Source organism: Mixophyes fleayi, chromosome 1 (assembly GCF_038048845.1).
Source record: "Mixophyes fleayi isolate aMixFle1 chromosome 1, aMixFle1.hap1, whole genome shotgun sequence".
Taxonomy (NCBI): Eukaryota; Metazoa; Chordata; class Amphibia; order Anura; family Limnodynastidae; genus Mixophyes; species Mixophyes fleayi.
Genome location: NC_134402.1, coordinates 462,131,079 through 462,419,436, shown reverse-complemented (window position 1 = coordinate 462,419,436; position 288,358 = coordinate 462,131,079). Strand labels below are relative to the sequence as shown.

The window sequence follows — 288,358 nt, the reverse complement described above, 5'->3', positions numbered from 1 at the left end:
TGTGGCAATCTCCCGAATTCTGCCCACTTCACTAGGAAGTGCCCCACTTCCTAGTGAAGTGGGCAGAATTAGATCCCAAACGCTGCGCTTCCCGGTGAATTGCGGCGTTTAGCCCCGCCCCCTGCTGTCAAATGACGCGATTTACGTCATTACGTCGTGGGGCGGGGCCAAAATGACGCGATTTAGGCGCCCCGCCCCCCGCACGCCCTCCTGCTACAGAGAGTCTCCCGGACACCAACTTTAAAAAGTTGGTAAGTATGGTCTGTAGCTTCCAATGCTCTGCTCCCACTGGAACTGACCTCTCACCCACATATCTCCCTTGCTGGCAGGGCTGGATTAACCATAGGGCTAACTGGGCTACAGCCCAGCGGTCTCGGGCATCCAGGGGGCCCTTGAAAGTGCTCAACAGCATTATTGATCGGTCAGGGGCGCCCCCGTCCCGATCAGTGCTGCTGAGCACTTTCACTGCGGTCCTTCCCCGGCGCGCTGTAGTCTCCTTACTGAGGAGATCTCGTGAGTCTCACTCTCACGAGATCTCCCCAGTAAAGAGCGTACAGAGCGCCAGGATAAGGAGGTAAGTGCCGGTGGGGGCTCGGATCACGGGGGGCGAGGGGGGGCCCTCACGGGGGAATGGAGGCCCCCTTAGCCCAGGGGCCTCCATTCCCTTAATCCGGCCCTGCTTGCTGGTACTTTTTCTCAGCCACTTCCTCCTCCTGGCCACTGGCAACATTACCCCATAACCCTGGACCCTGTAATACTCCCACTCTGTTCATGTTTTTCCTTTCCCCACAAACCTTCCCTCTTCCTGTGCGCTGCGGAACTCTAGATCTGTCTACAACAAACTTACATCCAACCACAATCTATGACTCTCACTCGGCGTTACTGAAACTGGCTCCCACCCTCTGACTGCTTTTCCTGAAGCTTTCTCAAGTGGGGATCTCTCTTTCACCCACACTCCCACCCCAGTGACCGAAAACATGTTGGAGAAGGCTTCCTACTGTCTCCTGGTAGCACCTTCCTTGTCATTCCCTCTGAGCCCTCCCTCTCCTATTACCTCTTGGAAGTCCACAACCTATGTCTCCTATCGCCCAGTTTCCCAATTCCTCAATTCACTCTCATTCTAGGGAATTTCAAGATCCCCATCCACAAACCTAATGGCCACCTGTAAACTCCTCATGAAGGGCATCACCTCCCACCCATAACGATAGACACTCTCTGGACCTTGTGTTCTCCCAGCTACAGTTTTTCAAACTTTTTCTTCCCACTCTCTGACCACAATCTCACCTACCTCCTGCAGACCCACCTGCACACAGATCCATGTGCACGCAGCAACATCTAAACGGTCTTGACCATATCCTCTTGTCAGCCCCACTTGAACCACTCCTGTCTCATATTTCTACCCTGTCCTATCCTAATGCTAATGCTACAGTCTTAGTCTACAACACTACATTCACCATAGCCCTAGACAAGGCCCCTCAATCCTGCACACACCATCTATGACAATCCAAACCCAACCCTGGCACTCTAAGAAGACCCCCCAGCTGCAAAAGTGTCCCCATACCAACGAGAGCCGAGGAAGAAAATATCGCTCCGAAGCAGACTTTAACATTCAAATTGATCTTGTCTACTTACTATAGAGAACAAAAGAAAATGTTGTCTGGCGCTCTAAAGCAAACAATATATAAATCACTGTGTCATTATAAATAGGAGAATTTTGTGCACAATATAGCTATATTTGGATAAACTCACCAGTCAATGTCAAGGCATCTCCTTGTACATATTTCATTCATTTAAAGAAGTTTAAAGAAGTGCACCTTCTTCTTTTTCACAAAATCTAGTTTGCTTTTTGGGAGTTGGACCATTCCCTTCAAGTGCTGCATGCTTTGCAAAATGGAGGCTCAGGGAAGGTTTTAATTAGAGATGTTCACTGACCCCCATGTTCTGATTTTGGTTTGGATTCAGGATTAACTTCGTGTTTTGGTTTTGGCAAAACCACCCTCGTGTGTTTTGGTTTTGGATCTGTATATTTTTCGAAACACTGCTAAAATCACAATTTTGACTTTTTTTGTTCCTACATTATTATTAACCTCAATAACAATAATTTAAAGACATTTGCAGTCAATTTTGACCACCTCACAGATCACAATATTATTTTCATACACTTTCGGACAAATACTGCAGCGACCTGGCTGGATGCTAAGTGACAGAGCAATTACTCAAACACACGGCAGTTCCTAGCACATCTAGGAAACATTGGCACACAGCAGTGGCAGAAATTAAAAGTTGTGCAAGATGGAGATGTCCTTGGGCTCTCCCACCATTAGGTTGGATCTTAAAAAGGACATGCACACTTTAGCAAACCAAACACTTCAGCCACAAAAGGGCCACTCCTTGTGGCTGAAGTGCTTGGTTTGTTTGGGCCCCCACAAAACAAGGTAACAATGGCCTTAAGCCACCTAAGGTAACAGTGCTGTTAATTAACTCTACTGTGGCAAGATGTTGTCATCATCCTCACCCTCATCAGTGTGTACATCATTCTCACACATTATTAATACATCACCACTGGAATCCACTGTTACAAAAGTGTCAGTATTTTGATGTAATTGGCGGGAAAGGTCTTCCTCGTGGAACTTGAAGTTCATTTTTATGAACACCATCTTTTCCACATTTTGAGGAAGTAGCTTCCTACGCCGATCGCTGACAAAGTTCCCGGCTGTGCTGAAAACTTTTTCCGAGTACACTCTAGAGGGTGGGCAGCGTAGGCAGTGCAAAGCGAGCTGGTACATGGGTTTCCAAATTCTCTTTTTTTCCTCTCAGTATTTAAAGGGATTGTCTGATGTGTCTATTTCTATGCTGTTGTGAAAATAATCCTCCACCATCCTTTGGATGCTGATAGTAGGATCAGGTGGAGTTACGGCAGTGTCACGATTGGCTATACTGGAAATAGATCCCTAGGCTCTGCTGAACATAGCTAGGCCCACCCACCGTCGTGGAGTCTAACAGGTAAGGGGTTTTCACCAGGAACCCCAGCAAGGAAGTATGGTCTTAGCAGCACCGAACCTGCAGGTCGCGGTCTTGTGAGTGAGTGAACAGCAGAACGATGTGGAGGAGTCAGGTGATGCAGGAAGTAACGCTGGAACCCACAGGTAAGTGGTAAAGACACAGGAACAATAGTAATATATGCTGATGGTCACTGAGGGAGGGGGAACAAAGGAGAATAGTGGTCAACAGCTGATGAGACACAGGAGTAGTAGGTGCTCTGCAAGGTAGCGGAGAGAGAACCGAAGCTGTCACAATGATGTTCTCAGGAGAAGGTAATAGAGATACTGGAGCAGCGATAGTTCAACACAGACCACGAGCTGAGAGCAGACTGAAGTAACGGAGGTAACTCGGGACAACAGCTGATGAGTCACAGACGTAGTAGCGGCTCTGAGTGGTAGCAATGAGAGAACCAAGGCTGTCATGATGAAGTACTCAGGAGATGGTAACAGAAGTACTGGAGCAGCGATAGTTCAACACAGACCACGAGCTGAGAGCAGACTGAAGTGCACGCAATCCACAAGGAGAACAGGAACCAGAACCACAGGCTGCAGGAAGTGAGCTTGAAGAACAGGCATTAGACAGGTGAATCCAGGAGGTTTAAATAGTGCTCCAATAACACTTAGCCAATGAAAAAGATGGAGGAGGTCCTGAAGTGCAACAGACCTTGTACCTGCGCAGATCTGACAGTAGCTGAATGAATGGAGTTAGCCTGACTCTAGAACATGCCAGTTTTCCAGATCAGTTAGATGCAGGTAACGAGACAGGTACCCGTTTGTGGGACCGGAGAGCGACAGGCAGAGGTGTCATGTTTTTTGGTCAATTCTTTTAGACCAGACCAGATGTCAAAATTTTGTTCTAAATCATCTGCATCATCCCTGGGTCTCTTGGGAAAGCTAAGTTTTTTCCTAGCAGCAGTTGAGTGAGAAACTGAAGGAGGAGACGCCATCCTGTCACGTAGCACTTGAGTTGTCATCTTGCTCACCAGGAGCTCTTTGCATCTCTTCAAATCTGAGTCAGTTGGAAACAAAGAGAAGATATAGCTCTTAAACCTAGGATTAAGCTCAGTCGCCAAAATGTAGTGATCTGATTTCAAGATTTTGATAACTCTAGGATCCTGGTAAAGCGAATAAAAGTACTTGATCTACAAGTCCAACATACTTAGCATAATTGCTTTGTTTCATCTCCTTTCTTCAGTTTCTCAAGCTGCTTTCCCAAAAGTCTAATTAAGGGAATCGCTTGACTCAAGCTAGCAGTGTCTGAACACACTTCACAGGTGACTATTTCAAATGGTTTCAGCACCTTGCACAATAAGGAAACTATTCTCCACTGTGCTTGAGTAAAATACATCCCCTCTCCTTTCCCAATTTCATGGCTTGTGGAGTAAGTGTGGATGGCTTTTCGCTGTTCCTCCATCCGCAGAAGCATATACAGGGTGGAATTCCACCTTGTCACCACCTCTTGCTTCAGTTGGCGGCAGGGCAAATTTAATTGCTCTTGTAGCTGCTGCAATCTCCTACACGCTGTTGCCGAATGTCTAATATGTCCAGATATTTTATATGCCACAGACAGCATCAGCTGCACGTCCCTGTCATTTTTTAAAAAGCTCTGCACCACCAAGTTTATTGCGTGAGCAAAACAGGGAATGTGATGGAATTCTCCCAGCTGTAATGTTCGCACAATATTGGTGGCGTTATCAAAAATGACATACCCTGGGGAGAGTCCAAGTGGGATAAGCCATGTTGCAATGACATCCCTTAGTTTTTGTATCAGATTGTCAGCTGTATGCCTGTTAGTGAAGCCGATGATACACAGAGAAGCCTGTCTCTGACAAATGTGACGTCCTTGGGTACATTCTGCTGCTGTTCCTGCTGGTGAAGGCGAATCACCAACCCAATGGGCTGTCACAGTCATATAATCTTTAGTTTGCCCAGTTCTGCTTGTCCACATATCTGTGGTTAAGTGTACAGTGGGTAGAATGGCATTTTGTCGCCCAATATTTACTTTTACGAACCTTCTGGTAGAGGTGAGGAATAGCTTTATAGTGAAATGGTATTGTGATGGAATTTGGTAAGAGGGACAGAAGACCTCAAGTAACTGTCTAAAACCAGCTGCATTAATAATGGATATTGGATGCATATCAAACACTAGCATAGTCCTCATGGTGTCTGTAATCCGCTGTGCGACTGGGTGACAGGTTTCATACTTGCTTCCTCTTGCAAAGGATTGTTTAACAGTCAATCCTTGTAAACTACTAGTAGTCTTCTTCTTGGTCTGCTTCTGGGATGAAGATCCACCCCCAGCAGCAGCAGTGGGACTAACACTCAAGGATTCTTCTGATGAATCCAGGATAGTGGAGGAGTCATCTCGCTTTACCAACTTGGATGCAGGACTAACTCCGATCGCTATTGAGGATATTAATGAGGACGGTGTTGTGGGTGTAGATTGCCGGCATCAGGATGTAGGTGAGAAGGGAGCTAGCTGATGATGGACTGCTTGTTATTATTATTTTAGCATAAGTTTCTGATTTTTCCAACAGCTTGCCATGAACTCGCTTCACATGGCGTAACATGGATGACGTTCCTAGATGGTTAAGGTCCCTACCTCTACTGACTGTGGCTTTACAAACGCTATAAATGGCTAGACAAATAATTCCACACATAAGAGGTGGATTTTTTTGGTCTTATGTCCAGGCATGACAATGGCCATCTTCTTATCATGGGCAAGAACTGCTTCCACCGGTGCAGGACTTACACAAACAACATCATCCTCATCAACATCCTCATTAGCTGCCTCGTAGGCTACACAAATATCCCCTTCATCCTGTTGCAATTCTAAAGCGGCATCCTCAATTTGTGTATCACCAGCTACATTTGGGCTGTTCAGGCACACATCTGCAGAAATGCTGAAAGGGGCCTTTTTTATGACAATTAGCAATGGAGCAATGGAGCTCTCCTCTTTGTGTGTAACCTATATAACACCATACAATTTGACTGTAAATTCAGAAGACCAAGCCTGCCAGCCCTAGTATTTGTATTTCAGCAATGACAATTAGCAATGGAGCAATGGAGCTCTCCTCTTTGTGTGTAACCTATATAACACCGTACAATTTGACTGCAAATACAGAAGACCAAGCCTGCCAGCCCTAGTATTTGTATTTCAGCAAGGACAATTAGCAATGGAGCAATGGAAATCTCCTCTTTGTGTGTTACCTATATAACACTGTACATTATGGGACTGCAGATTTAGAAGACCAAGCCTGCCAGACCTATTATTAATTCTATTTCATCAATGACAATTAGCAATGGAGCAATGGAGCTCTCCTGAATGTCACTATAGACTTTGAAGAACACTGCTACCCCCTCCTCTTTCTCTTCTACCTATGATGCTGCCCAACTGCTCTACAGACTGTGCTACCCCTTCTGTGTCCCTCTGTGAAATAGCACTAGATCGCCATGGAGGGCGGTACTTATAGAATCCAAAACTCGCGAGATCCGAGATCTGACGACATAACGATGACGTTTTGCCTCGCTTTCAATTCCAGGCTTCCAATTCTCGGCACTCGGATCTGCTAAGTTCGGGTGTGTTCAGTTCTCGGGGAACCGAGCCTGAGCATCTCTAGTTTTAATTGTGACACCTGAATACACTTGCTGCTAAACTAGTTAGGTACTCACCTACAGGAGATGCCTTGACGTTTTCAGGTGAGCTTACCCCAATATAGCTTTATTGTGCAGGCTGAAGTCAAGGATTTTCACGTGGATTCAAAGTGTTGTAGTAGGGAGTCTGAGGAAGTTAGGAGAGGGTCAGCTCTTTTGTCATGAGCTCCATGTAGAGGACCAGGACTTTTCCGTAGCAGTATGAACAAGATCTACGTATAAATATTGTATTTTATTCGTAAAAAAGTGCCTCCCCCAAATAAAAACTGCTTGGTTTCTAGCTATGTTGATGGGTAGAAAGACCTTCAAATTGTCAAGCATAATTTTTGTAAATAATTTGTAATCATTTAGGAGAGATATTGGGCAATACAAGGCAGGCTTCTTCTGGTCCCTACAACGTTTAGGAAGAACCTTAATTGTTGCTGTTTTAAAGTGTGGGGGGGAGTTCATTTTAAGCAAGGATAGTATTATAGAATGGCACTAAAGGTTCAGAGACTTGGTTTTGCAAAATTATATAGAACTCCCGCTGAACTCTTCAGGGTTCAGCGTTAGTAGCCACTAGCTGGTAGTCTAACGCACCCCGGGTAGTCTCCCTGCAAGGGAGTATGGGCTTCACTGCAAGAGAGCGCGCAGGTCGTGGTTCTCCAATATAGTCACCAGCTAAGCGACAGGAGAAGACACGAATAGTGAAGTGAATCTGGGTCAGACCCAACCAGGTAAGTGAGGTACCCAGGTAAGATCCAAAGGATAGTCAGAACAAGCCAGCAGTTAAAACCAGAGCAAGCAATACAGTGCCAAATCGTGATCCAAAGGGAAGTCAAAGGAACAAGCTGGGTCAGGAGCCAATATACAGCAGCTGGGAGCAGGAACAATAGGGAGAATGCTGGAGTTGGTTGTGAACCAATACTCTGGCAACCTCGTGGTGCCAGAGGCTCCTATATATATATATTTAGACTGGCCCTTAATGGCCAGGGATTAATTTGTCAGTCAGACACAGCTGACCGCCAACAGAACGAACTGGGGAGCGTCCCGTTGCCTAGCAATGGGACACGGCTCCAACAGCACATGTGCTTGCAGAACATCGGGCGTCAAGGAGAGGAAATGCCCCATTACCAGGCAACACAGCATGTACACATGGAAGAGACAGGCAGTCGTTACCGGCACATAGTGACAGAGCGGGGACGGCGCCTGACAACATTTTTAATCACTTTAAGAAGTTCTGCCTGGGTGACATTAGAGCATGAACATGCGGCTGTGTTAGTGTAGACAGAGTGACTGAGGTGCAGAGAGAGTCCTTGAGGTCACTTTTAGGTGGATCTTGTTTGTGAAGATGTTCGTAGAAGTCTCATAAGATGGTAATAATATCCATGCCTTTATATATCTCTTCCCAATTCTGGTTTAACAATGCACAATAGTTAATAGTTATTTTATTTACTGCCATTGAGTAGATTGGAGAGAATCCTGCTGTTTCCAAATTGATAGAGGGCGAATTTTCCCAAAGCCACCTGCATATCCCTTTGCTGTTGTACCATATTATTAAGTGTATTTTCTTGCCTTGGTAAAGGGCTCTATTTTCAGGTGAAGGGTTCATTTTAAAATTGTGTAGAGGCAGTTCTTAACTCTCGTTGGGCCTCTGAGAACATTTCTAGTTGTTTTTTCCTATGTTGGATCATGTAGGAAATAATGATTCCCCTTAACACCGCTTTGGCTGTTTGCCAAAAAGTATTGGGTCATAAATGTGTTGTTGGTTATCAACCATATATGTGGCCCACAAAGCTTTTAACATATACCAACATTTAAAAGCATTAGAAAGGCTAAAAGGGAATCCACAAGGTCTGTGCCCACCATGCGGGCACCTACTTTACGGGAGCACCCAGACCCTGTCTATCTAGGTGTTGGGATGCTACTATATTAAAATCGCCTCCAATAATGAGATTCGAATCAGGATTGAGATATAATTTGTTAATAAGGTCAAATAAAATTCTCTAGAGGAAACATTCAGAGCATAGACGTTGCATAGGACATATTTTGTACCTGCAAAGGACACTTCCAATATCAGATATCTACAGATCTATAACTTTATCATGTACTTCAGTAGGTAGACCTTTCTTCACCAAAACCACCACATACCTAGATTTACTATTATACGAGGCATAAGCTAGCAACAACTGTTTTAGCATATTAAGCTTCTCAAGATATTTAACGAAACCAGGTGAGAATTATACACCCTAGTAATATGATTAAAACCTCCGTCCCCCGTCCCTCCAACCCCACAAAGCACCACTGATACAAGTATCCAGAGAAGGCAACCTAGAGAGAAAACAAGAGACTGATATAAAGTAAAATAAACACATACAAGGAAGAATCTGATAGAAAAGGTGAACATAGAGTGTAGGAAAGCATTGCCCACGCACCCCTGTGTCCTCAGTGCTCACAGGGTAAATAACATCATGAAACAATATAAGCAACACAGTTTTGAGATAAACATAATCAACTCACTCTCAAGATCTCTCTCAACTTGACATCTCCACAGCTTATGAGTTTCCTGAACCACTTCCTCACCCTCACTAAGCTATTCTACCCGATTACCCCCCTCTCCACCAAGTTCACTCAAACTTACATTTATTTTCCCTCTATGTAAACAGCCCTCAGACCCCTTGACCAACGTTGCTGTGTGACTGGGTCATATAGCCCACTAAGCATTTTTTCCATTACTGGACCAAAATGTAACATGAGGCACTTACCCTCATGTATCTAACTCCTACTGACCTCTAGATTGTAAGCTTGTGGACAGGGCCCTCTTACCTCAGCACCTCACATAAATGTTAATAAATAAATTAATAATAAACATCCCTTAAACCCTAACCAGTTCCTCTATTGACGACCTTCCACCCCACCCACAGCACATATTGATTATCGTGTAATTTTGCTATATGATCAGAGCGGAGTCCGCAGGAGGCACAATTCTGCTTCTGTTTATGGGAGTAGCCACAGAACCTCTTCCTCCCCATACACCAGAGGACAGCACAGTACATACCTTTATAAACAGTATATAGGGTGGCACTGCTGCATCACAGCACTGGGGTCATGCATTTGTTTTCAACCACGGGATATCCTGCTCTCTCCGTGTGGCTCCGTGGGTTTCTTCTGGGTGTTTTTTCCTTTCACAGTCTAAAAACATACTGGTAGGTTAAATGGCTTCTTGTCAGTGTTTGTGTGATAGAGAATTGACTAGACTGTTAGTTATTTCCTGACCCTTCCGGCTGCTGAACTGAGCAGACATCCCCTGGTGACCTCTTCACTCAGATCTAGACTGTACCATAATAATCACCAGAGGAGGCCTCGTACCATTCTGCATCCCTCCATCCTGCTTAACATACTGCCAGTGATTCTGCGGTTCTCTGGCCTTGTCCTCACATCAGGCCTCCTGGACTACCATTTGCAACCTGCTTTTTGTCCTCTCCAATTCACTCCAATCAAACCTCCACCACCTACTCTACAATCAACTCTATTACTGCAACTATACAGTATCTTCCTGCTGCTCCTGAGACTCATTCCTCTACATGTAGTATAATCCTCTTATGCGGCTTTTCTCACTACATGGACCCCATTAATCAGTCGGCTACCATAGTCCCTCTATTTTCTTCATCGTCATGGGCCTTACATTTGTGTTGTAACTAAATTGTCTTATTAGTTAGTTAGATGCTGTCCCTGATTTCTATCCTGCATATCACATCATTCTGTCTTTGATTCCTAACTTATCTCTCCCTTGTGCAGCTATTTCTATCAGTGTGTGTTCTACTATCTGATAAGATCTACATTCTTAGTTTCTCCGTACAGCTAACCTCCTACTCTACCTCCTACTCTACCTTCTACTCTACCTCCTACTCTACCTCCTACTCTACCTTCTACTCTACCTCCTACTCTACCTCCTACTCTACCTTCTACTCTACCTCCTACTCTACCTTCTACTCTACCTCCTACTCTACCTCCTACTCTACCTCCTACTCTACCTCCTACTCTACCTTCGACTCTACCTCCTACTCTACCTCCTACTCTACCTTCTACTCTACCTCCTACTCTACCTCCTACTCTACCTTCTACTTTACCTCCTACTCTACCTCCTACTCTACCTCCTACTCTACTTTCTACTCTACCTCCTACTCTACCTCCTACTTTACCTCCTACTCTACCTCCTACTCTACCTTCTACTCTACCTCCTACTCTACCTCCTACTCTACCTTCTACTCTACCTCCTACTCTACCTTCTACTCTACCTCCTACTCTACCTCCTACTCTACCTTCTACTCTACCTCCTACTCTACCTTCTACTCTACCTCCTACTCTACCTTCTACTCTACCTCCTACTCTACCTTCTACTCTACCTCCTACTCTACCTCCTACTCTACCTTCTACTCTACCTCCTACTCTACCTCCTACTCTACCTCCTACTCTACCTCCTACTCTACATCCTACTCTACCTTCTACTCTACCTCCTACTCTACCTCCTACTCTACCTTCTACTCTACCTCCTACTCTACCTCCTACTCTACCTTCTACTCTACCTCTAACTCTACCTCCTTCTCTACCTTTCCAATTCCTTTACTTTCTGCTTCTGTTCTCCATTAGCCTGATCACCTTCACTTGGTTATCTGCATTTCACAGGCCTCTCTCAATTGTGTCTACACTACACTTCTACCTCAGTTTCTCACCTGTATCTCACTTTGTTATTGCTTGAACCATTGTTTTTTATTGCCACTGAACTACTACACTATTATCACCATTGTATATCATTATTCTTTACTTTACAATACCTTTATTGTCACTGTAACACATCTTAAGGCGGATGTCTTACCCTTTGCCTGGTCAGCTCCTCTTATTATTATTATTCTTTATTTATAAGATGCCGGACACAGAAACAAGTAACAAATAGATGAGGTAATACATGTCAGCAGCACAGATGAGTGTGAGTAAGGCTATGGGGACTCACACAGAGTGCAGTAAACTACATGACGGGACGTACGAGGGACAGGAGACAGACGTGGGGCAATAGGTAAAGAGAACCTTGCCCACGAGGGCTTACAGTAATGCTCTTATTAGCCTTGGAACACCATCATGACGCCTTGTCCTCCTGCTCTTCTACCCCTCTTTTATTATTTCACCCCCACATACACACTCTGTCTCTTCCCTCGGAACTCTTTGCTCCTTCCTGCCCCATCTCTTTCAACCGTCCCTAATCTCCTGCACTACCTTGTGCCCCTGTCGCCATAACTTTGCTTCCCTGCCAGATGCCCTTGCCTCTCTCTGTCTCTGCCTCTTCATCTTGACCCCATTCTCACTTCCTCTCTCTCTCACCCCTCTTCCTCTAACCCCTCCGCCCCTTCACCTCTTTTCAGTCATCACTTCCCTCTCAAACTAGGCTCCCATTCAATTCCCATGCTCACCCTCTTACTAATGCTCCCTCACTCCAAACTTGACTCACCGCTGCATTCCAGCATCCTTTCTAACCTTATCCACATCTATCCACTTCACTTCTTCCCTTTCTTCAGCGCCCTCTGGAATGCAAGATGTAACAGTAACAAACCAAACTGTCCTCCATCCACCATGTCTCCCTCTCCAACTCCCTCAACGTCCACACCATCACTGAAACCTGGCTCTCCCTATCTAACACTACTTCTCCTTTAGCTCCCTCTTCTGGGGGACTCTTTTTCCCACACCCCTAGACCTGGGGGCCAATAATATGGTGGCATTGGTGTGCCTCTTTCCCACTGCTGCAACTGTTGGGTAATAATCCTGGAGCGCTCTCCTTATCTTCCTTTGAGGAGCACTCCGTTCACCTCTATTAAAGTAATTCTATCGTTTTCAAATAAGCATTGCATAGGCGATTGTATTGTGTTTCCAACGCACAAAGTGATTTATTTTAGCAGATGTAAATAGTTAACAATTCAATACATTATTATATTAAGATACAGTACAGTACAGCCAATACCAAAAGATACATACATACCGCTGCGCTACACTGCGCTAACCACGGGCACCAGTGAACAGTAGTGTGAATACTGTGATCAGAGTAGACTGAGGCTAGTGGGGGTGCAGCTATCATTATATATACAGTCAGTGTTAGAGAGTGAACAATAGAGATGACGTGGCTTGCTCCTATAGGTCCAGACATCAGATGGGTTCAGGGTAAACAGGTCATAGGCTAGTTCAGACTAAGGAATCCAAAGGTGGGCGTGATCTCTCCAGGGGATTTGCTCCTTTCTTCCCGCCAATGCTCCAGTTACAACTTAGTCTATTAGCATTTCATAGCCAGCATCATACAAAGGTTTATTCCCTAACATCAATAACTAGAGTATGCAATATGCGAACTCTTCGGCGATGGAACCGGACAGCTGCTGGTGAATAGGGGTTTAATATGATACTAGGCATGACACCTTTCCTATAACCTGAACCTTGAATATCACTGAAGTGCACATATAATCATATTATATAAACTAATAATAAACCAAATACTATCTGCTCATAAATTACAGTGTGAAGGAACCAATATGAATATGAATTATATAAATAACTAAATGATGTAATGCGAGTGTGTACGTGCGTATTTTACCGTGCGACCGCACCATGCCATGCGTTACGTGACGTACGGATCTGTGTTACGTGGCGTACGGATCGCAATCGCACGGCAAAACAATATTAACCAATATACTTTCGTTCATCCAAATATACGACTTCGACACCTCTTACACCAATTTCACTTCCGTTTTGTGAATATCTACCATCCTCCTGGTCTCATCATCCAATTCCTTGATAGCTTCGCTACTTGGCTCCCCCACTTTCTCTCCATCAACCTTCCCTACCTCATTCTGGGAGACGTCAACATCCCGATTGACAATCACACTGACATTGCATCCTCCAAACTTCTCTTCCTCTCATCCAGTGGCCTATCACAATAGACATCTCCTCCCTTCCACTCTAGTGGCTACACCCTTGATACCATCTTTTCTCACTAGTGTGATATCTCTGGCTTCTCCAGCCCCTCCTTCCCTGCCCCCCAACCATCATCTCCTATCCTATAGCCTCTCCCTACCCCGTTTACCTCCTACCCCTCCCAAGGCTACTCTCACTAAGTGTAACCTTCATGTAGTTTGGGACAAAACAGGGTTAACTGGACTCTGGACTTTTTATACATCACCAGTTTCTCACAGTTTAAAGGGTCTTTTAATCCTTGGCCCAGTCTAAGTATATACACCAGAGCATCGGTCTATTATGTGTATTGTTATTTCATGTTATTAGGTACTGTCACGTATATAATGCTGGAATCACCACTGACTGGTATTGATACAATATGTCAAAAAGGGAAAAGGGGGACGGCTCCGCACCAGGTTGTGAACTTCCTCACTATTAATGTTATATATTACTGTATTGTGCATTATTCAATGTTTAGTTTTCATAGAAAAAAGAAAAAGAGACAAGAATTGAATCTTGAAGCACTTCGGACTCAGACAGTTATCACAAATGATTTAAATCAGAACTTTATTAGGTAATATTAAAATATCATAAACAACCAGAAGAAAATAGGCGAATATATTAGTGACAGGATGGACGCCTACGCCACCCTGTCAGTTGCTGCTGAGAACCGGCTGGGCTTACTATGCCACTATTATCTTTCGGTATCCCAAACGCGCCCTCTCACCACAGTAGGAGGGGCTTACAAATGCTGCCATCACTGGACTCCTTTCCGGCATCCAGTACCGGGTTTCTTCTGGGTAACTGACGCTGCTAGTGTACCCCGTTACTGGTGTACCTGGGCTGGTACTCCTGACCTCTTCCTATAGATCAGGGTTGCTGTGGATGGATCCCCCCTGGTCTATCACACTGGTCAGAGCTGCTGGGTAGCGGCAGAGCGGTGGTACTGGATGATGGGTCCAAACCTCAGAAACAGCCGGGAACGGATTATATTTTAGGTCTAATCTGTAGGTCACAGGAATAGAGAAGTTTCCAGGCAGGTCTTTGAAGCAAGTGATGTTTATGTGCTCACCTTGGTTGAAGGTACCGGGGAGCAGGTCAGGTGGAACATGAAGAACAATTTTCAATACAAGACAGTGCTTTTTATACAGATTTTAACACAGCCTCACTGTCAAGATCTGCCTGCAAGCCCCTTGCAGTACATACTGCTTTGCTTGGCAGCTCCTTCCTTTTGACTTTATTAGTGTGTATTGCAGCAGTACCTCTGATCACCAGAGGTGCTGCTATCTTGCTTTTCATGTTTGCATTAGGGGTTAACATTTTCTCCAATTATCCCATGCACCTGGGTGTGGTTTCTTTTCCCTTATATATACCTGTTCCTCCCAGCAGTCATTGCTGGTTATACTGTCATGATACAACGTAGAGATACAGCTAAAGAGCCATGAATAGGTGAAGAACAAACAATGTTTATTGCTGGCAATTATAAACAGGTGATGAAATCATAAGTTTGCAGAAATACCAGATATTCAGCAGTTGCCCCATCTTATCGGACTTACAATCCTTTTCTGAGGCAGTAATCAACAAGTTTGTAACTCCTCCCGCTATGCCATCTTGCGGGGCCTCTGCATTGTCAGCAATACCACCTATCTCTCCTGGCCAAGAGATACCATTGTGCTCCTCCCAGTTGGCTCAGGTCTCAATCCCGAGGAAGTCCCGTAAAAGGGGAGGACGTAAAAAGAAAGGAGGTTCTGCAGTGCTTCAACTTCCATCTGGCGTGGTCTCCTTCACCTTTTCGCCCATGGACGAGGACTTTTCTGCCGGGCCCCCTATTGTGGACTATGACTCCGACGAATTTAGACATTTTTGGTAATCGGGCATCTGGAATCCGCTCTAAGGGGGGGGGGGTACTGTCAGGATCTGCCTGCAAGCCCCTTGCAGTACATACTGCTTTGCTTGGCAGCTCCTGCCTTTTGACTTTATTAGTGTGTATTGCAGCAGTACCTCTGATCACCAGAGGTGCTGCTATCTTGCTTTTCATGTTTGCATTAGGGGTTAACATTTTCTCCAATTATCCCATGCACCTGGGTGTGTTTTCTTTTCCCTTATATATACCTGTTCCTCCCAGCAGTCATTGCTGGTTATACTGTTCCGATACAACGTAGAGATACAGCTAAAGAGCCATGAATAGGTGAAGAACAAACGATGTTTATTGCTGGCAAATATAAACAGGTGATGAAATCATAAGTTTGCAGAAATACCAGATATTCAGCAGTTGCAGGTAAATGGAAGGTGAGGGAAGATTCCAGGCAGTAGATACAGGGAAATGCACAGGTAAGTCCCAGGTTCACATATGAAACAGGTCAGCAGAATGAATGATGAGATCCTAATGCAGTAGAATCACAGGAACAATGCAGGAGGAAGAATCACAGGGTGTAACCACAGGATATGACATCAGGATGATCCGTTTCAATAAATGGGTTTGCCCATTCCAAAGCTTCCCCTCTAAAATACGAAATTAGGAACAGTACCTGTCTCTTAGGGTTGTTAACAAGCTCAGGTATGGAGGGAATATAAGAAGCAGCAAATCTCAGAAGGGCACCAAGTTGGGAAATGTGCCCCTCAAAGAAAGGCAACAGCTCAGGCTTGGCACTCTCAGCAAAGGAGACAGAGGAGCTCCAGCCGCCTGTCCTGAGGCGCCAGCTCCAGCCGCCTGTCCTGAGGCGCCAGCTCCAGCCGCCTGTCCTGAGGCGCCAACTCCCTCTGTCTCCTGTTGCGAGGTGCCAGCCTCTGTCTCCTGTTGCGAGGTGCCAGCCTCTGTCTCCTTTGCTGAGAGTGCCAAGCCTGAGCTGTTGCCTTTCTTTGAGGGGCACATTTCCCAACTTGGTGCCCTTCTGAGATTTGCTGCTTCTTATATTCCCTCCATACCTGAGCTTGTTAACAACCCTAAGAGACAGGTACTGTTCCTAATTTCGTATTTTAGAGGGGAAGCTTTGGAATGGGCAAACCCATTTATTGAAACGGATCATCCTGATGTCATATCCTGTGGTTACACCCTGTGATTCTTCCTCCTGCAGTGTTCCTGTGATTCTACTACATTAGGATCTCATCATTCATTCTGCTGACCTGTTTCATATGTGAACCTGGGACTTACCTGTGCATTTCCCTGTATCTGCTGCCTGGAATCTTCCCTCACCTTCCATTTACCTGCAACTGCTGAATATCTGGTATTTCTGCAAACTTATGATTTCATCACCTGTTTATATTTGCCAGCAATAAACATTGTTTGTTCTTCACCTATTCATGGCTCTTTAGCTGTATCTCTACGTTGTATCGTGACAGTAATCCTGACACTCACAGGGTAAGCCAGCCCCCTGAGGTCTGAGCTATTTTTAGAATCAGGATATAATTTGTTTACCTAAACATGGATTTACATGTAATGCAATGCTAACAATATTTACTCTTATCTGTGATTCTAAAACTTTGCTGTGATTTCCTGCATCTCATTTTTAGACGCAGGAAATCTAACAGCAGTCTAATTACACCTTCCTGTGCCTTCAGGTGCTAGACCTTCACACATCAAAAGGTCTAATTAACATGGGTCCTTTCTTCAGACAGTCGCAGAATACACATTCCCAAAGAAAGGTAGAAAACCCCAAACAAGTCATTTCCCTACATCAAAATACACAAAAGACTTCCTCCACAAAGGCTTATTGCATCAGATATATACCTCAGAAATCATGCATTTCCTCTAGCAAAGATAAAACAAACAAATTTCTTCCCCCGGTCTCAGAAATAAACATATCTCTATTACCAACAATATCAAAAATAAGTACATTTGCAATTATATAAATGAGCTCCCTGCCCTATTTCCTTTAATTACATTTATACCATAAGTTATTTATAAGTGATCCAGTCACAATATTTAAAAATAGTGATGAAATAGGAAAATTAATGGCTAAAATAATTATATAGACCCTGTGGTGGGACCGATCACAGATATTATATGCCCCAAACCTTAGACCTCACATAGCTTTGACCACTTAGGACATTCTCGTTGTATTGTTACTGCACAGTTATGTAACATTGTATTAGCATGTCCTAGGGCTCTCATTCATATCAGGGGATAAGCGGATATCATCTAAACTTTAATTGTCACACATGTCACCCTTGTTTATATATTTAATTATATTTTTTGTTTTCTGTTTATTTTATTTTATTTATTTATTTTTATATTTTTTATTTTTATTCATTTTTCATATTCATGAGCCACAAGGACATTCCAGTTTGTTTGGTCAGAGGCAGATATTATGTATTAAATATTATACCTCATATTGGTATTGCTTTAACTCATATTCAGGTCCCTCAGTTATGTCTTATATATTGAGGATTACATATAGAAACATAGTTATCCTAATTAGTGTATAAAAGGTAATGTTTTCTTTGTTATCCCTTATTAGCACTATACATATCTTCCAAATCAAGTATTCGGAACTTTGTAATTCCCATTAGTTAGCTATGTAATCCAATAAAGATTGAGAATGTATAGCTATATTACTAGTGCACTATCGCTTGTCGCCCCCTGTATTGGAAGGACAATAACACGCAGGTTATCTGCTAAATATTGATCGATTGCACCAAGCACGCATTATACTTATCCTCTCAGAGTGAAAGTGATAGAGCCATTGGAGACTCGATTTCCACCAACGTGGTCAATGCCAAGGGCTGTGGCATAAGAAGAGTAGGAAGATGGAGCTCAAGCACCAGACTTGCAGATATGAAGTTCCCCCACAGATCCCGAGTCCATGAAGGAAAATAATGCTCAAAGTCCTTTGGGAGAAAGAAGGGTGATTGGCAACACAAACTCGTATTCTTTCTGGGTATAGGGAGTAGAAGACTGGGATCCTAGGTTGACCTCCCTATTTTCGCCTAGGCATTTCCCGGCTTCTTGGGGTAAGAGGAGAGAAGATGCCCAGAGTCCCCACAGTAGAGGCACAGACAATTTTAATATGCCTATCATATTCCTCGGGAGAAAGGCGCGAGTAACCAATCTTCATATGTCCTCTGTGATGGATACAGGAGACTGGAAGGCAGATCTCGGGAAGCTAAATCATCTTTAATGCGATCGATCAGCCCTTGCCAAAAAGTAGCAATCAGAGCCTCATTGCTCCAACGCAGTTCTGAAGCTAGCATCCAGAATTGCACCACATACTGGCCTGCCAAGAGAGAACGTTGACATAGACCTAAGAAACCTGAGGCGGTGGAGGACACCCACCCGGGCTTGTTGAAGACTTTGTGAAAGTTTTCAATGAATACAGTAACATTCTTAAGCATGGGGTTGTCACTTTCCCACAGGGGTGATGCCCAGGTAAGAGCTTGAAAGTAGGGAAATTATGTATGCCACCTTGGTTCTCTCAGAAGCCAAATTCTCTGGTGCCAATTCAAATTGGTTAGTGCACTCGTTGAGGAAACCACAACACTTCTTAGGATCGCCATTGTATGGAATGCATAACCTTCCGGTGCTAGAGGGACTAGTGGTAGCAGTGAAACATGTTATGCTCAAGAGTGTTCTCTCAGTCTAGATTTACACAGGCCTAGCAAGGTGCGAAGTTTAACAGCCCCCTGGTCTTGACTAAGAACCACCGCAAAGTGGGATGTGTTTAGCTGCTAGAAGACTGCAGGTCGTGGCCGTTGGTTCAGTCCCTAGACGTGAGAGGGATAGTAGAATTGGCAACAAAGCAAAATAGAGGAGATGCTGGAGTGGAGAGATGATTGGTACAGCTGACACTCTGCAGAGAGGAGATCCAGAAGGGGTGGTCAGAAAACTAGCCGGGTCCGGTACACGATTCAGATGGCCGACTTCACACAGGGATAGAGCAAGAGAATAGTCAGAAGGGTAGCCGGGTTCGGTACACAGGTCAGATGACTGAACAGCAGAAGGAAGATCCGAGGAGAGTTAACAGCAGGCAAGCCGGGTCTGGTACACAGGATAGAATCAGCAGACTGTAGAATCACAAGGACAAGCAGAACCTGGTTGCCTACCTACTGGAGTCAGTAGGTAGGCAACCTGTTGCTCTGACACAGGTTTAGCGGCAGAGCCTCTCTTTTACACAGGAAGAGATTTCAAACTCCTCGCCGCCAGATCATGTGATCATCCCCGCAAACGAGTCATGTGACCGGCCCTGCTGCAAACCCGGAAGTGCCGTGCGGCTGTCAGAATGGGACACAGGAGCGCAGAGAAGGTAAGAATCCTCACAAAGCAAGGGTGGTCGTGATCACAATTGGTGCATACAGACGGACTGGTAAAGTGCCTTGAAAGGAATTTAGGTGAGACACGACACCCTGGATGCACTGTAGGAGCTGAGCTTGATTAGACTCCTGCTGATCCACTCTTCAAGACAAGTGCAACAAAAGTTCACAGGCGGACGGTTCGTCCTGTCCACTCATGGCCAAAGTATTCTGTCATGTATATAATGCTGGAATGACCACTGACTGCTATTGACACAACTAAACAGGGAGGTGTGGAGTCTAATGCACCCCTGGTATTCACCAGGGACCCCCGCAAGGAGGTGTGGGAGTGGCTGCGTGAGGTGCGCAGGTCACAATTCTCCGAGTTAGTCACCAGTGCGGCAGTGTGTGAACAGGAGCAGTCTAACAATCCAGGTCAAACCAAACAGTAGCACAGTATACAAGGAGGATCCAAAGGGTAGGTCAGAGACGAGCCAAAGGTCAAAACCAGACTGACAAAGCAGTACAAAGGGTAAAAAAAAGAGAAACTCAGGAAACAACCCAAAGGTCAGTAGCCAAATGCAGATAATGGGATACAGGTACCAGGAGTGCTGGATCTTTTGTGAACCAGTACTCAGGCACAAGACTGCTGCTGGGAGGTTCCTTAAATAAGGGGAAGTTGTCCCTGATAGGGGGATGATTGATTCAGTGGTCAGATGCAGCTGACCACCGACAGAAGGAGAGAGAGTCCCATCGCCTAGTGTTACTGTGCATGCATACGCAGCAAGACACGGAAGAGTGGCCTGTCGCTCTGAGCAGCAAGAGGAGACAGACGTCCATCCCCAGCACCGAGAGGAAGTGTGGGGACCGCGCCTGACAGGTACATTTTGACCTTACTATTACCTGCAATATTGTATGTATTGTAAATATGAAGAATGTTGCCATATTGTGTGAAAATAGCAGGACAGCAGAAGCCATATTGTATGACAGGAGGGAGAGGTAGACAATTGTGTTACTAAGGTGTGACCTCCAGGGCTCACTCTGCCACCCGATCTGTTGGGGAAGAGGATACGGGTGAAGGGGTGTCTAGAACAAGGGAGTGAAGAAGAGTTTTCGTAGCTTCCACTGTTAGAAAGGACCAGATCTTGGATATATTCCTGAGGTGGGAGTGGCGGGATTTGGAGAGGGCCCGAATGTGATGGAGGAAGGAGAGGGAGGAGTCGAGGATGACCGCTAGGCAGCGGAATTCAGGGACGGAGAAGAGGGTAATGTCATCAACAGAAAGAGAGAGGGGAGATCAGTGAGCCCTGGAGGTGAGAAGTCGATGACTTCAGTCTTAGAAATATTGAGTTTAAGAAAGTGCTGGGACATCCAAGATGAGATGGCCGAAAGACAACAAGATACATGAAATATGTACTTTCATACAGCCCTATTTTTAGGATGTGAGCTCTCAGGAGCAGGGTCCTCTTCCCTTGTGTTCTCCTTCTAATATTCCATCACCCCTGTACCTCTTGGCTGCTTCCCCAGCCCTGTTTTCTTGAGCTCAGGCTACTTCACATTGGACCTTCTCTCTCAGTCACTGTCCTGTAACTATATCTACAATACCAAGTTATCTGTGTGTTAATTAGTAGATGTCTGGACTTTGCAGTATTATCGTTAGTCTAATAATGTACTATGTAATGTACTATGTAATGTACTCTGTAATGTACTATGTAATGTACTATGTAATGTACTCTGTAATGTACTATGTAATGTACTATGTAATGTACTCTGTAATGTACTATGTAATGTACTATGTAATGTACTCTGTAATGTACTATGTAATGTACTATGTAATGTACTCTGTAATGTACTATGTAATGTACTCTGTAATGTACTCTGTAATGTACTATGTAATGTACTCTGTAATGTACTCTGTAATGTACTATGTAATGTACTCTGTAATGTACTATGTAATGTACTATGTAATGTACTCTGTAATGTACTATGTAATGTACTCTGTAATGTACTCTGTAATGTACTCTGTAATGTACTATGTAATGTACTATGTAATGTACTATGGATCTCCGCTTTATTCTATACTACTACATATGTCGTGTACGGCGCTGCAGACATTTTGTGGCACCTTATAAATAAGAGATAATAATAATAATATTCATTTTCTCTCCCTCTTACATTACAGTAGTATCCTGGCTGTATCTTATCTCACAAGTCGTATGTACAGCTACCGGGCAAGGGAATTCATATAGCTGTAATTAGATCCCTGATCTGAGGAGCTTACATTCTGCTTCACTCTGAGATATAATCCTGGCTGATCTCAGACCACTGACATCGAATATGTGACCACATAACTCACTTTATTTCTGTAACATTCTTCATGCTCAATATCAGCTAAAGTAGAAACTGGAAGTTGCACCAGAACTATTTATAATTGCAGAATATAATTAGGGAACTTGTATTTTAAGCAGAACTCTTTCTGTTATAAACAGTAAGTAACTTCCAATGTGAAAAGAGGTCACATTGGTCTGTAGGTTTTTTAGAGAGCGTTGACTACCTAGTGCCCCTGTGCCCTTTACACCCGGCATGTAATCTACACACTCTGTTCCAGTTCCCTTGTTACCCTGCTGTTCTCCTGAAGGGAGCCGCGTATCCACGTGTTGGATGACCACTTTCATGCAGCATTCAGGATCACAGGAGGGAACGGTACTGTGTAGAATGCAGTAATGGCATCACAGGAGCTGACATTAGTATATAACACAGCTATAACAGAGAGTAAGGGTGTACATCCAAATGAATCACTTCTGTGCTTGTCCTTAGTCTCTTCAGTTCTGCCACTGTCTTGTCTGACCTATCGCTTAGTTTAACCCTTATTCTACTGTTGATAATAAGTTCCAGGCCAGCACTCGGTATGAATAAAGTTGGGATACAAGGGGTGCAATTTAGTTTATTATTTTGAGCATAAGATAAATAATGGCTGTTTTTTATGTAGGACACAAATACTTGATAACTTATTTGTGCACTGAAATTTAATGTTGATCTAAGACATGTCCTACCCCAACTATACATCTGTCCCCACATTTTACGTTTACCTCCCCCTCCATTGCAACTTGGTTTTGCCTTACTTACTGTTGCTTAATTTTCCTTAATGAATCAGGCCCACTGAATGTAACCCTCTGTCCCGCACAGCTGGCCTACCCGGTACCTATCAAAGGTTCAAAAATCACCCAGACAAATATCCAAAATAAATTAAATAGATTTATTTAACAAAATGGTAGTACCAAACAGCAATAAACATATTTAGATAATAACTTGCAATAAATAACACTACAGTCTGGCACAGACAACATACTGGGTATAAAACACCTCTATCCATTCAAGCTTCTCTCCTCTCTTTCTTTAAGGCTACCAGCAAACGTAGTGGCCCTAAGTCACTGTCACTCCGCTTTTGGTGGAGACACAGCTCCCCAAGACCTGGAGAGGTAGATCAGGGCAATGACAGTACTCTGGGGACCGATTGTCCCTCTCCTGTCAGGAACAGAGATCTGTATCTCAACGCCAGCCTGACATCAGCTATCACTGGGTAGAAAATGCCAATTTGCTGTCCTCTGGAGCTCTCTTTTAAGCCTTAAATGATCTTCTTAGAAGTTACAGGACCTGCTGATTGGTCCTTTCTGTGTTTACCTTTTCACAGGTTAAACATGCAGACTAAGGGATAGCAGATGAGCCACTTCTGATATAATTAAGGATAGGTATTGTTCTGTGGCTATACAGCAGAGTTTGTTTAAACGGGAGAGATCACAACCCAGACACATTCACATTTAAATACACAATGCAGTCCTCTGTAATTAAACATAGAGCTCTGTCTGTGGACCTTTTCCCCATCTTAATACATGAGACCTCCTGGTGTGATACATTCATACAGGACTGGTGGACAATGACCCTTTTGCCTAGGCTGAAACAATGGACTAGTCTGCAAGATGAGAATAACATGCTGGCAGACATTTTAACTACTTTCAAATACAATATATACAAGTTTAAATATGGCTGACAAATATGGGGAACCAGAGGGCTATAAAAAGTAAGAAACGAGGTGCAGACTGGTTGAGGTGATATTTATAACTCGTTTCACCGCAGTTTTCTCCATGTTACAATACAAGGCGTGCAAATTAGTTACCGTATTTCCTCAAGTATAAGACGCACCTTAATTATGGGGCCCAAAATGAAAAAAAAGATGTATTACATAAAGACTGACAGCTCTGAGACTGTGGGAGGCGCCTGAAGGACCTTAAGGTCCTTTTGCCAATCAGCGGGGACACACTGTTCCAATTAGCGGGGACTCCTCTCTCACACCAGGTGCCGACTTCTTCATTAAGGTAAGTAGCGCTTGCAGTGTATAAGACGCACCTTTTTTTTAGACCCAAAATTTGGGGGGAAAAGGTGCGTCTTATACTTGGGGAAATACGGTAATTATTTTGCACATAAGGTAATTACTGTAGTTTTTTCATGTAGCGCACAAATACTTGATAGCTTTCTTTTTACACTGATATTTAAACTTGATCTAGAACATGCCCTACCCCAACTATACATTTGTCCCCACATTTTACATTTCCCTCCCCCTCCAATGCAACATGGATTTGCCAAGGTGCAAAGATACTCATTTTTATACTTTTCTTTCCTAAATGAATATTGCACTTACACTGTGTTCCTGATGGCTGGTTACATTGTACTTACACTGTGCTCCTGATGACTGGTTACATTGTACTTACACTGTGCCCCTGATGACTGGTTACATTGTACTTACACTGTGCCCCTGATGACTGGTTACATTGTACTTACACTGTGTTCCTGATGACTGGTTACATTGTACTTACACTATGCCCCTGATGGCTGGTTACATTGTACTTACACTATGTTCCTGATGGCTGGTTACATTGTACTTACACTGTGCCCCTGATGACTGGTTACATTGTACTTACACTGTGTTCCTGATGGCTGGTTACATTGTACTTACACTATGGTCCTGATGATTGGTTACATTGTACTTACACTGTGTTCCTGATGGCTGGTTACATTGTACTTACACTGTGTTCCTGATGACTGGTTACATTGTACTTACACTGTGTTCCTGATGGCTGGTTACATTGTACTTACACTGTGTTCCTGATGACTGGTTACATTGTACTTACACTGTGTTCCTGATGGCTGGTTACATTGTACTTACACTATGGTCCTGATGATTGGTTACATTGTACTTACACTGTGTTCCTGATGACTGGTTACATTGTACTTACACTGTGTTCCTGATGACTGGTTACATTGTACTTACACTGTGTTCCTGATGGCTGGTTACATTGTACTTACACTGTGTTCCTTATGGCTGGTTACATTGTACTTACACTGTGCCCCTGATGGCTGGTTACATTGTACTTACACTGTGTTCCTTATGGCTGGTTACATTGTACTTACACTGTGCCCCTGATGGCTGGTTACATTGTACTTACACTGTGTTCCTGATGATTGGTTACATTGTACTTACACTGTGCCCCTGATGGCTGGTTACATTGTACTTACACTGTGCCCCTGATGGCTGGTTACATTGTACTTACACTATGTTCCTGATGATTGGTTACATTGTACTTACACTGTGTTCCTGATGACTGGTTACATTGTACTTACACTGTGCCCCTGATGACTGGTTACATTGTACTTACCCTGTGTTCCTGATGATTGGTTACATTGTACTTACACTGTGCCCCTGATGGCTGGTTACATTGTACTTACACTGTGCCCCTGATGACTGGTTACATTGTACTTACACTGTGTTCCTGATGATTGGTTACATTGTACTTACACTGTGTTCCTGATGATTGGTTACATTGTACTTACACTGTGTTCCTGATGGCTGGTTACATTGTACTTACACTATGTCCTGATGATTGGTTACATTGTACTTACACTGTGTTCCTGATGGCTGGTTACATTGTACTTACACTATGTCCTGATGATTGGTTACATTGTACTTACACTGTGCCCCTGATGACTGGTTACATTGTACTTACACTGTGTTCCTGATGGCTGGTTACATTGTACTTACACTGTGTTCCTGATGGCTGGTTACATTGTACTTACACTATGTCCTGATGATTGGTTACATTGTACTTACACTGTGCCCCTGATGACTGGTTACATTGTACTTACACTGTGTACCTTATGGCTGGTTACATTGTACTTACACTGTGCCCCTGATGGCTGGTTACATTGTACTTACACTGTGCCCCTGATGGCTGGTTACATTGTACTTACACTATGTTCCTGATGATTGGTTACATTGTACTTACACTGTGCCCCTGATGACTGGTTACATTGTACTTACACTGTGTTCCTGATGGCTGGTTACATTGTACTTACACTATGTCCTGATGATTGGTTACATTGTACTTACACTGTGCCCCTGATGGCTGGTTACATTGTACTTACACTGTGCCCCTGATGGCTGGTTACATTGTACTTACACTGTGTTCCTGATGATTGGTTACATTGTACTTACACTGTGTTCCTGATGACTGGTTACGTTGTACTTACACTGTGTTCCTGATGGCTGGTTACATTGTACTTACACTGTGTTCCTGATGGCTGGTTACATTGTACTTACACTGTGCCCCTGATGACTGGTTACATTGTACTTACACTGTGCCCCTGATGACTGGTTACATTGTACTTACACTGTGTTCCTGATGACTGGTTACATTGTACTTACACTGTGCCCCTGATGACTGGTTACATTGTACTTACACTGTGTTCCTGATGACTAGTTACATTGTACTTACACTGTGTTCCTGATGACTGGTTGCATTGTACTTACACTGTGTTCCTTATGGCTGGTTACATTGTACTTACACTGTGTTCCTGATGACTGGTTACATTGTACTTACACTATGTTCCTGATGACTGGTTACATTGTACTTACACTGTGCCCCTGATGGCTGGTTACATTGTACTTACACTGTGCCCCTGATGACTGGTTACATTGTACTTACACTGTGCCCCTGATGACTGGTTACATTGTACTTACACTGTGTTCCTGATGACTGGTTACATTGTACTTACACTGTGCCCCTGATGACTGGTTACATTGTACTTACACTGTGTTCCTGATGATTGGTTACATTGTACTTACACTGTGCCCCTGATGGCTGGTTACATTGTACTTACACTATGTTCCTGTTGATTGGTTACATTGTACTTACACTGTGCCCCTGATGACTGGTTACATTGCTCTTACACTGTGTTCCTGATGGCTGGTTACATTGTACTTACACTATGTTCCTGATGATTGGTTACATTGTACTTACACTGTGTTCCTGATGGCTGGTTACATTGTACTTACACTGTGTTCCTGATGACTGGTTACATTGTACTTACACTGTGTTCCTTATGGCTGGTTACATTGTACTTACACTGTGCCCCTGATGACTGGTTACATTGTACTTACACTGTGCCCCTGATGGCTGGTTACATTGTACTTACACTGTGTTCCTGATGATTGGTTACATTGTACTTACACCATGTTCCTGATGGCTGGTTACATTGTACTTACACTGTGTTCCTGATGACTGGTTACATTGTACTTACACTGTGTTCCTGATGGCTGGTTACATTGTACTTACACTGTGCCCCTGATGGCTGGTTACATTGTACTTACACTGTGTTCCTGATGATTGGTTACATTGTACTTACACTGTGTTCCTGATGACTGGTTAAATTGTACTTACACTGTGTTCCTGATGGCTGGTTACATTGTACTTACACTGTGTTCCTGATGGCTGGTTACATTGTACTTACACTGTGCCCCTGATGATTGGTTACATTGTACTTACACTGTGCCCCTGATGACTGGTTACATTGTACTTACACTGTGTTCCTGATGACTGGTTACATTGTACTTACACTGTGCCCCTGATGACTGGATACATTGTACTTACACTGTGTTCCTGATGACTGGTTACATTGTAGTAACACTGTGTTCCTGATGACTGGTTACATTGTACTTACACTGTGTTCCTTATGGCTGGTTACATTGTACTTACACTGTGTTCCTGATGGCTGGTTACATTGTACTTACACTGTACCCCTGATGGCTGGTTACATTGTACTTAGACTGTGTTCCTGATGATTGGTTACATTGTACTTACACTGTGTTCCTGATGACTGGTTACATTGTACTTACACTGTGTTCCTGATGGCTGGTTACATTGTACTTACACTGTGTTCCTGATGGCTGGTTACATTGTACTTACACTGTGCCCCTGATGACTGGTTACATTGTACTTACACTGTGCCCCTGATGACTGGTTACATTGTACTTACACTGTGTTCCTGATGACTGGTTACATTGTACTTACACTGTGCCCCTGATGACTGGATACATTGTACTTACACTGTGCCCCTGATGACTGGTTACATTGTACTTACACTGTGCCCCTGATGACTGGTTACATTGTACTTACACTGTGTTCCTGATGGCTGGTTACATTGTACTTACACTGTGTTCCTGATGACTGGTTACATTGTACTTACACTGTGTTCCTTATGGCTGGTTACATTGTACTTACACTGTGCCCCTGATGACTGGTTACATTGTACTTACACTGTGCCCCTGATGGCTGGTTACATTGTACTTACACTGTGTTCCTGATGACTGGTTGCATTGTACTTACACTGTGTTCCTTATGGCTGGTTACATTGTACTTACACTGTGTTCCTGATGACTGGTTACATTGTACTTACACTATGTTCCTGATGACTGGTTACATTGTACTTACACTGTGCCCCTGATGGCTGGTTACATTGTACTTACACTGTGCCCCTGATGACTGGTTACATTGTACTTACACTGTGCCCCTGATGACTGGTTACATTGTACTTACACTGTGTTCCTGATGACTGGTTACATTGTACTTACACTGTGCCCCTGATGACTGGTTACATTGTACTTACACTGTGTTCCTGATGATTGGTTACATTGTACTTACACTGTGCCCCTGATGGCTGGTTACATTGTACTTACACTATGTTCCTGTTGATTGGTTACATTGTACTTACACTGTGCCCCTGATGACTGGTTACATTGCTCTTACACTGTGTTCCTGATGGCTGGTTACATTGTACTTACACTATGTTCCTGATGATTGGTTACATTGTACTTACACTGTGTTCCTGATGGCTGGTTACATTGTACTTACACTGTGTTCCTGATGACTGGTTACATTGTACTTACACTGTGTTCCTTATGGCTGGTTACATTGTACTTACACTGTGCCCCTGATGACTGGTTACATTGTACTTACACTGTGCCCCTGATGGCTGGTTACATTGTACTTACACTGTGTTCCTGATGATTGGTTACATTGTACTTACACCGTGTTCCTGATGGCTGGTTACATTGTACCTACACTGTGTTCCTGATGACTGGTTACATTGTACTTACACTGTGTTCCTGATGGCTGGTTACATTGTACTTACACTGTGCCCCTGATGGCTGGTTACATTGTACTTACACTGTGTTCCTGATTATTGGTTACATTGTACTTACACTGTGTTCCTGATGACTGGTTAAATTGTACTTACACTGTGTTCCTGATGGCTGGTTACATTGTACTTACACTGTGTTCCTGATGGCTGGTTACATTGTACTTACACTGTGCCCCTGATGACTGGTTACATTGTACTTACACTGTGCCCCTGATGACTGGTTACATTGTACTTACACTGTGTTCCTGATGACTGGTTACATTGTACTTACACTGTGTTCCTTATGGCTGGTTACATTGTACTTACACTGTGTTCCTGATGGCTGGTTACATTGTACTTACACTGTGCCCCTGATGGCTGGTTACATTGTACTTAGACTGTGTTCCTGATGATTGGTTACATTGTACTTACACTGTGTTCCTGATGACTGGTTACATTGTACTTACACTGTGTTCCTGATGGCTTGTTACATTGTACTTACACTGTGTTCCTGATGGCTGGTTACATTGTACTTACACTGTGCCCCTGATGACTGGTTACATTGTACTTACACTGTGCCCCTGATGACTGGTTACATTGTACTTACACTGTGTTCCTGATGACTGGATACATTGTACTTACACTGTGCCCCTGATGACTGGATACATTGTACTTACACTGTGCCCCTGATGACTGGTTACATTGTACTTACACTGTGCCCCTGATGACTGGTTACATTGTACTTACACTGTGTTCCTGATGGCTGGTTACATTGTACTTACACTGTGTTCCTGATGACTGGTTACATTGTACTTACACTGTGTTCCTTATGGCTGGTTACATTGTACTTACACTGTGCCCCTAATGACTGGTTACATTGTACTTACACTGTGCCCCTGATGGCTGGTTACATTGTACTTACACTGTGTTCCTGATGATTGGTTACATTGTACTTACACCGTGTTCCTGATGGCTGGTTACATTGTACTTACACTGTGTTCCTGATGACTGGTTACATTGTACTTACACTGTGTTCCTGATGGCTGGTTACATTGTACTTACACTGTGCCCCTGATGGCTGGTTACATTGTACTTACACTGTGTTCCTGATGATTGGTTACATTGTACTTACACTGTGTTCCTGATGACTGGTTACATTGTACTTACACTGTGTTCTTGATGGCTGGTTACATTGTACTTACACTGTGTTCCTGATGGCTGGTTACATTGTACTTACACTGTGCCCCTAATGACTGGTTACATTGTACTTACACTGTGCCCCTGATGACTGTTTACATTGTACTTACACTGTGTTCCTGATGACTGGTTACATTGTACTTACACTGTGCCCCTGATGACTGGATACATTGTACTTACACTGTGTTCCTGATGACTGGTTACATTGTAGTAACACTGTGTTCCTGATGACTGGTTACATTGTACTTACACTGTGTTCCTTATGGCTGATTACATTGTACTTACACTGTGTTCCTGATGGCTGGTTACATTGTACTTACACTGTGCCCCTGATGGCTGGTTACATTGTACTTACACTGTGTTCCTGATGTTTGGTTACATTGTACTTACACTGTGTTCCTGATGACTGGTTACATTGTACTTACACTGTGTTCCTGATGGCTGGTTACATTGTACTTACACTGTGTTCCTGATGGCTGGTTACATTGTACTTACACTGTGCCCCTGATGACTGGTTACATTGTACTTACACTGTGCCCCTGATGACTGGTTACATTGTACTTACACTGTGTTCCTGATGACTGGTTACATTGTACTTACACTGTGCCCCTGATGACTGGATACATTGTACTTACACTGTGTTCCTGATGACTGGTTACATTGTAGTAACACTGTGTTCCTGATGACTGGTTACATTGTACTTACACTGTGTTCCTTATGGCTGGTTACATTGTACTTACACTGTGTTCCTGATGACTGGTTACATTGTACTTACACTGTGTTCCTGATGGCTGGTTACATTGTACTTACACTGTGTTCCTGATGGCTGGTTACATTGTACTTACACTGTGTTCCTGATGACTGGTTACATTGTACTTACACTGTGCCCCTGATGGCTGGTTACATTGTACTTACACTGTGCCCCTGATGACTGGTTACATTGTACTTACACTGTGCCCCTGATGACTGGTTACATTGTACTTACACTGTGCCCCTGATGACTGGTTACATTGTACTTACACTGTGCCCCTGATGGCTGGTTACATTGTACTTACACTGTGTTCCTGATGACTGGTTACATTGTACTTACACTGTGTTCCTGATGGCTGGTTACATTGTACTTACACTGTGTTCCTGATGGCTGGTTACATTGTACTTACACTGTGCCCCTAATGACTGGTTACATTGTACTTACACTGTGCCCCTGATGACTGGTTACATTGTACTTACACTGTGTTCCTGATGACTGGTTACATTGTAGTAACACTGTGTTCCTGATGACTGGTTACATTGTACTTACACTGTGTTCCTTATGGCTGGTTACATTGTACTTACACTGTGTTCCTGATGGCTGGTTACATTGTACTTACACTGTGCCCCTGATGGCTGGTTACATTGTACTTACACTGTGTTCCTGATGTTTGGTTACATTGTACTTACACTGTGTTCCTGATGACTGGTTACATTGTACTTACACTGTGTTCCTGATGGCTGGTTACATTGTACTTACACTGTGTTCCTGATGGCTGGTTACATTGTACTTACACTGTGTTCCTGATGACTGGTTACATTGTACTTACACTGTGTTCCTGATGGCTGGTTACATTGTACTTACACTGTGTTCCTGATGGCTGGTTACATTGTACTTACACTGTGCCCCTGATGACTGGTTACATTGTACTTACACTGTGCCCCTGATGACTGGTTACATTGTACTTACACTGTGTTCCTGATGACTGGTTACATTGTACTTACACTGTGCCCCTGATGACTGGATACATTGTACTTACACTGTGCCCCTGATGACTGGTTACATTGTACTTACACTGTGCCCCTGATGACTGGTTACATTGTACTTACACTGTGTTCCTGATGGCTGGTTACATTGTACTTACACTGTGTTCCTGATGACTGGTTACATTGTACTTACACTGTGTTCCTTATGGCTGGTTACATTGTACTTACACTGTGCCCCTGATGACTGGTTACATTGTACTTACACTGTGCCCCTGATGGCTGGTTACATTGTACTTACACCGTGTTCCTGATGATTGGTTACATTGTACTTACACCGTGTTCCTGATGGCTGGTTACATTGTACTTTCACTGTGTTCCTGATGACTGGTTACATTGTACTTACACTGTGTTCCTGATGGCTGGTTACATTGTACTTACACTGTGCCCCTGATGGCTGGTTACATTGTACTTACACTGTGTTCCTGATGATTGGTTACATTGTACTTACACTGTGTTCCTGATGACTGGTTACATTGTACTTACACTGTGTTCCTGATGGCTGGTTACATTGTACTTACACTGTGTTCCTGATGGCTGGTTACATTGTACTTACACTGTGCCCCTGATGACTGGTTACATTGTACTTACACTGTGCCCCTGATGACTGGTTACATTGTACTTACACTGTGTTCCTGATGACTGGTTACATTGTACTTACACTGTGCCCCTGATGACTGGATACATTGTACTTACACTGTGCCCCTGATGACTGGTTACATTGTACTTACACTGTGCCCCTGATGACTGGTTACATTGTACTTACACTGTGTTCCTGATGGCTGGTTACATTGTACTTACACTGTGTTCCTGATGACTGGTTACATTGTACTTACACTGTGTTCCTTATGGCTGGTTACATTGTACTTACACTGTGCCCCTGATGACTGGTTACATTGTACTTACACTGTGCCCCTGATGGCTGGTTACATTGTACTTACACTGTGTTCCTGATGACTGGTTGCATTGTACTTACACTGTGTTCCTTATGGCTGGTTACATTGTACTTACACTGTGTTCCTGATGACTGGTTACATTGTACTTACACTATGTTCCTGATGACTGGTTACATTGTACTTACACTGTGCCCCTGATGGCTGGTTACATTGTACTTACACTGTGCCCCTGATGACTGGTTACATTGTACTTACACTGTGCCCCTGATGACTGGTTACATTGTACTTACACTGTGTTCCTGATGACTGGTTACATTGTACTTACACTGTGCCCCTGATGACTGGTTACATTGTACTTACACTGTGTTCCTGATGATTGGTTACATTGTACTTACACTGTGCCCCTGATGGCTGGTTACATTGTACTTACACTATGTTCCTGTTGATTGGTTACATTGTACTTACACTGTGCCCCTGATGACTGGTTACATTGCTCTTACACTGTGTTCCTGATGGCTGGTTACATTGTACTTACACTATGTTCCTGATGATTGGTTACATTGTACTTACACTGTGTTCCTGATGGCTGGTTACATTGTACTTACACTGTGTTCCTGATGACTGGTTACATTGTACTTACACTGTGTTCCTTATGGCTCGTTACATTGTACTTACACTGTGCCCCTGATGGCTGGTTACATTGTACTTACACTGTGCCCCTGATGACTGGTTACATTGTACTTACACTGTGCCCCTGATGACTGGTTACATTGTACTTACACTGTGTTCCTGATGACTGGTTACATTGTACTTACACTGTGCCCCTGATGACTGGATACATTGTACTTACACTGTGTTCCTGATGACTGGTTACATTGTAGTAACACTGTGTTCCTGATGACTGGTTACATTGTACTTACACTGTGTTCCTTATGGCTGGTTACATTGTACTTACACTGTGTTCCTGATGGCTGGTTACATTGTACTTACACTGTGCCCCTGATGGCTGGTTACATTGTACTTAGACTGTGTTCCTGATGATTGGTTACATTGTACTTACACTGTGTTCCTGATGACTGGTTACATTGTACTTACACTGTGTTCCTGATGGCTGGTTACATTGTACTTACACTGTGTTCCTGATGGCTGGTTACATTGTACTTACACTGTGCCCCTGATGACTGGTTACATTGTACTTACACTGTGCCCCTGATGACTGGTTACATTGTACTTACACTGTGTTCCTTATGGCTGGTTACATTGTACTTACACTGTGCCCCTGATGACTGGTTACATTGTACTTACACTGTGCCCCTGATGGCTGGTTACATTGTACTTACACTGTGTTCCTGATGATTGGTTACATTGTACTTACACCGTGTTCCTGATGGCTGGTTACATTGTACTTACACTGTGTTCCTGATGACTGGTTACATTGTACTTACACTGTGTTCCTGATGGCTGGTTACATTGTACTTACACTGTGGCCCTGATGGCTGGTTACATTGTACTTACACTGTGTTCCTGATGACTGGTTACATTGTACTTACACTGTGTTCCTGATGGCTGGTTACATTGTACTTACACTGTGGCCCTGATGGCTGGTTACATTGTACTTACACTGTGTTCCTGATGATTGGTTACATTGTACTTACACTGTGTTCCTGATGACTGGTTACATTGTACTTACACTGTGTTCCTGATGGCTGGTTACATTGTACTTACACTGTGTTCCTGATGGCTGGTTACATTGTACTTACACTGTGCCCCTAATGACTGGTTACATTGTACTTACACTGTGCCCCTGATGACTGGTTACATTGTACTTACACTGTGTTCCTGATGACTGGTTACATTGTACTTACACTGTGCCCCTGATGACTGGATACATTGTACTTACACTGTGTTCCTGATGACTGGTTACATTGTAGTAACACTGTGTTCCTGATGACTGGTTACATTGTACTTACACTGTGTTCCTTATGGCTGGTTACATTGTACTTACACTGTGTTCCTGATGGCTGGTTACATTGTACTTACACTGTGCCCCTGATGGCTGGTTACATTGTACTTACACTGTGTTCCTGATGTTTGGTTACATTGTACTTACACTGTGTTCCTGATGACTGGTTACATTGTACTTACACTGTGTTCCTGATGGCTGGTTACATTGTACTCACACTGTGTTCCTGATGGCTGGTTACATTGTACTTACACTGTGCCCCTGATGACTGGTTACATTGTACTTACACTGTGCCCCTGATGACTGGTTACATTGTACTTACACTGTGTTCCTGATGACTGGTTACATTGTACTTACACTGTGCCCCTGATGACTGGATACATTGTACTTACACTGTGTTCCTGATGACTGGTTACATTGTAGTAACACTGTGTTCCTGATGACTGGTTACATTGTACTTACACTGTGTTCCTTATGGCTGGTTACATTGTACTTACACTGTGTTCCTGATGACTGGTTACATTGTACTTACACTGTGTTCCTGATGGCTGGTTACATTGTACTTACACTGTGTTCCTGATGGCTGGTTACATTGTACTTACACTGTGTTCCTGATGACTGGTTACATTGTACTTACACTGTGCCCCTGATGGCTGGTTACATTGTACTTACACTGTGCCCCTGATGACTGATTACATTGTACTTACACTGTGCCCCTGATGACTGGTTACATTGTACTTACACTGTGCCCCTGATGACTGGTTACATTGTACTTACACTGTGCCCCTGATGGCTGGTTACATTGTACTTACACTGTGTTCCTGATGACTGGTTACATTGTACTTACACTGTGTTCCTGATGGCTGGTTACATTGTACTTACACTGTGTTCCTGATGGCTGGTTACATTGTACTTACACTGTGCCCCTAATGACTGGTTACATTGTACTTACACTGTGCCCCTGATGACTGGTTACATTGTACTTACACTGTGTTCCTGATGACTGGTTACATTGTACTTACACTGTGCCCCTGATGACTGGATACATTGTACTTACACTGTGTTCCTGATGACTGGTTACATTGTAGTAACACTGTGTTCCTGATGACTGGTTACATTGTACTTACACTGTGTTCCTTATGGCTGGTTACATTGTACTTACACTGTGTTCCTGATGGCTGGTTACATTGTACTTACACTGTGCCCCTGATGGCTGGTTACATTGTACTTACACTGTGTTCCTGATGTTTGGTTACATTGTACTTACACTGTGTTCCTGATGACTGGTTACATTGTACTTACACTGTGTTCCTGATGGCTGGTTACATTGTACTTACACTGTGTTCCTGATGGCTGGTTACATTGTACTTACACTGTGTTCCTGATGACTGGTTACATTGTACCTACACTGTGTTCCTGATGGCTGGTTACATTGTACTTACACTGTGTTCCTGATGGCTGGTTACATTGTACTTACACTGTGCCCCTGATGACTGGTTACATTGTACTTACACTGTGCCCCTGATGACTGGTTACATTGTACTTACACTGTGTTCCTGATGACTGGTTACATTGTACTTACACTGTGCCCCTGATGACTGGATACATTGTACTTACACTGTGCCCCTGATGACTGGTTACATTGTACTTACACTGTGCCCCTGATGACTGGTTACATTGTACTTACACTGTGTTCCTGATGGCTGGTTACATTGTACTTACACTGTGTTCCTGATGACTGGTTACATTGTACTTACACTGTGTTCCTTATGGCTGGTTACATTGTACTTACACTGTGCCCCTGATGACTGGTTACATTGTACTTACACTGTGCCCCTGATGGCTGGTTACATTGTACTTACACTGTGTTCCTGATGATTGGTTACATTGTACTTACACCGTGTTCCTGATGGCTGGTTACATTGTACTTACACTGTGTTCCTGATGACTGGTTACATTGTACTTACACTGTGTTCCTGATGGCTGGTTACATTGTACTTACACTGTGCCCCTGATGGCTGGTTACATTGTACTTACACTGTGTTCCTGATGATTGGTTACATTGTACTTACACTGTGTTCCTGATGACTAGTTACATTGTACTTACACTGTGTTCCTGATGGCTGGTTACATTGTACTTACACTGTGTTCCTGATGGCTGGTTACATTGTACTTACACTGTGCCCCTAATGACTGGTTACATTGTACTTACACTGTGCCCCTGATGACTGGTTACATTGTACTTACACTGTGTTCCTGATGACTGGTTACATTGTACTTACACTGTGTTCCTGATGGCTGGTTACATTGTACTTACACTGTGTTCCTGATGGCTGGTTACATTGTACTTACACTGTGCCCCTGATGACTGGTTACATTGTACTTACACTGTGCCCCTGATGACTGGTTACATTGTACTTACACTGTGTTCCTGATGACTGGTTACATTGTACTTACACTGTGCCCCTGATGACTGGATACATTGTACTTACACTGTGTTCCTGATGACTGGTTACATTGTAGTAACACTGTGTTCCTGATGACTGGTTACATTGTACTTACACTGTGTTCCTTATGGCTGGTTACATTGTACTTACACTGTGTTCCTGATGACTGGTTACATTGTACTTACACTGTGTTCCTGATGGCTGGTTACATTGTACTTACACTGTGTTCCTGATGGCTGGTTACATTGTACTTACACTGTGCCCCTGATGACTGGTTACATTGTACTTACACTGTGCCCCTGATGGCTGGTTACATTGTACTTACACTGTGCCCCTGATGACTGGTTACATTGTACTTACACTGTGCCCCTGATGGCTGGTTACATTGTACTTACACTGTGTTCCTGATGACTGGTTACATTGTACTTACACTGTGTTCCTTATGGCTGGTTACATTGTTGCTATAAGTTGCTGTTTTGTAATGATGTGTAACTAACACACCCTTCCCTTTTCTTCTGTTCCCCTTTCCATCACTTCGCAGCTTGTTTATGTCATTTTGTATAAAAAACAAAACCTATTAAAAATAGTTTTAATAAGAAAATATCCCGGCACTAAACCAGATTGCTGCACTATAAATAATGCACTGAATGGAAGAAACCTATTGTTGTAGTAAAGCTGCACTGCCATCTACTGGTAAAAAACTTGAACTTCTGCCAATGGAAAATAAATGTAATTCCTCTTTTCTAACTTGTTCTCAAGCTTATAACGGGTATACTCATCAGAGGACAGAGAGACTTTCTCTTTACGTCAAATCCATTAATGGGGTTACCACCAGCCGTAATCCTGTGAGCATCGCTGGCACCCATCGGTTTTACAGCTTGGCAGTAATCTGGTGCTCAAAGGGGGCTCATGATGGGGGAAGATGGGGAGAGAGGTCTAAAGAGACTAAAAGCCCTTTCATTACTTACACACATAAACCTGCAAGCACAAAACTTGTTTTTTATTTTGGAGGGAACATTTTGAGAGAAAGTTGGCAAAATCCTTTTAAAAATAACTTTTCTCATGGTACTTTCCTGTACATGCAGAATGGTTTATAGTTTACATAAAATAAGAATAAAATAGTAAATCTATCGCCCTGACGAAGTTCCCTTTGGAAAATGACTTGGTGCAAGTTTTCTTTATTCTCTAACTTGCGGCGGATGAGGTTCAGACAGCGAGATGGCAGCACACAGTCTGATCCTGGTGACTCTTTCTTCTGTAAGGTGTGATGAGACTGGTTTTACACTGTGGAGTTCCTGAAATGCTCTCTTTATATATTGTGACAGAAGCACTGTGGAAAATGTTGAGGGCAGATATACAGTATATGTCCCAGGTTTCTGTCTTATGTGTTTTAAATCCCCAGGGAGACTGCTTGTGTCTGGAAAGAGCTTCCCAAAGTTTTTGGCAGTAAAAGCCGTTGTAAGGGTTCCTGGGATTATGAATGGAGAGAGAAGGGCAGGCTCCATCCATAAGGCCCATCAGTCAGGAGATGCACCTGTGAGGTGTTAAAAGGCTGTGAGGCCATTCCCTCAGTCTCTCACTACCTGGGGAACAGGTTAGAGGCTTGCTGACAGACACTGCCATTATTACTTGTGAGTTCTGTTATTTTATGTGTGGGACACTAGGTCCTTCCACTGTAGAGAGGGTATTCCTTCTTGTATTAGTTAGAGTCAGATATTTTGTTTATTTTTAGAGCTGCGGCTACTTGAACCAAGGCACTGAACTCATGTGATATTGTTTGGCTGATGCATAGGAAGTGCAGCCGTTTACCCCAGGACACAGCAACCATAACATGATCTTAGTTCCACATATTGCAATGTATGTTAAGCCAAAGTCTCCCCATTCTGGCTAGTTGTAGTATTAGTAGTATTATCTGGGCCAAAGACTTTTACCTGCACACAGCTTTGGAAGACAAGTATCTCCCAATCACTAGCAGCCACGGGACACCTGGGACTCACCTGACACAAGTTCATGTAAAGAACTAAATAATGGGGTTCATGAGAGTTGGGATGTACATTGTATAAACAAAAAGGGTGATTGATCCTCTGCACTCTACAGCGCTAGGCAGTCTGATTGCTGATTGTGCCCACTCATGGCATAGCCACGCCATCATTGTGCCCACTCATGACATAGCCACACCACCATTGTGCCCACTCAAGGCATAGCCACGCCATCATTGTGCCCACTCATGGCATAGCCATGCCATCATTGTGCCCACTCATGACATAGCCACGCCACCATTGTGCCCACTCATGGCATAGCCACGCCACCATTGTGCCCACTCATGACATAGCCACGCCACCATTGTGCCCACTCATGGCATAGCCACACCACCATTGTGTGCACTCATGACATAGCCACGCCACCATTGTGCCCACTCATGGCATAGCCACGCCACCATTGTGCCCACTCATGGCATAGCCACGCCCCTGTCCGGTTGCCTGGGACTTTCATACTGGGAGGTTTGTTGTTGATATTGTATGATACTGTTATACATTGTTCTTAAAGTAAAGCCAGGTGGGTTATGGGTAAGGATTGGTTGGTTGGGTCCAGTTCCAGGTTCCAGGTGAGGGGGCTGTAGCTGCATTCATTCCCCTCTCCTTTCTCTACAGGAAGTCCTGATCAGGTGAGGGCTAGTTCCAACTGGAAATACCTGTAAGGGGTTAATACTGGGAGTGTCATTTAATCATCTAATCAGCCTTGTCCCTTAATTAACCTGAATATGTCGCTATTGTTTCAGGTTATTACTGTGCTAATAATTTAAATATATTTATACAATAAGTTATTTATAAGTGACTCAGCCACAGTGGGCCTGATCTAACAGGAAGACCACAGACTTGTCTGCTAGCATACTGGTATAGGAAAGTTTATCAGGCCAAGTGTGTGGCTCAGTGGTTAGCACTTCTGAGTTCATGAGTTCAATTCCCGACCATGGCCTGATCTGTGTGGAGTTTGTATGTTCTCCCTTTGTTTCTTTCTCTCTCTCTCTGTGTATGTTAGGGAATTTAGACTGTAAGCTCCAACTTGTCTCTGTGCTGCACCCTGGGGACAAGGTCGGGCTTTCTACCAAGAACCTCAGACACCGAGTTCCATCCTTGAACCTGGCTCCGAGATTTATCGGAACTTTTCCGGTTCTTCAAGCTAACAACCCGGTGACCTACAGATTACTGCTTCCACCTTCTTTGAAGATTCATAATACTTTTCATATTTCTCTTCTGAAACCCTTGGTACTCAACAAGTTCTCCAGGATTTTTCCTCCTTCGGCTGCCATTTCAGCTTCCGATAATGAATTTGAGATTAGCCATATTTTGGATTCTCAACGTTTCCATGGTCGTCTTCAATTTCTGTTCATTGGAAAGGTTATGGTCCTGAGGAGAGGTCGTGGGTTTACAAGGAAGATATCCAGGCCCCTCGGCTATTGGCTCGGTTTCTCAAGGATCATACCTTAAGAAGAAGGGGGGGGGGGTACTGTCAGGCCCCGCTCCTGCACCTTCACTCGGTGCCGGGAGCGGTCGCCTGTTTCCCAGCATCAGATCTCCTCATCTGACACCGCAGTGGGTCATACACCTGCATATACCTGTCTCATTACAATCCACTATAAAAGACTGCTTCATGCACACTTGGGGGTATATTTACTAAACTGCGGGTTTGAAAAAGTGGAGATGTTCCCTATAGCAACCAATAAGGTTCTGTAATTTTGTAGAATGTACTAAATAAATGACAACTAGAATCTGATTGGTTGCTATAGGCAACATCTCCACTTTTTGAAACCCGCAGTTTAGTAAATCTACCTCTTGAAGTTGGTTAGGACTCTATCCTGTGTTGATATTTTATGTTACACAATAACAGTGGATCTCTATTTTCATATGTGATGTGTATTTTAATGTGTGTGTTGTTTGACTTATGAATTGTAACCCAATTTTTTTTGTTTTTGTTGGGAGAGGGAGGAGTGTTGTGAAGCTTTTCCATCTAATAACTATTCGGATAATTCTTATGTGGTTTTGCTCTTATACATGTTGCATGTTCATCCAACAGATCCCTGTGGAGGCAGGTGTAGGTTCACCACTGATTTGCAAGGTAAAAAAAAATTCTAATATGGTTTATATCACACTCTGAAAATTCTTTGACATCCTAATAATACAATTGTTTGTTGATGAAAGTAAAGTCCTGTTTCATTTTTAAAAACATATACAATGCATGCACAAGATAGTTGGGGCTTAATCAAATGTTTACCTTTGAAATTGTGCTGTAGGGGCTGCTCTGCCCCAGCTGAGATTATCGATGTAAATTTTATTGCCATAGCACTGTGAAAAATAATGATGAAGCTTCATTGTTAGTTTTATTTAAAATAGACCAACTAAAGGCTTTCCTTTATGTACTACCGGGCCTTAGCTGGGACATGTCTGCTGCACATGAAAAATATTCAGTAATCAAGGAGGATTGGCGAGGTTCATTTCATGCCGAAGGATCAAGACATGGAGGAGTTGTCTTTTATTGGGGAACCTGTGTTACAGTTAAGGCAACAAATAGTAGATTTTACTGCTGGAAAGTACAGGTGTGTACAAAGTACACAGTCAATGAATATATTTTAAACAGAGAAAGAAGACAGTCATTATGGGTTCCAGCATGAGCTGCCTTGTAACACTTATAACCAATGGGATTAAACCAACATGCATGTGTTTATATTTTTTAATTTAAAAATGAGTTTGTATTTTCAGGTTGTTTTCATGTTGTGTTTCATTTTATTAGTGTAATTGTGTTTATAAATATTAATTTATTTTTGCAATACTCATATTCCTGTGACTCTCTGCTGCTTTGGACACTGTTGAACACGCTCTTCTCCTACACATCCTTCACTCCATTGTCCATCTAGACCCAGTTCTCTTCCTACCTCTCTAACCGCTCCTGTGGTGTACTCACCTGTGTACCCACCTCTGTACCCACCTGTGTACTCACCTCTGTCCCCACCTGTGTACCCACCTCTGTACTCACCTGTGTACTCACCTCTGTACCCACCTCTGTACTCACCTGTGTACTCACCTCTGTACCCACCTCTGTACTCACCTCTGTACTCACCTCTGTACCCACCTCTGTACTCACCTGTGTACTCACCTCTGTACCCACCTCTGTACTCACCTCTGTACCCACCTCTGTACTCACCTGTGTACCCACCTCCGTACTCACCTCTGTACCCACCTCCGTACCCACCTCCGTACTCACCTCTGTACCCACCTCTGTACTCACCTGTGTACTCACCTCTGTACCCACCTCTGTACTCACCTCTGTACCCACCTCTGTACTCACCTGTGTACCCACCTGTGTACTCACCTCTGTCCCCACCTGTGTACCCACCTGTGTACTCACCTCTGTACCCACCTCTGTACTCACCTGTGTACTCACCTCTGTACCCACCTCTGTACTCACCTCTGTACCCACCTCTGTACTCACCTGTGTACTCACCTCTGTACCCACCTCTGTACTCACCTGTGTACCCACCTCTGTACTCACCACTGTACTCACCTGTGTACCCACCTCCGTACTCACCTCTGTACCCACCTCCGTACCCACCTCCGTACTCACCTCTGTACTCACCTCTGTACCCACCTCTGTACTCACCTGTGTACTCACCTCTGTACCCACCTCTGTACTCACCTCTGTACCCACCTCTGTACTCACCTGTGTACCCACCTCTGTACACACCTGTGTACCCACCTTTGTACTCACCTGTGTACCCACCTGTGTACCCACCTCTGTACTCACCTGTGTACTTACCTCTGTACCCACCTCCGTACTCACCTCTGTACCCACCTCTGTACCCACCTCTGTACTCACCTCTGTACCCACCTCTGTACCCACCTCTGTACTCACCTGTGTACCCACCTGTGTACTCACCTCTGTCCCCACCTGTGTACCCACCTGTGTACTCACCTCTGTACCCACCTCTGTACTCACCTGTGTACTCACCTCTGTACCCACCTCTGTACTCACCTCTGTACCCACCTCTGTACTCACCTGTGTACTCACCTCTGTACCCACCTCTGTACTCACCTGTGTACCCACCTCTGTACTCACCACTGTACTCACCTGTGTACCCACCTCCGTACTCACCTCTGTACCCACCTCCGTACCCACCTCCGTACTCACCTCTGTACTCACCTCTGTACCCACCTCTGTACTCACCTGTGTACTCACCTCTGTACCCACCTCTGTACTCACCTCTGTACCCACCTCTGTACTCACCTGTGTACCCACCTCTGTACACACCTGTGTACCCACCTTTGTACTCACCTGTGTACCCACCTGTGTACCCACCTCTGTACTCACCTGTGTACTTACCTCTGTACCCACCTCCGTACTCACCTCTGTACCCACCTCTGGCACATTCTCCCTTCCACTCTCACTCTCAGAGGTCTCACAAGGCTCCTTTCTTTTCTAAGTGTTGTACTTTAATATTGTCCATCTCTTGTCTTGGGGTAGTAATTTGGTCATTTGGCCTCCAATACACTGAGGACACACAAATGTACTTTGCTTTCCCTGACCGATTTCTTTCAGCACGATCTGTTGTAAACCACCTTCTTTCTGCATTCTCCCCATGGATGTCACAACGATACCTAAAGCTCAACATGTACTATATAGAGCTCATTATTATCCCTCATGCCAGAGTCACCAAGTGGCCTCTAATCTCACTCACTGTCAATAACACCACTATACCCTCTGTGTTGCCTAAAATCTAATTTCTCAGTAAGTTTGAGGATTACAGGACCAGAATCATGAGGTACAGTAGGGTCCAAAAATGTGTTACTTTGAACCTTATCAAAACCATATCACAAAGTTATGTTTTAAATTACAGACACATATTTTAAGCCATAAGTAAATTACTATCTGCTTTTTGTGGTAGTTAACTTAATGTTACACTTTATTTCTACACTTACAGTTACAACGCAGTGTCGAAGTCAGCAAATTGGATAAAGTCATTTCAATTAAAGTCTAGCAAACTTGGTTGTCTTTGTCTGAAAAGATGCGTACGGTACGCTATGACGTACAAGGGCACGCTACGGCGTGAAAGGGCGTACGCATCCACTACACGTGGCAGCAACAGTAATCGGTCTTTTACCATACATTCGCACAAACACGCATACTTATAAAATAGTACACATTAATGGTAATTGCAACACAGTCAGTTATGTCGAAATATAGTAGTATTTATATGTTATATCAGAGTTACATGCATATTAGTGAAATACACGGAACGGGTTAAAGGAATAACATCATGAGTGGTATCATAATGAACCTTATTACATATCCTACTGTTTGGTTTACTCTGCGAGGGAATCGCAGAGTGCATACACAAGTTATGAATGATAGGGAATTATGAACTACTTAAGACTAAGGAATCCGGGCGGGAAGAGCAGAGCATACCCCCTGCAGAGATGACCCCCTCCTTTGGATTCCTTAGGATGAACCAGCCAATGATTGACGACCCCTTGGACATTCCTGAGACCCGGACCAATAGATGCAAGCTATACCATCTTCATTGTATTACTGTATTTGATTGTGTATATAAGCAGCAGCTTGTGATCCAGAGTGCAGACATCTTGTCCCCAGACTTCAGGATTGAATGACTGCACTGGATCCAGAGCGCCTGCGATAAGTAACGGCTGTATTTACTATTACTTCGCTTGAGCATATTATTCCACTTATTGCGAATAAATCTTTGTGCTTTGGAAACACAAATCGAGGTTCGACAATCGTTATTGGTTAGCGACAATACGCACATAACAATTTGGGGGCTCGTGAGCTTTGGAGGTTTCGTTGCCGATGATACGCAAGACCAACGGATTTCGGTTCCTCAACAAAGGGTGTAGACGCATCATAAACGGGTAAGAACGCATGGTGTTCAAAACCTGAATTTTACTCTGTGTTGCGAAACCGACTGTCCGTTTTGCATTATCTAGGGCACGCTAACTAGAACCTAGGGACAAAAGAGAAAACTGTTTCTTTTTTCTGTCATTGTGCGTTTTAACTGTATTGCTTTGCTTAGCGTATGTGTATTTCCTGCTGTGCGTACGCGAACTTCCGGTAGACTTGCCACGTGGTTAAACAATCGTTTTGATAGTTATTGTACATGCATAGTATAATTACTTGTGAAAGCCTCTGAGATATTATTACTGTTGTTGGGAACTTTTGATTTTCTGCGCAGAAAAGGTGTATAGTGTGTGATGTTGTAACGTAGATACACTGTTTTATTGTGGATTGTGCTCAGTTGCTGTCTGACGAGGCGGATTGCCCAACTGAAGGACGGTATACAGGGCAGGTATACTGAATGCGAAAACCGGGTTTTCGCAAAGCGCTACCAATAGATCGCAAGGTTTGCTAATAATTAGTATTGGTAGGCAGTGCGATCCGATCGCACCGTTAGTGCGAATTGGTGAAGCAGCTAGGAGGAATTATACTGGAAAGGCAGGTTGATTGTATTAACTTGCGCTCCCAGCGATAATAAACTCAGCAGATTTTTGTGGTTGAGCCAGGGTATCGAGGAGCTGATAGCCCTTGGGGCCCACAGTGATATTTCTGTATTAGGGATCCTCGCCAGGGGTGAGAAAAGCGAGTGAACGCGGCTAAAGGAAATACGTTCACCGAGCATTATAGATCTCTAGCGGTGAGTATAGCAACAGAGTTGAAATTATTAGGTGGAAAGAACAGAGCATTGCGGTGTGGCTGTATTTCACATTTGGCCGGAAGGAACAGAGCATTGCGGTGTGTCTGTGTTCCGGGTAGAAGGTACATTGTTCAACATGGGTGCTAAGCATACGCTAGAGATGGTCAGTGTACTGCCTAAGGAAGGCCCTATTGGTTCAGCGAAATTTCTCATGTGTAAGAAATATGGTGCATACGCAACTGTGTATTGTGACACGTGGGTCAAGATGACCAAAACTTGTGATAGGCCTTTCCCAACAATAGGAAGTTTTAATGCAGAGGTACTAAATACCGTAAAAGATAAAGTATGGTTGATTACCTCAACGAAAGTGAGGAATAAACATAATGATTGTTTAAAATTGTGGCAAATGGAAAGTAACACGTGGCAGAGCAGCGAATGCAAACCGGAAGTAGGCGTGACGAAAAGCGCGCGCAAGGCGGATGTAACCGTTGCGAAGCGTGGCGAACTCAGCGCAAGCGCGCCCCCGCCACCTTATGTGGCGGGAGGGGTAAGTACAGCCGTTGTTAAAACTGAAAATAGAAAAATTGCTAAGTTGTATCCTGTTTTAAACCAGTTTAAATCAAGTGTATCTGAAAGTGAAGATGAACCCACTGTGATTTCGGCCATTGCCCATGCCGTTAGTGTACTAGAGGCTCAGCGCAAGTATGAGAAAATGGCTGAGATAGGCGAGAGTAGCGTGATCACTAGGAGTGAAAGCGTTCTAAATCTAGGACCAGTAAATCCTGTAGTGTCTCCTGAAGTCAGTGTACCAGAGGGTGCGTTCCCGGTCCGCACAATATCAGTTCCCAATGGGAAACCGGATAAGGATGGTGTAGTTCCTTTAAGAAATGTTACAATGCATTGTCCCTGGACTAGATCAGAATTACGTTCCATTATGACTGAATTCCCAGATCCTAGAAAAGAGTTAGCTAAATGTCAGAAATTTGTTAAAGACTTAGGAAATGCTCACGAACCAACCAGTAAGGATTGGCGGGTAGTGTTGAGGGTGTGTCTTCCTCCCAATACTAACATACAAAAATTTATTGAAGATTGTTTGTTGGAGGAAGATGACACCTTGACTGATGAGATTAACCAACGGAATATAGAACAAATTGTCAAACACTTAGCCATCTGTTTTCCAGTAGTAGTAAATTGGAGTAAGATTTTCACCATTAAACAAAAGGATAGTGAAACTGCCTCAGATTACTTTGCTAGAGCTATAACAGCGATCGCACGATTCACTGGGATATCCAACATAAGTGAGGATCCACATCACAGAGAGGTAGCTGTAGGGGTACTGATGGATGGCCTTAGAGAAAATTTAAAGACGAGAGTACAAACCACATTACCTAATTGGAGAGGTGTCACGGTAGACTCTCTTAGGGAGTCTGCTGTGGAGCATGACAAGAACCTTTTTAGAAAAAGGGAAGAGAAAAGTGATAGGTTAATGACGGTAAGTATACAGGCTCTAGAAGGGGTGCATACACGACCACCAGCATACAACCCATATAACAGGAAACCTAAAGTGATCAGGCGTTTCAACTGTAACGAGGAAGGACATTACGCTAGAGAGTGTAAAAAGGAAAGACTCAATACACAGAAAGGTGGGTCACATATATATCCTCCAAGGAGGGATTCACATAGACTAGAAGACTCACATCTACCCGCGCATATAACGGCAGCAAATGCTGCGCGGGAAATCAATAGTCAGCGGTAGGGGTCAGGTCATACCTGTAGTCTACAGCCAGTGAGGTTAACTGAGAGTCAGAGAGAAGAACCAACAATGATAGTTGACATAGCTGGTAGGAAACAAACTTTTCTTGTAGATACAGGGGCGGCCCGATCTGTGATAACCTCTCCTTTCAACCTACAGGTGACCAGTAAAACTATTCCAGCTATGGGGGTAACGGGAAAAGTGTTACATTATCCTCTAACTAAACCCGCCGAAGTTACTATCGGGCCTCTGCATACTAAGCATTCATTTCTCTTGGCTGCAGCGGCTCCTACTAACTTGCTAGGGAGAGACTTGTTATGTAAAATGGGATGTGTCATATACTGTACTTCTGATGGTGTGTTCTTAGATATGCCGGAGAAGGTCGCACATGAGGTACAGGATATATTGGACACCCCTCAAAGGTTAATGTTACACTCTACTGTTATAGAACAAAGTCCATCTCAAGTAAAGGGGATGTTGCTAGGAATACCAGGTTCCCTATGGACCAGAGATGGACAGGACACTGGACTGATGGCAAACGTAGCCCCTGTCATGGTCAATCTAAAAAGTGGTAGGATAGCTCCAAAAATCCCACAGTATCCATTAAAACCTGAGGTGGAACTAGGGGTATATCCTGTTATTGAGAGGCTGTTACAACAAGGGATTTTAATTCGTACAGCCAGTACAGCAAATAGTCCCATTTTCCCTGTGAAGAAGAGTGGGGGGAGGGGCTATAGATTAGTCCAGGACTTAAGGGGAATTAACAAAGTTGTTGAGAGCCAATTCCCCGTAGTGCCGAATCCAGCTGTCATCCTCATGCAGATTCCACCGTCTGCCAGTCATTTTACTGTCATTGATTTATGTTCTGCTTTCTTTTCAGTCCCTCTTCACCCTGACTGCCAATACCTTTTTGCATTCTCCTACAGGGGAGTGCAATACACATGGACCAGACTACCCCAGGGGTTCATTGACAGCCCCAGTATTTTCTCCCAAGCCTTACATGACTGTTTGCAATCCTTTCAACCCCACAATGGGTCTGTTCTAATTCAATATGTGGACGATTTGTTGTTGTGCTCTGATTCTTTTATGTCATGTTTGCATGATACTAAATTGTTGTTGCTTCATCTTTCACAAACAGGGCACAAGGTGGCAAAGGATAAATTACAGCCATGTCAGACTAAGGTCAAATACTTAGGACACTGCCTCACTAAGGGGCTAAGACACCTGACAACCGACAGAATTGAGGCCATACAACACATGACCCTGCCGCAGAGCCAGAAGCAGATTCGTACTTTCTTGGGGATGTGTGGATACTGTAGGTCCTGGATCCCAGGTTTTTCTATTCTAGCATTACCGTTGCAGGAGCTAGTCTCTTCCTCAAAACCAGAGCGTGTTGTACACACAGAAGAGTCAGAGCAAGCGTTCTTTAACCTTAAAGATAGTCTGACAAGAGCACCTGCATTGGGAATACCTGATTATGAAAAGCCTTTTGAGCTATTTTGTACAGAAGCTGATGGCTGTGCAGCAGGTGTCCTCGCACAGAAACATGATGACGCTAGCAGACCGGTAGCATACTACAGTGCACAATTAGACAATGTGGCAAGGTCACTCCCAACATGTCTCAGAAGTGTAGCAGCAACGGCCCTTTTAGTAAGTAAGAGCGAAGATGTAGTATTAGGTCATAATTCAACCATCTATACACCCCATGCTGTATCAGCTCTGTTAAATTCAGCCCAAACCAGACATGTTTCTTCAGCTAGGTTCACAAAATGGGAACTAGCCCTGATGGCACCCTCAAACATCACCATCAAACGATGTAGAACCTTAAATCCAGCTACATACCTTCCGTATGTGTCTCAAGAGACACAAAGGGTGGGAGGTGAGGAGACCCTGGTTGATGATGAGTTAGGCAAGAATACTGACACGCATGACTGTATGGAACACCTGAATCAGACCTTTACTGCAAGGCCCGACATACGTGACACCCCCTTAGAAAAAGTAGATTTTACATTTTATACAGACGGAAGTTGCCATAGACAGACAGAGACAGGAGAGCTATGTACTGGTTACGCTGTTGTAGACGATCAGGATGTGGTAGAAGCTGAACCCGTTGGTCCACCTCACTCAGCCCAGGTATCGGAACTAGTAGCACTAAGGAGAGCTTGTGAATTGGCAGAGGGTAAATCAGCCAATATATATACTGACTCTAGGTACGCCTTCGGGGTAGTGCACGATTTTGGGGCCCTTTGGCGTCTTAGAAACTTTACGACAGCAGCAGGTACACCAGTAGCACACTCACAACACATAAAAGGACTTCTGACAGCGATACAGTTACCCAGAACAGTAGCCGTCATAAAGTGCAAAGCCCATACCTTTGAAGAAGACCCAGTGTCATTGGGCAACAACAGGGCAGACGAAGCTGCTAAATGGGCAGCAGGGCAACCTATGACTGTATCGACCGAGACTATGATGGTTTTTCAGACATTAGACACGCAGAAATTAATTGAAATGCAAGATTTGTGTTCCCTGCAGGAGAAGGCGGTCTGGAAGGCGAAGGGATGTGGTCAAGAGTCCTCAGGACTCTGGAGGGATGGACAAGGTAAGCCTGTAGCTCCCCGAACATACTATCCAAGCCTGGCTGAAGCAGCACACGGCCTGACTCACCTGGGTAAAGAAGGTATGTGCAAACTGGTGAGAGCATACTGGTGTGCTCCCGGATTTTCCTCTCAAGCTGGTAAGAAAGCAATGTCATGTCTTACTTGTTTGAGGAAAAATGTTGGGAAAACTATTCCAACTGAGCCATCCCACATCCCTTCTACAGACGGACCTTTTCAGGTAATACAAATTGACTATATCCAATTACCACCGTGCAGGAATCTAAAGTATGTGTTAGTGTGTATTGATGTGTTTTCCGGTTGGGTAGAAGCATATCCAGCAGCCACTAATACTGCTGTGTTCACTGCAAAGAAAATTGTACAAGACTTTGTGTGTAGGTTCGGTATCCCTAGAATCATTGAAAGTGATAGGGGTACCCATTTTACTGGTGATATCTTCCAAAATATGTGTAAACTCATGGGAATCAGTAGCAGACTTCACACCCCTTACCGACCACAAGCCAGTGGTAAGGTGGAGAGAGTAAACGGTACTATCAAGAACAAACTAGGTAAGATAATGGCTGAAACTGGGTTGGCATGGCCTGAGGCTTTGCCGTTGGTCCTCCACAGCATTCGAACCACTCCTAGACCTCCTCTTAATCTGTCCCCCTTTGAGATACTGTTCGGACGACAACCTCATTTGATCGTGAGTCCACAAGACGACTTAAAGTGTAATAATGAAGTGACTGTACAATATCTTATAAGAATGAGTAGACAGCTGAAACAACAACAACAAAAACTAAAAATGCTGTCACCTGGTATGCCAGAGACAAACTGTCATGATGTTGAACCTGGAGACTATGTTATGATCCGCAATTTCTTACGTTCAGGTTGTTTAACAGACCGTTGGGAAGGCCCGTACCAAGTGCTGCTGACCAGTACTACATCACTGAAGGTTGCAGAGAGAGACACTTGGGTCCATTCCACCCACTGCAGGAGAGTCCATAATCCGGAGAAAGTGCAAGACAAGACTCAGACCGATGACATAGAGCTGTCACTTGTGAGCCTGTTCCAGGAGACCTAAAGCCTGCAGTTGAGACACCTGAACCAGAGACGTTGCCTCAGAACTATCTTTCCAGCGATGGAGTGGCGGTTTTTGTTTTTCTTTTGTTCCAGGATTTTCCTTGTTTTTTCTTTTTCTAGGACATTATATTTTTGTGAAGGGGGATGGAGGACGGAGGAGAGTTCTGGGAGTGATACGGATGAAATAGAGGCCGAAGAAAAGTTAATAGGATATCCTGAGCAGCCCATTATCAAACTTGGTCCAGGGGTTATGAAAAGGTCTGCTAGCTCAGGAACTCGGAGGCAGTGTGAGGGGCTATTGTCTGATGAGTATTGTATCTGCAAGTTCTGCAACTCCCTAGTTGACGAGAGAGATGCATCCAACGATGCCAGTCCCCCAGTACTCTGAATATAGGCGGGCATCCTTTGGATGATTATCACTCCCTGGTGGGTAAGGTGCTAAACCAAACCGAGTGTTGGGTGTGCTCTCACGTGCATCAAGGGCAGCATAACATAGGACTAGTGCCATTCCCTCTAAACATATCCGAAGTACTCGAATTAAGGGGTGGGAGGCCCATAGAAGGGAGGTACAATAACACTAGGTCCCCTAGTCTGACGCTTCGACAATACTCCATAGGCAGATCTTTGCTGTGCCTAAACATATCTCATGCAAAGCGCCTGGAGAATTGGGAGGCTGACCTATCAGATCAGACAATGGCTCGCCACACTCATTTTAGAGAGACTCACAAGGTCACTACTAGGCAGGAATGTTGATGGAAGTCACAAGTTAGGGCGTATAACAAAACATAAGAAGGTATCTATTGGAAAAGTCTCTACAGATAAATGTGAAAATATCATTAATGCCGACACGTGTCTAGAGCAGATGGAGACACTAGGCATGGGTAGTTTTATCAAAACTCTGTGTGATATAATTCATGGGCATACTGTTCCTTATGTTCTCCCTGATGATGTGTATTTTGTTTGTGGAAGGAAAGCTTATTCCTGGGTGACTCCGAGTTCCAAGGGCTTGTGTTTCTTAGCTAAACTGGTTCCTGAAATCATGACTATTACTCATGAAGAAATGGTAGATATTCACAAGACTACATCACCACCATACATACACACACAGTATGAACACTGTGGCAAGGGAAATATGATTCCTGGTGAGGAACCCATAGCTACAAAATTGATTAGTGAAACTGCTGGTTTCCAAGTTATGGTTGCTCTAGATCTCACCAGGACCGCTCGGGGAACATTAAACTTTAAATATATCCAAGACCTAGCTAAATTAATAGATAATATCACCGAGATGTATGATGACACTTTCAGGTATACTGGAAGGGAGCTGCAAGCGTACAAGAAGGAGTTGGTGCAACATAGACTGGTACTAAATTATCTCACCTCTATTACTGGTGGATACTGTGTTACACTGGCCACCCAGTTCGGTGTCAAATGTTGCACGTACATTACTAATAATACTGCAGACCCTAAAGAGGTTATAGACCGGAAGATGGATGAAATTTTGCAGCTGAAATGGGAATTTCGAAAGAGCCATAATTCTTCGTTATATGAGGTCGGGGAAAAGGTGGCGGGTTGGTTTTCATGGTTGAACCCAGCAAAATGGTTCTCCGGTCTGGGGGAGTGGGTACAGGAAATGATTGCGAGTGTAGGTAAGCTCCTTCTCCTTATACTGGGTGTCATCTTAGCAATTGGTTTAGTTGTCAAATGTGTTCCTACTGTGTTGAAGTGTGGAAAACGGTCTCATAAGAGTAACACTGAGAAAGAGACTGAAAGGGTGGTACCAGATACCGAGATCATGGTCTGTGAAGAAGTATTGTATAATCCTGAACTTGAAACGGTGATTGGGTGATAGTTTATTACACTATCAAAGGGTGCAACTGTCGAAGTCAGCAAATTGGATAAAGTCATTTCAATTAAAGTCTAGCAAACTTGGTTGTCTTTGTCTGAAAAGATGCGTACGGTACGCTATGACGTACAAGGGCACGTTACGGCGTGAAAGGGCGTACGCATCCACTACACGTGGCAGCAACAGTAATCGGTCTTTTACCATACATTCGCACAAACAAGCATACTTATAAAATAGTACACATTAATGGTAATTGCAACACATAGTCAGTTATGTCGAAATATAGTAGTATTTATATGTTATATCAGAGTTACATGCATATTAGTGAAATACACGGAATGGGTTAAAGGAATAACATCATGAGTGGTATCATAATGAACCTTATTACATATCCTACTGTTTGGTTCACTCTGCGAGGGAAGCGCAGAGTGCATACACAAGTTATGAATGATAGGGAATTATGAACTACTTAAGACTAAGGAATCCGGGCGGGAAGAGCAGAGCATACCCCCTGCAGAGATGACCCCCTCCTTTGGATTCCTTAGGATGAACCAGCCAATGATTGACGACCCCTTGGACATTCCTGAGACCCGGACCAATAGATGCAAGCTATACCATCTTCATTGTATTACTGTATTTGATTGTGTATATAAGCAGCAGCTTGTGATCCAGAGTGCAGACATCTTGTCCCCAGACTTCAGGATTGAATGACTGCACTGGATCCAGAGCGCCTGCGATAAGTAACGGCTGTATTTACTATTACTTCGCTTGAGCATATTATTCCACTTATTGCGAATAAATCTTTGTGCTTTGGAAACACAAATCGAGGTTCGACAATCGTTATTGGTTAGCGACAATACGCACATAACAGCAGCTAGGACAAACACTATCATACTTGTAAATCGAGTGCCTGTGTGGCGGTTTAGGAGGCTTACAAGGCAGAATGGTGTTGATAATATAGGAAAACACTTAGGGGTAAATGTATTATACCCCAACTCGTGGGAGAGCGCTGCCTTGTAAAGGGAAACGTCCCCTTAGAGGGGTCCAACCTTAACAGACAAATCAGTTGATTTTCTAAGAAACAATTACAGCTGCGGCCTTTGCTGGTATCAGTGGAAATGGAATTTAGTTGTCCCCCCACAACATCGCAGGCTGGGAGTTGAATACAGATAAAGAAATTAAACTTGTGACTGTTCATGTGAGAAAGAAAACTACTGATATCCAAATAAGGACTGGGGGCGTTATTGAATACGTTATCAGGTGCCTGCAATTACAGGTTCCTATTATAAAGTGCCAGTAATGGGAAATGGACTCTGCTATTCGCCATCTATCCGCCCCCTCTGTGCTCGGATACGATGAATGAATGACAGGCAGACATTTTGCACACAGGTGAAGTAAAGATCCGCCCACATGTGCTCTGAGAACCAATCACAGAGCAGAGTACAGAGACAAAATGAGGGCAAGTACTTTTGCTAGGCGTGAGCTGCGTGTTCTTGCTCAGGGAATGTACAGTATGCCCGCAGCAGGTATATCTCCAACAAGATAAAATTGTGGGCATGCCAGCGGGTGCGCCGCTACATTTGGAGGCGATTTCCCCGCAGGCGCTCCATCGTCCAACTGCAGAGGCGATGGAGTAACGTGTGGCAGCAGTCTCAGCTTCTGCAGGAGCTACGGCAGGAGCTTGAGAGAAGTGAGTTCTCTATTAATGGCGTAAAATAGTGTAATCCACATACTTCGTTTTTTTGGAGCAATTTTGAATATTTTACCAAAGGACATGCCCTTCCCCCTAATCTTAATCTTTCTCCAGATTACAAATGTAATTCCCCCTCCTATGCAACATGCTTTTGGGCCTATTTTGTTTAATTTTATTTTGGGTTAACATTCCATTTAGTATCATTATTGATGGAGGCCCAATCTCCAGACTGATAAGGCATGTTTGGGATTATTATTATTATTACCATTTATTTATACAGCGCCACTAATTCTGCAGCGCTGTACAGAGAACTCCCTCACATCAGTCCCTGCCCCATTGGGGCTTACAGTCTAACAATCCCCAAACACACACACACACACACACTGCTTTGTTGATGGCCTTGTAGGTTAGTAAGAGTATTTTATATTGGATTTGGTAGAAGACAGGCAGCCAGTGTAGAGACTGACAGAGTGACTCAGCAGAGGAATAACTATTTGCAAGGAAAATCAATCTAGCCGCAGCGGGCAAAATAGATTGTAGGGGTTTGAGTCTGTTTTGGGAAGACCAGTAAGGAGGGAATTGCAATAGTCAATGCGGGAGATGATGAGTGCATGAATTAAGGTTTTTTCGGTGTCTTGTCTGAGATATGTACGTATTCTGGAAATGTTTTTTTAGATGTATGTAACATTATTTAGATATAGAGTCAATGTGGGGAACAAAGAATAGGTGTGAGTCAAGGATTACACCTAGGCAGTGAGCTTGTGTGGTGGGATTTATGGTCATGTTATCAACAGAGTTTGAAATGTCAGGTATGCTCTTGTTGGTGGGTGGGAATATTATTAACTCTGTTTTAGAAAGATTGAGTTTGAGTTGGCGAGAAGACATCCAAGATGAAATGGCAGAAAGACAGTCAGTAACGCGAGACGACACAGATGGTGAGAGATCAGGAGAGGATAGATAGATTTGTGTATCCTCCGCATAGAGATGATACTGAAATCCAAAGGAACTTATTAGTTTTCCAAGAGAAGTGGTGTAGATAGAGAATAGCAGAGGACCTAGGACTGAGCCTTGTGGTCTCCAACTGATAAAGGAAGCGGAGCAGAGCTGGATCCAGAGAATTTAACACTGAAGGAGAGATTAGATAGGTAGGATGAGAACCAGGATAGGACAATGTCTTCAAGACCTAGGGATTGTAGTGTTTGTATGAGGAGAGAGTGGTCAACAGTGTCAAATGCAGCAGAGAGATCCAGGAGAATTAGGAGAGAGTAATGGTGTTTAGTTTTTGCAGTGATCAGATCATTGACAACCTTGGTCAGTGCAGTCTCTGTGGAGTGTTGAGAGCGAAAGCCTGACTGAAGAGGATCCAATAGGTTGTTTGCTGTAAGAAAGCTTGGAGGGGCGGGAGCTGGGAGATGGGACAGTAATGTCCACAATATTTACAGAATATTTACACTTATGTGTGAAATTCTAGAAACGCTGATTTCCTGCATCACATGCTGTCCGCAATGTTCAGAAAGGTTTGAAAGACAAAGGCCGCACATTAACGACCCCCTGCTGGGCCTTTGGCCAGAGCAGGCATCTGACACTTGGTTAGCACTTCCTGCTATCAGACTCCCTTCCACATAGGCCTTATTGGAGGTTTCCACATTTTCTACCCTGGTCTCAGAAATAACAACTTCCTATCTCAACATATACACAATATCAAACATATGTGCTTGTGCAATTATATAAATCAGCGCCCTGCGCTATTTCCTTTAGGTACATTCATATCATAAGTTATTTATCAGTGATCCAGTCACAGCCACTAATTCCACAGCGCTGTACAGAGAACTCACATCAGTCGCTGCCCCATTGGGGCTTACAGTCTAAATTCCCTAACACACACACACACACACACACACACACTAGGGTCAATTTTGATAGCAGCCAATGAACCTACTAGTATGTTTCTGGATTGTGTGGGAGGAAATCGGAGCACCCGGAGGAAACCCACGCAGACACGGGGAGAACATACAAATTCCACACAGATAAGATTAGTACATACATTGTGATATACATTATTATATACACATTACACATTATATATATTACCGGTATATACATTATTATATATATTATATACATTATTATATACACATTACACATTATATATATTACCGGTATATACATTATTATATACACATTACACATTATATATATTACCGGTATATACATTATTATATATATATTATATACATTGTTATATACATTACACACATTATATATATTACCGGTATATACATTATTATATATACATTACACATTATATATATTACCGGTATATACATTATTATATATATTACACACATTATATATATTACCGGTATATACATTATTATATATATATATATTACACACATTATATATATTACCGGTATATACATTATTATATATATCACCTAATCCAGGTCCCCCTCACTTCTCCCACACACATATATCTGAACACTACAGAAATCCGGCAAACCTCAAACACATCACCTGTCTCCCCTCTCTTCCAAAGTCCTTTAAATGTGCCCTTTGGAATGCACGCTCTGTTTGTAACAAACTTACCTCCATACATGATCTCTTCCTCTCATACAACCTCAACCTTCTGGCAATAACAGAAACATGGCTCATGCAATCAGACACTGCCTCACCTGCAGCCCTTTCACATGGTGGCCTCCATCTCACCCACACCTCCAGACCTGAAGGCAGACTAGGATGGGAGGGTTGGACTACTTCTCTCCCCACAGTGCACGTTCACAGTTCTACCAAATGTCCCATCACTCACGTTCACATCTTTTGAAGTACATGCTATTAGGATTTTTAACCCATTCTCTATGCGTGTTGCTGTCATCTATCGCCCCCCTGGTCCACACCAACAATTTCTTGAACACTTCTCTGCATGGCTCCCTCACTTCTTATCTTCAGACATCCCCACCATCATCAAGGGTGATTTCAACATCCCTATTTCTAATCCACGTTCCAATGCTGCTTCCAAACTACTCTCTCTAACCTCCTCACTTGACCTCTCCCAGTGGATTTAATCTGCTACTCATCAGGATGGCCATTGCCTTGATCTTGTTTTCTCTAGACTATGCTCAGTTTCTAATTTCCTTAACACTCCTTTCCCCCTCTCAGATCATCACCTTATCAGCTACTCACTCACCCCCACTGCTCTAACCTCTCTACTGTCTAACTCTACCAAGCCTCCTCATACCCGCAGAAATCTGAATTCTATTAATCTTCAACAATTTTCCACCTCTCTCCAACACCTTCTCTCCCATATCTCTACATTCTCCTCCCCTGATCGGGCAGTACCCCATTTTCATCAAACCCTAGCAACTGCCCTGGATCAAGTGGCTCCAGCGACACTACATACTACACGTAGAATTCGTTGCCAACCGTGGCACACTACAGTAACACGAACTCTACAAAGACTTTCTCGTAAAGCAGAACGTCACTGGTGTAAATCTTGTGCCTCTAATGATTTCATCACATATACTGATATCTACCACTCCTACAGAAATGCTCTGAACACTGCTAAACAAGCATACTACCGATCTCCCATCTATGCTCAGGCTTCTAACCCCAAACGCCTCTTTAACACATTTAACTCTCTTCTGAATCCTCCTGCCCCAAATCCTCCAACTAACATCAGTGCACAGGATCTCGCTTCCTATTTCAAGGACAAAATAGATAAGATCAGGCTTGAAATGGTATCATCTCCCTTGACAAGCAATCTGCTCAATTCCTTTGTAGCACCCTCTGACACCCTCTCTTCATCTGATCCCACAAATGAAGAGGAAGTTTCTACTCTCTTCTCATCTTCCTACTCTACCTCCTGTCCTCTTGATCCCATTCCCTCACAAATTGGTATGTCCCTGTCTCCTGTGCTCATTCCCCCTCTAACTAAAATCTATAATCTATCTCTTTCTACTGGTATTTTTCCATCTATATTCAAGCACACAGTGATTACTCCCATTTAAAAAAAACAGAATTCTGACCCTAACGCTCTCATAAATTACCGCCCCATCTCCCAGCTCCCGTGCCCCATCCAAGCTTCTTGAGAGAATTGCCTACACTCGCCTCACACACTTTCTTACAGCAAACAACTTATTGGATCCTCTCAGTCAGACTTTCACTCTCAACACTCCACAGAGACTGCGCTGACCAAGGTTGTCAATGATTTGATCACTGCAAAAAATAATAACCAATACTCTCTTCTAATTCTCCTGGATCTCTCTGCTGCATTTGACACTGTTGACCACTCTCTCCTCATACAAACACTACAATCCCTAGGTCTTGAAGGCACTGTCCTATCCTGGTTGTCATCCTACCTATCTAATCACTCCTTCAGTGTTAATTTCTCTGGATCCACCTCTGCTCCGCTTCCTTTATCAGTTGGAGACCACAAGGCTCAGTCCTAGGTCCTCTGCTATTCTCTATCTACACCACTTCTCTTGGAAAACTAATAAGCTCCTTTGGATTTCAGTATCATCTCTATGCGGATGATACACAAATTTATCTATCCTCTCCTGATCTTTCACCATCTGTGTTGTCTCGTGTTACTGACTGTCTTTCTGCCATTTCATCTTGGATGTCTTTTCGCCAACTCAAACTCAATCTTTCAAAAACTGAATTAATAATATTCCCACCCAAGAATAAAAGCTTCCTGCCTGACATTTCTATTTCTGTCGATAACATGACCATAAATCCCACCCCGCAAGCTCGTTGCCTAGGTGTAATCCTTGATTCACAATTGTCGTTTATTCCCCACATCAACTCTATATCTAAATCATGTTACATACATCTAAAGAACATTTCCAGAATACGCACATATCTGACACAAGACACCGCAAAAACATTAATTCATGCACTTATCATCTCCCGCATCGACTATTGCAATTCCCTCCTTACTGGTCTTCCCAAAGTCAGACTTGAACCCCTACAATCTATTTTGCACGCAGCGGCTAGACTGATTTTCCTTACAAACCGTTATTCCTCTGCTGAGCCACTCTGTCAGTCTCTACATTGGCTGCCTGTAGTTCAACGAATCCAATATAAAATTCTTCTACTAACATACAAGGCCATCAACAAAATTGCACCGACATACATTTGCTCACTTGTCTCGAAATATCTCCCTACTCGACACCTCCGTTCTGCACAAGATCTACGTCTCTCCTCCTCTCTCATCACATCCTCCCATTCTCGGTTACAGGATTTTTTCCGGGCTGCACCCACGTTGTGGAATTCCCTCCCACGCACAGTAAGACTTTCCTCTAGTCTTCAAACCTTCAAGTGTTCACTGAAAACCCACCTCTTCAGACAAAGTTATGATATTCCTCAACCACCATCTTAATTTCCCTAGGTTACCCTATTACCATCCTCTACACAGCTAACGCAAGACAATAACCCTCTGACCAACATTGCAACACACACACCCCTCAATACTTTTACCTTTGCAGTCTGACTGGTCCATTGTGCAATATGATGTAGCACATGCCCTTGTGTTTCTAACTCCCATTGTCCTATAGATTGTGATCTGTGAGCAGGGTTCTCTTACCTCTCTGTCTGTATGTATTACCCAGTATTGTCTTATTAATGTTTGTTCCCAATTGTAAAGTGCTACGGAATCTGCTGGCGCTATATAAATAAATGTTGATGATATTACACACATTATATATATTACCGGTAGATACATTATATATATATATATTACACACATTATATACATTATTATATATATATATATTACACACATTATATACATTATTATATATATATTACACACATTATATACATTATATATATATATTACACACATTATATACATTATTATATATATTACACATTGATTCGAGTATTTGAAGTATTCTTGTCTCCTGGGTCGGTCACATCACATGACAGAGAGCAGCGCTCTGATTGGTCAGCGGCATTCACAGCCGAATCCGCCTATCTATAAATATCAGCCTCTGCAGCTCAGTGTCCCCGCCCACTGACCCCACCAATCACAAGGCTCCCACAGCGCAATGTCAAGAATCAGCCAATCTGAAAACAAGGGAGGAAGGCGTGGCTGCCCACGTGACTGGGAATTCCCAGAGCAAAGTCCTGAACTACATGTCCCGGCGTGCACCGCGGGCGGTGACGTCATTTGTGTTGTGTTGGAACCCGGAACAGAAGGAGCTGGAGGATAAAGTGATCGGTGCCGGAGCCCAGTATCCCATAATAACCTCATCCCCTCTCTGAGGCGACAGGTGAGACCCCTCCCCCCAGTATAGTGACCCCTATATCACAGGGAGACCCCTCCCCCCAGTATAGTGACCCCTATATCACAGGTGAGACCCCTCCCCCCCCATATATATCACAGGGAGACCCCTCCCCCCATATATATCACAGGTGAGACCCCTCCCCCCCATATATATCACAGGGAGACCCCTTCCCCCATATATATCACAGGGAGACCCCTCCTCCCCATATATATCACAGGGAGACCCCTCCCCCCAGTATAGTCCCCCCATATATATCACAGGTGAGACCCCTCCCCCCCATATATATCACAGGTGAGACCCCTCCCCCCCATATATATCACAGGTGAGACCCCTCCCCCCCATATATATCACAGGTGAGACCCCTCCACCCGGATATAGTGACCCCTATATCACAGGGAGACCCCTCCCCCCCATATATATCACAGGTGAGACCCCTCCCCCCCATTTATATCACAGGTGAGACCCCTCCACCCGGATATAGTGACCCCTATATCACAGGGAGACCCCTCCCCCCCATATATATCACAGGTGAGACCCCTCCTCCCCATATATATCACAGGGAGACCCCTCCCCCCAGTATAGTCCCCCCATATATATCACAGGTGAGACCCCTCCCCCCATATATATCACAGGTGAGACCCCTCCCCCCCATATATATCACAGGTGAGACCCCTCCACCCGGATATAGTGACCCCTATATCACAGGGAGACCCCTCCCCCCCATATATATCACAGGTGAGACCCCTCCCCCCCATATATATCACAGGTGAGACCCCTCCCCCCCATATATATCACAGGTGAGACCCCTCCCCCCATATATATCACAGGTGAGATCCCTCCCCCCCATATATATCACAGGTGAGACCCCTCCCCCCCCCATATATATCACAGGTGAGACCCCTCCACCCGGGTATAGTGACCCCTATATCACAGGGAGACCTCCCCTAATGTATAATATCCTCTATATCACAGGGAGACCTCCCCTAATGTATAATATCCTCTATATCACAGGGAGACCCCCCCACTTTATGTATAATGTCCCCTATATCACAGGGGAGACCACCCTCTTATTTATAACATCTCCTACATTACAAGGGAGAACCCCCCTATGTATAATATCCTCTATATCACAGGGAGACCTCCCCTAATGTATAATATCCTCTATATCACAGGGAGACCTCCCCTAATGTATAATATCCTCTATATCACAGGGAGACCTCCCCTTATGTATAATATCCTCTATATCACAGGGTGACCACGCCTATGTATAATATCCTCTATATCACAGGGTGACCACCCCTAATGTATAATATCCTCTATATCACAGGGTGACCACGCCTATGTATAATATCCTCTATATCACAGGGTGACCACCCCTATGTATAATATCCTCTATATCACAGGGAGACCTCCCCTAATGTATAATATCCTCTATATCACAGGGAGACCTCCCCTAATGTATAATATCCTCTATATCACAGGGAGACCTCCCCTTATGTATAATATCCTCTATATCACAGGGAGACACCCCCACTTTATGTATAATGTCCCCTATATCACAGGGGAGACCACCCTCTTATTTATAACATCTCCTACATTACAAGGGAGAACCCCCCTATGTATAATATCCTCTATATCACAGCAAAGACTTCCCCTATATATTATACCTATTCCTTATCTAGTATCCCCTACATCACAGGGGTGATCCCCCATGTATCATACACCCTGCTCTGTGTAATAACCCCTTTATCACAGGCTATTCCCTCCCCTATTAAATATACACCCTCCTCTATATATTATCACCCCTATATATTATACCTACCCCTTATCTAGTATGTCTACCCTGCTCTGTGTAAGCTCGCCCCTTGTTCTGTCTTCAGATGTCTCTGTTTGGAGAAATTGCTGACATGGAGGATTCTGATCTCCTGGATTTCCTGTTGGATGATGTGTTTTCTAATATCCCGGAGAACTATATCCAAGAGCCTCCTGGATGGGGGTCTGAGGAGCCAGAGGTGAGGTTTGGGTTCTAATCTACAGCTAATGAAGTGACACCCTGTAAAGATTTATTCCCAGACTTTCAAAATTGACAAATTAAACAAATTAAGAGCAAATGAAATATATTGTAAGTTCTGGTAAAACCTTTCATATCACTTATCGGTTATTCTGTTTCTTTGGTTTTGGGGCTTACTCTGCATACAGGAATATATGTATGAGAAACCCTGGACTGGAGTCCCGCGGCTGCCTCCCCTCCTCAGACTCTGCTTCCTGCGGTGGTGTAACTGGATGGGTTTTCTGCCTGGTCTGTTTTGGGGTGGGGTGATACAGGTGAAGGGATGTTCTTCCTGCACAGTTTATCTGGGTTTCTCTCTCACCATCTCTAACCGACTGTTACTGACCACTAATACCGGTGTCGCCTGTCACCAGACACTCTCTGACTGCGAATGCCAAATGCGCTATAGTTGAAGGGGACTCGGGTTCCTTCACCAGAACCTAGAACCGCTTACTTCTGGGGTAGATGGTTTAGCTGCTGTAATGATACTTTGCTGTGGGCTGACTGGTACCTCTTGACCACTTACTATAGATCAGGACTGCTGGGTAGCGGGCAGATCGTTGACACAGAGACACAGGACACCTGGGGAACGGATTAGAGTGTAAGCTCTTATCTGTTGTTCACAGGATACAGCAGTCAGGCAGAATCTTCAAGCAGTGATATTTATATGCTCAAGGGTCCTTACAAGGACCATTACACACTAGTTGGAGGTACTAGTGATCATCCAGAAGTACAGATGGTATAATACATTACATGGTCAATCAGAGCTCTTTATATACTGTTCCTGACACATGTTGGCAGGAGGTAAACCAGCCCCCTTTCCTAACTGGCACCACAAAGACTGAGATATTACATTCAATGATCGGCATCAGAATGTTATATGTTCTCTAACCTTGGAGTTACTTGACACAATTTACATCAATCTGTGATTTCCTAATTTACTTGCTGTTAGGTTTCTCTCTAAGACACAGGATGATATTCTAATGACCCGCTCCTGTGCATTCAGGCTAAAAGAGGTCTTGGTCACTCACAAATGAAAAGGCCTAATTAGCATGGGATTTCCTTTCTTCCAAATACACGTTTCCTCCAACATATGCCTACTGCATCAGAAAGAAATACATTTCCAATACAAAATCAAGCACATTTGCAATGATATACATTGGTGCACTGCTCCACTTATTGAAATAAATAATACATTTATACAATAAGTTATTTAGAGTGATCCAGCCACAGGGGTCTCTCCTTCTCTGCTTTTCCTGGATCTACCCCATGTTTTGCTGAGGCCTGGAAGATTTCATCCCCTTTTTGTGCTGAGGATCTGGGGACGCAGCCAGGTTCTTTATCCTCTCTGCTACATAAGTGGATTGTTTGGTGCTGGACATACAGAAGATCTTCAGTGTCCTTGTTCTTTCATTCTATCTGCACAGTACCACTTCTGTGTAGTCTGTCTCAGTATCTGTATGTTGTGTTACTGTGTTATCTCCAGTGTTTGTGTTGGAGACTCCCTGTTGCATGCTGGGTATATTTATAATGATGTGTTTTTATACAATATAACATGTTTAATATAAGAACCATATATCTCAGTTGCATTTTATAGTGATGAGAATGTGATACACCCATATTCATTGCTGTTGTCATTTCTCCATCTCTGCTTGACATGGACACTAAAGGTTTTATCCCAGCCCCTTCTACCCTGATGGATGGTTGTATAATCTCCGTCGCCTGGTCTAATGGTTTTCAGTGTTCCCATGCTTGGATATTAAATCCATGTGACACTGTTGTAGACAGCGTTTTGTTTCCATTTACATCATATGCACTAATCTAGAGAACGCTGATGGAAAATAGAAGCAGACCTGAGTTTCTCTTCACTTAAATGACTGAGGGATGTACGTCTTCTATGATTGAACAAAGATGTCTACAGCTACATTGATGTTGTAGGCCACATTTGGCAATCATTAAGTACTTCGATACATCTAGGAAACTGACATTGTGTCCATCTTGTGTACAGGCGTTGAGTGATACCGCTGTGGAGGGTTTCCTCTGTGAGCTCCTGGGCAGCCCCCTGTGTGGTGATCCTGGCTCTCCTCTGGCCAGTGACAGTGGTATATCCGAAGGCCAGGCTGCCATCCCATCTCCTGAGACCTGGGAGACCACCCCACCTGATAGCCCCAACATTGTACATAGTGAGCACAACTACTCCATGCTTCAAGGGAATGATGCAGATGTCCTGCAGAGCGTCCGCTCCGAGACCTGTGACGGAGATGTCTTCATAGACTTGGGTATGTGATCGTCCCGAATAGTGTCATCCCAACCTAAACTGTGTTACATTGATGGACTTGTTTGTGTTTCATATTGTTCTGTTGAAGTTTCACACTATCATTCTGTTTGAGACCCATCCGTAGCTGTCCTGTGTGTGCATGCTCTTCACTTTCCTTGTAGGATTCCTGATGTTCCCTCCATAGACCAGTTCTGTTGTGTACGGTGTGGTCCTGGTATTCTGGATGTCCCCTCTGTAGACCGGTTCTGTTGTGTACGGTGTGGTCTTGTATTCTGGATGTCCCCTCTGTAGACCGGTTCTGTTGTGTACGGTGTGTTCTTGTATTCTGGATGTCCCCTCTGTAGACCGGTTCTGTTGTGTACGGTGTGGTCTTGTATTCTGGATGTCCCCTCTGTAGACCGGTTCTGTTGTGTACGGTGTGGTCTTGTATTCTGGATGTCCCCTCTGTAGACCGGTTCTGTTGTGTACGGTGTGTTCTTGTATTCTGGATGTCCCCTCTGTAGACCGGTTCTGTTGTGTACAGTGTGGTCCTGTATTCTGGATGTCCCCTCTGTAGACCGGTTCTGTTGTGTACGGTGTGTTCCTGTATTCTGGATGTCCCCTCTGTAGACCGGTTCTGTTGTGTACGGTGTGTTCTTGTATTCTGGATGTCCCCTCTGTAGACCGGTTCTGTTGTGTACGGTGTGGTCCTGTATTCTGGATGTCCCCTCTGTAGACCGGTTCTGTTGTGTACGGTTTGTTCTTGTATTCTGGATGTCCCCTCTGTAGACCGGTTCTGTTGTGTACAGTGTGTTCTTGTATTCTGGATGTCCCCTCTGTAGACCGGTTCTGTTGTGTACGGTGTGGTCCTGTATTCTGGATGTCCCCTCTGTAGACCGGTTCTGTTGTGTACGGTGTGGTCCTGTATTCTGGATGTCCCCTCTGTAGACCGGTTCTGTTGTGTACGGTGTGGTCCTGTATTCTGGATATGCTACCAACTCTCTGACTTATTCCTCCCTTCTCTGTTTTCAGATGTTTGTGTGGAAGAGTCTGAGCTGGAGTTTGAAGACCCTGTTAGTCTTTGTATGGAAGAGGAGGAAGATGATGATTACCAGACCCAGCAGGTGAGAATGAGGGTGCACAGGGAGTGTGACTGGTAGAGAGAGGACTGTGTTCTACCCTTAATGCTCTGTATGTCACAGGTAATACAATTAACGGAGGAAGAATCTCGACTGCTTGGAAAGGAGGGAGTCACTTTACCTCAACATCTGCCCCTCACCAAGGTAACCGGACATCTGCCCCTGTCCTTTATAGCCTCTGTGGCCAGTCTTCACTAGTTACACAACTTTACCTTTCTGACATCTCTCACCAACGTCTTCGTATCATCTATGTTAATCCATTTCTTTCCGATGCTCCTGGATATGAAACCGAGGGGTCATTGTGGTATCCAGAGCACAGAGCAGAACAACGAAGATGAAACACGTGACTAGATGATATAGAGACCTTGGTGAAAGCACAGCCAGACAGATAAGGGAACGTGGGTCTTGTATAAGACACGTAAGTGTAGATGATCCTGTTTGTTCCCCAGACCGAGGAACGCGCTCTGAAACGTGTGCGCAGGAAAATCCGGAACAAGCGCTCAGCCCAGGAGAGTCGGAAGAAGAAAAAGGAATATGTGGATGGGTTGGAAAACAGGTTGGTACAGTGTGTGTGTGTGTGTGTATACTTGTTGGTACTGTGTGTTCTATGCCCCTCCCGCTGTAGGGTCACTGTCTGTGTATTTATACGCGGTCATAGTATAATATATGTATAACATACCTAGATAATTATATGCCCCTCCCACTGCAGGGTCACCGTCTGCACCACCCACAACCAGGAGTTGCAGAAGAAAGTTCAGCAATTGCAGCGACACAACATGTAAGTGGACAATATCTGTATATTATAATGATTTATTACCACCTCAGGCTTACACTTTGATCTTCAGTTTGTTGCCTTATCCCCGTTCCAGTCCTTAGTGACCTGCTGGAACTGTACCCAGCTGGTGTTTACTGCTATGAGATGAGGGAATAGCCACGTTTTCTCACTTTCTTTTTTTGTTGTATATCGGAGATGTCATCATCATCACCATTTATTTATATAGCGCCGCTAATTCCGTAGCGCTGTACAGAGAACTCGCATAAATCCCTGCCCCATTGGAGCTTACAGTCTAAATTCTCTAACACACACACACACACAGACAGACTAGGGTCAATTTGATAGCAGCCAATTAACCTGTTTATGTAGTGTGGGAGGAAACCCGAGCACCCGGAGGAAACCCACGCAAACACGGGGAGAACATACAAACTCCACACATATAAGACCATGGTCGGGAATTGAACTCCTGACCCAGCGCTGTGAGACAGACGTGCTAACCACTAAGCCACTGTGTTACTGTATTTATCAAAGTGAGGCCGCCACCACCTTATCTCTTCTATGTGTCATGACTGAGCTAACACCGGCTTATCGGCAGTAGCTGCAACACTTTCCGGACTGACCACACATATGAACGGACGTTCCAATTGCTTCTGAATTTGTTGTAGTCAGTTAGTGCGGTTGTAGCGTAGACCTCAGAGGTGTAGTGAGACCATGGCTATAACTGGTGTATGGCGTGACATATATGTGCTTACTTAGTGTAGTAATTCCTAGTTTACGGTGTTTTGGAGGACCCAGCAAGTGTGAATGGGGGGGAAGCTCTGTAGCCTTTACCGGCGAACCCCAGGTCATAAAGCAGATAATAAGACTGAATGTGATGACAGCACCCACATAATGCAGGGAGGGGACCCAGGAGGATTAGGGGGCTCTAGATTGTGTGACTGGGAAACTGGGAGCTCCGAGGGCCTTTTGTGGCAAGTTGGGGTCCGAGGACAGATGTTAATGTCATCTGGATAGGTGGCTTAATAATGAAAATAATCTTCTGTCTACAGGTCGCTACTTCAGCAGCTGAGAAACCTACAGGCACTTCTAAGCCAGACCGGGGCCAAGACGACGGCAACCGGCACTTGTGTTATGGTGAGTGTCCTCATTAATGGGGTCCGGCGCTTGCGTTGCGGTACGTGTCCTCATTAATGGGGTCCGGCGCTTGCGTTGCGGCACGTGTCCTCATTAATGGGGTCCGGCGCTTGCGTTGCGGTACGTGTCCTCATTAATGGGGTCCGGCGCTTGCGTTGCGGCACGTGTCCTCATTAATGGGGTCTTGTCTCACAGGGCATGTTCCTATCTGCTATCTTAGCCTGGACCTTGAGTTTGCGCCTCACTCTGCACTTTTGTCCCCTATAGGTTTTGGCGCTATCTTTCTGCCTCATACTTTTCCCAAGCCTGTATCCATTTGGACCTAATGTTGGACAACGCGACCTGCGTGGAGGTGAGAGCAAAGACATCTGTTAGTCACTAACTTTTATGGGACCTTATATCTATACACTGGGGTTGTTCTACTTTCTACCGTACATAGACTCCTGGCGGAGACTCTCAGTGTTGGATCTTTATCTAAATGCTCACACAGCCCCAACTGTACTCGGAGTACTCTCCCCCGTTGACACCTTACCACCATTACTCTGTGTCTGGGGTCAGTGTACCAGGAAGGGATGACCTTAGATACACATAGACCAGGGACCATAACCAGCAGAGTACTGGACGTGGGGTGATGTCCTTACTCCGGTCCAAGAACTGCTTTATAACGTGGAGGCTCTGTTTAAAAATAAAGTAGGTTGATCCTAAAATTCTATAAATTCAGAGTAACAAATGACCTGTACCCATCACTAATATCCAATCGTTTAGAATCCAGAAGACTGTTTTGTCACCTGATTGATGGGTGGTTTCCAGTTACACCCTAGTCCTTCTTACTGACTGTAAGGACTAGGGTGTAACTCTAGGGGTGGTAGTAACTGTAGGGTGGTGGTAACTGGTGTAAGATCGTAGAATAGCCTGTGCCATGTCTGATACGCCGGAGGGCTTCAAGGGTTGGGTGAGTTGGATGAGAATCTGGGTGTAGGTCTGGATTTCCCATCAAAACAAAATAAATACTGCATTTCTGGGTTTATCTAACGTATGAGCTAAATATGACGACATCTGGAAAAGTTTGTTTATTTTTAGAGAAGTGTTTCTTTCAGTCAGTGACCTAAACCACTATGAAATGTTCACCCTACATTGTCTTTAGATGATGTTTTCTGTGTTTCAGTGGTGTCCCGTAAGCTGCGAGAGGCTCCTCCAGATCTTCCCATCGGCAGCGCCCCAGGACAAGCTGTGGAGCAGGAAATACTTCTGGAGAACATTCTGTTGGATAAGTCTGACCTGGGGCCATCAAAGGACAATTCTCTGCTGGACTTGTCCCTTCAAGAGCTGCGTCTGGATTCTTCTCTCCAGGGAGCTCAGAATGACACCCCTGAGATTCAGGACGTCGGAACCACTGAATCAAAACCCTCAATCAACAGTAACTCCTCCTCGGACCTCCACCGAGAGAAACAGCCGGGAGCGAAGGTGCAAACCGATCCTGGACCTGCCCGTTTCACCGACCCTCCAGAACAGTTACCCGTCACACAAGAGAAACAGAACTGGCTGGAGAAGACGCGGAGCATCATCATTACCCCACATCATTCGGATGAGATGTAAGGTTGCTTCGTACGTTGTATATAGAGACTGGAGAGATCTGCTGAGCATTGCAGTATAATAAATCTGGCAGTTATTACTGAGGGGGTGGAAGCCCCTCACTGCTGATTGGGGAGAGCAGGAAGCACTTACTGGGATTTTATAGCGATATGTATATATTTATGTATATTCTGTTATGTCTGTATTAAATAAACCCTAATAGAGCCGAGTCTCTATCATTTCCTGTGACTGGTGACTACACATTATTGTTCTCTAGACAAGACCTGAGATATTCTGCATATACGCACCAACGGCTGATCTTTAGAGCGCATTATAGTATTGCGGAGAGTTTTCAATCTACTGTAAATTCTAATGGCCACTAGGAGGTTTCAGGTGACCTCTAATATCTAGAATGTAACGTATGCTATGTATCCGTCTTCTTAATAGGACTTCAGAACTCACTGATTATACAGATGTAGTTTATAGATATATTACCTGTGCGTTATAAGGGTATTGGGCTGAGCACATTCATGACTTCTACTAATAGTTCACAATAGGGAGCGCAGTGAATTGACCACCTTATTATACTTCTCGGGTGTCGTATTGAAGTCCGTAGTGATGTATCCAGAATGGCACCAAATGGCCTTAAATGATGTGATTTCCAGTTGCAGTAAAGGATATTTAGTTCTGCACATCGCTCAATGGTCCAGATGAGATTTGTCTGTGTCGACTGATGTCCATGCTGACCACAGGGATAACGCTGATCTACTCTGCACAGTGCTGCTTATTGTCTGACGGTCACTTCTCTCAATAACTAGCACAAGGATGGAGTTTAACTGGAAACAGCCTTTAGTCCATATGGGGGGGGGGGGGTACAAACAGGGTCCAGTATTCCACCATCTGGTGTTACCATCAGCTAAAGTCCTAACCACAGATGACCTGTCCACAGTAATGACCAGGACCCGTTAACAGAATTTAAGATACTACACCCCCATCAAATTGTCCTCTCTTGCCCTCCAAGCAAATTGCCCTTATCCTCTGAACACAAATGAACAATATCTACCCCTGTGTATGATAAATATATTCCAGTTCTCCAATAGCTCAATATTTCACACATAATCCTTATCAGTGTCAAATGAATGTCCTGTATGGCTCCAATTAATTACCCTTGAGCTGACCATAGCCAGACATACAGGAGCAAAAGATTTTGGCTGTTGGGCAAGTCTGTGATATTGTAAGCCTCAGTCATCACTTGCATCCATCTAAAGCCCCCGATGCTTCTGCCACATTAATGGGAAGTTGATACTCCTGTGGCTGTATCACTTATATATTACTTATTGTATACATTTATTTCCATTAGTGGCGCAGTGATGTATATCGTTGCAAACGTACTGATTTTTGTATTGGAAATGTATTTCTTTCTGATGCAGTAGACATATGTTGGAGGAAACGTGTTTTTGGAAGAAAGGAAATCTCATGCTAATTAGGCCTTTTCATTTGTGAGTGACTGAGACCTCTTTTAGCCTGAATGCACAGGAGGGGGACTGGTTTACCCCCTACCAACATGTGTATCGGAAACCGTATATAAGGAGCGGTTTGACCATGTAATGTATTATACAATCTGTACTTCTGGATGATCACTAGTACACCCAACCAGGGCCACCGAGAGGGAGGGGGGAGCAGGTACTTATTACCGGGCCTGGGCCCGCACCCGCACTCTGAATTTGTTTTAGGGGGCTGCGGCCGCCGCGATCACGTGTGTATAGAAATACTCCCATGAACGCGGCGCCGGCGTCCCTCCTCCCCTCTGTTTGCAATGAATGTCAGGTGTGACGTCATCACGTCGTGCCCGACATCCAGTGAAGAGCCACCGCGCACAGAAGAAGAGAAAGAAAGCGGTACAGAGGTAAGTGACAGGAGAAACGCAGAGAGGCACAGGGGGTTAAAGAAAAGGACAAGCAGCATGGCACGGGGGATTAAAGAAAGGGGCAAAGGCAGCATTGAGGGCGCAGTGTGATCATAAGGGGGCATAGCGTGGTGATGATAAAGGGGCACAGTAATGTGTGTGTGATGGCACAGAGCTTTTGGCAATGTAGTGTGTGCGAGGTAGATGGTGGCTAATTAATGGCTGCTATTTTGTTTGCGGGGTAATGGGAATACTATTTTAATGTTGGGGCTGGAGGAAGGCCTAATTATCAATCATGGATGCGATTGATTTAACGGTGGGGCTGGCTGTAATTTTCTAAATGTAGCCAATTTTTTTTCCAAATAGGTCCTCCAACATTCCAGGATCCGGACAAGCCGCAACTAAAGAAACCAGCAGCAACATGTGGTAAAAGTGAAAAGAACAGGTAGGACAGAGCAGCATAGTGTGTGAAATGTTGTGATTCTAGTAGGGACAATGCCAATGTTTGGTGAGCCCAGTGGGCGCAGGCCAAGACTGAACTCTTTCTGTACACACTGCATTCTTCCTATACTACACAAGGGTGCTAGATGTCCTGTAAGTGCTTGGACAAATGTCACGCTCCGGTGAATTCAGGACCTAGTGATTTTGTTGTGCTAGCCACGCGCCCAATGGCGCATTGCCACACCCCCAATTGTGTGACCACTTATCTATAAGGGGGGCCCCATGAATTTGTTGTACCGGGGCCCTGAATTCCTCTTGGCAGCCCTGCACCCAACTAGTATGTAATGATCCCTGTAAGGACCCTTTGAGTAATAAAACATCACTGCCTGAAGATTCTGCCTGATGCCTATTGCCTGCTGTATCCTGTGACCAACAGATAAGAGCTTACACTCTAATTCGTTCCTCAACTGTCCTGTGTTGAACCGCTGGGTTAAACAATCTGCCTGCTACCCAGCAGTTCTGATCCATAGTAAGCAGTCAGGAGGTACCAGCCAGTGAAGTACCAAATTCACTATTCTCCACCCCAATCCTTGCAAAACTGCACTTATCATGAGGAACAAACAGAGGTATAGAACCCAGAAGTTCTCTCTGATGATTCACTCAAATGTGAAAGAAAAATTTGCAAGTTGTGCGGAATTTTGTGAATTGTGATTGAATGTGTTACACAGCGCATCCCGACAGTATTCAGAGCTTCAATTTTTCCGCATTTTGTTATGTTACAACCTTATTTCAAAATGGTATAAATTAATTTTTCCCCCTCACAGTTCTACACACAATACCCCATAATGACAATGTGAAAAAAGTTTTTTTTGAGATTTTTGCAAATTTATAAAAAATAAAAAACTAAGACATCACCTGTACATAAGTAGTCACAGCATTTGCTCAATACTTTGTTGATGCACCTTTGGCAGCAATTACAGCCTCAAGTCTTTTTGAATATGATGCCACAAGCTTGGCACACCTCTCTTTGGGCAGTTTCACCCATTCCTCTTTGCAGCACCTCTCAAGCTCCGTCAGGTTGGATGGGAAGCGTCGGTGCACAGACATTATCAGATCTCTCCAGAGATGTTCAATCAGATTCAAGTCTGGGCTCTGGCTGGGCCACTCAAGGACATTCACAGAGTTGTCCTGAAGCCTTGATTCCTTTGATATCTTGGCTGTGTGCTTAGGGTCGTTGTCCTGCTGAAAGATGAACTGTCGCCCCAGTCTGAGGTCAATAGCGCTCTGGAGCCGGTTTTCATCCAGGATGTCTCTACATTGCTGCATTCATCTTTCCCTCTATCCTGAGTAGTCTCCCAGTTCCTGCCGCTGAAAAACATCCCCATAGCATAATGCTGCCACCACCATGCTTCACTGTAGGGATGGTATTGGCCTGGTGATGAGCGGTGCCTGGTTTCCTCCAAACATGACGCCTGCCATTCACGCCAAAGAGTTCAATCTTTGTCTCATCAGACCAGAGAATTTTGTTTCTCATGGTTTGAGAGTCCTTCAGGTGTATTTTGGCAAACTTCAGGCGGCCTGCCATGTGCTTTTTACTAAGGAGTGGCTTCCGTCTGGCCACTCTACCATAAAGGCCTGATTGGTGGATTGCTGCAGAGATGGTTGTCCTTCTGGAAGGTTCTCCTCTCTCCACAGAGGAATGCTGTAGCTCTGACAGAGTGAACGTCGGGTTCTTGGTCACCTCCCTGACTCGGGTCCTTCTCCACCAATCGCTCAGTTTAGACTCTAGGAAGAGTTCTAGTGGTTCCGAACTTCTTCCATTTACGGATGATGGAGGCCACTGTGCTCATTGGGACCTTCAAAGAAGCAGATATTTTTCTGTACCCTTTTCCCCAGATTTGTGCCTTGAGACAATCCTGTCTCGGAGGTCTACAGACAATTCCTTTGCTTGGTTTGTGCTCTGACATACACTGTCAAGTGTGGGACCGTAGACAGGTGTGTGCCTTTGCAAATCATGTCCAATCAACTGAATTTACCACAGGTGGACTCCAATTAAGCTGTAGGAACATCTCAAGGATGATCAGTGGAAACAGGATGCACCGGAGGTCAATTTTGAGCTTCATGGCAAAGGCTGTGAATACTTATGTACATGTGGTTTCTTAGTTTTTATTTGTAATAAATTTGCAAAAATCTCAAAAAAAACTTTTTCACGTTGTCATTATAGTGTATTGTGTGTAGAAGTGTGAGGGAAAAAAGGAATTTATTCCATTTTGGAATAAGGCTGTAACCTAACAAAATGTGGAAAAAGTGAAGCACTGTGAATACTTTCCGGATGCTCTGTAAGTAGCCAGTGAGGTGGTAGAACAGTCACTGTTAGTGAGAAATTAATTATATAGAATATTAAGTCAAGAGGTGAAAATATTCGGTTGTGATTGAAACATTTTATTGGAACAGAGCAGATTATTCCGCAGCGCTGTAGAGAGAACTCACATCAATCTCTAGTACACATCTATGCTCCAAAAAAATTTTGTTATGTAAAATTATTTTTATGAGATGAAGTATTAATTTATATTAAAATATATATATATTTTTTTTTAAAAAAAAGCGATGTTGCACAAGACCTCTGTATTCTGTGTTATTTCATACATGGCTGCTCACCAGAAAATAGAGGAACTATTGGGAAAAGAATATGGACACAAATGTCCGTCCAACGCTGGGTGTAAGAACTGTGCTGGTAAAGTGCAATCGGCAGAGAAGAGTGTTACTGACTATAGGAACAAATAAATATCTTAAATGCTCGTAAGACCAACACATTAATATGTGTCTAGTAAGTAACTCCCAATGGGGAACACAGATAGAAGAAAATAATATTATCGTCATTAAATTGAATACGTGATTATCTTATATTCATTTTCATTTGTTAAAACAACATCACACTCTAATTGTTTTTGTTGTGTGTGTGATATACAAAGCACTGAAGGAAGAACACATATACCAACTAAATTCAAGTGTTTTTATTATTATTTATCATATTTTTATTTTCTGTGATAAATTTCAACAGCACTGGAAACTACAATATAAGTAACGCACTTATTTCCTTTTATTACTCATTTGTGTCATCAGGGGAATCTACCAGATCCGCTTTCTCCTTAAATATCCAAAACAAAATGTGAATTAATCGTCCGCACTCTAATCTGTCAACAGGAATTTTATTTATAATCATTAGAATTGTGGTGATTGTGATCAATTGTCTATGATTCAAAATATTGATTTACCAGAGATGTTCTCTAAATATTGTCTCTTCCCCTATTCAGCGTGTGCACTACATGCAGGAAGATGATGGAGGCCCCAGCATTGTTTATGGCTGGTGTCCTCAGCTGAGATTAATATTTATTAAATGTGAGGACCCCCCCTCCCCCCCACCGCCAGCCAGTGACAAGCGGCTGCTGTCTGATTGGGGGAGGAGAGCTCCGCCTGCGAGGGGCTACTATACAGATGTCTGCCCCCCCCCCCCGTGACAAGTGCTGCTGTCTGATTGGAGGAGGAGAGCTCCACCTGCGAGGGGCTACTATACAGATATGTCTGCCCTCCCGCCTCCCAGCCAGTGACAAGCGGCTGCTGTCTGATTGGGGGAGGAGAGCTCCACCTGTGAGGGGCTACTATACAGATGTGTCTGCCCTCCCCCCTCCCAGCCAGTGACAAGCGGTTGCTGTCTGATTGGAGGAGGAGAGCTCCACCTGCGAGAGGCTACTGTACAGATGTTTGCCCCCCCCTCCCCCCACCAGCCAGTGACAAGTGGCTGCTGTCTGATTGGAGGAGGAGAGCTCCACCTGCGAGGGGCTACTATACAGATATGTCAGCCCTCCCGCCTCCCAGCCAGTGACAAGCGGCTGCTGTCTGATTGGGGGAGGAGAGCTCCACCTGTGAGGGGCTACTATACAGATGTGTCTGCCCTCCCCCCTCCCAGCCAGTGACAAGCGGTTGCTGTCTGATTGGAGGAGGAGAGCTCCACCTGCGAGGGGCTACTATACAGATGTGTCTGCCCTCCGCCCTCCCAGCCAGTGACAAGCGGCTGCTGTCTGATTGGAGGAGGAGAGCTCCACCTGCGAGGGGCTACTGTACAGATGTTTCTGCCCTCCCGCCTCCCAGCCAGTGACAAGCAGCTGCTGTCTGATTGGAGGAGGAGAGCTCCACCTGCGAGGGGCTACTGTACAGATGTTTCTGCCCTCCCGCCTCCCAGCCAGTGACAAGCAGCTGCTGTCTGATTGGAGGAGGAGAGCTCCACCTGCGAGGGGCTACTGTACAGATGTTTCTGCCCTCCCGCCTCCCAGCCAGTGACAAGCGGCTGCTGTCTGATTGGAGGAAGAGAGCTCCACCTGCGAGGGGCTACTGTACAGATGTGTCTGCCCTCCCCCCTCCCAGCCAGTGACAAGCGGCTGCTGTCTGATTGGAGGAGGAGAGCTCCACCTGCGAGGGGCTACTATACAGATGTGTCTGCCCTCCGCCCTCCCAGCCAGTGACAAGCGGCTGCTGTCTGATTGGAGGAGGAGAGCTCCACCTGCGAGGGGCTACTATACAGATGTGTCTGCCCTCCCGCCTCCCAGCCAGTGACAAGCGGCTGCTGTCTGATTGGAGGAGGAGAGCTCCACCTGCGAGGGGCTACTGTACAGATGTGTCTGCCCCCCGCCTCCCAGCCAGTGACAAGCGGCTGCTGTCTGATTGGAGGAGGAGAGCTCCACCTGCGAGGGGCTACTGTACAGATGTTTCTGCCCTCCCGCCTCCCAGCCAGTGACAAGCGGCTGCTGTCTGATTGGAGGAGGAGAGCTCCACCTGCGAGGGGCTACTGTACAGATGTTTCTGCCCTCCCGCCTCCCAGCCAGTGACAAGCGGCTGCTGTCTGATTGGAGGAAGAGAGCTCCACCTGCGAGGGGCTACTGTACAGATGTGTCTGCCCTCCCCCCTCCCAGCCAGTGACAAGCGGCTGCTGTCTGATTGGAGGAGGAGAGCTCCACCTGTGAGGGGCTACTATACAGATGTGTCTGCCCTCCCGCCTCCCAGCCAGTGACAAGCGGCTGCTGTCTGATTGGAGGAGGAGAGCTCCACCTGCGAGGGGCTACTGTACAGATGTGTCTTCCCCCCACCTCCCAGCCAGTGACAAGCGGCTGCTGTCTGATTGGGGGAGGAGAGCTCCGCCTGCGAGGGGCTACTGTACAGATGTCTGCCCCCCCTCCCCCCACCAGCCAGTGACAAGCGGCTGCTGTCTGATTGGAGGAGGAGAGCTCCACCTGCGAGGGGCTACTATACAGATGTTTCTGCCCTCCCGCCTCCCAGCCAGTGACAAGCAGCTGCTGTCTGATTGGAGGAGGAGAGCTCCACCTGCGAGGGGCTACTGTACAGATGTTTCTGGCCTCCCGCCTCCCAGCCAGTGACAAGCGGCTGCTGTCTGATTGGAGGAGAGCTCCACCTGCGAGGGGCTACTATACAGATGTGTCTGCCCTCCCCCCTCCCAGCCAGTGACAAGCGGTTGCTGTCTGATTGGAGGAGGAGAGCTCCACCTGCGAGAGGCTACTGTACAGATGTTTGCCCCCCCCCTCCCCCCACCAGCCAGTGACAAGTGGCTGCTGTCTGATTGGAGGAGGAGAGCTCCACCTGCGAGGGGCTACTATACAGATATGTCAGCCCTCCCGCCTCCCAGCCAGTGACAAGCGGCTGCTGTCTGATTGGGGGAGGAGAGCTCCACCTGTGAGGGGCTACTATACAGATGTGTCTGCCCTCCCCCCTCCCAGCCAGTGACAAGCGGTTGCTGTCTGATTGGAGGAGGAGAGCTCCACCTGCGAGGGGCTACTATACAGATGTGTCTGCCCTCCGCCCTCCCAGCCAGTGACAAGCGGCTGCTGTCTGATTGGAGGAGGAGAGCTCCACCTGCGAGGGGCTACTATACAGATGTTTCTGCCCTCCCGCCTCCCAGCCAGTGACAAGCGGCTGCTGTCTGATTGGAGGAGGAGAGCTCCACCTGCGAGGGGCTACTATACAGATGTGTCTGCCCTCCCGCCTCCCAGCCAGTGACAAGCGGCTGCTGTCTGATTGGAGGAGGAGAGCTCCACCTGCGAGGGGCTACTGTACAGATGTGTCTTCCCCCCGCCTCCCAGCCAGTGACAAGCAGCTGCTGTCTGATTGGAGGAGGAGAGCTCCACCTGCGAGGGGCTACTGTACAGATGTTTCTGCCCTCCCGCCTCCCAGCCAGTGACAAGCGGCTGCTGTCTGATTGGAGGAGGAGAGCTCCACCTGCGAGGGGCTACTATACAGATGTGTCTGCCCTCCGCCCTCCCAGCCAGTGACAAGCGGCTGCTGTCTGATTGGAGGAGGAGAGCTCCACCTGCTAGGGGCTACTATACAGATGTGTCTGCCCTCCCGCCTCCCAGCCAGTGACAAGCGGCTGCTGTCTGATTGGAGGAGGAGAGCTCCACCTGCGAGGGGCTACTGTACAGATGTGTCTGCCCCCCGCCTCCCAGCCAGTGACAAGCGGCTGCTGTCTGATTGGAGGAAGAGAGCTCCACCTGCGAGGGGCTACTGTACAGATGTTTCTGCCCTCCCGCCTCCCAGCCAGTGACAAGCGGCTGCTGTCTGATTGGAGGAGGAGAGCTCCACCTGCGAGGGGCTACTGTACAGATGTTTCTGCCCTCCCGCCTCCCAGCCAGTGACAAGCGGCTGCTGTCTGATTGGAGGAAGAGAGCTCCACCTGCGAGGGGCTACTATACAGATGTGTCTGCCCTCCCCCCTCCCAGCCAGTGACAAGCGGCTGCTGTCTGATTGGAGGAGAGCTCCACCTGCGAGGGGCTACTATACAGATGTGTCTGCCCTCCGCCCTCCCAGCCAGTGACAAGCGGCTGCTGTCTGATTGGAGGAGGAGAGCTCCACCTGCGAGGGGCTACTATACAGATGTGTCTGCCCTCCCGCCTCCCAGCCAGTGACAAGCGGCTGCTGTCTGATTGGAGGAGGAGAGCTCCACCTGCGAGGGGCTACTGTACAGATGTGTCTTCCCCCCGCCTCCCAGCCAGTGACAAGCGGCTGCTGTCTGATTGGAGGAAGAGAGCTCCACCTGCGAGGGGCTACTGTACAGATGTGTCTTCCCCCCGCCTCCCAGCCAGTGACAAGCGGTTGCTGTCTGATTGGAGGAAGAGAGCTCCACCTGCGAGGGGCTACTGTACAGATGTGTCTGCCCTCCCCCCTCCCAGCCAGTGACAAGCGGCTGCTGTCTGATTGGAGGAGGAGAGCTCCACCTGCGAGGGGCTACTATACAGATGTTTCTGCCCTCCCGCCTCCCAGCCAGTGACAAGCAGCTGCTGTCTGATTGGAGGAGGAGAGCTCCACCTGCGAGGGGCTACTGTACAGATGTTTCTGCCCTCCCGCCTCCCAGCCAGTGACAAGCGGCTGCTGTCTGATTGGAGGAGGAGAGCTCCACCTGCGAGGGGCTACTATACAGATGTGTCTGCCCTCCGCCCTCCCAGCCAGTGACAAGCGGCTGCTGTCTGATTGGAGGAGGAGAGCTCCACCTGCGAGGGGCTACTATACAGATGTGTCTGCCCTCCGCCCTCCCAGCCAGTGACAAGCGGCTGCTGTCTGATTGGAGGAGGAGAGCTCCACCTGCGAGGGGCTACTATACAGATGTGTCTGCCCTCCCGCCTCCCAGCCAGTGACAAGCGGCTGCTGTCTGATTGGAGGAGGAGAGCTCCACCTGCGAGGGGCTACTGTACAGATGTGTCTTCCCCCCGCCTCCCAGCCAGTGACAAGCGGCTGCTGTCTGATTGGAGGAAGAGAGCTCCACCTGCGAGGGGCTACTGTACAGATGTGTCTTCCCCCCGCCTCCCAGCCAGTGACAAGCGGTTGCTGTCTGATTGGAGGAAGAGAGCTCCACCTGCGAGGGGCTACTGTACAGATGTGTTTGCCCTCCCCCCTCCCAGCCAGTGACAAGCGGCTGCTGTCTGATTGGAGGAGGAGAGCTCCACCTGCGAGGGGCTACTGTACAGATGTGTCTGCCCTCCCCCCTCCCAGCCAGTGACAAGCGGCTGCTGTCTGATTGGAGGAGGAGAGCTCCACCTGTGAGGGGCTACTGTACAGATGTGTCTGCCCCCCCCTCCCTCATGGTAAGAAAATCTGTTTTAATCAAGTGGGGAATGATGGTTTGGAAATTGTTTTATTCAAAGGAACTTTGTTGACATAATTGGAGTTTGCTTTGAGGTTACTATTTTGGTATAATTGATGGGGGTTTAAGGATACCTGGGGTGACCAGGGAACCTCTGCAGGGCAGGACCGGGACCCTCTGGGATGGGTGCGCCGCCCTGCTGGCTGTCTTCCTAGATTACCCGTGTTCTGTATGGAACTCTGCAGAAATTGGGAATTTTCTTTTCCCCGGAGGTTTGAGGAACTAGTGACTTCTATCTTCGTCTCCTTTAATAGATTTTGCTCATTTAAAAATCCCTAAAACCGGTGACTTGAAAACCTACTTATGATAATTGTGTTTCAGTAGACAATTCCCCCTGGACATTATATTTCATTATCTTGTGCACTTTTGTTCATTGCATTGTGGGAAATCTTTTATACCACATATAATTAGATTTAACATGTTCAGATTTCCTTTTTATTATTCTCACTTTCATTCCCATCACTCTTATAGATGTATTCATTATCCTGCTCCCAAAGAACTATTTACCTGAAAAGACTCAGAGTTCGTTATCAATAGTTTATTCCATTTACAGTCATTATAGTCCCTGATTTAATCCCCGTTGCAGTTTTACTGCTCTCCTCTAATCTACCATCAGAACTTGCGGGGTCGGTACTAATGTACCAGACGGCTTCTGTCTGCCGATCCCCCCAGTTATCGCTTCACCAAGTGTACAGAGCCCAGATCCTGCTATAGTGATGTTCTTAAACACCTATTGATGGCTGTGGGTGGTGTTATGGATACTCCCAGCTGTGGACCTGAATGCCAGTCTAGACTGGCGCTCCTCTGGGCACATGGTCACTGGCTAGAAGGTATCTGTGACCGCTCCGGACCAGTATCACTCACAGATATGTTATTATAAAGAGTCCTACTCATCACATGGACATATTGCTAAATATGCTCCACGTACTCTGCGCTCTGTAATCGGGACACGTCTTCTGCCATCAACATAATAAGTACTTGAATTCTACAACTTCGTTTTCTTTACTTAATGTTATCTATAAATGTTGGGATCCTCTCTGTCTGTGGTGTCAAATGTCAGAGAACCTCTGGGTCCTTATTTACTAATGTCTCCAAATGTTACTATTATCACCTCTACGGTCAGGAATCAGCGTCCCAACAACATTGACCAATATAATCCATCTGGTCACAGAGGGAGACTGGTTTGCCATCCTTAGTTCCACAATAACAGTAATAATCCTGGCATTGTCCACACCGAGATCCTCCTCCATATAGAAGTGACTTCTCATCTAAGGGCTTATGTATGAAGCTCTAGACCATGCGGAAACCTTTACACATGGTTTAGTCATTTAAGTAAAATATTAATTTAATATTTAAATTAAAATATTTCCTAATGCAGGAGATATCTCTTGCATTAGGAAAGTTCCGCATTAACCGCAGTCCCCATAATAGTTAAGGAGGACTGCGGTCTGGGCAATTTTATCAAGTTCTGAAAAGCTTAGCTTAGAGATACACGCACTGATACTCACCAATGGCGCACACACTCATACTCACCACTTATATTCAGCAGTGATACATGCACTCATACTCACTGAACCCACACACCCTAACCGGATCTACTCTCACTGACTAAACCTTCTCCTATTCATACTCCCTCACAGCCTTTCCATGATGGACTGACGTTGGTGTCAGTTGCTGCTACAGGAAAGAAGTAATTGCAGGACTAATAGTCAATGAATCAGTTGTTAGGTTGCAGCCGTCTTCACTCTGGGTCAAGAACTGACAATCTTCTTTCTTCACCCACAGTCAGGCGAAACACAAAGGCGTATATTTACTAAACTGCGGGTTTGAAAAAGTAGAGATGTTGCCTATAGCAACCAATCAGATTCTAGCTGTCATTTTGTAGAACGTACTAAATAAAAGATAACTAGAATCTGATTGGTTGCTATAGGCAACTCCACTTTTTCTCACCCGCAGTTTAGTAAATATAACCCAAAGTCTGTTAGTGGGAAATTGCTCTGGATCTTTAGAGAGGTCCATAACCATCTTGCAGAGGCTTTTTATCTGCAGAATTGGATTAGGAACCCATCTGGAGGGATTCTGCTCCTTAGTTTGGAGACTGAGATGTTTGGATGAGCTTTAAAGAAGACACCATGTTGTCCCAGCCAATTTGGGCATAATCAGGCTCGCGGATATCAGCCAGACTCACCATGAACTCTCCAGTTCTTCTTGGTGTACAGGATCCAGGTCCCTGCTTCAACTTTGTGGGAGGAAACCAAGTTGTCCATCTTGTAGGTCTTAAGTAAAGAGGACAGTTTGGTCACTTCCTGCTGCCGACCGTCATAATGGCTTCTCTGATGCACCGTGATCCTGGGGTCATACAGACTGTTCTTGATGATTCTAATGGAAGAAATCTTGTTGGAGAAATCAGCAATGTTAGTGTAGGAGCATTCAGCATAGACAGAGAAGTCCCCTTGTAGTCCTTCTTGGTGAAGACAATCCAAGGGTCACCAGTAACCCTGAGAGGAGGTTCTGTCCAGGAAGCCTTTCTGGGCCAAGTCCAGTGGTGGGATTCAAACAAATTAACAACCGGTTCTCTGCCCTAATGACTGTTTTAAGTATAGAAAAAGATATCAATATCAAGAGGCAGTTATCTAGTCAAACCCTGGTGTGCATGTGTGTATAAAATATTTCTTATCCTATGCTGCTAATATTGAGATAATAATAGTAATAAGTCATGGTATGCCACACAGTAATGTCCCCAGTTCGTATTATGCCCCAGTAGTGCCCCTCTTCATTACACTGTGCCACGCTGCCTTTGCTCCCCCTACACACTGTGCCATGCTGCTTGTGCTCCTCTTACACACTGTGCCACGCTGCTTGTGCTCCCCCTACACACTCTGCCATGCTGCTTGTGCTCCCCCTACACACTGTGCCACGCTGCTTGTGCTCCCCCTACACACTGTGCCATGCTGCTTGTGCTCCTCTTACACACTGTGCCACGCTGCTTGTGCTCCCCCTACACACTCTGCCATGCTGCTTGTGCTCCTCTTACACACTCTGCCATGCTGCCTTTGCTCCCCCTACACACTCTGCCATGCTGCCTTTGCTCCCCCTACACACTGTGCCACGCTGCTTGTGCTCCTCTTACACACTGTGCCACGCTGCTTGTGCTCCTCTTACACACTGTGCCATGCTGCTTGTGCTCCCCCTACACACTGTGCCACGCTGCTTGTGCTCCCCCTACACACTCTGCCATGCTGCCTTTGCTCCCCCTACACACTCTGCCATGCTGCCTTTGCTCCCCCTACACACTGTGCCATGCTGCTTGTGCTCCCCCTACACACTGTGCCACGCTGCTTGTGCTCCTCTTACACACTGTGCCATGCTGCTTGTGCTCCTCTTACACACTGTGCCATGCTGCTTGTGCTCCCCCTACACACTGTGCCATGCTGCTTGTGCTCCTCTTATACACTGTGCCATGCTGCTTGTGCTCCTCTTACACACTGTGCCACGCTGCTTGTGCTCCCCCTACACACTCTGCCATGCTGCTTGTGCTCCCCCTACACACTCTGCCATGCTGCCTTGGCTCCCCCTACACACTCTGCCACGCTGCTTGTGCTCCCCCTACACACTGTGCATTCTGCTTGTGCTCCGCTTACACACTGTGCCACGCTGCTTGTGCTCCTCTTACACACTGTGCCATGCTGCTTGTGCTCCCCCTACACACTGTGCCATGCTGCTTGTGCTCCTCTTACACACTGTGCCACGCTGCTTGTGCTCCCCCTACACACTGTGCCATGCTGCTTGTGCTCCCCCTACACACTGTGCCACGCTGCTTGTGCTCCCCCTACACACTGTGCCACGCTGCTTGTGCTCCCCCTACACACTGTGCCACGCTGCTTGTGCTCCCCCTACACACTGTGCCACGCTGCTTGTGCTCCCCCTACACACTGTGCCACGCTGCTTGTGCTCCCCCTACACACTGTGCCACGCTGCTTGTGCTCCTCTTACACACTGTGCCACGCTGCTTGTGCTCCTCTTACACACTGTGCCATGCTGCTTGTGCTCCTCTTACACACTGTGCCATGCTGCTTGTGCTCCTCTTACACACTGTGCCATGCTGCTTGTGCTCCCCCTACACACTGTGCCATGCTGCTTGTGCTCCCCCTACACACTGTGCCATGCTGCCTTTGCTCCCCCTACACTGTGCCACGCTGCTTGTGCTCTCCCTACACACTGCTTGTGCTCCCCCTACACACTCTGCCATGCTGCCTTTGCTCCCCCTACACACTGTGCCATGCTGCTTGTGCTCCCCCTACACAGTGCCATGCTGCCTTTGCTCCCCCTACACACTGTGCCACGCTGCTTGTGCTCCCCCTACACACTGTGCCACGCTGCTTGTGCTCCCCCTACACACTGTGCCACGCTGCTTGTGCTCCCCCTACACACTGTGCCACGCTGCTTGTGCTCCCCCTAGCTTCTGTTCCTTTACTTACCTTTTCTCTTGGCTTCATTCTTCTCTTGTCTTCTTTCTTGCCAACGACTCCTCTCTGTGCCGCTTCACACTGAATGTCGGGTGTGATGATGTCACGCCCCAACATTCTGTGTGGACGGAGCATGGAGGAGGAGGTGCCGACGGCACAAACAGGTGAGTTTTTTGTTTTTTTAACAGGCCTGCTCCCCCCACCAACGAAGAGGGTGGACTCAGCCTGTAGTCACCGGTTTGCCAAACTGAGCCTAAAATTACGTATCGGTTCTGGTGAACCGGTGAGAACCGGCTGAATCCCACCAGTGGCCAAGTCTGGTACATCAGACTGTAGGTGACCCTACCACAAAAACAGTCAGTATTTAACTTATGTGCAAAACAGAAAACTAGTTTGCACCCCTTGCATTGTAACATGGTTTTGTCCAGGAGACAGAAATAAGATACCTCTTCATTTAAGATCCTTAATGAATCAGGCCCCTAGTTGTAACAGAATCCGAGCAAACAGTAACAGTAACAGTAACACTGCTGGAGGATAAGACTCTGAAAGAAACTGACATTGTTACTTTGGAGGCTGCTGGAGGATACATGCTCCCATTTACCCTGTACCTTGTGAACGTCTTATTGTGTTGTGCCAATGTAATAAAGCCTTATGTTGGATATACTCTTGTCTGCCCACGGAGGGTAACCACTGTCCAAGCTAATGGTGGTATCCTCATACCCTCACCTATAATCACTCAATCCTTCTCCTCTTGCACGTCCAACCTCATCTTCCTCCATACTCCCTCTCACCCTCTCCATTCTGCTAATTACCATCACCTCTCCTCCACCCTCATTACCTCCACTCAATCCCTCCCACCCTTTCTATTCTGCTAATGACCATCACCTCTCCTCCACCCTCATTACCTCCACTCACTCCCTCCCACCCTCTCCATTCTGCTAATTACCATCACCTCTCCTCCACCCTCATTACCTCCACTCACTCCCTCCCACCCTCTCCATTCTGCTAATTACCATCACCTCTCCTCCACCCTTATTACCTCCACTCACTCCCTCCCACCCTCTCCATTCTGCTAATTACCATCACCTCTTCTCCACCCTTATTACCTCCACTCACTCCCTCCCACCCTCTCCATTCTGCTAATTACCATCACCTCTTCTCCACCCTTATTACCTCCACTCACTCCCTCCCACCCTCTCCATTCTGCTAATTACCATCACCTCTCCTCCACCCTTATTACCTCCACTCACTCCCTCCCACCCTCTCCATTCTGCTAATTACCATCACCTCTTCTCCACCCTTATTACCTCCACTCACTCCCTCCCACCCTCTCCATTCTGCTAATTACCATCACCTCTTCTCCACCCTTATTACCTCCACTCACTCCCTCCCACCCTCTCCATTCTGCTAATTACCATCACCTCTTCTCCACCCTTATTACCTCCACTCACTCCCTCCCACCCTCTCCATTCTGCTAATTACCATCACCTCTCCTCCACCCTCATTACGTCCACTCACTCCCTCCCACCCTCTCCATTCTGCTAATGACCATCACCTCTCCTCCACCCTCATTACCTCCACTCACTCCCTCTCACCCTCTCCATTCTGCTAATTACCATCACCTCTCCTCCACCCTTATTACTTCCACTCACTCCCTCCCACCCTCTCCATTCTGCTAATTACCATCACCTCTCCTCCACCCTCATTACGTCCACTCACTCCCTCCCACCCTCTCCATTCTGCTAATTACCATCACCTCTTCTCCACCCTTATTACCTCCACTCACTCCCTCCCACCCTCTCCATTCTGCTAATTACCATCACCTCTCCTCGCTCATTACGTCCACTCACTCCCTCCCTCTCCATTCTGCTAATTACCATCACCTCTTCTCCACCCTTATTACCTCCACTCACTCCCTCCCACCCTCTCCATTCTGCTAATGACCGTCACCTCTCCTCGCTCATTACCTCCACTCACTCCCTTCCACCCTCTCCATTCTGCTAATTACCATCACCTCTCCTCCACCCTCATTACGTCCACTCACTCCCTCCCACCCTCTCCATTCTGCTAATGACCATCACCTCTCCTCCACCCTCATTACGTCCACTCACTCCCTCTCACCCTCTCCATTCTGCTAATTACCATCACCTCTCCTCCACCCTCATTACGTCCACTCACTCCCTCTCACCCTCTCCATTCTGCTAATTACCATCACCTCTCCTCGCTCATTACCTCCACTCACTCCCTCTCACCCTCTCCATTCTGCTAATGACCATCACCTCTCCTCCACCCTCATTACGTCCACTCACTCCCTCTCACCCTCTCCATTCTGCTAATTACCATCACCTCTCCTCCACCCTCATTACGTCCACTCACTCCCTCTCACCCTCTCCATTCTGCTAATTACCATCACCTCTCCTCGCTCATTACCTCCACTCACTCCCTCCCACCCTCTCCATTCTGCTAATGACCATCACCTCTCCTCCACCCTCATTACGTCCACTCGCTCCCTCTCACCCTCTTCATTCTGCTAATGACCATCACCTCTCCTCGCTCATTACGTCCACTCACTCCCTTCCACCCTCTCCATTCTGCTAATGACCGTCACCTCTCCTCGCTCATTACCTCCACTCACTCCCTCCCACTCTCTCCATCTGCTAAAAATGATGGGTGCAGTAAATGAACAGGAACAGATGGATGTGGTGCATAGGATGAAATGAATGAGGTACAAAGATGGGTGTAAGTGGATGAGCAGGAACAGATGGATGTGGTGCATAGGATGAAATGAATGAGACACAAAGATGGGTGTAAGTGGATGAGCAGGAACAGAGGGATGTGGTACATAGGATGAAATGAATGAGACACAAAGATGGGTGTAAGTGGATGAGCAGGAACAGATGGATGTGGTACATAGGATGAAATGAATGAGACACAAAGGTGGATGAGCAGGAACAGATGGATGTGGTGCATAGGATGAAATGAATGAGACACAGATGGGTGTAGTAAGTGGATCAGCAGGAACAGATGGATGTGGTACATGGGATGAAATGAATGACACACAGATGGGTGTAGTAAGTGGATGAGCAGGAACAGATGGATGTGGTACATAGGATGAAATGAATGAGACACACAGATGGGTGAGCAGGAACAGATGGATGTGGTGCATAGGATGAAATGAATGAGACACACAGATAAACGAGTACATGAATGAGGATATACTGATACAAGGTTGTGGAAACGTTATTGGTGAAATACGTCAATGGCTTTACACCCAGTAAAACGCACACAGGAAAAGATAATCAAGTATTTATTACTGACAAACTGGAACAAATCATTACAATACACATATAGGTGGTGATTTAAGAAGTGCTTTCCACTGAGATGTGACAAGACGTCTGCGCTACATGCAGGCACAGAAATGGTTATCAAGGATATGATTGAGGTGACCATCAAGTACTATGAGTGCAAACAGCAAAACCAACATGGCAGCCAGTCAGATGCTGGCAGTATTGTCGCACAACGTTTCACAAAGAGGACAATGGTGGTATCTACTTGGAAAGCGTTATCTGGAATTTCAACAGAAAGTAACTATACATGTTAAAAACATCTAAAGAAAAGTGAAACATTAAAATACCCAGTACAACAATGGAGCAGATTTAATAAGAGGGCACTGGACACAGTAGGATGCTGGTAAAAACAAAGATAAAACCCATTTTATTTCTACTTGTTGTAAATGACCCCAATGTAATGTGTCCCATTGGGTGGGACTATCTTACGTAGTAATACAGAGTTACAGCTAAAAATTAAAACATTCTAAGATGGGATATATATTGATATCTATACACTGATATATACACCTCATATTACTCAGCTATTATCTATCAGGCTTCTAACAGAAGAATTTAATATTAAATGTGTAGTGTTTTCTGCAGCGATACCTGAATAAAATGCTGCCAGGAGCTGGCTTAAGACTGACATATTATTATTATTTCTATAGAGACAATATAACATGTTTGAGTGCTGTCCCGAGTGTCACATAGACACGTATTACCCGGGTAAGCTGGCGATATCTGGGCGCTGGGTCACTTGTGATGGATACACCCGACACGCAGAGCGAGGAGCTGTTATAGGATGTTTGTATGTAGACAGATATTTGTTCTCTGACGCACACTCTAATATTAGAAGCTGCCTGAATACTAACGTAGATAGTGACATGTCCTGTTTACTAGAACTTTTTATTTTTCAGATCTGTACTTTTGTGCCTATAATTGTGCTCTATTATGTGCACTACAAGCCTTGTCTGCCACCTTGGAAGATGGGTGTAGTGTCCCACATCCCCCACCTAGAGGCTCATGTGAGTATTACACATTACTGTTGCAGCCGCCATAAAAAGCTCCTCCTATATGGAGAGAAAGTGAAGACAAATGACCCGCTGTGTCGGTAACCGGGTGCCTTTGGCTAAGAACTTGGGGGTATATTTACTAAGCTGCGGGTTTGAAAACATGGGAGATGTTGCCTATAGCAACCAATCAGATTCTAGCTGTCATTTATTTAGTGCGTTCTACAAAATGACAACTATAATCTGATTGGTTGCTATAGGCAACATCTCCCATGTTTTCAAACCCGCAGCTTAGTAAATCTAGCCCTTGGTGTTAGATCTCTTTTGCCTAAACCTGAATACAGAGACAGCCGTAAAAGTGCAGAGGTATTGTGGGGGGAAAATGCATAGTCAGGAGTTGCTATATTACTGACCAGTGTACAGCGTGTTATACAGATTGTACTGTACAGCAGATGGAGGGTATATAATACAGGAGCTGCTATAATACTGGCCAGTGTACAGCGTGTTATACAGATTGTACTGTACAGCAGGTGGAGGGTATATAATACAGGAGCTCCAGTAATACTGACCAGCGTACAGCGTGTTATACAGATTGTACTGTACAGCAGGTGGAGGGTATATAATACAGGAGCTGCTATAATACTGGCCAGTGTACAGCGTGTTATACAGATTGTACTGTACAGCAGATGGAGGGTATATAACACAGGAGCTGCTATAATACTGGCCAGTGTACAGCGTGTTATACAGATTGTACTGTACAGCAGATGGAGGGTATATAATACAGGAGCTCCAGTAATACTGGCCAGTGTACAGCGTGTTATACAGATTGTACTGTACAGCAGATGGAGGGTATATAACACAGGAGCTGCTATAATACTGGCCAGTGTACAGCGTGTTATACAGATTGTACTGTACAGCAGATGGAGGGTATATAATACAGGAGCTGCTATAATACTGGCCAGTGTACAGCGTGTTATACAGATTGTACTGTACAGCAGATGGAGGGTATATAACACAGGAGCTCCAGTAATACTGGCCAGTGTACAGCGTGTTATACAGATTGTACTGTACAGCAGATGGAGGGTATATAATACAGGAGCTGTTATAATACTGGCCAGTGTACAGTGTGTTATACAGATTGTACTGTACAGCAGATGGAGGGTATATAACACAGGAGCTCCAGTAATACTGGCCAGTGTACAGCGTGTTATACAGATTGTACTGTACAGCAGATGGAGGGTATATAATACAGGAGCTGTTATAATACTGACCAGTGTACAGCGTGTTATACAGATTGTACTGTACAGCAGATGGAGGGTATATAACACAGGAGCTCCAGTAATACTGGCCAGTGTACAGCGTGTTATACAGATTGTACTGTACAGCAGATGGAGGGTATATAACACAGGAGCTGCTATAATACTGGCCAGTGTACAGCGTGTTATACAGATTGTACTGTACAGCAGGTGGAGTGTATATAATACAGGAGCTCCAGTAATACTGGCCAGTGTACAGTGTGTTATACAGATTGTACTGTACAGCAGGTGGAGGGTATATAATACAGGAGCTCCAGTAATACTGACCAGCGTACAGCGTGTTATACAGATTGTACTGTACAGCAGATGGAGGGTATATAATACAGGAGCTGCTATAATACTGACCAGTGTACAGTGTGTTATACAGATTGTACTGTACAGCAGGTGGAGTGTATATAATACAGGAGCTGTTATAATACTGACCAGTGTACAGCGTGTTATACAGATTGTACTGTACAGCAGATGGAGGGTATATAATACAGGAGCTCCAGTAATACAGGCCAGTGTACAGCGTGTTATACAGATTGTACTGTACAGCAGATGGAGGGTATATAACACAGGAGCTCCAGTAATACTGGCCAGTGTACAGCGTGTTATACAGATTGTACTGTACCGCAGATGGAGGGTATATAACACAGGAGCTCCAGTAATACTGGCCAGTGTACAGCGTGTTATACAGATTGTATTGTACAGCAGATGGAGGGTATATAATACAGGAGCTGTTATAATACTGACCAGTGTACAGCGTGTTATACAGATTGTACTGTACAGCAGATGGAGGGTATATAACACAGGAGCAGCTATAATACTGACCAGTGTACAGCGTGTTATACAGATTGTACTGTACAGCAGGTGGAGGGTATATAATACAGGAGCTTCAGTAATACTGACCAGTGTACAGCGTGTTATACAGATTGTACTGTACAGCAGATGGAGGGTATATAATACAGGAGCTGCTATAATACTGGCCAGTGTACAGCGTGTTATACAGATTGTACTGTACAGCAGGTGGAGGGTATATAATACAGGAGCTGCTATAATACTGGCCAGTGTACAGCGTGTTATACAGATTGTACTGTACAGCAGGTGGAGGGTATATAATACAGGAGCTTCAGTAATACTGACCAGTGTACAGCGTGTTATACAGATTGTATTGTACAGCAGATGGAGGGTATATAATACAGGAGCTGCTATATTACTGGCCAGTGTACAGCGTGTTATACAGATTGTACTGTACAGTAGATGGAGGGTATATAATACAGGAGCTCCAGTAATACTGGCCAGTGTACAGCGTGTTATACAGATTGTATTGTACAGCAGGTGGAGGGTATATAATACAGGAGCTGCTATAATACTGGCCAGTGTACAGCGTGTTATACAGATTGTACTGTACAGCAGATGGAGGGTATATAATACAGGAGCTGTTATAATACTGGCCAGTGTACAGCGTGTTATACAGATTGTACTGTACAGCAGATGGAGGGTATATAATACAGGAGCTCCAGTAATACTGGCCAGTGTACAGCGTGTTATACAGATTGTACTGTACAGCAGATGGAGGGTATATAATACAGGAGCAGCTATAATACTGGCCAGTGTACAGCGTGTTATACAGATTGTACTGTACAGCAGATGGAGGGTATATAATACAGGAGCTCCAGTAATACTGACCAGTGTAGTGTATGTACAGGGTATTGTATTGTACAGCGGAGAGTACATATCTCCAATAGAACTCTCATATTTGCAGCTCAGCAGGTATGGTCTGTTGTGTATTATTTTATAACATAATCGCAGACAGCCCCGCACAGTGTAGCAAAACAATAGAAAGTTACATTTTGTGTTTCATTTCCTTCTCACTCTGCAGATGTCAATTAATATTTTTAAAACAATAACTATCATCATCAAGCATGATCACCAGAGAAAACTGATGGTAACCTTAGGAACCAAGAATGACCATAAACATACTAACACCATACAGTATATTCATCATGTCTACACTAATCCAGTCAGCCTGTGGTCTTGTATCCTTCAATGATTAAAACATCAAATACAGCAGCATTGTTTTCTATATATACACACGAGTAAGAGCAGCATTGTTACATTTTTAAAACATCATTCTATATATAGACAAATATCCCACCGCTGCCACCAATGCCTGTGAGAAATAGCCTGAAAAATATATATTAGACAGGAACATATAAATATTATAGGCAATGGGTGTGTTGTCAGGTAAATGAATAAAAATCATCTAAATTAATACAGTTATCTAAAAATCACTGGTGGTGATTTTTGGATGATTGGAGGTTTTAAGATAATTTTGAAATTATGGTTGAATTATGGGTTGATGTCTATATTTCATACAAATGTCATTGGCGACCATCTACAATGTGAGAGAAATAAAAATCTGTTCAATTTCTCTCTTCACTCCATGTAGCAATCTATATTGGGTTAGAGGTCAAAGGGCAGTCACTCCACAACTAGGAATTACTGCCCTCTTCGCTGTTCTCCATTAGCAGCTCCAGGATTCTTGCCACAAGCTCGTTCCTCTAGTGCCAGTTGCATCGCCCAAATACTCAGTGGTCGCATGTACGCAAGAGAGCGGAAAACATCCTTCTCGCAGTAAGCCTCCGGTGTCTGGAAGGACATGCCCAGCCGCTCCCATACTGTGCGATAACAGCCCTCTGCTGTCATCAACCCTTCCTCCACCAGCCCCTACAAGCCATAATGCAATAAGCACGTAAGAACATGTTTAACGATGATACATTTACACCATTTTGTTCCAACAAACATTGAATTTCACAGGGATACAGAATAATATATTTAATGTCTCATTTATATCATGGATGAACACGGTGCACAACAACTCAATTTCAAAAATTTCTAACACATCCCCATGCCCAACACATACAGGCTTAAGGCCCATCCTAGACTGATACATGTCTAATGGTTAATTGGCTGCAATTAAATTAACCATAGTCTCTCTCCAGGTGTATGTAAGTTAAGGAATTTAGAATGTAAGCTCCAAATGGGGCAGGGACTGATGTGAGTTCTCTGTACAGCGCTGCGGAATCAGTGGCGCTATATAAATATCTGCTGATGATAGTGTACCTCGCCACCAATATCGTGTTCATGTCACCATACAGTATCACAAAGTCACCATATAAGTCCACTTAATCCATCACACTGCTTGTTCATGCTGCTATGTAATCCCATAATTGTTCCTGGGAGGGGGTATATTCTGGTGTGGTGTCTGCAGGGGGTCAAGTGTGAAAGGTGTGAGTGTCCTGCTAATCTTACCAAGCGGTGGAGAATCGAGAGGAGGGGAGCCAATGACAGCCCAGGTTGTCTATGAAGGAAGAAGGACGCGATAATGCTTACAGAATAGACAGAACGAGGCGGCTCAGGACATAATGGCAGCAGCTTAGGATAGTGGGGGATGGTTATTGGCCCGTATTGTCTGCACGAGGGATGAAAGTCAATGTAGGTTGGCGTGTAGAAAGAGGACAGGAGGGGCACTGAGAGACTAAGTGTCAGTAACTTGTCACTGTAACTGTGCCCTCAACAGCTGGAATCACTTGTGTTTCTTGGTAGTGCTGCTGCAGCGCCTCTTTGCCGGTGTTATGGCTTACTAGCAACTGACATGAGCTCTTAGAACTGATGGTAGAGGTCTTCACAAATAGCAGTCACATTTCCCGTAGAGTTAGATGCTCTCGCAGGTACTCAGATACCCCCAGCACTTAACTCTAGTGTAGTAAAAGCTTATATGTAGTCACCGTAGCGCGGTTGCAGGAGGCAGAGGAACCAGTGACATGGCACAAGGATAACCAGGGGGAAGCCAGAGGTTGTGGGTTGGAAGCAAAGAGGATAGTCATAGACAAGCCAAAAGGTTAGGGCTGGCAGCAGACAGGGAAAATCCATGAGACTGAGCGAAAGATCAGGGGCCATCAGAGTTCAAGTAGGGTCCAGAATCAAGTCAGGGGTCACAACAGAAGTCAATCAGAACAGACAAAGGATCTACTGGAAACAAGGAGCTGGTCAGCAAATGTAGTGGCACAAATGCCATAACCGGCAGAGAAGAGGACCAATCAGAGAGGCAGACCAGACATTACCCTATTCGGACCAAGGAGGTAGCTAATTAATAAGGGATCGTCGTGCACCCCAACTGTCAGGCTAACTGCTGGGACACGGCTGCAGAGAGGAGAGCGTTCTGGTCACATTGACAACTGCTGGGACGCGGTGGCAGAGAGGAGAGCGTTCTGGTCACCTTGATAACTGCTGGGACGCGGTGGCAGAGAGAAGACAGCGTCCTGGTCACATTGACAACTGCTGGGACGCGGTGGTAGAGAAGACAGCGTCCTGGTCACATTGACAACTGCTGGGACGCGGTGGTAGAGAAGACAGCGTTCTGGTCACATTGACAACTGCTGGGACCCAGCTGCAGAGAGGACAGCATCCTGGTCACCTTGACAACTGCTGGGACGCGGTGGTAGAGAAGACAGCGTCCTGGTCACATTGACAACTGCTGGGACACGGCAGCAGAGAGGAGAGCGTCCTGGTCGCCTTGATAACTGCTGGGAAGCGGTGGCAGAGAGGAGAGCGTCCTGGTCACCTTGACAATTGATGGGACGCAGCAGGTGGAGGTCTAGTCCTGGCTGCAATGACGGAGACTAAGAAGTACCCTCATAACAGCCGCTAGCTCTGGCTAAATCCTCCTGGGTGACCGGCAGAACTGTGACGCAGGACACTGGGCTCAATGCAGAACAGCTGGGGATGAATTAAAGGGTGAAACACAGTAGGGACAGACATCTCCCAAGAACAAGCAGGATCTTAGTATAGATTCATTTTACTGCTTATCTCTTGTAAGAGCTGCTCTGATACACATACCATTTGAACGTGTTGATGTTAGAGTTTACATGGGCTGGAAGCCTATATTTTTTACAGCTTCAGACACGCATGCTGGAGGGCCATACACGTCAATTAAAACAATCAAAGTTGACAATGCCCCACTTGGGTTCAACAGTAACCAGCCGGCGCTGAGATATGGAGCGGTGGCATCCCACTGTTGGACCCTTCTGGGTTCGGTGCAGCGACCTCTCCAATGGACCACTCGGTACTGCCACGCAACTTTCCCCAGTCCAAGAGAACAGCAGTAAAACCCGACCAGGTCCCAGCGTCCGTCTAGACTATATATATATATATATATATATATATATATATATATATATATACACACATTAAACATTTACAGTCCTCTTTACCATTGGTGCAGTGTGCCTCAATTAATCCTTCTAGCCACGGTGTCGGGTATAAACCCTTCCCTTGCCGCAGTGGCCATACTGATCGCATATATACAGTCATGGCCAAAAGGTTTGAGAATGACACAAATATAATTTTTCACAAAGTCTGCTGCCTCAGTTTCTATGATGGCAATTTGCATACACTCCAGAATGTCATGAAGAGTGATCAGATGAAGTGCATTTCATTTCAAAGTCCCTCTTTGCCATGACAATGAACTTTACCCCAAAACAACATTTCCACTGCATTTCATCATTGTCGAGTCAGTGATTCTCTCGTTAACACAGGTAAGATTGTTGACGAGGACAAGGCTAGAGATCACTCTGTCATGCTGATTGAGTTAGAATAACAGACTGAAGCTTTAAAAGGAGTGTCGTGCTTGAAATCACTGTCCTTCCTCTGTTAACCATGGTTAACTGCAAGGCTTCACAGGCAAGGATATTGCTGCTAGTAAGATGGCACCTAAATCAACCATTTATCGGATCACCAAGAACTTCAACGAGAGAGGTTCAATAGTTGCAAATAAAACTTCAGGGCACCGAAGAACGTCCAGCAAGGACCATCTCCTAAAGTTGATTCAGCTGCGGGATCGGGCACAACCTGTGCAGAGCTTGCTCAGGAATGGCAGCAGGCAGATGTGAGTACATCTGCATGCACAGTGAGGTGAAAACTTTTGGAGGATGTCCTGGTGTCAAGAAAGCCAGCAAAGAAGCCACTTCTCTCCAGGAAAAACATCAGGAACAGCCTGATATACTGCTAAAGGTACAGGGATTGGACTGCTGAGGACTGGGGTAAAATTATTTTCTCTGATAAATCCCCTTTCAGATTGTTTGGGGCATCTGGAAAAACGCTTGTCCGTAGAAGGAAAGGTGAGCGCTACCATCAGTCCTGTGTCATGCCAACAGTAACGCATCCTGAGACCATTCATGTGTGGGGTTGCTTATCAGCCAAGGGAGTCGGCTCACTCACAATATTGCCTAAGAACACAGCAATGAATAAAGAATGGAACCAAAACATCCTCCAAGAGCGACTTCTCCCAACCATCCAAGAACAGTTTGGTGATGAACAATCCTTTTCCAGCATGACGGAGCACCTTGCTATAAGGCAAAAGTGATAACTAAGCAGCTTGGGGATAAAAACATCAAAATTTTGGGTCCATGGCCAGGAAACTCCCCAGACCTTAATCCCATTGAGAACTTGTGGTCAATCCTCAAGAGGCGGGTGGACAAACAAAAACCCACAAATTCTGACAAACTCCAAGCATTGATTAGACAAGAATGGGCGGCCATCAGTCAGTATGTGGCCCAGAAGTTGATTGACAGCTGCCAGGGCGAATAGCAGAGGTCTTCAAAAAGAAGGATCAACACTGCAAATATTGACTCTTTGCATAAACTTAATGTAATTGTCTATAAAAGCCTTTGACACTTATGAAATGCTTGTAATTATACTTCAGTATAACATAGCAACATCTGATAAAAAGGTCTAACAACAGTGAAGCAGCAAACTTTATGAAAACCAATGTGTCATTCTCAAAACTTTTTGCCATGACTGTATATGGTAAGGGTAATGTTTATATCCTACTCTTCCTGTTGCTTAAAGAGCCTTTGTGTAAGGTCCAGGTAGATGTTGGAGAGGCCACACCGAAATAACAGGAGGGAATGACTGGGGCTGAAAGCCACAATGCTAAGAAATGGCTTAAGTGAGTGAACAATTTGTGGCATTGGTAAAGGCCTGTATGTATTGCTGATTAACTGTGTATGATTCAGCGGTCATATAGTTTCATCTACAGCATACTGCGAGAATGCCTTCCAAAATCTAGAGGTGAAAATACTTTGCTGTTTTGGGAGCTGAGGACATGCCCTTTTGAGGTACAAAATGGGACAATTTAGTGAAATGGTCCACTATTTCAAAGATTATGTTATGGCCCCACCTCCCTTTTTCTCGATACCTTTGCTGCTTGGCTTCCCCACTGACCTCCCCTCGATTATACTTGAAGATTTTAACATTCCTATTGTTAACCCCTCTCCATCGAACTTCTCACCCTTTCTACCACCCTTGGCCTCAATCAGTGGACCTCATCTCCCACCCACTACCTTGGTCATCCCATTGACCTCGTTTTCTCTCACCTATGTGCTCTCTCAGACTTCTTTAACCATCCCATCCCACTCTCTGACCATCATCTCCTCTTCTTCACACTGTCCCCCTCCCCTGCCTAAAACTACCCTCACTAGGTGCAACCTTGAGGCTCTTGACCCTACTTCTTTTTTCTTCACTCTTGAAACTCCCCTCTCCCTACCCTGGTATGATCTGACCATTCTCTATAACCACTCCCACACCACTGCCCTGGATGCAGTTGCCCCCGCCTCTTCAATCCGCCGTCGTCGCTTACTTCCCCAACTCTGGCACTCCAAAATCATCAGCTCCCTTTAGAAGTGCACTTGCGCTGCTCTGGAGGAAATCTCGTTCCCTGGATAACTTCCTTCATTTCAAATTTATCCTCTCCTCTCCTCCCTCTTCCTTGCTAAACAATCTTTTTTTAAGTTCCTCATTTCTTCCCACTGCGCTAATCCCCGCCAACTGTTTGCCAAGTTGAACTCTCTCCTCACAACCCCCCTTTTCCCAATTTCCCTCTTTGCTACTGACTTCGCCTCCTTTTTCTCCTCCAAAATTGAGGCATCTCTTATTCCCTTCCCTCTCCTGCCACTCTCTTCACTCCACCTTCCTCTAACACACAACTCTGCTCTGCCTTACTTTGGATGAAGAAGTCCACTGCCTCATTCTTTCCTCTCACCCGTCCACCTGCCACTTGGATCCCATCCCCTCTCACCTCCTTTGCTCCCTCTCCCCGTCTGCCTGCTCCTACCTAGCGCACCTCTTTAACCTGTCTTTCTGTACTGACATCGTCCCCTCCTCCTTTTAACATGCCCTTATCTCTCCCATCCTCAAAAACCCAATCTTGATCACACCTCACTCACCAACTACCACCTCATTTCACTTCAACCCTATGCCTCTAAATTACTTGAGCAGGTTGTCTGCAACTGCCTCACCAGTCACCTCTCTCCAATCCGGTTTCTGCCCCCTCCACTCCCCTGGCCAAAGTTACTAATTATCTCGTCTCAGCTAAATCCAGGGATCACTTCTCCCTGCTCATCCACCTGGGCCTGTCCATGGCCTTTGACACAGTGGACTACACCCTCGTCTTGCAGACCCTTCTCTCCCTCAGCCTTTCTGGCTCTGTCCTCGCTTGGTTCACCTCATACCTCGCTAACCGTTCCTTCTCTGTATTTACATTTGGTTCTTTCTCCACCGCTCCGCCCTCCCTGTAGGGGTCCCTCAGGGCTCTATTCTTGGCCCTCTATAATACCTCCCTGGGTCCCCTCATCACTTTATTTCGTCTCCAGTATACCTTTACGCTGACGACATTCAACTCTACATCTCTTCCCATTATCACCCCCAACCCCTCTCTCGTGTCTCTGACTGCCTCTCCGACATCTCCTCTTGAATGTCCTTACGCTTTCTCAAAATTATCATTGCTAAAACTGAACTCGCTGTCTTCCCTCCTTCCAGAATCTCATTCCACCTTGAACTCTCCATCACTGTTAACAACACCACCATCTCTTCTGTCAACCAACTCTGCTGCTTGCGCATCACCCTTGACTTGTCCCTCTCTTTTTTGTCCCCCCATATTCAATCACTTGCCCAATACTGTTGTCTCCAACTTCGTAACCTTACCGACATCTAGCCCTTCCTATCTCAAGTTGCCACCAAAACCCTTAACTGTGCACTCATCATTTCTCGTCTTGATTACTGTAACCTTCTTCTCCTCACTGGCCTCCCCCACTTCCACCTCGCACCCCTTCATTCTGTACTTAACAAGGCTGAGAGACTTATCTTCCTCTCATGTCACTCTTCTTCTGCCTCCCTTGCTTTGCCTTACACTGGCTCCCCTTCCCTTACAGAAGTCTTTTCAAATGCCTCACAATCACATACAAGGCTCTCTCCCACACAACTGCCCCTTATTTCTCTAACGTCCTTTCCATTCACACTCCCTGCACTCAGTCAATGACAGTCATCTCACCTCCACACTAATCAACTAATCCCATTCCCGAATCCAAGATTTCTCCCGAGCTGTGCCACTGAAACGACGTCCGATGCTCCATCGGATTGTCCCCTAATTATGGCTCCTTAAAACGGGCACTTAAAACTCACCTCTTCCTTAAAGCCTACCATCCATCCTCCTAACCCTCTCTCCATGCTCGTTCTCATCATCTTTCTCTTCCCAGTGCCCCTTTACTCGATCCTTTGCCGCTTGATCCCCACTTCTGTCTCCTCTTTGTGCCTGCTGTTTGCCCTCCCTTTAGGATGTAAGCTCTCATGGGCAGGGCTCTCTTCCCTCCTGTCTCTCCACCTACTCTTATGCTCCAATTTCACTGTAAGTGTTATGCCTGGAGCTCCTGGAGTCTTGGCATTATGCATTGGTTGTTCTGTACTGTTTTACCCTGTGTATGGCACTGTGGAATCCTGATGGTGCCATATAAATAAAGGATAATAATAATAATAATTAGTGACACTGAAGGAAGACCTGGGAAAGTCAATTGCACCGTCACCATTATGTCACCTGTTATATATATTACTAAGGTATAATCCAGCACTGTGTACCTCGTGAATCATTGTGGCTGCCAGTCCATACACCACCCCAGTCCACACCTCATCAGACTGGACGCTGGATTTGTCGATGGTTCCATCTGGGCGCATTCCATTCACTGCGCCCATCTGCCCATTTGCGAACTGCTTTACATTTAATTCAAAGATGGTTTTCAGGGCACTGAGCACATGTGCATTGGGGAACACCTAAACCCGAAATATAAGCACAATAAGATGGTTATGAATAGGTAAATAGTAATAATAATTTGTATTTGGGAACCAGTGAATACAAGGCCTAGGATAAAAAAAAACCAAATAACTAAATTACAAAACGTCATTTTAAAATGATTATTAAAAAGAAAATTGTAAAAAAAATGCAAGTTAAAGGATGACCAGGGGCAAACTTCTGTCCCAGAATGATGTCAGTCATGTTTAAAGTCCATTATTCTGGAAATATGCTGCACGTCCGTCCTACCTCGCTCTGTCCATGGCCCAGACCACACGCTCGCAGGAACCAGTGCCCTGCACACTGGTCAGACATAACACTGTCATGGTAGGACCGGTCTCCACAGTCATAGTTGTAGTATTTTCCTGGGGAAAAGAGAAAGATATCACTAAATATTCCACTTACTTTGACCCCACTGCATTTCATGATGGGAGGGGACCAGTAACTATGACAGTGAGGCCCAGCTGAGGAAGGACTGTGGGTAAGGGGCCCTACTTCACTGCATTCACCACTTTTATATAAACAGGCTGTGGCCGGATCCCCCCTCAATCCCTCCGATGCTCCCATGTGTTATGGATGTCCAGCATCGGAAGGGTTAATACTCGATGTTGTAGCGCCAAATGGGTTAAATTCTGGTGCTATGTGTAAAGGTGTATCTTAATGTACAAATTATATATGTATTTAACTTTACGTGATCATCGAGTAATGCCAAAAGGGGTAAGTACCGGGAGTGTAAATAGAAGTTATTTGTGCCTGATTTATTGAAATGTACATGTTTAAATGTATTTTAACAAAATAAACTGGTGCTAATGATCCCTGATGGTCCAGTGGGGATCGGGGCTCTGCCAGCGATGTTGTGCCTCTACTGGGGTGCCATAGGTGTCTGAAATACCTGGTGGTCCAGGGCATGGCTCGGTGGCAGCTGGAGTGGAGAAGAGGCTGAGCCCCTCTCTCCCTGGCACCTCGTGGACAGGGGGGAAGTACACCCCCCCCCTGCCACTAGCAACTATGGTAAAGGTGTTTAAACCTCTCCAGGCTGACTCACATGTTAGCTGCATGAATCAGCCTGGATTGGGGGGGCTGGATTACCTCCAGCCAGATTATGTGTCCAAAACTGTATAAAAGAGAGCTGTACTGTTATGTAAAATATATATACCAAGTGTACTATTGGAGACCACTACTACCTCTAACTAGTGTATAAAGGTCCTTATAATAACCCCATAAACAATAAACATCACTGCTTGAAGATTCTGCCCGACGCCTATTACCTGCTGTATTCTGTGACCAACAGATAAGAGCTTACACTCTAATCCGTTCCCCGACTGTCCTGTATCAACCCTCTGCCTGCTATCCCAGCAGTCCTGATCTATAGTAAGTGGGCAGGAGGTACCAGCCAGAAAAGAGCAAAGAGGTGCTGCAGCAGCTATATCAGCTACCCAGAAGTAAACCGTTCCAGGTGCTGGTGAAGGAGGCTGGTGGTGGCGTTCACAGTCAGCGAGTGTCTGGTGACACCAGTTAGAGTAGACTCCACCCATGAGGACACATATACTGTGTATAGAGCACTCTGAGTACCAGTACTCCCATCATCAGGACACATATACTGTGTATAGAGCACTCTGAGTACCAGTACCCCCATCATCAGGACACATATACTGTACAGGGTATAGAGCACTCTGAGTACCAGTACTCCCATCATCAGGACACATATACTGTGTATAGAGCACTCTGAGTACCAGTACTCCCATCATCAGGACACATATACTGTGTATAGAGCACTCTGAGTACCAGTACTCCCATCATCAGGACACATATACTGTGTATAGAGCACTCTGAGTACCAGTACTCCCATCATCAGGACACATATACTGTGTATAGAGCACTCTGAGTACCAGTACTCCCATCATCAGGACACATATACTGTGTATAGAGCACTCTGAGTACCAGTACTCCCATCATCAGGACACATATACTGTGTATAGAGCACTCTGAGTACCAGTACCCCCATCATCAGGACACATATACTGTGTATAGAGCACTAATAGTACCAGTACTCCCATCATCAGGACACATATACTGTGTATAGAGCACTCTGAGTACCAGTACTCCCATCATCAGGACACATATACTGTACAGGGTATAGAGCACTCTGAGTACCAGTACTCCCATCATCAGGACACATATACTGTGTATAGAGCACTCTGAGTACCAGTACTCCCATCATCAGGACACATATACTGTGTATAGAGCACTCTGAGTACCAGTACTCCCATCATCAGGACACATATACTGTGTATAGAGCACTCTGAGTACCAGTACTCCCATCATCAGGACACATATACTGTGTATAGAGCACTCTGAGTACCAGTACTCCCATCATCAGGACACATATACTGTGTATAGAGCACTCTGAGTACCAGTACTCCCATCATCAGGACACATATACTGTGTATAGAGCACTCTGAGTACCAGTACTCCCATCATCAGGACACATATACTGTGTATAGAGCACTCTGAGTACCAGTACCCCCATCATCAGGACACATATACTGTGTATAGAGCACTAATAGTACCAGTACTCCCATCATCAGGACACATATACTGTGTATAGAGCACTCTGAGTACCAGTACTCCCATCATCAGGACACATATACTGTACAGGGTATAGAGCACTCTGAGTACCAGTACTCCCATCATCAGGACACATATACTGTGTATAGAGCACTCTGAGTACCAGTACTCCCATCATCAGGACACATATACTGTGTATAGAGCACTCTGAGTACCAGTACTCCCATCATCAGGACACATATACTGTGTATAGAGCACTCTGAGTACCAGTACTCCCATCATCAGGACACATATACTGTGTATAGAGCACTCTGAGTACCAGTACTCCCATCATCAGGACACATATACTGTGTATAGAGCACTCTGAGTACCAGTACTCCCATCATCAGGACACATATACTGTGTATAGAGCACTCTGACTACCAGTACTCCCATCATCAGGACACATATACTGTGTATAGAGCACTCTGAGTACCAGTACTCCCATCATCAGGACACATATACTGTGTATAGAGCACTCTGAGTACCAGTACTCCCATCATCAGGACACATATACTGTACAGGGTATAGAGCACTCTGAGTACCAGTACTCCCATCATCAGGACACATATACTGTGTATAGAGCACTCTGAGTACCAGTACTCCCATCATCAGGACACATATACTGTGTATAGAGCACTCTGAGTACCAGTACTCCCATCATCAGGACACATATACTGTGTATAGAGCACTCTGAGTACCAGTACTCCCATCATCAGGACACATATACTGTGTATAGAGCACTCTGAGTACCAGTACTCCCATCATCAGGACACATATACTGTGTATAGAGCACTCTGAGTACCAGTACTCCCATCATCAGGACACATATACTGTGTATAGAGCACTCTGAGTACCAGTACCCCCATCATCAGGACACATATACTGTGTATAGAGCACTAATAGTACCAGTACTCCCATCATCAGGACACATATACTGTGTATAGAGCACTCTGAGTACCAGTACTCCCATCATCAGGACACATATACTGTACAGGGTATAGAGCACTCTGAGTACCAGTACTCCCATCATCAGGACACATATACTGTGTATAGAGCACTCTGAGTACCAGTACTCCCATCATCAGGACACATATACTGTGTATAGAGCACTCTGAGTACCAGTACTCCCATCATCAGGACACATATACTGTGTATAGAGCACTCTGAGTACCAGTACTCCCATCATCAGGACACATATACTGTGTATAGAGCACTCTGAGTACCAGTACTCCCATCATCAGGACACATATACTGTACAGGGTATAGAGCACTCTGAGTACCAGTACTCCCATCATCAGGACACATATACTGTGTATAGAGCACTCTGAGTACCAGTACTCCCATCATCAGGACACATATACTGTGTATAGAGCACTCTGAGTACCAGTACTCCCATCATCAGGACACATATACTGTGTATAGAGCACTCTGAGTACCAGTACTCCCATCATCAGGACACATATACTGTGTATAGAGCACTCTGAGTACCAGTACTCCCATCATCAGGACACACTTACCATTCCACAGGTGCTTCTCAAATGCTTCTTTTCCCTTACTGAGAATACTGGAAAACTTGTTGTACACAGAGGTGTCATCCAGGATTTCGGCCATCTGACACATCATACACACAGCGGCCAGCCAGAGCCCCCCGCAGTATGCACTGAGAGAGAGACACACGTCATTATATACACATCATACATGGACAGAGGACATACATTACACACAGAGCCCCCCGCAGTATGAGCTGAGAGATAGAGACACGTCATTATATACACATCATACATGTACAGAGGACATACACATCATACATGTACAGAGGACATACACATCATACATGTACAGAGGACATACACATCATACATGTACAGAGGACATAGACATCATACATGTACAGAGGACATACACATCATACATGGACAGAGGACATACACATCATACATGGACAGAGGACATACACATCATACATGGACAGAGGACATACACATCATACATGGACAGAGGACATACACATCATACATGTACAGAGGACATACACATCATACATGGACAGAGGACATACACATCATACATGGACAGAGGACATACACATCATACATGGACAGAGGACATACACATCATACATGGACAGAGGACATACACATCATACATGGACAGAGGACATACACATCATACATGGACAGAGGACATACATTACACACAGAGCCCCCCGCAGTATGAGCTGAAAGATAGAGACACGTCATTATATACACATCATACATGTACAGAGGACATACACATCATACATGGACAGAGGACATACACATCATACATGTACAGAGGACATAGACATCATACATGTACAGAGGACATACACATCATACATGGACAGAGGACATACACATCATACATGGACAGAGGACATACACATCATACATGGACAGAGGACATACACATCATACATGGAGAGAGGACATACACATCATACATGGACAGAGGACATACATTACACACAGAGCCCCCCGCAGTATGAGCTGAGAGATAGAGACACGTCATTATATACACATCATACATGTACAGAGGACATACACATCATACATGGAGAGAGGACATACACATCATACATGTACAGAGGACATACACATCATACATGGAGAGAGGACATACACATCATACATGGACAGAGGACATACATTACACACAGAGCCCCCCGCAGTATGAGCTGAGAGATAGAGACACGTCATTATATACACATCATACATGGACAGAGGACATACACATCATACATGGACAGAGGACATACACATCATACATGGACAGAGGACATACACATCATACATGGACAGAGGACATACACATCATACATGTACAGAGGACATACACATCATACATGGACAGAGGACATACACATCATACATGTACAGAGGACATACACATCATACATGTACAGAGGACATACATTACACACAGAGCCCCCCGCAGTATGAGCTGAGAGATAGAGACACGTCATTATATACACATCATACATGTACAGAGGACATACACATCATACATGGAGAGAGGACATACACATCATACATGTACAGAGGACATACACATCATACATGTACAGAGGACATACACATCATACATGGAGAGAGGACATACACATCATACATGTACAGAGGACATACACATCATACATGTACAGAGGACATACACATCATACATGTACAGAGGACATACACATCATACATGTACAGAGGACATACACATCATACATGGACAGAGGACATACATTACACACAGAGCCCCCCGCAGTATGAGCTGAGAGATAGAGACACGTCATTATATACACATCATACATGGACAGAGGACATACACATCATACATGGACAGAGGACATACACATCATACATGGACAGAGGACATACATTACACACAGAGCCCCCCGCAGTATGAGCTGAGAGATAGAGACACGTCATTATATACACATCATACATGTACAGAGGACATACACATCATACATGGAGAGAGGACATACACATCATACATGTACAGAGGACATACACATCATACATGGAGAGAGGACATACACATCATACATGGACAGAGGACATACATTACACACAGAGCCCCCCGCAGTATGAGCTGAGAGATAGAGACACGTCATTATATACACATCATACATGTACAGAGGACATACACATCATACATGGAGAGAGGACATACACATCATACATGTACAGAGGACATACACATCATACATGGACAGAGGACATACACATCATACATGGACAGAGGACATACACATCATACATGGACAGAGGACATACACATCATACATGTACAGAGGACATACATTACACACAGAGCCCCCCGCAGTATGAGCTGAGAGATAGAGACACGTCATTATATACACATCATACATGGACAGAGGACATACAGAAGTAATGTAGATACATGTTGTTATATAACCTTTCTGGTATTTCTGTACCTTATCGCGATAGTAATAGGGGTGCGTGGGGCCCTAGTAGTCCACGTGTGGTGAGGCGGAGTTGCGCCCCTGAACTGTGACACATATGATTATTTATAGCACAGCACAAACTCCGTAGCGTCAGACACCATTATTCAGATATGACACATATGAACACAGTAACAATAATAACAAATAAATAGGTACAATTAAGTATAAAAATAAATGTATGGTTGTAATTACACATAATAGCCACGTGAGTTATAATGAGATGTTAGGGCTGCAAACAGGTGTAACCAGCGCCATCCTAGGAAGAGGCAGAGCGGGCAGCCAGGAGACACAGGGACTGTGACTGGATCACTTATAAATAACTTATGGTATAAATTTATTTAAAAGAAAGATCACAGGGTGCTTATTTATATAACTGCCAATGTACTTATTGTTGATATTGTGGGTATGTTGGTAAAAGAGATATCTTTATTTCTGAGACCAGGGGAAGAAATTCGTTTTATCTTTGCTGGAGGAAATGCATATATCTGATACAATAAGCCTTTGTGGAGGAAGTCTTTTGTGTATCATGATGTGGGGAAATTACTTGTTTGGGGGTTTTGTACCTTTCTTTGGGAATGTGTATTCTGCGACTGTTTGTCTAGCACATGAAGGCACAGGAAGGTGTAATTAGACTGCTGTTAGATTTCCTGTGTCCAAAAAAAAAGATGCAGGAAATCACAGCAAGTTTTAAGATATCACAGATAAGTGTAAATATTGGCATTGCATGTAAATCCATGTTTGGGTAAACAAATTGCATCCCGTTCATCATGTTCCATCCGACCTGCTCCCAGGTATACCTTCAACCAGTGTGAGCAAATAATCATCGCTTCAAAAGACCTGCTTTGAAACTTCTCCATTCCTGTGACCTACAGATTAGACCCAAAATCGAATCCGATCCCAGCCTTTTCTGAGGTTTGGTACCACTGCTCTGCCCGCTACCCAGCAGCTCTGGCCAGTGTGATAGGCCAGGGGGATCCATCCACAGCAGCCCTGATCCATAGTAAGAGGTCAGGAGCACCAGCCCAGTTACACCAGTAACGGGGTACACTCGCAGCGCCAGTTACCCAGAAGAAACCCGGTACTGGATGTCGGTAAAGGAGTCCAGTGGTGGCAGCATTTGTAAGCCCCTCTTACTGCGGTTAGAGGGCGCATTTGAGATAACGAAAGGGAACGGTAGCAAAGTGAGCCCAGCTGGTTCCCAGCTACAGCAGACAGGGTGGTATAGGCCGTCCATCCCGTCACAGGGGTGTTATTACATTATAGGATATGATTATGTGATTTGGTTATGGGATGAAGAGACAGATAGACAGATAGATAGATAGATATATAGATAGTTAGATAGATAGATAGATATATAGATAGTTAGATAGATAGATAGATATTAGATAGATATTAGATAGATAGATAGATAGATAGATAGATAGATAGATAGATATTAGATAGATATTAGATAGATAGATAGATAGATAGATAGATAGATAGATAGATAGATAGATAGATATTAGATAGATATTAGATAGATAGATATTAGATAGATAGATATTAGATAGATATTAGATAGATAGATAGATAGATAGATATTAGATAGATAGATATTAGATAGATAGATATTAGATAGATATTAGATAGATAGATAGATAGATATTAGATAGATAGATAGATATTAGATAGATAGATATTAGATAGATGATAGATAGATATATATTAGTTAGATAGATAGATATATATATATAGATATAAGATAGATAGATATTAGATAGATAGATATTAGATAGATAGTTAGATAGATAGATATTAGATAGATATTAGATAGATAAATAGATAGGTAGATAGATATTAGATAGATAGATAGATATTAGATAGATAGATAGATAGAGATAGTTAGATAGATATGAGATAGATAGATAGATAGCTATTAGATAGATAGATATTAGATTGATAGATAGATAGATATTAGTTAGATAGATAGATATGATATAGATAGATAGATAGATATGAGATAGATAGATAGATATATATTAGATAGATAGATATTAGATAGATAGATAGATAGATATTAGATAGATATTAGATATAGATAGACAGATAGATATTAGATAGATAGATAGATAGATATTAGATAGAGAGATAGATATTAGATAGATAGATAGATAGATATTAGATAGATAGACAGATATGAGATAGATAGATAGATAGATAGATAGATAGATATTAGATAGATATTAGATAAATAGATATTAGATAGATAGTTAGATAGATAGATAGATATGAGATAGATAGATAGATATTAGATAGATGATAGATAGATAGATATTAGTTAGATAGATAGATAGATATATATAGATATGAGATAGATAGATAGATATTAGATAGATAGTTAGATAGATAGATATTAGATAGATAAATAGATAGATAGATAGATAGATAGATAGATAGATATTAGATAGATATTAGATAGATAAATAGATAGATAGATAGATAGATAGATAGATAGATATTAGATAGATAGATAGATATGAGATAGATAGATATTAGATAGAGAGATAGATATTAGATAGATAGATAGACAGATAGATATTAGATAGATAGATAGATATTAGATAGAGAGATAGATATTAGATAGATAGATATTAGATAGATAGACAGAGAGATAGATATATATTAGATAGATAGATAGATAGATATTAGATAGACAGATATGAGATAGATAGATAGATAGATATTAGATAGATAGATATTAGATAGATAGATAGATAGATAGATATGAGATAGATAGATAGATATTAGATAGATGATAGATAGATAGATATTAGTTAGATAGATATATATATATATATATATATATATATATATAGAGATATGAGATAGATAGATAGATATTAGATAGATAGTTAGATAGATAGATATTAGATAGATATTAGATAGATAGATATTAGATAGATAGATAGACAGATAGATAGATATTAGATAGATAAATAGATAGATAGATAGATATTAGATAGATAGATATTAGATAGATAGATAGATAGATAGGAATAGTTAGATAGATATGAGATAGATAGATAGATATTAGATTGATAGATAGATAGATAGATATTAGTTAGATAGATAGATATGATATAGATAGATAGATATGAGATAGATAGATAGATAGATATATATAGATATGAGATAGATAGATATATATTAGATAGATAGATATTAGATAGATATTAGATAGATAGATAGATAGATAGATAGATAGATATGAGATAGATAGATATTAGATAGATAGATAGATAGATAGATAGATATTAGATAGATAGATAGATAGATATAAGAGAGAGAGATAGATATAAGCTAGATAGATAGCTAGATAGATAGATATTAGATAGATAGATAGATAGATAGATAGATAGATATAAGAGAGAGAGAGAGAGATATAAGCTAGATAGATAGATTAGTTAGTGAGGCTGGAGAGATAGTGCTACGTGTATAATGCTGTTACATGTTGCCTTATAAATCACTTCAGGTAATAATTATTGGGCTTCTTCTACAGGTCAGTGAACTATCTGCTTGCTGTAAAAGATAATGAGAACTGTGTTTATTTACTCCTCAGTATTTTGTATTTCTCTGATGAGATTCAATCTCCAAGCTCTGCTGCAGATATAGACAATTATCATCCCTGAATATAGAATCCTGACTCCGTACAGACACCTCATCTCCTTGTTTACACCGACATATAAATGCAGCAATGTTAATTACATATTGATATTTAATTATTTTATGCATTTAACCAAAGATGATGAGTCCTCACCTTGGTCCAGTCATCACCCAACCATCGTATGTCTGATCAGCAAAACCCGAGTTCTCAATCAGTCCATCACCGTCAAGATCAAATTTTAAAGCTGTGTCCATTACAGCCTGGGAAAAAAACAGGTTGGAAAGTAACATTAGTACAGAGAATAATATACAGGAGAAAATAAAGTAATGGAAAATGAGTCTTAAATGCTACCAGTATATATCTCACTGACCACAGAACTCTAGTCTCATGTCACCATAGAACCATGGTGAAGAGGTATCTCTTAGTGACCACATGTCCCTGAGGTAGGTGGGACTCTTAGTAGTGTGACATTCACCTGGCAGACTGACCACATGTCCCTGAGGTAGGTGGAACTCTTAGTAATGTGACATTCACCTGTCAGACTGACCACATGTCCCTGAGGTAGGTGGAACTCTTAGTAGTGTGACATTCACCTGGCAGACTGACCACATGTCCCTGAGGTAGGTGGAACTCTTAGTAGTGTGACATTCACCTGGCAGACTGACCACATGTCCCTGAGGTAGGTGGAACTCTTAGTAGTGTGATATTCACCTGGCAGACTGACCACATGTCCCTGAGGTAGGTGGAACTCTTAGTAGTGTGATATTCACCTGGCAGACTGACCACATGTCCCTGAGGTAGGTGGAACTCTTAGTAGTGTGATATTCACCTGGCAGACTGACCACATGTCCCTGAGGTAGGTGGGACTCTTAGTAGTGTGACATTCACCTGGCAGACTGACCACATGTCCCTGAGGTAGGTGGAACTCTTAGTAGTGTGATATTCACCTGGCAGACTGACCACATGTCCCTGAGGTAGGTGGAACTCTTAGTAGTGTGACATTCACCTGGCAGACTGACCACATGTCCCTGAGGTAGGTGGAACTCTTAGTAGTGTGATATTCACCTGGCAGACTGACCACATGTCCCTGAGGTAGGTGGAACTCTTAGTAGTGTGATATTCACCTGGCAGACTGACCACATGTCCCTGAGGTAGGTGGAACTCTTAGTAGTGTGATATTCACCTGGCAGACTGACCACATGTCCCTGAGGTAGGTGGGACTCTTAGTAGTGTGACATTCACCTGGCAGACTGACCACATGTCCCTGAGGTAGGTGGAACTCTTAGTAATGTGACATTCACCTGGCAGACTGACCACATGTCCCTGAGGTAGGTGGAACTCTTAGTAGTGTGATATTCACCTGGCAGACTGACCACATGTCCCTGAGGTAGGTGGAACTCTTAGTAGTGTGATATTCACCTGGCAGACTGACCACATGTCCCTGAGGTAGGTGGAACTCTTAGTAGTGTGACATTCACCTGGCAGACTGACCACATGTCCCTGAGGTAGGTGGAACTCTTAGTAGTGTGATATTCACCTGGCAGACTGACCACATGTCCCTGAGGTAGGTGGAACTCTTAGTAGTGTGACATTCACCTGGCAGACTGACCACATGTCCCTGAGGTAGGTGGAACTCTTAGTAGTGTGATATTCACCTGGCAGACTGACCACATGTCCCTGAGGTAGGTGGAACTCTTAGTAGTGTGATATTCACCTGGCAGACTGACCACATGTCCCTGAGGTAGGTGGAACTCTTAGTAGTGTGATATTCACCTGGCAGACTGACCACATGTCCCTGAGGTAGGTGGAACTCTTAGTAGTGTGATATTCACCTGGCAGACTGACCACATGTCCCTGAGGTAGGTGGAACTCTTAGTAATGTGACATTCACCTGGCAGACTGACCACATGTCCCTGAGGTAGGTGGAACTCTTAGTAGTGTGACATTCACCTGGCAGACTGACCACATGTCCCTGAGGTAGGTGGAACTCTTAGTAGTGTGATATTCACCTGGCAGACTGACCACATGTCCCTGAGGTAGGTGGAACTCTTAGTAGTGTGACATTCACCTGGCAGACTGACCACATGTCCCTGAGGTAGGTGGAACTCTTAGTAGTGTGATATTCACCTGGCAGACTGACCACATGTCCCTGAGGTAGGTGGAACTCTTAGTAGTGTGATATTCACCTGGCAGACTGACCACATGTCCCTGAGGTAGGTGGAACTCTTAGTAGTGTGATATTCACCTGGCAGACTGACCACATGTCCCTGAGGTAGGTGGAACTCTTAGTAGTGTGATATTCACCTGGCAGACTGACCACATGTCCCTGAGGTAGGTGGAACTCTTAGTAATGTGACATTCACCTGGCAGACTGACCACATGTCCCTGAGGTAGGTGGAACTTTTCGTAGTGTGATATTCACCTGGCAGACTGACCACATGTCCCTGAGGTAGGTGGAACTCTTAGTAGTGTGATATTCACCTGGCAGACTGACCACATGTCCCTGAGGTAGGTGGAACTCTTAGTAGTGTGATATTCACCTGGCAGACTGACCACATGTCCCTGAGGTAGGTGGAACTCTTAGTAGTGTGACATTCACCTGGCAGACTGACCACATGTCCCTGAGGTAGGTGGAACTTTTCGTAGTGTGATATTCACCTGGCAGACTGACCACATGTCCCTGAGGTAGGTGGAACTCTTAGTAGTGTGATATTCACCTGGCAGACTGACCACATGTCCCTGAGGTAGGTGGAACTCTTAGTAGTGTGATATTCACCTGGCAGACTGACCACATGTCCCTGAGGTAGGTGGAACTTTTGGTCATGCAGTAGTCTCGATATACTTGCAGCACAAACTTGAGGTTAAGGTCCTTCCAGTCAGCAGTGTCATGTATGATATAGGCATTGAGTTTCTGCCATGGCTCATCATCTAAGAGATGGGAAGTGAGACAAAGCAGAAATAACTGAATACAAATGAGAGTGGAAGAGGATGAAACATTACAGAAGGTGAGGAATGAGATGGAGGATGACAGAAAGTTATCTGAAAGAAAGCAATGAACACAAGTAATCAGGATACGCATACCTGGGTCTCCAACATCATGTGGAACTACATTTCTGATCTTCACAGGAGCTAAGGAGCCACTCATCAGATACCTTCTCTGCTCCAGATCCTCATGCAGGATGGAGGCACCTGGAGAGGTAAAATATGGAAAAAAGTGGTTAGACAGAAAACAGCTTCAAGACGTAAGATAATAAAGACAGCACCAACGTGGCTAAACGCTGGGACTAGACTAATATAAAATTGTGTTATTTTAACCATGGGACCTGGTAGAACTGTCGAGCTATCGTTCTTTCTTCTTGCAAGATCTTTGCACCTGATTCTACATCAAACCTCGCTGGATCACACAGACTATCATCAACAATTCTCCATAAAACATATCCCAGATCTCTGTAATCTCGCTCTTCGATAATATTACAGCCCTGTAACTATTTAGCTATTTATATTATAAGCATTTTGGAGCAGAGTCAGCTTTACCATTGGCCTTTTGGCTAAGATCAAGTGTAATATCTGTTCTGATCAGTCTACACAGTGCAAGTAAGGACTAGCAAAGAGCTATAAACATCCTACTGCAGAGGAAGCAAGAAGACTGCAACCAGGAAGGATTCAAGCCGACAGGGAGAGGCTCTGCCCTCAAAGAAGAGACCTCGATTCAAGAACGCCTCTCACCACCTTCTCAATCCAGGATGAGGACTTTAAAGGATCGCAACAGTTGATGCAGCTCCAGTCTCCACTCCAGGACCTGCTACCAGCACTAAATATGGAGCGAAGACTACAAAGGATCTCTCTGACCCTGGCATTGCAACCTCCACTGCTCCTCTAGCAAGAGACCAAGGTAAGCCCAGTTAGGTTCATCCCCAGGGAGCTCCAGTCCTGGATGAGGCAAATTGTGGTCCTGAAGATAAAGTCGGTGTCACATCAGGGATTCCCCCCACAGGGCAAGAACATACACTGCAGCAGCGGGTAGAGGACTGCCAGAAGGTGGCCCCACTCTGCCCTACGGTCAATGCCAACATAGTGTATGTTAAGGGAGGGGTAAGACTTTTTCTGCCACCCCTCACTCCTACCCAGGCCACCTCACAGGTCCTGGAGGATATGGTGGATGTATAGGGAGCCAACCCGAAACCAGACACCGAGGAGATGAGGGATTCCAAACATATCCTGTATATCCAGCTGGAGATACGAGCCCTGCTCCCTGGCAACCCAGCATTCAGGCTTGATGAAGATCCAGGAGGGTTAACCAGGTGTTCTGTTGGTCCTAACTTTTTTGCTCCCAACTAATGGCATCTTGTTCTTTATTCACCAATAATGTGCAGAGCATTTGGGAACAGTTTAGGCGACAGTCAAGTTCCAGAAATGCGATGTTTACAGGCTGTGAGAATGTTCTCTGGCTTTCTCTTGATGTTATATCTGGGATGGCAGTGGTCTCATTGCTCCTTCTATTGGTCTGTTGTGGGTGTTGTTTTATATCTAGGTGAGTGAAGTAGAATAGGCATGCCATGGTTCCCTGCTTCTTCTTAGACCACAAGTTCATTCTCTTTCAGTAGGTCCTGGCCAATGGATGGCCCAGGCTCCTGGAAGTTGAACTGTTGTGTGATGGTAACACTGAGCTTTCTCTGCTCTCTGAGATTCTGTGAGTCTGGTCTCAGGGACAGTCTGATAGAAACCTGATTTACCTTATCACTGAGCTTTCTCTGCTCTCTCTAATCAGGTTACACACATGATAAATAGAAGTGCTACATACTGACACATTGTAGACACTGAGCATTAAGGTGAAGACCTTGTTATACAGCACTGACCACAGTCTCCAGGGTCTGAGATTCTGTGAGTCTGGTCTCAGGGACAGTCTGATAGAAACCTGATTTACCTTATCACTGAGCTTTCTCTGCTCTCTCTAATCAGGTTACACACATGATAAATAGAAGCGCTACATAATGGATCAGTGTGATTTTGTCTTTTAGCTGTACTACCTGGGGCAGTTCATAAGGTTATACATTGCTCCTTGGTCATTGTGATTAACCCTATCTGGTCACAGATACCCCAGTTGAGATATTACCTAGTAGAGTAGTGACCTACATATGGGGATCCTGCAGACCTTGGGATGAGCATTTTCACATCATTAACAAGTGATATAGGATGGATTATGGATTTATCTCCTGAAATATACAGTAGGTATACATTTACATGTGTTTTATAGCAATAACTGGGAAGTTAATTATATACTAATGAGGTAACGGTGACCTGCCATAAAATATTATCCCAACCTTTACATATTCTACAATATTATGTATATGTCATTGATACTATAAGTTATTACAGTCACTCACCCATGTCGTACTGAAGACTTATTTCCAACTGAGGCCAAAGCATGATGAGTGCAAAGGATGCATAGAAATGTACGTCATACGTGTTATACATGCGGTATTCCTGACCTGCAGAGAGACAGCCATTAATGGGGGGCAAGGAGATGTATAAGGGGGAGCAGGGGAAAATGGGGTACAGAGATATGTAATGGGGTATAATGGGGGCAGGGAGATGTATAAGGGGGAGCAGGGGATAATGGGGTACAGAGATATGTGATGGGGTATAATGGGGGGCAGGGAGATGTATAAGGGGGAGCAGGGGATAATGGGGTACAGAGATATGTAATGGGGTATAATGGGGGCAGGGAGATGTATAAGGGGGAGCAGGGGATTATGGGGTACAGAGATATGTAATTGGGTATAATGGGGGGCATAGAGATGTATAAGGGGGAGCAGGGGTATAATGGGGTACAGAGATATGTGATGGGGTATAATGGGGGCAGGGAGATGTATAAGGGGGAGCAGGGGATAATGCGGTACAGAGATATGTAATGGGGTATAATGGGGTGCAGGGAGATGTATAAGGTGGAGCAGGGGATAATGGGGTACAGAGATATGTGTTGGGGTATAATGGGGCATAGAAATGTATAACGGGGTGCAGTGATAATGTGGTACAGAGATATGTAATGGGGTATAATGGGGGGCAGGGAGATGTATAAGGGGGAGCAGGGGATAATGGGGTACAGAGATATGTAATGGGGTATAATGGGGACAGGGAGATGTATAAGGGGGAGCAGGGGATAATGGGGTACAGAGATATGTGTTGGGTTATAATGGGGGCAGGGAGATGTATAACGGGGTGCAGTGATAATGGGGTACAGAGATATGTGTTGGGTTATAATGGGGCATAGAGATGTATAACGGGGTGCAGTGATAATGTGGTACAGAGATATGTGATGGGATATAATGGTGGCAGGGAGATGTATAACGGGGTGCAGTGATAATGGGGTACAGAGATATGTGTTGGGTTATAATGGGGCATAGAGATGTATAACGGGGTGCAGTGATAATGTGGTACAGAGATATGTAATGGGGCATAATGGGGGGCAGGGAGATGTATAAGGGGGTGCAGGGGTATTATGGGGTACAGAGATATGTAATGGGGTATAATGGGGGCAGGGAGATGTATAAGGGGGAGCAGGGGATAATGGGGTACAGAGATATGTAATTGGGTATAATGGGGGGCATAGAGATGTATAAGGGGGAGCAGGGGTATAATGGGGTACAGAGATATGTGATGGGGTATAATGGGGGCAGGGAGATGTATAAGGGGGAGCAGGGGATAATGGGGTACAGAGATATGTAATTGGGTATAATGGGGGGCATAGAGATGTATAAGGGGGAGCAGGGGTATAATGGGGTACAGAGATATGTGATGGGGTATAATGGGGGCAGGGAGATGTATAAGGGGGAGCAGGGGATAATGCGGTACAGAGATATGTAATGGGGTATAATGGGGGGCAGGGAGATGTATAAGGTGGAGCAGGGGATAATGGGGTACAGAGATATGTGTTGGGGTATAATGGGGCATAGAAATGTATAACGGGGTGCAGTGATAATGTGGTACAGAGATATGTAATGGGGTATAATGGGGGGCAGGGAGATGTATAAGGGGGAGCAGGGGATAATGGGGTACAGAGATATGTAATGGGGTATAATGGAGGGCATAGAGATGTATAAGGAGGAGCAGGCTATAATGGGGTACAGAGATATGTGATGGGGTATAATGGTGGCAGGGAGATGTATAACGGGGTGCAGTGATAATTGGGTACAGAGATATGTGTTGGGTTATAATGGGGCATAGAGATGTATAACGGGGTGCAGTGATAATGTGGTACAGAGATATGTAATGGGGCATAATGGGGGGCAGGGAGATGTATAAGGGGGTGCAGGGGTATTATGGGGTACAGAGATATGTAATGGGGTATAATGGGGGCAGGGAGATGTATAAGGGGGAGCAGGGGATAATGGGGTACAGAGATATGTAATTGGGTATAATGGGGGGCATAGAGCTGTATAAGGGGGAGCAGGGGTATAATGGGGTACAGAGATATGTGATGGGGTATAATGGGGGCAGGGAGATGTATAAGGGGGAGCAGGGGATAATGGGGTACAGAGATATGTAATTGGGTATAATGGGGGGCATAGAGATGTATAAGGGGGAGCAGGGGTATAATGGGGTACAGAGATATGTGATGGGGTATAATGGGGGCAGGGAGATGTATAAGGGGGAGCAGGGGATAATGCGGTACAGAGATATGTAATGGGGTATAATGGGGGGCAGGGAGATGTATAAGGTGGAGCAGGGGATAATGGGGTACAGAGATATGTGTTGGGGTATAATGGGGCATAGAAATGTATAACGGGGTGCAGTGATAATGTGGTACAGAAATATGTAATGGGGTATAATGGGGGGCAGGGAGATGTATAAGGGGGAGCAGGGGATAATGGGGTACAGAGATATGTAATGGGGTATAATGGAGGGCATAGAGATGTATAAGGAGGAGCAGGCTATAATGGGGTACAGAGATATGTGATGGGGTATAATGGTGGCAGGGAGATGTATAACGGGGTGCAGTGATAATGTGGTACAGAGATATGTAATGGGGTATAATGGGGGGCAGGGAGATGTATAAGGGGGTGCAGAGGATAATGGGGTACAGAGATATGTAATGGGGTATAATGGAGGGCATAGAGATGTATAAGGGGGAGCAGGCTATAATGGGGTACAGAGATATGTGTTGGGGTATAATGGGGCATAGAGATGTATAACGGGGTGCAGTGATAATGTGGTACAGAGATATGTAATGGGGTATAATGGGGGGCAGGGAGATGTATAAGGGGGAGCAGGGGATAATGGGGTACAGAGATATGTAATGGGGTATAATGGAGGGCATAGAGATGTATAAGGGGGAGCAGGGGATAATGGGGTACAGAGATATGTGATGGGGTATAATGGGGGCAGGGAGATGTATAAGGGGGAGCAGAGGATAATGGGGTACAGAGATATGTGATGGGGTATAATGGTGGCAGGGAGATGTATAAGGGGGAGCAGGGGTATAATGGGGTACAGAGATATGTAATGGGGTATAATGGTGGCAGGGAGATGTATAAGGGGGAGCAGAGGATAATGGGGTACAGAGATATGTAATGGGGTATAATGGGGGCAGGGAGATGTATAAGGGGGAGCAGGGGATAATAGGGTACAGAGATATGTAATGGGGTATAATGGTGGCAGGGAGATGTATAACGGGGTGCAGTGATAATGGGGTACAGAGATATGTAATGGGGTATAATGGGGGCAGGGAGATGTATAAGGGGGAGCAGGGGATAATGGGGTACAGAGATATGTAATGGGGTATAATGGAGGGCATAGAGATGTATAAGGGGGAGCAGGGGATAATGGGGTACAGAGATATGTGATGGGGTATAATGGGGGCAGGGAGATGTATAAGGGGGAGCAGAGGATAATGGGGTACAGAGATATGTGATGGGGTATAATGGTGGCAGGGAGATGTATAAGGGGGAGCAGGGGTATAATGGGGTACAGAGATATGTAATGGGGTATAATGGTGGCAGGGAGATGTATAAGGGGGAGCAGAGGATAATGGGGTACAGAGATATGTAATGGGGTATAATGGGGGCAGGGAGATGTATAAGGGGGAGCAGGGGATAATAGGGTACAGAGATATGTAATGGGGTATAATGGTGGCAGGGAGATGTATAACGGGGTGCAGTGATAATGGGGTACAGAGATATGTAATGGGGTATAATGGGGGCAGGGAGATGTATAAGGGGGAGCAGAGGATAATGGGGTGCACCGAGAGATATTTTGGGATATTGGGGTGCACATTAATCACCTTCTAGGTAGGCGAAGCGTCCATATTCCTGGAGGAGACTTTTCATGCCAGACAGCTCCTTTTGCCCAACCTTTAGAAGTTCATCGTCTGTCCCGTCAGCCGGAACCTCCACCCAGACGGTGCCTCCATCAGCCACGAAGTACAGCTCATTAAACAGAGCAGATTTATACCAGGGCGGGAGAAGTCTATGAAAGGGTTAAATCAGAAGGGGGTAATTAGACATTAGGCTGGGTAAAATCTAAGGGGAGAAGTTATGAATATTCTGGCCCTGCTGTTACTTGGTGGCCCCTGGGCCCAGCTCGGTCAGGGAAGAAATATACAGCACATGAGAACACAGAAGCAAACACACTCACAGTTGGGGTGACACGTTACACAGGGACACAAAGGCAGAAGAAACATATCAGAAACAATGGAAGAACACAGTAATAATACAGAGGACTAAATGACCTGCTCTATGAGAACCTTCCGTCCACCATGGGTCCTCTCTTCTCTGAGGGAACCGTCTCTCCTAACCTGCACCTCTTCCAATGTTCTCCCAGCCCCCCTCACAGTGACCAGAGCTATCTATGTGACGCCCATAGAGGCAGATCCATACTCACACATCTTGCAGGATTGGATCTTGCCAGGCTTCAATCTTCTGCTCCCATTCTTCATAGTGGGATAAGCCGTACTGGCACAAGGTAGGGGCCATGTCCCCCTCACTACCGAAGAAACGTGTGTAACGTCTAAAGACCAGAGAGCAACAACGGGCATCAGTATATAGATAGATAGATAGATATGAGACAAATAGATAGATAGATAGAGAGATAGATAGATAGATATGAGATAGATAGATAGAGAGATAGATAGATAGATAGATAGATATGAGACAAATAGATAGATAGAGAGATAGATAGATAGATATGAGATAGATAGATAGAGAGATAGATAGATAGATAGATATGAGACAAATAGATAGATAGATAGATAGATAGATATGAGACAAGTAGATAGATAGATAGATAGATAGATAGATAGATAGATATGAGATAGATAGATAGATAGATAGATAGATAGATAGATAGATAGATAGATATGAGATAGATAGATAGATATGAGATAGATAGATAGATATGAGATAGATAGATAGATATGAGATAGATAGATAGATATGAGATAGATAGATAGATAGATAGATATGAGATAGATAGATAGATACATACATAGATAGATAGATATGAGATAGATAGATAAATAGATACATAGATAGATAGATAGATAGATACATAGATAGATATGAGATAGATAGATAGATGCATAGATAGATAGATAGATAGATAGATAGATAGATAGATAGATAGATATGAGATAGAAAGAGAGATAGATAGATGCATAGATAGATATGAGATAGAAAGATAGATAGATAGATAGATAGATAGATACATACATAGATAGATAGATATGAGATAGATAGATAGATAGATACATAGATAGATAGATAGATAGATACATAGATAGATATGAGATAGAAAGATAGATAGATAGATAGATAGATGCATAGATAGATAGATATGAGATAGAAAGATAGATAGATAGATAGATATGAGATAGATAGATATGAGATAGATAGATATGAGATAGATAGATAGATACATAGATAGATAGATAGATATGAGATAGAAAGATAGATAGATAGATAGATATGAGATAGACAGATAGATAGATAGATATGAGATAGAAAGATAGATAGATACATAGATAGATAGATATGAGATAGATAGATAGATAGATAGATAGATAGATAGATAGATAGATATGAGATAGATAGATAGATAGATAGATAGATAGATAGATAGATAGATAGATATGAGATAGATAGATAGATAGATAGATAGATAGATAGATACATACATAGATAGATAGATAGATAGATACATAGATAGATATGAGATAGAAAGATAGATAGATAGATAGATGCATAGATAGATAGATAGATATGAGATAGAAAGATAGATAGATAGATAGATATGAGATAGATAGATATGAGATAGATAGATAGATACATAGATAGATAGATAGATATGAGATAGAAAGATAGATAGATAGATAGATATGAGATAGACAGATAGATAGATAGATATGAGATAGAAAGATAGATAGATACATAGATAGATAGATATGAGATAGATAGATAGATAGATAGATAGATAGATAGATAGATAGATAGATAGAGTACCAAAGCGGACTTTGCAGATTGCCTGTTTTACCCTTTATATATGACTGCAAATGAAGATCAGTGTAAGTTTATGAAATAAATACCTGCAATACTCTGTTCCTCCTGAACCAAAGCGAATCTTGGGCATATCCCAGCTCAGACAGAACTCCAGGGTTCCCCGTCCTCCTGGGCTCACCGTGCACCCTGCGACCACTGCTGCTGCCGTCTTCTTTCCCGGTGTGGTGGGAGAGCTTGGGCCTGTGCAATTGTTATTGGCTGCTTATTTTGCCTTGTTTTTGCGCACACACACACACACACACACACACACACACACACACACACATGTACACACACACAAACACACTCGTACACACACGTATACACACACGCACTCTCACACACATGTACTCGTACACACACACACACTCGTACACTCACACACACACACTCGTACACTCACACACTCGTACACTCACACTCGTACACTCACACACATACATTATGGAAGACCAGTTTAACACAGACTACAGGGTGTATGATTTGCAGAAACACAGGTATATTGTAGCAGGTATATGGAAGGTATATTGTGTATGGATGGAAATAAATGAGATTTTCAGGAGTCATATCTTACATTATAGCATTTACCATGACTCAATCCTTTCACAGTTGTTTTGCTTTATTCCTGGGTCCTGTATAATTAATAACAAACCAGAGTAGGAGCTTCCCCTCTAAGTGTCACCCTCTGGGATATCTACTCTACTCCTGTCTTCCAGTTTCTGCCTCATCTGATGCGTCGGTTCCCATCTATGTATAATACCGCTCTCATTACATGACTTTGTGCAATGTGTCTTACTTACGCTGTTTGTACTACTGCTCTATACGGCACTGCAGAGCTTTGTGGCCAACTATAAATAAACATTAATAATACTGTGTAGAAGAAGTCCGTACATGCTGTGGGAATGGGCATTTGGGTGGGGTACGGTTTTTCGGTTTCGAAAAATCCGACACCCACTTCACCTACACAAAGAACAAGAAAGTTTTAAAAAGCGATGTTAATATTTATAGACTCTGCCGATCGATTTAAATTCAGATGAATACAAATCCCAATGACAGTACTCAGTAGTGCTGGACACCTCTTCAATCAAAATCACTTGCGGTCAGCATTCGGGTCCATCGCTGATGTGCAGAGTCTATAAATATTAACATCGCTTTTTAAAACATTTGTGGTTTTTTTGCAGGTGAAGTGGTTGTCGGAATAGTGGGTATTTAATGCAATGTACTGATGGCCACACGGAATACTGAGATCACGGAGGATGAACATGTGATATTGCCCTTTATTTGTACTGTGGGAAGTAATTCCAGACGGGATGTAGTTGACACGTCCACACTCAGAATTGTGAGGGCATATTGCTGGCAGTCAGAATGTTGACATAAAGGGTTAGATTTAAACAGATAAAACTGCCGGCAAGAAAATAATAATACATATATATCTATATATATAGATATTTATGTAAAGAAGCGTGTATAGTGTTTTTATTGCAATTAAAGTCATTGTTACAGTGGTGTGAGCTTTATTTACATTATTCTTGGAGCACTACTGGTCCCTGCGGACCTAGGCTGTAAGGGCATGCTGGGACTTGTGGTTTCCCATATGCCAGCAGGCACTGGCAGTCATAGGTATGCTGGTGCTTGTAGTACTACAAGCACCAGCATGCCCAGTCACCTAATGGTAGCCTGGCCATGCTGGGATCTGTAGTGCACCAGGGACAAAGTGTTTTTTTCTGACAAAGCTAAGCGCTGGATACAGTAAAATCGGGGGTTACCCCAAGCTTGTTGCCCCCCGATTTTCCAAGTACCAACCTAGGCTGGCAGCACGAGAGCTGGTTAAGCTTGGGGGGTGCACTCTTCTTTTTTTTTTTTACTTTCGCAGCGGTATTGTCGGTTTAAATATAACCCTTTGTGACTGTTGACAAATCACACCCAGTCCGTCTGTGCACAATACACCTGTGTACTGAGGGTGTATTCAGCCAGCTACCTCCAGTGCTGCTGTGTTATCGTTATGGATAATACTGATCATACAGGCAATAAATACAAGGGACATTATCATGGGACAGGGGTCTGGTCACCTGTAGAGTCCAAGCGGCCATCGTCCAGTAAATCCTTCCATATCTCCTGTCCTGTCCCGCTGGGGTCAAACTCAGTACAGTGAGAAATGTGTGTGCCCGGCTTTGGGGGAGAAAAGAAATAAAATTGTTATCAGAACGTTGTGTGACCTCTACACTGTACTTACTAACTGTAACTGAATGGAACATGTTCATTATCATAACCACAGTGGTTAAATATTATTAAAATATAAAGAGAGAATCAGCCGGCTAATCATTCCTACTATCAGCCCATGTACCACCTAGAGTCATGCAGGAATCATCCCCCTAATCATTATCACTGTTAGTTATAAATAGTCAGTATAACAAATCATACTAGCAGAACAAGGACATACAAGGTTAATGGGGAAGGTAAAAACTATGGCTGAGTAGAGAGAGCAATTCTGAGACAATAGGAGCTAGTGGGACAAGACTGGGTGGGAGAAGTATCCGGTGGGGGTACAACAGGCTGTAGTGAAGGGATAGCTGGAACAATTGAAGGTTGGGGAAGAGTCTGGTCAGGGAAGGTAGGAAGACCAATTGTAGTTGAGACAGACAGGTGAGGTGAAGGCCAGATAGACGGAGGTTGCAGTAATCCAGATGGGAGATAATAAGAGAGTGGGAACTCCCTGAAGGAGAGATGGTGTATTCTGGTGATGTTCTGAAGAAGCCAAGGACTGGATGTGTGGAGTAAAGCTGAGAGTGAGGCCAAGGAGGACACCAAGGCAACAGCACGGGGGTCTGGGGAGATCAGTTACAGGAGAGAAGATGATTTAGGTGTCGCTCTGTGGATTTGGGTGCTTGGGTGGGAGGTAAGGTGAGGCGGAAGGAAAGGAGGCTGTGGTCGGAGAGTGGGGGTAGCTGGAGATGGAACAGACATCAGAAGGTACCCAGGAAGATAGTCTCTCTGGTGGTCAGCTCAAGGGTGATTTCTTTTCAGAAAGAGTGAAAAAAGAAAGTCCATAAAACAGCCAATTTAATTGCTGTGTAGTAATTATTACTGAAGTAATATCCAAAGTGATAACACTGCAGCACTGGCACAAATTTAACATGTGAACACGATACACCCAGAGGGCTGGATACATCGAGATCTTGTGAGGACTCTTCTGAACAGCCAGCCTGGTGCTTGAGGTCGACATGATAACTGTCAACCATTAGGGTCACTGTGTATGATAAAGGAGCCACAAGGACCCCTTTCTAGTGCACCTCATCACCACCATTACCATCATCTCCATTGGTGTGGTTGAGGTGTCAGAACCAGCATCTGCCGACCTACCGCAAAATCTCAATGAAAGTCTCAGGTACCAGATGGTATAATCCTCCATGGTGAGGATGTACCTCTTCCCCGACCTACTGGGACACAAAAAGTTCTGTTTCAAGCACTTCAGTCTTTGGTCCCTTACTTGGTGATCAGCCAGAGCAACTGATAACAGTTGTGTGCAAAAGCCTTAAGGAGCCACTCGTTGCAAATGCTGCCAAAAAGTATCCCCGTTCCTCCTTCCTGGCTACACATTAGTTCCTCGTGCCACGTCCCATTCCTCACCTCCATTCCTCAAAGGCCACTGCTATCTTGGTGCCTCGTGCCTTCTAGTTAAGAATCAGAGATTTGAGTCTCCCTGAACCCCTTCCTGTGGTCCTCACCTGCTGCTTGAACAGGACATTCTACATAGGCACATTCTGCTGGACGGCGTTTACCATGGTAACTTTGGCAGTGCAACCCTACAATATAGAGGCTGGGGCTTAGGCAATGATTGAGGTCCCAGAGTCTCTGAGTTTTTAAACCCATAGGGGATCCACTTGTACCAGCTGCAGGTGGAAGGAACAGGACAGCAAGACAATAGGATGTGATGAGGGGAATGGAGGCAACAGGAAGTCACAGACTGAGAGTTATATAGTGGAAGGAGCAGGGTCCCCAGCAGCACAGATTATATATCAGGAGATGAGTGATGTGTTAGTGAGGACAGGGCTGCATGTGACAGGGGCAGAGACATGATGTGAGGAGGAGAATGGAGGCAGCAGGAAGCCACAGACTGAGAGTTATATAGTGGAAGGAGCAGGGTCCCCAGCAGCACAGAGTATATCAGGAGATGAGTGATGTGTTAGTGAGGACAGGGCTGCATGTGACAGGGGCAGAGACATGATGTGAGGAGGAGAATGGAGGCAGCAGGAAGCCACAGACTGAGAGTTATATAGTGGAAGGAGCAGGGTCCCCCAGCAGCACAGAGTATATCAGGAGATGAGTGATGTGTTACTGAGGACAAGGCTGCATATGACAGGGGCAGTGACATGATGTGAGGAGGAGAATGGAGGCAGCGGGAAGCCACAGACTGAGAGTTATATAGTGGAAGGAGCAGGGTCCCCCAGCAGCACAGAGTATATCAGGAGATGAGTGATGTGTTAGTGAGGACAGGGCTGTATGTGACAGGGGCAGTGACATGATGTGAGGAGGAGAATGGAGGCAGCAGGAAGCCACAGACTGAGAGTTATATAGTGGAAGGAGCAGGGTCCCCCAGCAGCACAGAGTATATCAGGAGATGAGTGATGTGTTACTGAGGACAAGGCTGCATATGACAGGGGCAGTGACATGATGTGAGGAGGAGAATGGAGGCAGCAGGAAGCCACAGACTGAGAGTTATATAGTGGAAGGACAAATAACGTCAGTGTTTTGTTATATTTAGAGGGGAAGACTGATTTTTTGCATTGAAAGCTCGGTATGGTGCTCTTGAAACCCAAAAGTGCACTGAAAAGAAAAATATAATAAACACAAAAAAATGCAAAACTGGGGTGTGAACTTCAGCCCTCCTCAAAATAGGAAGGTACCTCTATCCCAGACCAAAAGTTCCCATAGGGGGTAAGGGCATTCGGGCTCTCTGCGTCGTAAAGCTAGGGATGGTCCCGTTACCGTTGGGTCGGCAATAGTGTCACCCAGGGTTCGAACTTCTGCCTCCCCCTCCCAGAAGAGGGGGACCATGGGGCTACAGGGTGGAAGTGGATGGCCAAGCATCCTCCCCTACATAATGGGGACTGGAGCCCATAAAGGCAGCCCCCATCCTGCCATCCATGCAAAAGAAGTGACCAACTTGGAGAAAAATGAGTAAGTGCCTCAGCCACAGCTGGACATATAGAATGTCCCTGCCTAGCCAGAGGGCCAAGGCAGATAAATAGATGAGACTAGTGCTTGTCTATACTCTGTCACAAAGGGGTAACCAGCGCAATATACCTGTGCCCCTCCAGGGGTCACATCGCCAGAGTACCAAGGTCGTCTAACCATTATCAGAGGGGTCCAGATCGCTCTCCTAGGACAGTACTACACTTCATCTTAGCCAAACTCCCGAGAAGCGTCACAGCTATGTGAAACAAAGTTCATACTCTACTTCTAACATATTTTTTGATGCTTCTTCAAAATGGCATTAATTTGCCAAAACACACTTGAACAAGCCTTCCTTCTGGGAGATCAAATTAGAGCTTATTAGTAACGCAGATCGTCCCTTTCCTACAGTCAAATATGGAGGAGGTTCAATTATATTTTTGGGGCGCTGTGCTGCATCTAGCACCGGGTGCCTTGACTGTGTGCAAAGCATCATAACAACTGGAGACCCAGTGACAGAAAGCTGGATCTCCGTCAAGACAATAACAGGAAGAGACATCAGCACACAGGACTCTGGGCCAGGCATTGTACTGCCACCAGTGCCAAGGACACTCTGCCAGGACAGGGTCTGTGTGAACCAGTATCTCAGGCTGGAGGACTCAGGACTATCCAGCTAAACAGTAGCGGTAACACTGCAGGAGGATAAGACTCTGAAAGATACTGACATTGTTAGAGGCTGCTGGAGGATACATGCTCCCATCTACCCTGTACCCTGTGAAAGTCTTATCGTGTTGTGCCGACGTAATAAAGCCTTAGTTTGAATATAGGCTGGTCTGCTCGAGTGAGTTGAATCCCACGGAGGGTAACCACCATCCTAGCTTAGGGTGGTATCCTCATGCCCTCTCTCCAGCGGGTGTAGCTAGTTATAATGTCACATTCATAGTCTATCTTCCCCTCTCTCCAGCGGGTGTAGCTAGTTATAATGTCACGTTCATAGTCTATCTTCCCCTCTCTCCAGCAGGTGGAGCTAGTGATAATGTCACATTCATAGTCTATCTTCCCCTCTCTCCAGCGGGTGTAGCTAGTTATAATGTCACATTCATAGTCTATCTTACCCTCTCTCCAGCGGGTGTAGCTAGTTATAATGTCACATTCATAGTCTATCTTACCCTCTCTCCAGCAGGTGTAGCTAGTTATAATGTCACATTCATAGTCTATCTTCCCCTCTCTCCAGCGGGTGGAGCTAGTTATAATGTCACATTCATAGTCCATCTTCCCCTCTCTCCAGCAGGTGGAGCTAGTGATAATGTCACATTCATAGTCTATCTTACCCTCTCTCCAGCGGGTGTAGCTAGTTATAATGTCACATTCATAGTCTATCTTCCCCTCTCTCCAGCAGGTGTAGCTAGTGATAATGTCACATTCATAGTCTATCTTCCCCTCTCTCCAGCAGGTGGAGCTAGTGATAATGTCACATTCATAGTCTATCTTCCCCTCTCTCCAGCAGGTGGAGCTAGTGATAATGTCACATTCATAGTCTATCTTCCCCTCTCTCCAGCGGGTGTAGCTAGTAATAATGTCACATTCATAGTCTATCTTCCCCTCTCTCCAGCAGGTGGAGCTAGTGATAATGTCACATTCATAGTCTATCTTCCCCTCTATCCAGCAGGTGTAGCTAGTTATAATGTCACATTCATAGTCTATCTTCCCCTCTCTCCAGCGGGTGGAGCTAGTGATAATGTCACATTCATAGTCTATCTTCCCCTCTCTCCAGCAGGTGGAGCTAGTGATAATGTCACATTCATAGTCTATCTTCCCCTCTCTCCAGCGGGTGGAGCTAGTTATAATGTCACATTCATAGTCTATCTTCCCCTCTCTCCAGCAGGTGGAGCTAGTGATAATGTCACATTCATAGTCTATCTTCCCCTCTCTCCAGCAGGTGGAGCTAGTGATAATGTCACATTCATAGTCTATCTTCCCCTCTCTCCAGCGGGTGTAGCTAGCGATAATGTCACATTCATAGTCTATCTTCCCCTCTCTCCAGCGGGTGGAGCTAGTGATAATGTCACATTCATAGTCTATCTTCCCCTCTCTCCAGCGGGGGTAGCTAGTTATAATGTCACGTTGATAGTCTATCTTCCCCTCTCTCCAGCAGGTGGAGCTAGTTATAATGTCACATTCATAGTCTATCTTCCCCTCTCTCCAGCAGGTGGAGCTAGTGATAATGTCACGTTCATAGTCTATCTTCCCCTCTCTCCAGCGGGTGGAGCTAGTGATAATGTCACATTCATAGTCTATCTTCCCCTCTCTCCAGCGGGTGGAGCTAGTGATAATGTCACATTCATAGTCTATCTTACCCTCTCTCCAGCAGGTGGAGCTAGTGATAATGTCACATTCATAGTCTATCTTCCCCTCTCTCCAGCGGGTGGAGCTAGTGATAATGTCACATTCATAGTCTATCTTCCCCTCTCTCCAGCGGGTGGAGCTAGTGATAATGTCACATTCATAGTCTATCTTCCCCTCTCTCCAGCGGGTGTAGCTAGTGATAATGTCACGTTCATAGTCTATCTTCCCCTCTCTCCAGCAGGTGGAGCTAGTGATAATGTCACGTTCATAGTCTATCTTCCCCTCTCTCCAGCGGGTGGAGCTAGTGATAATGTCACATTCATAGTCTATCTTCCCCTCTCTCCAGCAGGTGGAGCTAGTGATAATGTCACATTCATAGTCTATCTTCCCCTCTCTCCAGCGGGTGTAGCTAGTGATAATGTCACGTTCATAGTCTATCTTCCCCTCTCTCCAGCAGGTGGAGCTAGTGATAATGTCACATTCATAGTCTATCTTCCCCTCTCTCCAGCGGGTGTAGCTAGTGATAATGTCACGTTCATAGTCTATCTTCCCCTCTCTCCAGCAGGTGGAGCTAGTGATAATGTCACATTCATAGTCTATCTTCCCCTCTCTCCAGCGGGTGTAGCTAGTGATAATGTCACATTCATAGTCTATCTTCCCCTCTCTCCAGCGGGTGGAGCTAGTGATAATGTCACATTCATAGTCTATCTTCCCCTCTCTCCAGCGGGTGTAGCTAGTGATAATGTCACGTTCATAGTCTATCTTCCCCTCTCTCCAGCAGGTGGAGCTAGTGATAATGTCACATTCATAGTCTATCTTCCCCTCTCTCCAGCGGGTGTAGCTAGTGATAATGTCACATTCATAGTCTATCTTCCCCTCTCTCCAGCGGGTGGAGCTAGTGATAATGTCACATTCATAGTCTATCTTCCCCTCTCTCCAGCGGGTGTAGCTAGTGATAATGTCACATTCATAGTCTATCTTCCCCTCTCTCCAGCGGGTGGAGCTAGTGATAATGTCACATTCATAGTCTATCTTACCCTCTCTCGCACGGCTATCCCCAGAGTGAATGGGTTGGAGCTGGAACAGTGATGTAATAGGACACCACTAACTGGGTCTCCGTTTTTATGCAGATTAAATGGTTCATTCCAGTGGCGTCCGGCTTGGTCACTTTTTGCTCCGCTGCCATTTCTCATGGTAAACATAATCGAAACCTCTGTCTCCTCATCACTCGAGTTCTCCACATCCCAAATAAATACAGCCAATGGCAAAGACGAGTCCTGCATAAAGAGGAGATGTGTGTTAAAAACAAATGCACAATATAATGGTACATTCAATTTCACTACACAGTCATTGGAATAGGTGCTGGGGAGAACACTGATGGTGCACAGGTGCAGCGGTACCGACCAGCAGCTATTCCCTGGGTGCTCCACCCAGCTGCTTATACTTCCTATCTAGTTCTTGGAGCCCAACAGATTCATAGTATAATAGAATACACCATTGTTTCTCCTAGTATAATAGAATACACCATTGTTTCTCCAAGTATAATAGAATACACCATTGTTTCTCCTAGTATAATAGAATACACCATTGTTTCTCCTAGTATAATAGAATACACCATTGTTTCTCCTAGTATAATAGAATACACCATTGTATCTCCTACTATAATAGAATACACCATTGTTTCTCCTATTATAATAGAATACACCATTGTTTCTCCTACTATAATAGAATACACCATTGTTTCTCCTATTATAATAGAATACACCATTGTTTCTCCTAGTATAATAGAATACACCTTTGTTTCTCCTATTATAATAGAATACACCATTGTTTCTCCTAGTATAATAGAATACACCATTGTTTCTCCTAGTATAATAGAATACACCATTGTTTCTCCTAGTATAATAGAATACACCTTTGTTTCTCCTATTATAATAGAATACACCATTGTTTCTCCTAGTATAATAGAATACACCATTGTTTCTCCTAGTATAATAGAATACACCATTGTTTCTCCTAGTATAATAGAATACACCATTGTTTCTCCTAGTATAATAGAATACACCTTTGTTTCTCCTATTATAATAGAATACTCCATTGTTTCTCCTATTATAATGGAATACACCTTTGTTTCTCCTATTATAATAGAATACACCATTGTTTCTCCTATTATAATAGAATACACCATTGTTTCTCCTATTATAATAGAATACACCATTGTTTCTCCTATTATAATGGAATACACCTTTGTTTCTCCTATTATAATAGAATACACCATTGTTTCTCCTATTATAATAGAATACTCCATTGTTTCTCCTATTATAATAGAATACACCTTTGTTTCTCCTATTATAATAGAATACACCTTTGTTTCTCCTATTATAATAGAATACACCTTTGTTTCTCCTAGTATAATAGAATACACCATTGTTTCTCCTATTATAATAGAATACACCATTGTTTCTCCTAGTATAATAGAATACACCATTGTTTCTCCTAGTATAACAGGCTCTAGGTGAACACTACAGCCACCAGTGTGTGTTAGACCACTGACCACCAGTCTGACCAGCCCTGGCAGGTGTGGCCAATAACCTCCAACATATTTCAATATTAGTGTAAAGTATTAGAACTGCCCCGACCCAGCTGCTTCTTGATGCCACCCGGCTGTTAAAATTTTCTGGGGAGAACATTGCACCGGGATAATCCCAATGTCTATTTATGGAGGTCACTTAGCATAACACAAAGTTCAGGGTAATCTTCCATCAGGTGTTTACAGATGGTTAAACATATTATAAGTCACTAATTGTCACATATTACAGGTAACTTGATAAATGTAAACAGTCAAACTGATTCGGGAGAGGCTCTAAAGTGTGCAAGGAGGGGTGGTGAGAGAAGAAGATCTGTGATATACAGGACAGAGGAAGGGAGGAGGGGGGCAAGATGTGTGCATGGAGGTTTGGTGAGAGAAGAAGATCTGTGATATACAGGACAGAGGAAGGGAGGAGGGGGGCAAGATGTGTGCATGGAGGGGTGGTGAGAGAAGAAGATCTGCTAGAGATTGGGGTATAGTAGGTGGTCCTGGAGTCAGGGGCACTATAAACCTAAATATTTTGGGAGTGTAGCTCAACCTCTACTATAGGAACTCACTCCTTGGAGTCGGACATGTATTCTCACTGACTCCTGCTCTGGATTTTTATTTGTCATTTAGGGTTCTAGAGTCGGGGTGAGGAGCTTGCGGGCTTCCCTCACCCCCAGCCTCGCTACACTTACTGCACACAGTGTTCTGTGCAAGCGGCCAGCACTGACAGTCCCCCTAGGCATCGACCATATGTCCTGGGGGACATCAGATCTCTGCTGTGGCTGCACTCACTCGGAGAACACAGACGTCCTGTTCCTCCATGGTGGTGAGTAGGAAGAGGAGGTCTCTCTCTCTCTTCTTCCTTCCTTTAGCGCGATTCCTCAGTGGAGGTGCTATTTTCCTGATATATATCAGGTAAATAGCTGGAGACCCTGTGTGCAGCGTGAGGTGGAGTTCCGGGGACAGAGGGTGTCTCTGTCTGCACCAGCAGGTGTTGAAGAACCGGCTTGGCTTATCTTCCTGACAACGCCTATAGCTGAACTCACGTGGGTAATGTCTCATTGTGACGTAGGCGTTTCTTCCAGTTCTATTTCTGCACCACACATTCCAAGCTCCCAGCTGGTACCCCCCATTTTGGGATTCCCTCGCTGAGTCCGCTCATTGGAACGCCTCCTTAGCGCCCCCCACCAAAGGATGACAAGTAAATGCCATGTTCCACAAGCGGCTCAGGTAGTAGATTCCACTTCTGATGAAGAATGTGAAATACTAAGGGGCTCTGGGGAGGAAGACTTACCTAACGCCCAGGGCGTGGATGATCTGGTTTTAGGGATTCGTCAGACTTTAGGGTTTGTGGATTCCGAGATCCCAGATTCTGCTGGGTTCTCCTTCTTCAAGAGGCAACATAAGCAGGTTATCTGTTTCCCTCTTCCCCAGTTGTTGGACGTGATTTTCAGAGGCGTGGAAGAAACCTGACCACCGCTTTCCTGTGCCAGGAAAGTTTAGGTCCCTTTAATTCTTACCCTTAGAGGAATCAGCTAAATGGGAGGCGCCTCCAGTGGTGGATCCGCCCATTGTCCGGTTGACTAGGACCACTACTATCCCGGTGCAAGGTGTGGTCTCACTGAAGGACGCTTTGAACAAGAAATGTGGATTCTTGCTCTGCTCAGCTTATGAGGCTGCGGCTTTTTAGACCTGGTCTCAGGATCCTACAGGATGCTAGTTCTGGCTGAAAAAGCTTGTACAGGGTTAATACTGGGACTGTCACTCGCCCCTTAATTAACCTGATTGTTCCCCATATCAATTTGTACTCAGTTAGACACCTTGATGTCAGCGCAGCCGGGGACCAAGGAAATTAGGATGAGAAGGGACAGACATGTAACAGCCCCTTTTGACAGACAGCCACACTCAGATGATCCCACTATCTAAGGCCACCCCCGACCCAGCCCCTGGAGAGTAGGAAAACTTCAGGGTATAAAGGAAAGAGTGAGACCATGGGGAGGTTGTCGCTCTTTTTGCTTTCATCTTGGGAAGATCTCCAGCGTTGGAGTCTAGGCTTCTGCTGGATTGAGAGATTGTCAGTCCAAGTGGATTCAGCAAGTCAGGACATCCAGGTGACTGAAGTTAGTGGGTTAAGGGACAGATAATGTGCTTGGTATTTATTTACTGTTTGTATACAGAATTCTAGTGATTGTTTTTATTACAATAAATGTACTGTTGTACCTTTCTAACTGCATTTGCCTGAGTGACTATAGGATCCCTAAAAGGTACTAGGTATGCTTCCCTGGCACAGTATGGCACCACAGGGTTGCCAGCCAGCGTGAAGTGGGCATAAGTGGGCCAGATAAACCCGTTACCTTCACACTGGACACACTGACAAAGCTTTAGGGTGGTACCGGGGATTGTAGTGGGAGATACAGGTAGAAGAACAAGAACAGGAGGAGGCGCACTAGAGGCAGAAGTCCTGGAGCTGGGAATTAGGGATAAGAGATGATGAAATGAGAGAAGAGAGATTAGAATACTTCATGGATATAACGCTACAGATAATTAGGGGACAGTACAATACCACTTACCTTATAGTCATGAGGGATAATTGGAGACACTTGGCGGCAGGTTAGGGTGATACTTTGCCCCGGCAGATAGTAGACAATCCATGCCCGTGGGTACAAGGCGTGATAGAAAGCCTGATTGCCACAATAACCCCAGTTCCATCCCTGCAGTGTGTGTGGCTGTTCCATGGAGAGGACCTGCTGGTAAACCGTCTGCCCCCTGCGCCGGATACATACTGTGAACTGAGCGGAAAAGAGCAATAAAACAATCTACATCCTTCATGGCTGACGTCTATGATGTAATACCAGGTGAATGTACACCGGCTTCCATTAATAACATAAACCGAATGCAAAACACAGAGCGATCATCAAGCTGTGACTCGGGGAGAAGCGGGGACCAATCAGCTGGATCTTCCCGTTTCATGCTTAAATTTATAATGAGAAATGATTCATCCTAAATATCATTGGCATCAACTAAATGTCTCCGAGCCACAGCTGCTAGCCACAGCCTTAATATATGTGGCGGGCTTGTTGCCCAGACTGTCACTGTCCACAATAGTCAGCAACTGTATTTAAGTTCATTACGCTAGTCTGTAAATGGCTATTACTAGTCAGTGTTATTCTCCCACTTATCTGCACTGTGTAGACATTTAATTTGCCCGACACACCCCATTGAGCACTAAGCTCTCCCGTCTGACCCAGAGAGGTGAGTCTACGTGACGTGGGCTCCATCTGAAACACATCTTTGTTAGTGCGATGCCTTCATGTTAATATATAGTATAATGCACCTGGTTTTCTGTAACCGTATTGTAGTGGTATAGACCAGGATTCAGCTGCCAACGACAGAATTCTCCTCGCCAGCTACGTGTGATTGTTCCTCCCCCGATTCCACCAAGAGGAGCCCCTGTAAGAGACCAGTAACAGTCAGGAAACTCCGCCCATGGCGCCACCTGTATCACTGTATACAGATGGAACATCGTACAGCGGTCATATTATAATTAATATCACTTATTCCACAAAACGAGAGAGAAATGAAGACAATGGCATCTCTTGGGGCTCTCACAGTTGGTACTTTTGACTGAAATTAAAAAAGTAAGCAGGATGTAGACATTTTTATAGGTTTTAATACTGTCTCTTGAATAAAAGGGCCGAAGACTTATTATGTGTTACACCTTTACACACACAGTACCTCTTAATTACAGGTACTTGCCAATATACTACAGTTCTGTTATTGTATCATTGATATTGTATTGAAGTGCTATATCCATAATCTGTTCTTCAACCATTATCCAGCAGTCACCCCGATACTGGATAGAGGGCACATTGTTACTAGATAATGCATCCCAACTAGTCTCTATGACGACAGCTCACACTTCTCATCTATTAGGCCCAAACTTTGCGGAGAAAGGTGAAGGCCAGAAGTAGTCTCACCAAGTTCTTCTGAACATGGAAGCGCTGGATCCTCGTTCTCAGAGAGCCTTTCCAGATCAACGTGTTTTGAATACAAACCTATATAAGTGGCCCTAGCAAGCTCTTACCAGCTCACAAAACTTTCCAGACCCATATTCTCTGTCTGCAAATGAATGCAGAAGTAATATATTTTACTGAGCTATATAGTAAGTTAGATACAATAGTGTCCGGTGAAACAAAGCTACTGTTCAGTTCAGAACACTTGGATCCGATAAGAGCGTTATACTCTTATGTTCCTCTTCAGACAAGATTTAGGTGATTTTGTTTGTATGCATATAAAATACAAGTGACTGGAATGGTATACTTACAGTGAAGGCAGTAGAAGAAGTGGTCGTATGACATACCCCCCGTATAGCCTCAACTTCCACCACTGTATATATATATATCATCATCATCATTTATTCATATAGCACCACTAATTCCGCAGCGCTGTACAGAGAACTCACATCAGTCCCTGCCCCATAGGAGCTTACAGTCTAAATTCCCTAATATAGACACACACAGACAGAGAGGGAGACAGACAGACAGACAGAGAGGGAGAGACTACGGTCAATTTTGATAGCAGCCAATTAACCTACCAGTATGTTTTTGGAGTGTGGGAGGAAACCGGAGCAAACCCACGCAAACACAGGGAGAACATACAAACTCCACACAGATAAGGCCATGGTCGGGAATCGAACTCTTGACCCCAGTGCTGTGAGGCAGAAGTGCTAACCACTAGGCCACTATGCTGCCATATATATATATATATATATATATATATATATATATATATATATATATATATATATATATATATATATATATATAATGTAAGTGACTGGAATGTGTTACAATGGCTGTGTTACAATGAAGGCAGTAGGTGAAGTGGTGGTACGGTGTGCAGATGCATAGTGTGTGAGCTCCTGAACCAAGTGCTTCCTAGGATAGCGCCCAGGGCACAATGCTGAATCCCGGGGAGGAGGTGAAGGAGAGGGCCCAGGCTCCAGGGCCTAGCTCTGGCGCTGTTCAGAATCGTGCACAAATTTCATGCAGATCATGCAGCGATTTTAACAAAGAATAAGCAAGATAGCAGAGAAATCCAGTCTGCAGTGAAAGAAAATATCTCCTGCAAGAAGTTGGATACATTTAAAACTGGGGAATTTCTTACAGATAAAACCCCCCAAGTTTTAGGGCCGGATCCGGGCCCAGTTTCTGAGAAGCACAAACAAGAGGAGACTGTGGATATGAATAACCAAGAAAGCAGTGGTGTGTTACCTGTAAGCAGTGCTGCTGCTGACTGTGAATCATTGGACTTATTAGACATTAGTCTGACCAGCACCAACCTGCAGTCATTATACAGATAAAGACTCCTGAGATGTCAGAGCCTGGGTATGAAGAAACAAACCCTGAAGGTAATGGCTGAGGACACAACAAGATCAGACGCTGCAGCCACTTACCTGGAGTCGGTTGTGGAAGGAGTAAAACCATTGGTCCCAGTGAGAAGTGCTGCAGAGAAGGCGACAGTCAGAGACCAAATCTGTCAGTTAGAAGCTGAAATGATTAAGCTGCGCTGTCTGATAGGCCGAAAAAAGAAAGAACGAAATTGTGTCTACAGTGCGGATCGGGTGATATTTAATAGAGAAATTGCGACATTGGAACCAGCTCTAGCAGACAAAATCCGATAGAAGGACGCCCTAGAGGAAAGTCTGCAGCTTCAGGGAATTCCATCGGACAATAACCCTGAAATGTCCGTACCGCTGCCTGTGAATATGGCTGTTCCTACTGCTATTGAAATGGCGTCAACCCGCTGTATGATACGATCAGGGGTATGAAAGGAGAATTACTGATGATGGGATCGCCAGCGGCAGATAGCGGGATGGGGATGGGGGGGGTTTGCGGGCCCGGCTGCTGGTTCGGTGTCCTCCTCCCCAGCCCCGTCTGTTGCTCAGCAGCCGTTAGGTAGTAATGCCCAGATGGCTGTGGTGAAGGCGGTAGGGTAAGTGATTTCGGCACAGAAGGAAGTTGTGAGCGGTGACGTGGAGCAGATACACACTCTAGTGTGTGGTGAATCGGGTTATCCCGCAGTAAGCAGGACTTCAAGCTCGGTAACTGTTAAAGCTATACCTGCGTGCAGGGAAAACCCATCTTTGATGTGTGCTGTACAAGTTCCTGATCCCACAGCATCTGTAAAAACTGTTTCTGGTGATGACTCTGGTTTAGATAAAAGTACTCAGCCTCCATTGCAGACTAAGATTATTGATTTTATATTTGGTCCGTTGAAAGTGGCCAAAAGAACAAGGGCTGCATTGTGTGCTATAGAATCTGCAGCGGTAAAAATGCCTAATGTGTTTGTGTTGCCTGGTGATGCTGCGAGCTCAGGTATCATGCAAGGTGATGTTCAGAGTAAGGGGAAATCAATACCTTTAAATATGAATGTAGTCCTGGCAGCATCCTCAGTGACAGCGGGTAATACAGTAAATGAGGTTCCAACAAAACAGTATGTCCTATGTGAGTACTGTAGCTGGAAATTCTAGGAGTAGAGCTAAAGTTCCTCAATCTCGGCTTCTGTCTGTTGGACAACCAGCCAAATGTAGAAATATTGTTAAATTAAGGTATATTGGGACCAAATAGGTCAGAATTTTGGTATTTGATTTTATCTCAGTTTGGTTTTAGAGCAACTAATCTTTACACTTACATACATCCAGTAAACTCCCCAGAATCTGATATCAGCTTTATCTTATATCAAGGCTTGCAGAGTTTCTGGTCGAGTTGGGCTAAACAGAAGGACAAAGCCTCTTGGATAAATTATAGAGCTATTCCTATAACAAGTCAGGAAATGGTTAGGAAACGGTAGCAGATCTGGCCTCCTGGGTAGGACTCTATGCAGATATAATAACACCTCTGGAGAAAGTCCCAGACCCCATCAGACATGTCTGGTCAAACTGTGATGCACAGAGACTGGCGTGGGGCACATCCCATCGGTGGCATTCATGGGCAGAGCCTGTATACAATGCTTTTACCCCGGCCAGCCAAGGATGTGTGCTGCGGTGACTTCCGTCACCAAAGCATGAATTGCCCGACTAAGTGCGGGCATTGTGGGGGTTTGGGACACAAGGCCAAATCATGTTCGGTAAATGTCCTAGAGTCTATCATAACAGCCATGATATTCCGTATAATGAGCTGTCTCGGATGGCTGAGCAGATGGAGACGGTGGATAGTTCCCCCGGTTCTTATGCTTTACCCCTCTCACAGATCATGTCTCTGTAGTGGTTCAGTCTGACCCAGTGGTGGTGGAAGTAGGTCCTTCAAAATCTGTTGAGGAAGAGTAATTTAGGCTTCAGAATAAGAAGGATAGGAAGAGTGGGAAGAAGGCAAGAGGTGAAGAGCTGGTTCTGGTTAATCGATTTCTTGCTTTTTCCTGTGATGAAGAAGTAGAGGGTGACATAGATAAAACTGATGGCAGCTTGGTCTTCCGACCTAAAGTGGCTAAACAGAAAAAGAAATGGAGGGCTCCTGTCCTTTATGAACCAAAAATAGTTTATAAAAAACCCAAGGATAAAGGGAAAAATAGGGAGTCTCTGAGAAAAGTAACTGGCAGAGATTTTCTTAAGACCATGATAGACCTCAGTGCTGGTCTAGTGTATTTTGAAGAGTTGTCCTCAGATTTGCAGGTTAATGATCCTTCGCCCTCCTCATTCCTTACCCTTCCCTCCTTCCCCCCATCCCCTACCCCCCTGCAGCCCAGGCAAATCTCCTGGTTGTACCCGTTCCCACTCCCCTGATCCTGCCCCTCCAGATCCCTTGTCCCTCCCTTCTGACTCTCCATCCCCCATTTCTTTGGTTGTTGAAACAGTTGCCCCTCAGGGGTGTGATGAAGTTACTAAGGTTAGCCTACCCTCTGCTGAACATGCTGTGTAGGAGCAGGTTAATTTTGATGATGAAGAGGTTTTTCTTTCTGATAGTGGTAATATTCCAGTGGGTGTTAGTGTAAAAAGGTGGGGGTCTTCAGGACAAAGACTCCTCCAAACAAATAAAGAAGTAGTTTGGGTCTTACTTCTATAACTCTGAAGGATGGCTTTCCAACCTATAAGATTTGCCACCATTAATGTGGCATCCATTCAGTCTGAATGAGCTCGTTACATGGCCTTTGATTTTTTTCAACACAGTTGAGGCTGACTTTTTATTTTTGCAGGAGACCAGATTGGGGAGGCTGGCTGACCTTCATAAGGCGAAGAGGGAGTGGAGGCAGGGCCCCTCCTTCTGGTCTCTTGCAGCCTAGCCGTATGGTCGGCTGGCCGTCCTTTTAACTGACTTTCATAATATTGGCCTAGGTTATCGGTAGAGATGTTAATATACTCGTTCAACGTGACAAATATCTATACTTTAAATAACCTTCATGACCTAATAAGCTCCATAATTGGAAAGGTAAACTTCCCTAGTCGTTTATAATTAGCTCAAATTTCTCGTATCAAGAAATGCCTATAAAGTAGAACTATAAATGAGCGGCAGTAGTCCCTTAAGAGTTGCAATCGCTGGATTTTGTGATAAACCCTTCCTGTAATAATCTGGGAAGCGATTTGCAAATGTGGTCAATAGGAGAGAGAAGCCAACGCGCGTTTCACTAACAGCTTTTTCAAGAGCCTTGCAAAAGCTGTGAGCGAAACGCGCGTTTCTGCCCTAATTTTATTGTTTAAAGGGAAAGACCAGTCGTACATTGAGAACTAGTGCCTCATAGCCCTTTTCAACACCGACACGCGGACGATGTCACTGGCTCGAAAGTGAACCACTTCGACCTTCCCGGACGACCTTTCCCAGGCCAATAGTAACATCAAAATTTTGGGAAACCAATTTGGCCGCTGATTATGCCAAGCAAAATTAGGATTTAAAGCTGGGGTAAGCTTCCTAGAAATTGGAGAGCTGGAGAGCATGGAAACTTTCTCTTAGGGAAAGAGTTGACCTGGTAAAAACTTACCTGATCCCGGTGTTTCTATATATCAGTTATGTGTGCTTGTTGCAAGAATGTTTATGGGCCAGGGGTTATGCAGTTTTCTTCTGTCTACTTTGGGGGAATAGGCTGAACCTAGTCAAGCGTGCTGTTACCTACAGATCGAGGAAGAAAGGTGGCCTGGGGATGGTTAAACCAGTGCTATTCTTTCTAACAACTTTCTTGAAGTTACATCTTAGTAATCTCCTCCTTGAGACCCCTCCTCATTGGGTAGATGGTTTCAGGGCATGATGACTGGATAGAAGGAGACAGGGTAAAGAGCTTTCGGATACATCATAGATAGCTCCCAGCCTACGTGTCTCTGGGATTGAAGGTGACAAAGCGTTGGGGTCTGGAGGTGGGTGAAGTCAGGAACTCTTCTAGAAGGGAGTTGGAGAGGAGAATCCTGCACTCTCACTTCTGGGTTCAGTTGTTATTAAGATACTGCCCAGGCGATGTTTGATCGGAGGGCCTGGCCTTGGTTAATTCTGGGAGGATTCCTCTGAAGTTCTGGGAAATTGCCTGGTTCTCTTTCCATGGGAGACTCTATGTGAGGGGAAACTTAAAGTATAGAAATGCTGATGAGCGTGGCTGCCCACAGGAGGAGTGTCTTGGGGAGGAGGAGATCATGCACCATTTTTTTCTTGAGTGCCCCTTCAATGTAGAAGTTTACAAGAGGTTTCCGGTGCCTTGGGTATTCCGTGCTTAGTTACCCTAAATGGGTTTATGGAGTATTCAAGGGTAGGTGGTGGGACTTTGAATTAAGCACTCTTTTCTTAGTTTAGTAACTAGATATTTCACTTGAAACGCGAAATGTCAGGTTTCCATCAAACAAAAGGTCCTCCACTATGAAATAGTGGCGAGTGACATTCTACACGAGGTTTGGAAGATTAGGGATATAGAGAGGGGACGGATGGTCAATACAAACTGGGTCAAGCTCTGATGGGGTTTGAGGCCTCTGTAAGAGGGCAAAAGTTCTGCATAGTTCTCTAGCTTATCTTTTCTGCACTACCAATAGATTTTATATGATATAAGTCATTTTTTTTTCAAATATGGTTTGCATATGTCTACAAGCTTCCATTACATCTTCTTTGTTTGAAACTGTAAACATTTATTATATGAGTTGTGATATGGTTTGAAATATTTAGAAATTTGGTGTAGGCACCCTTATTTGATTTTATGTTATACTTTTATCATATTTATTATGGACCAATGTTGGACTTTTAGGGGGCATTAAACCCTAGTATATATGTTTTTTAAGTTCTTCTATGTTTGGGCTCTACATTTTGTTTTGTTTGTTTGTATTAGTTTGCAAGTTAAAGATACATGGAAGTTATGGCAGTACAGGAGATACAGGGGGGATATGGCAGTACAGGAGATACTGGGGGGATATGGCAGTACAGAAGATAGGAGGGGAGATATAGCAGAACAGGAGATGCAGGGGGATATGGCAGTACAGGAGATACAGGGGGGATATGGCAGAACAGGAGATACAGCGGGATATGGCAGTACAGGAGATAGGAGGGGATATGGCAGTACAGGAGATACAGAGGGAATATGGCAGTACAGAAGATAGGAGGGGGATATGGCAGTACAAGAGATAGGAGGGGGGATATGGCAGTACAGGAGATACAGAGGGGATATGGCAGTACAGGAGATACAGGGGGGATATGGCAGTACAAGAGATAGGAGGGGATATGGCAGTACAGGAGTTATAGGGGGGGATATGGCAGTACAGGAGTTATAGGGGGGGATATGGCAGTACAGGAGATTCAGAGGGAATATGGCAGTACAGGAGGTACAGGGGGGATATGGCAGTACAGAAGATAGGAGGGGGGATATAGCAGAACAGGAGATACAGGGGGATATGGATATGTGTACCGACCCGGCTTGTCAGTTAACCCTTCTCCTGCTGAATCCCTGGCTTATCTGCACCAACTGATCTACTGTGTACCGACCTGGCTTGTCAGTTAACCCTTCTCCTGCTTATTACCTGGCTCATCCAAACTGGCTGATCCACTGTGTACCGACCCGGCTTGTCAATTAACCCTTCTTCTGCTGAATCCCTGGTTTAACTGCATCAACTGCATATAAAACATTATTTTATATGCCATTTTTTTGTTTTTCCTGATTGTACATTTACAAGTAACTACTTTTTACCTGTTATTATACTACTATTTATATGCCTTTATCTTGTTTTTCCTGATTTTATATTTACCAGCAACTACTTTTACCTGTTATTATTCTTGCCTATTTCCATTGTCCTTATTACCTCTCCTTCTATTATTCCTTGCCTTCCACGCCCTAATTGGTTATTGTCCCACATCTTGCTATTGTCTCCCTGCTTATTCTTACCTATTATCCACTGTCCTTATTATCTTACTGTTCTGCAATCATTGTTACCTGTTTTTCACTGTCCCTACTATCTCACTGTTCTGTTACTCTCTCTCCCTACTATGGCTCCCCGCTCTCACTCCATACCCATACTCTCCCCCCCACCCTACCTCTCCCGTTCCTCCCCGCCCTCCCCCGCGCGCTGCTCATCTTGCTAACCTCATCCCCATTTCCCCCCTCTCCTCTCCCCCTTTCTTCTGTGCCCTCTGGAATGCCAGATCCATCCGCAACAAGCTGACTGCTATCCACGACCTCTTTCTATCCAACTCCTTTAACCTTCTTGCCGTTACTGAAACCTGGCTCTCCGATTCTGATACTACTTCCCCCGCTGCCCTCTCCTATGGTGGCCTCTCCTTCACCCACTCCGCCAGGCCTGGTGCCCGCCCAGGCGGTGGAGTTGGCCTCCTCCTCTCCTCCACCTGTACTTTTCGTGTCATTCCCCCTGAACACTCCCTCTCATTCTCCTCCTTTGAAACTCACTCCATCCGCCTCTTCTACCCCATCCCCTTCCACCTCCGCGTCACTGTCATCTACCGCCCCCCTGGCCCCACCTCCCTCTTCCTTGACAACTTTGCAAGCTGGCTTCCTCACCACCTCTGCTCCGATCTCCCCTCAATCATTCTCAGGGACTTTAACATCCCCATCGACAATCCCACTTACCCTGCTTCCAGCAAACTGCTCACCCTTTCTTTCTCTCTTGGTCTCACCCAATGGACCTCCTCCTCTACCCACTGCCTTGGGCACTCCCTTGATCTTGTCTTCTCCTACCTATGTAGTCTCTTCGACTTCTCCATCTCTCCCTTTCCTCTATCCGACCACCATCTCCTCTCCTTCTCTCTCTCCTCTTCTCCTGCTCCCCTCCCCCTGCCCAAACCTACTCTGTCCATACGCAACCTCGATGCTCTTGACCCTGCCTCTCTGTCCTCCTCTCTCGATACCCTCCTTTCTCCCCTTTCCTCCCAGGCCTGCCCCAACCAGGCGGTCTCCCTCTACAATCACACCCTCACCTCCCTTCTGGACGCGATCGCCCCTAACCCACCCCCGTTGCTGCAAACCCCAACCCTGGCACTCCAAATTTACCCTCTTCCTCCAAAAATGCTCCCGTACCGCTGAACGTCACTGGAGAAAATCCCGCTCCCTGGCTGACTTCCTCCACTTTAAATTCATCCTTTCATCCTACAGCTCTGCCCTCTCATTCGCTAAACAATCTTTCTTTAAATCCCTCATCTCTTCCCAGTCCTCTAACCCCCGCCGCCTCTTCACCACCTTCAGCACTCTCCTGGCCCCCTCCCTCCCCCCCTGACTGCCTCCGATTTCGCCTCCTTCTTCTCCTCTAAAATCGAGGCCATCCGACTTGAAATCTACTCCTCCACTCTTTCTTCCATCCCTCCCACTCTTCCGTCCTCCCCCCCCAACCACCTTCCCCTCCTTCCGTCCCACCACCGGCGAGGAAGTCCACTCTCTCATTTCATCCTCCCCCCCCACTACCTGTCCCCTGGATCCCATCCCCTCCCACCTTCTTCGCTCCCTTTCCCCCACCACCTGCTCCCACCTCGCTCACCTCTTTAATCTCTCCCTCTTCAATTGGCATCTTCCCCTCCTCCTTCAAACATGCTCTCGTATCCCCCATTCTTAAGAAACCTAATCTCGACCCCACTTCTCTCTCGAACTATCGCCCCATATCTCTTCTCCCTTTTGCCTCCAAAATTCTCGAGAGGCTCGCCTGCAGCCGTCTCACCTCCTACCTTTCTGAATACTCCCTCCTTGATCCTCTCCAGTCAGGTTTCCGCCCCCTCCACTCCACTGAAACTGCCCTGGCTAAAGTCACCAATGACCTCCTCTCTGCTAAAGCCAGGGGCCACTTCTCCCTTCTCATCCTCCTTGACCTCTCTGCAGCCTTTGACACCGTTGACCACCGCCTCCTCCTTCACACCCTCCAGTCTTTCGGCCTCTCCGGCCCAGTCCTGTCCTGGTTCACCCCTTACCTTACTCACCAATCCTTCTCTGTCACCACCTCTGGGTCTCTCTCCCCCCCCGTCCACCCTTCAAGTCGGGGTCCCTCAAGGCTCTGTTCTGGGACCCTTACTCTTCTCTCTATACACCTCCTCCCTGGGTGAACTCATCAGCTCCTTCGGCTTCAGCTACCACCTTTACGCTGACGACACTCAACTATACCTCTCCTCTCCTGATCTCTCTCCCTCCCTCCTCTCTAGGGTGTCCACCTGCCTCTCTGCCATCTCCTCCTGGATGTCCTCTCGATTCCTCAAACTTAACCTTGCCAAAACTGAGCTCATAGTTTTTCCTCCCTCTCATACCTCATCCCCTTCTGACCTCTCCATCACTGTCGACAACACCTCTATCTCCCCTGTCCCCCAACTTCGCTGCCTTGGTGTCATCCTCGACTCCTCTCTCTCCTTTGGCCCCCACATCCTCTCTCTTGCTAAATCCTGCCGCTTCCAGCTGTGTAACATCGCTCGCATCCGGCCCTTCCTCTCCCAAGATGCCACCAAATGCCTTATCCACTCTCTGATCATCTCCTGCTGGGACTACTGTAACCTCCTCCTCACTGGCCTCCCCCACTCTCATCTCGATCCCCTTCGATCTGTTCTTAACGCTGCCGCTAGGCTTATTTTCCTTTCTCGCCGCTCCTCTTCTGTCTCCCCCCTCTACCTAGCCCTTCACTGGCTCCCATTCCCCTTCAGAATCCTCTTTAAGCTCCTCACACTCACCTACAAGGATATGGCAGTACAGGAGATACAGGAGGATATGGCAGTACAGGAGATACAGGAGGATATGGCAGTACAGGAGATACAGGAGGATATGGCAGTACAGGAGATACAGGAGGATATGGCAGTACAGGAGATACAGGAGGATATGGCAGTACAGGAGATACTGGGAGGATATGGCAGTACAGGAGATACTGGGAGGATATGGCAGTACAGGAGATACAGGGGATATGGCAGTACAGGAGATACTGGGAGGATATGGCAGTGCAGGAGATACTGGGATGATATGGCAGTACAGAAGATACTGGGATGATATGGCAGTACAGAAGATACTGGGATGATATGGCAGTACAGGAGATACAGGAGGATATGGCAGTACAGAAGATACAGGAGGATATGGCAGTACAGGAGATACAGGAGGATGTGGCAGTACAGGAGATACAGGATATGGCAGTACAGGAGATACAGGAGGATATGGCAGTACAGGAGATACAGGATATGGCAGTACAGGAGATACAGGATATGGCAGTACAGGAGAGGTGAGTGTGTACATATCTATACACTACAGACTTACCATAGATTTGCCGCAATGGGATGGAGTTCAGCATGTCTATAAACGGCGCTTTCTTCTCTACGTACGTCTTCCGACACCACCAGAGGAGATACCTAAGTCGCAGGATAGTATACGTTATATATACAGCATATAGACTATATACACACTCACACTGTACACAGACATACACAGTGCACAATATATTTATTAATATATCACCAGCATACTCCACAGCAAGTTACAATGTGTAACAGACACAGGTATTACAGAGAGACAGAGCGGTAAGAGGACGCTGCTCACAAACTTACACTATATAGGGACAATAGGAGTGTGATACATGGGGGTAAGTGCTACATACTGCATATTGGTTCAGTCAGAGGGTAATGGGAAAACTGCTTTTATCATCTCATTGGCCAGGGGGTCAGAGGAGAAAAAAATGTAAGTTTGAATGAACGGTGTAAAAGGGGAGGGGGTGGGTAGAATACTCTAGGGAGGGGCAAAGGGGCAGTTCAGGAATTTGAACATGAGTTGTCAGAGAACACTGGGAGGTTTGGAGGCTTGGGAAAGTACGAGGGTGGGAATGAAGTCCCGGGAATGGCAGTAAGTGATGGGTGAGGATGAGAGATGCAGATCTTACGTAGAGTCTAAGGGTCAAGCTGGGAGATATGTATGTTGGTGCAGTGCTGTGTATAGCTCTGTATGAGTATGTCAATGATTAATACAACAGGTCCATAGATATATAGAGAATGAGAAACATACATAGGTTATAGTGCATGTTCTATTAATCATTGAGATGCAATATAGCAGATAGGTAGACAGACAATAGAATACATAAATAGGAAATTTAATCAAAGGAATGAGAAATTAGCAGTGAAGGAGAAATAACAGATAAGGGGGTGTAAGAGTAATAATAGAGAAGAGAGTATAAGAGTAATAACAGATAAGGGGGTGTAAGAGTAATAATAGAGAAGAGAGTATAAGAGTAATAACAGATAAGGGGGTGTAAGAGTAATAATAGAGAAGAGAGTATAAGAGTAATAACAGATAAGGGGGTGTAAGGGTAATAATAGAGAAGAGAGTATAAGAGTAATAACAGATAAGGGGGTTTAAGAGTAATAACAGATAAGGGGGTGTAAGAGTAATAACAGATAAGGGGATGTCAGAGTGATAAATGATAAGCGGGTGTAAGAGTGATAAACGATAAGGGGGTGTGAGAGTAATAAACGATAAGCAGGTGTAAGAGTAATAAATGATAAGAGGGTGTAAGAGTAATAAATGATAAGAGGGTGTAAGAGTAATAACTGATAAGGGGATGTCAGAGTGATAAATGATAAGCGGGTGTAAGAGTGATAAACGATAAGGGGGTGTGAGAGTAATAAACGATAAGCAGGTGTAAGAGTAATAAATGATAAGAGGGTGTAAGAGTAATAAATGATAAGAGGGTGTAAGAGTAATAACTGATAAGAGTGCATAAGACTAATAACAGAAAAGGGGGTGTAAGAGTAATACATGATAAGTGGGTGTAAGAGTAATAATCGATAAGTGGGTGTAAGAGTGATAAACAATAAGGGGGTGTAAGAGAGATAAAAGATAAGGGGGTTTAAGAGTAATAAATGATAAGTGGGTTGTAGAGTAATAAACAATAAGTGGGTGTAAGAGTAATAAATGATAAGAGGGTGTAAGAGTGATAAACGATGAACAATAAGGGGGTGTAAGAGTAATAACTAATAAGAGTGTATAAGAGTAATAACAGATAAGGGGGTGTAAGAGTAATAACTAATAAGAGTGTATAAGAGTAATAACAGATAAGTGGGTGTAAGAGTAATAATCGATAAGTGGGTGTAAGAGTGATAAACAATAAGTGGGTGTAAGAGTAATAAATGATAAGGGGGTGTAAGAGTGATAAACGATGAACAATAAGGGGGTGTAAGAGTAATAACTAATAAGGGGGTTTAAGAGTAATAAATGATAAGTGGGCATAAGAGTAATAACAGATAAGGGGTGTAAGAGTGATAAATGATAAGGGGGTATAAGAGAGATAAACGATAAGGGGGTGTAAGAGTGATAAACGATAAGTGGGTGTAAGAGTGATAAAGGATAAGGGGGTGTAAGAGTGATAAACGATAAGTGGGTGTAAGAGTGATAAACAATAAGGGGGTGTAAGAGTGATAAACGATAAGGGGGTGTAAGAGTGATAAACGATAAAGGGGTGTAAGAGTGATAAACAATAAGTGGGTGTAAGAGTAATAACATATAATGGGGTTTAAGAGTAATAAATAATAAGTGGGTGTAAGAGTAATAAAGGATAAGGGGGTGTAAGAGTGATAAAGGATAAGGGGGTGAAAGAGTAATGTACAATAAGGGGGTGTAAGTGATAAACGATAAGTGGGTGTAAGAGTGATAAACGATAACTGGGCATAAGAGTAATGAACAATAAGGGGGTGTAAGAGTGATAAACAATAAGGGGGTGTAAGAGTGATAAACGATAAGGGGGTGTAAGAGTGATAAACGATAAAGGGGTGTAAGAGTGATAAACAATAAGTGGGTGTAAGAGTAATAACATATAATGGGGTTTAAGAGTAATAAATAATAAGTGGGTGTAAGAGTAATAAAGGATAAGGGGGTGTAAGAGTGATAAAGGATAAGGGGGTGAAAGAGTAATGTACAATAAGGGGGTGTAAGTGATAAACGATAAGTGGGTGTAAGAGTAATAAACAATAAGTGGGTGTAAGAGTGATAAAGTATAAGGGGGTGTAAGAGTAATGTACAATAAGGGGGTGTAAGAGTGATAAACGATAAGAGGGTGTAAGAGTAATAACAGATAATGGGGTTTAAGAGTAATAAACAATAAGTGGGTGTAAGAGTGATAAACGATAAGGGGGTGTAAGAGTGATAAAAGATAAGGGGGTGAAAGAGTAATGTACAATAAGGGGGTGTAAGTGATAAACGATAAGTGGGTGTAAGAGTAATAAACAATAAGTGGGTGTAAGAGTGATAAAGGATAAGGGGGTGTAAGAGTAATGTACAATAAGGGGGTGTAAGAGTGATAAACGATAAGAGGGTGTAAGAGTAATAACAGATAATGGGGTTTAAGAGTAATAAACAATAAGTGGGTGTAAGAGTGATAAACGATAAGGGGTGTAAGAGTGATAAACGATAAGGGGGTGTAAGAGTGATAAACGATAAGGGGGTGTAAGAGTGATAAACAATAAGAGGGTGTAAGAGTGATAAACGATAAGGGGTGTAAGAGTAGTAAAAAATAAGGGGGTGTAAGAGTGATAAACAATAAGAGGGTGTAAGAGTGATAAACGATAAGGGGGTGTAAGAGTGATAAACAATAAGAGGGTGTAAGAGTGATAAACGATAAGGGGGTGTAAGAGTGATAAACAATAAGGGGGTGTAAGAGTGATAAACAATAAGGGGGTGTAAGAGTGATAAACGATAAGTGGGTATAAGAGTAATAACTTATAAGGGGGTGCAAGAGAAATAACTTATAAGAGGTGTCATATGCATGCTAATTACTAGTCATAGAAAATTGCAAGTATGTGTTTGTGAACAAATTCATACTATTAGTTTGGTGCCGCTTAGATGAACTCTGTGTTCAGCCAGGGGGTGACACTAAATGACTTTATACAGACTTTCTCGGTCTGACATCACAGGAAGGGGGCTATGGGGACCTGCAGCATGTCCGGTAAGTTTTACAGATTTGTTCAAGTTGAAACTATTGTATTATACTGTTTTATGTCATTTAAATTGTTTTTCAGTATTGTGCATTTATTTATCTTGTGTTACAATTCGTGTGTCAGCCCTAGCATGGAATTAGAACGCTACATAGTTGAAACAGAGTTTTCTATTTTGCACATAAGTTAAATACTGCCTGTTATTTCATGTAGTGCATAAATACTTGATAGATTATTTGTACACTAAGGGGGGTATTCAATTGTTCCTCCAGGGGCGCCGCCGGAACGAGCGCGTTAAAACTATTACCGTTTATAAGGTAATATTGCGCGTAATTACCGTTCATCCCTGAGCAGCGAGCTGAAATTGAGCGAGTAATTACCATATAAACGGTAATAGTTTTAACGCGCTCGTTCCGGCGGCGCCCGGTGGAACAATTGAATACCCCCTTAAGATTTAAAGGTGATATTTGTCTGCTATGTGAAAAAACAGTCAGTATTCATCGTATATGCAAAATATAAAACTAATTTTCACCCCTTACATTGTAACATGGTTTTGTCCAGGAGACTTAAATAAGAAATTTCTTGCCTGAGTTCCTTAATGAATCAGCCCCATGGACATTTACAAACGGCTCTCAAATATTTGGGGGAAGCTGACTTGCAACTAAAATGCAGCTTATTCAACAATTTCAGGAGAGACAACCTGCAATGGAAGCAGCAGACAACCAAGCTGAGCGGCAAACAGGAAGAAGCTGTAGGACGAGAGGCAGAATCCACAGAGGCTGATATCAGAAGACCCTGTCCAGAGAATTTCCCTATCCTGGAAGAAGATGGGGATTTGGATGCTTTTTTGCAGAGATTTGAAAAGACCTTCCGACAGTATGAACTGCCCCAAGATCAATGGGCACAGTACTTATCCCCTGGTCTGAGAGGCAAAGCCTTGGGGGTCTCTGCAGGTCTTCTCCCTGAAATGGACAAAGAGGCTACCAAAAGAGCTCCGTTGCTACGTTTTAACATCACCCCAGAGGCTCACAGGCAAAAGTCCAGAGAGTTAAAGCGCAGTGTCTCTGATACGTATTCAGGACTTTCCATCAGTGGATTGGGAGTTTCAAAAATCACAATCTTTGATGCTCTGAAAGATTTAATGATCCAGCAGCAGTTTCTCACTTTGTGCCCAGCTGTTGTGAAGGAATGGTCAGGACAACTAGACTTGATCACAACTACACTGTCACTTGGCACTTGCAGCTAAAAGAGGATCCTTTGTGCCAGGGCAGACTGCCTGGGAAGGGGACATCAAGGAGTAGGAACACTGCCCCCATCAGTACTTCCCCTGCTGTTTCTTCTTCATCTTTGGGGAGGGTGGGTGCAAAGTCTGTTCTGGGAGAAACCCAGAAGAGAGAAGTGAGACCAGGTGCCATCTGTCCAGAAAAGAAGAACTCTACACCCTCCTCTGGGGGGAAACCTTCCTGCAATCTTCCCCAGTGGTTCTGTGTGTTGCTGGACCGCAAGGGAGCCGGAAGAACAACCTGGAGCCAGCCACTGTTGATGACAAGGTAATTGTGGCTTTAAGAGAGAAGGGTTCTGATGTTATGCTGGTGAGTTCAGAACTGGTGGGGTTAGAGGACATCATTCTGGGGAATTTCTATGCAAGGGGTGGGTGGAATTCACCTTGCAGTGCCTATGGCCAGGATATATCGGCACCGGGGTGCTGGAAGAGGTCTATGAGAAGTAGGGGTATCGGACAATATTTCTGCAAATGCATTACTTGGGACTGATGTAGACAGGATATTATCTCAATATGTCTCTAATGACTGTGCTGAAAACATCCAAGTGTTTTCCCGGGTACCAGGATGTGACAGAGAAATGTATGTTCCATGGAATCTGAAATGAGTAAACTGTCTGTATCCGAGGAGGATGCTCTTTCCTCCAGTGTCAGCGCAGGCCAGGTCCTCAGAATTAACCCAAGAGGGGAGATAAGGGGGCTGGCAGCAGAAGGTGGCCCTAACATAGGGGGGTAAATGTATCAAGCTAAGAGTTTCTGGTTGGTTTGAAAAGTGAAGATGCTGCCAATCAGATTCTAGCTATCATTTTATAGACTGTTCTAAATATCTGATTGATCGCTATAGGCAACATCTCCACTTTTCAAAGCTACTGGAAAGTCTCAGCTTGATACATTTACCCCAGAGTCTTCTCTGCAGAGAAGGGAAGGGGCTGCCAGAAGGTAACTCTAATATCTTTTTTTCTAACCGCCCTTCCTCCAGCTCCTGCAATTATAGAGGTGTCTGATGACAATGTGGTTAATTGTGCTGTTTTGCAATCTGACCCTGTCTTTTACAGGCTCCCTGTCAGAGGTAAGGGCAGTGGGCAGTATTTATATCAAGTTTGCGAGTCATGCTGATTTAGGTAGCACGCTTGTTCAATCTGTGCCTGATGAGCTCGTTATTAAGTTTGATGTGCTCACGATTTACAGGGTGTCCACAAGTAACGTGTACTACAGTAAGGACAAACTGAGAGAGGGGGGGGGGGGAATCAGAGGAAAATTGTGTATCCATCTGTGTCTGTACCAGCCTGGCTGAAAACTGTAGTGGACAGATGTGGGTCCCACTTGCCTGAGCTTGAGAGGGAGAAGAGGGTATGCTCAGCTAGCTCACCAGAGCCTCCGGTAAAGATAGATGTGAGAGATTCACGAGAGGGTGACCACCACCCTAACCGTTGTATAGTAAGGAATGTGTAGAAGCGGTATAGTGGCAGAATGGGGAGGTAGCACTAGGGGTTAGTGTGTACCTGTCTGTACCAGAACTTGTGGATTCCCAATACCTGAGTCTCACAAGAGGGTATAGTAGGTGGATTTAGAGTAAAGGCACTTTAAAACTTAAACTATTTGAGTGGATAGCTCCTCCCCTACTATGCCCCGTCCTCAGTTTTCATATAACAAAGCCCAGAAGAGAGGGGCTAATTAGGTGTAACTAGAAACACCTTAAAGGAAGCAACAAAACAGCAGAGCAAGGAAAGGGAGCGCAGTGTCCCCCTAATCAGAGAAATGGGTTTTAAGTGAGGTGAGTAAAAAAATCACCTGCCACTGAGGGATACTGCAAGAATGGGGACATACCGAAGCTGTCTCGAAGGTTGGGATTGCTCTGAAATAGCCGTGCATAAGACCTTGCGCCCAAAGCTGGCACCCTGCGATGCAAAACCCTGCAATTTGTAGAATTTGTAAGAGGTGTGGACAGACGACCACATAGCAGCCCAGCACAACTGTTCAGCCGAAGCACCGTGATTCGCTGCCCACGAAGCACCAACAGCTCTGGCCGAATGAGTCGTCAAGCCCACCGGCACCAGTCTGGCCACCTGAACATTAGCCAAACGAATGGTGGCTGTAGGCCAGAAAGCAATAGACTGCTTAGATGCTGCCAAACCGTACGAAAAGGTCATTAGTTTTACAAACGGAAACCGTACGGCTGACATAGCACCAGAGGGCCTGGCCAATTCAGAAGGTGCAAGGATGTATCAGTAGGTTGAGACTTGGGACAAGACGTCGTAACGACAATCTCCTGGTTTAAGTGAAAACGGGAGACCACCTTCAGCACAAAAGAGCATTTCCTTATCAGAAGAAAACACCACAATGGGGGGGATACAGCACAGCGCCACCAACTCAGACTCCAGACGAGCAGAAGAAATAAGCAGAAATTAAGATCCCAATGCTCTACTGGATGTACAAAGGGGAACACCTTGTAGAAAAGTCCTTCATGACTGTCAACTTGCGCTGAGAGAAAATCGAGAGCACCGAAACTTGCAGTTTCAGAGAAGAGCGACGGAGACCTTTATAAAAACCGTCCTGCAGGAAGGATAGGAAGCGGGAAAAACTAAAGCGGCAAGTTTGAAAAATGTGACCTTCACACCACTTTACGTAAGATTTCCATACATGATGGTGACTTGCAGAGGACTATGCTTCAAGTCACAATTGTCGAAACAGGCATCCAAATTTGAGGCTTGCCACTGATCCTGAAATTGCAGTAGATGGGCCCCCACCCTAATCCTGTGGCGAGTTATGCTATCATGCGGAGGTCCTTTCTGGGGGCTTCGGAGCCCCACATTTGCTGGAGCCTCGGCCCCTATGGGAACCTCCACCAGAGGAAGAACACTGCCCTCTGATAGGAGTTGCCCTCGACCTAACAAAGGAAAGAAAGGACCGAAACCTTGGTTGCCTCGAATTTAGCACAGGTGACAGGCAGAAATGAGCTCTTATCTTACAGGGCTACCTGAATGATTTGGTCCATCTCCGAACCAGAGTAACACCGCCATAAGGCAAAGATTCCAGCGTACGATTTGAGTCCGCATCAGGCGACCAAGAGTGCAGCCACAAAGAATGTCTGGATACAATAACGAGAGCAGAACGTCTGGAGTTAACGGAAACCAAACCCAAAAAAGCCTGATCTAACAAGTCAGAACCTTCCTCAATATGCTCTGTCAACACCAATTCAGCAATAGGTCTATGTTCTTGCTGACCCTTAGACAACTGTTCCGTCCATGTTTGAATGGCCTTGTTGACCCAGACATTTTGGGCATTAAGGCACTTATCTGAGATTTTGAGCATATTGTATGCAAAATCAGTCTGTGCATGCCCACAATCGGCCCATATACCAGAAAATCACTCCGTCTCCGTACGCAAGGGACACTTACTACGATTACGGGAAAGGGGGGAAACGGGGCTGGGAAGGGACATTTGGCCGTAGCCAATTGACAGTAAGGACATGCCAAGCTCGACCGCACACAGTCACGTCTAAATCAAAGTTTGGCTGTCTAAAAGTTACTTGTTTTTCTGCCAAATCTCTTGCACCAGCCATAGGGCTAGTCTAAGTCTTGAGTCCTAGGGATGTCTGAATCGTATGCATGTTATAACATGCGTCTACAATCAGGGGCATCTGTAAAAATGTCTGTTATGTACAGTAGACTTTAAGGACAGCCTTAGGAAGAGTATTGTGAGGGGTTAGGAGGAGTAGGTGTGTGGAGGGCAGTAGGGGATGAGTAAGGAGGAGTAGGTGTGTGGAGGGCAGTAGGGGATGAGTTAGGAGAAATAGGTGTGTGGAGGGCAGTAGGGGATGAGTTAGGAGAAATTGGTGTGTGGAGGGCAGTAGGGGATGAGTTAGGAGAAATAGGTGTGTGGAGGGCAGTAGGGGATGAGTTAGGAGAAATAGGTGTGTGGAGGGCAGTAGGGGATGAGTTAGGAGAAATAGGTGTGTGGAGGGCAGTAGGGGATGAGTTAGGAGAAATAGGTGTGTGGAGGGCAGTAGGGGATGAGTAAGGAGGAGTAGGTGTGTGGAGGGCAGTAGGGGATGAGTAAGGAGGAGTAGGTGTGTGGAGGGCAGTAGGGGATGAGTAAGAAGGAGTAGGTGTGTGGAGGGCAGTAGGGGATGAGTAAGGAGGAGTGGGTGTGTGGAGGGCAGTAGGGGATGAGTTAGTTAGGAGAAATAGGTGTGTGGAGGGCAGTAGGGGATGAGTAAGGAGGAGTAGGTGTGTGGAGGGCAGTAGGGGATGAGTTAGTTAGGAGAAATAGGTGTGTGGAGGGCAGTAGGGGATGAGTAAGGAGGAGTAGGTGTGTGGAGGGCAGTAGGGGATGAGTTAGGAGAAATTGGTGTGTGGAGGGCAGTAGGGGATGAGTAAGGAGGAGTAGGTGTGTGGAGGGCAGTAGGGGATGAGTTAGGAGAAATAGGTGTGTGGAGGGCGGTAGGGGATGAGTTAGGAGAAATAGGTGTGTGGAGGGCAGTAGGGGATGAGTAAGGAGGAGTAGGTGTGTGGAGGGCAGTAGGGGATGAGTTAGGAGAAATAGGTGTGTGGAGGGCAGTAGGGGATGAGTTAGGAGAAATAGGTGTGTGGAGGACAGTAGGGGATGAGTTAGGAGAAATAGGTGTGTGGAGGGCAGTAGGGGATGAGTTAGGAGAAATGGGTGTGTGGAGGGCAGTAGGGGATGAGTTAGGAGAAATAGGTGTGTGGAGGGCAGTAGGGGATGAGTAAGGAGGAGTAGGTGTGTGGAGGGCAGTAGGGGATGAGTTAGGAGAAATAGGTGTGTGGAGGGCAGTAGGGGATGAGTTAGGAGAAATAGGTGTGTGGAGGGCAGTAGGGGATGAGTTAGGAGAAATAGGTGTGTGGAGGGCAGTAGGGGATGAGTTAGGAGAAATAGGTGTGTGGAGGGCAGTAGGGGATGAGTTAGGAGAAATAGGTGTGTGGAGGGGAGTAGGGGATGAGTAAGGAGGAGTAGGTGTGTGGAGGGCAGTAGGGGATGAGTTAGGAGAAATAGGTGTGTGGAGGGCAGTAGGGGATGAGTTAGGAGAAATAGGTGTGTGGAGGGCAGTAGGGGATGAGTTAGGAGAAATAGGTGTGTGGAGGACAGTAGGGGATGAGTAAGGAGGAGTAGGTGTGTGGAGGGCAGTAGGGGATGAGTTAGGAGAAATAGGTGTGTGGAGGGCAGTAGGGGATGAGTTAGGAGAAATAGGTGTGTGGAGGGCGGTAGGGGATGAGTTAGGAGAAATAGGTGTGTGGAGGGCAGTAGGGGATGAGTTAGGAGAAATAGGTGTGTGGAGGGCAGTAGGGGATGAGTTAGGAGAAATAGGTGTGTGAAGGGCAGTAGGGGATGAGTTAGGAGAAATAGGTGTGTGGAGGGCAGTAGGGGATGAGTTAGGAGAAATAGGTGTGTGGAGGACAGTAGGGGATGAGTTAGGAGAAATAGGTGTGTGGAGGGCAGTAGGGGACGAGTTAGGAGGAGTAGGTGTGTGGAGGGCGGTAGGGGATAAGTTAGGAGAAATAGGTGTGTGGAGGGCAGTAGGGGATGAGTTAGGAGAAATAGGTGTGTGGAGGGCAGTAGGGGATGAGTTAGGAGAAATAGGTGAGGGAGGAGGCACTAGGGGATGAGATAAGAGGAGCAGGTTGGAGGGCGGTAGCAGATGAGTAAGGAGGAGAAGGAGTGGGGGGGGAGTAGGGGATGGGCAAGGTGGTGTAGGTGTGTTTGGGAGACAGTATAGGATGAGTTAGGAGGCGAAAGTTGTGTGGGCGGCAGTAGGTTGAGATGAGGTAATCAGTGAGGTGGTGGAAGGGAATGTGGATGAGAGAGATATTATACAGGGGGAGAGAGATATTACATTGAGGGAGAGATATTATACAGGGGGAGATATTATACAGGAGGAGAGTTATTATATAGGTGGAGAGATAATACACAGGGGGAGAGAAATTATACAGGAAGAGAGGGATTACACAGGGAGAGAGATATTGCACAGAGGGAGAGATAATACACAGCAGGAGAGATATTATACAGGAGGAGAGTTATTATACAGAAGGAGAGATATTATACAGGAGGAAATATATTACACAGAAGGAGAGATAATACACAGGGGGAGAGATATTATACAGGAGGAGAGTTATTATATAGAAGGAGAGATATTATACAGGAGGAGAGATATTATATAGAAGGAGAGATATTATACAGGAGGAGAGATATTACACTGAGGGAGAGATATTATACAGGGGTGAGATATTATACAGGAGGAGAGTTATTATATAGCATACATGCCAACTCTCCCGGAAAGTCCGGGAGACTCCCGAAATTCGGGTCAGTCTCCCGGGCTCCCGGGCAAGCTGGCATTTCTCCCGCATCCCAATCTCACCGAGAATCACGCCATTTTACCTCGGGGGGCGGGGCCAAAATGACGCGATTGGCCTCGTCCCGCCCCCTCCCGCCAAGTTTCCGGGAGTTGGCAAGTATGTTATATAGGAGGAGAGATATACAGGAAGACAGATATTATACAGGAGGAAAGATATTACACAGAAGGAGAGATAATACACAGGGGGAGAGGAATTATACAGGGGTATAGATATTATACAGGGGGGATACTATACAGAGGGAGAGATATTATACAGGAGGAGCGATAATACACAGCAGGAGAGGGATTATACAGGAGGAGGGATATTATACAGGGGGGATACTATACAGAGGGAGAGATATTATACAGGAGGAGCGATAATACACAGCAGGAGAGGGATTATACAGGAGAAGGGATATTATACAGGGGGGGATACTATACAGAGGGAGAGATAATATACGGGGGCAGACAGAAAGTGTCTGGGGGGGGCACTCACCTGATGCCCAATGGGAGATGGGCCAGTAATTTAGCAGGGGACACATGTTTCAGCTGAAATGGTTTCCTCTTCTCTGTAAATTCATGTGCTAGGCAGATCCTCCATCCATAGCTGGGTACCCTGTACCCCTGGGCTGCCCCCTGGTAGGTTTCCATCAGTTCCCTGGTACTGTCCATGCCTGAGTCCCAGAGAAATGTGCCAGGTAATGTGTTCAGCTATTGTCACACCCAGAGGGACAAAGGTCTTTCTAGATTCCTGAAAGCAGAGATCAGAGAGAGTGATTGTCAATCTCTGTGTACACAGCGTGTGTGTGTGTGTGCACAGCCTGTGTGTGTGTGTCTGTGTACACAGCCTGTGTGTGTGTGTCTGTGTGCACAGCGTGTGTGTGTGTCTGTGTACACAGCCTGTGTGTGTGTCTGTGTACACAGCCTGTGTGTGTGTGTCTGTGTGCACAGCGTGTGTGTGTGTCTGTGTACACAGCCTGTGTGTGTGTCTGTGTACACAGCCTGTGTGTGTGTGTGTGTGTGTGTGTGTGTGTGTCTGTGTGCACAGCCTGTGTGTGTGTGTCTGTGTGCACAGCCTGTGTGTGTGTGTGTGTGTGTCTGTGTGCACAGCCTGTGTGTGTGTGTGTGTGTCTGTGTGCACAGCCTGTGTGTGTGTGTGTGTGTCTGTGTACACAGCCTGTGTGTGTGTGTGTGTGTGTGTGTGTGTGTGTGTCTGTGTGCACAGCCTGTGTGTGTGTGTCTGTGTGCACAGCCTGTGTGTGTGTGTGTGTGTGTGTGTCTGTGTGCACAGCCTGTGTGTGTGTGTGTGTGTGTGTGTCTGTGTGCACAGCCTGTGTGTGTGTGTGTGTCTGTGTGCACAGCCTGTGTGTGTGTGTCTGTGTGCACAGCCTGTGTGTGTGTGTCTGTGTACACAGCCTGTGTGTGTGTGTCTGTGTACACAGCCTGTGTGTGTGTCTGTGTGCACAGCCTGTGTGTGTGTGTGTGCACAGCCTGTGTGTGTGTGTGTGTCTGTGTGCACAGCCTGTGTGTGTGTGTCTGTGTGCACAGCGTGTGTGTGTGTCTGTGTGCACAGCCTGTGTGTGTGTGTGTCTGTGTGCACAGCCTGTGTGTGTGTCTGTGTACACAGCCTGTGTGTGTGTGTGTGTGTCTGTGTGCACAGCCTGTGTGTGTGTGTGTCTGTGTGCACAGCCTGTGTGTGTGTGTGTGTCTGTGTGCACAGCCTGTGTGTGTGTGTGTGTCTGTGTGCACAGCCTGTGTGTGTGTGTCTGTGTGCACAGCCTGTGTGTGTGTGTCTGTGTACACAGCCTGTGTGTGTGTGTCTGTGTACACAGCCTGTGTGTGTGTGTGTGTGTCTGTGTGCACAGCCTGTGTGTGTGTGTGTGCACAGCCTGTGTGTGTGTCTGTGTGCACAGCCTGTGTGTGTGTGTCTGTGTGCACAGCGTGTGTGTGTGTCTGTGTGCACAGCCTGTGTGTGTGTGTGTGTGTCTGTGTGCACAGCCTGTGTGTGTGTCTGTGTACACAGCCTGTGTGTGTGTGTGTGTCTGTGTGCACAGCCTGTGTGTGTGTGTGTGTGTGTGTCTGTGTGCACAGCCTGTGTGTGTGTCTGTGTACACAGCCTGTGTGTGTGTGTGTCTGTGTACACAGCCTGTGTGTGTGTGTCTGTGTGCACAGCCTGTGTGTGTGTGTGTGTCTGTGTACACAGCCTGTGTGTGTGTGTGTCTGTGTGCACAGCCTGTGTGTGTGTGTGTGTGCACAGCCTGTGTGTGTGTGTGTGTGTGTGTGTCTGTGTGCACAGCCTGTGTGTGTGTGTGTCTGTGTGCACAGCCTGTGTGTGTGTGTCTGTGTGCACAGCCTGTGTGTGTGTGTGTGTCTGTGTGCACAGCCTGTGTGTGTGTCTGTGTACACAGCCTGTGTGTGTGTGTCTGTGTACACAGCCTGTGTGTGTGTGTGTGTCTGTGTACACAGCCTGTGTGTGTGTGTGTCTGTGTACACAGCCTGTGTGTGTCTGTGTGCACAGCCTGTGTGTGTGTGTCTGTGTACACAGCCTGTGTGTGTGTGTGTGTGTGTGTCTGTGTGCACAGCCTGTGTGTGTGTGTGTCTGTGTGCACAGCCTGTGTCTGTGTGTGTCTGTGTGCACAGCCTGTGTGTGTGTGTGTGTCTGTGTGCACAGCCTGTGTGTGTGTCTGTGTACACAGCCTGTGTGTGTGTGTGTCTGTGTGCACAGCCTGTGTGTGTGTCTGTGTACACAGCCTGTGTGTGTGTGTGTGTCTGTGTGCACAGCCTGTGTGTGTGTCTGTGTACACAGCCTGTGTGTGTGTGTCTGTGTGCACAGCCTGTGTGTGTGTCTGTGTACACAGTCTGTGTGTGTGTCTGTGTACACAGCCTGTGTGTGTGTCTGTGTACACAGCCTGTGTGTGTGTCTGTGTACACAGCCTGTGTGTGTGTGTGTGTCTGTGTGCACAGCCTGTGTGTGTGTGTGTGTCTGTGTGCACAGCCTGTGTGTGTGTCTGTGTACACAGCCTGTGTGTGTGTGCACAGCCTGTGTGTGTGTGTGTCTGTGTGCACAGCCTGTGTGTGTGTGTGTCTGTGTACACAGCCTGTGTGTGTGTCTGTGTACACAGCGTGTGTGTGTGTGTGTGTGTCTGTGTGCACAGCCTGTGTGTGTGTGTCTGTGTGCACAGCCTGTGTGTGTGTGTGTGTGTGCACAGCCTGTGTGTGTGTGTGTGTGTGCACAGCCTGTGTGTGTGTGTCTGTGTGCACAGCGTGTGTGTGTGTCTGTGTGCACAGCCTGTGTGTGTCTGTGTACACAGCCTGTGTGTGTCTGTGTGCACAGCCTGTGTGTGTGTCTGTGTACACAGCCTGTGTGTGTGTGTCTGTGTACACAGCCTGTGTGTGTGTGTGCACAGCCTGTGTGTGTGTGTGTGTGTGTCTGTGTGCACAGCCTGTGTGTGTGTGTGTCTGTGTGCACAGCCTGTGTGTGTGTGTCTGTGTGCACAGCCTGTGTGTGTGTGTCTGTGTGCACAGCCTGTGTGTGTGTGTCTGTGTGCACAGCCTGTGTGTGTGTCTGTGTGCACAGCCTGTGTGTGTGTGTCTGTGTGCACAGCCTGTGTGTGTGTGTCTGTGTGCACAGCCTGTGTGTGTGTCTGTGTGCACAGCCTGTGTGTGTGTGTCTGTGTACACAGCCTGTGTGTGTGTGTCTGTGTACACAGCCTGTGTGTGTGTGTCTGTGTGCACAGCCTGTGTGTGTGTGTGTGTGTGTCTGTGTGCACAGCCTGTGTGTGTGTGTGCACAGCCTGTGTGTGTGTGCACAGCCTGTGTGTGTGTCTGTGTGCACAGCCTGTGTGTGTGTGTGTCTGTGTGCACAGCCTGTGTGTGTGTCTGTGTACACAGCCTGTGTGTGAGTCTGTGTACACAGCCTGTGTGTGTGTGTGTGTCTGTGTGCACAGCCTGTGTGTGTGTGTGTGTCTGTGTGCACAGCCTGTGTGTGTGTGTGTCTGTGTGCACAGCCTGTGTGTGTCTGTGTGCACAGCCTGTGTGTGTGTCTGTGTACACAGCCTGTGTGTGTGTCTGTGTACACAGCCTGTGTGTGTGTGTCTGTGTACACAGCCTGTGTGTGTGTGTGCCTGTATACACAGCCTATGTGTCTGTGTACACAGATGTGTGTGTGTACACAGCCTGTGTGTGTCTGTCTGTGTACACAGCATGTATGTGTGTGTATGTACACAGCGTGTGTGAACACAGCCTGTGTGTGTCAGGGTGCATGTGTCTGTGTACACAACGTGTATGTGTGTGTATGTACACAGCGTGTGTGTACACAGCCTGTGTGTGTGTGTGTGTGTGTGTGTCTGTATACACAGCCTGTGTGTGTCTGTGTGTGTGTGTGTCTGTGTACACAGCCTGTGTGTCTGTGTACACAGATGTGTGTGTGTACACAGCCTGTGTGTGTCTGGGTGTGTGTGTCTGTGTACACAGCATGTATGTGTGTGTATGTACACAGCGTGTGTGAACACAGCCTGTGTGTGTCAGGGTGCATGTGTCTGTGTACACAACCTGTATGTGTGTGTATGTACACAGCCTGTGTGTGTGTGTGTCTGTATACACAGCCTGAGTGTGTGTGTCTCTATACACAGCCTGTGTGTCTGTACACAGTGTGTCTGTACACAGTGTGTCTGTGTACACAGCCTGTGTGTGTCTCTGTGTGTGTGTGTGTCTGTGTACACAGCCTGTGTGTGTGTGTCTGTGTACACAGTGTGTGTGTGTGTGTCTGTGTATGCAGCCTGTGTGTGTGTGTCTGTGTACACAGCCTATGTGTGTGCATGTGTGTGGGTGTACAGAGTGAGTGTGTCTGGGCGTGTGTATAATGTACATGTCTGCCTATACAGTGCGTGTGTATATAGTGTGCGTGTGTCTGTCTATCCAGTGTGTGTATAGTGTGTGTCTGCCTATACAGTGTGTGTGTATACAGTGTGTGTGTATAGTGTGCGTCTGCCTATACAGTATGTGTGTATTCAGTGTGCGTGTCTGCCTATACAGTGTGTGTGTACACAGTGCGTTTGTATACATTATTTTAAAATAATTATTGTTAAAAACACCAATGAAGGAAAATACAACAATGTATCAGGGATATTATGTAAATATGTGATACGATTAAACTGACAATAACACTGGGTTAAGTTCTTTTATAAATAATTAAGAAAAGTTACAGGAAAGTGGGAGAAGGGGATGTCTTATCGTCGAATAATATCGGATGTTTATGGCAATGTGTGAGCCAAATGGACTAAATTCCCAGGAGGTCCAAATCATTTTATGTTATATGAATTTTGAGCAGTCAAAATGAGTTTTTCCAATGGGTAAATAAGCCCAATTGTGGATAAAACGTTCTCCCAATTACTAATTAGCTATTACTAGTCGACTAGCCAAACAAATTGTCACTAATCTTCTGGAATTTTGGTTTAACAATGGGATTATTCTGGAGAGAAGTCGTGCAGAGAAACCTGTAACACAATGATGCCCTGATCCCAAATCTTTCTAACTATGAGACACAATCACCAAATGTGATCATCATCAACATTTATTTACATAGTACTGTGACAGGATGGACGACCTACGCCACCGTCTGTTGTTGCTGGGAACTGACTGGGCTTACTTTGCCACAGTTCTCTTTCATTAACCCAATTGCGCCCTCTCACCGCAGTAGGAGGGGCTTAAAAAATGCTGCCACCACTGGACTCCTTTACCGACATCCAGAACCGGGTTTCTTCTGGGTAACTAACACTGCGAGTGTACCCCGTTACTGGTGTAACTGGGCTGGTACCCCTGACCTCTTACTATGGATCAGGGAAGCTGTGGATGGATCCCCCTGGCCTATCACACTGACCAGAGCTGCTGGGTAGCGGCAGAGCGGTGGTACTGGATGCTGGGTCCAAACCTCAGAAACAGCCGGGAACGGATTAGATTTTGGGTCTAATCTGTAGGTCACAGGATTTTCAGCATGGAAGACGTCTTTGACACCATGGACCACCCCCTCCTTCTGTAGACCCTTCTTTCTCTTGGTCTCTCTGGCACTGTCCTCACTTGGCTTACCTCATACCTTGCCAACCGTTCCTACGCTTTTTCCACTCCTGACTCATCCTCTCCCCCTGCCACTCCTTCCGTTGGAGTCCCTCAGGGCTCTGTTCCCAGCCCTCTTCTTTTTTCACTATACACTACTTCCCTCTCTTCCTCTGGTTTCCAGTACCACCTCTACGCTGATGACATTCAACACTACAACTCTTCTCCTGACCTTTCCGTCCCCCTTCTCTCTCGTGTCTCTAACTGCCTTTCCGCTATCTCCTCCTGGATGTCTTCACGTTTTCTCAAAATCAACATTGCTAAAACTGAACTCATTGTTTTCCCTCCTTCTAAATCTTCTAATAACCTTGATCTCTCCATCACCGTTAATAACACCACCATCTCTCCTGTCCTTCAACTCCGCTGCCTGTGTGTCACCCTTGACTCCTCCCTCTCTTTTGTCCCCATTCAATTTCTTGCCCAATCCTGTCGTTTCCGTCAGAATATTGCCCGCATCAGGCCCTTCCTTTCTCAGGATACCGCCAAAAATATTATCCACGTTCTCATAATTTCCCATCTCGATTATTGTAACCTTCTCCTCATCGGCCTCCCTCACTCCCATCTTGCGGTGGTGAGAGGCGCTGCATTGTAAAGGGAAGTTTCCCTTTACAATGCAGCGCCGCTTTAAATTTAATCGCCGAAGACGCTGAACACGCCGGAGTTGAAGAATCCGGACATTAATACATTTACCCCCTGATCTCATCCACTAATTAGCTTCCTCTGCAGACTATAAGAGTCTCCTCCTAAACTCAGCAAATTGCCAGCGCAACACTTTCCTAGGTCCAGACTACCACACTTGCTGTTTGTTGGCTGCTTCATCCTGTCTGCTGTATACAGATCTCAACCATCAACCCTTCGTGTGAATTGAGCTTCATACTATTTGCTGCTTCATTCCGCTTGCTATATACAGATTTCAACCATTTACCCTCTGAGGGAATTCAGTCTCTTCCTGTTGCCAATACATGGACTTCAACCATTTACTTTCTAAATTAGTTCAGCTTCATCCTGTTGCTGTTATATTGACTTCAAACCATTAACCCTTTGTGTGAATCTAGCTTCATCCTGTTGCTGTTATATGGACTTCAAACCATTAACCCTTTGTGTGAATTCAGCTTCACTCGGCTTGCTGAAATAAAGACTTTGGCTATTTATTCCTCGTGTGGATTCACCTTCATTCTATCTGCTCGTGTACAGTTTCCAGCTTTTACCTTCTGTGTGGATCCTCCTATCATCAATCTATTCCTGCATTTCCTACTGGCTATCTGGAGTAGTAGGTTGTTGTTTTGAGTCATCCCCTTTCTAGAGCCACCTCTCTCTCGGCGTACCGACTTCCAGTTTCAGTCCTATCTCAGGTTCTGAGTTGTCCAGGACCAGCTCCAGGCTTATTCTGTTCAGGAGTTTGCCACCCCCTGTATAGTCTCTGCCTGAGTTCTGACTCTTCCCTGTCCCACTTGTGATACTATATTCCTCTGAGTTTCTGAGTTCTTGACGGTATTGAGTTTCTGGTCGTGGGGTCAGGTCCTCCCTGGTCCCACTTCCAGATTCCAGTGGTTTATTACAGTACGGAGTCCAGTCCAGCATTCCTCCTCCTAAAGTCTAGTATACAGGAATAGAGGTACCCTATGAGCAAGACACTCATCCGACCTCCCAGTTTCCACTACATCCCTGCCACAGCTAGCCGCAAGGGGCCCCAAGACGTGTTCCAGAAACCCTATTGCCGAGACACCTACCAGCTATCCACCTACCTCTTCGCTGTCTCCTCTTGCACCTGATCCCTTCCACTGTCTCCTCTCGTGCCAGCTGTCTGTTTCCCCTCCCTTTAGTATGTAAGCTCCTACGAGCAGGGCCGTCTTCCCTTCTGTCTCAATTCCATTTCTTCTTCTCCGACGTCCCTGTACTTGCTGTGCCTGGAGCTTTTTGAGTCTTGGTTCTACTTGTTTTGCTCTGTATTACCCTGTACTGTTTCTTTTTTGTATTTGTACTGCGCTGCGGAAACCTTATGGAGCCATATATATAAAGTTTAATAATAAAAATAATAATACTCTGTTATCCAATTCACAATGTACCTTGGTATTGACGTCTTGGGCTATAGTTGTTTACCTGTCTACCGTGTAACGAAATCTACAGTACGCGATTAAAAAAAAAAAAAAGTACTTTATATTGAATTCAGTGAAAAACAGGCAACCAATGTAGGGACGGACACGAGTGGCTCAACAGTGGACACACAATTTGTAAGGACAATCAATCTAGCCGCAGCATGCAAAAAAGATCATAGGGGTGAGAGTCTGATTCTTAGATGACCAGTAAGGAGGGAATTGCAATATTCGATGCAGGAGATGATGAGTGCATGAAAGTTGTTGTAGTGTCTTGTGTGAGATATGTGTGTGTTCTGGAAAGGTTTTTTTAGATGAATGAAACAGGATTTAAACTGAGGGAACTAAGGATAATTCTGAATCAAGGAAAATGTGGTCTATATCTCCTATGTCTGTGCAATAAGTATCCAGGATATGTCTGTACATCTTATTCAGCTCTGTATGGACTCTATGCCACACATGTGATCCATATCTTCTCTCTCTGAGCATCCTGGGAAACATGTACCCGGGACATGTCTGTACATCTTATTCAGCTCTGTATGGACTCTATGCCACACATGTGATCCATATCTCCTCTCTCCGAGCATCCTGGGAAACATGTACCCGGGACATGTCTGTACATCTTATTCAGCTCTGTATGGACTCTATGCCACACATGTGATCCATATCTTCTCTCTCTGAGCATCCTGGGAAACATGTACCCGGGACATGTTTGTACATCTTATTCAAGACTACAGACATGATCGGACCGCAATGTTCTACCAAACATCTCAGCTAATTGAACATACCCCCAAGCATCTAAGACCCAGGCTACCTATTGCAGGGATGTAGCTATCAAAGTGTAATAGTAAATGAGGATTCGTTATTTGTTGTAGACGCTGGTCCTACATCGGAGACCCTCAGTGTGACATCAGCACCCGACAGGCGGTATCATCCTTAGCACAGGTCCTTCAGGGGCTAAAGGGGCGAGGCAGCATGATCATCCCCCTTAAGAAGGCTTCCTCCCACATGATAGTCCTACTTATTAGTAAATACATGATGATTGTAGTATAATAATAGGATGGGGAGAACAGTGATCACTAGTGGGTGATACCTGTTACATGGAATATGCCAGTGATCACAGTGGTAGTAGATGCATGTTTAGTAGTTTCAGTAACGGAGGCATTCATGTCAAGTAGTAGTTATTTTGCTTCAGGGTAAAATAACAATATTGCAACTTCGGAAGGCAATCTAAACGATTTCATTAACAGTATCCGTTTACTAAAACTGTATCCATTATGTGTTAAAATACATTTATTCTCTTCACAGTTCACTAATCCCAACCAGGCTCCCAGTTCCCTCTTAATACATTGGTGGGACCTACATATGGGGGTCTGACCATAGGGGGACCATTTTATCTGGTTATCACCTCTTACCTCATCAGGAGCACCCCAGAAACACTGTTTGGCTGTTGTGGGATTTCCCCCAAGTGTTGTTGTTTATTATTTGATAAGAATAAGATGAAACAAAGTCTGGCAGATTCCGTTAAAAAGAAGAAGGCTGCAGTATGGAGGGGATATCAAGAATTCCTTTCCCACCTTTTAGGGGCTCCTTGTGCATAACTGCGCACTTAAATTTGTCTATTTTGGAGCCCCAGTTGATGCTGTCCTTGTGGGTGCTTTGCAGACTGCAACCAGAGGTGGCCACGCCTGGGCTGTGTACTGCAGAACGGGAAGGATCTTGTTGCACAGCAGCAGTGCTTTTTCTTCGATACGAAGGTATGTGAGGCTTCACAGTCCAATTTTGTTTCTCAATGTCACCAGTCTCTCATCTCAACATTTCAGGGCTGCGTCCTCTCCATGGAAACAGACTCCCAAGATCATTATGAATTCTGTCCTGATAATGAAGAGGAGGATGACAGAGCATCGTCTATGACTTCCTGCAGTTGACCCTTGCCCCAGAAGCTCGGCCGAAGTACTTGCAGATCTGGAATTCAAGTTCTCATCGAATGCTGATCTCCACAGACAGTGGAGATCTCCATATACAGTGAGAGCTTGACCTCTCGTTGATCAGGTCTCCATATGATAATCGTTCTGATCTCTGGATTCTGTCTGGTGCACTCAGCAAAGAACGCTATACAACAAAGAAAAAGAAGAGGTGAAAGAGGGCAGCCTTTTCTGACCGCAGAAGGGATCAGTCTTTCAGCCGGTCACCAGCATCAACCTGTAGATATCAAGGTACACCAGGTTAACATAAAAAGAAAACATTTCTCCCAGTCTAAATCTCTGCAGTGCCCTGTGCATGAAGTCATGTGTGACACGACCAAAGGCCTTCTTCTGATCACGGCTGACCAGAGCTGAATGCATGCAGATCCTTTACGCTATGGACCATTTTCCTGAATGGGGTGGCCTGGAATGCCACAGGGCTGGACAATCTGTCCGATAACTAACTTTAGCTGTTTGTCAAGATCTTGTAATTCACATTCAGGACAGAGAGAGATAAAAGCTGCCAATTATTAAAGTTGTATCTTTCCCCCTTCCGCTTATATAATATCGTGATCATTCCCTCCCTCAGCGACGGAAGCATTCCACCATCTCCTTATATAGGTTCAACAGGTCCGGGCCAATGACATACCACATTGATACATAAAGCTTCAAAGAGAGACAGTGCTCAGGAACCAGGGGTGTATCTACTCCAGCGCCTGGGTATCATCCTTTCAAGCTTTAACTGCAGGATCAATAGAGTTTATGATACCTGACAGGAATTTATTAGCCACATCTTTGTCCTTCGTTTTTGGAGAATAGAGGATGCCGTAGTAGCCTCTGATTTCTCCCATGGTGACCTCTTTCTCTTTCCTGGGAATACCGGTCTTATCTGAGTCAAGGTGATGTTCCCATATGCTCTGCACATTATTGGTGAATAAAGAACAAGATGCCATTAGCTGGGAGCAAAGAAGTTAGGACCAACAGAACACCTAGTTACCCCTCCTATTGGGTGGATCTTCATCAGGCTTGAATGCTGGGTTGCCAGGTAGCAGGGCTCGTATCTCCATCTGGATATACAGGATATGTTTGGAATCCCAGGAAGTCCTCCACTTCTGTCTCCTTGGTCTCTGCTTCCGGGTTGGCTTACTATACATCCATCATAACATCCAGGACCTGTGAGGTGGCCTTGGTGGGAGTGTGGGGTGGCAGAAAATGTCTTACCCCTCCCTTTACATGCACTATGTTGGCATTGACCGTAGGGCGGAGCGGGGCCACCTTCTGGCAGTCCTCTACCCGCTGCTGCAGTGTATATTCTTGCTCTGTGGGGTCAGTCATTGATGTGACACTGACTTTATCTTCAGGACCACCATCTGCCTTATGCAGGAGCTCCCTGGAGATGAACCTAGCTGTGCTTACCTTGGTCTCTTGCTGGAGGGGCAGTGGAGGTTGAAATGCCAGGGTCAGAGAGATCCTTTGTAGTCTTCTCTATATATTTATTGCTGGTAGCAAGTCCTGGAGTGGATCCTGGATTGAGAAGGTGGTGAGAGGCGTTCTTGAATCGAGGTCTCTTCTTTGAGGGCAGAGTTATGCAGAGCCTCTCCCTGTCGGCTTGAGTCCATCCTGGTTCAGTCTTCTTGCTTCCTCTGCAGTAGGATGTTTATAGCTTTTTGCTAGTCCTTACTAGGACTGTGTAAAATGATCAGAACAGATATTACACTTGATCTTAGCCAAAAGGCCAATGGTATAGCTGACTCCAAAATGCTTATAATATAAATAGCTAAATGGTTACAGGGCTGTAATATTATCAGAAAACGAGATTACAGAGATCTGGGATATGTTTTATGGAGAATTGTAGATGATAGTCTGTGTGATCCAGCGAGGTTTGATGTAGAATCAGGTGCAAAGATCTTGCAAGAAGAAAGAACGATAGCTCGACAGTTCTACCAGGTCCCATGGTTAAAATAACACTATTTTATATTAGTCTAGTCCCAGCGTTTAGCCACGTTGGTGCTGTCTTTATTATCTTACGTCTTGAAGCTGTTTTCTGTCTAACCACTTTTTTCCATATTTTACCTCTCCAGGTGCCTCCATCCTGCAGGAGGATCTGGAGCAGAGAAGGTATCTGATGAGTGGCTCCTTAGCTCCTGTGAAGATCAGAAATGTGGTTCCACATGATGTTGGAGACCCAGGTATGCGTATCCTGATTACTTGTGTTCATTGCTTTCTTTCAGATAACTTTCTGTCATCCTCCATCTCATTCCTCACCTTCTGTAATGTTTCATCCTCTTCCACTCTCATTTGTATTCAGTTATTTCTGCTTTGTCTCTCTTCCCATCTCTTAGATGATGAGCCATGGCAGAAACTCAATGCCTATATCATACATGACACTGCTGACTGGAAGGACCTTAACCTCAAGTTTGTGCTGCAAGTATATCGAGACTACTGCATGACCAAAAGTTCCACCTACCTCAGGGACATGTGGTCACTAAAAGATACCTCTTCACCATGGTTCTATGGTGACATGAGACTAGAGTTCTGTGGTCAGTGAGATATATACTGGTAGCATTTAAGACTCATTTTCCATTGCTTTCTTTTCTCCTGTATATTATTCTCTGTACTAATGTTACTTTCCAACCTGTTTTTTTCCCAGGCTGTAATGGACACAGCTTTAAAATTTGATCTTGACGGTGATGAACTGATTGAGAACTCGGGTTTTGCTGATCAGACATACGATGGTTGGGTGATGACTGGACCAAGGTGAGGACTCATCATCTTTGGTTAAATGCATAAAATAATTAAATATCAATATGTAATTAACATTGCTGCATTTATATGTCGGTGTAAACAAGGAGATGAGGTGTCTGTATGGAGTCAGGATTCTATATTCAGGGATGATAATTGTCTATATCTGCAGCAGAGCTTGGAGATTGAATCTCATCAGAGAAACACAAAAGAAATACCGAGAAGTAAATAAACACAATTCTCATCTGACTCATATGTATGTATCTATCTTATATTTATATATCTATCTCATATGTATGTATCTATCTCATATGTATATGCCTGTTGGTTGCCAGTCAAAGAAGCATGAGCAAAAATGTCGGAAATACATAAATGTGGACTTAGAATTTGTCCGTCGTTGGCAATATCAGACAGTGAAAGGAACCCTGCGCTTCGGTAGACACATAGGATACACACACACGAGACAAATACAAGATACAGACACACTGAAGACACGTACAGACTCATAGGACGGACACAGACAAACAGGAGACACGCACAGGACAGACACACACACGCAGGGGGAAACACACATCCACACACAGGAGACACACACACAGAATCCCCTTGTGCACTCTGGATAAAGAAATGCGTTTGGCTCGTGTCCACAGTAATATCAGGAACACAGAGTCAATATGAGGATACATTTATACAATAAGTTATTACTTCCCATTTCTGTGTGGAGGAAGGTGTATCCAGACACAGCCACCAGGATCATTGAACCAATTACCAAAGCCAAACTAAGCAAGCACTGTGCAAAGCAGGTAATACCCGTTATCATATTCAAGACCCCTTCTGAGAAAGGTAGTGATACATAGCATAATTAAAGATTCACCTGAGAGCTATCTGTGGCATGGACATAACCCCCCCCCCCCATCTGAGAGAACACAAGGACACAGTAGTTATGACAGTACAGAAGAAGAGAATCCTTACCTGGCAGCTGCGGAGACAATCCCTCACTGAGGAGTCAGACACACAGGACAATCTATAAATACAACCACAAATAAGCAGTATTAAAAAATCCTCATAAAAATCCACTGCCAATGTACAGACATGAAGAACGGCATTCCTCATGCATTCTGCTTCCAAGGAGAGGTGATGTAAATAAGAGGAACGCACCGCCCACATCTATAAACATTACAAATGAGCAATACAAAAGGAAAAATAGTTACACCGATGTAAGTGTATAAGGTGTGGTTGTGATCACTTATTGTATAAATTTACACACTAATTTATTTCAATTAGTGTGTCACTCCTGAGGAACTGTCTGTATCTGAGCTGGGTTGCGTCTCTGGAGCAGAACTTGTGACTATGTGCATAAAGGTGGGGGGCTTGTTTAGGTTGCTTTGCACGGAAGAGAAAGGACTGGTACAGATGACATCGTCTGGTAGCCGTTCAGGAGACTAGATAATATGAATGGCAAGAAGTAAAGAATCTCAAGACGGTGGTCAAATTTAGCAAAGGAGACCAGACTGGAGCCGGAATACTGGACAGGACTGGAACCGGGTTGCAGACTGCCCTGTCAGAAGACTGCCGGGAAGAATCAACATTGCACTGGCAACAGGCAAGGACTCCATTAGGTCCTATTTTACTAACTGTTATCACCTGATTGGAGGCTGCGGTCAGCTGAGCTGAAGCAGCACTCTGACTGGCTAAGAGGGATCAGGTGACTGGATCCAAGATGGTGGCGCCCAGGAACTGGTTTTGGATGGAACCTTGGAGTGGAAACACCTATCCCCTAAATGGAAGCTGCATTTAGCTGAGCTGAAGCAGCACTATGATTGGCTGAGGGAGAGTAGGTAACTGAATCCAAGATTGCAGCTCCCATGTACTAATTTTAGAGGGATCTCTGGAGTGGAGACAGACTGGGCAACATCTTGCAGAGAGATCTGAGACAGCATAACCTGCGGACCTCAGGGACAGCTTAGAAATACAGCAAAGGGGTAAGTAACAGGACTTGAAAGCCTGGTGCGTGACATAGTGGTGCAGTTCACCAATTTATATAGTTACAATTGTACTGAGTTTTGTATTATAAATGTATTGATTTCTGAGGAAGTAGGCAAATGTTGGAGGAAATGTGTTTTTGTATGCAAGGACAAAGGTTAATCTCATGCTAATTAGGCCTATTCATTTGTAAGTAACCAAGACCTCTTTCAGCCTGAATGGACAGGAGGGAGTCATTACCTTTTATCCTGTCTTCTTAAAAAGATAAACTACATGAATAATGCAACCAGCAAGAAATTTAGGAACTCACGAGGGGAATTCAATTCCCCCCAGATTACCGTAGCGATAACTTTTACCGTTATTACGGTGAATTCAACCTGGCTTCTGCTAGCGGCTCAGGGAGCTGTGTGCAAAAAGCTGGTGTTGAAAGTGCCGTAATAACGGTAATAGTGTGCACGCCACGTTACTTTTTATAGTAATGCGGCCAATTGAATTCCCTTCACAGAGTGATGTGAATTTTGTTAAGTAAATTGTGTTAAATTCAATATTGGAGAATATATAACATCCAGATAGTAAACATTGAATGTAATATATCAGACTTGTGGTGCCAGCAGGGATCAGGGGGCTGGGTTACACCCTGCCAACATGTGGGTCAGAAACTGTATAAAACGAGCAGTTTTACTATGTAACGTATCCTTCCATCTGTACTTCTGGATTATCACTAGTACCACTAACCTAGTGTGTAAAGGTCCTTGTCAGGACTCTTGAGCAATAAAACATTACTGCTTGAAGATTCTGCCTATGGCCTGTTACCTTCTGTATCCTGTGACCAACAGATAAGAGCTTACACTCTAATCCATTCCCCGGCTTTCCTGTATTGAACCCAGCGTCTCTGTGTCAACGCTCTGCCCGCTATCCAGCAGTCGGGATCCATAGTAAGTGGTCATGAGGTACCAGCCAGCCCACATGAAACTATGTAACAGGTTTTAGTAAGGAGCAATGGAAGTATTCGGAATCTTGAGTGAAGGAGGAAGATTCGGTCTGAAAGCCACAGGGTTAATCTGTCTAGCAATGATAAACGGTCCAATGAATCTGGGATCTAACTTCTTGCGGGGCTGCTTGAGTCTGATGTTGCGTGTAGACAGCCAGCCTTTATCACCAACTTTAAAAGAACATGATCCGCGATGCAGATCAGCATAATACTTAGACTTGAATGAGTCCTGTTTGAGGGCAATATGAGCTTTCTTCCATATCCGTAAAAGATGGATAGTGGAGAGATGAGAACCCGGAATATTAGAGCGCTCCAGAGCAGACAAAGAGTTGGACCGAGGATGGAACCCAAGGTTACAGAAGAATGGAGCTACATGAGTGGAAGAGTGGCATGAGTTGTTGTAGGCAAATTCTGCCCATGGAAGCAGAGTGGGCCAGTCTTTATGGCATTTGGTTACATACAAGCGAAGAAATTGCTCAAGGGATTGGTTGACCCTTTCAGTTTGTCCGATGGACTGTGGCTGATATCCTGAAGACAAGCAGAGTTTGATTCCCAGACGGGTACAAAAAGGCCACCAAACAAAACGAGAAAGTAGTTTAATAGTCTTGTATACTCCAGGGTGACCCAAGGTTTTATTGTCATGACATTCAGTGAGGACCGTCTTTTTCAGATGATCTGGTACAAACAACTTGCCCACAGGGGTAGCTGGAGGTGTCAAATGTTGAAGGTCCTGAAGAATCGAGCCTAGATCCTGAGTCAGGCCAAGAACAATGTCGGATGCAGGGATAATAGAGGAAGGTTCAGCAAGAGGAAGAAGCGAGGCAATAAAGCTGTCAGACAAAGCATCTGCTTTTGTGTTTTTGGACCCTGGTCAGAACGTAATAATAAATTTAAAACAGATGAAGAAGAGACCCCACCGGGCTAGTCTGGAATTTAAGGTTTTGGCAGATTGGATATATTGAAGATTCTTGGGGTCTGTGTATACCGTAATTACATGGGTTGCTCCCTCAAGCCAGTGCCGCCATTCTTCAAACGCCCACTTAACTGTCAATAACTCCCGACTACCAACATCGTAGTGGATTTCTGCAGGAGATAATTTTTGGGAGAAAAATGCACAGGGGTACAGTCTGTGGTTGTAAGGATCTTTCTGCGAAAGGATTGCACTAGCCCCAACATCAGAAGTGTCTACTTTGATTATGAACAGCAGTTCTGGATTCAGATGTCGGAGAACCGGCGCAGAGATAAAGGCATTCTTGAGCGCCTTGAAGGAAGCCAAAGCTGAGGGAGACCAATTAGTAGTATCGGCCCCTTTGCGGGTAAGGGCTGTAATGGGAGATGGCCGGGTTGCGGCGCTGAAATGTGAAGCGTCTGGGACGATGCCATGGAGACTACCGGGACGAGGATCGGAAGTGATGCCCCGGTCGTCATAACGAGTTGCGGCAGTGCTGAGCCACCGCGGCTCGTAACAGATATATACTATTTGAAATAGAAAACAAAGCTATTTTTATACAGTTTCTGCACACATGTTGGCAGGGGGTAATCCAGAACCACTTGCCCGTTCCTGGCAAAATCAAGTCTGAGATATGTCAATGTTTAACATCAGGAAGCAATTTTCTCTAAGACTTGAATTTAACAATTTAAACTAAACAAAATTTCCATCAATCTGTGATTTCCCAAATTACTTGCGGTTTCATTATTCAGATATTTTCCTTAGCTCTTTCTCACACAGGAAATAAAGGATAACGACCCCCTGTTCTTTATTGAGGCTAAAAAAAGATGCGTTGGTCACTTTTAGATCAAAAGCTTAATTAACATGGGATCAGTACATTTGCAATTAATTACATTTGCTCACTGCGCCACTAGTTGAAATAAATTTATACAGCAAGTTATTTCTAAGTTATCAGGCCACACTGCTACCTGTCCATGTTTCCACAACTTGGCTCCTGGTTCCAGTCTCTTGGGGTTACAGGGCTCTTCCTGCCGGGACAGTCCATTCCCTATGCTGTGGGCCTTTCCTTGCTTGCTCCACCACAAGTCTGACATTCTCTCCTAAGGTGTGTTGTAGCCACTTTAAAGGGTTGTGATCAGTCACCACTGTGGAGTGTCGGCCATACAAATAAGGTTGAAGTTCTTTATCTTCCAAACAATAGGCAAACATCTTTTTCAATAGTGCCATATCTCACCTCTCAGGTTAGCAGTTCCCTTTCCAAACAGACCACAGTGTGGCTGGCCACACCTGGCTAAGTACTGCTCCAAGTCTGAACTGTGACATGTAAGTTTTCACAATAAAGTCCTTGTCAAAATTGAGTGTTAACAGTACTTGAGCATGAACCAGGGCTTCCTTTAACGACTGAAATGCCAGCTCACAAGCGGGTGTCCAGTTCGATAATTTGGGGAGTTTCTTCTTAATGAGATCCATCAGGGGCTTCACTATAGTATTAAAGTCTGGGACAAAATGTCTGTGGTACCTAACAAGGCCAGTACTTGTTTCTGAGTTGTTATGGATAGCCTCTACCTTAGTTGGTTCTGACTTAAGCCTTCCTCCCCCACACGATGCCCCAGGTACTGTACTTCTGACATTTGTCTGTTTGGATGGACAGATCTGCCCAGTCTATGCAAAACCTTACTGTCTTGTCCTGCTTGGGAACCAATAGAACAGAGGCTGCCCGGGGACTGTGCGACGGCTGAATGACACATTGCTCAAGCTCATAGCTCAAGGATCTGCTGCCCCTCCCTGTATATACACTCCATGGCCTCTGGTGAGACCCGATAAGTGGAATGCCTAATTGGCCTATACTCAGCAGTGTCAACATGGTGCATCACCAAGGAAATATGTCTGGTCTTCCTACTAAACTGAGTTGCAAGGGGCCGCAGCACTGCCTCAAACTTCTCCCCTTTTGCAGGCACTCAACGGCTCATCTCAGCACACCTCCTATACACCAGTTTCACCTCTGGTGTCCGCGAGGAGGTCAGGGAGTGGATCTCTGTCACGGGCACTAGGAGTCTTTACCCAGGGATCACCAGGTGATAGGCTTACCAGAGCAATATAGGTGGTAATATGGTACTCTGGTAGCAGGGTGATCACGGAACAGGAAATAGCAGATGATGAGATGCTCAAGAAAGTCTATGACTAGCAGCACTGGCAATATGGAGGTAATAATACACGAGGAACTGTATGGACAAAGGACACGTGAAGGTAGTCAGTGGTCTGCAGTAGCAAGTTGTACCACTGCTATAGTGAGGAGGAATGTCCAACAGAGACGAGGAGGTGATGAGAGTCAGCGGTCTGCGGATAGCAAGTTGTACCGCTGTCTGAGTGAAGGAATGGAATCCAAGTGGAGGTATCCGGGGAGTCAGTGGTCTGCGTTAGCAAGTTGTACCACTGCTATGTGAGAGGATACTGGAACAGGTGATACCGGAAACAGGGATCAGTGGTCTGCCTCTAGCAAGTTGTACCACTGAATATATATGTGAGGAGGTGCACGGGGAGAGACTGCAACACAAGATATACACGGGCACCTTAAACTTGATCCACAGTAATATGCACAATATATATATATATATATATATATGACTGAACAGCACTGCCATAATAGAAAGTCTCTTGAAGTAATCCAGCACGAGATAACACAGTCAATGATGGCAATAGACTCAGCGGATAGCAAACTCCAGAGGAGAACCAACACAGTCCAGCAAGATATGCAATACACCAGCACAGTCAATGAGAAGTATGCATACCGTGGTTCAGAAGCAGGCAGTCAGACAGGAGTGCAGAGATACCTGAACGGCAGGAGGCCGGCAGGATGCAAAGTCCCTGGATGGGTGAAGCGGTGGTCTAGTAGGTGCAGCGCACAGGTAGGTAGACCAGCAGGGAAACAAATATACAGGAATCAGTAAAGCGTGGAACTGGACTGCTGGAGGACCCTGGAGAATGGTGATGGTCTAGCAGAGAGGTAAGTAGAGAGACACGAATCCAATGCTAACAGGCGGGTATAGACCAGCGGGAACACAGGAAAGCGTGGAGAGCGGATCAGCAGTAGATGGATGAGTAGAGCTGAGGAGTAGCAGCAGCAGGTCTCTGCGGACACACGGAGGTAGCCAATAGCAACCAGCAGGTGCAATAACGATGGGACACGGGAGAGCAGAGTTGAACTGGAACTGTTGATCACGGAGAGTAGCGGATAGCAGTAGTGGCAGCAGTCTCGAGGAAACACGGGAGAGTTGAGTTGAACTGAAGACTGAAGCGCACAGAGGCAGCGGATAGGAATCAGCCAAACAGTCACGATGGAACACAGACGAGTTGCAGGTTGAAGACTGTAGTGCACGGAGGCAGCGGATAGGAATCAGCTAACAGTCACGATGATGAAACACAGACGAGTTGCAGGTTGAAGACTGTAGTGCACGGAGGCAGCGGATAGGAATCAGCTAACAGTCACGATGATGAACAGGTGAGTGAATGTGGATTGAAGACTGTAGTGCACGGAGGCAGCGATAGGAATCAGCTAACAGTCACAATAATATATGGTAGAGTTGAAGTGGTTAGAAGACTGTAGTGCACGGAGGCAGCGGATAGGAATCAGCTAACAGTCACGATGATACACAGAAAGGTAGAAGTGGTATGGGAACCACAGTAGTAGCAGTGGTTTGGAAACCACAGAGGTAGAAGTGGTTTGGAAACCACAGGAATCAGCAGCGCTGAATAAACGAGGAAACACAGGAACACCTTCAGAGACTCATGGGGAATGAGACTCCAAGATCAGGCAACGTGGTATTGACCACAGGTGCTTAATATAGGGAGTGTTGCCTGATCTGCCAATTAAGTTAAAGGAACATACACTGAAGGATTAGAAAGGGCTGCGCATGCGCAGTCCCTCAGGATGGAGGACGGCCACGGTTCCTAAATGTCCGGGAAGAAGCACTCACAGTCCGGTGAGTGACAGTACCCCCTTTTTTAAAGGTGGGCACAGAACGCCTGGAACCGGGCTTGTCCGGATTTTTGAAATAAAACTTCTTCAGAAGGGCAGGAGCATTAAGATCTTCAGCTTTGATCCATGAGCGCTCCTCAGGACCAAAGCCCTTCCAATGAACGAGGAAACGGAGAACTCCTCGCGAAATTTTTGCATCCAATACCTCAGTAATCTCGAAATCCTCCTCCTGATGAACTTGAACTGGCTGCGGTGCTGAGGGAGGAGTCGAGAAACGGTTGATGATGAGAGGTTTGAGCAAGGACACATGGAAGGCATTGGAAATCCGAAGATTCTTAGGAAGAAGAAGTTTAACACATACTGGATTGATAACTTGAATGATCCTATATGGACCAATAAAACGAGGGGCGAATTTCATAGATGGAACCTTCAAACGAATATTTTTGGTAGATAACCAGACACGATCACCAATTTTTAGTGGTGGAATAGCCCGCCTCTTCTTATCTGCGAAAGACTTATATTTGTTAGATGTCTTCTTTAAACAGGTTTTGACCTGAGACCAGATATTTTTGAAGGTCTGACAAGCAGTTTCCACAGCAGGAACTTGGGTGGGCGGGAGGGCAGGAAATTCCGGAAAAGACGGATGGTGACCGTAGACCACAAAGAATGGAGTTTTGGATGATGACTCATGGTACATGTTGTTATGGGCGAATTCAGCCCAAGGAAGCAATTCTACCCAGTTGTCTTGATTGGCTGAAGAGAACATCCTTATAAAAGTCTCAAGATCTTGATTAACTCGTTCCGTTTGTCCGTTAGATTGCGGATGGTAAGAAGATGAGAGTGCTAATCGTATGCCCAAGGTTTTACAAAGGGCCCGCCAGAATCTGGAAACGAATTGTACTCCTCTATCTGACACAATCTCAGACGGACATCCATGGATGCGGAAGATTTCTTTATTGAAATGTTCAGCCAGAGTAGACGAGGAAGGCAAACCAGACAGAGGGACGAAATGAGCCATCTTCGAAAATCTGTCTACCACTACCCAAATAGTATTGTGATTCTTACTTGGTGGCAAATCAGTAACGAAATCCATACTAATATGGGTCCAAGGCTTGGACGGAATGGGTAGTGGTCGCAGCAACCCTGCTGGAGTTCTGCGGGAGGATTTGAACTGAGAACATAAATCACAGGAAGCAATAAACTCTTTGACGTCTCTCCTCATTGAAGGCCACCAGTAACTTCGAGAGAGAATCTCAAAGGTCTTGTGTTCACCGGCGTGTCCAGAAAAACGAGAGGCATGGAACCACGAAAGGATTTTCCTCCTCAGAGTAGGAGGCACGAGGGTCTTCCCAAATGGCAGCATTTTGGTGGATGAGGCAGCCAGTAAAATACATTTGGGGTCTAGAATAGCATGGTTGGGAACCTCTTCTACATCAGAGGACGTCACAAAAGCTCGAGATAGAGCGTCAGCTTTCTTGTTCTTAGCGGCTGGTTTGAAGGTTATAATTAATTCAAAACGGGAAAAGAAAAGAGACCATCTTGCTTGACGAGGGTTCAAGCATTGGGCAGATTGCAGATATGACAAGTTCTTATGATCCGTGAAGATCGTCACCGGATGGCGAGCTCCTTCCAACAAGTATCTCCATTCCTCTAATGCAGCTTTGATGGCCAGCAACTCCTTGTCCCCGATTGTATAATTTTTCTCTGCGGGCAGAAGACCCCGAGAGTAGAAGGCACAAGGATGTAATTTTTGTTGCTCCGAGCGTTGGGAGAGAATGGCTCCTAAGCCCACATTAGAGGCATCTACTTCTAGGAAGAAGGGGAGTGTCACATCAGGCTGTCGAAGAATGGGAGCAGACGAGAAGGACTCTTTGAGAATTTGAAAGGCTTGGAGAGCCTCAGATGACCATTGCTTAGTATTAGCCCCTTTCCGAGTCAGGGCCACAATAGGAGATGCAATGGATGAAAAGTCTTGAATGAAGCGTCTATAGTAATTGGCAAAACCTAAAAAACGCTGGATAGCACGAAGAGTAGTTGGCTGGGGCCAATGTAATACAGCATTTACTTTGTCTGGATCCATCTTCAGGCCAACTCCGGAAACTATATACCCCAAGAATGGAATCTGGGACAACTCGAATGCACATTTTTCCAATTTACAGAACAATGAATTTTTCCGTAGTCTGGAGAGGACCTCTGCCACATGTTGGTGATGAGAAGGCAGGTCCTGTGAAAAGATCAATATGTCGTCCAGGTAGACAATGACACATACATATAATAAGTCCCGAAAGATCTCATTGATGAAGCCTTGGAAAACAGCGGGGGCATTACACAGCCCGAAAGGCATTACTAAATATTCGTAATGCCCATCTCTGGTGTTGAACGCAGTCTTCCATTCGTCACCGGAACGGATTCTAATTAAATTGTAGGCACCACGAAGATCCAACTTAGTAAATATCCGAGCTCCCTTGATGCGATCGAATAGCTCAGTGATCAGCGGAATGGGATACCGATTCTTGATAGTAATGGCGTTGAGTCCACGAAAATCTATGCAAGGGCGTAGTGATCCATCCTTCTTTTTGACGAAGAAGAATCCAGCTCCAGCGGGAGAGGTGGAAGGTCGAATAAACCCACGCTGGAGATTCTCCTGTATGTACTCAGATGTGGCTTGAGTCTCAGGTAACGAGAGTGGATAGACCCGACCCCTGGGAGGAGTCTTGCCAGGTAGAAGGTCGATCGGACAATCCCAAGAACGATGAGGAGGAAGACGTTCAGACTGAGCTTTATCAAACACATCGGCAAATGAAGCATACTGAGGAGGGAGTCCCGGGGAGGAAGACGAGATGGAAGATTGCTGTACTTTAAGAGGAATAACTTGGGAAAGGCAACGATGGTGACATTCAGACCCCCAAGACGTAACTTGAGGGGTGCGCCAGTCAATCTGGGGAGAGTGACACTGAAGCCATGGAAGGCCTAAGACAATCGGACTTGTCGTAACTGGAAGAATTAAAAACGAAATTTTTTCATGGTGTAGTACACCAATCTGAAGCGTTACTGGAGACGTACTCTGGGTGATGAGACCATTGATGAGACGTGATCCATCTATAGCCGTCACAGTAATGGGTGTTTTTAAAGTAATCACTGGTAGGGACCATTGATTCACTAGTGATTTAGAAATGAAATTTCCTGCTGCTCCGGAATCAATCAATGCCTGTGACTCAAAGGATTTGGTAGCAAAGGAAATCGTAACATCAAAAGCGCAGACTTTAGATTTCATAGACGATGGAGAGGACTCCAGGGACCCTAACTTCACCTCTCCAGAACTAGTTAGGGCCTGGCATTTCCCGATCTCTTAGGGCAAGAGCTGAGCATATGCGTGGAATCAGCACAATAGATACAGAGTCTATTCTTTACTCTTCGTTTCCTCTCCTCTGAAGATAATTTGGAACGTCCTATCTCCATGGGAATCACAGAGGGTGAAGCTGGACGAAATTGAGGGGTTGAACGAAGAGGTGCTTTAACAGCAGTTGTTTTCTCAGACTCTCTTTCACGAAATCTCATATCTACACGATGGCAAAGAGAGATCAAATCTTCTAGTGACGAAGGAAGCTCTTGGGTAGTCAGTGCATCTTTAATTTTATCGGAGAGCCCCTGCCAGAAGGCGGCAACTAATGCTTCAGTGTTCCACTGAAGTTCAGAGGCTAAGATCCTAAATTGAATGACGTACTGGCCTACTGTATGAGAACCTTGTCGTAAACGAAGAATGCTGGAAGCAGCGGAGGTCACATGACCTGGTTCATCGAACACACTTCGGAACGTAGAAATGAATTTGGCACTATCTTGTAGAATTGGATCGTTTCTTTCCCACAGAGGGGAGGCCCAAGCCAGGGCTTGTCCAGAAAACAATGAGATAAGATAGGCCACTCTGGAACGATGGGTAGAAAAATTTTGAGGTTGGAGCTCAAAATGGACTGAACATTGTTTAAGGAAACCCCTACAAGTTTTGGGGTCTCCATCGTACTTTGACGGAGTAGGCAGGTGAAGCGTGGGAGCTGTAGACACCTGGGATGGCACTGGGGAACGGAGGAAAGCACAGGAGCTTCAATATTAGCTGTAACAGTCTGTCCAGATGTTCCTTGGGAGGTTAACGATTGGTAACATTGAAGTAACAGCTGTTGGCGAGCATCCTGTTGCTCCACACGGCTGACCAGATGCTGCAGCATCTCTTTAGCGGTAGGTTCCGTATCTGGGTCTGTCATGGCCTGATCTTACTGTCACGGGCACTAGGAGTCTTTACCCAGGGATCACCAGGTGATAGGCTTACCAGAGCAGTATAGGTGGTAATATGGTACTCTGGTAGCAGGTTGATCACGGAACAGGAAATAGCAGATGATGAGATGCTCAAGAAAGTCTATGACTAGCAGCACTGGCAATATGGAGGTAATAATACACGAGGAACTGTATGGACAAAGGACACGTGAAGGTAGTCAGTGGTCTGCAGTAGCAAGTTGTACCACTGCTATAGTGAGGAGGAATGTCCAACAGAGACGAGGAGGTGATGAGAGTCAGCGGTCTGCGGATAGCAAGTTGTACCGCTGTCTGAGTGAAGGAATGGAATCCAAGTGGAGGTATCCGGGGAGTCAGTGGTCTGCGTTAGCAAGTTGTACCACTGCTATGTGAGAGGATACTGGAACAGGTGATACCGGAAACAGGGATCAGTGGTCTGCCTCTAGCAAGTTGTACCACTGAATATATATGTGAGGAGGTGCACGGGGAGAGACTGCAACACAAGATATACACGGGCACCTTAAACTTGATCCACAGTAATATGCACAATATATATATATATATATATATGACTGAACAGCACTGCCATAATAGAAAGTCTCTTGAAGTAATCCAGCACGAGATAACACAGTCAATGATGGCAATAGACTCAGCGGATAGCAAACTCCAGAGGAGAACCAACACAGTCCAGCAAGATATGCAATACACCAGCACAGTCAATGAGAAGTATGCATACCGTGGTTCAGAAGCAGGCAGTCAGACAGGAGTGCAGAGATACCTGAACGGCAGGAGGCCGGCAGGATGCAAAGTCCCTGGATGGGTGAAGCGGTGGTCTAGTAGGTGCAGCGCACAGGTAGGTAGACCAGCAGGGAAACAAATATACAGGAATCAGTAGAGCGTGGAACTGGACTCCTGGAGGACCCTGGAGAATGGCGATGGTCTAGCAGAGAGGTAAGTAGAGAGACACGAATCCAATGCTAACAGGCGGGTATAGACCAGCGGGAACACAGGAAAGCGTGGAGAGCGGATCAGCAGTAGATGGATGAGTAGAGCTGAGGAGTAGCAGCAGCAGGTCTCTGCGGACACACGGAGGTAGCCAATAGCAACCAGCAGGTGCAATAACGATGGGACACGGGAGAGCAGAGTTGAACTGGAACTGTTGATCACGGAGAGTAGCGGATAGCAGTAGTGGCAGCAGTCTCGAGGAAACACGGGAGAGTTGAGTTGAACTGAAGACTGAAGCGCACAGAGGCAGCGGATAGGAATCAGCCAAACAGTCACGATGGAACACAGACGAGTTGCAGGTTGAAGACTGTAGTGCACGGAGGCAGCGGATAGGAATCAGCTAACAGTCACGATGATGAAACACAGACGAGTTGCAGGTTGAAGACTGTAGTGCACGGAGGCAGCGGATAGGAATCAGCTAACAGTCACGATGATGAACAGGTGAGTGAATGTGGATTGAAGACTGTAGTGCACGGAGGCAGCGATAGGAATCAGCTAACAGTCACAATAATATATGGTAGAGTTGAAGTGGTTAGAAGACTGTAGTGCACGGAGGCAGCGGATAGGAATCAGCTAACAGTCACGATGATACACAGAAAGGTAGAAGTGGTATGGGAACCACAGTAGTAGCAGTGGTTTGGAAACCACAGAGGTAGAAGTGGTTTGGAAACCACAGGAATCAGCAGCGCTGAATAAACGAGGAAACACAGGAACACCTTCAGAGACTCATGGGGAATGAGACTCCAAGATCAGGCAACGTGGTATTGACCACAGGTGCTTAATATAGGGAGTGTTGCCTGATCTGCCAATTAAGTTAAAGGAACATACACTGAAGGATTAGAAAGGGCTGCGCATGCGCAGTCCCTCAGGATGGAGGACGGCCACGGTTCCTAAATGTCCGGGAAGAAGCACTCACAGTCCGGTGAGTGACAATCTCTTCCTTGTGCCTCCATAGGTAAGCAGTAAACCACCACTATTTGACTCTACACGCTCGTGGTATGCCTGAAGCATGTTTATGTGGTAGGTCTGCTGCCACCTATTGATGCTATTAAAATGACACAACATAGGTGATGTCACTTAGGGGTTTTGAGACCGTGTACAGTCCAGCCCAGGCAGCCTGGAGCTGACATGTGAGCATCAGAACAACTACCTTCTGCCGACCCTCAAAAACTCTGGCGCGTACCCTGACCATACCAAGTCTTCAGCTTGGTCTGTCCTTCCGCTAGGCTAGCTTGCGCTAGCCCCTTGAGATTCTCTAACTCCACTGCAGAGACATCCTGGGTCTAATTACTTTTCCCAAGATTCCCGGATCAGGTCAAGAGGTCTCTGGACTCTGCAGCTATACAGTAATTAGAAAGGGGAGAAGCCGTAGACTCCTGCAGCAGCTCCCAATAAGCCAACAGGAGGTGTGGCAGATAGTGTTCCCAGTCCCCCACCTCTGAAGATACATATGCCCATAGCATATGCTTCAGAGTGCCATTGAACCAGTCACAAAATCCAATAGTCTGGGGATGATGGGGGCGACACTGAGCTGCCTGGCTCAGTACTTTGCCTAGAGACACTGAACCAGGTCACTCATTAACTGCGTCCCTTGAACGGTCAAGATCTCGCTGGAAAAACCTACTCTGCTATAGATTCCTAGCAGCGCGTTCGCTTCCATTTCTGCAGTTATGAAGGACAGAGCTACAGCCTCAGGGCACCACAGTGAGGATGTATTTCTTCCACAATCTACAAGGCTCAGGTAGTGGTCCTACTATTTCCACAGCCACTAAGGACAGGAGGGGAGCACTGAAGCGCTCAATTCGCTGATGCACATCACAGGATTTAGTGTAGGCCAGAAAAAGTTCTGTCAGGCGCTTCAGTATTTGGTCCCTCCCACGGTGCCCAGCCACAGGGATGTCGTAGCCAACCGACAACAAATGCGTGCAAAAGATCAGTGGGACCACCAGCTGAACTTGTTTCCAGACTGGACTATCCCCATCTAACTTCCTGGCTACCTGGTGCAGCAACCCTTTTTACCAGGTCACACTTCCCACCTACATCTCTGAAAGGTCACTGTCAGCTTTATCCCTTCCAGAGAGGGATTAGAGAGATAAGCTGCACTGAACTCATTCCTGCGGCCATCACTACTGTCAGTCGAGAGACAATGCAGGGGGGTCTATGTAAGGGTTACTAGGGTCAGTCAAAGTGCGGTCAATGAAAAGGAGGTTATTGTGATCAGGTATACTCCCCACCAGAGCTGGTAAACTGCTAGGGGCTGGAGCATCAGCTGGCATCCTCTGCACTGCAAGGGGACGTGGTAAAGAGCTGGTTGGTTCCTGAAAATCTAGCAGCTTGAGTCTTTTCCTCTGGGTTAAGTGAGGCTGTGATTGCTTGAGGGGCTGAGTGGTGCAGGCAGAGATCCTGAAGACTGTAGTCTGGCCACTTGGCTCCAGGTCATAAATAATTCTGGTCACAATTCCAACCCCAGCATTGTTGTCCCAGATCACATTGGTTGGGAGGCCATCCATAACAGCAACATCTGACAACTCCTCGCCATCTTCCCAGTCCAGATAGACCCTTGCTACAGGCACTACCCTTTCCAGTCCATCTGCCCCAGTAACTTTGGCAGTGCAATCCTGTAATACTGCAACAGGATCAATAAGATGGGTGATCACTAAAGTGATTGAGGAACCCGAGTTTCTAAGTCTTTTTTCCAGCAGGGGTCCCACTTGTACTGACTGCAGGTTCCTCCACATGTTTCTGGAGGGGTCTTTAGGTCAAACAAGTGACTCTTCCCGTTAAGTCGCTGACTATCATGCCACACGCCATTGGGCTGGCAGGGGTGAAAACAGTCAATAGAGGCATACCTTCACCGATTAAACAGTCAAGTCTGGGGCGCTGCGATTGTGGGATACTTCATCCTCAGTTTACCAGTTTTCCCACAGGCATAGCACTTCTTCTCCAGCCTGGGATCCAGTGGTCTCTGAGAACTCCCAGGGACAGGGCAGGGCAGTGGCTGGCGAGAGGTACTCAAATGGCTGGATGCTTGGTTTTGGGGGTGAGTAGAAGAGGGGTGTCCTCCTGATTATACAGTCCTTTGGGGTTGGCTGGTAACCTGGAGTGTGGCCTAACCATCACATATTGATCCGTCAACTGGGCGGCTTCTTCCAAGGTTGCTGGCTTGCTGTCCAGCACCGATTCTTCCACCTCTGGAGTGCACCGGTGGTAAAACTGCACTTGGTACATTAAGTCTATTACCTCCTCCACGGTCTGGGTTCCAGCTCACGCACCCACTTCCTGGCGCACTCATGCAGCACATTGACAAACACCTCATGGGTGGCGTGGAGGTTCTTGGCAAGGTCCCAAACTTGTGTCAGTAGGTGTCTGAGGTAATAGTGTACTGATTAAGGAGGGCCCTATTTACTATATCACAGTCCTCTGGGAGCATTCCATGGTAGGCATCCACTGGACGTCCTTCCAGCGTTGGCAACAAACGTTTGACTCATTTCACTCTGGGTACAGCGTGTCGCCTGCAGGTCCTATGAAATACTTGCAGATACTCGTTGTGACAGAATGGACCTCCTGGGCTTGACTTTCCACCGTCCCTTCTCCCAAATGCGTTCTCTAACCGCAGTAGAAGGGGCTTTTGCTGCTGCCACCACTAGGCTTCTAAGCGCCTTCTTCTGGGTAACTGTCGCTGCTAGTGTACCCCCTTGCTTGTGCATCTGGGCTGGTACCCCAGACCTCGTGCCTTCAGATCAGGGTTGCTGTGGATGGATTTCCCCTGGCCTATCACACTGGGCAAAGAAGTTGTCAAGCAGGTCTTGAAGCAAGTGATGTTTATTTACAGTCACACTGATTAAAAGTACCAGTGGTCAGGTCAGATGGAACAATAATGATACATTCCAGTACAAAACAGTGCAGTTTTATACAGCTTTGGACACAGCCTACCAAGGGGGTTCAGCACCCTGAACTCTTTTCTGGCCACAAGAAATCTGAGTTATTTTTAGTATCAGGATGCAATATGTTTCCCAAAACATGGATTTAAATGCAATGCCAAGTTAACAAAATGTACACTTATATGCTATATCCCAAAAACCTTCTGTGAGCATTATTCAGAAAGGATCTGAGATGCAGGCAGGCAGGGGGCCGCTGCCTCACAGACAGAGAGGCAGCACCCCCCCCCCCTCCCCTGCTGTGTACACAGGCTGACCAGATGTGTTGGCCACCGAGATAAAAAGGTCTAAATAATATGAGGGACTTTCTTTAGAAAAGTTATACAAATCCAACCATGACTTCCTCTCTCAGAAGTTACAAATAAATACCTCAGAAATTAATGCACTTCCTATACAAAGTACCACTCGATATAATAAAATCAGTACAGTTGCAATGATATAAATAAGTGCCCTGCGCTGTTTCCTTTAAATAAATTTATACAATGAGTTATTTGTAAGTGATCCAGCCACAGTCACTTTTAGATCAAAAGCTTAATTAACATGGCCTTTTCTTTCTTCAAAAATGTTACAAAAACAAGTTGATCAACATGACATACTACTCAGAAATCAATACATTTCAAATACAATTATATACAATTAGAAATCAATTATATACATCTCCGCACTGAGCCACTAATTGAAATAAATGTATACGATATCTTATTTCTTACTGATCCGGCCACAGTATCCCATCAGCAAAATTGCCCAAGAATGATTTAAATAGCATATTAATGAGAAACATTTCATTTTGACCATTACCTCCTTTTTGGTGAACAAACAATTGATGTACAGGTCCCTCTCTTGGTGACTTCAAACCTTTGCTATCTCCCGCCAGTATTGTTCCCACTGGTCTTTGCTGTTCTCCCCTTACTGCTCTACCGATGCCACTAAACTCTCTAGTGAGTTGTTTCTACTCCTAGCAATCACTGTTTATGTACAGGGTGCACCAGGTCACGCAGCGCTGTGTGCCATACAGATACATGAATACACACAACTATAGTAATTAATATAATTAAACATAATTGCAAATATGTGGCACAAAACCCAATTATGAGTAATACTTCAGCAATTATAGGTATCAGAACACACATAAAAATTCCAGGTAGGTGAGTAATAAATATATGTATGTGAGTAAGAAGTATTTCAGGTATTAAATACAACTAAATATAACAGCAGATGTATGATACAAGATCCAAGTATGAGTTACACTTGAGCAATTACAGGTAACACATAACAAGTTCTGTGTGAATGACTAAACAATCAGTGTAGCTCTCACACTAAATATGTAGGGTAGAATATCAATAGGGCAAACAAGGTAAATAAACAGACAAGAGACATAGGAAAGATCCTGCCCATGAGAATTTATACTTTAGAGGAAGGGGACAGTTAGAGACAGTAGGAGCACAAGGTGGATGTTGTGAGTGGAGTGGAAATGTGGGTCTAGGAGAAGGTAGGTTAGTCAGGCATGAGGGACCGTTTAAAAGCTTTTAAGATGGAGCGAGTCCGTAGGGATGGTGAGAAGTTCCAGAGGAGTGGAGCAACTTGTGAAAGTTCTTGGAAACAAGAATGAAAGGGCGTTATAAGAGGGAAGGAGAGGGGCAGGTCGGATGCGTAGTGGGGTGTATAGTTTGACAAGACCAGAGATGTACTGAGGGGAAGCGCGAGAACTTTGCAGGTAAGGGTGAGAAATTTTAATTGAATTCTGGAGGAAATAGGGAGCTACAGAGTGGTGCAGCAGCTGAAGAGCGCGGGATTCAGGATAGATTGTAGAGAGAAAAATCAAGTGAGGGTAAAACCGGTGAGGAAGAGGTTTTAGTAATTAAGGATTCTCTAAAGACCTCTCATCTGTACTGTTCTCTCCATTCTCTCATCTGTACTGTTCCCACCGGTCTCTCGTCTGTACTGTACCCACAATCTCGTCTGTACTGTTCCCTCCAATCTCTCATCTGTACCGTTCCCACCGGCCTCTCGTCTGTACTGTTCCCTCCGGGCCTCTCGCCTGTACTGATCCCACCGGCCTCTCGTCTGTACTGTTCCCTCCGGGCCTCTCGTCTGTACTGTTCCCTCCGGGCCTCTCGCCTGTACTGTTCCCACCGGCCTCTCGTCTGTACTGTTCCCTCCGGGCCTCTCGTCTGTACTGTTCCCTCCGGGCCTCTCGTCTGTACTGTTCCCACCGGCCTCTCGTCTCTACTGTTCCCTCCGGGCCTGTCGCCTGTACTGTTCCCACTGGCCTCTCGTCTGTACTGTTCCCTCCGGGCCTCTCGTCTGTACTGTTCCCTCCGGGCCTGTCGCCTGTACTGTTCCCACCGGCCTCTCATCTGTACTGTTCCCTCCGGGCCTCTCGCCTGTACTGTTCCCTCCGGGCCTGTCGCCTGTACTGTTCCCACCGGGCCTCTCGTCTGTACTGTTCCCTCCGGGCCTCTCGTCTGTACTGTTCCCTCCGGGCCTCTCGTCTGTACTGTTCCCTCCGGGCCTGTCACCTGTACTGTTCCCTCCGGGCCTGTCGCCTGTACTGTTCCCTCCGGGCCTGTCGCCTGTACTGTTCCCTCCGGATCTCTCATCTGTACTGTTCCCAACGGCCTCTCGTCTGTACTGTTCCCTCCGGGCCTCTCGTCTGTACTGTTCCCTCCGGGCCTCTCGTCTGTACTGGTCCCACCGGCCTCTCGTCTGTACTGTTCTCTCCGGGCCTGTCACCTGTACTGTTCCCTCCGGGCCTGTCGCCTGTACTGTTCCCTCCGGGCCTGTCGCCTGTACTGTTCCCTCCGGATCTCTCATCTGTACTGCTCCCAACGGCCTCTCGTCTGTACTGTTCCCTCCGGGCCTCTCGTCTGTACTGTTCCCACCGGCCTCTCGTCTGTACTGTTCCCTCCGGGCCTGTCGCCTGTACTGTTCCCTCCGGGCCTCTCGTCTGTACTGTTCCCACCGGCCTCTCGCCTGTACTATTCCCTCCGGGCCTCTCGTCTGTACTGTTCCCTCCGGGCCTCTCGTCTGTGCTGTTCCCTCCGGGCCTCTCGTCTGTGCTGTTCCCACCGGCCTCTCGTCTGTACTGTTCCCTCCGGGCCTGTCGCCTGTACTGTTCCCACCGGCCTCTCGTCTGTACTATTCCCTCCGGGCCTCTCGTCTGTACTGTTCCCTCCGGGCCTCTCGTCTGTACTGTTCCCTCCGGGCCTCTCGTCTGTACTGTTCCCTCCGGGCCTCTCGTCTGTACTGTTCCCTCCGGGCCTGTCGCCTGTACTGTTCCCACCGGCCTCTCGTCTGTACTGTTCCCTCCGGGCCTCTCGTCTGTACTGTTCCCACCGGCCTCTCGTCTGTACTGTTCCCTCCGGGCCTCTCGTCTGTACTGTTCCCACCGGCCTCTCGTCTGTACTGTTCCCTCCGGGCCTGTCGCCTGTACTGTTCCCTCCGGGCCTGTCGCCTGTACTGTTCCCTCCGGGCCTCTCGCCTGTACTGTTCCCTCCGGGCCTCTCGTCTGTACTGTTCCCTCCGGGCCTCTCGTCTGTACTGTTCCCTCCGGGCCTGTCATCTGTACTGTTCCCTCCGGGCCTGTCACTTGTACTGTTCCCTCCGGGCCTGTCGCCTGTACTGTTCCCTCCGGGCCTCTCGCCTGTACTGTTCCCTCCGGATCTCTCGTCTGTACTGTTCCCACCGGCCTCTCGTCTGTACTGTTCCCACCAAGTTCTCGTTTGTTCTGTTCCCTCTGGATCTCTCGTCTGTACTGGTCCCTCCGGACCTCTCTCCTGTACTGTTCCCTCCGGGCCTCTCGCATGTACTGTTACCTCCGGACCTCTCGTCTGTACTGTTACCTCCGGGCCTCTCGCCTGTACTGTTCCCTCCGGGCCTCTCGTCTGTACTGTTCCCTCCGGGCCTCTCGTCTGTACTGTTCCCTCCGGGCCTGTCACCTGTACTGTTCCCTCCGGGCCTGTCACTTGTACTGTTCCCTCCGGGCCTCTCGCCTGTACTGTTCCCTCCGGGCCTCTCGCCTGTACTGTTCCCTCCGGGCCTCTCGCCTGTACTGTTCCCTCCGGGCCTCTCGCCTGTACTGTTCCCTCCGGGCCTCTCGCCTGTACTGTTCCCTCCGGGCCTCTCGCCTGTACTGTTCCCTCCGGGCCTCTCGCCTGTACTGTTCCCTCCGGGCCTCTCGCCTGTACTGTTCCCTCCGGATCTCTCATCTGTACTGTTCCCACCGGCCTCTCGTCTGTACTGTTCCCACCAAGTTCTCGTTTGTTCTGTTCCCTCCGGATCTCTCGTCTGTACTGGTCCCTCCGGACCTCTCTCCTGTACTGTTCCCTCCGGGCCTCTCGCATGTACTGTTACCTCCGGACCTCTCGTCTGTACTGTTACCTCCGGACCTCTCGTCTGTACTGTTACCTCCGGACCTCTCGTCTGTACTGTTCCTTCCAAGCCTCTCTTCTGTACTGTTCCCTCCGGGCCTCTCGTCTGTACTGTTCCCTCCGGGCCTCTCGTCTGTGCTGTTCCCTCCGGACCTCTCGTCTGTACTGTTCCCTCCGGGCCTCTCGTCTGTGCTGTTCCCTCCGGGCATCTCGCCTGTGCTGTTCCCTCCGGGCCTCTCGCATGTAGTTACCTCCGGACCTCTCGCCTGTGCTGTTCCCTCCGGGCCTCTCGCCTGTGCTGCTCGCCTGTGCTGTTCTCTCTGGCCTCCCTTCTGTACTGTACCCTCCGACTTCTTGTCTGTACTGTTCCCTCCGGGCCTCTCGCCTGTGCTGTTCCCTCCGGGCCTCTCGCCTGTGCTGTTCCCTCCGGGCCTCTCGCCTGTGCTGTTCCCTCCGGGCCTCCCTTCTGTACTGTACCCTCCGACTTCTTGTCTGTACTGTTCCCTCCGGGCCTCTCGTCTGTACTGTTCCCATTGTCCTCTTGCCTGTACGGTTTCCACCATCCTCTCATATGTATTATTCCCTCAGATCAGTCGCCAGTATTGTCCACTCCTGTAATGTGCCCGCCGATCTCTCACCTGTGTTGTCCCCACCGACATCTCACCTAAGCCGTCCCCACCGACATCTCACCTGTGCCGTCCCCACCGACATCTCACCTGTGCCGTCCCCACCGACATCTCACCTGTGCCGTCCCCACCGACATCTCACCTGTGCCGTCCCCACCGACATCTCACCTGTGCCGTCCCCACCGACATCTCACCTGTGCCGTCCCCACCGACATCTCACCTGTGCCGTCCCCACCGACATCTCACCTGTGCCGTCCCCACCGACATCTCACCTGTGCCGTCCCCACCGACATCTCACCTGTGCCGTCCCCACCGACATCTCACCTGTGCCGTCCCCACCGACATCTCACCTGTGCCGTCCCCACTGACATCTCACCTGTGTTATTCTTTCCAGTACTGTTGTTTATTTTGCCTGCATGGATTTTGCAACATACTCTGCAATCTTTCATTTATCACTGATAGCTCTTATTGGAAAACAAATTCCTTTGTGCTTACTTTTTGGCACACGAAATGGATGTTGTCTTTGGCACATGTAGTCTCTTCCATGAGGTCTTCAGCTTGCAGCAGTCACTCATGTGAAGGTGCAGAATACAATGTATAAGCCGCTGAATGCTGTGTTTCTCATGTTTCTATCATACAGGGGTCTCAACATAGATATCCATTGTATGTTACTTCTATTATTCACTTACTATCGTGTTATTAACATCTCTTTCTACTGTCTGTCCCCATGTACTTGTCCCTCACTCTATTTATGTCACCTGGTATCGTTCTCACTTATATTCTCATATGTATTCACAATAGCCTTAGAGTCTCTTTACCTCCTCTGTTACCCTTGTCAGTCTCTTTATTTCTTCTATTACCCCTTGTCTCTCTCTCCTACCACGCCTGTCTGTCTCATTATTGATATATTTCCTTTCACTCCTGTTTGACTAGCTGTCTCCTATTACCCATCTGTCTCTTTACCTCTCTCTACCAATGCCCATATGCCTCCATCTATCACCCCTATTACCCGTCTGTCTCCTTATCTCTCTCTCCCCTATTACCCGTCTGTCTCTTTATCTCTCTCCCCTATTACCCCTGTATGTCTCTTTATCTCTCCCCTATTACCCGTCTGTCTCTTTATCTCTCTCTCTCCTATTACCCGTCTGTCTCTTTATCTCTCTCTCCCCTATTACCCGTCTGTCTCTTTATCTCTCCCCTATTACCCCTGTCTGTCTCTTTATCTCTCTCTCTCCTATTACCCCTGTATGTCTATTTATCTCTCCCCTATTACCCGTCTGTCTCTCTGTCTCTTTATCTTTCTCTCTCTCTCTCTCTCCTATTACCCCTGTATGTCTCTTTATCTGTCTCCTATTACCCGTCTGTCTCTTTATCTGTCTCCTATTACCCTGTATGTCTCTTTATCTGTCTCCTATTACCCTGTATGTCTCTTTATCTGTCTCCTATTACCCGTCTGTCTCTCTGTCTCTTTATATCTCTCTCTCTCTCTCCTATTACCCCCGTCTGTCTCTTTATCTGTCTCCTATTACCCTGTATGTCTCTTTATCTGTCTCCTATTACCCTGTATGTCTCTTTATCTGTCTCCTATTACCCTGTATGTCTCTTTATCTGTCTCCTATTACCCTGTATGTCTCTTTATCTGTCTCCTATTACCCTGTATGTCTCTTTATCTGTCTCCTATTACCCTGTATGTCTCTTTATCTGTCTCCTATTACCCTGTATGTCTCTTCCTGGATTGCAGTTACCGGTGGTAATGAATAGAGCACAAACATCCCAGTAACAAGAGCTCCAACAACATGGGGCACAGTGTCTGCATTCCCGACGTCATTTTGATTGCGCTAATTTACTATAAAAAAAATAACGATTAGTCTCCGGAAAGATGGCCGCGCTCACACATCTACCCGTCTGTATTAGAGACAATTAGAGACATAGGTAATCAAGGAAACTGTATTAGAAAAGTGAGTTCTTAAAGCGCATGCGCGGTGCCGGAGAAGGCCGAACGTGTCCGATCCGGAGCACGAACATCGGAGAAGGCGACTCACGTGTGAGTGGGCGGGGCTTAACGGGCAGTGAGAAGTAATGACGTACGTGTGGGCGTGGTCATGCAAGAGGTCTGTCTGCGCCGTATAATACTTCCGGGGGAGCTGAGTCCTTATACCGAGGTAAATCCCTCCCCTAAGTAGTGCCCCAATCCTTATACCGAGGTAAATGTCTCCACCAGGTAGTGTCCGATCCTTATACCGAGGTAAATGTCTCCCCCAGGTAGTGCCCCAAGCCTTATACCGAGGTAAATGTCTCCCCCAGGTAGCGTCCGAGCCTTATACCGAGGTAAATGTCTCCCCCAGGTAGTGCCCCAATCCTTATACCGAGGTAAATGTCTCCCCCAGGTAGTGTCCGAGCCTTATACTGAGGTAAATCCCTCCCCCAGGTAGTGTCCGATCCTTATACCGAGGTAAATCCCTCCCCCAGGTAGTGCCCCGAGCCTTATACCGAGGTAAATGTCTCCCCCAGGTAGTGTCCGATCCTTATACCGAGGTAAATGTCTCCCCCAGGTAGTGTCCGAGCCTTATACCGAGGTAAATGCCTTCACCAGGTAGTGCCCCGAGCCTTATACGGAGGTAAATGTCTCCCCCAGGTAGTGTCCGAGCCTTATACCGAGGTAAATGTCTCCCCCAGGTAGTGTCCGATCCTTATACCGAGGTAAATGCCTTCACCAGGTAGTGTCCGATCCTTATACCGAGGTAAATGCCTTCACCAGGTAGTGTCCGAGCCTTATACGGAGGTAAATGTCTCCCCCAGGTAGTGTCCGAGCCTTATACCGAGGTAAATGTCTCCCCCAGGTAGTGTCCCAATCCTTATACCGAGGTAAATGTCTCCCCCAGGTAGTGTCCGAGCCTTATACCGAGGTAAATGTCTCCCCCAGGTAGCGTCCGATCCTTATACCGAGGTAAATGCCTTCACCAGGTAGTGTCCGAGCCTTATACCGAGGTAAATGTCTCCCCCAGGTAGTGTCCGAGCCTTATACCGAGGTAAATGTCTCCCCCAGGTAGTGTCCGAGCCTTATACCGAGGTAAATGTCTCCCCCAGGTAGTGTCCGAGCCTTATACGGAGGTAAATGTCTCCCCCAGGTAGTGTCCGAGCCTTATACCGAGGTAAATGTCTCCCCCAGGTAGTGTCCGATCCTTATACCGAGGTAAATGTCTCCCCCAGGTAGTGCCCCGAGCCTTATACTGAGGTAAATGTCTCCCCCAGGTAGTGTCCGAGCCTTATACCGAGGTAAATGTCTCCCCCAGGTAGCGTCCGATCCTTATACCGAGGTAAATGCCTTCACCAGGTAGTGTCCGAGCCTTATACCGAGGTAAATGTCTCCCCCAGGTAGTGTCCGAGCCTTATACCGAGGTAAATGTCTCCCCCAGGTAGTGTCCGAGCCTTATACCGAGGTAAATGTCTCCCCCAGGTAGTGTCCGAGCCTTATACTGAGGTAAATGTCTCCCCCAGGTAGTGTCCGATCCTTATACCGAGGTAAATGTCTCCCCCAGGTAGTGTCCGAGCCTTATACCGAGGTAAATGTCTCCCCCAGGTAGTGTCCGAGCCTTATACGGAGGTAAATGTCTCCCCCAGGTAGTGTCCGATCCTTATACCGAGGTAAATGTCTCCCCCAGGTAGCGTCCGATCCTTATACCGAGGTAAATGTCTCCCCCAGGTAGTGTCCGAGCCTTATACCGAGGTAAATGTCTCCCCCAGGTAGTGTCCCAATCCTTATACCGAGGTAAATGTCTCCCCCAGGTAGCGTCCGAGCCTTATACCGAGGTAAATGTCTCCACCAGGTAGCGTCCGATCCTTATACCGAGGTAAATGTCTCCCCCAGGTAGTGTCCGAGCCTTATACCGAGGTAAATGTCTCCCCCAGGTAGTGTCCGAGCCTTATACCGAGGTAAATGTCTCCCCCAGGTAGTGCCCCGAGCCTTATACCGAGGTAAATGTCTCCCCCAGGTAGTGCCCCAATCCTTATACCGAGGTAAATGTCTCCCCCAGGTAGTGTCCGAGCCTTATACCGAGGTAAATGCCTTCACCAGGTAGTGTCCGAGCCTTATACCGAGGTAAATGTCTCCCCCAGGTAGTGTCCGATCCTTATACCGAGGTAAATGCCTTCACCAGGTAGTGTCCGATCCTTATACCGAGGTAAATGTCTCCCCCAGGTAGTGTCCGATCCTTATACCGAGGTAAATGCCTTCACCAGGTAGTGTCCGATCCTTATACCGAGGTAAATGCCTTCACCAGGTAGTGTCCGATCCTTATACCGAGGTAAATGTCTCCCCCAGGTAGTGCCCCGAGCCTTATACGGAGGTAAATGTCTCCCCCAGGTAGTGCCCCGAGCCTTATACCGAGGTAAATGTCTCCCCCAGGTAGTGTCCGATCCTTATACCGAGGTAAATGTCTCCCCCAGGTAGTGTCCGAGCCTTATACCGAGGTAAATGTCTCCCCCAGGTAGTGCCCCAATCCTTATACCGAGGTAAATGTCTCCCCCAGGTAGTGTCCGAGCCTTATACCGAGGTAAATGCCTTCACCAGGTAGTGTCCGAGCCTTATACCGAGGTAAATGTCTCCCCCAGGTAGTGTCCGATCCTTATACCGAGGTAAATGCCTTCACCAGGTAGTGTCCGATCCTTATACCGAGGTAAATGTCTCCCCCAGGTAGTGTCCGATCCTTATACCGAGGTAAATGCCTTCACCAGGTAGTGTCCGATCCTTATACCGAGGTAAATGCCTTCACCAGGTAGTGTCCGATCCTTATACCGAGGTAAATGTCTCCCCCAGGTAGTGCCCCGAGCCTTATACGGAGGTAAATGTCTCCCCCAGGTAGTGCCCCGAGCCTTATACCGAGGTAAATGTCTCCCCCAGGTAGTGTCCGATCCTTATACCGAGGTAAATGTCTCCCCCAGGTAGTGTCCGAGCCTTATACCGAGGTAAATGTCTCCCCCAGGTAGTGTCCGAGCCTTATACCGAGGTAAATGTCTCCCCCAGGTAGTGTCCGATCCTTATACCGAGGTAAATGTCTCCCCCAGGTAGCGTCCGATCCTTATACCGAGGTAAATGCCTTCACCAGGTAGTGTCCGAGCCTTATACCGAGGTAAATGTCTCCCCCAGGTAGTGTCTGATCCTTATACCGAGGTAAATGCCTTCACCAGGTAGTGTCCGATCCTTATACCGAGGTAAATGCCTTCACCAGGTAGTGTCCGATCCTTATACCGAGGTAAATGTCTCCCCCAGGTAGTGCCCCGAGCCTTATACCGAGGTAAATGTCTCCCCCAGGTAGTGTCCGAGCCTTATACCGAGGTAAATGTCTCCCCCAGGTAGTGTCCGAGCCTTATACGGAGGTAAATGTCTCCCCCAGGTAGTGTCCGAGCCTTATACCGAGGTAAATGTCTCCCCCAGGTAGTGTCCGATCCTTATACCGAGGTAAATGTCTCCCCCAGGTAGTGTCCGAGCCTTATACCGAGGTAAATGTCTCCCCCAGGTAGTGTCCGAGCCTTATACTGAGGTAAATGTCTCCCCCAGGTAGCGTCCGATCCTTATACCGAGGTAAATGTCTCCCCCACGTAGCGCCCCGAGCCTTATACCGAGGTAAATGTCTCCCCCACATAGCACCCCGAGCCTTATATCGAGGTAAATGTCTCCCCCACGTAGCGTCCGAGCCTTATACCGAGGTAAATGTCTCCACCAGGTAGTGCCCCGAGCCTTATACCGAGGTAATTGTCTCCCCCAGGTAGTGTCCGAGCCTTATACCGAGGTAAATGTCTCCCCCACGTAGCGCCCCGAGCCTTATACCGAGGTAAATGTCTCCCCCACATAGCACCCCGAGCCTTATATCGAGGTAAATGTCTCCCCCAGGTAGTGTCCGAGCCTTATACCGAGGTAAATGTCTCCACCAGGTAGTGTCCGAGCCTTATATCGAGGTAAATGTCTCCCCCATTTAGCGTCCGAGCCTTATACTGAGGTAAATGTCTCCCCCAGGTAGCGTCCGATCCTTATACCGAGGTAAATGTCTCCCCCACGTAGCGCCCCGAGCCTTATACCGAGGTAAATGTCTCCCCCACATAGCACCCCGAGCCTTATATCGAGGTAAATGTCTCCCCCACGTAGCGTCCGAGCCTTATATCGAGGTAAATGTCTCCCCCACGTAGCGCCCCGAGCCTTATACCGAGGTAAATGCCTCCCCCAGGTAGCGTCCGAGCCTTATACTGAGGTAAATATCTCCCCCAGGTAGTGTCAGAGCCTTATACCGAGGTAAATGTCTCCCCCACGTAGCGCCCCGAGCCTTATACCGAGGTAAATGCCTCCCCCAGGTAGCGTCCGAGCCTTATATCGAGGTAAATGTCTCCCCCACGTAGCGTCCGAGCCTTATATCGAGGTAAATGTCTCCCCCACGTAGCGTCCGAGCCTTATATCGAGGTAAATGTCTCCCCCACGTAGCGCCCCGAGCCTTATACCGAGGTAAATGCCTCCCCCAGGTAGCGTCCGAGCCTTATACTGAGGTAAATATCTCCCCCAGGTAGTGTCAGAGCCTTATACCGAGGTAAATGTCTCCCCCATTTAGCGTCCGAGCCTTATATCGAGGTAAATGTCTCCCCCAGGTAGCGTTCGAGCCTTATACCGAGGTAAATGTCTCTCCCACGTAGCACCCCGAGCCTTATACCGAGGTAAATGTCTCCCCCATGTAGCGCCCCGAGCCTTATACCTAGGTAAATGTCTCCCCCACATAGCGTCAGAGCCTTATACCGAGGTAAATGTCTCCCCCACGTAGCGCCCCGAGCCTTATACCGAGGTAAATGTCTCCCCCACGTAGCACCCCGAGCCTTATACCGAGGTAAATGTCTCCCCCACGTAGCACCCCGAGCCTTATACCGAGGTAAATGCCTTCACCAGGTAGTGCCCCAAGCCTTATACCGAAGTAAATGCCTCCCCCGCGTAGCGTTCGAGCCTTATACTGAGGTAAATGTCTCCTCCAGGTAGCGTCCGAGCCTTATACTGAGGTAAATGTCTCCTCCAGGTAGCGTCCGAGCCTTATACTGAGGTAATTGTCTCCCCCAGGTAGTGCCCCGAGCCTTATACCGAGGTAAATGTCTCCCCCAGGTAGCGTCCAAGCCTTATACCGAGATAAATATCTCCCCCAGGTAGCGTCCGAGCCTTATACCGAGGTAAATGCCTTCACCAGGTAGTGCCCCGAGCCTTATACCGAGGTAAATGTCTCACCCACGTAGCGTCCGAGCCTTATACCGAGGTAAATGTCTCCCCCAGGTAGTGTCCGAGCCTTATACGGAGGTAAATGTCTCCCCCAGGTAGTGCCCCGAGCCTTATACCGAGGTAAATGTCTCCCCCAGGTAGCGTCCGAGCCTTATACCGAGGTAAATGTCTCCCCCAGGTAGTGTCCGATCCTTATACCGAGGTAAATGTCTCCCCCAGGTAGCGTCCGATCCTTATACCGAGGTAAATGTCTCCCCCAGGTAGCGTCCGAGCCTTATACCGAGGTAAATGTCTCCCCCAGGTAGCGTCCGAGCCTTATATCGAGGTAAATGTCTCCCCCAGGTAGTGTCCGAGCCTTATACCGAGGTAAATGCCTCCCCCAGGTAGTGTCCGAGCCTTATACCGAGGTAAATGTCTCCCCCATTTAGCGTCCGAGCCTTATACTGAGGTAAATGTCTCCCCCAGGTAGCGTCCGATCCTTATACCAAGGTAAATGTCTCCCCCAGGTAGTGTCAGAGCCTTATACCGAGGTAAATGTCTCCCCCATTTAGCGTCCGAGCCTTATATCGAGGTAAATGTCTCCCCCAGGTAGCGTTCGAGCCTTATACCGAGGTAAATGTCTCTCCCACGTAGCACCCCGAGCCTTATACCGAGGTAAATGTCTCCCCCATGTAGCGCCCCGAGCCTTATACCGAGGTAAATGTCTCCCCCAGGTAGTGCCCCGAGCCTTATACCTAGGTAAATGTCTCCCCCACATAGCGTCAGAGCCTTATACCGAGGTAAATGTCTCCCCCACGTAGCGCCCCGAGCCTTATACCGAGGTAAATGTCTCCCCCACGTAGCACCCCGAGCCTTATACCGAGGTAAATGTCTCCCCCACATAGCACCCCGAGCCTTATACCGAGGTAAATGCCTTCACCAGGTAGTGCCCCAAGCCTTATACCGAAGTAAATGCCTCCCCCGCGTAGCGTTCGAGCCTTATACTGAGGTAAATGTCTCCTCCAGGTAGCGTCCGAGCCTTATACCGAGGTAATTGTCTCCCCCAGGTAGTGCCCCGAGCCTTATACCGAGGTAAATGTCTCCCCCAGGTAGCGTCCAAGCCTTATACCGAGATAAATATCTCCCCCAGGTAGCGTCCGAGCCTTATACCGAGGTAAATGCCTTCACCAGGTAGTGCCCCGAGCCTTATACCGAGGTAAATGTCTCACCCACGTAGCGTCAGAGCCTTATACCGAGGTAAATGTCTCCCCCAGGTAGTGCCCCGAGCCTTATACTGAGGTAAATGTCTCCCCCATTTAGCGTCCGAGCCTTATACTGAGGTGAATGCCTTCACCAGGTAATGTCCGAGCCTTATACCGAGGTAAATGTCTCCCCCATGTAGTGCCCTGAGCCTTATACTGAGGTACAGGATAAGGAACCTAGTAATAAGTAATTTAGGAAATCACAGATTCATGTGAATTTTGTTAAATTTAAGTCCAAGTTTAGAGAATATATTACAAATTGATGCTAAACATTGAATGTAATATCTCGGACGTTGTACCAGACATTGGCGGCTGGATCACTCGCTGACAACGTGTGTCAGAAACAGATATAAAGAGCTGTGTTTTGTGTTTGAACTGGTGTTTACCATCTGTACTTCTGGAGATCACTGGTGTGTACCATCTGTACTTCTGCAGATCACTGGTGTGTACCATCTGTACTTCTGCAGATCACTGGTGTGTACCATCTGTACTTCTGCAGATCACTGGTGTGTACCATCTGTACTTCTGCAGATCACTGGTGTGTACCATCTGTACTTCTGCAGATCACTGGTGTGTACCATCTGTACTTCTGCAGATCACTGGTGTTTACTATCTGTACTTCTGGAGATCACTGGTGTGTACCATCTGTACTTCTGCAGATCACTGGTGTTTACCATCTGTACTTCTGCAGATCACTGGTGTGTACCATCTGTACTTCTGCAGATCACTGGTGTGTACCATCTGTACTTCTGCAGATCACTGGTGTGTACCATCTGTACTTCTGCAGATCACTGGTGTGTACCATCTGTACTTCTGCAGATCACTGGTGTGTACCATCTGTACTTCTGCAGATCACTGGTGTGTACCATCTGTACTTCTGCAGATCACTGGTGTGTACCATCTGTACTTCTGGAGATCACTGGTGTGTACCATCTGTACTTCTGCAGATCACTGGTGTGTACCATCTGTACTTCTGCAGATCACTGGTGTGTACCATCTGTACTTCTGCAGATCACTGGTGTGTACCATCTGTACTTCTGCAGATCACTGGTGTGTACCATCTGTACTTCTGGAGATCACTGGTGTGTACCATCTGTACTTCTGCAGATCACTGGTGTGTACCATCTGTACTTCTGCAGATCACTGGTGTGTACCATCTGTACTTCTGCAGATCACTGGTGTGTACCATCTGTACTTCTGCAGATCACTGGTGTGTACCATCTGTACTTCTGCAGATCACTGGTGTGTACCATCTGTACTTCTGCAGATCACTGGTGTTTACAGGTTCTTTTAAGGACTCTTGAGCAATAAACATCAGTGCTTCAAGATTCTGCCCGACGCCTATTGCCTGCTTTATCCTGTGACCAACATATAAGAGCTTACACTCTAATCGGTACCCCGGCTGTCCTGCATTGAACCCAGCGTATCTGTGTCAACGCTCTGCCTGCTACCCAGCAGTCCGGATCCAGAGTAAGCGGTCAGGAGGTAACAGCTACCCTGAAGTAAGCAGTTCTAGGTGCTGGTGAAGGAGCCTAGTGCTGGCAGCAAGACTCTCCTACAACTATAGCGCAGTCGGCCAGTGTCTGGTGACACCAGTAGGGAGTGGTCAGTAACAGTCGGTGTCTGGTGACACCAGTAGGGAGTGGTCAGTAACAGTCGGTGTCTGGTGACACCAGTAGGGAGTGGTCAGTAACAGTCGGTGTCTGGTGACACCAGTAGGGAGTGGTCAGTAACAGTCGGTGTCTGGTGACACCAGTAGGGAGTGGTCAGTAACAGTCGGTGTCTGGTGACACCAGTAGGGAGTGGTCAGTAACAGTCGGTGTCTGGTGACACCAGTAGGGAGTGGTCAGTAACAGTCGGTGTCTGGTGACACCAGTAGGGAGTGGTCAGTAACAGTCGGTGTCTGGTGACACCAGTAGGGAGTGGTCAGTAACAGTCGGTGTCTGGTGACACCAGTAGGGAGTGGTCAGTAACAGTCGGTGTCTGGTGACACCAGTAGGGAGTGGTCAGTAACAGTCGGTGTCTGGTGACACCAGTAGGTAGTGGTCAGTAACAGTCGGTGTCTGGTGACACCAGTAGGGAGTGGTCAGTAACAGTCGGTGTCTGGTGACACCAGTAGGGAGTGGTCAGTAACAGTCGGTGTCTGGTGACACCAGTAGGGAGTGGTCAGTGTCTGGTGACACCAGTAGGGAGTGGTCAGTGTCTGGTGACACCAGTAGGGAGTGGTCAGTGTCTGGTGACACCAGTAGGGAGTGGTCAGTGTCTGGTGACACCAGTAGGGAGTGGTCAGTGTCTGGTGACACCAGTAGGGAGTGGTCAGTAACAGTCGGTGTCTGGTGACACCAGTAGGGAGTGGTCAGTAACAGTCGGTGTCTGGTGACACCAGTAGGGAGTGGTCAGTAACAGTCGGTGTCTGGTGACACCAGTAGGGAGTGGTCAGTAACAGTCGGTGTCTGGTGACACCAGTAGGGAGTGGTCAGTAACAGTCGGTGTCTGGTGACACCAGTAGGGAGTGGTCAGTGTCTGGTGATACCAGTAGGGAGTGGTCAGTGTCTGGTGACACCAGTAGGGAGTGGTCAGTAACAGTCGGTGTCTGGTGACACCAGTAGGGAGTGGTCAGTAACAGTCAGTGTCTGGTGATACCAGTAGGGAGTGGTCAGTGTCTGGTGACACCAGTAGGGAGTGGTCAGTAACAGTCGGTGTCTGGTGACACCAGTAGGGAGTGGTCAGTGTCTGGTGATACCAGTAGGGAGTGGTCAGTAACAGTCAGTGTCTGGTGACACCAGTAGGGAGTGGTCAGTAACAGTCGGTGTCTGGTGACACCAGTAGGGAGTGGTCAGTAACAGTCAGTGTCTGGTGACACCAGTAGGGAGTGGTCAGTAACAGTCGGTGTCTGGTGACACCAGTAGGGAGTGGTCAGTAACAGTCGGTGTCTGGTGACACCAGTAGGGAGTGGTCAGTAACAGTCAGTGTCTGGTGATACCAGTAGGGAGTGGTCAGTGTCTGGTGACACCAGTAGGGAGTGGTCAGTAACAGTCGGTGTCTGGTGACACCAGTAGGGAGTGGTCAGTAACAGTCGGTGTCTGGTGACACCAGTAGGGAGTGGTCAGTAACAGTCGGTGTCTGGTGACACCAGTAGGGAGTGGTCAGTAACAGTCGGTGTCTGGTGACACCAGTAGGGAGTGGTCAGTAACAGTCGGTGTCTGGTGACACCAGTAGGGAGTGGTCAGTGTCTGGTGACACCAGTAGGGAGTGGTCAGTGTCTGGTGACACCAGTAGGGAGTGGTCAGTAACAGTCGGTGTCTGGTGACACCAGTAGGGAGTGGTCAGTGTCTGGTGATACCAGTAGGGAGGGGTCAGTAACAGTCGGTGTCTGGTGACACCAGTAGGGAGTGGTCAGTAACAGTCGGTGTCTGGTGATACCAGTAGGGAGTGGTCAGTAACAGTCGGTGTCTGGTGACACCAGTAGGGAGTGGTCAGTAACAGTCGGTGTCTGGTGACACCAGTAGGGAGTGGTCAGTAACAGTCGGTGTCTGGTGACACCAGTAGGGAGTGGTCAGTAACAGTCGGTGTCTGGTGACACCAGTAGGGAGTGGTCAGTGTCTGGTGATACCAGTAGGGAGTGGTCAGTAACAATCGGTTACTGACTGTGAGAGAGAAATTCAGATAATCTGTGTAACGTCCTCTTCCTTACAGACCATGTGGTAAAGTCATCTGATCACTGTGTGAGGTAAATATATCATACATTGTGACTGTATGGTCTTACACTGCCACCCAGTCTCCTTTTGAGTCTTACACAGTATATTTGGATTTATTTCCATGCCTCATTAATTCGACATTACTTTCCATTCCTACTGGTGTCATCAATTGTGCATTAGTTGTAGGATAGGACTGCCACCACCAGTCTCCTTCACTGACACCTGGAACTGCTTACAGCTGGTATAGCTGCTACAGCCCCTCTTTGTTGTGCACTGGCTGGTACCCCGACTGCTTACTATGTATCAGGGCTACTGGGTAGCGGGCAGAGCATTGACACACAGACACTGAGTTCAACTCAGGACATCTGGGGAACGGATTAGAGTGTAAGCTCTTATCTGTTGGTGACTGGGTACAGCAGGCAATAGGCGTCAGGCAGAATCTTGAAGCCGTGATGTTTATTGCTCAAGGGTCCTTAAAAGAACATTTACACACTAGTTAGAAGTACTAGTGATCTCCAGAAGTACATATGATATATATTTTATATGGACAGTACAACTTTTTTTTTACAATTTGCGACATAACCTGGCAGGAGGTAATACAGTCCCCTTCCCTCTTAACTAATTCAGACTTCTTGATGCAGGTAGTATGTGAATGGGCCTGAAGGGGTTTTCACCTATAACGCTTTTGCTAGTTGCAGGGGGGGAGTGTACCAAGCGCCCCCCTATACATGAGCTGCCAGGAACAGAGTTGGTGGGGGGAGAACATTGGAAGCCCCTCTGTCGGCCACTCCACTACAGCTGTTGGCGAGGGTGACAGTGTGCCCCCCTCTGGACCATGGATCAGGGGACACCTTGGCACCGCAGTGCTCTTAACTTTTTAGTGTGTGCCATGCTATTTGGTCTGTTAATTGTGTCCTTGCATTTATTATTCTACTGAACTGTATTCGTGTTCCAGTTATTATGTGTACTGGTTTCATGTATGTAGTATCTGTATGATTGTCAGGCAGTACGTACTCAGGAGAATCCCTTGTGGGAACTCAACCTAAGGAATGTGGTTGTCAGTGTGATACTTTCCCCCTATGGGATCAGACCAAATGCTTCTCTGACGTGCAATATCCTGTGTCACAGGATTACACAATTGTGATGTGAAATGCCAATATATAAATACTTTTTACACTTACAATAGTATACACAAGGCTCTCTGCTTCGATAATTGAAATATATTTTTGCAATGACTTATTTTGTCCTATTTTCGTGTGGGAAGGTGAATCCAGACACAATAACCTAGACCCCGGTTCCTGGGGTCCCCCTGCCGTTCTCCTGTGTAATGATCATGAGCGTACATGCTCCATTGCTTATTTTGCTTTCTGTGTATGTGCTAAGCGTTTGGTTACTGAACTCAGTGCCTGTGTGGCATTATACTTTGACCATCGTTTCTCACTCCCTTCTGTTGTGAATCCAGTCTCCTTGTAATAAAAATTCATATGACTTTCACACTTATCTTCTCCATCTGCTTTCATCTTGTGTAGGTTACAGTAACTTGGGAAGGTCCACAAAGTTCATCCTTTTCTGGCCAGGTGTCCTAGACACCTTGTTTCCATCATAGTGCAACATATTGCTGATGTTTCCCTCCCTGTGTTTCCTAGGTGCTGTTTTATCGTTTACAACATGATTGAAGTTGTGGCCAAGCTAGTTCGTGGCCCAGTGTTCTTAGCGGGTGAGATTCTGGAGTGTGTAGTAAGTTTCACCAACCCATTGTCTGCTCTGTCTACCTCTGCCAGCAGGTAGGTGCAGCCTGGTAACAACTGCTTCCTATACATACAGGTCCCTGTCTAGTGTATGACCATCCAGCAATGGTAGATATGTGTATAGCTTTGTCTCCTGTATGTTGCTACTCAGCAGTACACAACAGCTGCCATTGTCTGGATTCCCTTGATCATGGTGCTTTTAGGGCATTTTAATAAGACATGTGAGCTATAGACTATGTAAATGCCCTATTCCTGCCTTTCAGGGTTACCGCACACGTTGCCTTTTCCATTTATAAGCATCTGTATTTCCATGTGTGACAGGATGGACCTCCTATGCCAGTCGGCCTCAAAGCAGGTTCTTGAAGCAGTGATGTTTATATGCTCAGAACAGGTCCTTAGTTACACCCTAGTTAGAGGTACTACTAGTGATTTTCCAGAAGTACAGATGGTATAATACAGTTAAAATACAAAATACAGCTTTATATACAGTTTCTGACACACATGTTGATAGGGGGTAACCCAGCCCATTGATCCTAGCTGGCACCAAAAGGTCTGAGATATTACATTCAATGTTTAGCATCAATCAATCAACTGTGCACTAATTGAGTTCCAGATAAAGTAGGTCAGGGCACTTCAATAAACATAATTTTATTACAGGTTAAGTATAAGTGTGTCCATTTATGAACACTTCTTACAATTAGGAAACAATACTTTGTTTCAATAAACATTAAGGTAAAGTCCTTTTTAAAGTGTGTGAGTCTTTGTACATGGGGTGTTATTGTAAGGGTTGTCTCAAAGTCTATCAAATACACTGTGTTGGCCAAATGGGTGCATGCACTCTGACAAGTATTCAAAGCTGGGCTCAGTATAATCCATAAATCAGACCTGAAAGTGCTGCACTGAGGCTGACACTCGGTTCGCCTGTCACTGTAATGCCTCATATAACAAGTGTTTATACAGGGGACTCGTCTTTTTAGTATTTATCCTCCTTATTTAACTGTTGCTTTTATTGGTGCCCCTCTCTTGTGCTTGTGTATATGTATTTTATGCTTTGTGTGCTGGCTCCTGTGTGCCGTTTTGCTTCCCTCTCAATGTTGTGAATAAACAATCTCTCTTTCTGTCAGTGAGACTCTTGCTTGGGCCAGTGCACAGATTCACTGCCAGTTTCATGCCAGTGACAGCCGAGTGCAACTTCCAGCAAGTGAGGAGCAGAGACAGGATGTGCAGGCTGAAAAAGAGACTGTCTTCATTCCCAACAGAGGTGACTACTGTCCATCTTCTGTCCTATATCCCCCGCTGATTCATATTACCCTCTTTATCAACTTCTTTTCTTTTTAGGTGAACGGGGTCAGTGCATTCTCTCCACTCCTCCCAAAATCTTGTTTTGTGACCTGCGGCTGGATCCTGGGGAAACAAAATCTTGTATGTGATTGTGGGAATGGGAGGATGTTTAATAAACTGTTACACTGAATCTACAAAACCAGTGTAATTACTTCCTCACCCATAAAACAAGAGATGATCACTTGTCCAGATACAGAAATAGTCAGAATCTTCTGGTTGGTATTTGGGACATGAACACACTAGTAGACTATGTATATGGCTATTGTACTTGTGCTGAAATAATGGGATGGTGTTCTTCTGTGGTGGGACAGAGAGAGACTGAAGTTAGCGTTGGGGAAAGTGACCATTGCATATATATACCCAATATTATTTCCTATTTCTAGGGGGGAATTTTATTTTTACTGAAACATTAAGTAGAAAGGTTTGTAATATAATAAACTGACTGACTCATGAATCTGTGGTTTCAGACTCCTACAGTGAGAGTCTTCCTCTCACCGCTCCTCCCTCATTCCGAGGTCAATCTGTCAAATATGTCTACAAGTTAACTATTGGCTGCCAGAGGGTGAACTGCCCCATCCAGCTGCTGCGAGTTCCGTTTAGAGTCCTGTTACTGCATGGTGAGTGCTTAGAGGGGGTAACGGTGGTATTTTGTCTGGTCTGCTAGCCATACTTCTCCCTAACTAACCAATGTGTGTGCACCTCTCCTCTACATCACAGTATGGTATCTAGGTGGAGTCAGATGAGTGCACACCATGAGGAACACTTGTCTACAGTTTGTTGTTGTTATTATATGATTTGAGGATTGTGGTGACAAATAGGCGGGCCGGGAGGAAGAGAGGAGCACAGAGCAGATAATACTGGTGGCTTAACATGGAAAGCATTGTTATTGCACCACCACTACTATATCTAATATATATCATTGCCTCTGGCTTATTACTGGGAATAAATACAACAAATATCATAGTGGTGGCATATTACTATGCACTACTACAGTGTTGGCTAACCTGTGACACTCCAGGTGTTGTGAAACTACAAGTCCCAGCATGCTTTTGCCAATATATAGTAGCTTATTGCTGGAAGGGTATGCTGGGACTTGTAGTTTCACAACACCTGGAGTGTCACAGGTTAGCCAACACTGCACTACTACAACTGTATGTATATATGTATGTATGTATATATGTGTGTGTGTGTGTGTGTGTGTGTGTGTGTGTGTGTATATATATATATATATATCTATATATATATATATATATATATATATATATATATATATATATATATATATATATATATATATATATATATATATATATATATCTATCTATCTATCACTGCTGAAGTTCTCGCCATAAGCAATGTTAATGAAACTCCAAGTCGTGTAAAGGGGTGTGATACATAAGATCAACATTTATATGGTCGGCACCATAATATAGATAAGGTTGGAGAACAGTATTTTGAGATTGACAATAATATCCCTAACCGTATAATACTGTCTATATTTAAATTGTCAGCCTAATGTTGTTGAATTTCTGAATGTCGATCAAATGAATTTCTTGCTGTCTAATGCATACTGAGTATGCAGAGATCCTTCACATCTGATTCTGTAAGAACCTCAGGGCCCCTCTGAGAGTCCATTTATATGTCCGTGTTATTGGTCAAACAAGAAAAACACTTATTAGTTTTACAGTAGACTTAATATCAATGTTTTGTATTTTGCAGCTCTCCAGGGGTTTCAGCCGTTGCAGGAGGACGAGGTTGCCCCCTCTAATCCCTTCCTGGATGAGGAGATCTGTAAGAAAGACTCCAGACTGCTGGACTCTGCACTGGATATTCTTATGACTGTTACATCCCGGAGAACCTTACGTGGGTACAGATTATACCCACCACCCTAAAGGATTGCCTGTTTGATGTATAATGCCTTATGTTTAGATGTAGTGTCACCTTTATGTATTATGTGTAATACATTGAATGTCATGTAGTTTTACCTTTCAGTATAGATGCAGCAATCCCACTTTTATTAATTACTAACATGGTTTGGATGCTGACACCTTCATCATATCTGAGCAGTGAATGGGTGGCCTGGTAGGAGGTATTGATATGACTGTGATATATATAATATATAATGTATGTATGTGTGTATGTATATATATATATGTGTGTGTGTGTGTATGTATATATGTGTATATATGTATGTGTGTGTGTGTGTGTATATATATATATATATGTGTATATCTAACCACCACTGCTTCTTACAGATCAGTATAATATCAGTAACTCACGGGGCCGTGTTGGAACCTTCTGCATTTTCAAGACTGTTTATAAGATCGGAGAGGATGTTATTGGCACTTTTAATTTCTCTGATGGTGACATTCCCTGTTTGCAGGTGAGCAGCACCAATGCCAGCTATCGTCATACCGCCCACCCTGCGGGCCCGTGTAGTGACATTCTGATCTTGTATATAATGTTGCTGTAATTATACAGGGTTGTATAAAGTGTTTGGCTGTTGCTCTGTGTAATATGTTTGGAGGGTATAATAGGTTCCGCTGCTATGTTCTTCCTTCTCTGTGTGCAGTATTCAGTCTCCCTGCAGAGTGAGGAGAGTGTGCAGGAGGAGTACCAGCGCTCACGTGGGCAGCCTGTATCTATCAGTACTCACGCTCAGCATCACGAGTCCTGTCTACATACAGCCAGCAGTCACTTCAGCCTCCCTGTACCTCTGAGCTCCTGCCCGGGCTTCACTACCAACATCGGTGGGTGATCTGCACGTATATAGAGATGGGGGTCCAATGCGAGGGGAGTGGTGCACTGTGTATATAGAGGGACATAGAGGGGATTGTACCATTGCTAGGGGAATAGAGTGGTACACTGCATATATATGTGTATATATATATGTGTGTGTGTGTGTGTGTGTGTGTGTGTGTGTGTGTGTGTGTGTGTATATATATATATATATATGTATATATATGTATGTGTTTGTATATATGTATGTGTTTGTATATATGTATGTGTTTGTATATATGTATATATATATGTATGTATGTGTTTGTATATATGTATATATATATGTATGTGTTTGTATATATGTATATATATGTATGTATGTGTTTGTATATATGTATATATATATGTATGTATGTGTTTGTATATATGTATATATATATGTATGTATGTGTTTGTATATATGTATATATATATGTATGTATGTGTTTGTGTATATATATATATATATATATATGTATGTATGTGTTTGTATATATGTATATATATATAATGTATGTATGTATATATATATATATATATATATATATATATATATATATATATATATATATATATATATATATATATGTATGTGTTTGTATATATGTATGTATGTGTGTGTATGTATATAGATAGATATAGAGAGAGAGAGAGGACCTTATCACAGATGTGGTAGGGAGAGGGTGGTACACTGGGCATATTAAGGGATATAAGCAATGCAGGGCGGGCGAGGGTAGACATGTGTATGAATATGGTGGCTGGGCATTGCCGGCTCCTCAGAGGGCTGTCTGGCAATAGATGGGGGTGCATTGCGTGGAGGGTGTAGGGATTACCCTGTAGTGTGCCACACATTGATGTACGATAAGAGATCATATATAACTGGATGACTTGTTGCTTCATCACATCCTCTTGTTGTAGTTTCCCTTAAGTGGCGGCTTCACTTCGAGTTTGTCACAGCCCGTGAGCCAGTAGAGGCTCCTACTGTGCTTGAGAACCAGTCCGAGATCATCATGTGGACCGGAGCAGAACATATCAATGTGGACACTTTTAGTTGGGACCTGCCAATCAAACTGCTGCCCACCAATCCCTTATTGGCCTCCTACGTGACACCAGTGTCCTCGTCCCATTCTATCAGGATCTAAAGCCGTATGTCTGTCATGCCCTCCGTCAGTCGCCCTGTCTCCCTACTCTGTGTCTACCTGCAGGGGAGGGGCAGCCCCAATCTTATACCCTCCTGTTTGCTGCCGTGCAGGCTCCATGTCTCATCGCTCCCTTCTGTCTGTCACTCTGCACCTTGTTGGCTCCCTTCTCCCTTTCCCTGGAAGGGGAGTTGCAGACCTCATGTCTCAGATTCCTGTGTATTACCCTGGAGGGAGAGGGTCAGACCCTATTTCTCTTGGCTTTCTTCACTCTGTAACCCTGCAGGGGGAGGGGCTGGTCCCATCAGTGGGAGGGTTAGTCTGTATTTTTAAACTTGGACATTGTTTGGATAATTGCTGCTGCAACAGACACAGTAATCACCTTTTCTATTTATTAGAAGTGGTTACATACATGTATATAGAAGTCACAGAAGGTCATACATTGTATAACATAAGCACATATGGCCTGCTGGTTACATAGTGGTGCTTCTCTGGGTGAGCAGTGAGCTATAGACGTGATAGTGTTTGTATGGGTCCAGCAGCTCCCTCACTAGCTGCAGTTTAAGTGGTTTTCTGAAGAAATGCTGTAAGAATGAGAGAAATGCAGCCCAGTCCATATTGTGTAGAGGGGAGACGTCTTCTATCTGCCGAGGTGCGTTGTGTAGACGGTCTCTGGAGAGGGCTCGGGGGTCCCCGCTGACCCCCACTCATAGTCTGCGCTGTGTACACATGGCAGGTTAGGGTTGGCCTTCTGTACCACCGAGATGTGACAGGTCTGAGAATCATAACGAGCTTCACACCACGAGGGAAAGTCGATGGGATGCTGAGTACTGGAGGGGAAAGTGCAGGTTACCAGTCTCCTTCAACATTTGTGTAAATAAACATTTATTTCTCTGTACATTTACTCTGAATTCTGTGCTTATTATTAGACTTTTTATACATGCAGCGCTTCTGCTGTGTGTCTGGTATCCTACACACGTTACTCGTGTACACCTACATGTAATATGTGTGAAATACTGAGTATTGGTGAGCTACAGAATATACTGGAAACAACTGGTGAATTTATGAATAATTATAAATGTCCATGTTGTATCTAGAGAATCATTTATTACCAGGGTGGGCCTCTCTGTCTTGTAGAAAGCAAAGTCACATAACAGGAATCCTATATCAAGGCTGCAGCTTAGGAGTCATGCAACAGACTGACATGCAGTGCTTTACATTGTACACTTCTTGTCCTATGGAAGTAGCTTCCACGCACTCTAACCCTCCTAATCTAATGATAGTATTTCAAGAATAGTGTAAGTAGACTTGGTCACACTTTCATAAATGCAATATAGGTTTCATGTGTCCCATATTTCCATTATTATTATTATTATCATTTATTTGTTGGGCGCCACAAGGTTTCCGCAGCGCCGTACACAGTACAAACAGTAGTACAAAACAGGGTGACAAAGTACAGAACAATAAACACAAAGTACCAATGCTTCAGGATCTCCAGGGAGACATATGGAGTAAAGACAGAGCAGAAGAACCGGTATGGAGACAGGAGGGGAGGGGGGCCCTGCTGATAAGATAACATCCTGAGGGAGGGTGAAACAAAAACAGGCACGAAAGGGAACTCTATATCCTATCTCAAAGCTCTCCTGTGAGTCCTTCATGTGCTCTTTCACAAACTATAGATTAGAAGAGGTGATAAATTACTGGGGGTAAATGTATGAACGTGCGGGTTCTTCAACACCCGCGTGTTCGGCGATTAAATTTCAAGCGGCTTTGCATTGTAAAGGGAAACTTCCCTTTACAATGCAGCGCCGCTTGAAATTTAATCGCCGAACACGCGGGTGTTGAAGAACCCGCACGTTCATACATTTACCCCCTGGTGTCAGATACAAAGGTGCAGTATAAATCTAGATGTCCCCTATCCCGTAGCAATGAGTCAGATAATTGCCTCCTGCATATAATAACTGATTATCTAGAGAGGGGGGTTGACCAGTCACCCCCCCAGCTTATATATATATATATATATATATTTATACACACATCTATGATGGTCTCTGAGGGTGGTATCTGCACTGTTTATCATTGTGTGTTTAGTTTTAGAGTTCGTCCATTGATGCCCACGTTAGTGTGAGAGGTTGAGTGTATAGAGTGCCAAACCACTGAATCTGCAGTGTGTGGCTGTCCTGTGTGTGACACGCTTGGACTGCAGTGTGTGGCTGTCCTGTGTGTGACACGCTTGGACTGCAGTGTGTGGCTGTCCTGTGTATGACAGACGCCTGAATCTGCAGTGTGTGACACAAGCCTGAATCTGCAGTGTGTGGCTGTTCTGTGTGTGACACACGCCTGAATCTGCAGTGTGTAGCTGTCCTGTGTGTGACACGTCTGCTGGATGGCAGTGTGTGGCTGTCCTGTGTGTGACACACTTGGACTGCAGTGTGTGGCTGTCCTGCGTGTGACACGCTTGGACTGCAGTGTGTGGCTGTCCTGTGTGTGACACATGCCTGAATCTGCAGTGTGTGGCTGTCCTGTGTGTGACACGCTTGGACTGCAGTGTGTGGCTGTCCTGTGTATGACAGACGCCTGAATCTGCAGTGTGTGACACAAGCCTGAATCTGCAGTGTGTGGCTGTTCTGTGTGTGACACACGCCTGAATCTGCAGTGTGTGACACAAGCCTGAATCTGCAGTGTGTAGCTGTCCTGTGTGTGACACGTCTGCTGGACGGCAGTGTGTGGCTGTCCTGTGTGTGACACACTTGGACTGCAGTATGCTTCCCATCCCAAGCAAAGGCTCGTCAGCAGTATTTGTGTGCTGCCCACTATATGTAGCAGGGCTACTCTCCTGTTTGTACCAGTACAAAACCCACAGGCTCTGCTGACCCCTCAGTCTGTTATGTAGAACTATGTATGTAATGCACAGGCTGTGATATAGGATTCATGCTGCTACTCACATATCACAGCATCCTACTCCCACCGGGTGCAGGCACGTGCAGAGCTGACAATCCATCCCTAGCCACGACTCCCCCAGTGCATAATTCTTCCCGGCATAGCGACAAGGAGCTGTAAAACAGAAGCATGAATGTAGGTGTAAGGCTGTTTCCAGACCTGATATTGTCCCATTCTTCTTGCATAATATTTAAGGAGGGGGTGAGAGTATGATTTTGTGTCAGTCCTTCCCATAGTGACACATGAGAGCTGTAAATATGTTTCCCTCTGCCTACGAGTGTAATTTACAGCCCCTTACTCTTCCCTTGTCATCATCACTGTACATTTCTTTTAGCTGACCTCCATCATGCACTCCTCTATATTCTAATATGTGGATTGCAGAATATAGTTGGAGAGAAGAGCATGTAGTAGTGGACAATGTACACACATGCAGTGGTGGACTGTGAGCACGTTATGGTCTGATTGTCTTAGGTATACGGTGCTTACACTCTGAGGGGCCCATTCAATTAGCCGCGAAGTTCTGAAGTAGCATTATGTTTATGCGCACAAATACAGTAGTGAAAACACTGCTCATTGAAGATCATTAACTAAATGTAACGTAGAAACATTACAGGTGTTATTACGCCAGCTCGTGGCTAAGTGAATCAGCCCCACAGTGTCCAAAGTTTATTCAATGAGCAGGGTGAGCTGAATGTAGCAGATATAGTGCTTATGGAGTACAAGCCCTTACAATCTGATTGGTTGCTATGGGTAACACCACCTTTTCCCTCTCTTCCAGTTCTTAGAATTGTCCCATGATTTATAGCATAAAACAGAGTTTAGACCTATCCACTATATAACAGACCAGAGAACACTCTATATACCACTCACCTCTGGCTTGGAAGTAGCAGCGACACTGTCCATGTGGAAGGAGCAGGCACAGGAGGATGGGGACAAGGAGACAACGTGTAGGGTGCAGCATGCTTGCAGTATCTCTCTGTTATCACCTATATCTCTCCCTCTCCCCTCCTGATATTTATATCATTTTGTTGCTGGTTCAGGCCAGAACCTGGAAATCCCATAAAACTCATTTCCTGATTTGAAAGGCAGAAAAACAAACCCCCGATGAAGGCTCTTTTTGTTTTTAACAAGGTGTGAAAATGTGATTCAGTGCCCCTTTGAGGGGGTCGGTCCCAGGGCTGGCACTCGTCCTGAGGAACCCTCTCTGGACCTCTCTCACACATCCGCACTCTGCATGTCTCGCAGTGACACAAGATATCTGCTGTAATGCCCTAGTCAGAGGAGAGATGGGGAATGAAACACCTGTAAGCTGCACAGGGGCCAGTGAAAGTAATGTTATATATGTACCTATGCTGCCATTTCTGTACATGGGTGATATGAATACAGGAGTAGGAGCTGTATCCCATAGCAACCAGCCAGACACTACCGCTCACTTTATAAAAGTAACATTGGCTATAATAGTAATTACCCCCTTCTACATTTATACATGAACTATTACCCCTGTAAGATCACCTGCGGTTACCGCAGAGATGGTCAACTGGTGGCCCACAGAGCCTTCACCTGCAGCCCCAGCTCCCTCCTGCTCTAGTGGCAGGTTATAGCTTGTACCTCTTGTATAAAATACCTACTAATATGTTATAACACAGGTATCTGATTATTACTTACTACTGAGATTAAAGCTAATGTGGTGCCCTTTAGAAGGTAAGATGACCGCACTATCCAACCTCTGAAGTGTATCCGTTTGTCCACCACTGGGTTACTGCTGTCGTCGTCATCTTTATATGGCGGCACTGAATCCACAGTGCTACATGTTATATTTGCCCACCACTGATTAGATGTGTGTGTTATATGAGCCCACCACTGATTAGATGTGTGTGTGTTATAGGAGCCCACCACTGATTAGATGTGTGTGTTATAGGAGCCCACCACTGATTAGATGTGTGTGTTATAGGAGCCCACCACTGATTAGATGTGTGTGTTATAGGAGCCCACCACTGATTAGATGTGTGTGTGTTATAGGAGCCCATCACTGATTAGATGTGTGTGTTATAGGAGCCCACCACTGATTAGATGTGTGTGTTATAGGAGCCCACCACTGATTAGATGTGTGTGTTATATGAGCCCACCACTGATTAGATGTGTGTGTTATAGGAGCTCACCACTGATTAGATGTGTGTGTTATAGGGGCCCACCACTGATTAGATGTGTGTGTTATAGGAGCCCATCACTGATTAGATGTGTGTGTTATAGGAGCCCATCACTGATTAGATGTGTGTGTGTTATAGGAGCCCACCACTGATTAGATGTGTGTGTTATAGGAGCCCACCACTGATTAGATGTGTGTGTGTTATAGGAGCCCACCACTGATTAGATGTGTGTGTGTTATAGGAGCCCACCACTGATTAGATGTGTGTGTGTTATAGGAGCCCATCACTGATTAGATGTGTGTGTTATAGGAGCCCACCACTGATTAGATGTGTGTGTTATAGGAGCCCACCACTGATTAGATGTGTGTGTTATATGAGCCCACCACTGATTAGATGTGTGTGTTATAGGAGCTCACCACTGATTAGATGTGTGTGTTATAGGAGCCCATCACTGATTAGATGTGTGTGTTATAGGAGCCCACCACTGATTAGATGTGTGTGTTATAGGAGCCCATCACTGATTAGATGTGTGTGTTATAGGTGCCCACCACTGATTAGATGTGTGTGTGTTATAGGAGCCCACCACTGATTAGATGTGTGTGTTATAGGAGCCCACCACTGATTAGATGTGTGTGTTATAGGCGGCCCATCACTGATTAGATGTGTGTGTGTTATAGGAGCCCACCACTGATTAGATGTGTGTGTTATAGGAGCCCATCACTGATTAGATGTGTGTGTTATAGGAGCCCACCACTGATTAGATGTGTGTGTGTTATAGGAGCCCACCACTGATTAGATGTGTGTGTTATAGGAGCCCACCACTGATTAGATGTGTGTGTTATAGGAGCCCATCACTGATTAGATGTGTGTGTTATAGGAGCCCACCACTGATTAGATGTGTGTGTTATAGGAGCCCACCACTGATTAGATGTGTGTGTTATAGGAGCCCACCACTGATTAGATGTGTGTGTTATAGGAGCCCACCACTGATTAGATGTGTGTGTTATAGGAGCCCACCACTGATTAGATGTGTGTGTTATAGGGGCCCATCACTGATTAGGTGTGTGTGTTATAGGAGCCCACCACTGATTAGATGTGTGTGTTATAGGAGCCCACCACTGATTAGATGTGTGTGTTATAGGAGCCCACCACTGATTAGATGTGTGTGTTATAGGGGCCCATCACTGATTAGGTGTGTGTGTTATAGGAGCCCATCACTGATTAGATGTGTGTGTTATAGGAGCCCATCACTGATTAGATGTGTGTGTTATAGGAGCCCATCACTGATTAGATGTGTGTGTTATAGGAGCCCACCACTGATTAGATGTGTGTGTGTTATAGGTGACCACCACTGATTAGATGTGTGTGTTATAGGAGCCCATCACTGATTAGATGTGTGTGTTATAGGAGCCCACCACTGATTAGATGTGTGTGTGTTATAGGAGCCCATCACTGATTAGATGTGTGTGTTATAGGAGCCCACCACTGATTAGATGTGTGTGTTATAGGAGCCCACCACTGATTAGATGTGTGTGTTATAGGAGCCCATCACTGATTAGATGTGTGTGTGTTATAGGTGACCACCACTGATTAGATGTGTGTGTTATAGGAGCCCATCACTGATTAGATGTGTGTGTGTTATAGGTGACCACCACTGATTAGATGTGTGTGTTATAGGAGCCCACCACTGATTAGATGTGTGTGTTATAGGAGCCCACCACTGATTAGATGTGTGTGTGTTATAGGTGACCACCACTGATTAGATGTGTGTGTTATAGGAGCCCACCACTGATTAGATGTGTGTGTTATAGGAGCCCACCACTGATTAGATGTGTGTGTGTTATAGGAGCCCACCACTGATTAGATGTGTGTGTTATAGGAGCCCACCACTGATTAGATGTGTGTGTTATAGGAGCCCATCACTGATTAGATGTGTGTGTGTTATAGGTGACCACCACTGATTAGATGTGTGTGTGTTATAGGGGCCCATCACTGATTAGGTGTGTGTGTTATAGGAGCCCACCACTGATTAGATGTGTGTGTTATAGGAGCCCACCACTGATTAGATGTGTGTGTTATAGGAGCCCACCACTGATTAGATGTGTGTGTGTTATAGGAGCCCACCACTGATTAGATGTGTGTGTTATAGGAGCCCACCACTGATTAGATGTGTGTGTTATAGGAGCCCACCACTGATTAGATGTGTGTGTTATATGAGCCCACCACTGATTAGATGTGTGTGTTATAGGAGCCCACCACTGATTAGATGTGTGTGTTATAGGAGCCCACCACTGATTAGATGTGTGTGTTATAGGAGCCCACCACTGATTAGATGTGTGTGTTATAGGAGCCCATCACTGATTAGATGTGTGTGTTATAGGAGCCCACCACTGATTAGATGTGTGTGTGTTATAGGAGCCCATCACTGATTAGATGTGTGTGTGTTATAGGTGACCACCACTGATTAGATGTGTGTGTTTATAGGAGCCCACCACTGATTAGATGTGTGTGTTATAGGAGCCCACCACTGATTAGATGTGTGTGTGTTATAGGTGACCACCACTGATTAGATGTGTGTGTTATAGGAGCCCACCACTGATTAGATGTGTGTGTGTTATAGGAGCCCACCACTGATTAGATGTGTGTGTTATAGGAGCCCACCACTGATTAGATGTGTGTGTTATAGGAGCCCATCACTGATTAGATGTGTGTGTTATAGGAGCCCACCACTGATTAGATGTGTGTGTTATAGGAGCCCATCACTGATTAGATGTGTGTGTTATAGGAGCCCACCACTGATTAGATGTGTGTGTGTTATAGGAGCCCATCACTGATTAGATGTGTGTGTGTTATAGGTGACCACCACTGATTAGATGTGTGTGTTATAGGAGCCCACCACTGATTAGATGTGTGTGTTATAGGAGCCCACCACTGATTAGATGTGTGTGTGTTATAGGTGACCACCACTGATTAGATGTGTGTGTTATAGGAGCCCACCACTGATTAGATGTGTGTGTTATAGGAGCCCACCACTGATTAGATGTGTGTGTTATAGGAGCCCACCACTGATTAGATGTGTGTGTTATAGGAGCTCACCACTGATTAGGTGTGTGTGTTATAGGAGCCCACCACTGATTAGATGTGTGTGTTATAGGAGCCCATCACTGATTAGATGTGTGTGTTATAGGAGCCCACCACTGATTAGATGTGTGTGTTATAGGAGCCCATCACTGATTAGATGTGTGTGTTATAGGAGCCCACCACTGATTAGATGTGTGTGTTATAGGAGCCCACCACTGATTAGATGTGTGTGTTATAGGAGCCCACCACTGATTAGATGTGTGTGTTATAGGAGCCCATCACTGATTAGATGTGTGTGTTATAGGAGCCCACCACTGATTAGATGTGTGTGTTATAGGAGCCCACCACTGATTAGATGTGTGTGTTATAGGAGCCCATCACTGATTAGATGTGTGTGTTATAGGAGCCCATCACTGATTAGATGTGTGTGTTATAGGAGCCCACCACTGATTAGATGTGTGTGTTATATGAGCCCACCACTGATTAGATGTGTGTGTTATAGGAGCCCACCACTGATTAGATGTGTGTGTTATAGGAGCCCACCACTGATTAGATGTGTGTGTGTTATAGGAACCCACAATTGATTAGATGTGTGTGTTATAGGAGCCCACCACTGATTAGATGTGTGTGTTATAGGAGCCCACCACTGATTAGATGTGTGTGTTATAGGAGCCCACCATTGATTAGATGTGTGTGTTATAGGAGCCCACCATTGATTAGATGTGTGTGTTATAGGAGCCCATCACTGATTAGATGTGTGTGTTATAGGAGCCCATCACTGATTAGATGTGTGTGTTATAGGAGCCCATCACTGATTAGATGTGTGTGTTATAGGAGCCCACCACTGATTAGATGTGTGTGTTATAGGAGCCCACCACTGATTAGATGTGTGTGTTATAGGAGCCCACCACTGATTAGATGTGTGTGTTATAGGAGCCCACCACTGATTAGATGTGTGTGTTATAGGAGCCCACCACTGATTAGATGTGTGTGTTATAGGAGCCCACCACTGATTACATGTGTGTGTTATAGGGGCCCACCACTGATTAGATGTGTGTGTTATAGGTGACCACCACTGATTAGATGTGTGTGTTATAGGAGCCCACCACTGATTAGATGTGTGTGCGTTATAGGAGCCCACCACTGATTAGATGTGTGTGTTATATGAGCCCACCACTGATTAGATGTGTGTGTTATAGGAGCCCATCACTGATTAGATGTGTGTGTTATAGGAGCCCACCACTGATTAGATGTGTGTGTTATAGGAGCCCACCACTGATTAGATGTGTGTGTTATAGGAGCCCACCACTGATTAGATGTGTGTGTTATAGGAGCCCACCATTGATTAGATGTGTGTGTTATAGGAGCCCACCACTGATTAGATGTGTGTGTTATAGGAGCCCACCACTGATTAGATGTGTGTGTTATAGGAGCCCACCACTGATTAGATGTGTGTGTTATAGGAGCCCATCACTGATTAGATGTGTGTGTTATAGGAGCCCATCACTGATTAGATGTGTGTGTTATAGGAGCCCATCACTGATTAGATTGTGTGTGTTATAGGAGCCCACCACTGATTAGATGTGTGTGTGTTATAGGAGCTCACCACTGATTAGATGTGTGTGTTATAGGAGCCCACCACTGAATTAGATGTGTGTGTGTTATAGGAGCTCACACTGATTAGATGTGTGTGTTATAGGAGCCCACCACTGATTAGATGTGTGTGTGTTATAGGAGCTCACCACTGATTAGATGTGTGTGTTATAGGAGCCCATCACTGATTAGATGTGTGTGTGTTATAGGAGCCCACCACTGATTAGATGTGTGTGTTATAGGAGCCCACCACTGATTAGATGTGTGTGTGTTATAGGAGCCCACCACTGATTAGATGTGTGTGTTATAGGAGCCCACCACTGATTAGATGTGTGTGTTATAGGAGCCCACCACTGATTAGATGTGTGTGTTATAGGAGCCCACCACTGATTAGATGTGTGTGTTATAGGAGCCCACCACTGATTAGATGTGTGTGTTATAGGAGCCCATCACTGATTAGATGTGTGTGTGTTATAGGAGCCCATCACTGATTAGATGTGTGTGTGTTATAGGAGCCCACCACTGATTAGATGTGTGTGTTATAGGAGCCCACACTGATTAGATGTGTGTGTTATAGGAGCCCACCACTGATTAGATGTGTGTGTGTTATAGGAGCCCACTCCCTGATTAGATGTGTGTGTTATAGGAGCCCAACACTGATTAGATGTGTGTGTTATAGGAGCCCACCACTGATTAGATGTGTGTGTTATAGGAGCCCATCACTGATTAGATGTGTGTGTGTTATAGGAGCCCATCACTGATTAGATGTGTGTGTTATAGGAGCCCACCACTGATTAGATGTGTGTGTGTTATAGGAGCCCATCACTGATTAGATGTGTGTGTGTTATAGGAGCCCACCACTGATTAGATGTGTGTGTTATAGGAGCCCACTCACTGATTAGATGTGTGTGTGTTATAGGAGCCACCACTGATTAGATGTGTGTTGTTATAGGAGCCCACCACTGATTAGATGTGTGTGTTATAGGAGCCCATCACTGATTAGATGTTGTGTCGTGTTATAGGAGCCCATCACTGATTAGATGTGTGTGTGTATAGGGCACGCAGATTAGGTGTGTGTTATAGGAGCCCACGCAACTGATTAGATGTGTGTGTTATAGGAGCACATCACTGATTAGATGTGTGTGTTATAGGAGCCACAACTGATTAGATGTGTGTGTTATAGGAGCCCATCCACTGATTAGAGTGTGTGTGTGTTATAGGAGCCCATCACTGTTAGATGTGTGTGTGTTATAGGAGCCACACTGATAGATGTGTGTGTTATAGGAGCCCTCACTGATTAGATGTGTGTGTTATAGGAGCCCATCACTGATTAGATGTGTGTGTGTTATAGGAGCCCACCACTGATTAGATGTGTGTGTTATAGGAGCCCATTCACTGATTAGATGTGTGTGTGTTATAGGAGCCCACCACTGATTAGATGTGTGTGTTATAGGAGCCCACCACTGATTAGATGTGTGTGTTATAGGAGCCCATCACTGATTAGATGTGTGTGTGTTATAGGAGCCCATCACTGATTAGATGTGTGTGTGTTATAGGAGCCCACCACTGATTAGATGTGTGTGTTATAGGAGCCCATCACTGATTAGATGTGTGTGTTATAGGAGCCCACCACTGATTAGATGTGTGTGTTATAGGAGCCCATCACTGATTAGATGTGTGTGTGTTATAGGAGCCCATCACTGATTAGATGTGTGTGTGTTATAGGAGCCCACCACTGATTAGATGTGTGTGTTATAGGAGCTCACCACTGATTAGATGTGTGTGTTATAGGAGCCCATCACTGATTAGATGTGTGTGTGTTATAGGAGCCCACCACTGATTAGATGTGTGTGTGTTATAGGAGCCCACACTGATTAGATGTGTGTGTTATAGGAGCCCACCACTGATTAGATGTGTGTGTTATAGGAGCCATCACTGATTTAGATGTGTGTGTGTTATAGGAGCCCCATCACTGATTAGATGTGTGTGTGTTATAGGAGCCCATCACTGATTAGATGTGTGTGTGTTATAGGAGCCCATCACTGATTAGATGTGTGTGTTATAGGAGCCCACCACTGATTAGATGTGTGTGTTATAGGAGCCCACCACTGATTAGATGTGTGTGTGTTATATGAGCCCACTCACTGATTAGATGTGTGTGTTATAGGTGACCACCACTGATTAGATGTGTGTGTTATAGGAGCCCACCACTGATTAGATGTGTGTGTTATAAGGAGCCCACCACTGATTAGATGTGTGTGTGTTATAGGAGCCCATCACTGATTAGATGTGTGTGTGTTATAGGAGCCCATCACTGATTAGATGTGTGTGTGTTATAGGAGCCCATCACTGATTAGATGTGTGTGTTATAGGAGCCCACCACTGATTAGATGTGTGTGTTATAGGAGCCCACCACTGATTAGATGTGTGTGTTATAGGAGCCCACCACTGATTAGATGTGTGTGTGTTATAGGAGCCCATCACTGATTAGATGTGTGTGTTATAGGAGCCCACCACTGATTAGATGTGTGTGTTATAGGAGCCCATCACTGATTAGATGTGTGTGTTATAGGAGCCCACCACTGATTAGATGTGTGTGTTATAGGCAGGGCCGTAACTAGGGCTGTGCGACAGGGGCGACCGCCCAGGGCGCAACGCTGAAGGGGGGCGCAATTTCGGAATATTTTAGGTTAATTTGGTTAAAATTCAGGGCTAGGGGGGCGGCATTTGTCTTTCTCGCCCAGGGCACTAGAATTCTAAGTTACGGCTCTGGTTATAGGAGCCCACCACTGATTAGATGTGTGTGTGTTATAGGAGCCCATCACTGATTAGATGTGTGTGTGTTATAGGAGCTCACCACTGATTAGATGTGTGTGTGTTATAGGAGCTCACCACTGATTAGATGTGTGTGTGTTATAGGAGCCCATCACTGATTAGATGTGTGTGTGTTATAGGTGACCACCACTGATTAGATGTGTGTGTTATAGGAGCCCATCACTAATTAGATGTGTGTGTGTTATAGGAGCCCATCACTGATTAGATGTGTGTGTTATAGGAGCCCACCACTGATTAGATGTGTGTGTTATAGGAGCCCACCACTGATTAGATGTGTGTGTTATAGGAGCCCATCACTGATTAGATGTGTGTGTGTTATAGGAGCCCACCACTGATTAGATGTGTGTGTTATAGGAGCCCACCACTGATTAGATGTGTGTGTTATAGGAGCCCATCACTGATTAGATGTGTGTGTTATAGGAGCCCACCACTGATTAGATGTGTGTGTTATAGGAGCCCACCACTGATTAGATGTGTGTGTTATAGGAGCCCACCACTGATTAGATGTGTGTGTGTTATAGGAGCCCACCACTGATTAGATGTGGTGTGTGTTATAGGAGCCCATCACTGATTAGATTGTGTTGTGATATAGGAGCCCATCACTGATTAGATGTGTGTGTGTTATAGGAGCCCATCACTGATTAGATGTGTGTGTTATAGGAGCCCACCACTGATTAGATGTGTGTGTTATAGGAGCCCATCACTGATTAGATGTGTGTGTTATAGGAGCCCACACTGATTAGATGTGTGTGTGTTATAGGAGCCCACCACTGATTAGATGTGTGTGTGTTATAGGAGCCCATCACTGATTAGATGTGTGTGTTATAGGAGCCCACCACTGATTAGATGTGTGTGTTATAGGAGCCCACCACTGATTAGATGTGTGTGTGTTATAGGAGCCCATCACTGATTAGATGTGTGTGTGTTATAGGAGCCCACCACTGATTAGATGTGTGTGTTATAGGAGCCCACCACTGATTAGATGTGTGTGTTATAGGAGCCCACCACTGATTAGATGTGTGTGTGTTATAGGAGCCCACCACTGATTAGATGTGTGTGTTATAGGAGCCCACCACTGATTAGATGTGTGTGTTATAGGTGACCACCACTGATTAGATGTGTGTGTTATAGGAGCCCATCACTGATTAGATGTGTGTGTGTTATAGGAGCCCATCACTGATTAGATGTGTGTGTGTTATAGGAGCCCATCACTGATTAGATGTGTGTGTGTTATAGGAGCCCACCACTGATTAGATGTGTGTGTTATAGGAGCCCATCACTGATTAGATGTGTGTGTTATAGGAACCCACCACTGATTAGATGTGTGTGTTATAGGAGCCCACCACTGATTAGATGTGTGTGTTATAGGAGCCACCACTGATTAGATGTGTGGTGTTATAGGAGCCCATCACTGATTAGATTGTGTGTTATAGGTGACCACCACTGATTAGATGTGTGTGTTATAGGAACCCACCACTGATTAGATGTGTGTGTTATAGGAGCCCACCACTGATTAGATGTGTGTGTTATAGGAGACCCACCACTGATTAGATGTGTGTGTTATAGGAGCCCACCACTGATTAGATGTGTGTGTTATAGGAACCCACCACTGATTAGATGTGTGTGTGTTATAGGAGCCCATCACTGATTAGATGTGTGTGTGTTATAGGAGCCCATCACTGATTAGATGTGTGTGTTATAGGAACCCACCACTGATTAGATGTGTGTGTTATAGGAGCCCACCACTGATTAGATGTGTGTGTTATAGGAGCCCATCACTGATTAGATGTGTGTGTGTTATAGGAGCCCATCACTGATTAGATGTGTGTGTGTTATAGGAGCCCATCACTGATTAGATGTGTGTGTTATAGGAGCCCATCACTGATTAGATGTGTGTGTTATAGGAGCCCACCACTGATTAGATGTGTGTGTTATAGGAGCCCACCACTGATTAGATGTGTGTGTGTTATAGGAGCCCATCACTGATTAGATGTGTGAGTTATAGGAGCCCACCACTGATTAGATGTGTGTGTTATAGGAGCCCACCACTGATTAGATGTGTGTGTTTATAGGAGCCCATCACTGATTAGATGTGTGTGTTATAGGAGCCCACCACTGATTAGATGTGTGTGTTATAGGAGCCCACCACTGATTAGATGTGTGTGTTATAGGAGCCCACCACTGATTAGATGTGTGTGTGTTATAGGAGCCCATCACTGATTAGATGTGTGAGTTATAGGGGCCCATCACTGATTAGATGTGTGTGTTATAGGAGCCCACCACTGATTAGATGTGTGTGTGTTATAGGAGCCCATCACTGATTAGATGTGTGAGTTATAGGGGCCCATCACTGATTAGATGTGTGTGTTATAGGAGCCCACCACTGATTAGATGTGTGTGTTATAGGAGCCCATCACTGATTAGATGTGTGTGTGTTATAGGAGCCCATCACTGATTAGATGTGTGTGTGTTATAGGAGCCCATCACTGATTAGATGTGTGTGTGTTATAGGAGCTCACCACTGATTAGATGTGTGTGTTATAGGAGCCCACCACTGATTAGATGTGTGTGTGTTATAGGTGACCACCACTGATTAGATGTGTGTGTTATAGGAGCCCAACACTGATTAGATGTGTGTGTGTTATAGGAGCCCATCACTGATTAGATGTGTGTGTTATAGGGGCCCATCACTGATTAGATGTGTGTGTGTTATAGGAGCCCATCACTGATTAGATGTGTGAGTTATAGGAGCCCACCACTGATTAGATGTGTGTGTTATAGGAGCCCACCACTGATTAGATGTGTGTGTGTTATAGGAGCCCACCACTGATTAGATGTGTGTGTGTTATAGGAGCCCACCACTGATTAGATGTGTGTGTTATAGGAGCCCACCACTGATTAGATGTGTGTGTGTTATAGGAGCCCATCACTGATTAGATGTGTGTGTGTTATAGGGGCCCACCACTGATTAGATGTGTGTGTTATAGGAGCCCATCACTGATTAGATGTGTGTGTGTTATAGGTGACCACCACTGATTAGATGTGTGTGTTATAGGAGCCCATCACTGATTAGATGTGTGTGTTATAGGAGCCCATCACTGATTAGATGTGTGTGTTATAGGAGCCCACCACTGATTAGATGTGTGTGTTATAGGAGCCCACCACTGATTAGATGTGTGTGTTATAGGAGCCCACCACTGATTAGATGTGTGTGTGTTATAGGGGCCCACCACTGATTAGATGTGTGTGTTATAGGAGCCCATCACTGATTAGATGTGTGTGTGTTATAGGTGACCACCACTGATTAGATGTGTGTGTTATAGGAGCCCACCACTGATTAGATGTGTGTGTTATAGGAGCCCACCACTGATTAGATGTGTGTGTTATAGGAGCCCAACACTGATTAGATGTGTGTGTGTTATAGGAGCCCACCACTGATTAGATGTGTGTGTTATAGGAGCCCACCACTGATTAGATGTGTGTGTTATAGGAGCCCACCACTGATTAGATGTGTGTGTTATAGGAGCCCACCACTGATTAGATGTGTGTGTGTTATAGGAGCCCATCCCTGATTAGATGTGTGTGTTATAGGAGCCCACCACTGATTAGATGTGTGTGTTATAGGAGCCCACCACTGATTAGATGTGTGTGTTATAGGAGCCCATCACTGATTAGATGTGTGTGTGTTATAGGAGCCCATCACTGATTAGATGTGTGTGTGTTATAGGAACCCACCACTGATTAGATGTGTGTGTTATAGGAGCCCACCACTGATTAGATGTGTGTGTTATAGGGGCCCATCACTGATTAGATGTGTGTGTTATAGGAGCCCACCACTGATTAGATGTGTGTGTTATAGGAGCCCATCACTGATTAGATGTGTGTGTGTTATAGGAGCCCACCACTGATTAGATGTGTGTGTTATAGGAGCCCACCACTGATTAGATGTGTGTGTGTTATAGGTGACCACCACTGATTAGATGTGTGTGTGTTATAGGAGCCCACCACTGATTAGATGTGTGTGTGTTATATGAGCCCATCACTGATTAGATGTGTGTGTTATAGGAGCCCATCACTGATTAGATGTGTGTGTTATAGGAGCCCACCACTGATTAGATGTGTGTGTTATATGAGCCCATCACTGATTAGATGTGTGTGTTATAGGAGCCCACCACTGATTAGATGTGTGTGTTATAGGAGCCCATCACTGATTAGATGTGTGTGTGTTATAGGAGCCCATCACTGATTAGATGTGTGTGTGTTATAGGGGCCCACCACTGATTAGATGTGTGTGTGTTATAGGAGCCCACCACTGATTAGATGTGTGTGTTATAGGAGCCCACCACTGATTAGGTGTGTGTGTTATAGGAGCCCATCACTGATTAGATGTGTGTGTGTTATAGGAGCCCATCACTGATTAGATGTGTGTGTGTTATAGGAGCCCACCACTGATTAGATGTGTGTGTTATAGGAGCCCACCACTGATTAGATGTGTGTGTGTTATAGGAGCCCATCACTGATTAGATGTGTGTGTGTTATAGGAGCCCATCACTGATTAGATGTGTGTGTGTTATAGGAGCTCACCACTGATTAGATGTGTGTGTTATAGGAGCCCATCACTGATTAGATGTGTGTGTGTTATAGGTGACCACCACTGATTAGATGTGTGTGTGTTATAGGTGACCACCACTGATTAGATGTGTGTGTGTTATAGGAGCCCACCACTGATTAGATGTGTGTGTGTTATAGGAGCCCACCACTGATTAGATGTGTGTGTTATAGGAGCCCACCACTGATTAGATGTGTGTGTGTTATATGAGCCCATCACTGATTAGATGTGTGTGTGTTGTAGGAGCCCACCACTGATTAGATGTGTGTGTGTTATAGGAGCCCACCACTGATTAGATGTGTGTGTGTTATAGGAGCCCACCACTGATTAGATGTGTGTGTTATAGGAGCCCACCACTGATTAGATGTGTGTGTTATAGGAGCCCATCACTGATTAGATGTGTGTGTGTTATAGGAGCCCATCACTGATTAGATGTGTGTGTTATAGGAGCCCACCACTGATTAGATGTGTGTGTGTTATAGGAGCCCACCACTGATTAGATGTGTGTGTTATAGGAGCCCACCACTGATTAGATGTGTGTGTTATAGGAGCCCACCACTGATTAGATGTGTGTGTGTTATAGGAGCCCATCACTGATTAGATGTGTGTGTGTTATATGAGCCCATCACTGATTAGATGTGTGTGTTATAGGAGCCCATCACTGATTAGATGTGTGTGTTATAGGAGCCCACCACTGATTAGATGTGTGTGTTATAGGAGCCCACCACTGATTAGATGTGTGTGTTATAGGAGCCCACCACTGATTAGATGTGTGTGTGTTATAGGAGCCCACCATTGATTAGATGTGTGTGTTATAGGAGCCCACCACTGATTAGATGTGTGTGTGTTATATGAGCCCATCACTGATTAGATGTGTGTGTTATAGGTGCCCATCCCTGATTAGATGTGTGTGTGTTATAGGAGCCCATCACTGATTAGATGTGTGTGTGTTATAGGAGCCCATCACTGATTAGATGTGTGTGTGTTATAGGAGCCCATCACTGATTAGATGTGTGTGTTATAGGAGCCCACCACTGATTAGATGTGTGTGTTATAGGAGCCCACCACTGATTATATGTGTGTGTTATAGGAGCCCATCACTGATTAGATGTGTGTGTTATAGGAGCCCATCACTGATTAGATGTGTGTGTTATAGGAGCCCACCACTGATTAGATGTGTGTGTTATAGGAGCCCACCACTGATTAGATGTGTGTGTTATAGGAGCCCACCACTGATTAGATGTGTGTGTGTTATAGGAGCCCACCATTGATTAGATGTGTGTGTTATAGGGGCCCACCACTGATTAGATGTGTGTGTTATAGGAGCCCACCACTGATTAGATGTGTGTGTGTTATAGGAGCCCATCACTGATTAGATGTGTGTGTTATAGGAGCCCATCACTGATTAGATGTGTGTGTTATAGGAGCCCACCACTGATTATATGTGTGTGTTATAGGAGCCCACCACTGATTAGATGTGTGTGTGTTATAGGAGCCCACCACTGATTATATGTGTGTGTTATAGGAGCCCACCACTGATTAGATGTGTGTGTTATAGGTGACCACCACTGATTAGATGTGTGTGTTATAGGAGCCCATCACTGATTAGATGTGTGTGTTATAGGGGCCCATCACTGATTAGATGTGTGTGTGTTATAGGAGCCCACCACTGATTAGATGTGTGTGTTATAGGAGCCCATCACTGATTAGATGTGTGTGTTATAGGAGCCCATCACTGATTAGATGTGTGTGTTATAGGAGCCCACCACTGATTAGATGTGTGTGTTATAGGAGCCCATCACTGATTAGATGTGTGAGTTATAGGAGCCCATCACTGATTAGATGTGTGTGTTATAGGAGCCCACCACTGATTAGATGTGTGTGTTATAGGAGCCCACCACTGATTAGATGTGTGTGTGTTATAGGAGCCCATCACTGATTAGATGTGTGTGTTATAGGTGACCACCACTGATTAGATGTGTGTGTGTTATAGGAGCCCATCACTGATTAGATGTGTGTGTTATAGGTGACCACCACTGATTAGATGTGTGTGTGTTATAGGAGCCCACCACTGATTAGATGTGTGTGTTATAGGGGCCCATCACTGATTAGATGTGTGTGTGTTATAGGAGCCCACCACTGATTAGATGTGTGTGTTATAGGAGCCCATCACTGATTAGATGTGTGTGTTATAGGAGCCCATCACTGATTAGATGTGTGTGTGTTATAGGAGCCCATCACTGATTAGATGTGTGTGTGTTATAGGAGCCCATCACTGATTAGATGTGTGTGTTATAGGAGCCCACCACTGATTAGATGTGTGTGTTATAGGAGCCCACCACTGATTAGATGTGTGTGTTATAGGAGCCCACCACTGATTAGATGTGTGTGTTATAGGAGCCCATCACTGATTAGATGTGTGAGTTATAGGAGCCCATCACTGATTAGATGTGTGTGTTATAGGAGCCCATCACTGATTAGATGTGTGTGTTATAGGAGCCCACCACTGATTAGATGTGTGTGTGTTATAGGAGCCCATCACTGATTAGATGTGTGTGTTATAGGGGCCCATCACTGATTAGATGTGTGTGTGTTATAGGAGCCCACCACTGATTAGATGTGTGTGTTATAGGGGCCCACCACTGATTAGATGTGTGTGTTATAGGAGCCCACCACTGATTAGATGTGTGAGTTATAGGAGCCCACCACTGATTAGATGTGTGTGTTATAGGAGCCCACCACTGATTAGATGTGTGTGTTATAGGAGCCCACCACTGATTAGATGTGTGTGTGTTATAGGAGCCCACCACTGATTAGATGTGTGTGTGTTATAGGAGCCCATCACTGATTAGATGTGTGTGTTATAGGAGCCCATCACTGATTAGATGTGTGTGTGTTATAGGAGCCCACCATTGATTAGATGTGTGTGTTATAGGGGCCCACCACTGATTAGATGTGTGTGTGTTATAGGAGCCCATCACTGATTAGATGTGTGTGTTATAGGTGACCACCACTGATTAGATGTGTGTGTTATAGGTGCCCACCACTGATTAGATGTGTGTGTTATAGGAGCCCACCACTGATTATATGTGTGTGTTATAGGAGCCCATCACTGATTAGATGTGTGTGTTATAGGAGCCCATCACTGATTAGATGTGTGTGTTATAGGTGCCCACCATTGATTAGATGTGTGTGTTATAGGAGCCCACCACTGATTAGATGTGTGTGTTATAGGAGCCCACCACTGATTAGATGTGTGTGTTATAGGAGCCCACCACTGATTAGATGTGTGTGTTATAGGAGCTCACCACTGATTAGATGTGTGTGTTATAGGAGCCCACCACTGATTAGATGTGTGTGTGTTATAGGAGCCCATCACTGATTAGATGTGTGTGTTATAGGAGCCCATCACTGATTAGATGTGTGTGTTATAGGAGCCCACCACTGATTAGATGTGTGTGTTATAGGAGCCCACCACTGATTAGATGTGTGTGTTATAGGAGCCCACCACTGATTAGATGTGTGTGTTATAGGAGCTCACCACTGATTAGATGTGTGTGTTATAGGAGCCCATCACTGATTAGATGTGTGTGTTATAGGAGCCCACCACTGATTAGATGTGTGTGTTATAGGAGCTCACCACTGATTAGATGTGTGTGTTATAGGAGCCCACCACTAATTAGATGTGTGTGTTATAGGAGCCCATCACTGATTAGATGTGTGTGTTATAGGAGCCCATCACTGATTAGATGTGTGTGTTATAGGAGCCCTCCACTGATTAGATGTGTGTGTTATAGAAGCCCACCACTGATTAGATGTGTGTGTTATAGGAGCCCACCACTGATTAGATGTGATCACAGCGATTACCACTAACGAGTGGAACAGGTGAGCAGAGATCAGCGGTACACAGGATATGCAACAGACCGTGAACTACGGCTATTACCACTTGGAGGTGGTAACGGATCAGCAAAGGTCAACGGTGCGTGCAGAGTGGATAGCAGTGTAGATCACAACGGAGAGAAGGGAACTGCTTCAGGCCAGGTGAAGACTCAAAGAACCAGCATTGAAAGGTGAGGGGAGGAGCCTTATAAAGGAGTACTGACCAATGGCTAGATAGACCAGGTAATACATGTCAAAACATAGTACAAGCGCAGACTGCTGCTGACAGCATGCACGATGAGGAGAATTAAGACGAGAGCAGGTGTGCCGATGCCCGAATGGAGATACCCGGAGCGCGGTGTGTGACAGTACCACCCCCCCTTTAATGGTGGTCACCGAACTCCTAGGACCAGGTTTCCTGTGGAATTTAGTATGAAACTTCTTCAGTAGAAGAGGTTCATTGACATTAGATGCTCGCACGCATGATCGTTCCTCGGGAACAAAACCTTTCCAGTCAAGATATTTCAGCAGCCCTCTAGAATTCTTGGAATCCAATATTTGTTTACTCTCGAATTCCGGTTTATGAATCTCGGGATGAGCGGAGGACGTAATGGGAGAAGAAAACCGATTGATGACCAGGGGCTTCAATAGCAAGATATGGAAGGCATTGGTGAATTGATAAATGATACTAAGGAAAAAGCAGAGATATTAAACACGTTCTTTTCTTCAGTATTTACCAGAGAGGAACAAATGGCAGGAGTAATACATAAAAATGGAAATGAAACCATGCCATTAATTAATACTTGGTTGTCAGAGGAAGAAGTCCAAAGGCGACTGAAGAATATTAAGATAAATAAAGCTCCAGGTCCAGATGGCATACACCCAAGGGTCCTTATGGAATTAAACTCGGAAATAGCTAGACCGCTATTCTTAATTTTCAGAGATTCAATCTCATCAGGCTCAGTACCAAGGGATTGGCGAATAGCAGATGTGGTGCCGTTGTTTAAAAAGGGGACGAGATCACAACCAGAGAATTATAGACCTGTAAGCCTGACATCAATAGTGGGGAAACTACTGGAAGGTATTTTAAGGGACAGTATTCAGCATTACTTGGTACGCAATAAAATTATTAGTGGGAATCAACATGGATTTGTGAGGGATAGGTCATGTCAAACTAATCTAATTAGTTTCTACGAGGAAGTTAGTGGGAACTTAGACATGGGCAGGACAGTAGATGTGGTCTACTTAGATTTTGCAAAGGCCTTTGATACAGTGCCACACAAGAGGTTGGTTTACAAAATAAGGGAACTGGGTCTAGAAATCAAAATTTGTACTTGGATTGAAAACTGGTTAGAGAATAGGGAACAGAGAGTTGTGATAAATGGAACATTTTCTAATTGGTCAAAGGTCTTAAGTGGAGTTCCTTAAGGTTCCGTGCTGGGACCACTCCTTTTTAATATATTTATTAATGACCTTGGTGATGGTTTAGAGAGTAAAGTTTCTATTTTTGCAGATGACACTAAACTCTAAGGTAATAAAATCAGAGCAAGATGTAGCTTCTCTACAGAGGGACTTAAATAAACTGGAGGATTGGGCGGCTAAATGGAATATGAGGTTTAACACAGATAAATGTAAGGTTATGCATTCAGGGATCAAAAACAAGAACGCAATCTATAAATTAAATGGAATTAATTTGGGAGAATCTATAATGGAAAAGGATTTGGGAGTGCTCGTAGACAGTAGACTTAGCAATAGTGCTCAATGTCAAGCAGCAGCTGCAAGGGCAAACAAAGTATTGGCATGCATAAAAAGGGGCATAGATGCAAGGGAAGACAGTGTAATTTTGCCACTGTATAAATCATTGGTAAGACCTCATCTTGAATATGCAGTACAGTTCTGGGCACCACTCTATAAAAAAGATAATTTGGAACTAGAAAGGGTTCAGAGAAGGGCGACAAAATTGATAAAGGGTATGGAGTCATTAAGTTATGAGGAAAGGTTAGCCAGTTTAGGCATGTTTACTTTAGAAAAGAGGCGCCTAAGGGGAGATATGATTACTATGTACAAATACATTAGGGGTCAATACAGAGAGCTTTCATGGGAACTTTTTACCCCAAGGACCATACACAGGACTCGTGGTCATCCCCTAAGGTTAGAGGAGAGGACATTTCACAACCAGCAAAGGAAGGGGTTCTTTACAGTAAGGGCAGTCAAGATATGGAATTTATTGCCAGGTAAGGTTGTGATGGCAGATTCAATAGATATGTTTAAGAAAGGGTTAGACAAATTTTTAGCGGAAAGGTGTATCCAGGGATACGACCGTTAATTTAAAATAAAGGATAGTAGTGGATATAGGGTAAAAATTGGATTGCAATATTGAGTCTGGGGGGATTTTCAAAATTGAAACAGATGGGCGGTTGCCTACTCTGGATTAATTTCAAATATAAGTGCAGGATCGCAGGAGATCCAAAATAGGTTGAACTTGATGGACTGGTGTCTTTTTTCAACCTCATCAACTATGTTACTATGTTACTATGTTACTATGATCCGGATGGGGCTGAGGGAAGCTAAAGATTAATGCACACTTGAGAGATGACTCGAGAGATCTTATAGGGACCAATGTAGCGGGGAGCGAACATCATACAGGGGAAACAAATATTCTTGATCGACAGCCAAACTTTGTCACCAACCTTCAGGGGAGGCATGGCTTTGCATTTCCTATCTGCAAATAATTTATACAGAGAGGAGGATTTCCTCAATGCCATTTGAACTTGTGCCCAAGTGGAGAGATAATCCTGCCTCAAGGAATTAACAGCTGGAACCTGAGTGGATGGTAGAGCCATAGACAATGGAAAATGGAGTCGCTGAGGTGGATTCATGAAAGGCATTGTTATGCACAAAGTCGGCCCATGGCAACATATCGACCCAGTCTTCTTAGTTAAAAAGATTTTAAAAAAAATGGAGAGGGCGCAGAAATATAACAAATGTAATGCAGTCTTAGAAACAATGTTTACTGTTCTTTTTGTGATGTTGTAGCGCTAGTCTGTGCAAGTCCACAGGTAGCGGTAAATGAAATTTCTCTTTCATCCAGTCTGGGGGACACTGCTTATTTATTATTATTATCATTTATTTGTTAGGCGCCACAAGTTATCCGCAGTGCCGCACACAGTACTAACAGTAGACTATACAGGGTGAAACCATACAGAACAATGAACAAAAAGTACCAATACTTCAGAAACTCCGGCCAGTCATATGCAGTAAAGACGGAGCGGAAGAACAGTTATGGAGACAGGAGGGAGAGGGCCCTGCTCATACGAGCTTACATTCTAAGGGAGGGTAAACAGACCAGGCACAAGAGGAGCCAGTTGAGGCAAGAGTAGAGAAGGGAGGACGAGCTAAAGGCAGGAGATGGGGGTTAAGTAGATGGTTGGTAGGCTTTGAGGAAGAGGTGAGTTTTTAGTGCACGTTTGAAGGAGCACAGAGTAGGAGTGAGACGGATGGAACGAGGGAGGTAGTTCCAGAAAAGGGGGGCTGCACGGGAAAAGTCTTGGATTCTGGAGTGGGAAGAGGTAATAAGAGTGGAGGAGAGGCGGCGGTCATTGGCCGAGCGCAGGGAGCGGGCAGGAGTGTGGATGGAGAGGAGGTTAGAGATATAAGGGGCAGTAGAGTTGGAGAGAGCCTTGTAAGTGGTGGTGAGGAGTTTGAAAACGATTCTGTAGGGGAAGGGGAGCCAGTGTAAGGCGAGGCAGAGGAGGAGCGACGTGAGAGGAAGATGAGTCTTGCGGCCGCATTGAGTATAGAGCGGAGACGGGATTGGGGGAGGCCAGTGAGGAGGAGGTTACAATAATCGAGGCGGAGATGATGAGTGTGTGGATGATAGTTTTGGCGGCATCCTGAGAGAGAAAAGGACGGATGCGGGCGATGTTGCGTAGTTGGAAGCGACAGGCTTGGGCAAGGGAATGAATGTGTGGGCAAAAGAGAGAGGAGTCGAGGGTGACACCCAGGCAGCGAAGTTGGGTGACAGAGGAGATGGTGGTGTTATTGATGACAATAGAGAGGTCATGGTGGGATGGGAGTCTGAGCGGAGGAAAGACAATGAGTTCAGTTTTAGAGATATTGATTTTGAGAAAGCGCTCGGACATCCAGGAGGAGATAGCGGAGAGGCAGTCGGATACCCGAGCGAGGAGGGTGGAGGAAAGATCAGGAGAGAAGATATAGAGTTGAATGTCGTCAGCATAAAGGTGATACTGAAGACCGAAGGAGGAGATGAGAGCACCAAGGGAGGAAGTGTAGAGCGAAAAGAATAGAGGGCCAAGAACAGAGCCCTGCGGGACTCCTACGGGGAGAGGGTAGGGGGAGGAGGAAGAACCAGACGTAGATACAGAGAAGGAGCGATTAGCGAGGTGTGAGGCGAACCAGGCATGGACAGAACCAGAGAGGCAAAGAGAGAGAAGAGTTTGCAGCAGGAGGGGGTGGTCCACGGTGTCAAAGGCTGCAGAGAGGTCAAGGAGGATGAGAATGGAGAAGTGACCCTTGGTTTTGGCTGATAATAGATCATTAGTAACCTTGGCCAGGGCAGTTTCGGTAGAATGGAGGGGGATGTAGCCAGATTGGAGAGGGTGAAGGAGGGAATTGTCCGTGAGGTGCCTGGTTAGGCGGCTGCAGACAATTCGCTCAAGTAATTTGGAGGCATAGGGGAGAAGAGAGATAGGGCGATAATTAGCAAGAGAGGTGGGGTCAAGATTGGGTTTTTTGAGGATAGGAGAGATAAGAGCGTGTTTAAAAGAGGAGGCTACTACACCAGAGGAGAGTGATAGGTTGAAAAGGTGTGCTAGGTAAGAGCAGGCAGTAGGAGAAAGAGAGCGAAGGAGGTGAGAGGGTGGAGAGGAAAGAATAAGGGAGCGAACTTCTTCACCGGTTGTAGGGCTGAAGGAGCATCAGAGTTGGGTGATGGGGGGAGGTGAAGCGATGAGGCTGGCGGGAGAAGGGGAGGAGGAGATGTTCAGTCTGATGGCCTTAATTTTGGAAGAGAAGAAAGTGGCGCACGCAGAAGCGGAGAGGGAAGGCGGGACAGAGGGGGAGGGGGGGAGAGGAGGAAGCTGAAGGTGGCAAAGAGGCGGCGGGGATTGAAGGACTGAGAAGAAATGAGGGACTTAAGGATTTTTTAGCAAGGGAGAGGGCAGAGGAGAAAGAAGAGAGTATGAATTTAAAGTGGAGGAAGTCAGCCAGGGAGCGAGATTTCCTCCAGAGGCGTTCAGCAGTGCGAGAGCATCTTTGGAGGAAGCGGGTGAGTTTTGAGTGCCAGGGTTGGGGAATAATGCAGCGTCGGCGGATAGAAGAGGCTGGGGCAACAGCGTCCAGGGCAGTGGTGAGGGAGTGATTGTAGAGAGAGGAGGCCTGGTCGGGACAGGCCAGAGAGGGGAAGGGTGAAAGGAGAGTTTCGAGAGAGGAGGAGAAGGAGGTGGGGTCAAAAGCATCGAGGTTACGTCTAGTGAGGGTGGCTTTGGGCGAGGCAGGAGCAGGGGAGGAGGACAGAGTGAAGGAGAGGAGGTGGTAGTCAGATAGTGGGAAGGGAGAGTTGGAGAAGTCAGAGAGACCACAGAGATGAGAGAAGACAAGGTCAAGGGAGTGACCAAGACAGTGGGTGGGGGAAGAGGTCCACTGAGTAAGGCCTAGGGAGGAGGAAAGGGCGAGAAGTTTAATGGTGGCGGGGTCAGAACAGTTGTCAATAGGGATATTAAAGTCACCAAGTATGATGGAGGGAAGCTCAGAGGAAAGGTAGTGGGGGAGCCAGGCAGCGAAGTTGTCAAGGAAAAGGGAGGAGGGGCCTGGGGAACGGTAGATGACGGAGACACGAAAGTGGATGGGGGAGAAGAGACGGATGGAGTGTACTTCAAAGGAGGAGAGGGAAGGTAAAGTAGGAATGACACGAAAAGTGCAGTTAGGGGATAGGAGGAGGCCCACTCCGCCTCCTTGACGCTCGTCTGGTCTGGTGGAGTGGGTGAAGGAGAGGCCCCCGTAGGAGAGAGCAGCGGGAGAAACGGTATCAGAAGAAGTAAGTCAGGTTTCAGTGATGGCAAGAAGATTAAGAGAGTTGGAGATGAAGAAGTCATGGATGGAAGAAAGTTTGTTGCAGATGGACCTGGAGTTCCAGAGGGCACAAGAGAAAGGGAGGGAGGGAAGAGGGGAGGTGCGGATGAGATTATCAGGTTTGATGGAGCGAGGGGGAGGGTGAGGGGTGGGGCAGTGAGAGTTGGGCGAGAGAAAGGGGCTAGGGGAGAGGATGGGTATAGGAAAGGAGCGGGGCGCCATGGTGAGAGACGGGTGGACTGGGAATGAGAGAAGGGGCAAGAAGTGGGTAAGGGCAAATAGTGCTGCGGTGAGGGCTGTGGAGGGGAGTCCAGGAGTTGGCACCTAACTAGTTAAGTTTAGCACTGCTGACAGACCCCTCCCCTCTACAATTCCCCTGTCTCTTCCTGTTCAGTTTTTTTTAGGTGCCCATGGAGTTGGGCTGTGTTTTAGTACTGCTAGTGTTTTTTTATTTTATTTTCACTTAATTTTATTTTATTAGATTCCTTTTTTAATAGGAAGCTCTTCTTTTGGTGGCAGACCTGGGAGTGTGTTCTACTATAGAGAACACACTCCCAGAACAGCAGCGCAGGCACTGCTCTGTCAGATGAGAGCCAGAGACAGTCATTTATAGGTAGACAACCAAATGCCCGAGGCTCCTCTGTCAGGGGAAGATCCTCGTTTGCAGCTAGGCGCCAGGCCTCCAAGACCCAGGAGAAGCCTGCGTCCTGACGACCACTCTATTCTGCCGAAGGTGGCGCCAGTGGGGGGACGTCTGTCTTTGTTCCAGGAACAGTGGGCAGCGTCCTCCCAAGACCCTTGGATTCGGGGCATTATATCAAGGGAGGTACATGATAGACCTGCTGGGTCCGGTACCACATCGTTTCTTCATAACCCCGCTACCCCGAGATCCAACAAGAAGACAGGCAATACAGGCCTGTGTCGCTTCTCTTCTTTCGCAAAGAGTCATCTGCAGAGTCCCAGACGACCAGAAGGGACAGGGGTTTTATTCAAATCTGTTCCTGGTCAAGAAGCCGGACGGGTCCTTTCGACCCATCTTAAACTAAAAGAACCTCAATGTGCACTTACGGGTGGACAGATTTCGGATGGAATCCCTGAGGTCGGTAATAAACGGCTTAGAGAAGGATCAGTTTATGGCTTCCATAGACATACCTCCACGTTCCTATTTGGAGCGACCATCAGTCTCTCCTAAGATTCACAGTGGGGTCCTCCCACTATCAGTTTCGGGCTCTTCCCTTCGACCTCTCCACAGCGCAGAGGATTTTCACGAAGATCATGTCAGTGATGGCAGCGTGTCTTCACCTAAAGGGAGTTCAGGTCGTGCCTTATTTGGACGATCTGCTCATCAAATCCTCCTCAGAGATTTGCTTACGTCAGCACTTATCCTTCACCTTGGCGGTTCTCGAGGACCATGGATGGCTGATAAACTTAAAGAAATCCCAGGTGGTTCCGTGTCAACGCATGGTTTTCCTAGGGCTCATCATGGACACCAGCCAGCAAAAGGTGTTCCTGCCTGCCGAAAAGATCAGTTCAATTCGGAGTATAACATCTCAGGTTTTGTCTTCTCCCAGCCCCTCAATACACTTGTGCATGCGGCTGTTCTTTTTGTGATGTTGTAGCGCTAGTCTGTGCAAGTCCACAGGTAGCGGTAAATGAAATTTTCCACACACTGTTGATAAATGGATAAAAGTGAATCTTACCCTATAATGCCCTATTCGGAAGTCCTGGGACTCATTCCTTTAGTAATCCTCCGTAAAGGCTGTGTCTCCAGCGTGTTGCCGCACATCCAGTGTGGAAGCAGGGTGGTATGATCAAAGCTACGGTGGCTGTGTAGAGTCAGTAACCAACGCGTTTCATCCGATTAAGGAATTTTTCAAGGATGTTTCCCAATGAATGTAAGCAGTCTTATATAGAGCCTGCTTTCTCCTTATAGGTTGATAAAGGCATGCAATGATGCTTGAAGTGGTATACTGAATCACATAGTTGATGTAGTTCTTAGTTTTGACACTATTATTTTCTATATAAATGGCAATTTCCAGAAAATTTACTTGATGAGGGCTGACTTCAGCTGTGAATTTCATATTCAAGGTATTACTATTAATGTATGTAAGAAATTGTGTGAGACCTTCACTTGTTCCTTCCCAGACGAAAAATACGTCATCTATAAACCTGTACCAGTGAATCACATTTTGCTTAAAGTGGTTATTGGTCCATATGCAATCATCTTCCCATTTTGCCACAAATAAATTAGCGTAGCTTGGGGGAAAACGAGTCCCCATCGCAGTTCCCGATATTTGTTTATAGAACTTGTCGTTGTACCAGAAATAATTGTGCTGAAGAATGTATTCTAAAGTGCTCATAATGAAGTTAATCTGCTCATTCTTTAAATCAGTTCCATTGCATAAATAGTGATAAGAGTGTGCACAACCATCAGCATGACTTATGCAAGTCTACAGAGATTTTCACAAGTGTCTAGAATATATGTGTCTTCTTGGTTGCCTGAGGAGAAGATCCTAAGAAATGTTTCCAGGTCTTGATTGACCCTCTCAGTTTGCTCATTTTTTGGGGGATGATAAGAAGAGGAGAACTTTAGCTGAATGCCCAGAAGATATCATAGAGATCTCCAAAACTTATATACGAATTGGACTCCTCGATCCGAGACAATCTCTGAAGGGCAACCATGGAGGCGGAAAATCTCCTTCACAAAATGTTGGGCCAAGACAGCAGAGGAAGGCAGACCAACCAAGGGGACCAAGTGCGCCATTTTGGAAAAACGGTCTACAATAACTCAGATGGTATTGTAATTCTTGCTGACAGGAACATCAGTGATGAAGTCCATCGAAATATGGGTCCACAGTTTAGAAGGTATTGGAAGAAGCTGAAGAGGACCCAACGGAGGTTGGCAAGGGGACTTGTGTTGAGCACAGACCGCACAAGTGGCTACAAATTCCTTAACTACAGATTGGTACTTGGGCCACCATTATTGACGGGAAGTTAATTTGAAGGTCTTCCAGGCTCCCAGATGTCCGGCAAAGCAAGAGGCATGAAACCAGATCAACAGTCTCTTCTGCAGATAGGGAGAAGCAAATGTTTTCCCCGGGTATGGGGGGTGGGGGACTTAGATACATTTTGGATCCAGAATGGGGCGATCCAGAAAATCCTTGGGTTCAGAACTGTCAAATGCATCAGCCTTCTTATTTTTCTGGCCAGGTTTGAAGGTAACATGCAAGTTAAAACGTGAGAAGAAGAGCGACTACCTCTGTGAGAAGAAGAGCAACCAGCGGGCTTGACGAGGATTTAGGCACTGGGCGGATTGGAGATAGAGGAGGTTTTTATGGTCTGTAAACACCGTGACAATGTGTCGGGCCCCTTCCAAAAGATAACACCATTCGCTCAATGCTAGTTTAATGGCCAAAAACTTGTTATGTACTTGCCCTTAGATTAGCCCTCATTCAAGATGGCCACGATTGCCTCATGAAGTTTCCATCTTGGATCTCTGTTATGAACTTGCTCTTACAATAGCCCTTATCTAAGATGGCCGGGACTGTCTCATGAAGATTCCATCTTGGATCCCATTTCCCGTTTGGGCCTAGAAAAGGCACTTCCTGTTATGAAGCCTTTGCACGAGTATTGTGTTTGTATCTGACCCACATGCTTCCACAGAACCTTGCTTGCTTGTGATTTGGACTACAACTTGATACTTGCACCAGACCTTTATCCTCTTGTGACTTTGGACTTTATTTGTTAGACACTGGAGATTTATTTATATACCAAAATAAATCCTGTTTATTTCAGAAATACCTGGCTATTGGGTTCCGTTTGTAATACCAGAAATGTGACAGGATACTCAAGCCCAAAATGACGGACCCCGCCGGGTCAGAACCAACTGCTTTACAGCGACGTTCAGATCTCAGTTTCCACATGCATTCTGCCTCAAGACAACTACAGGAATTTCATGCAAAATTTCAAGAACTTGAGACCCAGTGTACAAATAAGTTTTAACTGCAACACCAACAGGTATCTGAGTTGCAAATAAATGTTCATGAACTCAAAGATCAAATAGCGCTACAAAATGGAGTTATTACAGAACTACAGATGCGGCTTCAAGAAGTTAATGCTGTAGCACCTTCAGCTGCAGTACATCAGCCCACACTCCCACTACCTCCGGCTCGATTCTCAGGTGATCGTAAAAAATCCAGAGGTTTTATTAATCAATGTAATATGCATTTTGATTTACATCCTACTTATTTTTTGACTGATGTACAAAAAGTACGTTGTATTCTTTTATTGTTGAAAGATGATGCCTTGGCATGGGCTTCTCCTTTGATAGAAGCAAAAAGTCCAATATTACAAGATCTTTCTAATTTTATGGATGCAATGAACCAGATATTTGATGATCCAAATCGAAGTGCTACTGCTGAGTCAGTTTTATTAAAGATGCGTCAGGGAAGACGTTCAGTGGCTGAATACACCTCTGATTTCCGAAGATGGATCTTGGACACAGATTGGAATTCATCATCATCATTATCATCATTTATTTATATAGCGCCAACATATTCCGTAGCGCTTTACAATTGGGAATTCGGCAGCTAAGCTGTCTGTTTATTGAAAGGGGTTATCTGAGTTTATTAAAGATTAATTATCTAGAGCTGATGCACCCACTGAATTTGAAGCCTTTGTTAAACATTGTATTCGTATTGATGCTCGTCAAATGGAGAGGAAACAAGATAGATGGGGCTCCATGTGGACTCGTCCTAATTATCCAGAACCCGCAATATCAAATTACTCTGGAACTCCTGCAACACAACAAATTGAGGAGTCTGAGCCAATGCAAATAGATACCATTCACAAACAGATTTCTATTGAAAGAAGAGATCAACGACGACAAGAAAATCTCTCTTTGTATTGTGGTAAATTTGGACATTATGTATCTAATTGTTCTCAACGACCTCGCAAGACAGTTGCTACATTGATGGAACCTAAAGATTCTGACCAGGAATCTATTATTTCATGCTGTTCACATTCACTGAATGCTATTATTCCTCAAATCTCTTCACTGTCTACATTTGAAAGAGAGAACAGAAGAATAAAGAATCATTTTACAATTCCAATACAACTTGAGATAACCTCTTGACTTATTTCAACCATGGCAATGCTGGATTCAGGAGACAATGGAAATTTCATGGATATAGATTTTGCTAACCAAAACCATATAGTATTTCAAGAAAGAAAGACTCCTATATTAATGGAGACCGATGATGGATCCCCTCTGAATTCTGGTCCCATCACACATGAGACTTGAACTTATGTCCCTGATGATAGAACCCAATCATAAGGAGGAATTCACTTTTTTCCTCATCTCTTCTCCAAATTTCCCCATAATTTTGGGTCTCCCGTGGTTCACTAACAATAACCCAGCCATTAATTGGGAGTCTCAAACCCTAACATTACAAGATACTATCAGTGTGGTCCCTCTTGTACAAAATGAGAATCAGATCTCAGTGTTCCCCTCTTCTGTGGAAGAACAATTGCCTGTTCAATATCAGAATTTTGCAGATATCTGTAACAAACAAAATGCTGACAAATTACCACCCCATCGACCATATGATTGTCCCATTGATCTATTACCTGGGGCTGCTATTCCTATTGGTCGGATTTATTCATTAGCTGAACCTGAATTAAAGACACTAAAGACTTACCTGGAGGAAAATGAAACTAAAGGTTTTATACGTCCTTCAAAATCTCCAGCAGGGGATCCTATTTTTTTTGTGAAAAATAAAGATGGTTCTTTGCGTCCATGCATTGATTATAGAGATTTAAATAAAATTACTATAAAGAACAGACATCCACTTCCTCTCATCCCAGAATTATTGGAAAGACTGCAGACAGCAAGTATTTTCACAAAGCTCGATTTAAGAAGAGCATACAACCTAATACACATTCGACCAGGTGATGAATGGAAAATGGCTTTTCGAACAAAATATGGACATTATGGGGCGTATTCAATTGTTAGCGGTAACGCTGATAAACGAGCGCTCAAAAAATATTACCGTTTATACGGTAATATTGCGCGCGAAGAGTGTTAATACGGTAGTTTACTCGCGAAATTTCAACTCGCCGCTCAGGGAGCAGCGAGCTGAAATTCCGCAAGTAATTACCGTATTAAAGCTAAGATTTTTTGAGCGCTCGTTTGTCAGCATTAAAGCTAACAATTGAATACGCACCTATGAGTACCTCGTGATGCCGTTTGGGTTATGCAATGTCCCTGCTACTTTCCAACATTTTATAAATGATGTCTTTCGAGACTTGCTTGATCTGGTCATTATTGTATATCTTGATGATATCCTTATCTTTTCTAATTCTTTACAAGAACATCAAGAACATGTTCGAATTATTTTACAACGGCTACGCACAAACCAATTATACATTAAGTTGGAGAAATGTGAATTCCATCGCACTGAAATAAAATTTTTGGGTTACATTATATCCCCTCAAGACCTATATATGGATCCCTGTAAAGTGCATGCTGTGGTAGATTGGCCCATACCTAAAAATGTCAAAGATGTACAACGATTTATGGGCTTTGCCAATTTTTATCGACGCTTTATAAAGAACTTTTCTGGAATTGCTGCCCCCATTACTCAGCTCACAAAAAAGGGTTCTTCTTTTCATTGGACTCCAGCCACTGATAAAGCTTTTTCCATTTTAAAAACAAAGTTTGATAACGCATAAATGATTCAAAAAAATATAAGTATTTGAAAAAGCAAAGGTTATCTTTATTCTTACAAATTGCATATGCAATTGGCTTGTATTCATTATGAAACAGGCAATATCCTCTATGTAAGACAGAAGTTATATAGAAGTAACACCACCCCTCTTACATACGTCACTAACCACTTCACATACTAAAGAATATACCTCATAAGGACAAAGTTGGTATATATAATCTCTACAACCTCATTATAGTATATATATTTCTATGCCTAAGCAGGTCAAAGGGCATATGTGACCTCTTACACTCTTCTCTCTATATAGCTTGACAGCTGCTGACCATTTTAACATCCTATGAATAGATGCCCTATTGTAGGGTATAACATAGAAAAAGATTTTAACAGAATACAGAAAACCATATGACCATACAGATTTTATACATCAATATTGTTTTATCCAACATATATTTGTACCATAATTTTTTCATTACATTTCCCCTTTTTGTGAAAACTATTGACACACTATAACCTTTAACTAAAAAAACATATCAACTACTAAAAAAATATAAAAAGAGATGTCAATATCCTTTATAAAACTAACTATCAAAGAGAAATGTTTATTTAAGTTGTGGTACAAATATTCTATTCTCCTTGACATTCTTTAATGCAATAGAGACATTCCTTTGTGAATCCGAGACTACAATTATTTGTAAAGCATTTGTCCCAACCTTGCACAACCTTCCTAATATTCTTGGAACACATTTTAAAAGATAAATTAATGCACATATTATTTAAAAAATAATAGCATATTTTCCTAATGTCCAAAATAGTCCTTTCCACTACCCTAATATTCCTAAAAATATACCTGTAAATCAAGTAGAAGGAATCCACTATTGAATTCTCTCACCAGTTATCATCTTCTGTATCAATGTTATTATGACTTATTCTGAATTCATTTTTTAATTTTGAAATATGTAACATATATTTATCTATTTTTTTCTTCTCGGTTTGTCGTATTATTCAAAATGTACATACACTAATACACATTATAAACCGTTTCTAAAGTTTGACAATATCCACTACTTTGTGCAGTTAAATAATCTAATATTAATATATGTTGGATTCATTTCGTTTTATACGCTCGAAACTCTTTGGAGACATATCTAAAAGTGTCATCATAAATTTCTGTAATGTTATCCAACAAATCAGCTAATTATTCAATTGCTTTAATATTATTTAAATATCCCACATGTCCATGAGTGAAAACATTTTCAAAACCTACCCTTACTTTGACTGAATGTTCTGTTTTAAAAAGATGTTTATATTTAGTACTTACAGTTTTTACAGATCTCCTCGTTCTGCATATAACATATACCTTCAGAATTTTGGAGGTAGCCATTTATATGCTCGCCTTCCACATATGAAATACTAATTCTCAGGAAGTGTATACGGTATATCAGATATTAAACTATGAGCTGCCTCATAGCCCAATTCACAAGTGGTCCAATTAACAGAATGTATCGTCCACCTAATTATATTCCCACGCAATGTTATATTAATCAATTTTTCAATTATTGTTAAAGAATTAAACTGTACAACCCTCAAACGTTCCTTTATTGTTCCTAAATATATTTTCGATACTTTATAATTCACTCCTTTCTGTTGAATCGTAGGTTTTGTAGTTTCATTATAACATGTTATATTTTCATGTATCACATTATAATACTCTTCTTTCATTTTATTACCACATTTCTTTTCACCTAATTTTACTTTCATTTATAGGAAATGGTATAAGACCAACATTATAATGTTTATGAGGTACTTGTATATAAACCCAACACTCACTAGTATTAAGTTTTTTTCTATTAACTAATGAAATACATCTATTGGATGTCGATCACTAAAAAAATTTGGATCATCTAAGCACCATTGTACGCATAGTTTTTCCATATGATGCTCACAATATATACAAATACATTCTTGTGTTAAAGATAAATCTCCATAATGGTTCTGTGATGCATCTCGTTTAACTCTCCTTTCCAAAACCTTTACATTATAGTTCTCTTGTCCATTTACATGGCTGTAAACATACAGATCAAGAAAAATACCAATTGCAAACATGATTAATGTTAAAACAAATAGCAATGTCCATAATTTCAAATTTGGCTGAGGACCAATTAACTCTGAATACCAGTTTCTTTCCGTTTCTTGTCTTTTCCTCTTCACAAGATTTTCATCCCCTGACTTCGTCAAGTGGAGAGCATCTTGCCTTTGTAAGGGCTGAGACATTATTATGGTCTCAGAAATATCCCTTACTTGTAGAGTAAAGGTGATAATTATCTTCTCACTTGTTCAGGATCGACTACTTTTTTTTCAATGGGAAGCGTGTATCCAAGTGCTTTTTTTCTTTGACCTTTATTGCTGTCGGCCTCGTTAATAGCACGAGATATGGACCTCCCCACCGATCAGTCAACGATACGGATCTTAAGAAACTTCTTATCATCCAATTTCTCGAATTCAAATTATGACAGGCTCCGTCAATCGGAATCGGTTGTGTGCCTATCACAGCAGCTTGAATCTGTCTCAACTGTTTAGTAAATGATAGAATGTAGTTAAGTGACATCATTAACTTGGCTTTGACTGGTATTGCAATTCAGACTTAAATTGGAAATTTTTCCAAACAGAATCTCATACGGTGATAAATTGAGAGGACCTCAAGGGGTTAATCTGATAGCATGTAAAACTATTGGCAATGTGTCAGGTCATAGCATTCTCGTTTCCTTGAATACTTTAGACAGTTTATTTTTAATAATCTCGTTGTATCTTTCAACTTTCCCACTACTTTGTGGATGGTACGGTACATGAAGCTGTTTTAAAACTAACAATTCACACATTTGCTTAAAAACAGATCCAATAAAATGATGACCTCGATCAGAAGAAAGTACCTGTGGTATGCCATATCTACATACAAATTCTTGTACAATCTTTTTAGCTGTAACATTAGCGGTGGCTTTTGCAACTGCGTAACCTTCAACCCAACCACAAAATTGATCAACACATATTAATACATATTCTAACATCCTACACTTAGGAAGTTGGATAAAATCAATTTGAATTATTTGAAATGGGCCGTCAGTTGGTGGCAGGTGATTAGGTATTGTTTTTACTGCCTTCCCTGCATTACTCTGTAGACAGATAATACATCAAGCACAGTACCTGGCAGTTATGGCTGAAAATCCAGGTGCATACCAATACATATGGACACTATTCTTCATAGCAGTCTTACCTGCATGGGTTAATCCATGACTCATTTGTGCCAATGCTGGTAAGAGTGCTCTGAGAGCTACAGGCTTACCTCCCTTTCCACGCCACAGTCCATCTTTACCAATTTGACATCCTGCCATTTCCCATCGGGCCTTTTCCTGTGACACACAACCTTTTTTCATCTCAATTAGTTCAGTTTAATCAGGTATTACAACATTTAGAATTTTAGTATTTTCAACAATCTGTGCAATGTCTCTTTCTGCTGCTCTCTTAGCAGTTAAGTTAGCTCTATGATTTCCTTTTGTTACTTCATGTCCTGTCATATGCGCTTGGCATTTAATAACTGCTACCTGTTTTGGTAACTGAATAGCATTCAAATATTCATTTACAATTTCATGATGAGTGACTGGTGTACCATCAGCTGTAATGACATTTCTTTGTCGCCATATTTCAGCATAATCATGAACAACACCGAACCCATATTTACTATCAGTGTAAATATTTACTGTTTTATCCTCTGCCAATTGACAAGCTTTAATGAATACTTTTAATTCAGCGTCTGAGCAAAATGTGGAACCAATAAGCTTTCAGAATATACAGTCACATTTTCATCCACTATTGCAAATCCTGACTTCAATGCTCTTGTATCATTTCTCCTATGACAACTACCATCTACATATAACATCAAATCAGGATTTTGCAATGGTATTTCTTTTAAATGTGATCAAGATGCAGTAGTTTGCTGCATGTATACAACACAATCATGTGGTTCATGAACAAAATATTCAAAATTCTGACGTTCACTTTTGTTTGCATTCTCCTCATCTGATTCACTTAATGCCAAATTATTATCATCTGTATTCAAATATACCTTCCTCTCCCTTTTTAATCTTATCAGATTCAATATCAGAAGTAATAAACAATTGTAGCAGAATATTTAAAACGTTACATCTGACAAGTGTAATATTTGGAGCTATTAGAAGAATCAATTCCCATTTTGTTAGTCTGCAATTTGTAACATGTCTAGTCATATGACAATTTAAAAGCGTTAGTACAACATGTGATACTTGAACAGTAAGTGGATTTCCCAAAACTATATCACATTTGTCCACCTACATAGCTGTGGCTGCAACAGATTTTAAGCCCTCTAGCCGCGGGATCAAGTTTCTTACAGTAGTATGCAGCAGGTCTGGGGATATTTCCATGGGGCTGTGTCAAAACACCAGCTGCATGACCTGAATATTCATGACAAAACAAAGTAAACGACAACTCATAATTTGGTACATTTGGTTTCAATTTAACAGAGATTGGGCTAATCTTCATTTTCCCAGTCTCATTTAAATCTGTAGTCCACAACTGACTAGGTACATTTTCTAGCATGTCATCTACCATTTTATTTAGCCCTGGTTGTTAGCACCATGCAAGCTGAATTTCATATGTGTCGTGATAAGGCATATTAGCATCTATATCAAGAGCTATCTGCATGTCTATTTAACATAGTAACATAGTAACATAGTTGATGAGGTTGAAAAAAGACACCAGTCCATCAAGTTCAACCTATTTTGGATCTCCTGCGATCCTGCACTTATATTTGAATTTAATCCAGAGTAGGCAACCGCCCATCTGTTTCAATTTTGAAAATCCCCCCAGACTCAATATTGCAATCCAATTTTTACCCTATATCCACTACTATCCTTTATTTTAAATTAACGGTCGTATCCCTGGATACACCTTTCCGCTAAAAATTTGTCTAACCCTTTCTTAAACATATCTATTGAATCTGCCATCACAACCTTCCCTGGCAATGAATTCCATATCTTGACTGCCCTTACTGTAAAGAACCCCTTCCTTTGCTGGTTGTGAAATTTCCTCTCCTCTAACCTTAGGGGATGACCACGTGTCCTGTGTATGGTCCTTGGGGTAAAAAGTTCCCATGAAAGTTCTCTGTATTGACCCCTAATGTATTTGTACATATTAATCATATCTCCCCTTAGACGCCTCTTTTCTAAAGTAAACATGCCTAAACTGGCTAACCTTTCCTCATAACTTAATGACTCCATACCCTTTATCAATTTTGTCGCCCTTCTCTGAACCCTTTCTAGTTTCTAAATTATCTTTTTTATAGAGTGGTGCCCAGAACTGTACTGCATATTCAAGATGAGGTCTTACCAATGATTTATACAGTGGCAAAATTACACTGTCTTCCCTTACATCTATGCCCCTTTTTATGCATGCCAATACTTTGTTTGCCCTTGCAGCTGCTGCTTGACATTGAGCACTATTGCTAAGTCTACTGTCTACGAGCACTCCCAAATCCTTTTCCATTATAGATTCTCCCAAATTAATTCCATTTAATTTATAGATTGCATTCTTGTTTTTGATCCCTGAATGCATAACCTTACATTTATCTGTGTTAAACCTCATATTCCATTTAGCCGCCCAATCCTCCAGTTTATTTAAGTCCCTCTGTAGAGAAGCTACATCTTGCTCTGATTTTATTACCTTACAGAGTTAAGTGTCATCTACAAAAATAGAAACTTTACTCTCTAAACCATCACCAAGGTCATTAATAAATATATTAAAAAGGAGTGGTCCCAGCACGGAACCTTGAGGAACTCCACTTAAGACCTTTGACCAATTAGAAAATGTTCCTTTTATCACAACTCTCTGTTCCCTATTCTCTAACCAGTTTTCGATCCAAGTACAAATTTTGATTTCTAGACCCAGTTCCCTTATTTTGTAAACCAACCTCTTGTGTGGCACTGTATCAAAGGCCTTTGCACATCTACTGTCCTGCCCTGGTCTAAGTTTCCACTAACTTCCTCGTAGAAACTAATTAGATTAGTTTGACATGACCTATCCCTCACAAATCCATGTTGATTCCCACTAATAATTTTATTGCGTACCAAGTAATCCTGAATACTGTCCCTTAAAATACCTTCCAGTAGTTTCCCCACTATTGATGTCAGGCTTACAGGTCTATACTTCTCTGGTTGTGATCTCGTCCCCTTTTTAAAAAACGGCACCACATCTGCTATTCGCCAATCCATTGGTACTGAGCCTGATGAGATTGAATCTCTGAAAATTAAGAATAGCGGTCTAGCTATTTCCGAGTTTAATTCCATAAGGACCCTTGGGTGTATGCCATCTGGACCTGGAGCTTTATTTATCTTAATATTCTTCAGTCGCCTTTGGACTTCTTCCTCTGACAACCAAGTATTAATTAATGGCATGGTTTCATTTCCATTTTTATGTATTACTCCTGCCATTTGTTCCTCTCTGGTAAATACTGAAGAAAAGAACGTGTTTAATATCTCTGCTTTTTCCTTAGTATCATTTATCAATTCACCCATCTCACTTCTTAGGGGTCCTATATTATCTTTTTTAATCCTTTTGCCATTTATATACTTAAAAAACTTTTTGGGGTTTGTCTTACTTTCTTTTGCAACGTGCCTTTCATTTTCTAATTTAGCCAATCTAATTTCCTTTTTGCATGTTTTATTACATTCCTTGTACCTATGGAAGGACTCCTCTGACCCTTCAGACTTAAACAATTTAAATGCACGCTTCTTCCTTTGCATTTCTTCCCTTACCTTTTTATTTAGCCACATTGGTTTAGACTTAATTCTTTTACATTTATTTCCCATAGGAATGAACTTATACGTGTATGTTTCCAACAACATTTTAAAGACAGCCCACATTTCTTCCGTATTTTTTCCTTCAAAGGCTTTGTCCTATTTCTCTCAGGTATGTCTAAAAACACTCCATCCGGAGTAAAATATATTGAACATCCTAACTTACACAACAAGTCTCTACCTAATAAATTAGAAGGAGCATTTGCTGCCAATAAAAAAAAAATGTTTATCTGTGATAGGACTTTAAGTGACCATTTTATCTGGCTCTGTTTCTTTTAAAGAAATTACATGACCAGCGACTCCTATGGGCATTTACAATTCTGTCAGTAATTGGTAATGAAATTTCATTTTTTAATACTGATCTTGCAGTTCCCGTATCAATCAGAAATTCATGCTTATTACCATTAACTGTCATATTTACAATGAGGTCCTTTGCATTGGTTTTTAACCCTCTGAATAGTGGCTATAGCTGCTTGCATTTGCAAATTCATTAATTTTGTTTCTGCTTGCACCTTTTTAAATTATTTTTCAACCCTGTTTAATCAAAAAAACTTTAGAACAATCTAAAAATTTAGCCATAGCAAAATTCCACTGTACATAAATTTCAATTCTTACACTATTGCTAGGGGTTTGAAAATTAACCTCATTCTACTTACACTGGGTATTTAAGGTAGTGAGCTCATCTGAGGTTAACAAAGCATGAAACAATTGCAGTATATCTGAAAATGTGGGACTATGCGTTTTGTATAATCTCTGCAATTTGATCATGACCTCTGCAGGCTTAGTTCTATAATCTTTACATTCTGTAACAATTGAATTCAATTCAGTTCGTGTCCAAGGGACATGAGCTATCCACTGAGCTCCCTGACCTGTAGTAATAGTTCTTAAAGGAATACTGGAAATGTTATCTGCAGATATATTTGCATGATCTTTACCCATAAGGGTTTTTTTTAACCTCAGTAACCAGACCTCCTACTGCTCCCCTTATTTATTCCACAATATCCTCATCTAATTTTTGATGCTCATCAGACCTTACTACAATTTCATCATCCCTTTTTGTTTGATCCACAATTTTATCTCCCTGTGGTATATCTATTTGATGATCCACATGAAGAGGCACTTGTGGATACAACCTTCTTTGTGCTCCCATTATAATAGGTAACAAATCAGGTATTGGGTCATCTTGCTCTCCTGGTGTTTTAACTGGCATATATTGATCAATATATGGGGGTGGTATCGTAGCTTCACTTAACCAGAACTGTAAGGCTTGCATTTCTTTACTTTTAGAAACACCCTTTCCTATTTCTCCTAAGACATTTATATCAAAATTTCTTTTTTCTGTAAATTCAGGACACCTTGTTAACCATTTATGCACATATTGAACAGACCTTATTCCATATTTATGGAACATAATAGCTACTGGAGAACCAGGGGGAAACTCTCAACCTACCATTAGGCTTTTCCAGTGTGGTTGCATATGCTTCCATGTCGCAGCTTATCTTTTTTTATACTCCAGTCAGTCGCCATGGTAATAGGGCTACAATCATCATCAACATTTATTCACATAGCGCCAGCAAACTCCGCAGCGCTTTACAATCACTATTAATATGCAACTTCCCGTTTACCGGCTCCAACCGTTATTAGGGAATCCACACCTTATCTCGTCAGATAACTCCTGGACTTAACTGCTATCTAAGGCCTTATAGTGTATTTTTATGTTTCACCGTAAGTGATTTGGGACTATTCTTTGCCTCCTTCAAACGTTAACCTGAGTAATATTTGAATTCGGCAACTGACCTGGATTCTGGCCTCGTAAAGAAAGCCCAATCACACTCACATACATTCAATTATTCATTCCATGGCTAACAAGGTATAACAGTCTCTGAGTAATAAACAGAAAATAGAAATTCTAATTGGTACCAAATCTATGCTTATACCTCTATTCAAAAATATAAAGCATATAGACAAACAATTAAAGATACGTTTGCAATTTCACACTTACAGAGATAACTTATAAATACCTTTTTAGCAAACCCAGAGAGTGGGAGACAAAAGTATATAATCATAAGATAAAAATATATTACCTTTATGGCCACCATTGAGTATATATTTTCCTCTCCCCTCTTCCAGAAGTGTTGGCTGATCGATAATTATAGATATTTCTCGTGGGACCTCTATATTGATAACGCATAAATGATTCAAAAAAATATAAGTATTTGAAAAAGCAAAGGTTATCTTTATTCTTACAAATTGCATATGCTTGTATTCATCATGAAACAGGCAATATCCTCTATGTAAGACAGAAGTTATATAGAAGTAACACCACCCCTCTTACATACGTCACTAACCACTTCACATACTAAAGAATATACCTCATAAGGACAAAGTTGGTTATATATAATCTCTACAACCTCATTATAGTATATATATTTCTATGCCTAAGCAGGTCAAAGGGCATATGTGACCTCTTACACTCTTCTCTCTATATAGCTTGACAGCTGCTGACCATTTTAACATCCTATGAATAGATGCCGTATTGTAGGGTATAACATAGAAAAAGATTTTAACAGAATACAGAAAACCATATGACCATACAGATTTTATACATCAATATTGTGTTATCCAACATATATTTGTACCATAATTTTTCCATTACAAGTTCACATCAGCTCCTATATTAATTCATCCAGATCCTACACTCCCATTTGTTTTGGAAACTGATGCATCAGATTCAGCTATAGGAGCAGTAATTTCACAAAGAGTAGGAGAAAAGATGCTACTCCACCCCTGTGCTTTTTATTCAAGGCAAATGACTGCTTCTGAAAGGAACTATGATGTGGGAAATACAGAACTTCTTGCCATTATAGCTGCTTTTTCAGAATGGGGACATCTTTTAGAAGGTGCAAAGCATCAAGTGATAGTCATCACCGGTCATCGGAATTTGGAATTCCTTAAATCAGTAAAAAGATTATCTCCCCGACAAGCTCGATGGGCTCTCTTTTTAAGCCGTTTTGATTTCCTAATTTCCTATAGACCTGGATCGAAGAATGGAAAAGCTAATGCCCTCTCAAGAGCCTATGCGGAGAATCCTCAACAGGTAAAGCCTGTTCAAACAAACTATTCCATGACTCTAAATTAGCAGGCCATAAAGGACTACAGAAAACTCAAGAACTGTTAAGCCGTTCATTCTGGTGGCCCAACTATAAGGAAGATGTAGCAAAATATGTATCCTCTTGTACAACGTGTGCCAGATTTAAGACTCCTCGTGTACTTCTCCTTTTGGACTGTTACAACCTTTGCCAATACCTGCACGTCCATGGGATTCCATTTCCATGGACTTTATTGTAGACCTGCCAAGATCTAAGAATATGACCACTATCTTTGTGATAATCGACAGACTGACAAAGATGGCTCATTTTATACCCTGCCAGGGTACTCCTACAGCAAAAGAAACAGCCGACTTACTTATAAAAGAAGTTTTTCATTTGCATGGCGTTCCTAATGATGTGGTGTCAGACCGAGGCGTTCAATTCACATCGCGATTTTGGAAACAGTTTTGCAAATCCCTTGGCATTTTGGTGAACTTGTCCACCGCATTTCATCCGCAGTCAAATGGACAAACAGAGCGAACAAACCATACACTTGAGCAATACCTTAGATGTTATATTTGTCAACTACTAGATGATTGGGTTGATATCCTCCCTATGGCTGAGTTTGCATACAATAATTCTCAACATTCATCTACAAGATTTAGCCCTTTCTATGCTAATCTAGGTTATCATCCAAATATATGTCCCAATCTACCTTGTGACTCTCCAATTCCTGCTGTGGAAGATAGACTGACTCTTATACAAAGTAATCTTGAATTAATAAAAGAGACATTGAAAACTGCTCAAGAAAGATATAAACGTGATGCTGACAGATCACGAAGGGCTGCTCCAACTTTCAATATTGGTGATGAAGTATGGTTGTCAACTAAACATTTAAGGATGAAGGTACCATCTTCTAAGTTGGGAAGCAAGTTTATTGGTCCATATAAGATCATTGCACAGATTAGTTCAGTAGCTTTTCAATTGGATCTTCCTGATTCCATGAAGGTACATCCTGTTTTTCATGTGTCATTACTAAAACCTTCAGTTAAGAATCCATTTCCTGGTCGCACTTTGCCTCCTCCTGAGCCAATTCAAGTTGATGAGCATGAGGAATTTATAGTAGAAAAGATCCTGGACTCTCGTATATATCGAAATCAGTTACAGTATCTGCTACGTTGGCAGGGGTATGGGCCAGAAGATGACTCTTGGCAATCTGCTAAGGATGTTCATGCCCCTCTTTTGGTAAAAACATTTAATCAACAGCATCCTGGGAAGCCTGGTCCTAAGTCGTCCGGAGGACGTCGTTGAGAAGGGGGCATCCTGTTATGAACTTGCCCTTACAATAGCCCTTATCAAAGATGGCCGGGACTGTCTCATGAAGATTCCATCTTGGATCCCATTTCCTGTTTGGGCCTAGAAAAGACACTTCCTGTTATGAAGCCTTTGCACGAGTATTTTGTTTGTATCTGACCCAGATGCTTCCACAGAACCTTGCTTCCTTGTGATTTGGACTACAAGTACTTGATGCTTCCACCAGACCTTTATCCTCTTGGGACTTTGGACTTTCTTTGTTGGACACTGGGATTTATTTATATACCAAAATAAATCCTGTTTATTTCAGAAATACCTGGCTATTCGGTTCCGTTTGTGATACCAGAAGTGTGACAAAACTCCTTATGGAATAGTTCCTTTCAGCTGGTAGGAATCTACGAGAAAAGAAGGCACAGAGGTGAAGTTTCCCTTGACTGGACTTTTGTGAAAGGACAGCTCCCACCGTAGATGCATCGACTTCGAGAAAAAATGGGAGGGAGAGGTCGGGTTGCTTCAGGACAGGAGAAGTAGAGAATGCCTCCTTGAGAAAGGACAATGCCTTAACAGACTCTGAGAGCCAATGCTGGGTATCAGCTCCTTTCTTGGTAAGAGCCATTAGAGGGGCCACGATGGTGGAATATCCAGAAATAAAACGTCTGTAATAGCTGGCGAAGCCCAAGAATCATTGAATAGTCTTGAGAGTATTGGGGCGATGCCATTCCAGAATAGCCCAAACTTTTTCAGGGTCCATCCGGAGACCGGGACCAGCCACAATATACCCTAGGAAGGGCAGCTCAGCGGCTTCAAAGGAGCATTTCCCCAACTTACAATAAAAATGGTTTCTCCGAAGTCGAGAAAGAACTTCGACAAGGTGAAGGCAATGAGACTGGAGGTCTTTAGAGAAGATTAGCATATCATCAAGGAACACTACCACGGAAGAGTACAAAAGGTCACAGAAAATGTCATTAACATAACTCTGGAAGACTGCGGGCGCATTGCATAGGCCAAAAGGCATAACAAGATATTCATAATGGCCATCTCGCGTGTTGAACGCAGTTTTCCACTCATCTCCAGCTCATATTTGGATGAGATTGTATGCCCCTCGGAGGTCTAGTTTAGAAAAAAAATGTTGCTCCTTTGATGCGCTCGAATAACTCCGTGATTAGTGGAATGGGGTAGCGGTTCTTCACCATGATGGTATTTAGACCCCTATACTCAATACAGGGGCAGAGGGTTCCATCTTTTTTCTTTACAAAAAATAAGCCCGCTTCGGCTGGAGAGGTGTAAGGTCTAATGAATCCTCGTTGTAGATTCTCCTTCATATAATTTGTGGTAGCCTCAGTCTCAGGCAACGAGAGGGGCTAGACACGTCCTCTAGGTGGAACTTTTCCCGGAATTAAGTCGATTGGTCAAACCCAAGTACGATAAGGAGGTAAACATTCAGCATAGGATTTATTAAAGACGTCAGCGAAGGAACAATACTGAGGAGGAAAGGTGGAGGTACTTGAATCTGATGAAGCAAGAAGAGTCCTTAAAGGTTTGACTTGTGTGAGACATCTTCCTAAGCAGGCTTTGCTCCAAGCTGTAATCTGAGAAGAGGGCCAGTCCAACTGGGGCAAGTGTAGATGAAGCCAAGGTAGGCCCAGGATGAGAGGACTGGTGGTAAGAGGAAGAGTGAGGAAAGAAATTTTTTCCCAATGAAGCGCTCCTACTTGTAAGGAGAGTAGACTAGTACGGTGGTGAATAAGACCGTTGGTGAGGCGAGCTCCATCGATGCCTGTAATCATGATAGGTTTCTCTATCGGCATGGTAGGGAGAGCAAGTTGCTTAACAAGTAATAAAGAAATTAAATTTCCACAGCCCTCTGAATCCAACAAGGCAGTGGTATGAGCAGTTTCAGAGGCCCAGTGTAAAGTAACAGGAAACAAACTAATTTGGTCAAAAGAGAAATCCGGAGAGTGATGAAACGCCCCTAGCCTGACCTCTCCTGAGCAAGCTAAGTTCTGGTGTTTCCCGACCGTTTAGGACATAGTTTAAGGATATGTCCAGCATCCCCGCAATAAAGACAAGTTTATTCTTTATTCTCTTATCCCTCTCCTCGGGAGTCAAGCAAGAACGGCCCAATTGCATAGGCTGATCAGATAAGCCGGGAAGTTGAAATCGGGGAGCTAGCCGTAAAAGTTGAACATCTAGGATTCTCCTTCTCAGAAGACCTTTTACGGAATCTAATGACCACTCTGTTGCATAATGAGATTAGGGAATCCAAGGGAGCGGGTAATTCCTGGGAGGACAAAGCTTCCTTGACCTTGTCAGAGAGACCTTGCCAGAAGGTAGCCACCAAGGCTTCGTCATTCCACTGTAATTCGGAGGATAGCGTCCGAAATTCGATTACATATTGGGCCACAGAATGTGAACCCTGGCGTAACCGGAGGACATTGGAGACTGAGGAGATGACTCGCCCTGGCTCATCAAAAATCCTTTGGAAGGTGGCAATAAAGGCAGAACAAACGTTTAGGAGATTATCATTCCGCTTCCACAGAGGAGAAGCCCAGGCCAGCGCTTGCGCAGATAAGAGGGAAATTATATATGCGACCTTGGACCTTGATGAAGGAAAGTTCTGAGGGAGAGGTTCAAATTGAATAAGACATTGATTCAAGAAGCCCCTGCAAGATTTAGGATTACCATTGAACTTTAAAGGCGTTGGCAGGCGTTAGGTAGATGGAGCTGGAGACGTCTCCAGGACTACTGAGTGAAACGCGGTCTAAGCAGTAGTTGGCGGAGGCGGAGAAGCTTGTAAAGTGTCCATACGGGTAGCCAGCGACTGTAGACACTGAAGTAATTGAATCTGCATGACATCCTGGCGTTCCAGTCTACCAACTAGGTGTTGGAATAAATCTTTAGCAGAAGGTTCTTTTTCAGGATATGTCATGGCTGGTTCTTACTGTCAGGGTTGTACACGAAGGATGACTGAGATCCTGCTGTCACAGCTAGTATTTGCTAGGCTCACCCAGAGGTGCGGAGTCTAACAGAGTGGAAGGTATTCACCAGGGCATCCCACAAGGAGATTTGGGCTTGGCGACTTCCACCCCGCAGGTCACGGTCCTCTAGGGAAGTTCCCAGTGAGACAGAACATAGAGGTGACTTTAAGAGGCAACTTGACACTGAGGAGTAACACCCAATGAAGGGCAGATATATGAGGCCAGGTAGAACACTGGAGAGGAGGAGATGATGAACCCAGACAGGGCACGGTGAGGTACCTAAGATGAGATCAGCAGAGACCAGGAATGTAGCAGGCGATGAACCACAACTATTACCACTTGGAGGGTGAATGGATCAGCAGAGGTCAGCGGTGCATGTAGAGTAGGTAGCGAGCGTTGATCACAGTGATTACCACTAACGAGTGGAACAGGTGAGCGGAGATCAGCGGTATACAGGATATGCAGCAGACAGTGAACCACGGCTATTACCACATGGAGGTGGAAACGGATCAGCGGAGGTCAGCGGTGCATGTAGAGGAGGTAGCAGGGTAGATCACAACAGAGAGAAGTGAGCTGCTTCAGGCCAGGTGAAGACTCGAAGAACCAGCATTGAAAGATGAGGGGAGGTGCCTTATAAAGGAGTACTGACCAATGGCTAGATAAGCCAGGTAACACAGGTGAAACATAGCACAGATGCAGACTGCTGCTGACAGCATGCACAATGAGGAGAATTAAGACGAGGGCAGATGCCCGAGTGGAGATACCCGGAGCGCAGTGTATGACAATATGTGTGTGTTAGTTATAGGAGCCCATCACTGATTAGATGTGTGTGTGTTATAGGAGCCCACCACTGATTAGATGTGTGTGTGTTATAGGAGCCCAACACTGATTAGATGTGTGTGTTATAGGAGCCCACCACTGATTAGATGTGTGTGTTATAGGAGCCCACCACTGATTAGATGTGTGTGTGTTATAGGAGCCCACCACTGATTAGATGTGTGTGTGTTATAGGAGCCCACCACTGATTAGATGTGTGTGTTATAGGGGCCCACCACTGATTAGATGTGTGAGTTATAGGGGCCCATCACTGACTAGATGTGTGTGTTATAGGAGCCCACCACTGATTAGATGTGTGTGTGTTATAGGAGCCCACCACTGATTAGATGTGTGTGTTATAGGAGCCCACCACTGATTAGATGTGTGAGTTATAGGGGCCCACCACTGATTAGATGTGTGTGTTATAGGAGCCCACCACTGATTAGATGTGTGAGTTATAGGGGCCCATCACTGACTAGATGTGTGTGTTATAGGAGCCCACCACTGATTAGATGTGTGTGTTATAGGAGCCCATCACTGATTAGATGTGTGTGTTATAGGAGCCCACCACTGATTAGATGTGTGTGTTATAGGAGCCCACCACTGATTAGATGTGTGTGTTATAGGAGCCCACCACTGATTAGATGTGTGTGTTATAGGAGCCCACCACTGATTAGATGTGTGTGTTATAGGAGCCCACCACTGATTAGATGTGTGTGTTATAGGAGCCCACCACTGATTAGATGTGTGTGTTATAGGAGCCCACCACTGATTAGATGTGTGTGTTATAGGAGCCCATCACTGATTAGATGTGTGTGTTATAGGAGCCCACCACTGATTAGATGTGTGTGTGTTATAGGAGCCCACCACTGATTAGATGTGTGTGTTACAGGAGCCCACCACTGATTAGATGTGTGTGTTATAGGTGACCACCACTGATTAGATAACGGCTGTAGAGGGGAATAGATCGGCTGTGGGGCTGGTGGTTAGAGTAGCTTGAAGAGGGCCACTAGTGATTTCCAATCTGCCGCTAGCTGGCAGGCTTCGGCAGCTATAATATGTCGCATCAGCTTGATTTATTATGTGTTTGAAATAGGAAATTTATTTCCAAGATCGTCCAGCCTATATCTACTCATGAAGGAATTCCTTATTCACTGGATTTATGTTATATAATTTGCTCTCTATGAGTACACAATATTAAAAAAATATAATAATAATAAATTCCAAAAATTCATTTGACAGGTATAAAAATATTTCAGATTATGTAAAAATTAGTCCAAATCACATCCTATAGTAAGGCCCTTTACTGTTATTGTGTGGTAAAGATCCAACTGGACTCTTCGTTTGCAATATTAACAAATTAGTCCCCACCCCTCTTTCCATTGTATCTTAACGTCTTTGATTCCTAAAAAAGTATGGCCGAACTATTCTTCATTGTGTGTTTGTTTTAAATGAGTTTGATGCATGTTGAATTTGATTATAACATACATTCTCTCTTTATGTTCCGGTCATTCATCCTTATTGTTTATATGATAGAAGACTGTATATCTCCAATTTGTCAGTGTCATCAAATGCTTTATTAATTATTTCTATATTAAAGTTGTGTTCACAGAACCTTTGAAGGATCTTAGTACACTCTGAACAATTCATCCTGATCCTTTTCAATTTTCCCCAGGTATATTATTTTACTATAGAGTGATGGTTACTATTAATTGGTTTTAATTGTTACAGTCTACTGCCATATTATACATTATTGTGCTTAAACTCCCATGTTTTATATGTATCGCCACACCAATAAATGTTGCAGTATTCCTCTGATAATTCTACATTTAGTTGATTGGTATTAATGTGCTAAAAGAGTTCACCAGACAATGAGAACATAATCAAATGATCTCCCCTACACCAAAAGATCATTGGAAAACTGTTATACAGCCATATTGATGTCTTCCCACGCGACATACATTCATTTGCATAAAATAACACACAGGCAAACAATGTAATACAAGTAAAATTCTCTCTAGCTAGTCAAGTAGTAGTAAGGATTCTTTCCCGGTCTTTCTTCAATGTCGCCCTGCATTTAGAGGGCACATAACTCTTCAAGACCTGCAAGGGATGAAGGAAGAAGATAACTGTTCACTGCAGTCCTTTGCTGTAGTTTCAGCCTTTTAATCAGTCCAGCAGTCAGTCACGACTTCCAGTTTTCAGGATTTTCACAGCTGAATTCTCCCTCCCGTCTCCAGTTCCCACACTACAGGGCTGTATTATCTGGCTCCCCAATTGGAGGCTCTTATCTGCTGGTGCTGGATTAGGTCTCCTTAGTTTTGGTGCTTCTCATCTCATTGTGTGTGACCCTCTGCCAGCCACAGCTCCATGATGTCTGCAAATAAGGGGTTCCAACAATAATTCAGCACCTCTAGTAAAGTCTAGTCGGGCCTCAAGAGCTGACGCTTAGTGCACCTCTAGGGCAGACTACACCTGGATCAGTCTTTTTGGAATCCGACCCCCCCAGAGTGTCAGTAATATATTGCCCGGCAGATGCTGTATATTAAATTACAGTTTACATAACATTATATAAACATAGCTCCATACCAAGATTCGCCTATCTGAAGGAGAGAGGGTCCTGGCGGGCTTAGACTTTATCTGAAATTCCCAGAACGCACCTTTCCTTAACCATGGAAATAGTTGAGGGATGTAAAGGGGTAAAAGGTACTCTGACAACAGAGAGTAACGTTCATGATGTGTCAGGACAGCAGGGTCTAGGGGATAATGGAGTGTCACAGGATTTGTAGACTGACTAAATTGGAGCATTTTATATTATGGAAGTGTGTGGTGGGTAGTCTTACCTAGAAAGATTTACATATAGCCATAATGCTGCTAACAATGGCTCAATCTCTTCCTTCCCGACTGGTTACTAGCAGCAGGGAAACAGTTTCCAGTTGGAGAGCTTCATTCTCATTGCATTCAACTGGGATGCTGTGGCTGTATATCTTGTGATCACATGATCGCATTTTACCTATGGGCTTGAAGGGAGCAATTCTGATTGGCCATCTATACCTTAAATAGCAGGGAGGGCTTAGCCTCCCTGCTAGTTATGGCGTTGTGCCTTCACCTCATTTTACTGCTGTTTGATAGACCTCCCACTTCTGAAATTGAGGGAGCAGGGTTTGGTCCTAGTCTGGGACCAGCCGTGTGACCTTGACAAGGTGGGATGCTGTTTCCTTCTTTTCTCCTAGACAATCCATCAGCATTGGTGTGCTCACGGCCCTTTTTGAGAGAGATAGAGAAATTCCATTGGAATAATCTCCCATTGTCCCCAGATATCTTTTGTTACAATGAAGGGGTTTGTGATGAGTCACCACAGTAAATTCCCAGCCATATAAGTACGGTTGTAACTTTTTAAAAGCCCAACGATGGCCAGGCACTCCTTTTCAATAGTGGCATTCGCCACATACCGATCCACCAGTTTACAGGACAAGTACCACAGGGTGATCACGATCATCCTCCCCCACTTGGCTTAATGCAGCACCCAAACCATAACCAGAGACGTCATTTTCAACAATTAGCTTCTTGGAGAAGTCAGGGGCAGCTAGTACTGGGGCACTGGACAGGGCATCTGTGGCTGGATCACATAAAAATAACTTATTGTAGAAATGTCTTTCAATTAGTGGCGCAGTGCGTCACTATATCATTGCAAATGTACTGAGTTTTCGTATTGTGTTGTTTTTTTGTATTGGAAATGTAGTGATATGCTATGTTGGAAAAAAATTGTTTTTTGTAACTTTTTTAAAGGAAGTCCCATGCTAATTAGGCCTTTTTTTATTTGCGAGTGACCAACACATCCCTTAGCCTTAATGCACAGAAGAAAATTATTAGACTTTCAGCCTGTGTTTTAGAGACATAGAAAACCTAACAGCAAGTAATTTAGGAAACCACAGATTGATGTCGATTTTGTTAAGTTTAAATTGCATTTAAATCCAAGTTTAAAGAACATTTTACATCCTGATGTTAATCATTGAATGTAGTATCTCTTTTTACTCCCTGCCAACATGTGTGTCAGAAACTGTATATAAAGAACTCGGTGTGACAATGTAATGTGTTATACCATCTGTACTTTTGGATGATCACTAGTACCTCCAAGTAGTGTGTAATCGTCCTTTTAAGGACCCCTTAAGCAAATAAACACCACTGCTTGAAGACTCTGCCTGAGCCTATTGTCTGCTGTATCCTGTGACCAACAGATAAGAGCTTACACTCTAATCCGTTTTCCGACTATCCTGTGTTAAACCCAGCATCTCTGTGTCAATGCTCTGTCCGCATCACAGCAGTCCTGATCCATAGTAAGCAGTCAGGAGGTACCAGCCAACCCACAGTAGAGAGGCGCTGCAGCAGCTATACCAGCAAGGTTTCTTGACACACTAGTCAAAATTTCAGCCTTCTGTCCCTCCTCCCCCCAATTCCCACTTCCTAGCCCCTCACACACTTGACATTTGTAAAATAAAAATAATGACTCTTACCTCCTCCTGGCTGGCTGGTAAGTCTGCAGTTTAGATGCACTGATGTCAGTCACAGAATGCTGACCAGACTTCACTGCTGCTCAGGAGCAAACACAGAATACCTAGAGGGGAAGCTCCAAATGTTAGATTTCAGAACAAAACCAAAAGAAAAAACTTGACATCACACAACTATTACATACTGACATGTCCCCCACTGCCCACAAACTTTTCTCACACATACCCATCTGCCCACTAGCTACTTTCACATATGCCACCCCTTGCCCATCAGCTTTTGTCACTAGCCACATAACACCAGCTTCACTCACATGCCCCCTGCCCACTGAAGATCCCTCTACCACAATGCGTTCACCATGTGGTAGAGCGGGTAGTGCCATCAGGGTCAAGCTGCACAAGGGTAGGCTTTTTGGAGTTTGTTAAATTGCCCCAAACAGCAGACCCCATTGAAAATTATCGGGACTGCGGTTTAAATAGAAACTTAGCGTAATGCTGGAGATACCTATGATACCTCCTGCATTAGGCTTTTGTTAAGTAGCTAGGTTACTTAAAAATGCCTAAACCATGTGGAAAAAGCCATTTTCACACGGTTTATGGCTTAATAAATAGGTCTCCATAGGCTGTAATGCATGGAGATTTCTGAGCGTACCCATCCTATTTTATCCCGCCACATCTGCCCAATATTTACAGCCCCCCCCCCGTTATTTTGTGTAGCTCCCCCAACTTGTTTTTTTCAGCTTTCTTTTTCCACCCCCCACCCCCATTTTTTGTAGCTTTCTCTCTCCTCCCGCCCCTCGTTTTTTGTAGCTTTCCCTGTCCCCCTTCCTTGTTTTTTGAGGCTTTCTCTCTCCCCCTCGTTTTTTGCAGCTCCCCCCTTCTTTTTTTTGTAGCTTTCTCTCCCCCCCCCCTCGTTTTTTGTAGCTCCCCCCCTCTTTTTTTGTAGCTTTCTCCCTCCCCCTCCTCATTTTTTGCAGCTCTCTCTCTCTCCCCCCTCCCCCTTTTGTGTAGCTTTCTTCCCCCCTTCGTTTTTTGTAGTGTCACCCCCCCACCCGTTTTTTGCAGCTTTCTCTCCCCCTCCCATACTGTACTTACCTTCTCTTCTTCTTTTCTTGCTTCTCTGATTCATATAGCTGCTTTCACTTCTCTCGGCTCCGCTCACTGACGTCACAACATTGCCAGTGAGAGGGGACGGGATCCCGCCGGGGACACACAGTGAAATGTGGTGCTGCACTGTAGCAGCACCGCAATGTAGACCTAACAATCTGCAGAATTGACAAGTAGCGGGCAGGTGCTTGCACCACCCGCGTTAAGTTAACTAATAATGTCTTATTATGAGACATTATTAGTGTATTTAGGCGGTCAGAGTGGCGCCCCCCCAGAGCTGGCACCCTAGGCAGCTGCCTAAAGTTGACTAATGGTGGCGCTGGCCCTGGTCGAAGGTGCCGTAAAGGAACCTGCTGGTGGCAGCAAGATTCTCTTAGAAATATTGTGCTGTTGGCATTCGCAGTCAGCAAGTGCCTAGTGGCAAGGTGACACCAGTAGGAGTAGTCGCTAACAGTCGGTTAATGACGGTGAGAAAGAAACCCAGATAAACTATGGAAGATAAACATTCCTTCATCCTCTTCCCTAACACACCGAGTGGCAAAGTAAGCCCATCAAGTCACAGTTTAGTAAGCGCAGACATTTCTTGGGCCTCAGGACATAAGGGGATCTGCCTTTGCTAAGATTTAGAGTGGTCACATAGGTAACTCCCCCTAATCTCTCCAACAACTCATCCACTTGGGGCGTGGAATAGGCATCAATCAGCACATTCAATCATCGGTAATCCATGCAGAACCTGGTGGTCCTGTCCTTCTTGGTACTAAGACCACCCCGGCTGCCCATGGACTATTGTACTTCATGATAACCCCTAATTCCAGCATCTCATCAATCTCCTTTTTGACACTGCCTGCTGCCTCCTGTGTGACTCGGAATGTTTTTTGCCTGACGGGCTTGACATCCCCGTTTCTACCATATGCTGTGTGGGTGGAGGGCCCTAGAATACACTTAAGTTGAGGGGACCAGGACCGATAACACCTCCCCCGACATTGGGCAGCACTAAGTTTTTCCCCGTACTGGACCGCCTCCAATCCTTTCTGCATTCCTCTAACAAATCGGGTAAAGGTTCTAACTCAAAGCCCTACATGGGGGGACAACATACCACCTTTGCTTTTACACTTCTTTCCACATATGTTTTGAGCCAATTAATGTGGAAAGTCCTGACATGTCTGCCTCTCTTCTCTAGGGTGAACAAATAATTCACTAGGCCTGATCGTTTCACCACAGTGTAAGGGCCACCCAAGGTAGCCTGCAAGTTTTTTTTATGTACTGGGATAAACACCATTACTTTCTGCCTCTCATGTAACTCTCTGGGTTTTGCATTCTTATTATACCATTCAGATTATCAGGCCTGTGCCCCTTGGAAGTATGCTTGCATTAAGATCATTAACCTTGCCATCCTTTTCCACACCTGTGCCATGCACTGCGAGATGGGCTGACCATGATCAATAAAACTACCTTCTCAGCTTTCACATACTAGATCCAGGGGTCCTCTCACCCTGCGGCCATACAACAATTGAAAGGGGGAAAACCCTGTAGACTATTGTAGTACCTCCCTATATGCAAACAGTAGCTGCTGCAGCGCCCTTTCTCAGTCCCTCCCTTCGAACATGAGCACATAAGCCTGCAACAGGTGCTTGAGGGTTCTGATAATCCTTTCACATAGTACATAATTGTGTGGATGATAGGGGGTAGTCCTTAACGGATGTATTCCCCATTTTTGCCATAACCACTGTTTACCCTTGAAACTGGCCCCCCTGATCTGTTATGCAAGGGACTTGATAATGCTTCACATCATTTGATACCTTAGGTAAAGGTTTGCAAAACTTGATCAAGCGTTTTTCTGACCCCAAAATGTCCTGCTGCCAGAATATCATGGGCTAAGCTAACTGCTGTGATATCTCTGGGGAACCTCCAATTGCTTTAAGACAGTAACATGGTCCTGATCATCACTACAGGGTGAACTACTATACAACAATCCGTTCCCCCACCCTCCCCATCTACACCTACCTCTCCGAGTCAGATAACCCACTATCCGCTACACTCCAAAGGTTGGCTAAGGTTGGATCAGTATTTTGCAGCTGTCTGAATTCACGACTATCCACCTCCGCCAGGTCAGCTGCTATACCCTCATTCACACACATATTCTCAGGAATGGGAGTACCCACTGCCCATTGATTGGTTCAGAAGCAGTAGAGGGTTGGATCTGAGTGAAAGCGGGCTACGAGGTGGAAGAAGCAGAGACAGTCTTAGTATAACGATACTGGTGGTATTATCTGAAGCCCAATAGCTGAGTAGATATCCAGAGAGTGGTCAGATGTTTGCCGGGTCGGTACACAAGTGGGTAGTCAGACATTTGCCGGTTCGGTACACAAGAGGGTAGTCAGGCGTTTACCGGGTCGGTACACAAGCAGGTAGTCACAGATGCAAGGTTGAGTAGCAAGTAGCAGAAGCTGAGCAAGCAGAATACTCAAGCACATGTCTGAACCAGGAAGAGACATTTCTAGGCCCAAACAGGAAACAGGATCAAAGATGGTTTCTCTTCAAAGCCAAACTGGCCATCTTGGATAAGGGCAAATCTAAGGGCAAGTTTGCAAATACAGAGACTCTAGTGGTCGGAGGTGCAAATGTCAAAGTAATTCCTTACACTCGGTTGAGGTGGTCATTTTCTGGGCTTGGCATCTGGTCACCACTTGGCCAAATGTGTGACTAATTCCTGTCTTAGATATTTACCAGAATTACTTTTGTTGTCAGACCACAGAGGCATTGCCTGCCCCCCAGTTCAGATGCATAACGGCTACTGAGATATCCGACACTTGATTCTCTGCAGTGGTGATTCGGACCGGTTGGTTCCGTAGGATCTTGTCTACTGACATCAGTTTGGGTTCTATGAGAGTAAGGGAGGCTCCTAAATATCTCAATCCCTGAACCTCACGTTCCACCCAGACAGACTGTAAATGACCTTCATGTTTCTGGGAGTTTTGCATCCTTCTTCCACTACCAGGTCCATCACATACACCCCATCCATCGCCTCCTGTGCATCAGGATGGAAATTTTCCCATTCAAACCCCACCATTGGTTGGTAGACGACTTCAACGGGGCAGGACGAGCTCCAGGAAAGGGTCCTCGAGACTAGGGGCAATGCTTCTGCAGGTGTCCTGGCTGATTTCACCAGTAACATCTCCGGGGATAGACCTATTGCACTGGTGGGTGTCGGGTGCTGCTTCCCTCCTATAGACTGGGGCAGATGATGGACTGGTTATTACCATTTATTTATATAGTCGCCACTAATTCCGCTGTACAGAGAACTCACTCACATCAGTCCCTGCCCCATTTTGGGGCTTACAGTCTAAATTCCCTAATATACACACACACAGACAGAATTGTGGAAATGTGTGGGAACAATTCCACACGTGTGGCCACTTGTTGTGGCTCTTTTATGATTTTATAGGTGTACATCTTACTTATCCATTGGATTTGGACCTAATTGGAGACAGGCCAATGAGGATTATAGATAAACCTCATTTAATTTCTTAATTGTACAGAGTTTATATTGGAAATATTTAATTCATGGTGTTTAGTAATACTACACTATGAGTATTCTCTGGCTCTGTTTGTATATTGTATATATGTCATTTTTCTCTTATGCTGGAAAAGTGGAGATGTGTATCGGTAAGGATACTAATTTATATGTCTGTGTATATATCATGTTATATGACGATGTCCTGTGATACCTGAACTGCTCTCCTGCTACATGTCCTGAGCCATCTACAATGCTTTCATTTATGTTACATTTAATAAGGTTGCGAACGAGAGTTTTGGGAAATGTAATGAGAGATTGTGTCTGTGGGGTAAATGTATCAAGCTGCGAGTTTCCTGCGGGTTTGAAAAATGGAGATGTTACCTATAGCAACCAGATTCTAGGTATCATTTATTTAGTACATTCTACAAAATGACAGCTAGAATATGATTGGTTGCTATAGGCAACTTCTCCATTTTTTGTTAGGACTGACGCCAGGTGGTAGAATAGCAATGTCCAAACGGGCCGATGTCAAGGGTTACAGCAGGCAGCGGAAGTGAGGTCCAGACAAGCAGAGTCCAGGTAACAGGCAGAGGTCGGGGGTCACAGGCAAGGTACCAGTGTCCAGAACACGGTCCAAGGTCATACACAGCAAGATCAATCCAACAGGCAGAGAGGGGAAAAGGAGAAGGGAGAAGGTAAGTATGCACAGAGCAGGAACTATAACCGTCAGGGAGGTAAGACCCTCCCTGCCTAATATACCCAGGGCGACCAATCAACAGTAGGTAAGTATTTAATCATATTCCCCAGCTGGGGATGCAGAGGTAAACGCATGCGCCCGCTGGCCAGCTGGCCAGGTTGCAGCAGCAAAGGAGAAGCGTCCCAACCATCGTCATGGACAATGGGGCCAGAGCGAGTTGCGGCGGTGCCAGAGCCGCTGCGACTCGTAACAGTACCCCCAGTTGAGGAGGATTCAAGAACCCCGACAACCTGGTTTCCCAGGGCACCGTTTGAAAAAATCCTTGAGCAATTCATCAGCATGTAGATGTCTTTGTGGCACCCAAGAATGTTTCTCTGGGCCATAGCCCTTCCAATGGACCAGAAAGTGAATTTGTCCTTGGACCATTTTGGAGTCGAGATTTTTTTTGATTATGAATTCCTGGTGTCCCTTAACTGTAACAGAATGAGGCTTGCGGGCTTGATGCAGCCTAAATTTTTGAGACCAAGTAATGGGTTTGAGTAACGAACAGTGAAAAGTACTGGGAATCCTGAGAGAAGAAGGAAGATTCAGTCTAAAAGCCACTGGGTTAATCTGCTTAGCAATAACAAAGGGTCCAATGAATCTGGGACCTAACTTTTTGCAGGGCTGCTTAAGTCTGAGGTTGCGTGTCGACAGCCAGCCTTAATCACCCACTTTGAAAGAACATGGTTTGCGATGCAGGTCTGCAAAAAGTTTAGACTTGAAAGAGGCCTGTTTGAGGACTATATGGACTTTTTTCCAAATCCGTGAGAGACGGGCAGCAGAGTGATGAGAATCCGAGATATTGAAGGACTCCAGAATAGGCAAGGAGTATGACCGTGGATGGAACCCCAGGTTACAGAAGAATGGAGACACCTGTGTAGAAGAGTGGTATGCGTTGCTGTAAGCAAACTTCACTCATGGAAGCAGAGAGAACCAGTCGTTGTGGCATTTGGATACATTCAAACGAAGAAATTGCTAGAGGGATTGGTTAACCCTCTCGGTTTTTTCCGTTGAACTGCGGGTGGTATCCTGAAGAAAAACAGAGTTTGATTCTCACCCGGGTACAAAAGGTTTTCCAGAACGAGGCGACAAATTGGGAGCCACGGTCCGAGACAATATTGACGGGGAGTTCATGGAGGCTGAAGACGTGTTGGAGGAATAAGGACGCCAGAGCTCTGGCACATGGATACCCTGTAAGTGGAATAAAGTGGGCAGTCTTACTAAACCGGTGAACGATTACCCAGATGGTGTTAAAGTCAGATGAGCGAGGTAATTCCACAATACAGTCCATAGATATATGTGTCCATGGTTTAGCTGGAATGGACAGCGGCATGAGAGGACAAGTAGGAAGACTGCGAGAGGACTTATTCCTAGCACAACTTTCACAGGAAACTATGAATTCTCTGGTATCAGCAGGTAAAGAAGGCCACCACACCGAACGGGATAGCTGTTCAATGGTCTTGGATACTCCAGGATGACCCGAGTTCTTGTTGTCGTGACATTCAGTGAGGACAGTCTTCCTCAGATGATCCGGTACAAATAATCTACCTGTGGGAGTCGCTGGTGGTGTCAAATGCTGGAAGCCCTCAAGGATCGTGCCTAAATCCTTGGTCAGACCTAGAAAAATGTCGGAGGCAGGGATGATAGAAGATGGTTCAGCGAGAGGTGGATGCGTGAAGATAAAGCTGCGAGACAAGGCATCAGCCTTGGTGTTCTTGGATCCTGGTTGGAACGTGATAATGAACTTGAAAAGGGAGAAAAACAGGACCCACCGGGCTTGTCTGGAATTTATGATCTTAGCGGATTGGATGAGTTGGAGATTCTTGTGGTCAGTATATACAGTAATCACATGAGCTGCTCCCTCAAGCCAGTGGCGGCATTCTTCAAATGCCCACTTTACTGCCAATAATTCCCGATTACCGACATCGTAGTGGGTTTCGGCGGAAGAAAATTTTCGAGAGAGAAATGCACAGGGGTGCAATTTGTGGTCGTTGGGATCCTTTTGCGAAAGGATAGCGCCAGCTCCAACATCAGAGGTGTCAACTTCGACTATGAACGGCAGTTCTGGATTTGGATGTCGAAGGACCGGTGCAGAAATAAATGCATTCTTGAGTGCCCTGAAGGAATCCAAAGCTGAGGGAGACCACTTAATGGTGTTGGCCCCTTTGCGAGTAAGAGCTGTAATGGGAACCACCAACACAGAGAAGGAACGGATGAATTGCCTGTAGTAGTTGGCGAACCCTAAGAATCTCTGAATGGCTTTCAGATTGGTAGGCTGTACCCAGTCAAGGTTTGCTTGGACTTTACTGGGGTCCATCGAGAAGCCATTAGGGGAGATGACATATCCCAGAAATGTGACTTGGGTAACCTCAAACTTGCATTTCTCGAATTTAGCTGACGGAATTTGAGAAGTACCTCCTTGATGTGTAATCGGTGAAGTTACAGAGATTTGGAGTAGATTAGAATATCATCGAGGTAGACCACAACGAGCTTGCCCAGAAAATCTCGCAGCACATCATTGATAAAATCTTGGAACACAGCAGGGGCATTACATAGGCTGAAGGGCATGACCAGATACTCGTAATGACCTGAGTGGGTGTCGAAGGCCGTCTTCCACTTGTCCCCCTGTTTGATCCGAACCAGGTTATATGCTCCTCACAGATCAATCTTGGAGTAAACGGCGGCGTGCTTAAGCTGATCAAAAAGAACAGAGATGAGAGGTAAAGGGTAAGTGTTTTTTACCGTTATTTTATTTAGGCCTTTGAAATCTATGCATAGACTAAGACTTCCGTCCTTTTTAGACACAAAAAAAGAAGCCGGCCCCCACCAGTGATTTAGAAGGCCTGATGAATCCCTTCCGAAGGTTTTCATCTACGTATTTCTCCATAGCTTTGGTCTCAGGAATGGATAAGGCATACAATCTCCCCTTGGGGAACTTGGAACTAGGAATAAGTTCAATAGAGCAATCATAGTCCGATGAAGGGGAAAAGAGTCCTTCTTGGAGAACACATGAGAACACATTCTGGAACTTCCTGTAGGGCGAAAGAAGCTTTTCGGAACAAGGCTGAGAGGAAGAGTCAGGCAGGTAGAAGAGCAGGCTGTACCCCAATGTAAGATCTCCCCCTTACTCCAATCAATATGAGGGTTGTGATGTTAGAGCCAGGGATGCCCTAGGATCAAAGGCACAGAGGAACAAGGAATAAGAAAAAATGAAAGAACTTCGGAGTGAAGGGCTCCCACAAGGAGTTGCAACGGTGGGGTTCTGGATCCAGAAAGGCTAACACTGAAACTATGGGAATTATTTCCATAGGCAACCCGGGCAGGAATCAGGACCAAATTCTTAGAAGAGACCATTTGGAGACCTAGGCGCACCTCTTCACTTACACCTAGGCCAGATCTTTTCCCGTCTTGTTAGGGCAGGTACGCAGAAGGTGACCCTTGTTTCCACAATACAGGCAGAACCCCAAGGAACGCCGCCTAGATCTTTCTTCTGGAGAAAGGCGATAGGCTTCTAGCTGCATGGGTTCAGATGAGTCTTGAGTCATTGAAAAAAGCATCCACAAACTGCAGTGCAGGGCTGAGTGGGGCCAGGTTAAAGGCCCAGGACTGTGGATACCCATGGAGCAGGGAGATGATTATGCCCACCCTCTGCTGCTCCGAGCATGAGGAGCGGGGTCTGAGGTGAAAATAAAGCTTATAGCTTTCTTTAAAGTTCCGGAATTGGATTCTGTCCCCGGAGAACCGATCAGGTAGATTCAATGGCAGGTGACAGGGTTGCTTGAGAGGTCTTGGCGGCTTCCTCTTGGGTGGCCAGTCTGAGTGAGAGGTCTTGGACTACCTGCGAAATAGTCTGGATCTGCCCTGGAAGGTCTTGGACTGGACTAGGCTCCATCCTAGGTTCCACCAGTATTTCTTTTTAGGCCGGTTATAATGTTAGGCAAGTGTCATAAACTTGTAGAACAGGTCACAGAGGTCTACGCCTATAGCAGCCGCCTTCCCGTAGAGCTGAACGTGCTCACAGGTACTCGTATGCCCCCAGGTCTTAAGCTCAAAGTAGTAAAAGTTTATAGCACTACCGTAGCGCAGACGAGGGCCAGGTGGTAGAATAGCATCGAGGGCACAGGCAATAAAGCAGAGTCCAGGTAACAGGCAGAGGTCTGGGTCACAGGCAAGGTAGCAGAGTCCAGAATACGGTCCAAGATTATACACGGCAAGATCAATCCAACAAGCAGAGAGGGGAAACAGAGAAGGGAGCATGTAAGTATGCACAGAGATGGAACTATAACCGGCAGGGAGGTAAGGCCTAATATACCCAGGACGACCAATCAACAGTATGTAACTATTTAATCATATTCCCCAGCTGGGTCGCAGCGGCAAAGAAGAAGGGTCCTGACCGGCACCATAATAACGGTTTCGGGGGAAACCGGAAGTTGTGCCCCTGTCGCCATGACAACGGTCAGGACGCGTTGATGGGGCCAGAGCGAGTCGCGGCGGTGCCAGAGCCACCACGACTCGTAACACTTTTCAAACCCACAGCTTCATACATTTAGCTTTGTGTGTTTATGTATTTATTTATATTTTACTATTTTGGACCCTCATTTATTATACTGGGAGCACTGGGTGGATCACTGTAACTGCCCTGGCTAAAGTCACCAATGATCTTCTGTCGGCTAAAGCCATTTCTCCCTTCTCATCCTCCTGGACCTCTCAGGGCCTTCGACACCATGGACCACTCCTGCTTCACACCATTGGCCTCTCCAGCACCGCCCTTTCCTGGTTCACCTCTTACCTTGCCAATCATTCCTTCTCTGTCTCCACCTCTGGTTCTCTCTCCCCCTCTTCCAACCTTTAGTTGGGGTCCCACAGGGCTTTGTTCTCGGACCCTTACTCTTTTTGCTATGCACCTCCACTGGGTGAACTCATCAGCTCCTTCGGCCTCAAGTACCACCTTTATGCCGACAACACTCAACTTTACCTCTCATCTCCTGATCTCTCTCCCTCCCTCCTCTCTAGGGTGTCCGCCTGCCTCTCCTCCTGGATGGCCTCTAGATTTCTTAAACATAACATTGCTAAAACTGAACTCATTGTCTTTCCTCCGCCTTGAACCTTCTCCCCCTCTGACCTCTCCATCACTGTTGACAATTACTCTATCTATCCTGTTCCCCAGCTTCGCTGCCTGGGTGTCATCCTCGACTTCTCTCTCTCCTCTGCCCCACACATTGATTCTTTTGCCAACTCCTGCCACTTCCAGTTACGCAAAATTGCTCGCATTCGGCCCTTCCTCCACCAGGATGCCACTAAATCGCTCATCCACCCTCTGATCATCTACCGCTTGGACTACTGTAACCTGCTCCTCATCGGCCTCCCCTATTCTCATCTTGCTCCTCTTTGATCTCTACACAAGCCAGCTGCTAGACTTATCTTCCTTTCTCGCCGCTCCTCTTCTGTCTCCCCCCTCTACCAAGCCTTCCACTGGCTTGCCTTCCCCTACAGAATCCTCTTCAAGCTCCTTACCCTCACATACAAGGCCCTCACCAAGTCCACTGCTCCATACATCTCCAACCTCATCTCTATTCCCACTCCAAAGCGCTCATTGCGATCGACCAATGATCGTCGCCTCTCTTCCCCTCTGATTACCTCTTCCCACGCATGCATTCAAGACTTCTCATGAGCTGCCCCCTTTATTGGAACAATCTCCCTCACTTCATCAGATTTTCCCCCATTCTGTTTCAAATAGGCATTAAAAACCCACCTTTTCTAAAAGCCGTTCAATCATTTGCTTAACTATCCAACTTGTCGGCTACCTCTCCCTCTCATTCCCTTCTTCCCCCTTCCTCTCTTGTTCCATGTGACTCTGTCCCTGTATCACCCTTATATCTTCAGTATGTCTGCCCTTCACTTTAGATTGTAAGCTCCTTTGAGCAGTGCCCTCTCCTCCTGTTTCCACCACTTTTAACTTTTCTCTCCAGCTACTTAGCCCACCTCCTTTTTGGGCCTTCTGCCCTCTGCCTCCTCTCTCACTTTTCTCTGCACCTTTCAGTGGCTCTTACCTGTCAGCCACGCCAACCCTCTTGGGCACAGGTTTCCAGCATGTGCTGAATATACCTCACCCTTTCTCTTTAGCTGGGCTTTGAGCTTCCTAAGTTATAGTGTTTATTGTTAATTGTACTGTGCCATTTGTTCCTGTACGGTGCTGGCGTCACTTTGTGGCACCCTATAAATAAAAATTAATAATAATAATAGTTCTTTTTTTCATTACTCCAACCACCACAGCCCAGGGGCATTGGGAAAAGAGGGGTCACCTTTCTGCACAGGGTTTATAGTCTCTAGGATGGTGTATTCCCCCCTACGGAGTAAACATCCTACTCCGAACAGCACAGGACTTGTATTCACATGAGGACCCCAGGCTTGTGGGCCTGTATTAGAGAAAAGTAGTCCAGGCTGTGAATAGAGGGCTTAGAGTATGTACTCAGAGGACACATGAGAAATGGGGGTCACACCTGGAGGGACGGATCCTGATGGGAGTATTTAATGGGCAGATTAGTTGGGGCAATTTTTATACATTTACCACCATCTTCCTATGTTTGTTGATCATACATGAGTATAAGAGACAATGGGAAAGCAGGTTTAGAGCTGCATCCTTCATCCCCCCTGGCATCCAAAGCAACCTCGTCTTAGCGATGGTGCCAGCCTGGATCATGAATGATCCTCGACCCCTGCACGGCCGGTGACTCGGTCACTTCTAATTCCTGTCTCTTGCTTTTAAATATAAATTGCTGGATAAGTGGGTAACTGGAAAGGCTGAGATTGTTTCATGCCAGCACCTTGGTGGCAGCCAGTAGTGCCAGCTTCCCGGTCATGCCTCTTACAGGTGTTTTACTGTCACATCAGAGAAACTTGTTCCTCAATAATCTCTCCTATAATTCTGGCCATTTCCTGCTGCAGAACAAGCCCTGGGGGACATGAATTCCTTTCTGGTGAGAGCAGAGCGTGGCACCGGTAATGCAGGCTCTTAACCACTTGATGCTAGAACAGGGGCAGGTGCAGGAGGATTTTATGTATATACAAATAGTATGTACATTACATATATTGCAGACTTATATACGTACTCTACAAATAGTACATACAGTATATAGCAGACTTATATTCCTACTTTACAAATATTACACACAGTATATGAGAAATAACTTATTGCAGAGATTTATTTCATTTGGCGGCACAGTGCGCCGCTGTATATCATTGCAGATGTACTGATTTTTGATATTGTGTTATATTTTTGTATTGGAAATGTAGTGATATACCATGTTGTAAAAAAAAATTTGGGTAACTTCTGAAGTCAGGCAATTTCATGTTAATCTCATGCAAATTAGATCTTTTCATATGTGAGTGACCAAGACCTCTCTTAGCCTGAATGCACAGGAGGGGGTCATTACCTTCTTTAGCCTGTCTCCTTTTAAAAGATAGACAAACTAAATGAATAATGCAACCAGCAAGGAATTTAGAAAATCACAAATTGATGTGAATTTTGTTAAATAAATTGTGTTAATATATTACATCCTTATGGGAAACATTGAATGTAATATCTCAGACTTTGAGGTGACAGCTAAGATCTGGAGGCTGGGTTGCTTGCTTCAGCTAATGAAACATCACTGCCTTAAGATCTTGCTTTGATGCCTACTTACCTGCTGAAATTCCTGTGACCTAAAGACTAGACCAATATAATTAATTATCCGGCTGTTCTGAGGTTGGGACCCAGCATCCAGTACCAAGGCTCTGCCCGCTACCCTGCACCTCTGACTATTGTCAGAGGCCAGGTGGAACCATCCACAGCAACCCTGATCTGAAGGAAGAGGTCAGGTGTACCAGCCCAGGTGCCCAGCAATGGGGTGCTCTAGCAGCGAGAGTTAACCAGAAGGAAGCAGTTCCAGGTGCTGGTGAAGGAGCCTGGTGGTGGCAGCGGAGCCCTTTCTACTGTGTCTAGAGGGGCGAAATTCAGATAAAGAAAAGCAATGATGGCAAGACCAGCCGACAGAGTGGCATAGGAGATCCATCCTGTCACAGTGTATATATAGTAACTTATATACGTACTCTACAAATACTATGTACAGTATATATTTTACCCACTAACATGAGTAGTGTACAAATTATATATATATATGTTATAGGTGTACTGGATGTATCACATGCAGATATCTAGATGGAGGACCTAACTTTGTACACCCTCATTCTGGCAGTGGAGTTTCACTCAAACATGTGCTAACTTGTACGAGTAGATATGTTATTTACATCATTACCTGTGGCTTTCCATATGTCGGAAAAACTATTTGTATGTTTATAGAGCGGATGGCACAGCATCAATCCTCTATTAGGTTGGCACTGAGTGGCAAAGAAGCTGAACAACCAGTAACTTGTCACTTTAAAGACACCCTTTGGCCACATTCAAATATAAACTGATTGATCATGGTCCTAAATTGAGAGGGGGCGATAGAGAGAGAAGGCTGCTTCAACTGGAAACCAGATGGATACATCATCTTAACACCGTGGGCTAGATTTACTAAACTGCGGGTTTGAAAAAGTGGAGATGTTGCCTATAGCAACCAATCAGATTCTAGTTATCATTTATTTAGTGCATTCTGCAAAATGACAGCTATAATCTGATTGGTTGCTAGAGGCAACATCTCCACTTTTTCAACCCGCAGTTTAGTAAATATACCCCTGTGGCTTCCTTGGGCCTCAATGAGAATTTAGGACTTTCTTGCTTTATTTGAATTTTTGTCATAGAGGTCATCTAAGTGTGAATCTGATATCCATTTTGGGGCTTTGGAGTAACATTTTTTGATCTCGAATGTTTTAATAGTTTTTATTTACTTGGTATCCTACTTGATATCTATTTGGATCGGTGACGTATATAATTTTTTTTATTTAACTTTTTTCCATTCTTTTTTTCCCACTAGGAGGTGCTGTTCATGAGTGGTTTTTGGACAGTTATTGAGTGGTTTAGATTCATGTTAACTGAGAAGATTTTTTCTGCTTTAGCTCTATAGCTTGGTAGATATGGCAATGCAAATTATTTGTGGCATTTTTGTACTTGTATGTGTCTATATCAGTGTTGGCTAACCTGTGACACTCCAGGTGTTGTGAAACTACAAGTCCCAGCATGCTTTGCCTATATACATAGCAGCTTATTGCTGGAAGGGTATGCTGGGACGTGTAGTTTCACAACACCTGGAGTGTCACAGGTTAGCCAACACTGGTCTATATGGATCTAGTTGTAGGATTTTGATATCCTCAGTAATGGCTTCTGTGTATGGACTCCCTGGTTTGCAGGGCACTATACACTGTTGCCTTAGACTTATGGATACAACTGTTTTGTTGGACTTTAAGCATGTGAAATAGGCATTGTGCGGATCCTAGTGTCAATTGCAGCATATAGTTTGTTGTTTTGATTGTGTTTATGCAGCTTTTGCAGTTCTATCTCATGGTTGTGGTTTTGTTATTGGTGGAGGGTGTTTGCATTGCTTTTATAGTTTGCAAATAGGCCTGGTGGTGGGGTATTGTGATGTTGGATGTGATGCACACCAGAGACTGTGGTGCATTCTGATATTATCAGCCCACTTCCGGGGGAGTTGCTGGGTGATGTGCACGTGGTGTAGCCAGGGCCGCCGAGAGGGGGGGGGAGCGGGTACAGTTTACCCGGGCCCGGCCATGCCAGGGGGCCCGGGCCGGGCCCCCGCTGCTAATTAATTTTTTTTTTTTTAATTTTTCTGTCTTGCGCTTTTTTTTTAAACTTTTTTTTTTTTTTTTTCCCGCGGGGGGGGGGGGGGGGGGGGGTCTTGGGTTTCTTGGGAGCTGGGAGGAAGAATAAATTAAAAAAAATAAAATAAAATAAATACTCACGTGATCGCGCGGCGCCGTGTCCCTCCTCTCCTCCATTCACACTGACTGCCGGGCGTGACGTCATCAAGTCACGCCTGTCAGTCAGTGAGGAGCGCCGCAGCCAGCATGAAGAAAGAAGACAGAAGAGGAGACAGAAGAGCAGAAAAGAAAAGAAAGAAGTTGACAAAAGGTAAGTAAAGAAACGGAGAGGCAAGGGGAGGAAAACAGAGAGGGACAGTACTATAAAGAAAGGGGACAGAGAAACAGAGGAGGAAAAAAAGGAGAGAGCCACAGAGGAATAAAAAAAAATTGGGGAAAGAGGAACAGAGGAGGGGAAAAAAAGTGGGAGAGAGGAACAGAGGAGGGAAAAAAAGGAGAGAGCCACAGGGGAATAAAAAAAAAAGTGGGAGAGAGGAACAGAGGAGGAAAAAAAGGAGAGAGTCACAGAGGAATAAAAAAAAATTGGGGAAAGAGGAACAGAGGAGGGGAAAAAAAGTGGGAGAGAGGAACAGAGGAGGGAAAAAAAGGAGAGAGCCACAGGGGAATAAAAAAAAAAGTGGGAGAGAGGAACAGAGGAGGAAAAAAAGGAGAGAGCCACAGAGGAATAAAAAAAAATTGGGGAAAGAGGAACAGAGGAGGGGAAAAAAAGTGGGAGAGAGGAACAGAGGAGGGAAAAAAAGGAGAGAGCCACAGGGGAATAAAAAAAAAAGTGGGAGAGAGGAACAGAGGAGGAAAAAAAGTGGGAGAGAGGCACAAAGTAAAAAAGAAGGGGGAAAAGCAGCATGGAGGTCGCAGTGTGAGCATAAGGGGGTACAGTGTAGTTGTGATGAAGAGGCACAGTATTGTGTGTGTAATGGCACAGGGGGCTTGTTGCAATGTAGTGTGTGTGAGGTAGGTGGCAGCTAATTAATGGGCGCTATTTTGTTTGTAGGGTGATGGTGAGGCAATTTAATAGTAGGGACTATTAATTTAAGATGGGGTGGTTTGGGGGCTATTGAATCTTGGGGTGAGTTTAGGGAGAATGAGGTCTATTTATTAAATGTGACTATGAATTATTTAATGGCAGTGATGGTTGCGGGAAATAGGTATTGCTGGGGCTGTTTGCAGGAAGGGATATAGGTTTATTTATTAAATGTGAATAGTATTATTTTAATGTTGGGGCTGGAGGAAGGCCTAATTATTAATCGTGGGTGCTATTGATTTAACGCTGGGGCTGGCTGTAATTTTCTAAATGTAGCCATTTTTTTTTCAAAATAGGTCCTTCAACATTTCTGGATCCGGACAAGCCACAACTAAAGAAAGCAGCAGCCACAGGTGGAGAAAGTGAGAAGAACAGGTAGGAGAGAGCAGCACAGTGTGTGAAATGTTGTGATTCTAGTAGGGACAATACCAATTTTTGGTGAATGTTGTGTCCAATGTAAGGTGTAGGCCAAGACTGAACTGTTTGTGTACACACTGCATTGTTTGTATACTACCCTGTGGTGGTAGATGTCCTGAAAGTCAGGAGTGCTTGAACATATGTGACGCTCCGGCGAATTGAGAGCCTAGTGGTTTTTATGTTAGCCACGCCCCAATGGCACGTTTGCCACGCCCCCAAATGCATGACCACACCTCCCCAAAAAAATTTTGGCTAGCCACGCCCCTGAATATATGACCATACACCTAATTTTGGGGCTTACTTCACTATGAGGGGGGCCCCATGGATTTGTTGTACCCGGGCCCTGAATTCTTCTTGGCAGCCCTGGGTGTAGCTGCCTGTTTAAGGTAAATGTTTGTATTCTGAGGAAAATCATTAAACATGATTGAAAGTTGGAATAAGAACAACTTTGTGTATAGATTCTTCGGAAGTCCAAGGAGTGCCACCCCCATGTGGTGATTTATATATATATATATATATACAGGGCCGGACTGGCCATCAGTTCACCTTGTGTGGTAAGACATCGGGCTTAATTCATTAAGGATCTTAACTTAAGAAACTTCTTATTTAAGTCTCCTGGACAAAGCCATGTTACAATGCAAGGGGTGCAAATTAGTGTTCTATTTTGCACATAAGTTAAATACTGACTGTTTTTTCATGTAGCACACAAATACTTGATAGCTTATTTGTACACTAAAATTTAAAGTTGATATTTGTGTGCTACATGAAAAAACAGTCAGTATGTCACTCACCGGACTGTGAGTGCCTCTGCGCTGGTGCGTGGTTCTCTATCCTTCCTGCCGGCGTCTGTCCTGAGCCGCGGCCGTCCGCCATCTTGATGGACTGCGCATACGCAGCATCCATGAACTCTTATGACCTTGCTTTTAACCTAATTGGTGGATCAATCACCTCTCCCTATTTAAGGCACCTGTGGCCATGGTATCGTTGCCTGATCTTGAGTCTCATTCCCTGTGAGTCTCTGAAGGTGTCTCCTGTGTCCTGCTCGTATCTTCAGTTTCCTGCTGGATTACCTGCTCTGCTCATCGGTGGTTCCCATACCCTCTACTGACTCCTGTGTCCTGCTCGTGTCTTCAGCTGTCTGCTGGATTACCTGCTCTGCTCATCGGCGGTTCCCATACCCGCTACAGACTCTCAGCTCTCCTGCTGTGCCTGCATATCCTCGTTGGACAAGCTTCTCTACTCAGCAGCGGTATCCATACCCGCTATAGACTATTAGCCGTTACGCTGCATATCTGTTTGAACAAGCCTCTCTACTCAGCAGCGGTATACATATCCGCTATAGACTATTAGCTGTGACGCTGCATATCTGTTTGGGACTAGCTCCTCTGCTCTCCAATTGTATTTATACAGTTATAGACTCTTATCACTCCTTCACTTATCCGCACCTGGACAAGTCCTGACCTCTTCACAGCAGTGGTACCACTTGCTATACGCAGACCACTGACTCTCCCGCTACCTACACCTGGACAAGTCTTCCCTTCACAGCAGTGGTACAACTTGCTAACCGCAGACCACTGACTCTCCCGTTACCTTCCTTCACCTGTATCACGGGCACTAGGAGTCTTTGCCCAGGATATCACCAGATGATGGACTTACCAGAGTAATATAGCTGGTACTATGGTTCTCTGGTAGCAGGGTGACAACGGAACAGGAGAATCAGCAGATGGTGAGAGAATGCTCAAGGAAAGTCTATGACTAGCAGCAACTGGTAATGAGTAGATGTATATACACGAGGAACCAGATGGACAAATAAACGTGAGGAAAGTCAGTGGTCTGCGTATAGCAAGTTGTACCACTGCTATAGTGAGGAGGAATGTCCAGGAGTAGCGAGGAGGTAGTGAGAGTCAGCGGTCTGCGCATAGCAAGTTGTACCACTGCTTATGTGAGAGGATACTTGAAACTGGTGTCACAGGGAACAGGAGTCAGTGGTCTGCGTTCAGCAAGTTGTACCACTGCTATAAATATGTGAGGAGGGGCACGAGGAGATGAATGTAAAGCAGAGTATACACGGGGCACACAGAACTTGATCCCACGATGACATCCACAATACAACAATAACGGACAAGCGCTGCTTGAAGTATACAAAGTCACAATAGCTATCCAGGCAATAGGAAACAAAGTCAATGGTAACAATAGCTTCAGTGGATAGGAGGCTCCGGAGAAGAACACAACTCAGTCCAGATGGATATGCAATACAAAAGCAAAGTCAATGGAAAGTATGCATACCGCGGTTCAGGAGAGCAGGCAGTCAGAGAGACGTGCAGGAATACCTGAACGGCTGAAGGCCGGCAGGAGGTGAGACCACTGGAGGGAGGAAGCGGTAATCAGGTTGGTGCAGCGCACGGCAGGTAATCCAGAATCAACGAAGCAATACTCAGGAAGCAGTAGTAAGTGAAACTGGAAACATGATGAACACGGGAGAGTTGAGGCTGTCTGGTATCCAGTAGTAGTGGTGGAGGCAGCGGAGAGCTGACACGATAAACACAGGAGAGTTGAGACGATCTGGAACTCTGTAGTAGTAACGGAGGCAGCGGAGAGCAGACACTCTGAACACAGGAGAGTTGGGGCGGACTGGAATCCGGCAGCAGTAGCAGATAGGAATCAGCTGAGTGCAGGCACAATGAACACAGGAGAGTTGAAGTGGGCTGGAAACCACAATAGCAGTAAACAGGAATCAGCAGGAGCTGAATACACGAGGAAACACAGGAACACCTTCAGAGGCTCATGGGGAATGAGACTCCAATATCAGGCAACCAGGTAATGATCACAGGTGGTTTAAATAGGGAGGGTTGCCTGATCATCCAATCAATTAAAAGCAACAGGTACTGAAGGTTTGATAAGGGCTGCACATGCGCAGACCCTCAGGATGGCGGACGGCCACAGTTGGGACCATCTTCAACGTCTAAGGACGTCACAAAAGCTCGAGATAGGGCGTCTGCTTTTTTATTTTTTGCAGCTGGTTTGAAGGTTATGATTAGTTCAAAACGAGAAAAGAAAAGAGACCATCTTGCTTGACGAGGATTCAAACATTGAGCAGACTGTAAATATGACAATTTTTAATGATCAGTAAAAATTGTCACAGGATGACGAGCTCCTTCCAAACAAATATCTCCATTCCTCTAATGCTACTTTTATAGCCAGCAACTCCTTGTCCCCGATGGTATAATTCTTCTCCGCAGGCAGAAGACCCCGAGAGTAAAAGGCACAAGGATGGAATTTATGTTGCTCCGATCTTTGGGAGAGAATGGCTCCTAAACCAACATTAGAGGTATCTACCTCTAGGAAGAAGGGAAGCGTCACATCAGGCTGTCGAAGAACAGGAGCAGAGGAGAAGGACTCTTTGAGAAACTGGAAGGCTTGAAGAGCCTCAGAGGACCATTGTTTAGTATTGGCCCCTTTACGAGTTAGGGCCACAAAAGGAGATGCAATCGAGGAAAAATCTTGAATGAAGCGTCTATAGTAATTGGCAAAACCTAAAAAACGCTGAATTGCACGAAGAGTAGTTGGCTGAGGCCAATGTAACACAGCATTCACCTTTTCTGGATCCATCTGAAGACCAACTCCGGAGACAATATATCCCAGAAATGGAATCTGGGGCAACTCAAATGAACATTTTTCTAGCTTGCAGAATAATGAATTTTTCCGGAGTCTGGAAAGGACCTCTGCCACATGTTGATGATGAGAAGGCAGGTCCTGCGAAAAGATCAATATGTCGTCCAGATAGACGATGACACAAACATATAACAAGTCCCGGAAGATCTCATTAATGAAACCCTGGATAACAGCGGGGGCGTTACATAACCCGAAGGGCATTACTAAATATTCATAATGCCCGTCTCTGGTGTTGAAAGCTGTCTTCCATTCGTCACCAGACCTGATTCGAATTAAATTATAGGCACAACGAAGATCCAGCTTGGTAAAGATCCGGGCTCCCTTGATACGATCAAATAACTCAGTAATTAATGGAATGGGATACCGATTTTTGATAGTTAGGGCATTAAATCCACGGAAATCTATGCAGGGACGTAATGACCCATCCTTCTTTTTTACGAAGAAAAACCCTGCTCCAGCGGGAGAGGTAGAAGGTCGAATAAATCCTCGCTGGAGATTCTCTTGGATGTACTCAGATGTAGCTTGGGTTTCAGGTAACGAAAGTGGATACACACGTCCCCTGGGAGGAGTCTTGCCAGGTTGAAGATCAATCGGACAGTCCCACGAACAATGAGGAGGAAGACGTTCAGACTGAGTTTTATCAAATACATCGGCAAAAGAAGCATACTGAGGAGGAAGTACCGGTGAACAAGGTGAAATGGAGGATTGCTGTATTTTGAGAGGAACAACTTGAGAGAGGCAACGATGATGACATTCAGGCCCCCAAGACGTAACTTGAGGAGTGTGCCAGTCAATCTGGGGAGAGTGACATTGAAGCCATGGAAGGCCTCATACAATCGGACTGGTAGTAACAGGAAGAATTAAAAATTAAATTTCTTCCTGGTGTAATACACCAATTTGAAGTGTTACTGGAGACGTACTCTGGGTGATGAGACCATTAATAATGCGTGATCCATCGATAGCAGTCACAGTAATAGGTATTTTCAAAGTAATCACTGGTAGGGACCATTGATTCACGAGGGATTTCGAACTAAAATTTCCTGCAGCTCCAGAGTCAATAAGTGCTTGGGACTTAAACGATTTGGTAGCAAAGGAAACTGTAACATCAAAAGCACAAACTTTTAATTTCGTAGAACATGGA

General features: G+C 45.1%; 5 protein-coding genes across 16 annotated transcripts; 2 read left to right on the top strand and 3 right to left on the bottom strand.

The window, feature by feature from the left end:
- Positions 1-61,469: 61,469 nt before the first annotated feature.
- Positions 61,470-70,698, top strand: CREB3 (cAMP responsive element binding protein 3). Of its 2 annotated transcripts, none has more exons than XM_075187429.1 (10): positions 61,470-61,638; positions 63,534-63,665; positions 65,712-65,982; positions 66,993-67,084; positions 67,163-67,243; positions 67,549-67,655; positions 67,809-67,877; positions 68,924-69,008; positions 69,276-69,360; positions 70,174-70,698. In XM_075187429.1, the coding sequence occupies exons 2-10, from the start codon at positions 63,534-63,536 to the stop codon at positions 70,602-70,604; spliced, it is 1,353 nt and encodes a 450-aa protein (XP_075043530.1). In that variant the 5' UTR covers positions 61,470-61,638; the 3' UTR covers positions 70,605-70,698. The 2 variants fall into 2 exon arrangements, with proteins under 2 accessions (XP_075043530.1, XP_075043523.1); XM_075187422.1 differs by having other exon boundaries at positions 61,470-61,639; positions 63,511-63,665.
- An 18,192-nt stretch (positions 70,699-88,890) lies between these two features.
- Positions 88,891-92,979, bottom strand: LOC142103201 (uncharacterized). Its single transcript, XM_075187391.1, has 2 exons — positions 92,728-92,979; positions 88,891-92,571 (listed from the first exon to the last, which is right to left on the bottom strand). The coding sequence occupies exons 1-2, from the start codon at positions 92,968-92,970 to the stop codon at positions 90,214-90,216; spliced, it is 2,601 nt and encodes an 866-aa protein (XP_075043492.1). The 5' UTR covers positions 92,971-92,979; the 3' UTR covers positions 88,891-90,213.
- Positions 92,980-92,990: 11 nt separating this feature from the next.
- Positions 92,991-196,064, bottom strand: GBA2 (glucosylceramidase beta 2). 5 transcript variants are annotated; one of them, XM_075187392.1, is made up of 20 exons: positions 195,631-196,064; positions 194,769-195,516; positions 173,124-173,175; positions 159,738-159,992; positions 147,955-148,046; positions 136,613-136,728; positions 135,849-136,067; positions 131,738-131,977; positions 125,252-125,351; positions 123,230-123,383; positions 121,531-121,656; positions 120,932-121,116; positions 117,036-117,140; positions 114,733-114,840; positions 114,428-114,579; positions 111,805-111,911; positions 105,544-105,686; positions 101,666-101,781; positions 101,206-101,397; positions 92,992-93,963 (listed from the first exon to the last, which is right to left on the bottom strand). In XM_075187392.1, the coding sequence occupies exons 4-20, from the start codon at positions 159,911-159,913 to the stop codon at positions 93,736-93,738; spliced, it is 2,559 nt and encodes an 852-aa protein (XP_075043493.1). In that variant the 5' UTR covers positions 159,914-159,992; positions 173,124-173,175; positions 194,769-195,516; positions 195,631-196,064; the 3' UTR covers positions 92,992-93,735. The 5 variants fall into 5 exon arrangements, with proteins under 5 accessions (XP_075043494.1, XP_075043493.1, XP_075043496.1 ...); XM_075187395.1 differs by lacking the exon at positions 195,631-196,064 and having other exon boundaries at positions 194,769-195,350; positions 195,381-195,592; XM_075187396.1 differs by lacking the exon at positions 195,631-196,064 and having other exon boundaries at positions 194,769-195,390; positions 195,449-195,592.
- Positions 196,065-196,334: 270 nt separating this feature from the next.
- Positions 196,335-214,341, top strand: RGP1 (RGP1 partner of RAB6A GEF complex). 7 transcript variants are annotated; one of them, XM_075187399.1, is made up of 9 exons: positions 196,335-196,435; positions 208,102-208,239; positions 209,328-209,464; positions 209,542-209,625; positions 210,012-210,161; positions 211,264-211,407; positions 211,800-211,927; positions 212,117-212,294; positions 213,223-214,341. In XM_075187399.1, the coding sequence occupies exons 2-9, from the start codon at positions 208,124-208,126 to the stop codon at positions 213,444-213,446; spliced, it is 1,161 nt and encodes a 386-aa protein (XP_075043500.1). In that variant the 5' UTR covers positions 196,335-196,435; positions 208,102-208,123; the 3' UTR covers positions 213,447-214,341. The 7 variants fall into 7 exon arrangements, with proteins under 7 accessions (XP_075043500.1, XP_075043503.1, XP_075043501.1 ...); XM_075187402.1 differs by lacking the exon at positions 196,335-196,435 and adding an exon at positions 196,707-196,725; XM_075187400.1 differs by lacking the exon at positions 196,335-196,435 and adding an exon at positions 197,241-197,261.
- MSMP (microseminoprotein, prostate associated) lies at positions 214,084-217,527 on the bottom strand. The gene is made up of 3 exons (XM_075187413.1): positions 217,254-217,527; positions 216,389-216,497; positions 214,084-214,273 (listed from the first exon to the last, which is right to left on the bottom strand). The coding sequence occupies exons 1-3, from the start codon at positions 217,342-217,344 to the stop codon at positions 214,084-214,086; spliced, it is 390 nt and encodes a 129-aa protein (XP_075043514.1). The 5' UTR covers positions 217,345-217,527.
- Between the last annotated feature and the right edge of the window lie 70,831 nt (positions 217,528-288,358).

What these genes read in the sequence shown, in the direction of transcription:
- RGP1 (XM_075187399.1), top strand. Translation starts at nt 208,124, where the DNA reads ATGATTGAAGTTGTGGCCAAGCTAGTTCGTGGCCCAGTGTTCTTAGCG. An exon ending in CTGTCTACCTCTGCCAGCAG is followed by an intron (nt 208,240 to 209,327) that starts GTAGGTGCAGCC and finishes TCTTTCTGTCAG; the next exon opens with TGAGACTCTTGCTTGGGCCA. An exon ending in GGGCTTCACTACCAACATCG is followed by an intron (nt 212,295 to 213,222) that starts GTGGGTGATCTG and finishes CTCTTGTTGTAG; the next exon opens with TTTCCCTTAAGTGGCGGCTT.
- LOC142103201 (XM_075187391.1), bottom strand. Translation starts at nt 92,970, where the DNA reads ATGTACTCTCCGCTGTACAATACAATACCCTGTACATACACTACACTG. An exon ending in CTGTATTATATACCCTCCAT is followed by an intron (nt 92,572 to 92,727) that starts CTGCTGTACAGT and finishes TATACCCTCCAC; the next exon opens with CTGCTGTACAATACAATCTG.
- CREB3 (XM_075187429.1), top strand. Translation starts at nt 63,534, where the DNA reads ATGTCTCTGTTTGGAGAAATTGCTGACATGGAGGATTCTGATCTCCTG. An exon ending in ATGATTACCAGACCCAGCAG is followed by an intron (nt 67,085 to 67,162) that starts GTGAGAATGAGG and finishes TGTATGTCACAG; the next exon opens with GTAATACAATTAACGGAGGA. An exon ending in GTGGATGGGTTGGAAAACAG is followed by an intron (nt 67,656 to 67,808) that starts GTTGGTACAGTG and finishes CTCCCACTGCAG; the next exon opens with GGTCACCGTCTGCACCACCC.
- GBA2 (XM_075187392.1), bottom strand. Translation starts at nt 159,913, where the DNA reads ATGGACAGTACCAGGGAACTGATGGAAACCTACCAGGGGGCAGCCCAG. An exon ending in GGATAGCCGTGCGAGAGAGG is followed by an intron (nt 125,352 to 131,737) that starts GTAAGATAGACT and finishes TCTCCCCCAAAG; the next exon opens with CCGGGCACACACATTTCTCA. An exon ending in TGAGAAGCACCTGTGGAATG is followed by an intron (nt 101,782 to 105,543) that starts GTAAGTGTGTCC and finishes TCTTTTCCCCAG; the next exon opens with GAAAATACTACAACTATGAC.
- MSMP (XM_075187413.1), bottom strand. Translation starts at nt 217,344, where the DNA reads ATGCTGCACCCTACACGTTGTCTCCTTGTCCCCATCCTCCTGTGCCTG. An exon ending in CTGCTACTTCCAAGCCAGAG is followed by an intron (nt 216,498 to 217,253) that starts GTGAGTGGTATA and finishes TCTGTTTTACAG; the next exon opens with CTCCTTGTCGCTATGCCGGG. An exon ending in GGAGTAGGATGCTGTGATAT is followed by an intron (nt 214,274 to 216,388) that starts GTGAGTAGCAGC and finishes TTTCCCCTCCAG; the next exon opens with TACTCAGCATCCCATCGACT.